The sequence below is a fragment of the Apteryx mantelli genome, chromosome 12, assembly GCF_036417845.1.
Source record: "Apteryx mantelli isolate bAptMan1 chromosome 12, bAptMan1.hap1, whole genome shotgun sequence".
Taxonomy (NCBI): domain Eukaryota; kingdom Metazoa; phylum Chordata; class Aves; order Apterygiformes; family Apterygidae; genus Apteryx; species Apteryx mantelli.
The window spans coordinates 13,875,522-14,116,100 of NC_089989.1; the positions used below are offsets into that span (position 1 = coordinate 13,875,522).

The following is a 240,579-nucleotide window of genomic DNA, read 5'->3' on the forward strand; positions in this document are numbered from 1 at the left end:
ATTTGAAAACTTTCAAATTTGGGGCAATCATTCATTCTACAGCCTGCATAAGTTCTGTGAGCCACCACGTAAAGCTTTGGAAATTAATTAAAAAAATTAAATCACAGTGTTAGACAACTTTAGATCTCCATAGTGGCTGGGGTTGTCACCTGTTTGAAAGCTTACAGCATTTCCCAATTCTCATGCAACTCAAATGCGAACCTTAAATGTTGCAGCTGTAACTTCATGTTTAAAAAAACCACAATTCTGGAGAAGATTTCCCTAAACTAGCCCATGAGCTGCATGTCTTCCTGTGCCACGCAGACAACGGGGTTCAGAACAGAAACATCACCTGTATCTGCACCGACTTCACACAGCAGGATATATACGTGTGATGTTCACAACACGGGAACAGTAAATGGGGTTTTTCCCCTCACCGGGACTGAATGTGGGTTTATTCGGTTTCCAAAAGGGGCTGGCGCCGCAGGCCCGGGCGCCAGTGGCCCTGGCGGCTCTTCTGCCGCCGGGACCCACCCGCCGCCGCTGCCCGGGGGGGGGGGGGGGTGTCCAGGTCTCTGTGAGTGGACGGCAGAGGCGGCGAAATCCCCCTGCGCTGCGCAGTACCCAGTTCAGCAGCGGTCCGTTTTGAACTGCCGCTCTCAAGACATACTCGGTGTTGACAAACAGTTGATCATGTCGGCGGCAGGAGCGCGCCGGGTGCCAGCCGCCACCGCGCTGCCCGACGCCAGAGCTGCCTCATGGCACCGCGCGGGCCGGGCGGGGGGAGGGGGGGGGCGCGTGAGGGCCGCACCCGCCGGGCCACGCGCCGCCGCCCCCGCGCCTCGCGCCCGCGCGCGCCTCGTGCGGCCGCGCGGGGGGGGGAATGGGGGGGGCGCGAGGCGCGGCCCGCGCATGCGCGCCAGGCTTAACGGGTGGGGGGGGCGCGGCAGCGCGAGTCCTTCGGCGGTGGCGACGGCGGCAGGAGCAGCGACGGCGGCAGCCAGGAGGCCGGGAGACGCCGAGCTGCGCGGGGCCGCCGCGCCGGCAGGGCGGGAGCCCCCTCGGGCCGGGGGGGGCCGTGGTGCGGGGAGCCGTTGGGCCGTGCGCGCGGCCGGGCGCTGAGGGAGCCGGCGGCCGTTGCTGCCTGCGCGGGCGGGCGGGGGCCGAGCTGCCCCCCCCCGGGCAGCGCGCAAAGGGTCCTCTCAGCGCAGCCCTGGCCGGAGCGTGAGGCGGGGGCAGCCGGTGCGGCGGCCGCGGAGCAGCGCCCCCGCTGAGGGGGAGGAGGAGCAGCCGCCCCCGCTCCATGAGCGGCGCTCGCCGCTTCGCTCTGCCAGGGGGAGACCGCGGCCGGCTGCCGCCGCAACAGCAGCATGTGGAGTCCGACCGAGGAGGAGAAATACGGCGTGGGTAGGTGCTGCGAGGTGCCCCCACCCCCCTTACCGCCATCCCTGCCGCGGGGGGGGGCGGCTCCCCCGCCCGGCGCCTCTCCGCAGCGGGTGGCGGGGCTGCCCCCTCCGCAGCGGAGGGCTGGGGGGGGCTCCCATCCCCCCCCCAGGTGACGGTTGGGCGTGCGGGGCGGGGGCGCGCGCGGGGCCGCCGCTGCCTGGCGGCGGCGGGAGCGGGGGCGGCGATGGTCGCCTCCGCGGGCTCCCGGCGGCGCTGCCCGGCAGGTAGAGGCGGGGGGCGGCGGGGGGCCGCTCCGCGGAGCGCCTGCCCGGCCTCGGCCCAGCTCCGCGCTCGGGCTGGGGAGCTGGGGGGCGGCGGTTATCGGCTGCGCGGCCGGGCTCCCCGTCCCCGCCGCCGCCCGCATAGCATGACACCTAGTTCAATTTGCGTGCGTGTGTTTTGCTTTGGGTTATTCCACGAGTTTTTCGTGGTGAAGCGACGGGCGGCAAGAAAAAAGTAGGCTTTCAGGGCCCGCTTACAGGTTCCGATTGCGAAAATAATCAGAAAACGAGTCGCTTAGCCCTTAATCTACTTAGGCGTGCAATTCCTTTTTCTTTCTGTTTTAATCTGTGGTTTGCGATGATCCTGTTTATACGGAGTTCAGAGAAAGGGAATGATTATGTTGCTATGTCATTAGGGGGCGTCGGTGATGCACCTGTTCTGAGTGATGGTATCCTTCCAGGAAAGAGAATCAACATGCAACAGAGATGCATAATAAAACCTAGCTTTGGACTGAGCCATGGTTAGCGGGTTGAAAATGGATGGCTGGATTTTACTATAGCAGCACTTACTGTTAGTAGTCCAGAGTTATGGTGTTGTTGGTGCATTGCATTAATTGAAAACGATTTGTATGTTTATGTAAATGCATAGCATTGTTATTTTTCTTTGTTTATGGTAAATTGGGTTTTACTGTAATCTTAAACATTTATGTGTGTGTTATAATTTGAAAGGTCATCAATGATGGTTCAATTTTTTCTATTTTCAGGGCTGTAAGTGTACAAAGTAATTTCTGATAAGAGTAGAAATATAGTGTATAATAAAAGAAGAACACAGACTTTCTTTAATCTCAGATGTATTTATTTAAAAACAGTTAATATTTGTAATAGAATACATAAAAGCAGGTGGTATCTACCCTGTTAACTTTAATAAAGAATCTAGGTTAAGTAATAGTTATTAACTGTACGTATTGCTTTTAAGTTCAGTAATATTTAGTAATGATCAATTTCTGCAAATATTCAAATGTAGCCAAGTCTGCTACAAAGAGCTGTTAACTTGTATTGCTAAAGTGACATTTTGACAGTTGAATTGTGAGCAGTTAGAATGTTCCTAATTTTTAAAACAAATTTTGGGGATGTAGTCAGTAAGCAATAAAATATAACAGAATGTTTTGTGTTAATTTGTCACTTTGTGCAGCTAATACTTTCCTTACTATAAGTTCCACAGATCTTCAGAACAAATAAAAGAAATAAGGAATGCAGTTCTGTTTAAAAAAAAAAAAAAACAACAAACACGCAATTGAATATTCTTAAGTGAGAACCTATAGTTGTACAGCAGTAGACACAAGTGTCATAAAATAGCGAAAGACAGTTGTTACTTATAGTATTTTCCTACTTGTCGGTCACTGAGAGCACATAAAATAAAGAAGTTCCGTTATATCTCATGTGGATGTTCAGAGAATACAAGTATCGGACAACTGCTCTTATGTTGACTGTTGGTAAAAGACCACCTTTGTTGTCCTAGTTATATATGTAAAGCTTTCAAGAAAAAAAAATCTAAATCTTTTAATTATCATTGTTTTTCCTCTGTTCTGTACTGTGACATTTTTCCTCTGTTCTGTACCAATGTTACAGGTTTGATATTCAGAGTTTTGTACAGTATTTGGATCATGTTCTCAAATAAGAAAATGTATTCGCTGGCTTAATTGAAAGATAGGTGCACTGATTTTGTTTAGGGAGAAGAAAGGAAACCTTCATTCAATCTCCATGGTAAACAAGTCTAGAAAAGGCAACTAGAAGAGAGAGCAGTGAATGAAAACAAGTGTTATTTCAGTGTAGTCTTAGAAATATTGCTGTGGTGATAACTTTCTTTTTTCAGACCATACGTATGTAGGTAGGTCTGAGATGATAGTTAACTCTTAAGAATTTTGGTGCTCTTTGAGCAAGATCTTTTATTGCTAAGTAGCTCTAATTACTCTTGCCATAACCGAAACTGGTGGTTAATCTTGCAGAGAGGGAGAATAGGTGAAAAATGTCACTTATGTCTGGAGTTTAGTTACAACAGCTGGTGAGAGAAGGTACCAGTTTTTCTCAAGTAGATCTGTTGTTTGCTTGCTTCACCAGTTATCTTCAAGCGTTTTGGAGAAACTAGGCTGTAGAAGGTATAAACATTGGTAAAGTTTATTAATGTTAGGAGTTATACTTGCTAAACAAAAAAAAAAAAAATTATTTTGATGATGTAAGTTATCCTGATCTCACAAATAGAGTAATTATATGTGCAAAGAAAGAACCTCACACCAGCAACTCATTCCAAGAAAATTCTTTCTCAGGCTTTAGTAGTTTGTTTTTATTTCAACCACTATCAAGCCAAAGAAACCCAGCTTGTTCGCTACTGCTGCTGTTATCCCAGGAGAAGTTTTTGATGTGCCCTTGGATTAAGGCAGTAGACTTCATATCCTTATGGATTGGAGTTTGGGTGGGGGGGAAAAGATCCAGTTAACTCAGTACCACAACCAGCTGGATTTCTGGTGAGATGCAAAGGTATCTCTGGGCAACCACTCCTCCCTGTCCATTCCTATGTATTAGGCAGGATGGAAGAATGATGTGCAGTGGTTAATGCAGATGCTGTTCTCTTTGCTGTAAATTGTGGTGTGTCATCTTCTAATCTAGATAATTTGGTTAGAGGTTAGAATATACGGAAACTGTTCTTTCAGAAAGACACCGCATTCCCCCTCTCAACATGTTGATATATGGAAGGCCTTTATAGTCTTCATTGGCTTTCAAAGATTCATTGGCTTTTCAAAAACTCTCACCCCCTTGCTGGTACCCCTTTACAGGTGCACAGGCCCTTGACTGGAAGGGAATGTGTTAAATTTACTGACATGAGCATCAGTGACTTTTTGGCAGTTCAGAAGTTCTTTGCCTGTTCAGCTGCAATTTTAGGAAGTTTTCAGTGCTTACAGTTGTAGAACTCTAATGCCCTACTCTCATACAAGTCTTTGTACACTTTTGCAACAAAGATACTAAATGATTGCTCGGGATTTAAAAAGAAGAAACCCTAACTACACTGAAATTCTTTCTTGATTGTTTCTTGGATGCTATCTGCTGTCTGTTGTGAATAATTCCTTTCTGTCTATTTGAAAATACTTATATTCAGTGCCTCTACTCCTAACTACGCTTTGAAAACTTCAAACTTGCTGCTGAAAGGCAAGCAGTTTTTCCATGGGCACAACTTAAGATGACCAGTTGTAAAAACAAATAGTGAGATTTCCCAACCAATTAAAAAAAAAAAAAAACCAACAACTTTCTAACTCTAGTGTTTTAATATTTTTTCAAATCAATTTCTGTCTTTAAGGGAATAGTTATTAAAGTGATGTGCTTCAAAAGCCAGTATTAAATAATAAGGAAGATTGAAAAGAAAAAGCTAAGCAGGGGAAAGAAAAAAGGAAGAACTCTAGCAAATAACTGCCAATTAAGATTTGGCAGATGCGTGTGAGCTGATTATGTACTTCATTAGGCTGTCAATTTCTGCTGCTTTATTTCTATAGTGCCAGGAGCACATTTAGGTGTTTCTCAAGAAAAAGTTACTTTTTGTATGTAGTTAGTCCTGCATGTTCTGTGGCTGACCGTATTAAATATGTGTAAGTCATGGAGAAGGACAACCTGCATGAACAGCACCTGTCTTTAATTTTTTCAAAGAATTCTTGTGTTGAAATCTGTGTTTATAAATGCTTTCAATTAAGTGGTGAAAATGAAGATAAAAAATTCATTTTAAATAAAACAATGAGAAGTAAATCCAAAAGCACAAATGCACATAACTAATTCTTCCCTTGCTCCTATTAAGAAAGGATGTAACTTCTTAATGTCCTAGTTTTTCTTCTGTATTGCAGCCTTTTTTTTTTTCCCCACTAAATGTTGGCTTGCATATTTCACAACTCATATTTATGTTGGGAAAAGCAGGTCTGCAAAACTTACAAAATGTTCCTTCCCCAAGATGTTCTGTTCTAACAGGTTTATATAGAAGGCAGCTGATAAATGAAGGAATGCTGGGAAGTGATTGATATTGCTGTTTCTCCGTATCACTGAAGAAGTTTAAGTTACATGTTTAAAATGGAAAGTTTCAGAGAAATGGAAAAAAATCCCTCTGCAAAATTAGGGAAAAACTCTGTATTCAGTAATTCTGGAAGCAATATAAATCATTGCAATTGGGTTCTGCATTACAGGATATGTATTATAATACTTTATCTTCTCTCTCTTACTTTACTGCCAGGAACTATAATTGTCTGGCAGCAGGAGGGAGGTGACTAAGGCTATTCTTAAGTGATCTGTCTTGGGACCAAATCTGTGTGGAGGGATACACTTAGGAAACTTCTAGGCAGCACTGTGTTGGGAGGTGGTGGTAATACTTGGGGATGTGCTAATTAGTCAGGAAAACTAGATGATCTGTGCGTTGGAGTAATTCTTAATGCCATTCACTATCTTGCCCTTAAAGGCACAGTTTTAACCTTTGGACTTAATGAACAGAGGAATTGATCAGTCAGAGGTAACTGAGGAAACATAGATGCGTTTTTTGACTGAATGAGGAATGAATTGCACTTTCAAATGTCTCTGGAAAAGAGCATCTCCTAAGACGTATGTGATTAGAGACTTTTGGTATGGATAGGAAAGTTCAGTGAGGTCTCAAAGTAGTAGGCAGTTTTAGTTTGTGTAGTGTAAATTTACATTTCCACTGTTACTGAGATGTCTTGGAGATTAGGCATAATTTTATGAGCAGAGTTTAATATGTTTGGGCTCATTTATCCTAGAAAAAGAGTAACTAAAAGAGTATGGTTACTCCTGTGAATACCTCATCTGAGGAGTTGGATGAGAATTAATCTAGAGGATATTACTTGTTCAAGGTCATCCAGGTATCAATTGTCCACAAATATTTACAGTAGAAATTAGCCAAAGGTTCCTAAATACAGAGGAGTGAAGTTGAAACAGCTTTTTACATTGCGTGCAAAGGCAAGAAGCTGGATATCCATGTTTAGAAGTTTATAAAGCGGTTTGTATTAGCAGTGATCTTAGAGTAAGAAGTGGTAATATTGGAATATGGCTTTTTACTCTTGATCCTTTGAAATATTTAGGAGAACTAGTTCTCCATTTATTCACAGTTATGCCGTATTATGTATTGAGTTAAGACCTTCGTGATTTCAACTGGATTCCCCATGGGCATGATGAGAAAACGATTTCTTTCCCCATCAGCCCTATCCACAGTGCAAAATGTTTTTTATTTTTAGCTTGGTTTCCTAAGGGTGGAAATCCTTAAGCATCCTTAAGGCTTTCTGTCCTCACCTAACAATCCCTCTCATCCGCTAGTGAACCATATTTTATGATGAGAGTTGGCAGCCTTAAGCATATATTCCCTACAATTTTCATGAAAATTACTGGCTGGGTAGAGAAGAAAGAATCAGTGCCCCTGTGGATAGAAATGCAGATAGGCAGACTTGCTGAAAAGAATGGATAATAAGGATCTATCAGAACTTTCCCGAATATAACTTTGCTATTTCCTTGCTGGACAGCGTGAAGGGGGAAGCTGTTAATGCGAGCATGGGAGTGAACCGGTGGGGCCTCTGTAGGCAGGAACACTAGGAAACATGCCTGGGGTAGAGAAGAACTAAAGATCTGGTGGAACTGTGCTAGGTTTGTCATGGGATGAAAAGGAGTGAGTGGGAACACGAATGTACATTTGTAGGAAAGCAGGCTTTTCATGGTTATTCAAGGAGCAACTTCTTTTCTTTTCTTTTTAATGCAGCAGGTATTAATTACAGCTAAAAATGGGGTATGTGCCAATATGCCTTAAATGGTCCTAGTTCTTGGAAAATTTAGGTGCTCGTTTGGTGTTTCTTATTTGTATGCTTGGGATTAAATTCATTGTCAAGCCTGTGGGACAGGAAGCGAGATTCTTCAGAGTGAAATGAGTGGGGAAAATTGAAAGTGGGTTTCTCTTTTGAACAATGTGAGATATGGCAAACTGGTGGGGGGAAAGGGGGTGGTGCAGGTTTTGTGTTGGAGGAAAAGAGCAAAGCTGATGTTTCTATTAATCCTTCTGAATGTAGCATTTGTTAGTTCTTCCCTTTCTACAGTCAGCGGCATAGCTCAGCTGGACTTGAGTCGCAGTATCTTGCAAACAAAGCCTTTCTATTCAATAATCCTATATTTAGAAAACCGGAGACATCTTACGAGCCCAAGATAAACACCAGGGAAATATAGAAGAGCTATTGCCAGAACCTGTGGTCTTCTGGAAAATTCTTTACCACATACTTGGTGGCATTTGAAAGCACACAATAAGGGAATCACTGGGAATGAGGAAGAGTATTTTTCCCCTCTTCATATGCAGTGTGACATATAAATACACTAGCTTTTCTAATTAATTTGTTAAACAGTTATTTAGAGCATAATTCTTCTATGGAGGGGCCGTAAATGCCTGATGACCTCCAACAGTTAGTCTCACCATTGGTCATGCGCATTTAATAGATCTGTTCTTTTGAGAAATGGGAGCTCTGTTCAGACATGGATGTGAAAGCATTGACCTTAGATTGGAAAGTCACTGAAAGATATTTGGCTTTTAGATTCTGATACAATGTTTTCTAATGCTTGAAAGAAATTTTTGTGTACTTGGATTAAGTTTAGTATTTTTTATTGTCTCAGCTGTGATATTCAATGAGGAAGAAGCTAAAGGAAGCACACAGTAGAATCTTGGTTCAAAACCAGTTGCAACTGATAATAATCTTACCTTTTTTTTTAGTTACAAATCAGCTTTAATATCACTACAACTTATTTTTTCATGTTCTGTATTGAAATCTATATGCTTACTGAATCTCAAGGTAGAGGGATGAAGTATCCATTAAAGTTCTCAGAGGTCAAAACGAACTTTGACAAATTTCTGGTGAGATCCTGAAAGCATCCTTTGAGCTTTGTGTGGCTATAATTCTTTCCTCATAGACATGTTTCTGTGTTTGTTTAAACAAAGAGTCTTTAGTCAAAACTTACTGGAGGCATTAGGAAGGCTGATGCCTGTGGGTCTGAGCAGACTAAGTGCCTTGCAGTATAGTTGTGAGGTGGTTACTTCCAATAAAGCTAAGACTTCCCTCTCGTCCAACTTCTGCACTTCTTTTCTTCTCTTGACTCTTTCTGGATATTAAGTGTTAAGCTTATGACAAGTGGTGACGAAAAGTGGGTCACTCTGCTCTCTGCATTGCCCTGTGAAACAAAGCTCTGTCTAGATACAGCTTTGGGAAGCTTATGGCCTAAACACACTGCAGTGTTGGCAGTAGGTAGTTGGGGTGGGTGGGGGTGTTAAACATAAAGGCTTCTAGTATTGTCCTTGAATACTCAGCGTGCTAAAGTTCAGTGAAGTGTGCTTTGGCAGATGGCTTGCTATTCGAGAAATCTCTTGTTTCTGTACATTTGAACAGCAGGGGACTCTCTCTTCCCTATAAATATGTTTAGAATGAGCTGTTTGTGCCAGCTGTTAATTTAGTATATCTACCCTTTCAGTTTTCCGGTCTTGGTGAATGAACCTTTGCATACTTGTCAGTGAAACCTAGAAGAATGTGTAATTAAACAGGAGCCAATTGAAGACAATATGTAACATTTTACTGACCTGTTTTCACGTTGGGTTGTATAAAGCCCTTTGTCTTGCTGGAATGTGTGTTCTACCCTAACAAGTTATAAATGTAGCAGAGATCCTATATGGGAGAATATCAAAGATGGTGTTAAATAGTCCTTGCAGGGAACTGGTATATATGCCTCCAGTAACTGGGTTTGGATCTGGGAGGACAAATGTTCCAAATGTGCTGATATTTGTTCTTTGTAGAGGAAAACGGCTATGGAAATGCCAGTATAAAGTTGCCCACTTCACCTATGCTTGTTTCCATATACGTAAGTTAGTAGAGATGGAGAGAGAGCGTATGCACGAGTGAGAAAGTGTCAGCCAGCTTGGGGTAAATAATCCAAAAATATAAGGATGTCATAAAACAAAGTTTATTGAAAGTTGGGTGTTGAACTTTGTTTCTTTGTTTTGTTTTTCTTTTTTTCCTAAGTGCTCTTGAGCTGTGAATGGTTGGTAACTAAATTCTTGATAAACCAAACAGGCAGCAGTCAAGTTTCACTGCGCTTGATAAAATAGGATCAATGTTTCTGTGAGATTGTTTTGCTCTGTTGTTTGCATATACATGCTTGTATGAAATGGAACTGCATGCTACCTGTGTACCTGGCCTCGCATGAAAAGAGCGAGTAGGAGATTCACCTACTTGGGTGTGTTTTGGTTTAAAGATTAGATTGATTGACCATTGCTCTGACAGTGACTGCTTAATTTCTCAGTATTGAGAAGAGCTGACCAGAGATACAGAAGGGCTAGCTCTGCGAGCTGATGTGCTGGGGCCTGCTGTCTGCTGACCACGCAACTAAGCATCCGCTTGGAACGACTTGTTCTGTTGCTGTCAGTAGTACGGCCTCATTGCTCTGTCATGTGCACTGTAATTTGCTGCTATCCGTTCCGACCACTCACTGTTTTGTTTCAGCCTTTCCAAGTATGCCGAGCTGACTGGAGTTATGGACAAAGTTGCTCTCCTTGGGGTTTTTCTTTGTCTGATTAGTTTTTGGTTATTTTTATGGTCCAGGGGTTTTACCCCAAGGAAGATTGCTTTTGAAGAAAGATCTTGCAGAAACAGCTTCTTTTTTGTCTCTGGGGAAGTGGAGGTGAAGTGGCTTCTTTCTCTAACTTTCTTTGTCACAGCAAGACCAAAAACTGCAACTTCTGACCTTGGATATTTGCATATTTTTCAATTCTGGAGTGACTACACTTCAGGTCACCAGCCCAAGACAATATTTTTCTTCCGTTATTAAAAAAATAGTGTTTTTTTTTTTCCACCTGGGTGGGGGATGCAATAAGACAAGGAGAGGATTTTACTAATGTCTCAGATGATGTTGATAGCATTCAATAATGTATGTTTGCTTAAGATTAGAAGGAGCTTTTTTTTTATTTTTAAGACCTCATGAGAAAAGCACCTCCGATTATATCAAGTGGATATTTCATTATGTGGCATTTTAGTAGCAAATAGTTGACCAAAAAAGTCAAAGTTGCTATGTGAGAATTGAAAGGTTTCTTGGGAGTCTTGTGAGCTATATTTGGGTCTCCACAAAAAGTTCTTATGTGCCAGCCAGTGTCGGGTAGAGTATGAGCAAATCCGGAGTTTTTAGCTAAGATGCAGAAGCTGAGGTACTGACAAATACGGTCTTATAAATCTGCCATATTCTTCCCATCCCCCTTTTGATGGGAAATGAGAGAATTGATCATAAATGCCAAGGTAGCTTCAGCATGTTGTGAATTTATTAAGCAGATAGGCAATGGAACTAAAAGTCCAGGTCTTGTGATGTAGTCGATGTGAAATGGGAGAGAATATAAAACATTGTGGGGATACCTATATTTTTGCGTGTGTGAACCTGAGTCAGGTGTGCTCCCTTGTAGCTAGCTGTGTACCGAGGGCCGTTAGCAGATAGCCAGGAGGTTGGGGGCAGTGACGATTACCTCCTTTGGCACCGGTGAGGCTGCATCTAGACTATTGTATCTCACAGTACAAGGGGCTTGGCAAACTGCAGGGTTCAGCTGCTTAAATGGTGAGGAGGCTGGAGCATGTGATGGATGAGGAGAGGCTACCCAGCCTAGGGTGGTGCCACCTGGAGCAGAGAAGACTTGAGAGGGAGTCTAGTTGCTATCTTCAGCTATTTGATAGGGAGTTATGGAGAAGATGGAGCCGCTGTGCATCTCTAATACTTCTCAGAGTTGCACAGTGAAAGGAGAAGGAGCAATGATGGCTAATTACCACACACACTGTGAAAATGAATTTCTCTGACTGTAAAGCACGGGAATAAGTTGCCTGGAAAGATGGTGGAATCTCCATCCTTTGGAGTAGTCAAAATTTGACTGTTTTTTGTTTGTTTGTTTGTTTTGTCTCCTGATGTTCAACAGGAAAGTGTAGCCTTTTCTGGCTCACCTTTGCAGTCTGTAGAGCCCAGCAGCTCAGAGCAGCTGCACACGCCTCGCTGAAGAGTGTGGTGTGATTAGTGTTGTTTCTCCTCTGCGCAGGTTAGGTACTGGAAAGGGACAAAGGCTCCAGAAACTCTGAAGCCTTCATCTCCGCTCAAAGCGGAGAAAAAACCTGCCACATCTACTTTCCTCATCCAGAGAATGATGCATGGGTGAAGGACTTCCATACTCTTCTGTGAGAGTGGAAGTTGACTGAGCTGATAGCTGTGGGAAAGGGATTGACCGTAGATTTGCAGGAAGCAGATGAGTAACTCTGGAGTTGGTGCCTGCAAAGCTAGAAGCTCAAAATTAGTTCCTTAACAGAGCTGAGAAAGTGGACAATGCTGTGGGCTCTTGGTCTGTTTTTTTTCAATTCTACCTCTTGTCACCAGGTTGTGCAAAACTTTTAAATAGCTCATGATTTTTGAGCCTAATCTCTATTTTTATCTTGGAGGGGAGGGAAAGGATGTTAGCAATAATTCACCTTGGTAGTGAATGATCACCTCTCTTCTTGGGCATCTGTTTCTTTTTTTGCATGAATATTTTCATAGCGATGGTATGACTCAGTAGAAAGAGGCGGTGTTGCTAGGCAGCAGTTTGAGCACTTTGCAGATGCCATGTGATGGCAGTAAGCTGCCTTGTAATAATCCATTGGTGGCAGTATTCCTGGCTGAGGTTCTGGATTGCAAAAAGAGAGAAGCATCTTTGACAGAAACAGATGCTGCCTAGCAACTGCCAGTGCTCTCTGACCAGCCTGAAATACTTTCACTTAATTGTAGCATAATTTTGGTAATATACAAAAACTTAAGGGTAACAGGCCGCTTTCAGTTCCATGGTATATATTTTCTTTTCCTCAAGATTTTGCATAAAAGTTCATAGAGACCATTAACAATGTCAAGAAATTCTTTAGCCCTCTTCTAAATCATGTCTTTTATTTAATCCCTGCTCTTCGATTGTAATGTCTGGATGGCTTTTAATCAGCTTTTGATAATCTTTTTTTTGTGTGTGTATTACATTAGTGCCTGGCAGTTCCAATCGGATTAGTGCCCTGTTCTGTGTGGTGCTGTACCAGTATACTTTGTAAGGAATTGCCCTTGCTGCAAAAAGCTTGTGTTGCTTTACTTGGGTTGATGGATTTTTAGGGTGTAATTGGATATATCCTCCTCTCCTTCGTACATAAATTCTTTATATTGTCCGTCTTGCTTAAACAGCAAAATGTTTTAGAAGTACTGGATCTCCGTTTTCTTCTTTATTTTCTTTGTGAACATACCTTCTGAGTGTGACATGAACTTGCAAATAAATTTGCATGTCTCAAGTTCATTTTTGGCAAATAACTGAAATCCCCACCCATAATTAATCATTTAGTATTTAGCATGTATACTGTGGAGGTGAAGAGACTTTAATTTTAATTTCCTTGTGGTTCTGCTCCCTTGTTGAATATCATCAGAATCTGACTGTGCAGTCTCTGAAGCTGCCGGGTTTAATCAAGCAGTTCCACTAAAATCTAATCATATCAGCCTTTAATTTTGCAATGAAAATGTTATGTGTATGTGTGTGTGTGGGGATATTCTCTGTAAACTGCTTTGTGGTCTTTTAAATGGTTATAGACCCACAGTTTTCTGTCTGTGAGGAACTATTCCTTCAAGCTAAATCTTGAAACTTAGATATCTTTTCTTCCGTGGGGTAACTTGTATCAATATTTTTTTTTCCTGTGCCGTCATATTGCTGTAGCTTAAGAGCCTCTCCCTCTCTGCCATCTCTAAATACAGAGAATTAACATCTCTCATCTTTCCTGGAAAAGAAATTGATAAAGATAGCTTGTAGGATTATAAAACTGTGAATGATGTGGTGTGCAAGAGTAGAAATTGTTCAATTACTCTTTTTCTTTTAATATAAACCAGGGGCATTGGTGATGCAGGATCTGAGAGAGAGGGGAAAGAGGAAAAAAAAGAAAAGAAAAAAAAAACCACTTTCTGCATGATGCATAAGTGAAATGTGGAATTTTGGCATGATTGGGATGTTAAAAGCTGATAGGGTTCAAAAACTTTTGGATGGATCTACAGAAGAAAGTGTAGAGAGCTATTAAATATATATTTTAATGTAATAATAAAAAACCTTCTACATTATGAAGTCCTGACCTACAAATTACTGAAGTTGGGGAAAGCTACATCCTTGCTCTATTCCAATAACCTTCTTTCACCACCCCCCCCTTTGGCCACTGTTAGAGAAAAGATACTGGATTTAGAGCCATCTTTGGTAGAGTGACTCTTAAGTTATGCTACATGGAGCCTTCATTGTCATTTAGGGATAGGGAGGAAAATTATATCACAAAGCATAAGCTGTTTTTAACAGCTGAGTAAGATGATCATTAGGCTCTCTTAATGGATGAATTATTGTGGGGGGGAAAAAGCATTTTAAGAAAAGATGCATCCTGCATCATAAACATTAATTTATCAGTCTGGAATAACCTACATTATTTTCTTAAAGATCAGTCTTAACAAATCAATTTCAAAAATTGACCTATACTGCATGTTAACTAGTAGTTTAATATGAAACTAAAAATATACAGTCTTGCAGTGTAGACTACTTAAGAAGTTACAGTAATTCTTTGTGTGGTGAGAATTGGGTTAAGAAGAGATATTTAGTGGGGAATAAGTATCATGTACAAAGTATCACTTTGCAACTCTTTCCCAAGTTTGAAAATAAACTACAGAGTTACAGAAACGAGTCTGGAATTCAGATAACTGTTTCTGCTGTACTTTTATTCATGTAATAAGTGTTTTTCAGAAAGATCTGTTCAGTCTACTTGATTTGCCTTAAGTGTTTTTGATTTTTTTTTGCAATGTAGCAGTTGTAAATTTAAAAAAAAAAGTTTGCTTAATTTGCCAGACTGTTGCATGTGACATCTTTGTTTCAAACTTTAAAAAAAAGAAAGAAAAATTGAATTTCAGACCCATTATAATGAGATATAACACATTTATGTGTTTACCCAATAATAAACATAAATACAGAATGCTTGGCTGATGTGATAGAGGTGTAAGTTTAAAATATAATTATGTATTTTGAAGCCTAAAATACATGCAGCATCAGAAAACTTCAGAAGAACTTTGAAATTTGTAGCACAGAACAAAATTTGGAGTCTGTGCAGATTGATTATAAATTGGTAAGATACAGAGCTCATTAATTTGGGTAGGGAACCACACAAATGCATCCATGCTTCTCCTTTTTATTACCCTTGTCATCGCTTCTGGAATTAGTTTGGCTGAAGACGTACTTAGGACATGATTAATACATAGCCTGAGTAACTGCACGTTGATTGTAGTACAAAGCAACTATGAAAATTAAATGGCATACTTTAACCTGAAAGACTTGCCTATGGTTTGTTCATGTCATCTAAAAAATATTAGCTGCATTTTAGTGATGTAGTAATAATGAGTAGAGAATTTGAAAAAAAACTGTCACAAAGGCCAAGAAAATTTCTCTTTTGAAGCAATGAATAAACCAAGATATGCTGAAAGTTTGCAAAGTAATGACTATTGCAGAGAAGGTAGTTTAAGATTTTTTCTTTTGTCACATTACACAGCTGAAAAGACCCAATGAAACTTAAGAATGGCAAATTCACAGCTAACAGTATGAAAAATTGCTTTTTCCAAAGTTAACCTGTAGAATTCCTCATTGCAAAATGTTGGTGAGGCCAAGATTTAAAGAATAACAAGATGTATTTTAGCATGTTCGATGTGTTCTAGCAGCAGTGTTTTCTATTGCAGAAGAGAAAACTTGAGAAATAAACAAGATCCAAATAATTACAAAACCCAACTTTATGGTTAGAGAAATATAATCTAGATCTGGGGAAAGAAAAGAGGATAATGAAATCATGGAAATATCTTGAAGCAAATTTGTTCCTCTTGTTTGTCTTCATTTAAATAAATACTTGGAATTTACATTGGTATATCAGGGAAGGCAGGAAGAGAAAGGGTGGTAAAATGGCTGGTTTTTGTGTAAACAAATATTGGCTTATCATGGGCTGAAATTGTATTTTACATTGTAAATAATGCATTATGCAATGTTAAAATATGTTTATAGGCTTTACTATAATGTATAGAAATAGGTTGAAAACAAATTAGAAACAATATGCAGAACGCACATGTCTGTGCCAGTTCATTGTGCTGGAAAGTAGTTTTGTTTATATACTAAGAAAACTTGATGTTTGGGGGAATTAAGCAGCTAAATTCTGCATGACCTTCTACATGGATGTAGTGGGCTGAACAGCAGTCTGGCATTTTCCTGTTTTTCTTCTGGCTTTTCCCAGAGTTCATGGGGAAAAAAATGTGACCCAATTTTCTTACTAGATTTATCATGTAATTGAAATAATCTATTTGAGAAGAAAAATGATCTTTGGAGGAGTTGAGAACCAGGTGAAACTGGATTGGGAGGCTGGGACATAGGAAGTTGGATTAGAAAGAATTACAAAAGAAAACTCTATTTTAAATTATACCACTGCAAAACAAAAATCAGAGCTTCTGTTATTTAGGTAGGCAGCAGAGAATAAAAATGACACGTGTGAAATCTAATTTAATATTTCTCTACCTGTGAATTGTTTCCCCTCTTCTTGTCATAATAGTGTTCAGACGAGGTCACAAGTTGGTGGATAGCAAGGGGCAACAGAAGCTCAGGCAGCGATTCCGTAATAAAAGCGTGAGAAAGACTGTAACAGTCGAGTCAAATATCCCTCTCATTCAGCATCCTATCCCTGATAGCAACGAATAGCAGGTGTTTACAGAATAGTGGCACAACAGGATAAGCACATGTGAGATTTTCCCAAGACTTAAGTAATTTGTGGATCAGGGACTTTCTAGCCTAAGGCAATACACTTAATAGCTCTCTGGTTTTTCTTCCATCAGTTTGTCCTATTTCCTTTTGGACTTGGGTGAACTTTTAGCAGCCACAGCATCCTGTGAGGAGTTTCACAGTTTAACAATGCACTGTGTGGAAAAAGCACTTTTTAAGGCTCTGAACTACTTTGCTATTTTGTCCTGGAAGAAATGATTAACGCTTGTTCCTTGTTCACCTTCTCCGTGCGACTGACAAGTGTCAGCACCTCAGCCTCAAAAGGTAAAGCAGCATAAGAAAAGGTAGAAAGAAGTGAGACAAGAGATACCAAAGACTGCATAGGGGCTTTTATATGATGCATTATTAACCAGAATATGAATAAATCAGTAAGACTGACAGCTGAAAGGGATGGAGAGAGTACGGTTGCACTTATAACAAGAACCTCTAATAAAATTCCAACGTTTCGCTCAATGTGGCAATACAAAATGAGGGCTCTCAACTAGCTATGTGAGGTTAGGACTGTTTTTCCCTTGTGAAACGCCACGTAGGTCAACTAAATGGTGTCCATCTGCTGTTTGCACTCCTAGTATTGTTAGGTCTTTCTGCAACTCTCTGCTACCTTGCATAGCTTAAGCGACATCAGCAAACTTTGTCCCTTGCTTATTGGCCTGCTTCTCTGGATCATTTAAAAGTATTTTAAGCAGAACAGGCTGCAACGCTGATCCCTTAAGAGCTTGCTGATCAGTCTATCTTTACTAAGAAAACAGACTGCTTGCTTCTCTTGTTTCCTAACTTTTGGCTAGTTATTTATCTGTGCAAATACCTTTGCACTTTATCACGGACAAGCTCAGTGAGGAATGACTTGCTTATGCAAAGACATTATTGACTCTTTCTCAAGATAGCGTTATTTGTCCATGTGTCCTTTAAGTCTGTTCTTTAAAACCATTTCTCTTACTGCTAGTGACTTACATTATGCAGCTGCTTATACTGTCAGGGCATGCGCTTAGCCAAGGAAAACTTTTCAATCTGTCCTCTCCTGCTATATCTTTGGCTTTCCAAATTATGATTTCAACTTTATCCATTCTCATATGTGATACACCCAATCCCTTCCTGCTCTCTGTTGAGTTAGAGGATTAACTGCCGGTGTGAATATGTTCATGTTTTTTTTCTTATTAAGAATTTACAAATGTGTAGAGGTAAGAGTTTCTTTTGCTGTGGACCACTTTGGTACAGTTCAAGTACCCCAGTTAAGGAATCTGACTTGGAGCTGGTTCCTGCAGGTGGTACATGGTGCTACTTGAAAGTATTCCTCCTTAGCAGAATGGCTTCAACGGCTGGCCAAAATGAAGTTTTGTGGGAGGAAACTGATGGATGGAGAGGGGGTTTAATATCTGAAAATAGTTGTTGAATGTTACAACAGTCTGGCTTGAAACCCAAGAGTGATCATTCAGATCTGTTCCCTGCGGGTGGAAGTTAGGCTTTTTAGCTTATGGCTATTTTGATGATACGTTACTTCTTTACTCTGTGGTGACTAAGGAGATGGATCTTGTAAGAAATAATTGAGGCCTGTTGATTGATGGAGAGTTTGTAGATGACCATTTCCTATAAAAAAAAATCTCTGTGGTAAGGGCACAAGTCAGTTATCAGTCTTCTCTGTAATCTGTTTTCTCCAGAACAGTTAAATTATTTCATATTTTCCATATGCATTTATGTGTTTAGATTAAAAATTATTACTCCTCCAAGAGTAAAAACTGAATCCAGTATGCTGACAAGCTTATTCTTGCACTAGTGTTTTTTTGGGTTATATTATCTATGTTACTCCCATCTGGAGTCTTTTTTTTATGTTTATCCTATCTGATGTAAACAAGAGTTTTAAAACCCGCTTTAACGTGCGGTGGCTTCTGGGCCCAAAGAGCCGAGAGACCAGTTCAGGTCTGTTGGTGGGATCTCTGCTTTCCCCCCCCCCGTTAGTTAAAACACTCTGCTCCGAGTCTCACGGCGGAAGAACAGACATTCGATGCTGTTTTGTTCTGTTCAGATTTTGATTCATATTCTTTCTCCTGTTCCTCTCACTTGTGTGGGTGTTTGCCTACTGCCTGTGTGTAGTTTGTTCTTTCTTGCCCCCTCCCCTTTGAGACCTGTGTATGGAGCTGAAACTTCTTTTGGTTGACTTTTTTTTTTTTTTTTTTTTTTGCTATTCTATATATTTTTTGGAAATTCAAGGTTCAAGAAACATCCTTGGTGTTAGATGGTGCAGAAAATCTTAGTTTCCATGGAATTCTTTCTGTGGACTTTGGACTTTCTCATTAGCTCTTCTAAGCCCTGCACACCTAGGAGGTTCAATGGCTCTGACATAAAGGTACTCAGGGAGGACCTGAAATGCAGCCTCTGTCACATGAGAGTTGCAACCATAGTTTAAGTATTTACATTTAAAGGGGAGTGTTCCCTCTTTAATAGGAAAAAGTAAGGACATTGCCCACTGGAGGTCACTGTTTCAACTCTTGGGACTCCACTAGGTGTGTAGGTAGAATATAGGGAGCACTCCCTGTCTGCATGTGTATTTAGAACAAGGTACTTGGATGAGTACATTAAATCTGTGTCTGAATGAGTTTTTAAACATTGATGCTGAGACATAGGAGACTTGAAAAAAGAAAAACCAGAGAAACCTTATTTGTAGTTTATCCTTTTTTTGATGTCATGCTTCCAGTAACTATCCATACCTGTGCCCCTATTGTGTTTTAATAACCATTATTTTGATTAAAGAATATATTATTATATGTTATTACAAAATTTTAAAATTTGTTTGCAAAATTGAGGTTCATTGTGTAATTTTTTTAAAAATTGGTATTCATGTTTTCTGGTTTTTCCCTGGATAATGAAAGCTAAAGATATTTGGGAAAATATTTGAGATGAATACAATCTTGGTGGTTCAGTGTTTATGAAAAGTACAGATTCTTGTGTACTGTATGATATATTCATATTAATATACATAATTATATTTAGGATTTTTGCAATATACTAGCTCCACAGATGGTACTTAAGGATGAGTTACAATTTTGGAGGAAAGTAATTCCTGCCGCTGACTTCCTGTTCTATTGTTTAATGCTCAAGAATAAAATTCTTGACCCTTGTTAAGTCAGGACTGCCTGTTCTATTGAGTTGTAAGAGTAAGAATTGTGAGACGAGGAAATCTTTATTTACATTACGAGTTCGTTTGGGGTTAGTGATTAAAATCATTACAAGCCTTACATGCTTAATTCAAAAATCTTCTTAAAAAAACGCCCCAGCTTTTATGTTGCTGCTGAGCTTAACTTGTGATATGGGCTAAAATAAAGATATCTGATAAGGAAAAGTGGGCTGACAGGTTTTCTGGACAGCTATTTTTATGTAAGGAGCGAGCTAATGTGCTATGCTTAAAAGAAAAATTCATGCAAAGATTCATCCCTCATGTGTCTCTTTCTCTTTTTTTTTTTTTTTCCCCCACCCTCTAGTGATATGCAGCTTCCGAGGAGCCGTACCACAAGGTTTAGTCCTGGAACTAGGTGAAACTGTCCAGATCCTAGAGAAATGTGAAGGTAAGTGTGATGCCCAAAGAGAATCTTGTTTTCTTTATAAACATGTACAAATTCTTTAATATAGCAGTTTTTAATAAGTTGTTTCGGAGTCATGATGCATCAAATCAAAGCACTTGGATAAGACCTGATCTGACCCACTTTCTGTAGGAAAGGCTGAGTGCTCTTGGCACTAATCCAGTCTGATAGGGGGTCAGTGTGTTTTAAGTTAACCATCTGTCCAGAAAATGTTGAACCCTGACCTGATTGTTGTATTGGAATTGGGTCTTTCAGTGAGTTTTCATCATTCTAAGTGTAGAATCAGTATCTTGAATTTTTTTACCATATTTTCTCACTGTTTTCTTTATGTATTTCAATTCAGTTTACCAGTGTTTATTTTTAGAAACATCTGAGCATATGAAAAATATTAGTTAGGAAATACAGTAGCTGGTGATTTGGGACCAATACTGGAAAAAACAAAGAATAATGGTTTAGGGAGGATTGCTGTGCATTTATATTCCTGTGCTCTTTTTCTACCTAGAGGAAAATGCTATTTTAAATGTTATAACTACAGTTCTTCCTTATGTGGCTGGAGATGTCTCCGTGTGAATAGACTGAATGTCCTGGTCTTTTGTTTTATTCATTTGAATAGTCTGATTGAAGTGGATGTTTTTAAAATTTTAAAGACAATGATTTTTATTCTAATGTTCAAAATAAGCAAGTGGTATGAAACATGTTTGCAATGCTTTTGAGGAGTAGTTTGACAAGATACAGTATGAGAACACATTTCACTATAGCGTTTGAAATGGAATAGTGTAACCTTAATCCTGAAATGTTAAAAGCATAAATTCAAAGTTCATATTCTCAAATTAGAATTCCAACTTGACATTCTACAAAGTTGTAAGTTTGGTTTTGTGTTCTAGTTTACATTCATTTTTCATCTTCAGTGTTAAATTTGCTATAGAAACCCTCTGCATGCTTCTTCAGGAGATTGCTTCATGCCCCAAACTGTCTGTTGTTCTTAATGCTTTTCTGTTGTATTCAGAGATTTTGTTTACATACTGGCTTACTCTTTAGTGAAAAAGTGACCTCTGCATGTTTTTTTTCTAGGAAAGTAATATAGCTTCTTCATCTACATGTATAAAAAATTTTCTGTTGAATGAGGGTTTTGCAGTTCAGTGACAGTGTTTAATCTGCAGAGAAGCATGTTGTAATCAATATGTATTAAGTATTATATATTATTATATATAGTATTACATATTAATATATAATTATACAATGTATTAATCTATTATATATAGTATTAATATGTGTACACCTAAGAACAACATAAATATTTTAATATGTGTTGTAATGAGGTAAGCCTTACTCCAGCACTAAGTGTTGCTTGTAGTCATGCTACCAGGTCTGGTGAATTAGTGAGGAAGAGTTAACTACTAGCATAGGGAGGAACTGTGCATATTGTTGAAAGCTTTGATGGTCATGTTATTTTCAAACCATTGCTGGTAATCCAGGATACTTTCAAAACTTTGGAAAACAAAGGCATGATATCAAAAGAGCTGCTTGTTACAAAAAAGCAAAAGGATAATGCAGTATCTCCTTACAATGTTATAATAATTATACTCTGTATAATTTCCTTTGCCAGTAGTTTTGGGGGAAGATTCCTCAAAGGAAATCTGTGCCGTTCTTTGAACGGTTGAGAAAGGAGGCTCTGGGAAAGAGTTTTCTGGACTGGGGGAGGTGTTTTTGCAAATGTGTTGGGGTTGGGGGGGGAGAAGGGGGCAGGAGGGGAAATTCCCTCTACTTTGCAAAGAAAATGACAGGATATTTAGCAGTAAGAGTTAGGAGACTGAAAAGATGCATTAATTTTGGTAACATCTGGAACTCCACAACATGGTACACTAAATATTCAGGTGGTCTGTGCTACAGCTTTTGCATGTGTGAACTATACAAAAAAGCATACAAAACATGCAAAGTAGCTTATTAAAAGGAAAAAAAATGTTCAAGCGTTGTGGTTTAAGAGGTTGTTTAATGCAGTACTTGGTTTGTCTTGCAAGATTAGCATGAAATGTGACTCCATCTTTGACCTCTGCATTATTTGCTTGGGATTCTCGTGCCTGGACAGACTGGATAAATTAATGTTAACCCACACAAATAAGGGTTACCGTGAGTGTCAGCAGGAGATCCATTGTTGTTTCAGCTTCGCTTTTTGAAACAGCGGGCATAATTCTCCATAGTAGGGACTTTGCTCTCTGGGCAAAAAGGATTCATATACATGCAAACCTTCTAGTGACTTAATGATTTCTGAGACTCACTGAAGAAATCCATGGTGACAAAATTCAAATACTAGTTGTACTTCTGAATGTACTTTTAATCAAAATGAGTTATTCAATAACTATTACAGAAAGTGCTGTTTTGGAGCAACTGGCATAAAAAGCAGTTACTATATTTAGAGCACATTGATTTAGAGAGTAGGGATTTTCCTACATCAAGTTCTTTTTCAAGTACCCTTGCAGCTAAGTTTTGTATATGCAGAGTAAAAGTGTGTGTATGTGTACAGATATATATGCAATAAAGGAATGGAGCTTTTGAGTTCTTCTCTTTAAGGCTAAAAAGTATAAATACCAACTGATAAGATATTAATAAATGGCTTTTTCATTGTGGTTGTCCGCATTTTTTAAGTGTTTAAGGAAGCATGTTTGTCTCTTATTAGTATGGATTTTGTGCATCTGCTTGAAGTTGGAATTTTTGAATTTCAGTCACTTGTGTGTCCTGTTGCTCTGTGTGCTTTTCAAACCAGGCCACAAAGTTCTAAATTGCTATTTTCTAACTCTGTCTAAATCTGCCCCTTCACCTCCCCCTGCCCCAGTAATTCAACATGACAGGTTTCAAACCTGTGGATTAAAGTCTGCCTTTCCTGTGAAGCTACCAAGAGCTCAGTCTAAGGTTTCACCAAACATTATGCTGTCTCTAAAGCATGTGATGCTACTAGGGCAGTTTTATAGTTAGTTTGCATGAATTGGCACTCCAGTGGTCTCACTCAAAGGGATTCCTACTGGTAACGAATATTCTTCAGGATGTCAGCCATATGTATGTTTGCCTTTCACAGCTTTCCTCTCTGTCTGAGTCCTTCCTAGTATGACCCTGCCACCGAGAAAGAATTGAAACAGTAAGTGGTGTTCTCGGCTCTACATGCCATGCATTGAGGAGGAGAAAGGGAAAGGTTGTAGTAAGCCACTGATAGATGCTGAGAGGCAGAGCTTTCTGGTCTCGAGGTACAGGGCTTGAGTATACATGCTATTTGAAATATATATTTGCAGACTACATATCTCAAAGAACACTTTCTATTTCAAGTCACATGGCTGTTGCCTGTCACTGATAGATTTGCAAGATGAATATCCTTCTTTGAACTGACACACCAGCATTAACCTGATGGGGAGGGTATCACAGTAAGCTGACTGATACAGGCGGAAAGGGTAGTAGAAAAATCCACAGAGGAATTTTCTTCCCTTGTTTAGATGACAAAGTATCTTCATTCCTTGCTGACACACGATCTTAAGTACAGACATTGGTATAATCAGTTCTCAGCAAGTGTGGCTATGAGTAGTGGCACTCTGAGTAAGCTTAGAAAGACTGTCTTGTCCATATATTTCTATTGCTAGGAAGCAATTTTCTTTAGATTAAAAATGCTACAACTTCAGTGACTTTATTAGCTTGAGGCCCTGTATATTCAAAGGAGAAACAAGTAGCTGAAGCCTCAAGCACCAATTAGAATATTACCTTGCCCATGCAAATTCTGGTATCTACACAAGTATCTTTATTCACATGGTTTGTGTGCATGATGATAATAGTGTTCCTAAGCCATGCATGTATTATATTTAAAATTTCCTTCTGTTATCTCTAGCAGTGAAAGTGTGGCCAAATGAAGGCTTTCCAGTATTTGAGACATACAGAAGTTCCACAGCTTTCTGTAAAAGTGTTTTTTCCCTTCAAGGGTTTCTTTTTGGGGCAGGGTGTGGAGAGGGAGGGAGAGGTTGAGTCCCTAAATACATTCAAGCAGCAGATATTGCTTACACTGAGAGACTGAGAGTTTTTCTTTGCAGTAACCGTAGAGGTTGCTTTCTAGACCCTCCCCTTCTACTCTTTGGTGCATAGCATCAGCTATCATTTCACTTTCTCTTAGTCATTCTGCTGTTAGAATTTTCTGCTTGATTTTTTTTTTTTATAACAATTTTCCTTGCCAGTTTGAGGTTTTAATGCCTTCATAGAATGTTTCTGTTAGTTTTGCTGTCTTCCGTAAGGGTAATATTCTACTTCCAGCTTGCACCTAGGGATGAATGAGGAATCACACTTCAAGACTTTCATTGCTGTGGCTTCCTGTCACCTGGAGTCAGGAGCTGTGCTGTAGCTGGCTTGGCCAAATTGACTCACTTCCAGAAATGTTGATTTACCCCAAGAAAGATGTCCCTGGTGGGGGATATCCCCTTTCCTCTTTGCCTTTTGTGGAGCGTGCCAGTGGAGCTGACATTTCTTGGACCCTCACAGCTACTGTGGAAAATCTTGCCTGGCTATTCAGATTAGCCTTTTGGAGCTCAGGAATGTCATCTTGACCTCCCTCTATTTGGCTAGGACCAAGACAAAACACTAAGATCACGTTCTACCTCATCTGCTTTTGTTATGGCATCTCTAGCTGCATTATTAGCATCTTCCTGTGGTTCTGCTGGCACGAAGCTGCTCCCTGACATAGTGTTGGCAGGCTGGGTTGGAGTATTCATCTGCTGCTCATCCAGTCCTGGCACTGCTGGGGGCATCAAGCTCAGAACAGAGTGGTCTTGGCATTGAGTTGTCTCAGCATCAGGTCTTTACAAAAGCTCTGTTACCATCCCTTTTCTGGGTCACTTTGAGCACCTTTAGCTGTGCACAAAGAGACTCTGCAAGCCAATTATATAAAGTTTAGAAGGTGAAAGGAATTATTGATGGTCTAACATAAGCAAAATTATAGTTTTAGCTACAAGGCTAAACATTACTATGCTCGTCACCCCCAATAAGGCATCCAAAGAGAGTGGAGGCTTTGGCCAGGTACTTGTCAGTCAGGAGGGAAAGCGTTGGCCTCCGCTGCTCCCTGGAACAGTTCCTCAATGTTCCTAAGCTGCCGTCGTCCACTAAATCTGCTGGCACTTAGAGCAGTGACTAACAGACTCCCTGTTATTTTTTTCTGTTAGGATTTTTACATGTTTCCATATTGGCGTTTCTCTTGTTGAATCCTTGAGCTAGTAATGGTCCCTGTCTCCACAATCCTATCCTATTGCTGGCTGTAATTTTATGTTTTCTTTTTTTCCCTTCTCCTTGCAGACTTTTTCCCAGCTTTTTCTTGCAGATTAGCAGTTTTCTCAAAGTCTGAGCCAAGGTTAGGCAGCTGTGCTGTATTAGAGCTAGTCCTTGGAACACGGACAGCCTAGGAGGAGGAAGGAAAGGTTACAGAAAAGGAGAGAGTTACACTGGGTGCTGGGTCTCAGAGCCTTCTGGTTCAGTAGTTAGGAGCATGATGCTGTTCTCAATACTAATGCAGAAAGTTAGTGCACTTTCCAGGCTTGAGGGGTCATCGTATCATTCTTCTGAGGACCAGATGTCTGTTAGTGACAGGTCATCTGCCTGAGTTAAGAAGGAACTGGGGCCAAATTTACCTTGAGGACCGGAGACCTTTACCAGATGTTCTTCAGAGATGTGACAACCTCTTTGGACATTCTTATTTGTGAGGACAACAAGGTCTGCAGGAATATCCTGCAGCCAGAGAATATCCTCTGCTTTCTGAGTTTGTCCAAAGGCCTGTCAGCGAGGCCCTTCTGCAAGCTGTCCATAGGGCAAGGCAGTCACCAGCTTCTTGGTGTTTTGCTTTTGAGAAGTAAGAGTGGTAGCAGTGGCTTATGGTGTATGTGTATACCTTCTTGATACTGTCTCTGACTGCTAGCCCTGCTTCTGTCTAGTCCAGGAGAACATGCTCCTGAGATCACAAGGTGAGGAGATGCCATGGGAAAGAGGGCTTATATTTTTTCCTCCCTCCTGTTCTACCTGGTGAACAACCATGCTCTGTTTGCCAGATAGGAGTTTAAGCATTTTAGGGAGGTTTCTGGCTTCAAAACATTTCCTGCCCTATCTTGAAAGAGTTATTTTTCCTTCTTGTTTGCAAGATGCTTCATACACAATGAAGTACTATTAAAGTATACGTGTAGACTACATCTCAAAAAATAGTGTTTGCCTGTCGATGATCTTTCTTTCTAGCTCATTCTTACCCTGTGTATCCAACACTCTTTTGTCTTTCTCTGTTTAATTTCCTTTTGCTACAGTATGTGTTACCATGCCTGATGTGCTTTCCATCTCCGTTTTTGCCATGTTTTGATTGTGTTTTTCAAGTCTTCTCTAACACTCTTAATTTTTGTAGTCGTGTCAGGTTCCTTTTTACTACTTTTTTTTTTAAGTAGTTTTTTTGTGGAAACGACTTATGTGATAGATTTTGGTCCCCTTTTATTCCCTGTCTCCCCAGTAAATTTTGGGCAGTAAATTTGAAATCTGTCATTGTCACTGAAGTGTTTTGCCTTAAAGGCTTGCAGACTGTAATAAAGGGGATTGATACCTCATTTTTTGTCTTTGTATGCTTCTGAGGTTTGCATACATGCTTACAGCATCCCCAGTTTGGTTCTTGGCATTGCCATCAGCTGTACAAAGAGAGAGGGAGCTAAATCCCCCGAGCCTCCCTTGCTTGCATTGTAAGTATCAGTGTACCCTTGTGTTGGTGGTCAGTGTGCTCCAGTTTAATTTAATAATCTCATTTAATTTTTCATAATAATGTTTTAGTTGTTGAATTAATCACCAAACTTGTCATTCTACAGGCTGATTTATCTGTTCCAAATTCGTGCTTTTTATTCTCTTCCCAGTTTTTAGCAATGACTTTGGCTCTTATTTATCTGAATGATAACAGAGAGCAAACTTCTTGTTGCTTTTTCTAGTCTTTATCTGGTTTCTGTCTCTAACATTTATCAAATATTCAACCTGGAACTGTGCAAGTTTGTGGTTGACCATTTTACTGTGGTCCATGTGCAGTGCTTCTCTAAGCAGCAGTCAGGTTATCGTTGCTGTCCTTTGGAAGCTGGTTTGCAGACTTTGCCCCCAGAAGATTGTACTGGGCAAGAGCCAGAATGAGTGTGGGTTTTTTTCATTGTTTTTGTTTTGTTTTTCCTTTCCTTTCTGGTAGCCACTTTGCCTGCTTTTAATAAATCAGCTGAGGAGCAGCGGCAGTGTGCAGCTTTGGTTATATGCAGCTACTTGGAAGTCCTAGGGAAAGTTGAACTTATGGAGGCAAAACCATTGGGAATATGAAAAAATACTCTTTTTCTACATGTGTAAAGCCAATTTATGCCATTTGTACCACAAATAAAAGGTATTTTTCCTGCCAGACTTGAAGGTTGCTCATAGTACTGGAAAATCTTACTAATCTAAAGTAAGAATAAGTGGCTAAGTGTTCTTTTTTTGTGTGTTTTTTAATAAATACAGTTCACATGCAAATTATCCCTTGGACGGCCATTACCTTTTTCCTAGATGGTTTTAGCATTAGCTGTCAAGCAATTGCGAAGATCTGTAATCATTAAACATAATAACTAAATGTCATCCAGTGAAATGGTTGAAATAATAAAATATTTTGGTACGTTTGCAATAGAAATTCAGTCTTTTTCAATAAGCTCTTAAGTTGTGGATAAAGATGGGGGGAGTAAGATCATTTTAGGGGGGTTTGTTTAGTTTACAGATAGCTGCGGTAGGTTAGATTTTTTTTCTTTTCTGACAGTGGTCTCATAGCTGAAAGTTGTTTCTTGAAACACTTTTTTTCTTTCTTAAACACAGAAGCCTAATGTCTAAAGAGATGGTTCTGTGTTTAAAGAACAAATGTCTTTTGGATTTAAAAATCGGGAAACTTCTGAACATATGAAGCTGAGGAGAAACAGTGGGGCTGCATGTTTTGCTTATTTAAAAAAAAAAAATCTGGACTTGCCTTTCAGTTTTTAAATATTTTTCAAAATGTGCAATCTTGTTTTCACATTAAATTTTCACAATTTAATTCAATTGTCATTGGGATGGGAAATAAAACATGTTACCTAGAACACGTATCTAACTACTAGTCTGTGGCACTGTTGTTGTGTTTTCACAGATTTTTTTTTATTCTTAGAAATCACTTCTGCCTGCTACAATTTTTGGTAGTCTCTCAGACTAGGACAGCAATTGTTCCAACTTTTTGCTTTCCTTGACATTGTGAAGGTGATAAAAGAAGCTTGGCCATGGCCATCATAGCGTGTGAGAAAAATTTCCTTCTTGGCTCAGGCTTCCTTTGCGGATTGGGTTGTTTATAACATGATTGCTGCTGCCTTTTGCATCAGATTTCCCTAAATCTAAAAATCAAATTTCCCTTTGAAGAATGTTCTGAACCACTGACAAGTGGGTCACGTTTCCATCCAAGTCTTTGGTAGAGGTGTCCCTCATCTGGGTCTGGCTCTACTTCGTTGTCTCCCTTTCTTGGCTCCCTCTGGTAAGCAGCTGGAGGCATAGGTTTTATTTCATTTACTCTTTTGCAGATTTTTATTATATCATTTGCTATTGTATATTCTCCTTTTCCTTGTTTATATTCAGATGTGACTTTTTTTTCCTTAGCATCATGGCATCTCCGTTTTGGGAGACTTGAGCTAAAAACTTTAGGGATTTTGTTCCAAAATTGGTGCTTCTAGTAGTTTTGCAAAGTCTTTCTTCTTTGTCTTTGGCTTTTTTCCTCAGTAGAGATAAATAAAAGGTACTGTCCACTCTTTATCAGTCTTTTTAGGTTGCCCAATTAGTGGAATAAAAACTTGTTAAAAATTAAAAAATCCCCACAGCCTGTCAACCCTGCAGGCTAAACTTAGATTCATTTTCATTGTATATGATAGATATGGAAACATAAAATTTAAATTTTGGGCAAAAAAATAAAGACTTAAGAGAGAAGTTAAATAATGCAAAATGTGATTACCAAATTTCTAGTAGAACTTTTCATAGTATTAAAAGTTTTAAGTATATTTGGGAATTCACAAATGGGACCCTCATCATTAATTTACAACTTGTGTATACATAAAAGAGTTCCATATTCTGCCACATTGCTGCTATTCTTGTAGGAAAAGCAGGTCTAAGCTATTGAAAGAAATATTCTTCTCTTGAAGAAAATTTCTTTTAAATTCTGCATTATGATAATGTACAATGCAATGCTATGGTTACCGTGGGGTTCTAAGTTTCATTTCTGCTTTCAGTGCTTTGTCTGTAGGTGTATCCTGGTGTACCTGCATCCAAAACAGAATAGGTGAAATACTTTTTACCATAATATCTTTCATGTATTTACCCTAGTATTTCTAAGGTGTACTCTGAATCCCACTTCTTTTGTATAGGGTTCATTCAGCTAAAAATCAGTATGATCAGACACTTCCCTTCTAGGATGGAGAACTCCTTTCTGCCAATTTGAGAACCGAAGGCTGTGGTCAGTATGGGAGTAGCTTATAAGCAATAGCTTATACTACATGCACCTTTTCTTCCAATGTAGTAAATCAGTGTATTTCAGTAGTAACGTACGACACAGTGCTTTCCTTCAGCAGTTGAGGGGATGTGAGATTCTTCCCTTGGACACTTGTTTGTGCAATATCTGGGGCAGCTGTGTTGGATATTGGGTTAATTTATTAGCTTCCAAGGAGTTCTAATCACTCAGTTGTTTCAGGCTGATGGATTATAGATGATAAATGTCTTAATGACTTTAGTTCTGAGCTTGAGTGTATCCTGAAGATCAAACTTTGCTCTAGAACAGTGCTAGTCTTTCTATTCTAGATACTTTCTTGAACCCCAGATCAAGAAAGTTTTAATACATGAAAATAATCTCCCAACTTTTTTTTGTACTCAGTATTATCTTCAGGATAAAATAGGCTAAGGCCATTTCTTATGTGGTTAGCCCAAATGAGGTTTCAAACAGTTTTGATTTCTGGATTTTTGTCTCTGCTGTTACGGAGAACCAGGGACCCTATATCTGCTCTCAGATCTTATTACAAACTCTATCTAGCTCTTCTGATCTGGTAGCCCTACTGTTGCATGACCTTGGGACTAGAACAGATTCCTTCAGAGAGTAAGGAAGGATGCCATTTAAAATACTTGGCTAATGATCAAGGTTTGTGGTTTTGATGGGAATGAAAACATTCTCTCCTTTCAGCTTTTTTTTTTTTTTTTTCCTGAGACTTTAGACTGTGTTTAATTTTCTGTCCCATCACTGTCCTGTTTGTGAAAGAATTCACCTTCCCCTTAGGGAAATGTCACTTTCTCAATGGCATTTAAACCTAAAAGATTTGTCTTAAATGGGTACAACTTTAAACTCTTTAGTTGACTCAACTGGTTGACTTTGTTAATTATTACAACCAGACTTTTTGTGGCTGTTATTTTTGCTAGGGCTATGAGATTTTGAGTTCTTCTGATGGATTCTACTAGCGGTGCTTTCTTTAAGCACAAGTTTATGTTTAGGAGTAACCATAAATATTTACATAATGTATTTCCAGAATATTATATGTCAAGGATTTAAATGGTCTGTGGAGTCCTTTGGTTTTCCTATTCTCTGTTCTTCTGCAGCTGAGTGGGGTCTTTGTTTGTTTTTTGTTTTTTTGTTTTGTTTAACTCAGCCTGGGTGTTTGAGCTTTATTTTCCTGAAAAACAGGTCGATACCTTTCCTGAGAACCCCTTGTTTGTCTGCTGTTGAGTTGTCAGAAGGACTGGCTTTTTCCACGTGAAGGCTTTCTTCTTGGTTAACTGGGAATCTGAAAAGGGTTATGAGGTGTCTTTAAGAAAGAATAGCCTGTTTTGTTCAAGGCATATCCAGGTAAAGATCAAGCAGTGTTGGGAGCTGTTCTGCAGATTGCGACACCAAGATGCGCAGACCTGCCGCAGGACTCTGTTCGCAATTCACTCAGTGCCGCGCTACTGCTGAGACTCCTGAGAGCGATACCACCTTTGGAAAGGCTGTCTTTCAGTCTTTATCTAGGAGTACGTGGGATTCAGCAATACGGCTTCAAGCTGCCCACACTATGAATTTCCATATGAACAAGTGTTTAAAGGAGAAAGACTTGTTATTTACCAAATTTTAGGTAGGTGATGTATATACTCTTTTTTTTTGTCCTGCCTCTTCAAAAGCCTTGTGGCATTCTAGGTTTCGCTCATTCAGAGGAACTGAGCAGCATGAACTTAGAACCTTTTATAGCTGAACAAACCCAAGGAACGAAGGGAGGACATTCTTGTGTACACTGTTAGGTAAAACTTTCTTTAGCTTCTAGTACTGACTTGCAAGTCCCCTACAGTGTGAACTGTATGTACAGCGAATGTATTTTGAAGGAAAAAGTTATAGGCAAGTCATCTTTGTAATGTGTGGGGAGAACAGGCAAAGTGCTGCACTTTTCCTTTTGTTTTTCTGCAGTTTTCTAATCATGGAAGTAATTCTTCCTGCAGCTCTCTGAGGGATTATTTACCGTGTAGGGTATAATAAAGAAGACAGAGCTGTAGAATAGCCTACTTCTCGCTTGTGATGGCTTGTGGTCAAATACCATTAGATAGTATCGAAAAAAGCAGTTGTAAAGGATTGTATTTTTTTTCCTAAGTTTTATGTTTCACCTTTAGAAATGTAGTGTTTAGGTTCTTTGAGTTTAGTTGGCACAGATGACCATTCAGTGTGGCTATATTGCTTCAGGTAACCTATTTAGCTTATCTACTGCACTGTGCAGTAGATACTCTGCTGTCTGCTGTCTTGTAGTGAGTCCATGTAAAAGCAAAGTTGGAACAGGGCTTTAAGATGTGGTGACTTATCCAGAATACACTGGAATGGATATGATTGATTCCACTTACTTCCATGGTACTTGGATTAAACCTTTGTCTTCTGCATACTGAAAGTATAAAGCATCAACTGAGGTGTCCAAAATCAGTTAAATTGGAAAAGCATACATGACTCTCACATTGACAGTTTCTGTTTTACTAAGGAGTTATGTCTCTCATATTATCAATTTCTTAAAACAATTTTTGTCTTGTTCTACACCTCCGCTCATCTAAACTTATAAAGTAGGTGACTTTGTCATGACATGTATCCATAAATACACATTGACACAACATTAAGAGACAATCCATGGCTCCATTCATCCCCAGCTTCTTGCAAATGTCCAGACGTAATAATGCTTTCTTAGTTGTTACTGTGCTATGGTGTAAGCAGTATGGTCATCCTGGGCCTGTCTTACCTGGCCCATCACAAAATGATGAAAACATCCTAGAACGAACAGAAATACCATCAACGATACCAATGACACTCCAAGCAAACTTCTTTTATCTACTTTATTTTGAATACTACATATGCTTGAAATTTGTCTGACTTGTTAGGGATATATTTAGTGTTCTTCTAGTTCCTATCCCATATAGAATAGGAACTGCTTAGGATGTTACTTATAATGGACTAATTTTTGGTGTTCTTACAGTAAATTCCTCGTTCTGTCAACATATTTTGAAATACAGCATTAGCCTTCCGTCAGTATCATATCAACGATGCTCACTTAAATGCATTCATAGTTTCCATGCCTTCACTCAGAAGGTGTTACTTTATTGCAAAAAAAGATGCACCTGATGTGGTAAGGGAATAGGAGGAAGAGGAGCAACAGAAGCACAAGTTAGGAAAAAGGGGCAGAGTCAAGTGATGCAATTAAAAAAAGGCATCAGAGAAGAAATTGGGAGAGGGAACTGTACAGAAGATGATAAAAGGAAGAAAAGAGGAAAAAGGGTAGGTAAGGCAGAGCTGAAAAAAGAACAAATAGGGAACAGACTGAGTCTTTAAAACAATTAAAGGACGCTCCCCTCAATTCACTTTCATAGTCTGAGTGTACAGATTGCCAGCTTTCTTCTGTTGTCTACCAAATCAATATTCAACTCCTGTAATAGAAAATTAGTACAGAAGACCACTTTTTTTTTTAAGCTCTTACTGTTAATTGGGTGAACTGAATACATTTTACTGAAGTCTTTAATTATGTGATCACGTACTATCTCTTTTCTGTAAGATACTGTTCCACAGTTGTGGCACATGTGGGCAGGATGTTGCAAAGGAATCAGGATTATGTAATGAATAGATCTGGAAAGGATCCTTGCATTAGTTGTTGCAGATACTGAAAAGCTAGCACAGCCAGTCAGTACAGAAGGGGTGAATTAGTAAAGAAGTGATATTAATTCTTGGCACTTCTTAACTGCTCATTAGTTAACTTTGCAACTGTTTTCTCTCTTGTTTTATAATAATTTTTTTGCATCAGTATAATTTAAAATATTCATTTTAAATACAAAAAGGAGAACTAATTTTCCCTAAGTTTGAAAAGCTGTTTGACCATACTCACTTCTTTCCCACCCCTTTCTATTAGCAGCTCCCCCCACACACCTTCCCATTTTTTAATTCCATTAAAAGTGATTCATTTTCCAAAAGTGGTCCTCCACGAGGTCAAGCAGTTTGAGAATATTCTTAGCTGTCTGTAAAGGAGGTGGGGAAAGCATTACATCTATGAAGCATAGTCTTTCTCTGTAGAGGGTTTTGGGTATTCTAACTGTGGTCTTATGCATTAATTTCATCCATCCTCAAATTCTTATTAGTTAATAGTAATTACTAGACAATCTGCCTAGATTGTGGATACTTCTGATCGATTTATATTAACTTATTCCCGAACTTCTCATCAGTTCACAGCCATATTTTTCTGTTTATTAATTTTAAATCTTTTATCACCATCTCCTTGAAGTCAGTGGTCCTTAAAGGCAAAGTATCGTTAAAAGTTGAATGACATAAATCTAAGGTGTTACAATCGGTTATTTGCATTATAGTAACATCTAAAGACCTTAGTCAATATTGAAGTGAAACTGTGTAGTGCATGTTGTGAGCTTGAATAATCAAGTATCTGCCTGGATTTGATGACTATCATGATTAAATCTCTAAAAACAAGTATTATGTTCCTTCAAAAAGACATTTATATTTTTCCCTTTAAAAGATCTAATTAGTTTGGTATTGATCTATTTAAGATCAATTCTATAATAAAGTTTGAGTTGATTCTAGTGAAAAATGTAATATGCGCACACTCTTGAAGAGCACTGTACCTTTTCCAATTTGATAGCTTTTACTTTGAGATATGGATTTTTATCGTGGTTTTTATCGTAAGCAAACAAAGAATTACATTTTACAAACCAGTGCTTTCAGGGACTGGTGAGCTCTTCTCTCTGCTTACTGTATGTTGCTTGAGTGGAACTGGAGGAAACTTAGAAAAAGGTGACTCTAAAACCTTTAAACCAGACTAAAAAAGAGAGGAAAAACTAAGATCTGGAGAGCATTACCTAAAAGGAAAGATTGAAGGGAAATATACCAGTTTAAAATGTGTAAAAGTATCTTCAGAAGGCAAGCCAACAAACTGGTTTCTTTATTCTCCAAAGAATCTGTGGTTATGCTGATATGATTGCCATGAAGTTTGACCAACTAAGAAATAAACTGAAGATAAAACTTTCTTTTGGAGCATATGCAATAATTTCCTGGGAAATCAAGTCTTTGTGTTATGTCCTATTCTCACAAGAAATTTATTTAATAAAGAAGATATCTATCTATCTATCTATAAAAGATGGATAGTTTTTTGTGGGTTTTCTTTTTTGCTTTACATTCTGGAGTTGAAATATTAGACCCAAATATGAAAGAGTGGTATATTTTTAATGAGGATGCAAGGTAGTTTTACACATCTTATGGAGTGGAAGAGCAGGCTAGTCCACTGTGAGAACTGGAGTGTGCTGCTTTTCCATTGAGGGTGTTTTCAAGACTTTTTCCCTGATGAATTGCTGTCTTGCATGGAGTGACATAAGTTGTTTCACCTGTGTAAAATAGCAATTAGGCTCTTCAGTTTAATTTGTAGCCTTTGCAGCTTTGGCTTTTACTCCTGATTATTATCATGTCTGGGGCTGTTATATGATAGGGGATGCAAGGATATTTTTCGATTTTATGAAATTCGATCCTGAAGTCTGTTCTCTAGTCTCTCGTGCATACATAAGACCAGACATATGCAAAGGATTTATATTTATTTAAACAATATTAGAAATGTATGATGTCTTTTTCCTCCTTGACTCATGTAGCACGATATAAGAAAAATGCTCAGTACAGATTCTTGCGTGAGTGCTGAATGTGTCCTTACCACAGTGGCTAATGATTGCGAGTGAAGTTATGAAGAATACCAAGCTGCTTGTATTCCTCCTAGGAAGTTGGACCTGTGTGAGGCACGGTGTTTTTTCAGAATGATCTCAGTAATTGCATAGTTTTCAGTCAGATTGCTTCTGTGTAAAGTAAGCAATATCACAGTTTAATATAGTGTGTTTTATCTGGTTTTAGGTTGGTACAGAGGTGTTTCGGTTAAGAAGCCCAATGTAAAGGTAAGTGTGAATACATTTTCTGAATTTAGTGGGAGATTCTCTCTACTTTGCTGTTACAGCTCTGTAAACTCTTACTTTTCCTTACTTCTTTTTCTCCTTAACCTTCTCCATGTTGGAGGATTGGATTTATTCTGTAAATTGATAGAACAATACTTGCATGACCATATTCCTCTTTTAATGGAAAAGCCTAAATTCATCATGTGTTACATCTACTGCTTGAGTATGTGTTCAGTTTTGATATGAGAACTCTTCAAACCTCCTGTAGTTTCTTAGGTAACCAGCATAGGATCAGAGGAATAGACTTCATTAATTGGAAGTGAGCCAAACAAGCAAACTGAAGTAGTGTTTCTTCCTCTTCCACATTTTTGTATTGCTGAAAGCGTGCATGTTTACTCTTGACTTTCACTGAAGCTGTTCCCATTAGTCTCATTTTTCCTCCTCAATTTCAATCTCATCTATCAAAGAGAAGGAATTTTTCTTATCAGTTTGAATAGTCTGTATTTTAGTATCTCTTCCCCTCCCCCTACCATGAAAATCAGTCTTTCCAAATTGTGCTAAATTTTAAAGCTCTGAAAATTTACAGTTCACACTCAATTACTGATTTTGTTTGTTTTAATCTGCATATTAACTACACTGATCTTATATTTACCACAGAACTGTAGATTTACCGTTCTTGCAGACTGACTGAGTTTGCTCTGTCTGAAGATGGAGGATCATGTTATTTAAATCAATAATGGGATGCTATGAAAAGTTTGCTTTAAATTGCCTGTTCTGCCCCCCCTCCCAATCTCATCACACAAGAACTCTATGGCATAGGCAACAGCAAAAGACAAGGGCTCTATCCCAAATAGGCTTAAACCTCTCTTTGTTGGAAAGAGAGGAAAAAGCATAGCCCCAGGGTATGCAAGTAAAAAAATACTTCTTTTCTCAGTGAAAGACTGCTTTGGGGGCTGGACGTGAACTAGATGATAAGGGCATAGGTTTGAAAAATACCACAAGTACTGTAGCATGCTGATGGGGAGGCCTTACTTGGAATCCTACCTGGGGCAATGTTGTGAACTGCATGATAGCCAGTTTTGCAGCTGCCCTGCTTAGTTCATGTGTCTTCAGTAGATGTCCCTGGTAGTTCCTCCTGTTGGTCGTTCCTTTCTGCTAGCTATCCTTACTAGCTTCTCATTTCTCTTCACCCTTGCCCCTTGTTCCACCTCTTTGCCCCTTGTTCCACCTCTTTGCCCCTTGTTCCACCTCTTTGCCCCTTGTTCCACCTCTTTGCCCCTTGTTCCACCTCTTTGCCCCTTGTTCCACCTCTTTGCCCCTTGTTCCACCTCTTTGCCCCTTGTTCCACCTCTTTGCCCCTTGTTCCACCTCTTTGCCCCTTGTTCCACCTCTTTGCCCCTTGTTCCACCTCTTTGCCCCTTGTTCCACCTCTTTGCCCCTTGTTCCACCTCTTTGCCCCTTGTTCATCACCTGTTAGCTGATTTCTGGGTTCACACAGTCTTTGCAGTAGGAGAGCAATTTGCTAAACTTAAGTCTTCTCTTTTATCTCAATCTTGTCCGTTCCTAGGCAGTTGGGTAGAATTAGTGACAATTCTTAATTTGGTCACAGTTGGCTTAGCTATGATTTTTATGTTAGAGCATATTTCTCATAGAACGATGTTTCTGAATGCTTTCGGAGTTTTTGCTAATAAAAAATATTCAGCTTGAGTCTTTGTATGATACTTTTATTGAATAGACTTGCAAAACTTCCTGATGAAGACATTGATCTTTCAAGATTGTAAGGCTGATTCAGTGTGGTGTCCTGTTCTAAAATGGGTTAAAATCATCGACTGCAACTGTGGTTTGAATGTTGACTTTTGATTGCAGTAGCTTCTTTCATAACACAGTGATAGGATTTTTTTTTAAGAGATATGTTGCTAATTATTTGAATTAGCTTAGAATATAAATGCTAAAATCTGCAAATGTATTTTTCTAACTTATAGGCTTTTCTCCTCTTGTAGGGGATTTTTCCTGCAAACTACATTCACTTGAAAAAGGCAATTGTGAATAACAGAGGGTGAGTGCTTTTCCTTCTCTTTAAGCAATTGCAGTGTTTGTATAAACGAGAAGGGAATTTATAGAGTGGGTTTAGTTCATTGTAGTTTTTGTTGTGTATGATTCTATGCTTAAACTTTGAAAATTAAATGTTATTCTGTACAGCTTTGTTATAAATTCATTCATTTTTAGGGGTCATTTTTAACTATAGGAAGAGCCGATTCTGTTTACTTCCATTCACTTTTGTGCATGAAAACGTAACTTCAGAGATATCACTTGCCATGCACGCATTTTAAAGAGCTTCATTTGTAATCTTCGCTTCTGCTTGTTCCTGGTTGGCAAAATTCTATACGTACAGAGGTGCAGACATATGCCAGCACATCTTATTCATGAGTGGATTTTCACTGAGACATAGCTGACAAGGTAGCTATGTTACTTGAAAAATTTCAAAAGCATCTGACTTCCCTTCCCCCCCACCCCCAAAAAAAAAAAGATCAAAGTATTATTTCCTGAAATTATTATACCTTTGCTATCTTTATTTGTCGTTCAGAAAGGTATATTTGGGCAAGTTTTAAATTATCTACAGTGAATGACGATAATGATGGCAACATAATGTCAGAGATTTTACTGGAGGTCATATAACCTGCAAAGGTTCCTGTGAGATTGACTGAGACTCCTGAAATCAATATCCTGTGTCTTCACTGCTGCTCTTGCATTTTCTAGGTTAAGACTGCTTTGGGAGACTTAAGTGCAGCGTTTAAGACAGTGACCTAGTGGCAGCAAATTAAATGTGGAAGATAGAATATATTAAATAGTATTTAGTGAAGTACCTGTGGAAAAATGATGTGTTACTTCTGGTAGTCTTAAGTTTTATATGATCATTCTCAAAGGGACTGTGTAAAGATGATGAGAGCAACTGTAACAGTGGCGCTTTGTAACTTTGGGCTGTAATAGAAAATATATATATATATATATATATATATATATATATATATATATATATATATGTCATAGGAAGACTACTCCTAAAGTTTACCCCCTTTAGGGGAAGACCAATTTCCTATAATCTCTAGTTATTAGTACATGATGTTAGTTCAGAATTTCTTAAGGCAACCAGTTCAGCATATTTGGATACCAATTAAGAAAGGTGATGTAATTTTTCTTAAAGGAGTAACAAAGACTGACATACCAATTGATAAAACACGGAACATAATACAATTCTGCATCTGGAAATCATGGTCATTGTCATGTTTTGGTAAAAGAAATTCTGCTTCTGTATTTAAGAATATGCTCACGTCGTATAATGGTCCCATATTTGAGTATAATGTAGCCTCAGTCAGTATAATGGTCTCATATTTGAGTCACAGACCCAGTGTAATGGCATTAACATATAGAAATAGTATAGAGGAAATGCAGGGTTATGAGACTGCAAAGCATGATAAGTAAATGGTTAACTATAGTCTTGTTATGTAGTCTCTTTAAATCCAGCCATACTGTTGAAGGCTAATCTTCCAGAATGTTTTCCAATTTCTCACTGGTGCCAAAAGCTTGTAGATTTAACTGCAAAAATAATCCTTATGAGAATATTTTTCTTTAGTTTTGATATTTTTTCCTGTATTAGCTAAAGTATATTGTGTTCCTTTCATCCTTTTAGTTTTCTATAGTTTCTTAAAGTTGAAGTATTTTGAATCCCTTTCTTATAATGGCATTTTCCAAGGATCCGAGAACTGAATCTTCAGCTAGAAATGGTTGCGGCATCTTTTTTAATGTTAGCAACAAGAAAACCTTTGATATATACTAACTGAAGAATCTTTGTTTAGCCACCGAAATGGTCTTTGATGGCGAAGTAAAAAAATAGATGTTAGGCTTTTTGTCATGTTCTCAGCGTCACACTTTAGATTACGAGCATACTCAGCAGAGACTTGTTAAGACATGGGCTGAGATTTCCCAGTTTCTTACTGTGGCCAAATCTGAGCAGACGTTTGCAGGAGTAGAAAAGGGCACGATCTCAGAATACAAGTCTCTGTCAGTGTTTCAGTTTCTTGCAACAAAATGTGGGAATGTAAGGTCGTTGACTTAATAATAGAAAAGATTTTGGTCTGTCTTACTATCCCAAGATGTGAATGTATGAATTTGTGATATCCAGTCCAAGCTTTAGTGGGTTGAATGCCTACCTAATACAACTATGCCTGATTTTTAAGATAGTGATTGACGTTTCTTTAAAAAAAAAGGGGGGGGGGAGTTATATATTTTTGATCCTAACATAAGATTTACTTACATTACTGATGCAAATGTGAGTTTTATGTAACCTGAAAATGAAGAGTTTGAGTTTTTGTTCGGTATTCTCTGTAGCAATATGTAAGCTTTATTTTATGATTAAGTGTTCTCTTATTTAAAAAAAAAAAAGTCAGATTTAAATACATCTCAGTGTTCTCAATTACTTGTAAGAGCTCATTTAACCCTTTGCACAAAGGACAGGACAGATAGCCTAGGCTGGTTACAGGATGGAGTCTGTGGCTTGCCTTCCGCAGGATTTTAAAATAGCTGCCTGTATGCCCAGGGAAACGAGCTGTACTGCCTAAGAGGAAGGTCTCCGCGTCCTTCATTAGCATTGTTGGATGTGCTGCAGAGGCTGTCTCACTCGACACAGCTTGTCCCAAGACACTTTTTGAGGCAGTGTTGTTCGGTACCGCTACATAAGGACCTATGGAAAAGTGCTGCAACACGGCCCGTTTCAGAAACATTACTCTTTTTTTTTTTTAATGTTCCCTCTTTTTTTAAAAAATGTAGAAAAAGCAGAAGCTGGAAATAGATTTGAAATCTGACATTTGTTTCTGAAACATCATTCAACATAAAGACCAAGTCAAGGCACTGACCTCTCAGATAATATAATGTTGTTACAACACATAAATAAGCGTTATCATAGCATTTAAGTGTGATGAAAGTAGAGGGATCTTGACTCCTTGAATGGCTGTGGAAGATCTTGAGCACAACAAGTCTTACTTGTTTGACTGTTGGATAGCCCGCTCAGGTTTCATATCCAGTATTGAAATGTCTACTGCATGGGGAAGGTTTGTAGATGGTGGGTCTTTTGGGTAATTGATGATATTGGCCAAGGTGTTAAATGACAGAAAAAAGGATTAGAGTGGTGTAGAGAGAAGGGATTCAAACTGTCAGGCTCCCCATTTTATAGGCAAGTTAATTTAGCATGCTATAATCATGAAAAGTGTTTTAATTGACCTTTATTAGAAGGAAATGAAATATTGAACATATAACTAGGGAACGCTTCACACAATCTGATTCTTGTGGAATGTAATGGCGGAACAGTTGACATGACTCCCGAGCATGATGTCCTCACAGAAAGTTGCTCTTAAAATATTTCCCTTTCTGTTAACAACTCAAATTAATTCAATTTTTGGCATTTTACAAATTACTATGCCAACATCTCTTTCTTATTGCCCTTCTTTCGGGACACCTTTCTTACCTTTTTCCACCCCCCCCCCCCCCCCTTCTATAGGCAATATGAAACGGTCGTTCCACTTGAAGATTCTGTTGTGACTGAAGTCACGGCAACGCTGCAGGAATGGGCTGTGCTCTGGAAACAACTGTATGTGGTAAGAACAGTGTTCTTCTCATATTTTTTTTATCAAATGTCTTTGAGTGATATGTTGTATGTATTTTGGTCCATTAGGAAAAGGTCATGATTAATATAAGAATTGTTAGATTCATTTTATCTAGTGGTGGCAGGGACTAACTGCAGAATCATTGATCATGTGAGGTTCACGTGCACTACAATGGAAACTTAAGCAGATTTGAAATTGTGCCTTAGATCCGAAAGTTTTGTTGTTACAAAACCAAATTTTAAAGTGTTCTTAAGAGAGAGTATATGTGTTCAATAGCACACAAAAAGAAAGATTTCTTAAAGTCCCATCAAAGACTTCAAAGAATTATTCAGCACGGGCTGTAAGTATTTGTTTCTAGCATCTGGAACTTAAGAGGAAGAAGTCAAACAAAGTTCTTTGCATACTATATTTCCATCATTTAATGAAAATAAAAACTCAGGTTAAGTGCGTTGAGTTTTATATTCGTGTATATGATATCATTTTCAAATGCTGCCACATAATGTCTCCTATTTCTGCTCTGCTCTTCTGTTCCTCTCATACTTCTTTTCTAATGGCCAAATCTCATGGAAGAGCAAATAACAAACTTGCATATTTAAGAGTAATCCCCCCCCCCTTTTTTTTTTATTTCAGCTTTTTAGCTCTGTAACTGCAAGCCATAACTGTAGGGTTAGGACCAAGAACTGTAGGTGGTAAAAGCATGAATTTCTTTTGTTTATTTGTTACTTTTAAAGAATTTGCTCTTTGTAAAGCTGCAGCAGCTTAGCTACCTTATTTAAAGCTGAAGTGCCATTAGTTAGATATCTAGGAAATATGACTGGAGGACACCTGATTTAAGTGAGTCTGGTCTTCTTCCAGCCCAACAAGTCACGTTCTGTACTATCTTCAAAAAGTGATCAAGTCCATTATGAAATTACTTCTCCTTTGGTTGCTCCCACTTCTTCTAGGGAAAGCTTATGCCTCTGAGAAATTTTATTATTGGAAATTAGCAACCAGTCTAATCTTGAGGGTGACTTCATACCTGTTTCTCTCTCTCTCTCTTTTTTTTTTTTTTATTACTACTCTTACAGTTAATGCTCCTTGTTTTTTCCATCCCAAATGCTTAGCTCTGGTGTATGTGAAAAATGTAATATTTTCTGTTTTCTTCTTGCAAGATAAATTTTTCTGTTTCCCCACAGTCAAATGAAGAATACAACAATAATACTGACAATGGTATTGACTTTGAGCAAGGGGAATCATTTTACACACCTTACATTTACTTTCTACCAATTTATTTCTTGTTAACTATTAAAACTGGTTGCCTGAGGGGAGGGGGAGAGAAAGCTCCATCTTAAAACTTAATGGTTTCCTTTCTGGGACTGCTTTCTATTTTAGCTCATTATACTCATTATACCATTGCACACAACATTATTGTATTCTTAAATAGCAGGGGAAAGAATTTATTGTTTTTATATAGCTTTGGATGCACGCATCCCTTTCATGGAGAGAAGAAATTGGCAAAGCTTCAGAGAGAAGAAATTGGTTTTTCAGAAATCATACAAAAAAATTTTTTTTCTAATCCAGTAGTAATGTAGTACTGTAGCTATTCTGACATGAAAGAACAGTTTACACCGTTGTTAAGTTGGTACCAGAACTTTGTCCCATTCACAAACTGTAAAGCTGAAGACTAAGAAAATGTAGAGAGGTGCACAAATGGGTGTGGAAGAGCGGGAATTAGGACTTTGTACTTGGCATTCAGGCTAGAAGCTGTGCTGTAAGGTCACATCTTAAAATAATTTTAGGAGAGTAAATGGAAATACTTGCTTGTTGTTGGTTCTATACCAGCTGAAATTTTTATTATCCCCAAAATGTAACGTGAATAATCTGAGAAATCTAATTAATGTTCTTCATCATGTTACTGCATTTAGTCAGCTTTGTAGAAAAGTTCGTACTGCAGTAAGAGTTAAAATGTTAGTTGTTACTTGCAGCTGTTTTCAGTATGTCCGTACCTATAAGTAGTAACAGTAGGCACTTCATTATTTAATAGTGTTGTGTTGTGAGACAACTGCCAAAGAAAATGTACAGCATCTCTTAACATCCCTGAACAGACCTAGATGTTCATCTCATCCGTTTTGACAACCTTCTTACGTGGATTGCGGTTTGAAAGGCAAAGTTTGCTTCAATTAAAAATTCCGAGAACCTGCTTTAATAATAGGGTTGGGACATGTTGTAAGGGCTGTATTTGCCTTTGGACTAACAATAAGAATTGGAATGTGATATCTAGGAAGCCTGGAAGGGTTAGAACAGAGCCTTAAGAGGGATGCTTTCCCAAGGCAAAATAACTCGGTTGAAATTTGGAGGGAGGAAAATAATACTAAAACTGAAGGGCAAAGTGAAACACAGATGTGAGAAAGACCATTGTAGGAATTCAGTTCATGTAGAATATTGGAAATCTTCCTCAGTTCTTCCTGTCCACAGTGTGTCTGTACTATAGCTAGGAAGAAACTCTGAGTGGGGAAGCTGGAAGAGATTTGAGTTATAAGAGTTGTCCAATAATTTTAGTTTATAGGTCTATGAAACACATATTGGAAAGAAGAGCCTGAGTTCACTCTACTGTTCAGTGCTGTGATATTCTTGTAATTCTTGCTATCAAAGTGAAAGCAAAGTGGTAGTCTTGGTAGGACTTGAAGCTGAGACTGTGGAGAAAAAGGCATTTGTGTGCAATGAGTTCTTAAAGGAAGGGCTATGTCTAACATAGGTAGAAATAAAAGATGTGTGGTGTTTTCATTGTTTTACTGTAATGTCATGTTATATGTCAAGCAACTGGTACTGCATCCCTTTAAATGCTAACAGCACAACATGATTTTTGAAAATGCAGGTTTCTCTCCCATTGGGAATAGAAAGGGATACAGATACTATTGGCAGAGAAGCCATGAGAAAGGTTATTCAAGGTTTTTGTTTTATATGTTGGATATTTCTTTGTAGCAGTAATAATAACTTTGTAGCAATTTTAACTCAGAGTTAAAAATTGTATGCCTATCTAAAAATCACCTTCATATATTACTGAGCAATCAGTAATAGGATTTAAATGTTTAACTTTTCGAAAGGAATTAAGATAGTATGTTTTTTATGGTGCTGGAATAGAAAAAAGAACAAATTTTCTCTAATTTAATAGATAGTTTGTGCACAGATAAATGTAGTGTCATGATACTGGAAAATAAATAGGCAGTTCTCTCCTTCTTTCTGATCTGCTTATATCCAGACTTCTATGACAAGCACAGAAACAGTAATTTCTAGTAACTGCTTTTTGTCAAAATATTACTGTTCTGCTTAACCTACTCGTTTTGAATTTTTCTAGTCTCGCTGTCGTTTTCCAAAATCTTTGTGTGTGTGTGAGATCATATGTATATATTTTAACTAAGTGTATGATCTTGTATTTTTATCTCATATTATTGTTTTGCCTGGCTCAAATACTCTATATTGTGCTTTAGATTAATTTAGACAAAATAGTTATTTCCTTTATAGCTATTTCCTTTTTTGGGAAGCGTAAGGAATTTAAAAAAAGGTTCTACTTGTCCTTTCTCTGCATTACAAAAGCTTGTAAAGAAAAGATGCCAATGGTTCCTTTCCCCAATATTATGCTTAATATGGGAGTGGTAATGGAAAGAAAAATATAATTATTAATGGTACCACTGTGAGTAGCTGAACTTGTTCTTATGACCACTCCAAAGAGATGAGGAAGGCAGAGCAGAGAAGCAAGCAAAGACCTGGAGGAGAGATTTCTGCAGGCACCGATGGAGATACCAGAATCGCATCTTTTATGGTGAAATGCATGTGTGTAGCTATCATGTAGTTGTGCATACCAGTCTGACTTCCATTGGGACAAAAAAAATTTTGCAAATAAGGTAGTTAACTTTCTCTCTTACCTTGTATGAGTTGATAAGATTTTTATAGTGCTTCTAAATAAAAGATCTCCAAGTTCTCCCTGAGCTTTAGTTAATTAGGTCAAACAAGACTCTTGTGAGTTAAGTCAGCTAAAGAGATCACTGAAACTCACAGGTGGAGCATAGTAGCTATTTTAACAGTAAAAAAAAATTCCTCAGAGTTTAAGATGTGATGTGAGGACCATTTCTTTTGAAATAGCAGAAGACTATAGAGAGACCAAACATAATTATCCAATTTAGAATTTAGCCAGATCAGTTATTTGCTACTTTTTTTGCATCGGGGGTGGGAGGGGAAGAGAGGGTAGAATGACTTCTGGTTTAATTTCAGGAAGAATATCTAGTTGGGCTGGGCAGGGATGCCAGCTGAGCCTGAATCACAATTCCTGTTGGATGCTTTTAAATCTTCTAAGGTTCCTATCTAGTAAAAAAGAGTGGGTAAAGGACTCGGGTGCAATTGCACCCATCTGATTTGGATCTTTTAAGGTTTCCCTGGCCACTGTATGGGAACATTAGTTCAAAACTGATGGGGGAGAAAAATGCCATTCGCTGCATCGCTGATGTAGTTTACTCTTGTATTGAAGTGTTTTATGAGAGATTTTTATTTAATGAGTTGGCTTTTGCTTCAAATCTGATGAAGTTGTGGAATTGCTGATACCATTTTTTAAACTGAGTAGACAGAAAAAAGTGTGGTATGATCTGAACGCGCCTGGATGCAATCCTGTGCAATGTGCTCTAGGTGACCGTGCTTGAGCAGGGGGGTTGGACTAGATGATCTCCAGAGGTCCCTTCCAACCTCAGCGATTCTGTGATTCTGTGAAAGCTTTTAAAACAGATATATTGCATCTGAATTCTACTTTAGAAAGTCTCCCTAGGAGGAATAGGCTGGGAAGTTAAGGTTGAACATATTTTATACATTATTCATAGTTTGTGCACACAGACTGCTGGAAAGATGAAGTATTTGTTTTGAAATGTATGTACAGAGATGGGCTTGCAAATATCCATCCTTTCCCTTTTCTGACTCATTTTCAAGGTTACCTGCACATAGGAAAATCCTTTAGTCTGTTGAAGTATTATGAAAGAAGGATCTTAAGAGCTTGCCTAGCTCTTAGTTGATACTAATGGTCTTAATATCTTAAGATCTTAGTTGATACTAATGGAAAAATTCAAATTCATCATAGTGTTATCTCTAGTCCTATGTTCTAATGTTGGTTCTAAACTTCATACAGAAAATACTTCTGCGCTTCCATCTCTTTCCATGGTTAGAGTGAAGGATGGACCTTCATGGAGTGGCCAGGAACTTGGATATGAGTTCATGCCACAATTACTGTGACTCCTTCAGCTGATTTAGTCTTAAGCGCTGCATAGAGCATAAAGGAAACGAAGAGTTTTCAAGATATTGCGGTAACATGTAGTTCTTCAGTTTCTCAAAGGGAACAGCCTGCTGGGAAAACACGTGATTGCTTAGCAACCTAATTAAAGGCTTTTAGCAGATTTGTCATTTGGTTACCAGAGGATACTTGCATGACTTTTAACATTTTTTTTTGATTGGGTTGCAAAGTATGTGCAGAATGATTTGGAGCGTGGTGAACACTTCAGTGCTGTATGTGGAAGGTAGATATTTTTATAATGTGATTCCTTCAGTCATGGAAGGTGAAGTTGGGAGTAAAGAAGAGTGTCCCAAAGTGTGATTTATATCAGTGTTTCTGATCATTATCTTAGGCAGAATTTTTTTGTACTGAAAATCGTAGGGTTTTTTTATGCCCCTTATCTGCATCATCTTTGGAAAGATGGGGAAAAGTCCTTTTTTTGCTTTGTTAAATTGAGATTTGCATTTACTTAAACTTACTAGCTATGCTTTTTGGAGGTTTTTAGTGGATATCATGAACTGTATGTTTCTTCTTTATTAGAACTGAGCTCATGTAGAATCTGTTTATCTATTTTTAGGTCACTGCTGTATAAAATCCAGTCGGCTTCAGTACATCTCCCCTTTGTTGTAAGATCTAACTTGCTGAAGCTCAGTTTAAGGGCTTCGCGTTTTAAGATTCTAAAGGATTCCCATAATTACTCTCCCCCCGTTCCCTAATTTTTAAGAAATTTAATGCAGTCAGTCCCTCACAGTGATTTGTAGAAATCTGGGAGCTAGCTTTAGGGAATTAGAAGTATGTTTAAATTCTGAGGAGAGTAAAATAAGATCAGTTTGCAAGCAAGACTTAAGTCATTAAAATTTGAAAAATTACAATATTTGGTTAAAAGTTACTTTTCTTTGAAGACACAGAACTTGCAAAGAAATTATTCAAAGACCAATGTGAGCAATAGTGCAGCAGCATGCAGTATATCTCAGTTTTCATTTACTTCCACGTACAGATTCACAATATCATGTAGGATGATTAGGATCAACTTCTTTTGTTTAAAAAAAATTCTTTTTGAAAATACATAACCAGAATGTATGAGGGGAATATACTTCTTGAGTTACCATGGTGATGGATAGATTTAATAGATTTTAAAAATAGAGACTGAATTAAATGTAAGTCACCTTCTGGTGTCCTTGACAATTCATACTGCAACAAACTATGTGCAGGATTTTTATAACTTCTTGCTTTGTAGGAAAAATGTTATTTCGTCATTGATAAGGGAAATCATAATATGTTCCATTCTGGTAAATAGAATAGCTGCCTTATTGATGTTGAAATTGTTAGCAAGTTCTGGGGTGTTTTTCCCTTGATCAATTTTAAATTGCAAAAATATTAGCTGGTTTGCAGTTAAGAATGAACTGTTTCCTTTTAGAACGATATCCTGTCTTGCCACATGCTGATAAGTGTTTCATTATACATATAAAGTACATGCACAAGGTTAAAATGTGAGAATTTGATTTTGTTGCATGCCGTTTTAACATTAGCAGTGAGCAGACAACCAGCAACAAAACTGCACAGAATTTACCCCTAGGGAAACCAGTGGCTGGCCTGCAGGTGCTTTTGAACCATTCTTTTGTACTGTAAACATACTGAAGATTTAATTAGATTAGATCAGGGGGGAAAAAAGGTCTTAATCCAAACACAAATTTGAGGGTTTCCTCGTGTGTAGTCTGGGAGCCTAACCTGGGTTGTTCCAAATATGATGTTTTGACAGAAATCACATTTGAAATAGAGGTGACTTGTAGTGTGGCTTGATTTTAGTTTTATAGAGATGTATTTTGAGGAAATAGGGCAGTTCATTTTGGTCTTGTGTACTTTTAAAAAGTCAAAATGAGAGAAAAACAGACTGTTAGGGAGATTTCCCTTATGGTTTATCTTTTTGCAGTGAGCAAGCAAGCTTGTGTGCATGTATAGAATTTAGAAGGAACAAGATCATCCCTTGTGGATATTTACTGGAAATAAAAAGACAGCTTGTTGGATTTCATTTTATAGAAGACAGACTTTTTTTTCTAATAGAAAAACAAAGAACATCTGTCCTTTTGGCAGCCTGTATGGCACTGTTGTCCATGTGGCTTCAAGAAGCATCCTGCAATTTATCTTGATTTATGTCACTTTCTGTTGTTATTTCTATCCTTAAGATTTAGACAGAAAACGTTTTTATAAACTACCTTTCCCTACAGGGAGCGGGTAACAGTACGAACATTTCATGGGTGGGGTTTGAAAACCAGGATTAGGTGAATTAGTGTGAGTACGGCCATACTGAAAACCTTGTGGCTGCAGCAGTGGACAGCTCACAGTTGGCCTGCCCAACATGATTGCTTCCCGCATTACTGCGTTTGCCTGGGCGGGAGGGAATAATTGATTATGGTGTGACCTCCTAAACAACCAGGAAGACAAACGCATCGTAATTTAAGAACTTGGTGGTAAGTCTGACAAATGGACGGATACCTATTTTTAAATAAAGTATTAAATTGTAATCAAAATGTTTAACATGATTATTAAAAACCTTTTCTGTATTTCTTATTTCAACTTCCAGTCCTTTGATTGTGGATATACTGTAAAGACAATCAGTAAATAACAAAAACTTTTACAGGTATAAGTAGGGTTGCAAAGGCAAACGTTCAAGAACCAAGGAGATGCCTGTGTTCTCAGTTTAGTCTACTTTTGTGTGAGAGTTATCATAATACCCTTAATTTGTGGTCACTTGCCACATGGTAAGTGCCTATGAGGTTGTTATCTTTAACCCCCTTCCTTCCTCATATGTTACAATGGTTCCCCAATGAATGGCGAGTGTGACCACGGCTTGCAGGAGGAGGGAGACCCACTCTTACAATTAAGAAAATCTAATGTTTCCTAGGAAAGGGTTGTGACCTTCCATCTTTCATGTAGGTTTTATAGGAGATACCACAACTCATTGCACAAAATTAATGAACACTTTTATTCTTAACTCCTTCTTACACTTAGCTCAAAAAAAAAAATATATGTATCTCCAGTCTTCCAGTAGTTTTGTGAAAATACGTGAGTGTTTGAAGTACTTGAATGCCGAATGCTATGCAGAAGTCATTAGGAATGGGGAATTCCTGCCTTCGTGGTAAGGTTTGAGTAGTTTGGAGTAAGCTAAGCCCTAAGAACCATAACACTGAGCCAAAAAGGATACAGAAAATATGAACAGCTGTTCATTAATTGGTCATAATAAAGAGGGGTCCTGCATGTGGTCACACAATTAAAAAATATATTGCAATGCATATGTACAGGAGCCTGGATTAATTTCAGTTGTTTCCTTATTTTTTTGAGTGCTTGACTTTGTCCTTGAATAATTTTCTCATAACATCAGTTTCTGTAAATGCTGGAACTGGAAAAAAAAAAAGTTATCTTTGATACTAAATTGATACTCATATAATTCTTTAAATTGCTTATACCTCAGTTTTGAGCTAATAGCAATTCATGGTCTTTGGAGAAGTGTGTTATCCTTTCAGAAACTCTTCTGCCTGTTTCCTCAAGTTTTATTGTTTAATAGAAGTGATATTATGTTTTACACACAAGAAATAATTGAAAGAAGGAATACAAAGAAACAAAATAAAGTAATTGGGAGAGGTTTTTGAAAGAGAAGTGTAACTTAGCTTCTTGATTTTCAGTGTTTATCTTCCTATAAGCTCTGGATTCTTACATAGGCATGGTATTTCTTTTAATTTTTCCAAAATATAATTAAAAAAAAGAGACTATATCACTTGCATATTATTTAAACATTGTATACAGTTTTTTTAAAGACATCAAACCCTATCATCTCTTTCCTGCTCGGCCAGAAAGACCCATCCAGTGTAACAGCTGAGGTACTGTCCTAATGGTTCTTCAGAGATCCCAGTATCTGAATTGGCACAGTGCTGTGCTCTGAAGACCAGACTTTAAGTTTCCAAGAAAAGTATTTAATTCACCTCAAATTAAAAAAAACAAAAAACAAAACTAAACTAAAAGCTGGAAAACTTTGATTTGTACCTTTGTATAAGGAGCTCAGCTACTCCATTTCTTCCTTCTAACTATTCCCCTGTCTCTTTTTCTCTCCCTGCTGCCCTTTTTTCAGGCTCCCAATCTGAGCTTCTCGTTAACTCTCTATGCCCCTTTCCCCGCTTCCCTGTGTCACTTACTTTTCCCAGCCAGTCCCAGTGACTGTATGCATTTACCAATCTTTATTTGAATGAAACCCTAAACCCTGGTTTTTATTGGGTACCTCTTGCTTTCTTAAGTTGCACTTCTTTTATATTGTTAGTCTATTATGGAAGGGAACAAGTAAAATAAGTGATGACTTCATTTTTGCTGGAATTAAAAAATTTTCAGGAAGATTCACATAGCTCACAAATAAAAGGTGGTATACATGCATGCTCTAATTATGATGTTCAGAGAGCAAAAGATAGTGAAATGGGAATATCCTATTGCCTTTCAAAAGATTGCAATCAATCCAGTGTTAACAAGGTATAAACCAAAGATAAGTTTTCCATCAGCTTTCATCTGGGATTTGTTTCACAGAAATTGAACAGTGTAGAGTTTCCTGCAGTTTGTTTTGGAGGAACATTGGCAAGTTTGGAGTCTTGGAGGAAGATTTTAATGATCCGATTAGGCTTTTTGTTGGATTTCAGATTCGTAATCTGAAGTAGCTGAAGTGAGTTTGTTGTCTCAGGTCTGACAATAATTGCAGGTATGTCAGCTCTCGCTGTAGCACTGTTGGCTGTCATGACAAATCTACATTAGTAGTATATCTACAAGTATTCTAGACTAAAAGAAAGGGCGGGAGGGAACTCTTCACCTTCCCCCTCCCCCCCCTTCCCAAGAAAAGCTATAAAAATAATATAGGTGGTGGAGAGAGAGTCTGCATATAATATTATTTGTTTTCAGTAATCCTGTCAGTGCCCAAATCTGCATTTAAGAATTATTCTGTATTACCAACATAGAGGTTTAGAAATAATACAGTTGTAATTTGATGATGTTATTGAAACCAATGATATTGCTGTATTAGATAAAGCCAGAATGCAGCTATTAAAACAGTTGCAGAAAGAGAAAAGAAAGAAGTTAGGCATATTTCCTTTTTTTAAAAAAAAAACAAAAAAACTGATAGATGTGCTTGGTTCTTTGAATGCTCTAATTTCCTCTCCCTCTTCCTTCCAAGCCCACTCCCCCATCATTTACGCTGAATCTCTTTACCAGTTTTAACTCAATCTAACAGAAAATTATTTTTCTTGGAAATAGTGGCTGGGTAGAGGCACAAAATGTAATTTTATTGTTCCTGCCATGGGGAGGAGAGCAGTGTGATTTCAGCCATACTGCAAAGCACAAGATAATGCCGACAGGCGTGAGCCATGGGCAGCTGGGCTTCAGAACGTGCGCGTACTGCACTTGTGCACACACCGGTGTTCATGTGGCCGTGCAGGGGGCATTAGGGAATTACCTGGCTGAAAGCTAGCCGTCTTTAATTTTGGTGCCATTTTCCTGGCAGCTCAGATTCTTGATGGGGCTCGCTGCACAGCTGTACAGGTGCCCGTCTTAGTGTGCAGAGGGGAGACAATAGGATCAGGCAACAGGAGGTTTCTGAAACTACCTCCTTTTTATAGCAACATGAATTTATGGTGGATTAAACTAGCTGTGCTATCACAGTGGTACACTACAATGTAACAAATCAGTGATTATGAATAAAAAGAGTTTTTATACTATTTGTAATGGCCTAAAAACAGGTGTTACACTTGTTGCAAACTCTTCTGTTGTAGAACTGGATTATTGCTGTGCTTTTTATCTCCATGACACAATTTTGGTTTAAAATCAGACAAGACCAGGCAAAGGATATTCTCAAGGCCCACTGGGAGTTTCACTGCTGTGTTTCCTAAGTTTACAAGCACAGAATCGTAGTCATGCAGGTTGGAATGAGCTTCTGAGGGTCTTTAATACAACATCCTGCTCAAAGCAGGTCCAATTAGAGCAGGCTGCTGAGGAAGCTTCCAGTTCAGTTTTGAATATCTATGGAATGGAGGTCCCACAACCTCTCTGGACAACCTGTTCCAATATTTGACCACCCTCCAGGAAACAATGTTTCTCTTTATCTGGTTGAAATTTCCCATGTTCCAACTTGTGTGTGTTGCCTCTGTTCTTATCCCCATGCACCTCTGTGAAGAGTCCATCTTTTCTAAATCTTCCCATTAGGCAGTTGTAGACAATAATGAATACTCCAGGTGTCTCATGAGTGCTGAATAGAGGAAAAGAATCATGTCTCTCGACCTGCTGGCTGTATTCTTGCTAATACAGCCCAGTACGTGGTTGGCCTTTGCAGCAAAGCGTTGCTGACTCCTGTTCAGCTTGATCACCAGTACCACCTGGTTGTCTTCTGTAAAGCTGCTTTCTGCCCAGTCAGCCTCCAGTGTTCCTTGTTGCATGGGGTATTTCCATCCCAGATAGGGGGAGGACTTTGCATTTGCCTTGGAAGAACTTCATGAGGTTCTTGTCAGTCTGTTTTTCCAGCCTGTCAGGGAAGCTGCTTAGAATAGCAGCCCTGTCCTCCAGTGTATTGACTACTCCCCCAAGCTTGGTATCATCGGCAAACTGACCGAGTGCTCTCTATACCAGTATCTACGTTGTTAGTAAAGATGTTAAACAGCGCACTGAGGGATGCCACTGGTAACCGGCCACCAGATGATCTTTGTACAACTGATCATCACTTTTTGAGCCTGTCAGTCCAGCCAGTTTTCTACTCACCTTATTGTCTGCTTGTCCAGTCTGTATCTTACCAATATGGCTATAAGCATGTGTGTTCTCCACAAGAACTGTCCTGGCTGTGCCAGCCTAATTATCTTTTATGACCTCAAATCTTAAAATGTCATAGCTGAGTCTCCCTGCTTTCCAATTCTAGTCTCCAGAAATTGTCAACCATATGTCAGAGCTAGAAACCACTTGCACCTTTAAATGAGACTGCAAATTGCATTGATAAAGTTAACAATAAATGTAGGACTTCTGCAGACATAAACTAACCCTTCCTTGTCCCTATGATTAAAGAAATTAACAGTACAGAATTAAATATAGCAGTTATCAGTTCATCAGTTTTTAAGCCATGTAGTAACAAAGTAGTTGAAAATGGACAATTATCCTCCAGAGGTGCTGCTTGTAATAGGACTTGCAGGGGTCTGGTTTGGGCTCAGTTTTATTCACTCCTCTTATAAGACTGCACCATTTTTTTTTTCAGTCCTATTATAAAAGTTGCTGATGATACAAGAGTAGAAAGTTAAATAATGATTAGTCTAGAAATTGTAGTTTCTGTCCAGACACTTGGACAGCATCTATTCTAATGCATCCAAACGTAGAAAGTATATACAGATGGTGTTTGTGTCCTCAGGTGCAATGACAATATGATGAAACATTGCAGCTAACTGATTGATTTTGATAACTAAGAGGGTAATAAGTCTTGTGGTTATAGGCAGGGAGCCATCCTGGGGGGCAAAGGAGGAGAGTAAATGAAAATCTGCCTGTATAGACTAGATGAAATGATTGAGTAACTGCTTCTGGTTCTACAGTGCCCTCTCCAGAACGGATGTTGGAAAGCTGGAAAGATTCATAGTTCTGCAGTACAAATGATAGGAGGGAAAACCTAGAGTGGACCTCAAGGTCGTCTAGTCCTCCTAACTGGCATTTTTAACATATATTTGTTTTGTCTTGCCTTAAAAAAATAAAAATAAAAAATAAAAAAATGCAATGATGGATATTCTGCAAGATCTCAATACAGTCTCTTCCAGTGCTTTTTGACCCATTTGGTTGAAGACTTTTTTCTGAAGCCTATGCTGAACCTTCCTTACTTGAAGCTTGTTATTTCTAGTTCTGTTTGCCGTGGACATGGAGAAGAGATGATTCCATTCCTCTGACAATTTAAATTGTTTCCCTGAATCTTCTATTTTCTAGACTAAACAGCCAAACAATCAAAAACCAATCATTCTAATGTATTGTGTCTTCTGGATATTCTCACCGCTTTAAAGAATCACCGGTTTACCTACTCCTTCTCAAAGTGTAATCTCTCAAAGTGGGAATAATACTTCCAAAGGAAGGCTGACCAATATGCAGTAGAGTGAAGGAATTACTTTGCTCATTTAGTCAGGGAAACTGCAGAGGCTCAGTGAGGAGTCTGCCCATTTATGATTTACAAATGGTTACTTGGAGAAATGGTTCAGGTAGATAATTGTTAGTCAAGGAAAAAAAAAATGAAGTTGAATTTTTAGAAGCTGAAGCCACATAAATTCAGGATAGAAATAAAGTTACTTTTTCATAATTAGGATAACTAACAATAAAAATAAATTTGTTGTGGAAAGCAGTTATTTCTTTATCACAGATATCTTTAAAATAAGACTGGATTGTTTTTTAAATATGTTGCAGTATTATCATACAGAAACTATGTTGCAGCAAGCTGAGTGAGTTTCTCTCTCCTGTGCCCTGCAGGAGATCAGACCAGATAATCACAGTGATCCTTTATAGTCTTGAAGTTGATGAATCTTTAAATCTGTTTAGTCAGGACCAGCTGTGTTGAAAAATGGTATTACTAAAATTACAAAAAAATGTTAAGAAGAAGTGGATATACTGTACTGATATTTTTGATATTCTTTCGGGCAGGAGAATTGTACATAAAAACCAGACTGTTTTTAGAAGTTATTTGCTAGTGATGTGATTCAGCGATGATATGCTAATTCCTGTACCCCTTTAAACCTGCTCTTTTTAGCTTTTGTTGACTCTTATCTATTTGGCAAGGACACTTTTTTTTTCAACTATTTATGTATAAACTGCAAAAAAGATTGACATTCATACACATTTTTGGCTTACCTATGTTTCGAATAGTGTAAAGAACAGCAGATATTTTGAATATCTTCCAGGGAGAGATCTCCAGAAATCATTTACATACTATAAAAAGGTGTAAGAGTGTGCTAAGGGCTAGTTCTCTTGCTGTTGAGTCTCTGTTGATGCGGTATTAGGGAATGAGCAGTGCACTTGAGGATACTGCATTGTAAGACATGCTGTGGTTCAGTTAAGAAATAATGCAGATTCTGTGATCATTTATGTTGTTTCTGTTTTTATTAACTGGAGTTTTTAACCATTATGCCCAAGCTAAATATTAGCCCATGTAATGATACTTCTCTTCTTTTTGGCTCTTGTCTATGGAGCACACTATTTCACTTTAAGCACTAGTGAAAACACCTAGCTTTCACCTCCAAGGTGACCCTATTTAAAACAGGTGGAAAAAAAAAATATCCCACATTAACAGTAATGTATTGATGCTTGGATAATTGGTGTTTGTAATAATGAGTTTCCCTAGGTGAAAAAACATGTGTGTTCTGATGTTACCAGGATCTTTGTTTAAAATCTGCAGTTTTAATAGCTGCTAGCCACAAGTCTGTTTGCAGTGTTGCTATCGCATACATGGTATCAACATTTTTAAACTAAAGTAGTTTAATTCTTTATCTTTGAGAGCTTTACCTGTTTTCTCTTACCTTTTTAGTTGCAGCTCTACCTCTTATCTTTCATTTTAACTATTTTAATCTCTTATTCAGCAAAAGTTTGAAGAACCAGTAAAAAAAAAAAAAAGAACAAGTAAAATCAGGTGTTTGTAAACAGGTTTTATTTGTAATTTATACACTTCCTGCTGCCTTCTGCCTTTTTTTCTTTTGCACTGTGTTTAAATACTAAATTATAATTTATATTTTCAATTCCCCTGTCTTATGAGGTGGCTCTCGGCTCAGCACCAGAGGTTACAGTTGGTCTGCTTCACTCACTCTTTCACAGAACGAAGCAGCTTATCTTTAGCTTGCATAGGAATCAGTTATTATTTCACGAGTGTTCTTCCAGAGGTCATACGCGGTGGTGAGCTTGCAGTCAAGACAGAAGAAATTACCTGTTTATATATGTTTACTTGCCTGTCTTTGATGCATCAGACTCTTTCTGTAACAATATTTATGGCTGTTCTGAAACTCAACGGTCTTGTCGCAAGACGTCTGAGTTGATCATGCAGCGTATTTCCATTTGCCATTAGCTGTCTGGAAGCATCTTCCCTAAAACGTGAAGATATTCTGTGCCTGAGCATAGCCAGCTCCTTCTACATGGTTCAGGGATGTCCGTATTGACCAGACAGCAAAATCAAACAGCTCCTAGCTTTCGTTAGCTTTGTGTCCTGGGCATTACTGTTTAAAATGTCATTACATCAATATGGGTTTTACATAGCTCAAAATGGCTAAAAGGACCAGAAAGAATAATTATTCTGACTAGGGGGAAAATACTCAAGTATAATGGCATTCAGATTTTCATTTTCTCAGTTTTGTGTTTAATCTCTGCTCTTCCAGGAGAAATAATTCCATTATAATGCAGAACAGAAGTATAAAATTTGAAAATCTGAAGATTTTTAAGTTAGGGAATCCTGCCAGGTGACCTTCTGCTGACTTTGCAAAAAAACCCAAAAACCCCCCTGAAATTAAAAGTAAAAAATTTAAAAAAGTCACTTCCTATTGGTCTTCTGTGCTGGGCAGGGAGTGTTATTTTCTGATCTCTGCCAAGTAATTGCTTATGTAGAGAAAACTAAGACTTCTTAACTGGATTAGAGTTGTGCTAAACATCTGTATGTGAAGTAGTAGAAATCGATTGATTCTCTATTTAAATTGCTAGGTAAATGGGTTATTTTTTCCCCTAGAGTATTTTTCTCCACTGGACAGTGGTATCTGATTTTGAAAGCTCTCAGTTACGGTTTAGTATTAGAACTTTTTAATAATTCAGGAGATACTGTGGTGGTTTGCCTTGTTCTTTTTTCCCCTCTTCTTAAAAAAAGGTTAGGATTAATGTTTCCAGTGTGTGTAAACAGCTGTGACTTTACCAGTAGCTTTGGTTCAGTTGTTGTAGGGTGAAAAAATTGTAAATCTATGAACCTTAGCTTATCATTTATTTTTAACATCTTGAGTAAATTGGCTGGCTAAAGTCCATCCTGCCTAGAAAAAGACTTTTTTTTTAATTGTCTCTGCTGCTGTTAAATTCACAAGAGTAAATGCTACATGTAAAATGTGAAAGTCAACTATTGCTTTCTATTAATCTCTGGCTAAATAGCAAGATGCTCCTAATCTAAAGTCAAATTTTTTGAGAGGAACAGGTGGGAATTATTAACTACAAATTTATTTAATGTTTCATATTTTACCATAATTTAAGGAGGCTACTCTGAATACCTCTAAATGTAGAGATGTGGAAATTATGGTTAATGTTAGTGCCAAGTAGTTGATTGCAGAATAAATACTGTACAACAAAACCTGAATTTTCCTGTTACTTGCTGACTCTGAAACAGACTGTTGTGACCAAAATCATAAGCGAATGACAGATGCTATCACAGGTTAAGGTACAAGCAACCACTATGCCTTTTTCACCTAGAACTGTTCCTCTCAAGTTCCTCTCTTGGAGGAATAAAATTTACTGGAACCTGTCTATGAAAAGTGTAGCAGAAAAGTTTGCAGTTGAGCAATATTGAAATGGCTTCGCTCTTTGGGATTTTTTTTTGTTTTTTTTTTCCCTCTAAGTTGCACAAGAAAAATACAACTGGAAAACTATTGAAATACATTCAACCCTCATCTTTAGGTATTCACAGAAATGTTGTATGACAAATGGTGGTATCACGCCCCGGATCATTAGTTAAAAGGAACAGTAATCAAAGTGGTCTGCAAATACTGGTTTAAATACTGGAATAATCAAGTCTTTTGGTGGTGTGGGTTTTTTTTGTTTTGTTTTGTTTAATTTAGGTGCCCCAGTGCAACTTTAATACTGGCTTTGGGCAAAATCTCTGACATTATTAACTTGTGTTGAGTGAGCTGCGTTAACATCCTAACGGAGGTGAACACTTGTTAGAGCCGTTTAACATTACGTACATAGACCTAGTTCTACAGCCCCTGTGATTTCTGTTGAAGATTTTTCTTTTCCTGATGTGTTTGTCAGGTCCAAAGTAATAGTACCACTTCCAGACCAGTGCACGTGTGTGGATGAGAATCTTGTGCACTGTATGCCAGTTTATACCAGCATCTGCAAAAGGCGTGGAAGCATCAGGTTACACACTTCAGCTCCACTGGAGGTGAAGTTTCCCCTTAAACAGGGGAATGGCATTGGTAGTGCAGATGTTTAACTTAAACGCAATGAAAATGCTTTGGGGAGAAAGAGAGGTCTTTATCAACTTGAAAATTTGGCACACGAGTGTGAGGCTGTTTTAAGGGGGAAATAATTATCTGACAGCACTTGTTGTTATACACTGTATTCTGTTTCAATATCTTAATAGATATTTGTTGTGTAAGGCATAACTTGGACAATATGACTTGTGTTAACTATTGTGAATGTGCTAATTATTCACTAATCTACCTTCTAATAAAAATGTCATCAGATTTCTTCCAAGTGGAAATAAAAGCATTTGATGTTGCTAAAAATGACATTAAAGGTTCATTTAATTTCCCCAGCATAAGCATGTAGTTCTTATAGAACTTCTCATAAGTTCTCCAGAATATGCAAAATGACCTCAAAATATTGTGTTTTTTTTTTTTAAATCATTATTTTAATTTTGAAGAAGAATATGTCCCTTTGGTCATGGGCAGGAAGTTTTCTTCTAAATGTTATATTTTGTTTTGCATTTAAATAATTGTAAAGCAGCTCCAAAACGGTAAAAAACTGAGATTGGAAGAGGGATTAGGTAATATGAGTATTCATTTGACCCTGGCTGATTCTGGATCATCTTGGATGATATGATGTACTAAGTGTTCTAAGGATTTATACAAATGTTGGCATGTAGAAGAGAGTCATTCGGTAACACACTTTCAAGATGGATAACTGTTACTAAAAGGGCAGACTTTATTGAGCCAAATGAAATATCCTAATGGTCAAAGAGTTGAATATGGAGGCAGTAGTTATTGTATTTGTTTTAAGAAGGAACCCTTCCGCTAGGCTTCATTAAAACCATGTTTTTCTTTGAGAAATTTAACTATTAAAGAATGAGAACCACCTCAAATGGTGGTTTTGAATCCTGAACGTAAAAATGCCCCAGAAGCACAAAATGCAGCATTAGAATTACATTGATTCTCTCCAACTCCCTCTTTCTCATGTGATGCATATCTTCTTTCTCTTTTCAAGATCTGTGTTAATCTTGCTTTCCAGTTTCTTCCTGGTACTTCCAAGATAACAGCTGAAGTGGCTAAAAATAAACAATGTGTTTTTAGCAAGTTCTTCCATAAGTCTGTCGTAGGATGTTTTGGAATCTTAATTATGCTTTAGCCTTTGTGAAAAGTTGGTTGCCCTTTTATACTTTAATTTCTTCTCTGTAAAATACTAACCATCTACCATTCTGGTTTCAAATTATTTTATACTCTGCTCCCTCTTTTGGAGCAGTTTTACTGATTTGTCTGCTATCAGCTGTCTCCTTTTGAAATTCCTGTGTGTTGTCATTACATGAATTTAGGGGATGCTGAGATACCAGTGTTTAATTTCCTGGAGACATATATGGTATCTGCTGGCTCCAGAATAACAGAAAGTGCATGCAAAGTATGCAGTGAGAGGTAATGGTCTTTGCCAAAAGCAGCACTCCTGTGGTGACCCTGGCTATTGTGGAGAGAGGGTGTTGGGCAGGGCACCGTGCTGGAACAGGTCATTTTTAGTGTTTCCCAGCTCTGAGAAGCTATTGCAAGTCTCGTGATGTTTCCTGTTGTTCTTCAACCCCCAAGCTTTCCAATCTTACAATCAGGATAAGTGATGCCTCATTTAATAAATAAAAATTGTCCAGCTCTCAAGCTCAGAGGGCATCTTGAAAATGTGAGCCATGAATACTCAACACAGAAGGTCTTTATATATCTTCCTGAGGTAGGACAGCATAGTCTGCTGTAAAAGTCAGCAGTATTTATGTAGCAGAATTTTTTTTTCTTCTTTTTTTCCCCTGTAATTGGTCTACAGACATTTCTCCTTAGCTTGTCATGCTTCCACTTGAGTTGTGCTGACTTTGGGCAGTGGGATGTTTGGGGCCCCCTTCCTGTAGCTGTCTGAGTGTTCCTGGACTCTTTCAGCACTGTATTACTTGGTTCGAAAGTATTACTAAATCGACTAAAGATGGTGAAGCAGAGTGTCCTGTATTATCTTTTTGTTGTGTCCTTTTAACAGTTACCTGACGTGATAAAGCCAGTCAAACAAGGGAGGGGGGAGGGAAACAACAGGAAATTAGAAACCACAAAATCATCCTTGATGAAACGGCAAAAAACTTTTGTACATACTTTTCTTCCTTAGAAGGGAAAATAAACTTATCTTAAAAAATTGCAAGTTCTTACATTTCAAATTGAAAAAAAATTAAAAACATTTAATATGCAAAGGATTTGGAACTGGCTTCAATAAATGTAATATGGATCGAGAAGGGAGAGAGTGTTATTAGTGTCACTTGTTGCTGAATATGCTGAATAAAGAATTAAATCTCTAAGTTTGTCAGAATAATTATACCATTCAATTCCATTTCCTCAAGCTTTGTTAGAAGTTTATTATGACATTATGAAAAGAGGTTAATGTTGCCACTACTCCTAATGAATTAAAAACTTCAATCTAATTTCAACAAAATAACAGTAAAGCTGCAGTCTCTTCCACAGTCTCTTTATTATGCAGATTTTTCCAACCCTCAGCCACCATCGGTGGCAGCCAGGATTTGGTGGGCTGGAGACCAAGTGTCGGTTTAGGATATTTCTTCAACCAAATCTTTCCTGTTTTCAGTGTCCTTATTCCAAGGAGCCTCTCCTTATTCTTCCCTGGAGAATGCCAGTCTCCTTTCCTTACATCCTGTTTTTCTGTTAATTAAAAAACTAAACAACACCGATTTACACCCAGAAGACCTGTCTTATTTTGGCCAGCTCGGGTATATTTTCTTGCTGATAAAGAAAACTATGAGGATGTAGAGCCTAAAAGTAACAAAAGAATACAAGAGGTAATAGCACGAAGCCAAGCACCGAAGCCTTGTCAGATTCATTTAAAATTATTTCTGTGACTCTTAAATGTTGTTGTCTTTTATTTGTCCGAAGTTGTTGTTGTTGTTATCTAATATAACGCAGATATATGAAGTTATAAATTAGGAAAAGATAGAACGGTTAAAATAAGTCTTGAGTGCTAGTGTAATAACTCGTATTTGGAATTAAACCAGGAAAGCTGCTTGTAGAAGAAGATTAAAAAATATGATTTTCTTTACACCATACTATATTACTAACAACAGAAAATAGGGTCTGAATTTCATCTTTAGGTTGGACATTTAAGGTTTGTGAGATGATAGAACAAGTAGAAGCAGCTTCTTTTTTCTCCTGAAAGACAGTAATGTGGCACTAACCTCTCCTAAATACACTTTTCATAGTACTCTGTAGAAAGCTGTGAACTTGATGTGTTGATCTGTTAAATACAGAGCATTGTGATAATAGGTTTAAATGTTTGCTGCTGTCCTTCACAGACAGCAAAAGAGGTCTTTAAAACAAACAGACAAAAAAGTGCTTTTCAGGAATTAATAGCTTTTATAGCATTACGAAGACTTGTCCTCCTCTGTCTTGTGTGTGTTATTGCCTTAAATGTTGGTATTCCTGTAATATTACCTGGGTGCCTTTTTGAAAGATATTTATAGCCTCGATAAGCTGTGCTTTAGCAATATTCATTTAGTTTGGAACAGACACAGTATATTACCAGGTTTTTGGTCTTATTTGTGGATGGCTTTGATGTAAATATGCCATTTGATTTTTGGAGCAGATCAAATAATTGAGGTTCTGCATTTGTCATAGAGGGTTTTAATTTAATTGCTGTAGAAAAACTGTAGAAATGTGCAGTCCTCAGGGATCTGAAATAATTTTGGAGGGGCTCCAACTGTTACTTCATTGTACAGAGCTTCTTGTGCTAACCTCCTTCTCTATTTAAGAGCATGTAATGTGCTTTACAAGTTCTGCAGAAATGAAATTTCCTGTACATTTCAGAGAAATGGTGGGAATAATGAATGACGAGAAGAGTTTGCATGTATACTACAAGTTTGAGGATGCCCATATGAAAACACCTTCTTTATAGTTTAAGACTTCATATCACAGTTTTCATTCTTTCGAGATTTTTTGTTTGTTTGTTTTTTGAAACTCGGGGAAAGCTAGAATTCTTGTAGCTTCAGACCTGTCATTTATTCTAATAAAAGGGAAAAGCTTTTATAGCAAGATATCTGCTTATCTTTTAAAAGCTTTATTTTGCTGTTTTGCTCTTTTATTTTCTTTATTGATGCTCCATCATTCTTTGTTTCCATTTAAGTTTTCCTGTTACATCATGTGTTAGTATTTAAACCATTTTTAGATGTTTTCTTTGGCAAAAAAATCTGTGAAGAATTTATTAGTAGCAATGTAAAATAGTTTCTCTGCTTTAATGCACACTGCAAATTGAAATGCCCTCTAACTGTGAATACAGAAGGGAATCAATTTAAACCAGATTTACGTTAGAGTAAATAATTTCTGTTTGAGGCTGAAGGCTGTGAATATTTATAGGAGAAGATAAATGCTATTGACGTTAATGCATCCTTATTAAATAGAGAACTTCGGGGTAGAAGAATGAAAATAAAGTAAAAGTGAGGTGCCCTCCTTCTCCATCTGTTGCCTGTTTGAGAGATTAATGTTGTTCATCAAGGGTGGCGCTCTCTAAGAAGTGGGAACTGCACCCCCGATTCCTATGAAAACTGCAGGATGGTACCATACCCCATTCTAAATGTACTAGTAGTTTACCTACCTTCCTTATTTTTGCTTAATGTAACTTTTCACTCTGTTTTCTGTATTTTTTTTAACTGTTATTAAAGTACTTTTTAGTTCTATCATAAAACAGAATTAGACATCTAGGCACCCATGCATGTGTGTCTAGATTGAATTATTTGGGAATCATACTTAAATACTCAGCTAAGAGCTTTGGCCCATAATTTTCAAAAAATTGCAGGCTTTTTACAAGCAGAACAAGGCAGCCTAAAACAAAGGTAGACCATGTGCATCTCTCTCCTTCATTCCTTCAGAGAACAGGGCTTTCTGCAGAGCTCCCCTACCCTGTAATTCCTTCTATGTAAGCCTATAAGAACAGTTGTATTGCAACACGACAAAAGTTTGTTTAGTCCAGTAGCTTGTTTCCGTTAAACCTTATGTTTAGAGAGGAGGTAGCGGAATAAGGTAAAGATGTAAATATTTCTGCTGAGTCTTCAGCTCCTTACTTTACCATCTGTTCACCATCCATATTTTTATCATTCCATATGTTTTCCGACATTGGTAATACTTAGTTTCTTACCATTTCTTTTTAGAGTTTGTTCATTCAGCTTAGAATTATGCCATCTGTTGAACTACCTTTCTTTTTAGAAGTATGGGTATTTTTTCTATAAAACTGTATCGAGTTTCCTTTTATTGTGGAAAAACTTTGTGAAGACCTCATTTTGGTCTTTTTTGCCTGACTGCAGCTAAATTTGGCAGAAGTCTTGAAACCTAAATGAAGTACCTACAAGTTTTGTTTAAAATGGTAGCTTGGTAGAAGAGAGAGAATCTATTAGTACCTTGAACTGAGTAAAAATACGTAGTATGAATTCTGCTTACTACTAGGCATGAGAGAAACCCCCCCGTAGAAGCACAGAGAGAAGCATTAAGAATACATTGTTTGTATTAGACTTTGCACCTTCTTGGTAACAAAAACAGCCAGCCGCAAGCAATAGGTCTATGGAGGGTAGATGTTCTTGTCCTCACAGAAGTACATGTTTGAAAAGGAATTGACTCTTCTAAAATTGATCTGTTCTCAACATGATTTGATTAGGCTCCTCTTTGCATGCTTGCCTAACTTTTAGGATTTAGCGTTGAAAATTTTCAGTGATTCTGGCTAGGGGTGTCTTGACTAACTATTTTTATTTTATATTAAAAACTTGGGACATCCTTGCACCTACTCTTCAGAAATGCAACTGGAATGTGCTAAGGACACAGCTGGCCCATATAGGTTTGTACTAATCTTTTTTTCCATTGTGTGTTGGTATCACAACCTGCACGATAGTCACAACTCTTGTTTTTTAAATACTTGCTCATATTTGCCCACTGTGTTTTCTTAAATTCCTTTGCTTTTCTACAGGTGCCAGTCTGGATACCTGTTTATCCACACCTTCCACAAGTTTTACTACTTCAGTTTCTTTCCTTATCCCTAAGAATTCTTGTACTGACCTGTAAAGATTGACTTTTATTCATCAAAAGGCACCTCATCTGTGGTGCCCGTGACTTGACCCAACTGAGAATTACTAAACTGAGAAGTAGCTGGGATAATTGATATTTGTATAAATGAGGTATATGTCATATTTTGATCTGTATTACTCCTGCCTATCTTTTGCATGATATTTGTTTCCTTGTACTGTAGGTTCTTGAAACAGGGCAATCCTGCTCTGTTTACATAAAAAAAAAAAAAACTTTTGTTACTGGAAATACAAATCCATTAACAGTTTCATAGTCCTCACAAAAATGTGAGGACTATGAAATGCGAGGATGAGTTTCATCATGCAGTTCAGATAAGTGTATATGAAGGCCAAAGATCTTCTAATTAGAGTTGAGTTCATCTGTTTTGTACGAGAAGTGCAAACCCAGAAGAGAGAAGAGACTGTAGACCCGTAGTCAAAAAGCATCTTACATATTGTCAGATTGTGACAGTTATTTATCCTTCTTTATTCTTCCAGAAGAACAGTGTCTCTTTGAAGTAAAAACATATCCTTGTAATTGTTTAATACTAATTTGAATGATTTGAAATGAATTATCTGTTTATGGCAGGAAGTCTCATAAGAATGGCACTGTTTGGAAATAATTTGACTGTTAAAACATTTCTTGTAAAGTTTGTAGTTTTGTAGTGTTTAAGGTTTGTATGGTAATAATATTAAAGACTTTGGATAAGATTAAACTATGGATATAGCACAAATCTATAATTTCTAGCAGAGCTTTTTTATAAATTTTTTTTAATTAAAAAAAACAAATTTGGAGAGACTCGAGTTGTGTGTTGTTTCCATCCGCATTATTTCCTTTCATGCGCTTATGATGTTCGCAGGCTTTAATATCCAAAATTAGATCCCTAAATCTCTAACAAGAAACCTGGGAGAAGCCCACTCACTTGCCCTTATAAAAATAATTTTGTTTACCTCTCTCCCCCATTATAACCCAAGGCGATTGTATAGGAAGTGTCTGAAGGGACTTCTCTGTAGAAACACAAAATTGTAACTTCTTTATGATAGTGTTAAATGTATTCATGATAACAAGAGTGATTTTAAATGGGTCATCTTCCATAATACAACAATCTCATATATGTTTTCATGTCATGTGGTATTTATTTAGGGAAAAACACAAAGGTAGACTGTTTAATAATATCTCAGTGTATATTCACTGAGCTATTATTCACTGTAGGCATGAAACAGTGAATTAGTTGTTATTTTGAAGCATGAAACACCTTTGTCAGCCATCTTCTAATTTTAGAATCTTCACTAGGAGTATTGAGTAAGAGATGGAAAATGCATGCTCTGCTCTGCTTTTGTTTTTGTTTTGCAGATTTTGTATCGTTATCTGTTTAAAAAACAGAATACAAGAGACATCTTTTGACTTTTGATCTCCGTAGAATTAATAAGGGGTCATTAAGAGAAAAAAATAATGCCACACTTCCACTCTTTGAAGTGTAACTGTACGTGTGAAGGTTATCTAAGCAACACAAAGTGGGACTTGTCAGTAGTAATAGATCATAGAAACATGGGAAATGTATTTTGCATCTAGCTACAGGGAATAAAATAAGGCAACAAGGCATGCTGGAGGACAGGCTTGTGCTGCTTGTAATAAGAGATTCCTCAGTTCATTACGTCTATACAGATACTTTGTCCCTGACACACCTCAATTATTACCATAAAAATTTTTGCAAAAAAGTTTAATATTTTGGATACAAAACAATTGCCAGATATGTTCACAAATGTGCACACAGCAGATCGTTCTAGAGGGACTGCTAAGGTGCTCGTGGCTTGGTAACCTGTGACAAAGAGCAAGACGAAAAATAGGATGTGGTAGGTCATATGAAAATTCACTGTAAAGCAGAATGAACAGTTACATGTAAGACTGGCTTTTATTTTTATTTAGTTACTAACAAGATGAAAAAAGTTTCAGGTTTCTTTATGGGGCTACTCCCACTGACTAAGATTGCTCAGATGGCTATAGTCCTTAAAACAAGTTTTCTGAACATGTGGTGTCCAGGATCATCTGTTTTGATTTAAGCAGGATTCCTACCTCCATGTAAAGAAAACTGATTATCTTAGCTTAATGATGAGTTTTGGAGGGGGTTTTTTGTTTGCTTAATCCAGAGAGAAAGGCAGAGGAAAGTAATTAAAAATGTGTGGTCCTCTCTGCCAAATGGATCTTATTAGTTACTAGACTCCTGAGATCAGAAGGAGGGGATTATAAATTATTTCTTGACTGTTCCAAAACCTTTGCTACCTGCAAAGCTGGAATTTAACTACCTTCAACTCTGTTCTAGCTCTCCTTTGTCTCCCATAGGTGTTCTCCATCACTTTCATTGATCTTGCATCTGTGCTTCACTTCATAACTTTGCCTGAGATCACAGCTAATGCTCCTCTGGCTTTCCACAGTTGGTATCTACTCTCTGATAGTCCCCTCCTTATAGGGGACTAACTTGTATTTTCAGAAAAGGGCACCATATTTTTAGCGCTCTATCAATACTTGCTCATTATATTTAAAGCAGATGAAATATTTGTCAAAGAATAAGCCCAGGAACTGAAGCTGAAAAGGGCACATTGTCATGATCATGGAGTACAAGAGAGGTAGTTGAGTTTGGGTTGTATCTTGTTTTGTTTCAGCTCATTGATTAGGACCTCACATGATTTGCTATTGCAAAATTGTTCTAGAATCTCTTTTTTCAGTTATACTTGAAATAAGTGTTTCTGATACTTACTGTATGTTCTGGACTAATTTTTACAATATCGCCAGCATAGTGTTCTGCACTTGAATTGATGGGTAGCCTTGAACTGTTATTACTAGAGTGAGGGAAGTGACTTTTTCATCTCAGTGGGTTTGTTAGGGAAGTCTGAGTATGATGATTTTGGAGCTGATTCTAATGATCATCTCAGTGCCAACCATTTAATCAGCACTATACAGCTCATTTGTTTATTTGATAGTTCCAAATGCCAGTGCTTTCGTCTTGTGTCAAAAAAAAGTTACAACTCTTGTGCGCATAAAAACAGACATTTCCTATACCTATCATCCTCTTCCATTTGGATATGATTTGCTTTTGACCATGTTTAGTGAGAAAAGCTATCTCAGTTCTAGTCATTTAGACTTCTCGTCGACTATGCAGGGCACGCATCCCAGAATAAGCACATGTGATTTGCTGTTGTGTCTGGTCTCTGTGTTTCAATTTTTCAGATGGGACCACAGCTGATGTTGATACACAGGTGAAAGACTGTGCATCTTTTCATCTCAAAATTGTTAGATAAGAACATTGTATGATCCTGTCAGAGCTTCATGGGCTTCGGCAAGAGAGATGTGAAATCGGTTTCAAAATAATGAATTCTCGATTAAAATGGAGTGCCTTGTGAGATCTGTTTTCCTAAATCATACAAATCTAGTGGTCTTGTAGGAAAACTCAGGTAGACTGAAATTCTACTTTTTTTCAGTAAGATAGATGAAAAACGTTTTTCTACTAACATGTTGTAATAGCACACACTTATGTTTTTCTTTGTGGATCTTCCTCTGTCCTTAATGAATGCATATCTCCTCATTTAAGGAGCTTTCAAAAAACACTCATTTACGAGCAGAAATGCAATTACATCAAGCCAGTGTTGGCCTGCTGAGTCTCAGTTTAGTCCATGTGGTCAGTGTTTTCCCCAGATGAGATTCTGGCATCTCAAGCTTTGCACGCATTTGGGAATGGATCAAGGTTTTAAAAGACAGCATTCAACTGCTGTTGAATTGGGACGTTCACATGGCTGCGTAGACGGGAGCCTTCTGGCAAAACAATTCTCATTAATTTTGAAAGCGTTGGCCTTTCTGAGTATTTAAAGAAGATAGGGTCTTGGGTCTCCTTCATAGATCGTGGCTTTTGTGGCCTAGTAAATACTTCAAAACAGCCTTGATTTTTCTCGACTGGCATAGATCTTTCTGAATATCTTTGTGCTCGGCTTTCCCTGGAGAAATGGCAGATATGGGAGTAGCTTGGACACCCTTCCTTGTTTCAGGGGTGCTTTGGGTGGCCTTTGTTACTAGCCTCAGGGTTGCCCCTTTGCAGACCTTCCGTGTAGTTACCTGCTGGAGGGAGAGCATCCGTTTCCACGTCTGTCTGCCTTTGTTTCTTATTTGAAGAATATCGTTTTGTTAGAACAGGCTGCTGGGTTGGTTTGTTGGGGCTTGTTTGCCGATGATGGGAGGTGGTGTTTTACTATCTGCAGGAATTTCCCTCTTTTAAAGTAGCTGTACAGGTGGATTTTATCATTAATTGCTTTAGTCCCTTTTAGAATGCAGCTAATGAATAGTCATTTATTCCCTACCTAACACAGAAAACTGGGTAATTTTCAGTAAATGGAATACCTACAATATTAAAAGTGTTTTTCAGTTTTGGTGAATCGTTGTTCAACTGTTCATAGCAGTTATGTTAGCTACCAACCGAGGACAAACTTCTTCCCTCTATTTGTTACTTTAAGGCTAAAACTCTGAATTTATTACATGATTTGTATAAGTGATCCCGGTTGCTCACGATGAATCCTTTACCTATAGCTTTAGGTTCCATCAGAAAATGGACCCCTTGGCAGGATTGAGCCCTAAACTTGAGGAGTAGAAAGCAATCCAGTTCAAATAGTATCAGTGAATGCTACTTTTTGACATAAGTGTTTTAAAGCTTGTACAAACTGAATGCACCTCTGGGGTAATTATATGAAAAGCTGGTAATTTATTAATCTCTCCTCTCTTCTCTTTTGCTCTTTCTTTCTCTCTACCTTTCTCCCTTTCTCTCGCTCTCATTCTCTTCCCTTCCCCCAAAAATGCTTTTACAGAAACATAAGGTAGATCTTTTCTACAAACTGCGCCATGTGATGAATGAACTCATTGACCTACGTAGACAGCTGCTGTCAGGTCACTTGACACAGGATCAGGTGCGAGAGGTCAAGAGACACCTCACAGTGAGGCTGGACTGGGGCAATGAGTAAGTAAAGGTACCGGCTGGGTACTGTTTGTTCTAATTATTTTTAAATAGCTTTTATTTAAAAAAAAAAAAAAAATCTTTCTTTCTTCCAGGAAAATTTGCAAGCAGGTAAAATATTTGCATATTTGGAAATCAAATATAACTTTTTACAGCGCGTTTACTGCATAGTTCTTCCACTAGTACTATAAAATAAACCATTTCCTTATTAGTAGGGCTTTACTAGGGCTAACTGCACTTTCAGTAGTTCTAGGACAGTTTACTTCGTTTGTACCAATATAGTGAATATTAGGCCTGCAAAGATGTATCATTGGTACTAAAAAGTCATTTCTCCAACTGAAGAAGTGTTTTAATAGTTGGTGCAATAACTGCAGGATCTTACTCAGTGGAATCCTGCAGCGCGGACTAACCGCACTGACACGCAAGAAATGATTCTTGTGTGGGAGCTGAGGCTGCAGTATGGAAGTTTTTGGTATACAAATCTGTATATTTGTCTGCTGATTACATTTCTTGGAGGTTTAGTTCCACCATGATCAGTTCCGTTGTGATTTTTAGAGTTTTTCAAGAGCCAAAGAAGAGAGCAATTCAGATAGAAGCTGAAATGGCAATAAATTACTATTAAACGAGCCCTTCTCCAGAATCAGTTCTTAGAAAACAACAAATTTAAAGGAGGCATTCTAGTTCTGAGTTATAGCGTGTCAGACAGATAAGTTATGCAAGACATGCTCGTGACCTTTTCAAAGGAAATATCACCCTCCTCAGGCTTATAGCAACTGTTTTTCAGCTAGGAGTAGCATTGGTGTTAATTGACATGCAGAGGGAGGGGAAAAAAAAACTCTTAAGTTGCCAGCTAAGGAAGAAAGTCGAATGATTTTTCATTAACATATCTTTGTCATGACTCCATTCCTTAGTCACCTACTTCAGGACTCCCTCTGAGATGTACTTGATTACATTCATGAAGCTTTAGCTCTCCCCCTCGCTGAACTGAATTTCTCTTTTGGGGAAAGAAAGGTCTGTAGGACGTAGACTGATAGGCTACATCAGGTCACTGTTCTGCTGTGCAGTGTATAGGTATTTTCCATTGTCATTTCCACTAGAGTAAATGGGATTGAAGAAACCCTGTTTGAACATTCGGCCTAGATGTTTTTGCTCAAGGAGTGTATGCAGGAGATTAGCAACAGGAAGCTGCAAAGATGTCATGAGAAAAAAGATGAGACTAAACAGCGATGCTGCCAGGAAGGGAAGAGGCTGGTCAACTAGGTGACTATAGAAAGTTTTTTTAATAAAATAGAATAAAAAACACAAATTCATAAAATTAGAAATACGTTAAAACTTTTAAAAGCAAGTCCAATGACTGACAGCTATGGAGAAGCAGTGGAATCAGCAAGTATGCATATGTTCATGATTAAATTCCTCTGCTCAGGTTACCTGCAAACAAATGACAATTCTGTGTTTCTTACTGTATAAGAACAGATATTTATCGTCCCTAAAGAAAAAGGTACATGATATCAGAGATGCATGCTAAAACAAGGGAGGGTATCAGTGAAGGAACTGCATAAAAAAAAAGCATATGATCAAAGAGATATCTAATTGTATCTGTACCTATATAAATGTACAGATATAACAATATTTAAATACAAAAAAAAATGACTGGGAGTTTGGAAGGTCTTTCTGTAATCTCACCCTTTTCAGAGAATTTTTAGGAGAATTCTTAAAATATTTTATCTCCCCTCTCTGAGTTTTATTATGAAACTCATGACCCATATGAATTAATCTCTTAAGACGTAATGATTTCCATGTACACAGAACTTGCAGAGTAATGCCATTTCTCAAAGAATGTAATAATGTTCATTGCTACTGCTATCATATTTGAGATCTGCAAATAAAATAAATGAAAAATGTCATTAGTAACGTGCATTAATATTAACAGAGAAACTTAAATACATACAATTTGAACAGATCTGTAATTACTAAAGATGTAGTCCAATATAATAAGAGATTTTCTATGAGCAAGTAACTTTCAGAAAACAGGTAATCTGATATGCCTAATATGCAGTACGTATGCTTATTTAGTATAGGACCACTTTTATCCTGACCTTGAGCAGTAATGCACTGGATTATTTGGGAGGGACTGATGCAAACGTCCTGTCACCGCCAGTCAGTAGGGTGTTTTGTTTGTTGAACTGGTACCACTGCCCTTTAAATGCACTGGCAGAGGTTCTGACAGTTGTCCTTTGTGTTCCTATGGGAGCTGGCAGAAATCCAGGGACAAGTATACTCCCTAGGTTAGCAGTTAGAGATTTTTTTTGCAAAATAACTTGTTTGGGCCATTTTCAGAAGAAATGCATTAAACTTATTTTTTGCTTATTTCTTGTGCTCAGTCTAAAATCTTAAGAAATTCTGCTCTGTAGTTTGGTTTGTTAAAAATATAAAAATAATAATTCATTTTATAATTAATGCTGCTAACTTTTTATACTGTTCCTAGTCATTCTTATAATGCAATACTGTTTTCCACTTATGGCAGAAAGTTAGTGAATTCCCTGTTGTTTACACATTCTTTTCCCCCAGTACAAAACTATGATCCTGGATACAAATTCCTTTTTACGATGTTTTGTTACCTCTTCCAGTTATCCACAGTTAGCTTGTTTTCCTATGCATGCAGTGACTGGTTGCAATGTAGACTCTATATCCCAGTTGCTCAAAAGAGCAGAAATTGCTACCTTTAGATAAGTGTCTTCATGCCTTTAGACTTGTTTTTAAGGATGCTTCTATGTATTTTCACACAGCTAAAATCTCGTATACAATCTCTTTTCTGTGTATCTTGCTAGGTTTTACACAGAATATAACCAATACTTTTGGTTTTTAAAAATGTTTCACTCTGTGGTTGTTAGAACATTGATCCACTGAAGTCTGAAATGCTATTGGAGGTGTCCGATAGTCTGTAAGTAATGAGGAAAATTTTCAGTCAAAGGTTATTCTTTTTCATGTAAAATGTATTAAAAATAATTTGCACTGGGGAAAAAAAGTCTTCCAAATGTAATGGTAAATTGCTGCATGTTTTGCATAGAAAGATCCATAGTTGGCCAAAAGTTGCAAACGAATGTTTCAAACAGAAATTATCTTTCACACCATCATCCAAGTAAAATAAAGCTACTTTTGAAAGGCATGGTCTTTCTCATATCTTAAAACTCTAATGGATAAGCTTTTGGCTGACTGGTTAGCATGTGTGTACCAAGCGATCCCTGGGGAAGCTGCCAGGCGGAGCACATGCTGCCCCTTGGCTGCGCTGGCCACCGGAGGAGCTCAGAGCAGCGCATTGCAGTTTTGCGCACAGAAGGAAAACTCGGAGGCCTTTGCAGCACGGCTCGCTCCAAATGTTTGCCACTGCCTTTTTATATAAAATCTCATAATATTAACAGTTCCATTATATGCGTCTCTAGCTACCAGTCTCATAACAAATGGCTGTCAGCGCTGTGAGCTTTTCACCGCTGCTCTGATGTGACTGAATATTTGACTAGTACAACACTACTCTAGGAGTAAGCAGTTATTCTAATAATAGCTCCAGGAGTTGGTTCATAGTTTAGATAATTGGTTCACTGTTTATGTAACTGTTTTATCCTCTTTATATCTGGGAGGTTCTACGGTCTCTGCTTTTTATCAGCAGCTTAATACTGTAGCTTTGAACGACGCTATCTGCTGCTGGTTAAATTTTGATAGTGCTGTGCTTCAGCAGAATTTGTCTTTCATTCTTGAGATGGCTGTCAAAGATCGTGAGCTAAGTCAGGTTACTCGCACATTTGGGCTTTTAGTTTCTAGGCTGGAATTAAAACTTGACCAGGCTTTACAGCCCTTGCATCCCATTTCATTTTGATGCGTGGGATGGCTGAAGAGGAACTGGTCTAAAGAGCGTTTGATATTTGGAGCTGCCCGGGAGAGCTAAAGAAATCCTTATTACGGTAATTGCCACTGCTGCATCAAAGGTGATCAGACTAGGAGTGAACAATTTAAACAACCGTAAGGAAATGCCCGTAAGAAGGCTGCAGAAAGAATAGTTGTCATTTTTGTCCAAATATATAATATTTTTTTCCACTCCTGAATGTCCCTAAATTAATGTGATGATTGAATAGGCATTCAAATTGTGAGGAACTCTCTTGGATGTCAGTCTTTGAGGAGAACATCAATAACCTCTCTCTGTAGCCTCATACTTTCTTGTTCAGAAGTATTTGCTGTCATTTTCTTTAACCAATTCCTTACTAAGATTACATTCCTTCTACTAGTCCCCATCTTTTTCATTTTTAAGAAATAGTTTCTTATGTTTTACTCATATCTTGATAGATTAGCGCCCCTGCAGTTTCTTTGTATGCAAAATACCTTAATTTTGTCAAAGAAAGTGTATTAGCACAGTCTAATTTTCACAAACACATTTGCATATATTCCATTTTCCATAACTTCTATGTTTTATTTCTTTAAAATCTTATTTAAAGTCTGCACATGGTTTGTGTATAGCTGTCAATCATTTCCTTTCCCTTCTCCACCTTTGTAAATGTATTTGCATAAGGTAAATGTGCATGATATTAAATGAGGCTTTGATGTAGTCAGAAAAGGAAGAAGGAAAATCAGTGGCTGGAAAATTAAAGTAAGAAAGATTGGAAGGAGAAACAAAATGCACATTTTTGGAGTGAAGGGGATCAGTTCTTAAGCAATCTAGAGATGCAATGAGTTCTCCCAGGCTCCTCTTCAAGAGTAGATGTGCTTCTGGAAAGCATATTTTAGGCAAATGACAGTATTTCTGCAAGGTTCTTCCGCTAAGAGCGGTTGTGACTTGTGTTTCATGAATTCTAAATGTCTGGTATTCATATTCTAAATATGTGGAAAATATAGAAGTTCCCCCAATAAAGAAAAAGTAAATCTCTACTTCTAAAGACTGGCTGTGTGGAAAAGGAGGACTATCTGAAGGTCAGCTTAACCGACCTTGTCCCAGGCTGGTTGTATCAAGAGATGTAGTTGAGAGCGTTGGGATTTTTTCCTAGCCGTACTTTGGAAATGCTTCTGAAAGGCAGTTAAGGCAGAATAAAAAACACAAGAGTTTGCTTGTAGAAGGAAGCACTGCAGAGAGGGGAACTGTCAAATGATCAAAACGCCATGTTACCTAATTTTCACATACACTACATTTTGCAGAAATCCTGCTCAGCAGCCCTGAGCTGGTGCTCCTGCATTCCCGCAGCATTTTATAATAAATAGGGTAGTAGCCCACTTTCACTATTATTGTCATTTCAGGCATTATGTTGTCAGTCCTTTGCAGGCAAAAATAATTGATACAAATTGAATGTTTGTGTAAACATGAACTGCAGCCTACCCAATAAATGAGAGGATGTTAGTACTCGAGGAAAAAGATGCCTTTATTTGCTGGGAGCAAATATTGTGCAGCATTAACATAGTATTAGAGAATGATGATCTTCTGGGCTGGAAATCCATGGTGTTAAGGGATTTGACTAAAAATAAGATGTGATAGATAAGTTTCAAAGGGATGCTACTGCAGTCGTGTTGAATGTTATTAAGTAGAAGGTAATATCTTTGTCATGTACTGAGTAATGAGTCCAACCACTGTTTGACCATACCTCTCTAGAGAGTTGAAATTATGAGAACAGAACAACATCAAGCTATGATTAGCTTTGGCAGTTTTTCTGTAAAACTATAATGGTCATTTGTAACTGCATGGAAACTATAATACTTTATTCTGTGCTTTTGGAAGCATTATTAGGAAGTCATCTGCTGTTGTTATCCCTATGCTGAGGAGCGATTCCTTCCTGAATACTCTTAGAGGGAGCAAGTGTGTGTGTGTGTGCGTACACATGTGGGCAAGAGGTTATTTTGAAAATGGATGAGGTTTTCAGGCTCAGGAGAAGTTTCTCTGTAAAGGAATATGATGATCACTGATCTTTTTTATATTTTTATACATTATATATATATGTTTATAGATATAGCTATAATGTATAAAAATTTTATATGCACTATATATATATATAATTTTAATTTTAAGTAGACTCTATGCATATTACTATTTTTACTTGTTACTATGTTTTGTGCGATAGCTCTGGACTTTCTGTTATATGTAGACCTTAGTGGCACCTACGGCTGAGGATTGCCTAGTGTTTTCTCATTTTAGTCTTATTCATTTGGCAATTAGATACGGTAATTTTCATCTTTGTAGCTGCAGTTTTCAGATGCTGGTCTTGGTCCAGGGATAGCCTGTGTTGAATAGGTTTCATCAAAGTTAAGTTTGCTGGCTTTGAGAATGAAGGAAAATACATGTCACCAATTAAAAATAATAATAAAAAAGTGTATAGCCATCATTTTCACAGCTTAGTCCTAGAGTGTACAAACTGATATTTGACATGAAAATTATATTGAGGAGGGAAAATTGTTCCTTTTCCCATTGAAAATATAATTGTTTTTGGCAAAGAACAAAGAATGTGGAAATTCCAGCTGGTCGGTACAATATTTTAACGGCAATTGCGGTACTGCCTAACAGCTGTTTGCCAGTAAGTGGACAAGGGCTGAACTGTGTTTTTGAGACTTGGTAGTTCAGGGATATAATTAAAGAAGGAAAGCCTGATTAAGCAGCAAATGAGTTTCAAAAAAATTAAGGGAGTTGGGAAACTTGAAGCAATAAAAAAAAGTACACTGTGCAGCAAGTGAAGCAGGGCATCATGCAAAGCACTGGCTCTTACTTGGTCCTCGTTTAAGTGACCTCCTCTGAAACAGACACTGGAGTACTTGGAGGTTTTTGGCACTGTACAATTATTCGGTAGTACCTGAGAGGTTTTTCAGATAAAATACTGTATTTGCCATCATATTACAGAATATGTCTCTCTCAATTGCATACTTAAATTCACTTTTTCTCCCTAGTTGTTGACAGAAAGTCTGCAAACGTAGCCTGTGAGAGCACCTCTCTCAAATTTTTTTTTTCTTTAGACTATAGAGAAATTTAATATGAAATATTTGTAAATGAAGTATCAAAGTTATAAGATGAAAGAAGTCAGGAGCTGGGAAATGGTTAATTCACGTTTCTTTAATTTTACTCCTGATGCGTGTGATTATAATACTTTTATTGTAATTGTCTGAACATTTTATGCCACAAAATCTGAGGAACTACGGAGCAAAAGTTGTTTTTTTGCCACCTTTTAAGCTTAGTCGACCATTGTTAATTAATTGGGAATAGTCACTCATTAATTTGCCTGGCTACAAAATAGCCTTTTCTGTTTACTACTCCTATGCAGCTGTGACCTGGACAGCTGCCTTTACTACAGGATCTCTTAGCTGACCCTCCTCTTTGCACTGATGGAGCCTTTTTTGAATTATTAATGTATTTAGATTGAGCTAAAATCTTTCTGATTAGAAGTTACTTTGTGTAATAAAAATACCAATTAAAATTCTTGTTTCTGTTGTTGTTAATAAGAAAAATTACTATGTTTATATGGAGATTAAATCAGAGGTTTAGTTGCATGAGCACCAGGAATTTCAAAGCAGCTTCCCAAGGCATTATATCTGCACATTTGAACAGGATTATTGATGGAACTTTTTTTTTTAATTGTGTAGAGAAAGAACCTACTCAAATATTGTAGCAGAAACCAGAGTAGTAACTTTATTTGCCTACAGCATTTCCTTTTATTTCTTAATATTTCATCAGCTAGCATTAATTGCTGTAGCTCCACTGAAGTCGGTGAACAAATGTAACAAGCTCCTAGTGTTTTTTGGTTTGATATTTATGTTTAGTTTTATTTAAAAGGATTATCTGTGTTTAATCTTTCTGCAATTGTTAATCATTAAATACAACTGAATATTTCCTGAGTCCTTGCCCTTGAGTAAGCACATGTAGTAGATAATAGTGAATGCTGTGATATGTTACACTTATCATTGTCTCTTCTTTCTCTTTTGTAGACATTTGGGCCTAGATTTAGTTCCTCGGAAAGACTTTGAGGTTGTGGATTCAGATCAGATCAGTGTTTCAGATCTTTATAAAATGGTAAGAAATCTGTGGGAGATTCTTTTGAGATTTCTTGGGGGTTGGTGTGAAGAAGGGAAAAAGAATTTTTATTCTTTCCTCTTACGTGTCGTCTTAGTTAAACTAGTGTTGTAAGCTAAATGTTTTTCTCTTTTGCACCATAATCATCAGAATAGTCAGTATTTCAAGTACTCTGTGTTCCTTTTAGTAAGAATGAATGAACTTTCTTTGGAAATGACATGCTGTATGCATTTTGACAGAACGGATGGAAAGACATAGAAAGAAAAATACTCAGGAGCTCTAATAAAGTCCATATGCAATATATGTAAAATCTCTTTCAGAAAGTCTGTAAAAACTTGGTTGAAAAAGTAGTGCAGGTGCCTTTGAACATTGTTTCTTCTTGCAATTTTCTCTTGTTTTTGAATCTATTGTTTCAGAAGCAGTAGGAGGAGTTCTAAAAAGGCAAATCCATCAGATATAGCTAATAGAAACAATTGTACACTTTGGTCTTTGTTGCTAAAATCAATGTACTAGTATTAAATGAAGTAGCAATAATCTCTTTTCCACTTATTCATAGAACTAAAGAAAACATCAAGAGGTCATCCAGTCCTTTCCCCTGCTTAATGTCAGGATCAACAGTCACAGTCATTTCTGACAACTTCTTCTGTTTCTGAAAACGTCTACTGGTGGAGGCTCCAAAGCCTACCCAGGCAGTCCTTTTGCATGGTTCACTGTTCTTGCAGTTAGGAAGTTTTATTAGTAGTTGTCTTAGACGCAGAGTATTTCTTGTTGCAACTTAAGCTTCCATTTTACTGTCTTGTCCAGAGGAACAGATTACTCCCTGCCTCTCTGCACCAGGCTTTGTTTTTGAAGACTGCTGTTCTGTCCCATTCAGTCTTCTCTTCCTTAGGCTAAACGACCCCATTTCTTTCAGTTTTTCTTTATAGGTCAGGTTTTCTAGACCCCTGGCTCCTGCATGTATTCTGCAGACTTTATATAAGGTAATCTGCAGTTTGCCATTTAACGCCTGCCTTTTGCAAGTGCAATGCTGAAGTCTCTCAGCTGGGCAATAATGCAAAATCTCTGATGCGTCACGGTTTCAACTTGCCTGCAGAGTTCTATTCATTTGAAAGGGCTGTGCAGCAGACACGCTGAAATATAATGAAGTCAAATAGGTTGACTTGCCTTTGGGTTACGTGGGCGTTCATTAGACACAATTTTCAAACAGTTATTATTAATTTGCAGGGAGAAATAGGAATTCTTCCTGTTGTGAGATCTAGCATTGTTTAGCATACTTCTATTAAATAAAGCTTCCAGAGCCTGGAGTCCATCAACAGTTTCTGTGAGTCCAGAAAGTACATGAAACCTGCTAGACTATTCTTCCAGGAGAGTCTGCAGATACAGATGAAAAATACGTCGGTGAAAATACTTCCAGGAGTTTGCATAGAGAATGAGCATCTTTGCCCTCTTCAAAGGCTTTTTTGAACTCACAAAACAGAGGACGAGGCAGGGAGACCACTGAATAAGTTAATTTAAGCAAAACTAATCCTTGAACCCTAAGGCCTTCTGTGTTGTGTGGCAGTATCGCACAGCAATATTAAAATGCCCATCATTTTAATAGGAATGTTTGCATTTCACTGGAAAAGAGTACAATCTTTCGCTTACATGATTGTATTTAAGCATTCCTTCATTGCAACGAGTTCCAGCTTCTATCCTTTTTAGTCACTGGTGCATTCGTATCAGTACATAGCAAAGTTAAATTTGTTTTAGATATGTGAATTGTGTCATTAATGAACTGTAGAGCCACTAATACAATTCACAGTATGTTTATTTGGATTCTCTTGTATTAGTAGGACTATGTAATGCAGTTATTTTTGTTCAGGGTCATGATGTAACTGTAAAGTGAGGAACAGCATGTGATGTTCAGAGGAGAGTAAGACCTTTTTCAAGGTGATGCTTTCCTTTAAAAAAAAACAAAAAAAACTGTTACTCTAAAACAATTTCTTAACTTAATATTCTCACAGAGAAAACTGATTTTACTAAGTAAATGTTGTTATGGTCTGACTTACTTCTGTAAATATTTAATTTCCTACTTTAAAAAGTTGTTTGGCTTTTAGTTATCTAAGATTAGGTAGTGATAAGTCTGTGCCTAGGTATTTTTTTTTCATGTGCAAGATGTACTTCTCCCCAAAACAAAGGCACTTTTTTAAACAGGCTACATGCTATTGCTGTTTTGGATTATTTTCATCATGTAACAGTGGATTTGGGAAAGAAATAAAAAATGTGTTACATGGGGAAATATTGAAGTATATCACCCTACAGAAGTAACTTTGGGCATTAATTTCTGATTTGCCATAGACAGAGGAGAGTTTGGTGCTATTACACCTGAGTTTTCCTGGAAAAACAGCAAAGAAATAACTTGCTGGTCTTGGCCCTGAAGAACAAGTCCGCTGGTAGCAGGACATGGCCATTAGTCAGTTCACACCTCACTGTTGCTTTAGTTTGCAGATTCAGGGATTCAGTGCTGTCAGATCACATCAAGTTCACAGTCAGAAGGCAATTTTAGGAATCAAAACAGCAGAAAAACTATTTAACCTAAATTTTGCAAGAATTGAAGGGTTTTTTTCTTCAACAAGGGGGAGAATCCTCCTTACTCCTGGTGAAGTATATAATGGATTCCCAATTGTGCAATGAGGTTTTACATTGTAAAATAACCTATCGAAGGTAGTCATGAGAGCCCAGTTACTTTTTCAGATTTAGAGAACCGTAGATTGTTAAATGTGCCGTAAGAAACAATTTCATGTTAGCAGAAAAATGGATGAGGTAACATACTGGGCCTTCCTATCTGTAAGTGGGAAGAAATTCAAGTGTTTTGTGTGGATCTCTTAGGCTTACCATTACTTTTATTGGTAAAATTTTCAAGTTTAAAATTTTGTGTATCATCTTTAGTTTTTATTTTACTTTGCTAAGTATATTTCCAGCTACTATGTGAGGTTTCATTATCTTCAGCTCTTTGTCAGAAACGTCGCACCTTAGGGCCTTGCCTATTCTGTTTCTCCAGGGAACTCCTCATGAAGCTGCATCCTAGTGGCTTCAGGACGAGCAGCATTTGTCAGAAATTGTTGTTTTACTCCTGAAGGAAACCAAATTGCCCTTTCCATATGAAGACATTTGTGGTTTTAACAAATTCCATAAAGCACAGATTCGTTTTGCTTTACGTTACTTTTGAAATTGTGGGAAAATATCAGAATCCTGCCAAGGAGCTTAGTGTTGGAGTCGCCACTAGGTTTAAGCTGTTGTTGAGCAACACAAGTCCAGCAGAACGTCAGAAATGCTTGGATTTTTAGCGAAAGGGGATACAAAGCACAAATCTCTGGAGGCATTTGCAAATATCAGAAGTGTTCAAACCTAGCCATTAAATGTGTTTTGCTTTTCTGTAGAGTGATTGGCTTGTGCGTGTGTTTTCAGGATGAGTTTAACAGATGTGTGAAAGGTACACGTACTTACTACATTATTGCTAGGTCTAAGCTGCTTCTTTCAACTACCTGAAAAAAAACTATTAGTTTACCAGAGTTGCTAATAAATAGACAAGTTTCAAATTAACTGTGCCTTTACCTCATAATTGCCTACATTTTATTCAGAGAGAAAATGAGATTGGTAAGAAAGACTGCTTATTTAAAAAATAAATAAAAAAATGTCCAGGCATCTATTAGGAAAGGAAACTAAAGGCTGAGCAGGAGGTTTGGGTTTTTGTTTGATTTTTGTTTTTGTTTTTTTGGAAATAGCAGGTTGTCACAGGACAGTTTGGTATAGATTTGGTTCTAAACCCTAGTAAGAAATTGGCTGAGAATATGAAATTAGAAAGCAATTTGTTTGTAACTGACTTGGAAATGATTGCATTCGATTATCAAGCATTGTTAGGAAAGGAAGGAGGAAACAGTAATAAACACTGATATAGGTAGGTAAGATATGGGAAGCATGTTTGACAGGCAAAAGAGGTAGAGAGAGTTAATAGTTCTTTAAAAAAATGCAAGACAAAACCACAAGACACTCAGTGGGGATAAAGATGGGAAATATGGTAAAAGACCTTATTGGATAAGACTAAGCATTCTTTGTTGACTTCAGACACTAAAGTGAAGTAATGGGAAATTAAGGTTACCAAGAAGAAGTGAGGGGACGGGGAAATATAACTACTTGGAGCAAGGAGATAAGTAATGGTGAACATGAACTTGTTCAAATTTCAATTTAAAAACATTCCAATTTACTTCTAGAACAAAAATGAGTCTAGTGCATAGAGGAAAGGCAGCTGATGTCACATCTAGATTGTCTTAAAGATTTTTAATGGTCTTTCAGTTTAAGTTCTTCTGATTGCTAGTTCTAGATGAAAATACTGTAAAGTAGATACAAGGCTAATTAGAAGAACCTTACTCAAAAATAGTGGAGAATGGTTAGCAGTAATATTGAAAACTTTACTAATCATTTGCAAATTAGGGAGAGGGATGAATCGGCTGAATTTTTGGTGATCATACTCCATTTTAAAATGCTTTTTTCATTAATAAGTGGATGGTGAAATATGCAGTATGCATACTAAATATGTAAATACCACAAAGTTGGAAGTGATTGCAAGTACATGAGAGGAAAGGATTAGGTTTCAAAATCATGTAGACCAGTTGGAAAAATTATTTGAAAAGTATAGGATACAATTTGCAAAGGTACATGTAAGATTCTTAACTTTGGCAGTCACTTATTGCTTCTGAAATGTAGATGGGGCACTGCAAACTTTGATGGTTTTGTAGAAGAGGATTTGAGTATTATATTGGGATCACAAGCTGAATTAATTAGTCCATTCATCTTAATGATGGATAAGAAGCAGTGGGCCTAGGTTGCAGTGACAAAGACTTTCTTTAGGCATCAGAAAACACTTTATAATGGTGAAGAAAGATACACTGAAATAGATTTTTATCTACTAAAGCTTTTACAACCTCAACAAACGAGTACCTCTCAGGAAGAATAGAGATAAAACTAATTCTTTATTTTAGAAGAAGAAGAAGAAAGGTCTCCTAACAGCCCTACTTTTCTACTACCTCATTAGACATTTAAGGTTGGAAGGGACCTCAGGAGTCTCTAGTTCAACCTCCTGCTCAAAGCAAAGTCAATAATAAATTCAGACCAGGCTGCTCAGAGTTTTGTCTAGTTGGGTCTTAAAACTCTTCAAGGAGAAAGACTGGATCCCTGCCCCAGTGCTTGAGTGCCCTTAATAGGGATTTTTTTTTTTTCCTTGTGTCAGGTTGGGACATCCCCTGTTGTAGTTTGTGACCATAGACTCTCACCGTCCTGCCATGCAGCTCTGTAGAGAGCCTGGCTCCATCATCTTGATAACCTCTTCATAGATACTGGAAGGCTGCCATTCAGTCCCCTCTAAGCTTTCTCTTCTCTGGAGTAAACAAGCTTCATTCCCTCACCATCTCCTCTTACAGCATGTGCTCCAGCTCCCAGCCATGTTGGCAATCCTTTGCTGAACTTGCTGTAGTTTGTGCATCTTTGTTCTGGGGAGCCCAAGGCAGGGTGCAGTATTTCCGATGTAGTTCACTGAGTGCTGAGTAGAAGGGAATAAACACTTTTCTCAAGCTACTGCCTACATTTCTGTTAATACAATCCAATATGCTGTTAACCTTCCTTGCTGCCAGAGTGCGCTTCTGGCTTAAGTTTAGCTTGCTCTCCAGCATGACAGTGCCAGGCAGTCCCCAGCCTGTATCATCGAAGGGATTAGTCTGTTCCAGGTGCTTTTGTCTTTGTTGAATTTCATAAGAATCCTATTAGCTAGTTCCTCTAGACTGCCTAGGTCCCCCTGCCATGGAGGCCTTGCCCTCAGATGTATTGACTGGTGCCCTCAATTTAATAGCATCTGTGAACTTCCTAGACAGCATAGCTCCCAGGATAGAGCCCTGAAGAACTTCACTTGTAAATAGCCTCCAAGTAGAGTACAAGCCACCAACTGCTACTTTTTGAGCCTGACAATCCAGATAATTTTTTACCAATATAGTTAATTTACCTATCCAGGTGTAACTTCCCAACTTGTGTTCAAGGTTGCTGTGGGAGACTGTCAAGTGCCTTGCTAAAGTCAAGTCATCCACCAGCTTTCCCTCATCCTCGGATCTAACTGTTTGATCATGGAAAGCAATTAGCTTGGTCAAGCATGATTTACCACTGGTAACTTCTCGCTGACTATTTGCAGTTGCCTCCTCATTCATGTGCCCAGGAATGGCTTCCAAGAGAACACACGTGCTTTGGGCACAAAACTCACAAGCAAGGGTACATAAAATGAACTTTGCTAGTAGTCGTCTGTATTGCAGTAGCGTAGTCCAGAAACGTGAAAGCGGAGTGTTAGTGAAATCTAGTCTCTTGGTTGCAATAAACTTGCAACCTAATTTTCAGCCAGTTGTTCAGGATTTAGCTAGGTGTGGACTCTGTAAACAGCTGTGTTGGCTGAGGAGACCGTCGCTCTTTGGACCACCTCTTGTACCTCTCTTACTAGAGCTCATCTCCCACATTATGACTTGGATCGACAGTTGAGTTTCAGTCAGAAGAAGCCAGGATAACTTGAACAGTTTAAATAGCTGGTCTCTTCGGTGCCAGTTGATACTCAGTGAATAAACAGGCAACTCAGCCAGCTAAACTAAAAGGGCTTTAATGTTCAGAGGAGGGTGCTGTCGTAAGATGCACGGTGCAGCTGGAGATCGTAATTTCTTCTTCTGGCAGTGTGGAAGAGGACACTTTTATAACAGTGAATATGAAGAGATTTCAAAATATGCCATTTAATTTAGTATCTTCTTGATTTAATCTCATTATGAAGATTATCTTTCCTTTTCTGGTAATGAGTCTTTCCTCTGTTTTTCCTTCTGAGGGGAAGACAGTGACATGTTTCGGAAACAGTATTGTTGAATATATGTTTGTGGGATTTCTTCTACTTTCGCCTATTTTGAAGCTTCAAGACTGTCAAACAGATCATGCTGGTTCTGCTAGACAGAATGTATGTTTTGTTAGAATAAGATACAAGGCATGTAATAGAAGGATAGAGATAGGGAAGAATAAAGGTAATATATATAAGCATGTAATAGTGTTAATATTTCAGTTTAAAATGCCAGTGTTGAAATGAATGCGTCAGGCATGGCAGAATCATTAATGATTTTTTTTAAACCTCTCCGAAACCTTTTCAATTTAGATTAGTATTTAAATCTCCCTTTGGAGATTAAATAGGTTCAGTGAGAGACTTGCAGTCCATTTTCTGATTATACCATTTCCTTTTAGCATGAAAGGCTTTAAATACAGGATCATCCTCTGAGCTCCATTTCAGCGATGTAGCTCTTAATACGGACATTTCTATACGGGTGTTGACCAGCTGAAATTGTAGAAATGTCTTGAGTGGTTTATCAGGATTTCACTTCCTGACAGGCGAGATCTGAGCAAAAAATTTAAACAAAGTATAAAAAAACTCCTTCTTTCCAGATTTCTATGTGTTTGAACAAATGCACCTTTTCATAGATAGGGTACTGATAGATGAGGTTTAGTAGTGAGGTATCCCCTTGTTTAACAAGAGGATACATAGATTATACAACATAGGGTGTAGGACCTCTTGAAAAGAAATGCTATTACAGTGCTGGAAATTCTGTCCAGTTTGCCGCAGCCATTTATATTAAAAACTAAGATAAATGCCACCTTTAAATTATAGTAATTAGGCTAAGAAAGGCCTAACTGGGAATTAGGAAAAGCCTATTAGAAAGCTAGTGGTCTTGTGATTGATATATTGTGAAGAAAAAAAAAAACAGGAAAAGTTGATAATCTTGAACAATCTTTTTTTTTTTAATACTATTTTAATGCTATACAGATGTAATGTAAATATTTCTTGCTCTAAAAAGAAGTTCTACATTTTAGTATTCTCTATCTCCACAGCATTTATCAAGTAGACACAGTGTCCAGCAGAGCACATCACAGGTAAAACTGCTGTAAAACGTCTACGTATGAATTTTTGTTGTCTTTAAATTTTTGATAATGTATCTGTACATAAAGGTATAAAAGGTATATAAGACTGGGTAAGTCTTATATGGAGCACTTCCTCAGAAGATCTCCAAGAATAATTAACTCGTTAATGTCCTTCTTCAACTTCCATTTAGCCCTCTTTTCCTCAGCTCTAGCTGTTGTTCTCAAAATAACTTCTCTGGTCAGACCCAAAGCTTCAGTCTGCCCATGAGTCTTCTCTCTACCTGCTAACTCATACCTTAGTAGGCTCTTGTTTTACTTGGAATTTGTGTCTGAGCTTTCCTAGAGACCTGTGCTTCCCCAGGTTCCTGTCTTTGAAGGACGAGGATGTGTTTGGATTTAATTAAAAATCCTGAACAAAATTAACTTTATGCTCTATTTTATAAGCTATCTCAAATCTGTGCTGAGAGTTGGAAATGTTAACAGTTTCTTTGTTAGTGTGTATCTATTTAGCGCATTCAAACCAGACTAGCCTACTGAGCTTTCATTACTGATGCAACCTGTTTATTCAGATCAGTGTACAAGCAATATAAAGCTCTATCAAAATTAGAAATAGTTTTTTATTTTTAGTTGTGCACTTTTTTCATCTTTCACTGTTGTAAATAGGCCTTGATATACTTGGTCAAAATGTAAACCTTTCTGGTGCTTGACTTTAACTCATGCTATCAACCTGATGTTGAGATTTCTTTTTGTTATACCTAAATGATCACTATAAATGAACTGCTAAAAAGAAATTACTTAAAATGTTGTGCTTAAAAATGCTTTGACATCCACCTACTTAGAATAGGAGTCAAGAAGATTCCTAGCACCATCTTATTATAGTTCCTTTTCAGTAACAGAATTGAGACAATATTTGAGAAATAGGATTGATCCAGGTTAGTTGATGAAAGTAGACTTCAAATTTATAGATCACGTATCTCGTATTTACTTGGTTATCATGGTTTCTCAAACTGTTCTAACTAAAAAATAGAAAAATTAGAGAAATAAAACTTAATCTGTCATGTATCTCTAACATAGCATATATTTGAGATTAAGCTTTTACTTGATGGAGAAAGGAGGGCAGACTCTTGCTTATAATTATAAAGTCAGTTGTATGTTCTTCGTTTATGAAGAACTAAAAAATTACTTTTATGGTTTTAATCAGGTGGATACAATTCGTCAGCGTCATGGGGAAGCTTGCCGTATGCCAGTGCCTCATCACTTCTTCCTCAGTCTAAAGAGCTTCACCTACAACACAATTGGAGAAGACACAGATGTCTTTTTTTCTTTATATGATGTTCGAGAAGGCAAGCAGATCAGGTAGGACTAATCAAACAACTTAAAAGCTTTCTAGGAAAAAAATTGTCAATAAAGCAAATAATTTGTTTGGAGGAAAGCATACAAGCTATTCATGTGAAATGACTGAAAGGATAATGCTGATAAATTATGAGTTGACAGTGTTGCAATGCATACATCAGAATATAAGTAATACTGGTCATCATGTATGAAACTTAGTGCTTACATATAAGCAGAGCATTAGAAGGAGAGAATGGGTGAATTTTGTTTAGATTTTTGATCTTATCTCCTTACATTACTGAAGGTCTTAGCATTTAGTTACTGCCTTCTTAGGGCTGTTATTTAAGAAGTACCGATAATGTCTGGGTCACATGGTGTGACTGTTTTGAAAAGAAGACAGACCCATCAAAATACAGCTTGCTTTCATCACTCTGTCACTAAAGATGTAAGTTGGGGTATTTGTATTCATCCTTACCTCTAGGTTGGACAGCTGTGGTGCTCAGTATGTTGATGTAACTAGTACTAATTTCAACACATACAAAATGTGCTGTGTTTTTTCTTTGCAAAGCATGTGGTTTGAAAGCATCAGAATTTGTAGAAGCGTATCAGAGTATGCATTGTGTCTCAGTAGTGAAGTAAATGTAGCTTTGTCTGAGCTCAAGTACAGCATGTTTTTGTTATTTTTTGAGTTTTGATTGAGGAGTGTCCTGGCAATTGGCAGAGATATTTAGTATGTGGCTCAGGCTGCTTTTGCTTCTGTGGTCAAAACTGTCCAACATATTTCAGCAAATTAGACTTAGGTGCATTCCAAACTGAGGAAAGGAAAAACAAAACCAAAAAAACCCCCTTTCTTCCCTTTGGTGTATTCTGACAATAATGTTAGTCCAAGGCCGTTCAGAGTAGAGTGATCAAGGTCTGTAGCATTTCAGAATGCATCCTACTAAAAAAGTGGTATATACTAGAAAGCTCTAATGATTTGGGTACTACTTATAAATATGTATCTGCCACCATTTAACTGGACAACTTAAAAATCATTTTGCAGAATGTAGAAGGAATGCCTGTTCTGATATTACATCACATTTATTTCGCTTGCACTGTGTTAGAAATGCTGATTTTGATATAGTTAGGAGAACTTGCCTATAATTACCTTACAGAATAATGAACAGAAAATGACTGTTAAGAGGGCAAAATGTGAATGGCAAAGGAAAGCTCTCTACAAAGCAAAAATCCTCACAATTAGTTCATACCACAAAGTAGTAAAATATCAAATTACTTAGGCGAGGAAAGCTGCAGGTAGAGGATGAGAGGAGCTATAGCCTTGACTGTGCAAGGCCTCAGAAATTACTTCTAAAGAAGATGATTTGTCTTGGGCTGCAGTTCCATGTAGCTTGTAAACATTGAGTGGGAAAGCCTGAGAAGGAACTTTCTCAGTGGTGAGGAAAATAATAGTTACAACGATAAAGTGCAAAGGTTAGTTGAGGCATATTTAAATATAGGTATAATAATGCTTTGATGTGCAAACAGCTGTTACTACCCAGCTCCTGGTATCATGCATCAGTGATGTGCTGCAGTGAAAACAAAGAATCAGTTAAAGGATCCTCTGTTTTTCAAGAGCTGAAGTAACACTACGCCTCAATTATGGATTAGCACTCAGAAGGCTGGAGCAGCAGTTGAGTTTGAGATGTATTCCCAGGTTCCAAATACAAATATGGTGCTGTATATTCTCTAATGCTTTGTGCTGTCTGAAAATGAAAAGTAGCCAAAACATGACAATGGGGAAATACAGATAGCAACAAAAACGATGTGGCTGTCCAGAGGGTAAGACTCAGACATAGTGAAAATTAGGTACTTTTATTCTTTTCTGTGTTGACAAGAAAATTATAAAAAGAAATACTTGCAAGTGAGCAGAACTGCATCAATGAATGTCTGACTGCAACTGGTTTCAGCCCATAACAGAAATGACCTGTCAATCTGAGCATTAAGTAATGGCTCATACCAGAAGGGGTGAAAGACTATTTGTATGTTTTAAAGTTAAAAGCTCTTTTTGTTGCAAAAATTATTCCATCTCTTTACATACAAAAGATACTAGACTAACAACAAAAACTTTGTTACTAAGCTTTCATACTTCAGTTTGCTTGCCACATGGAAGTTGGGGGGAAAAAAGAGAGAGAAACTTCAGCTGGTTTTGGTTCAATAGGGAAGTACAGCCTTATTGTGAGATGTAGCTTGGGTTGAATGACAATGAAATTGTAGAGTTAATAATTAGGGAAGAAAAGAAAATGTTATCATAAAGATGGTGTATTTCAGTAAGGTAGGCTTCAATAAACGTGAAAAAGGTAGGTCAAATGCTATGGAGACAAGAAGTTTTAGAGCTGTCAGTTCCTTAAGAGGACAATATGAAGAGCACAAAAGCAAATTATTTCAGAATGAAAGAAAGATTAAATATGTGGCAAAAAACAAAGTTTGTATCATGTATCTTTTGATGAAGTCACAGAGTGAAAGTGTAAAGAAAGTAGAAACTAATGAAATTGCACAAACGGAAGAGACAAAAACTTGAGGAAAAAATGCAATTAGCAAAGGACAAGAAGGACAAAAAAGAATAATTCCATAACATTTTAGTAGCAAAAATAAAAGAAATTTTTAAAATCAAGAAATAACTGAACTGATTAGAGGGGACATTAAGCTATCAGCAGATGTTACCAAGATAGCTGGAGTATTTAATAGCTGGTTTGCTTCAATCTCACTTTTTTAAAGTCAACTGCAATCAGATGGGGAATGCAAAAACTTCTGGAACAAATAAGCTGTTTATTAGCACTTGGAAGCTAACAGGAAGATAAGTGAAAGCCAACATAGATTTGTCAAACACAAGTCACTTCAGAACAAACTAATTTTGTTCCATTATATGTGGGAATGCACCTCATGCCTCAAAAAAAGAGAAGCATTAGACTTGCTACAGCAAAGTAGGGAGGTATAGGCTAGATGAAACTGCTGTGAAGGGGATGGAAAACTGGTGGAAAAAATTTTTCAGTGCTGCATGTGCTTTACTGCTATTCTGGAAAGATGCAATAAATAAGATTTTTTTTTAAGCATCTGTGCAGTAGTATTTTGACAGGCAGAAATAAACCAAATTAATTGAAGCAGTGAGTTTTAGTCATCCTTTGCCATAGCTCTGATTTACTAATAGATGCATAAAATTACGCGTAACTTCAAAAATTATGCATTCATGCATAAATTATGCATATCATGCATTCTAAAGCATGAAATACGTTTTGCTGAAAATAAGCTTGAAAAAATCTATTATAAAAATGAATAAATTTCAGTATGATAGTTTTCTTTGCAAAGTTCATCTCTAAGTGTGTAAAGTTTTTTCTTCTATCTGCATCTTAAAAATAGATGCTTCTAGCACACTATTTTACCAGTTATACTTTTTTACCCCCGTGAGGGTTAGAAGTTTCTTGTCTTCCAGAAACATCCATAATTGTGGAAAGTGAAGAGAATAAAGACGTATGTAATTGAATATGAAAAACTGGGACATAATTAGCAATTATGGATGGGAAGTAGTGTTCTGCATATTTCTGCTTGTGACTCTAATAACTCCATCTGCCCACTTACTGTGTCTTTGTCATGCTCATTATATTAGGGCCCCCTTATGACTAGAGACTTTGAAAGATGTGATAATTTACGTGCTAGTGGTAGTGTTCATAGCTCTGACAATGGAAGTCCATATGTGCATTTTTCACAAAGAGTATGCTCAAGACCTTTTTCCCAAGACCAGAGTTCCCCTACAATGTGTGTAGAGGGCATATTTTTGCTGGTCTCCTCCTCTATTTAGTGTACAGCATATGAGAAGATCTTATGGTCTTTCAGCTGATCTATTGGGTCACAATACACCACTACTTCCCCCCTCCACCTCCTTTCTGCATAGTGCCTTTTCATGCTGTCTTGTATCTTGATGCTGTGTTATTCTTTCTGGCTTTGTAATATTCTCATGTGTCCAGGAAGTGCCACCTTCATACCACATGTGAGCTCTTAACATAAAACATCTTGTCAGAGTGGATGGACAGTCAAAAGGCTGCTTCTGATCCTTTAGTCAGCAGTTACACCAGCTTTAGCTTGGCCATATCAGATTCTTGGTCCCTCTGATAATTCCTGTTGTGGGTTTACTCCAGAGAAGACTAGCTCTGGACCATCCTAGTACAGCCAAAGATCCTAAGCTTGCAGGTTCGCTGTGGAATGTTGTCTGTTCATCAGGGTGGTGGTATCTTGGCATGGAGGAAGTCCTCTCTGCCACTCTGACAGATGAAGTCTTAAGCAGAGCACTGCAAGATCATACCTTTTGCCCTTTTGCACTCCCTGGCTTACCATACAGTGGCTTTCACCAACTCCTTATGCTCTTCATCCAGTGCCAACTCAGTGTTGCTGGTATCAAATTGATTTTTGAATGAGCAGCAGATTTGCGGCACTCATTTTCTCCTTTCTTCAGTTATGGCACTTCTGAGAGAGTTCGTTACTCTTGATGACCTTGGCAGCCCCTAAGAGCTGGCACTGAAGTGTATCTCTGACTTTGATTCTGCACCTATCCTAAGTATCTAGCACCATTATTGGTCCATAGAGCAGAGAAGTCTGCATCCTTCCCCCCAACCTCTCACAAGATGATATTTCATGGAGGACTTTAGCCACCCTAACATCTGCTGGAAAGGCAGCATGGAAGAGTGCAAGCAGTCCACATTTCTGGAAAATATGGAGGACAATTTCTTGACAGAAGAGGTTGACAAACTGACTGGGGAAGGTGCTGTGCTGGACTTGCTACTCACAAATAAGGAAGACCTACACAGGCTAAAGGCATCCTTGGCTGCAGCAGCAATGAGATAGGGAAGTTTAAGGTCCTGAGGGAAGCAAGGTGGGCAACAATTACAGCCCCAAGCTTCAGGAAAGCAGGCTTCAGCTTTTTCAAGGATGTGGTTAATGGGAATCCCATGATACTCATCCCTGAAGGGCAGTGAGGCCCTGGAAAGCTGGTTGATTTTCCAGGACAGTCTCTGAAATACAAGGATGGTTCATTCTGACATGCAGATAGTCAAGCAGGTGTATCAGATGGCTACCTGAGAGAAATACAAAGGAATTGCCTGGGTATGCAGAAACAAAATTAAAAAAGCAAAAGCTTAGTTGGAGTTGAATGTAGATGGGATGGGGGGGGGGAGGCAAGAGTGATTTACATGCACACATAAAGGGCTTCTGTGGGTATGTCAGCGACAAAAGAAAACGTGGGCCTGCTGCTCAGTAGGGCAAGGAACATTGTGACAAAGGACGTGGGAAAGCCTGAAGCACCCAATGCCTTAGTCTTTGCTAGTAAGGTCTGTTCTTAGTTCTCCCGGGTTCCTGAGCCTGGTGTCTGTGGGAGTGGATCGTTACCCACGGCAGAGGAAGATGGTGTATGGGAGTGCTTGAGCAAACTGGGCATCCGTTTGGTCCCATGGACTTGTGTGATATGCATCCAAGGGTGTTGAGGAAACTGGCTGATGCCATTGCAAGGCCATTCTCTTCAAAAGTTCTTGACAGTTGGGGTAGGTTTCTGATGATTGGAAAAAAGCAGATATCATACCAATCTTTAGGAAGGGCAAGAAGGAGGATCTGGGGAAGTACAGCCCAATCAGCCTCACCTCAGTCCCTAGGAAGGTGATGCAGCAGGTCCTCCTGGAAGACATGCCCAAGCAAAAGAAGGATAAGAAGTGATGAGGAACACAGATTTACTGATGGTTTACCAGTTTGGTAGCATGCTGTGATGAGATGACTGGCCTGGCGCATGAGGGGAGAGCAGATGATGTTGTTTATCTTGGCTTTAGCAGGGCTTTTGTCAAGGTCTCCCATAGTATTCTTGTAACCGAACTGGAAAGTTATGATTTCAATAGGTGGATTTTAAAGTGAATGGAAGAGTAGTTTGACTACCAGGTTTGGATTGCAATTGGTAGTACAAAGTCCAACTAAAGGCTAGTAGGTAGTGGCATCCCTCGGGGTGGATACTGGAGCCAATACTGTTTAATGGCTTTATTAGTGACGTGGATGATGGGATGAAAGGCACCTTCACTAACTTCACATTTGATGCTGAATTGTGGGAAAGTGGTCAGCACACTGAAGCATAAGGCTGCTATTTAGGGGACTTCAGCTGGTGGGAGAAATGGACTCACAGGAACCTTAAGAAGTTCAACAGAGGCAAATGCAAAGTCCTGCACCTGAGACAGAATAACCCTGTACAACAGGACCAGGACACCCGTGAACAAATTGAACATGATCTGCAGCATGCCATTGTAGCAAAGAAGGCTGGCTACATACTGGACTGTATTAGCAAGAGTATAGCCAGTAGATTGAGGGAAGTTATTCTGGTTCTGTTTTTAAGAGGTGTCTTTGGCTGTCCTAGCTCATTTCTCTTTACTACAAATTGACCACTGAATTAGAGCTAGTCTGAAGCTTCTTCAAATTATGATAGGATTTAATTCTGCGTAACACATTTATTTTAGAAATAATGATTTAAATAAATGAGGTAGCATGAGGAATGGGTATCTGTGAGCAGTGGCTCTTCTAAATAACAAAATTTTTCAACTTAAACAGTTACAGTAGTAGCAACAATTGGCCGTACATATTTAGATGTAAACTTACAGTGAAGTTTGGCAGCTAAGAACACTTACAATAATACAGTAGTGAAACTCTGAGATTTTGGCATTGATCTTGTTTTTCCTGTAATATGTGCATGAAGACTGACCTTGAAATTGCATTCTTTGTATTGTGCAAAACACAAAAGTTTAGATGCTCGTAATTTGGTGTTCTTGTGCCATCTGCCTTACAATCCAATCTTCTCTTACAAGATCACATACTCTTCAGTGAGCAGCATAGCTAGTGCACATTTTATTTTCTCCTTACTGCTTATGTGACTCTTTAAGTGTTAAAACTTACTACTCCATTGTTTGTCCGATTCAAAAATCTATGTAATTATTTTTGCAGTGTCTTGGTGGCATTATCTCTATTTTGTTTCTTTGTTGGAAGCAAAGAAACAGAAATTAAATGGCAATTCTCCAGTATAATGCATTCTTTCTTCAATTTATATATGAGGGTTCCCCAGAAGTGATCCCAGCAAACAGATTTTAAATGTATGGAGAGCTAGATGTTACTCAGCTTAAGAACTGCTTTCTCTGTTCTGCTCTGTGCTAATGTAGTGTTCCCCATATGATGCTCCCAACACATCTTGTTACAAGATTGATACAATTATATTCTGAGAAATATGAAATGCACAGTGTGCCTAAAAAGCCTATAATAAAGACATGCAATCTAAAGTCGAAAAAGTTTAAAGCTAATGAAAATGTTCTCTGGAAATGTTGCTCAAAGAACCAAGGAGGATGAGAAGCAAGTACAGTAATACAGTCGTCTTCACAGTACCTTGTAGTGCCCGAGGAAACATAGGAGAAAGCTTACTTAACCAGAAACTTAGGAAAAAGAAAAGACTTCAGGTTGCAATAGAAAAAGGTACTATTCTTTATTCTCTGCTTTTCCTTTCCCTTGGGGAGATAGCACAGAGGAGAGAAGAAGAGGCAGCAACTATCCTAAGCAAAGATATTCCTATCTCAAATTAGAAAGATTTATCCAAAGAAAGAGGTGGAAGCTAGATGAGATGCCAAGAAAGCCAGGGAGAACACTTAGTGGTCTTAATGCATTAAGTGAATACTTAATGGTCTTAATAATGCATTCTGATTCATGTTCTTGTAACTTTTTTTCAATACTGCAGATGTTTTTAATTTAAGCATTTTAGCCATAATTTTTTTGTAGAAAAAGCCAATTCTGAGTGATCAGAGTCAGAACCTTTCTCACCCAAAAGTGTGGCAAGTTTTTAAAACTAGAGTACTGACACTTCCCTAATCGTCTAGTTCCTCAGCACTTTATAGGATATGCAGGGGGAAATAGAAGTGTTTCTCCATAGAAGCTATACAAAGAGAGGAATTGGGAGGAAAAGCTGATAACGAGGACAGTTTTATGGCATCTGGTATACTAGTGGTGAGTATGCCTGTTCTCCAAGAGTCACTAGGGAATTTGTGATGTATCCGGCACCCTGTTTTATCACTTAAGAGGGCAAGTTCCAGTTTGTCATTCCTCCTGCACATTTTTTTGCTATGGAGAATCCTCAGGGTGTTCTGAATCCTGAAATAAGCGTCAAGATGTTCTCAAAGCTGCTGGTTTTATCTGAGTTGGTGTACAAAAATTGTTCTGAAGGTTAGCAGGCTGGCTCTTTGGCTGAGCCAGTAGCCTTTCTGTATTCCTCTCCAGCAAAACTGAGTTTGTTTTAATAAGTGTGATTCTCCATCAAACAAGAAGGGTCAAGCAGCATTACAAAGGGCACCACTTTCACTGGTCCATCTGATTATTTTCTAGCTACTGTGCCTCGTATTTTATTTGAAAAAACATCAGTCCGATGACACTTCCAATATAACACGTATCCATCTTGGTTTGGTTTTTCTGTAGCGCTGAACAAAATATGAGGTGCAGTGGCTAGAGAAAAAGAAAAAAGAGCAGTAAAAAGAAAGTGTGCACATAATTGACATAGCTTACACGAGACCTATCCAAATGGCTGAAAGATAGGAACAGCCTAGGATGAAAAGATATATTACGGAGGGGGGGGAAGAGCTGTTTGTTCATAGTGTTGTTAAGGACTACTCTCCATTTCTCATGCGAGGATGCACTTAGATACATCGTGCAGTTCTTCTATGTGTTTCAATCTGATTTTGTTTTATGGTTTTGTAGTGAATTTTATATAGAATACACTCAAAGTCCAGATGGCTTTGAGGGAATTTCATGCTGTCAGTAAGAGGTATGGGAGGAAAAAGGTTAACTTGTAAAGTAGAGAAACAAATGTGGCTGTACAAATGCAGAACCACGTTCTTTCTGATTAAGTACTTCCCAGCCTGGACTCTCAAGACTCTAAATGCATGGGAAATTTCTAATGATCACAGATGATGATCAAGTTTAGAGGGCATATATAAATGTATATACTAATGACCAGTTTATCTTACAGTACAATAAAATGAAATTGTCTTAGCCAGTCACAGAAGAAAGATGCTGCATAGTTGTTGACCTTGAAAGCTGTGGCTAGTTCTCATGTATGCAAATTCCTGCACTTTGTCTGGAGGGGTTTCTTTTCCATAATGCCTGTCTTAGTGTAGTAATACGGAGCACAGTGTCCTACCCCCTGCATTTTTTCTTACTTAGGATCTTGGAATTCTGTTTCTCCAGGACCTCATCAAATCGTTATCTAAGCTTTTCACCTTTCCACCTATTTTTGGCTTCTCTCAAACCATTCCTTTCAATTCCTTTTGCAGGCATCCATCCTTCAATACTTTACTATTAAGTTAAATTTATTTATTTTTTCCTTCATGTGTTGATTCTTCCTCTTTGTTCTCAGTATAAAAGAAGTGTCCAGATGGAGTCAGTAGAATTTCTTCCTCCAGTTATCACTTAAAATAATTTGATTTGGAAAAAAAAAGCTCATTTTTGAAGAGGGGAGAAAAATATAAAGAAAAAGAGAAATGGAAGTAAAAATATTCATGAGAACCAGCTTGTGGGAGGGTAAAGCACTGTACTGAGAGGAATGTAGGAAAGGTGCAGTAGTAGTGTAAGCATAATTTGGGGGGTTATTAACTTAGACTGAGAAGCATTTCTCACCTTTGTTTTTTTTCCCCTCTTTAATAAATTGTGCCTTTGTGCTTTATCTAAACCACATTATACTTATAACTGTGTAACCTTATGCAAAGAGCAGATACGCTATAATTATCTTATCTTTTCTGATTACTTAGGTGATAAATGTAGATTTGACTGGAGATAATGTGCTTAAGCGCTTTTGGATATTGGGGCATGGTACAATTAGCTATGAAGAAATGAAATGTGTGCTATAATGTAAGATGCTTGTCTAAAATTTCTATTGAAATATCTAATACTACTAGAATATGCTGCGTACTGTAACACGATAGGTTGATGTCCTGATGTGCGTCACAATCTAATATAAGGAAAGACACAGCAAATATTCATACAAAAAACAATCAGAAAGAATGGGACAAAAAAGTAATAAATCATACATTTTTATAAACCCCAAGCATCTTTGTCTGTCTTGACAATCTTAAAAATAAACAAACCCAAAGATATTCATCAACATAAATGGTGTGTGTTACATAGTAGACAAGACTGAATTATTGTAATGATCCCATCTGCTCTTAAAAGTGATTTCTTTGTTAGATATGTCTTTTCTACTATACTATAATAGCTGGTAGTTTCCCAACTATGAGAGGAGGTCCTTGTTTCCTTAAACAAATGAACAAAAGTTCGTGAAGATGCTTAATCCTCTTACCCTTTTGTCTTGTTTTTTTTGATCCTTCAGAGTATGTGGAGGTATTAACAAAGTTAACATCTGGTTCTTTAAAGCATTTCATTGTATTTTGCTGAGATGCCTTTTCGCATTCCTTTGCTTATTACTGAAGGATTAAATTGTTCTCCATTCTGTCTCAGCATATGGCTTAGTAAACAACATGAAGAAATACGAGGAAACTGAGACCCACAGAGATGTTAAAATACTACAGGTATAGAAGTGTATCTTCTATCTAGCTGCCAATTTTCAATAAAGCAATAGGAATTTGGTGGTTTGAAACATCCGTTTCTGGGCTGAACTTGAAAAACAATAGGGAAAATAGTGGAAAACGTAACTTTGCTCCTACTGCTATTGCAGATAGATGATATAGAAAGATGGTTTCAGTGGAAGTGTTCTCAAATTGCGAGTGGGCACTGAGGAGAACTTGAGCAGTGCAGTCACGTCTTCTGTCTTAAGAATTTAGTGCCATTGACAGAGGACTTCTCAAGAAAGAAATATGGTTTAGAAACAACTTGTAATTATGGGCTAAAAATGTGCTTTTCATCTATATCATGATAGTTGGATTTAGCTATTCCAAGGTCAGAAATAAATGTAACAGAAATAAAATCATCTGGCCCTTCTCACAAGGCTATATCAAGAATATTAAAGTGACAATATTTGTTGGTTGTTAATATTGCTCTACAGTCATGTATGGGCTCTAATCGCAGAAATAATGTAGATAATGACTTTCCTTTTGTAACTCATCTCGTGACCTTGAGACCCTTCTCAGCAGAAGAATTTTCTGATAAAATTTTATAAATACATAAACATTTAAGATAGTAAAGATATGAAAATATTAGAGAGCAAGACTATTGTTATTTTAAGCGTATTGGATGTATTGGCTCCTTGGTCTCAAACAGGTTAACTTCCAGTGCATGATCAAACTGTTTTCTATTTGGCCAGTGTGCGTGTTAGAAAAGGAAGAGTTTTCTCAAGGTACTCTTCTGCTATCTTGTTTTATTTAATATGTTTAAACTTCCATTATTTCTAATAGGTGAAATTGAAATGATAGAAGTCTGCCGTGTTTTTAGGCTGTTTAAAAAAAAAAACAACAACTTTGTGACTGTTTAGAGAAGAATAATATTCACTGCTTCAGAAGACTCTGGATTGAGAAATGATGAATTTGCAGGGAAATTGATAGTTTTTGCTTTCTCCGCAGTAGGAGTTTTCTCTGATTCAGATGACAGAATTCAAATTTATATACCTGAAGGTAACCTTGACAAATGTGATGGGAATGTTCATCCTTTTTGTATATCCATTGATGACAGCTCTGTGGTTCTCAACAACTTTTAGTCTTATTGTCTTGACCCTTAAACTGTCAATAGGGAGGTAAATCAGCAGCTCAAAAATGTTGACAAGAAGAGTGTAGCTAAAATTACATAGCATTTACGCATTTATTCTTGAATAATTTTCTTGTAACACTTCCTAATGCAGAATATTATCATATTCTGAAACTTGTTTTAAACACTAAGCAAATTTCTGAAACTTGATAACAAATTCTCCCAAAGTTCTCTTGGAGTAGGGATTTGAGTCCTCTCAAAGCTCTGACATGCAGAATCTGAATGTCTATATGGAACAACTCTGTGTACTCCAAACCAGAGCTGGAGGAGCTGTGTAGAGCCTCTCCTGCGACAGCAACTCCTGGAAACCAAATGGTGCTTGAGTAGAGAGGTCAGGAACGGAGAGTGGCAAAGGGATTAAAGACATGGATAGGGAAAGAATAGGCAGGGAACTGAGCATTAATAAAGTCAAAAGAAGGGAAGACGGGATCGTTGGGTAGATGAATATGGGTGGAGTTGAATAGTTGGAAGAAGAAATGAAGTTGGGTAGTGTGGAAAGATCAGGAGGGGGAGGAATAATCATACGAGGCACTGGAGAGCTAGCCCAAGTTGTAGCAAAAACATCTGACTGCATTCTCACCCAGAGCCTGAAATGGACCTTAAAATTCCTTTTTCTACCTTCATTCTCTGTTTAGGTAATAGCTGTGGCAGTGTTGTGACAATGTGTGTGTATTCATCCCCTGTTAATTGCAAATCATTTAAAATATTCTAGTGTTCTGCTGTTGCAAATTGCTGTGTTAAGCAGAAAATCATATTTTACTTTTATTGGGCAATTGCATGCTAAATTTTCCATTTCTCTGTTTTTTTAATAGCAGTCTTTTCATAGTTATTTTAAAATACAAAAGTTATCTCACTCCGTCTCAATGCAATAATTTGTCTACTGGGAAAGAATAACTTTGTATCATTCAGAATTATTCCTTAATATTCAAAGAATTTTCCTAGGAACGAAGCTTACTGAGTAATGAGCTTTTTCTTCTGCTTAGTCATAAAAAAAAGTCCCTATTTGCAAGCTCTGCTTCTTTCTAGCAATCTGATCTGTTGGGATAGTTTATCCTCCATGAGATCTTCCTGTACTTATCGCGTTTTCAGAAATCCAAGGAAGATACTTCTCTGATTTATGTGCAATATATAGTCCATAGCAATAGTAGCAAGAAGGGTATCAGCTCTTGATTCTGCTCAAGGTGAACTTCCTTAAAAAGATCATCCAGTTAAGCAAACATTAAGGAATATTGCCATCCACATTAATAGCCATTGCTCTAGTCACTGTAGTTAATGTGGAGGGAAAAAAGAGCTGCTACAGCACGATATATAACTCTTGGAAGATATGGGTTGGATCTTCACTGGAGACGGGTATAATCTATGGAGCATTTTTATAAGGGTTTGGGGGTGATGGGGAGGATGCGGAAGAGGAATAACGCCTCTTCATTTTCTCTCCCAGTTGCTCCAGTGCACTTTCATTCCCTAGTGCTCTCCCAAATCTTCGTTTGCTTGGTTTTCCCATTCAATCCTTTACCTGTTAATATGGCATATTTAAAGAAACAAATTCTGGTCTGGATTTGTAGATGAGAGTTTCTATAGAGAGGTAAGTAGGCTTGTTGGAGATGTCCATTCTTTCCTATAAAATTTCTAGTATGAAACTATTAGAAAAGAGAAGCTTTTACTCAAATCAAATTTTTACCGAATCAATAATATATCCACCTTCCACCCCTGCCCCCCCCCCCCCCCCAAAAAAAGGTTGCTCTCAGGTTGGTGCGCTTTCAGTTTTCACATATCAGTGGGCAGGGATACAGATTTTTCTTCAAGGATCATTAGGTTTTTTAGCCATTAACAGGACAAAATGTTTTAGTTGTAGGTATTTTGCTAAGTTTACCTTCCCTTTTCCCTGCTCAGAAAGAACAAAAAAGCACACCGCCACCACCACCATGTTGTCCTGACAGAGAAGATTTTGCTGTTGCGATTGGTAGGGCTCAAACGCACATGGTGTTAAAATATTTAGGTGAACGGCACAGCTCAAAGCCAGCCCTTACTGTGAGTAACCTTTCTAGTTGGTAAGAAGGCGCAGTGTGCTAAATACTACTCTTGATTCTTGCACTCTTCCCATTGCAAAATTCACTGTCAAAAAACAGTTCTTTGCCTCTAACTTTAAAATCATAATGTGCAAAGCCAAATAACAAGGGTGTGTGGTTATAGAGTCAGAATTAAGTGAAACAGTCGTTGTAATAGATCTGAGAACAATTCCTGACAAATTAGCGGCTCCCAAGTTAGAAACAGTGATAAAATACTTATTTTATAAAATACTTAACGTCCAAATTTAGAAGTTTACACCACAGACATGCTCAAAACATTTCACGCCTACCGCCTAGCAGGGCTGGTCTGGCTTTTTTCATTAATCTGTCTTTTCACTAATCTGAGATCACCGTCACTGGCAGGGATTAAGGAATCACACGATATGACTAACTTCTCTCTTTTTTTGTAAATAGAAATTTTTTCTACTTAATGGAGAGGAATCCTTTCAGGAACGCATCTATGCACCTTTCATGATTTTAACAAACAAGCAAACAAAAATGCTAATGATGGTGTTAAATGCTCAAGTGTGGCAGACGTGTGAGAACCCCAGGAGAAGGCAATTGGTGCTTAGCTATGTTTCTTTTGCAGGCTTTAATAATGTTTTTAACGTTTCTGGGATTTTTTTTTTCTTTTTTACACTTGAAGGTGGTTGTGAGAAATGACAGGTAGTTATTTCAACTAATTTCTGTTCCTATGGAAACCTAGTGTTTGCAGTAACAGTCTTACTGTAAGCTCTGTAATCCTCCTCTGTGGCTTCTGGCCAGCGTGGCAACTTAATAATTCATGAGCTTCAGGCCTGAATTTGTTGGGAAGCAAACTGCGTTGCTTGGAGCCGTTTGCTCAGAGCCGTATTCATTTTCCTCACAAATTCGGTGTTCTTTTCTCCAAGATGTCTTTATAAAATACACTCCATAAACTGATGCAATGCACTTTTCTTTCCTTGTTTTTGAGGCAGGGTTTATTGTGGGTCACGGGGATCAGGCAGCTGATGACAAGAAGAAAACATGAGCCCTTGCGTGAAAAGGAAGATTTTCAATAGTCCATGAATCACTGTTCAGACACTTCTCAAACTGAAAGTTCAGCGGAGGTGATCTTTTTGTCTCGGGGGTTCAAGAGTGACCCCTATGGATGATTGCTGGCTGAATACTGCTGTACTGTGGGGTCTATTACAAGCTTATGGTTAACATTATAAACGGGAAATGAGCTCTTTGTAGAGGTGCAGTACCACTCAGTGAGTATTCTTCGACTGACTTGTTCCCGCACACCATTTGAGGACTGGAGACTCATTCTAGGAAGCATGGGGAGATTTTAATTTTGGGGCAGGCTCCCTGCAGCTGTAAGGACTTAGATTTTTTTCCAAGAGGATGAGCAAAAAATAGCAACTCCAAAAGGTAAACATTAGTAACAGAAAATAAACTTGAAAAGCTTTTTTATAGAGGATGCACATAAATGGACTGTGCACAAATTGCTTAATCATCTGAAGAATTTTACCTTTCAAAGTAGGATGGCAATAAGTAGATGCATTTTGAAATATTCTCACAAATAGGAAACTTTAAAGTTAATTATCTTTCCACAATGAAGTATTTACAAGGGGCTTCTGCTCTCATGAGGAGCCAGATTTATTTTTGTGGATATTACTGTTTCATCAAAACTTTACTCTTCCATTTCTTCCTGTATTTATTTAGGTGTCATGAACAGTTGTATTTCATTAGAAACCTTTCCAAAGAAAGATCAACCCAATATTTATGACAATGGGAAACAACCGAAGTGTTGATATATGCACAATCTGGTTGAAATACGAGTTTAGAAGTCCTGATGTGAAAGTTATTTCCATTTCAGAAAGTTTCTGCAGTGCATTCTCAAAAGCATCAGTACAGCATGCTATCACATAGTGAACCATTTTGATCACTGAGCGTAGCAAACTTTCTGTGGTTGACAAATATGAGAAAGATGTTGAAGAATGTGGCAAATGGATTGGAAATAAAATTCTGTTTTCCCTAACCTTACGTAAAGTTGTATAAGCAAATACGAGAAGCTCCTTTCTCTTGTGCATTCCTCTTTATTAAAGGATGCAGCACAAATGGGAAGCCACTGCAATGCAGCATTTTTCTTTAATAATAATAATAATAATAAAAACTTTTCCTGATATTAGAAAGGAATATAAGCAGTTAGATTCATGAAATCTGATTCATGAGTTTCTATACAAACTGCAGTAAGTGCTCAGAACCACTGTCCTAAGTTATTGCGTGATTAGACCTGCTCATGCTTTGGGAAAGCACAGGTAGATACAAAAACACTTGCTGTGATCCATGGAAGACACGTTTGAGGTAGAATATGTGCACGTGAGGGTAGGAGCAGTATCCTGAGTCAGCTCGCTAGTCATTGCTCAGCAGAGGGTGACGTAAAGACAAAGTGCAGAGTGATGCTGCTCTTTGGGTGAAGAACAGAGGTGACAACAGGTCACTTTGGCAGAGGTCGTTCAACAGCAGTTGGGGACCTGAAGACTCAAGAAAAAAATATAGCAATACTTTGTGGCTCTATGGAATGACTGAAGCAGGGTTTCTTTATGAAGATATCTCTATGTAGTTAGGACCATGATGATTTTAGAACAAGAGGGCTCAAACATGAAGTGTAGAGAAAAGAAATACTTTATAACTCACTTGCACAAGTTTCCCTTAACAGTGGGACTAGATTTGGTGCAAAGCTCGCGAATCAATTATGACATAATTGTGGAGCAGCAAATGTAAATATCTTTAGTGTGCATGTATTTAAACATGTTTAAATAACTACTTTTTCATTTCAGGAGGTTTTGAATACTCTTGTTAAATTCTACTTAACAAAGATGTCTCTGCGCTTCCTTTCAGTATCAAAATAGCAGTAACTTACTAAGTTCTTTGGGAATCTGCAAGCGTACGGGAGAAGAAATGCAAGTTATTAAGAACTGATTCTGTGACTGATCGTCTCTGGAATTATGTCGAAAATCTGGATTCATTAAATGTATAGCCCACACAATATGCTTTCCTTCTCCATCTTCAAATATGTAAAGCCAATGATCTGATCTTTGTTTTAGAGATCACCGGTCATGTAAACCATACACCTACTTTACCTTACAGTTAGCGCTCTGTTCTTCCAGATGGTTAAGGTAAACTGAACGCTACAGTCCTCTCCTGTGTCCTAGCCACGTCCTGCTCTATGAGGAAGTAAGGATTTGGGGTAAAGAATGCCTTTTGGTCTTTAACAGCTATTCCTGTTTGTGTGCGTGCTTCGCAGACTTAGTGAAAGCTTGCCTGCGTTTCACTTAACTTCACTTTCCACTCTTTATCTTGTGGTCTGGACTCATTCTTATCAGTTTTGTTACAAAATAAATAGAATTCTTAACTGCCAAAACCACTACAATTTATTTTTTTCTTTTACTTTGGATCTTGGAAATAGCTGCTTTCTGTTTATCAGCGCTAAATATTCTCTATCTTTCTGTAGCAATAGATCAAGTAGACAGGAAAATGCAGTAAGAGACTTTCATAAGTCTCATTACCATAATTACAGCTAAGTTATTGGTTTCCTATAAAGTTCCAAAGCTTATATTATAAAATGCCTGCAGATGCCTTCTCCAGGGGGAAAAAACTGACAGTCTTCATGAAAGAAGAAAAATTTCAGATAGCCGAAAAAAAATACAGGCAGCTTACCCCAAGATAGCTTTAGTGTCTTTTCTGCTAAGACAGTCTCACTTAAAAGGCAGCTATTCTAAATATTCTAAAGTCCACATGTAAATTGTCTTGAAACCGACTCTGCCTGAAGCTGTATCAAATCAGGCTATAGTACTAAAGAAAAAAAAAGCCTCTATTTTCAACATCGCTGTATTCTGGCACTTTTCACTATGATTTTGGGTGGGGAGTTAATTTATGGCTTTAATCTGGCCCAACTAACTTTAGCTGTTTTGGATAACAGCATCTCGGCTATGATGCAGTAACCCATGCTCCTTCTTAGGAGAGCAATACTACGTGAGTTCTGGAGTTCAGGGTTCACCAGTCTAAATTGGGTAAAGCATGATTAATGAATTAAAGAGACTGAAGTATATGGTATGCACAGCAAGACCGCGATATTTAGAAGGCAAGCGTTGGCAGATTTTCTGTCATCATGGGAGGTGGCTTGCTCATCCTGAGGTCTTTGAAGTCAAGCTGCAACCTCCTGCTCTGAGTTCAGTTACCGTTAGCAGTTTATCCAAAGAAAATAGGTTGGTATCTATCCCTTTACCTGGCCTTGCAGTGCGCAGAGTTTATTCTCAACATTTTATGTGGGACAAAAATGGTGCTTTAATGGTTATATCTTAAAATGCTCGTAATATTCATATGCCAACTCGAATTTTATTCTAGAATTATTGCCAGGGATGTTAGCATTCATTAGAGAGAGAAACTAGGAGTTGGGGGGGGTGTTTAGTAAGAGATTAAGTATACCATGCTCTTAACCATTTCTTAAATGGTAGGATCATGTGTGGTGAAAGTAGGTGATGTGTGCTGGTCAGACAGGTCTTTGTAAGTAGCTTATTCATGCTAGCGTCTGTGACAGCATTTTCAGATTTTTTGGGGGTGCCGAGTTTTTATTTTGCAGCTAGGGGTTGCATGATTTTGGAAGAGTGAGAAAGACACCTAAGGAGGACACCGAAAGAGGGCCAAGGACTGCAATTTAATGAGTTACTTATGTGACCTCTTCTAACACGTGAGCCTTTTCACATCGTGTTGGCCCATCTGTTGTGGGACCCTTTTATACATTGAAAATAATGTTTTATTTTTAAAAGTTGTAATTCAAACACTAGATTCTGAAAACCAAGTTAAATATGTTTTTGACAAAAAACAGAGATGTTCATAAAAATCATAGGCCTTTTTTTAGTGGTCCCCCAGTTCTCTGGAGTGCAGGAGCAGTAAGAAAAATAAGAAAAATGAGGGAAGAGATTTGTATGTTTTCCCTTTTGGTGACACATGTGAATGGGAAGGGTGAAGGTGGCACACGTGTCTGGGAGAAATGGCTGCAGAATCATTAAGACAAGGGGAGGGTGCAAGACATGAGGTTTCTGCATAAGGGGATTGACTCCCTAATGTGTTACCATCTCTGCTTCGGAAAACCAATCTCCCGTACATTCCTAAACAGTTTTTTTAATATATCCTTGTCCTTTTTCTTCTACTTCAAACAGAAATTTGGCCCACAAGCTCTCTGCAGATTTCTGTTGCTTAGCCAATATGCATCTGTTACTGCTGTACCCAATTTATAAGTTGATACGTGGTCAGGCTCTTCGTCTTGCAACCACCAACTAATCAAACCTGCCAGTAAGTTAATAGAAGGCTACTAATCCATTGCAAGCTCTTTGCTTGTCATCTTAGCATGCTATGCAAAAAAAAAAAAAAAAAAAGGCAACAAAAACCCTCCCCGCAGGCATAATGCTACCCCTGCTCACCCAACAGTAAATTTTGTCCCTGTTTGCCCCTTTCTTCATGCTGAAAATGTAATGTCCCAAACCGTTGATTGCTTCCTTCCTTTCTGCAGAAACAGAAGTCAGTTCAGTATGGTCCTGCTTTTTCGTACAGCTAAAGGAAGCCAAGAATCGAGACACTGTTCTTTCATCTTTCTCCTTTTCAAGGAAAAGAACAAGAAGCTATTTGATTTTGCTTATCCGAACAATGTTTCTTAGATTTGAGTAGCTTCAGTAATTACTGCTCATGCCAGTGATCCTAAGACCTGACTTACTGCTACACAAGTGACTATTTCAGCATGATGTGAGTTAGTGCAGGAGGATATCTTGCAGTTAAAGTAGTTGAAGATTGTTTTTAGCATGTAGGAACAAGAGGAATAAATAAGCTTTTGTTTAAGATACTGCTACTGGTGTGGCACTTCATAGGTCTGCACTCAACAAGGTAAAAGTTAATGCTTTTCTCTGTTTTGGTGCATTTCTTAGTTTTGATTTCACGCAAGAATGACTGTTTTCAGTGTATTTTCAGAATAGCTGAAAATTAGTTTTTTGACAGCAGTTTGCTCAAGCATTAAGATTGTGTCACATGCTCTGAACCTCCCCATACTTGGTTTCCATCACTCATTAGCCAGTTATAAACACTCTTTTTTATTTTCTTACGATGTATTTGAGGGATTTGTTCGTTGCCTTTAAGTTGTTGGAACATGTTCAATTATAGTAAAAGTAATGTTTAATGCATACATTCTTGGGCAATTATTGCAGTATCCAGTTTACTGAGATTTGACATTTTCATCTTATTAAACTCTGGACTTTTACGTTATCTAGACTCTATGCATACTCTGTCTTTTTGCAGAAGGTAATCTTGGGGAATAGACATTGAAGAATGAAGCCTTTCAAAGGATGTCGATCGTAAAATGACAAATTAACTGATTGAATTTGTGTCATGTTTCTTAACCCTAAATGTGTATACCTCCTCTTTTGTCTAGAGGAGATGCACTTATAGCTGAAGGCAGTGGGCTTTCAGATTCATTGAAAATAGGAATATATTTTTCCTGGATTTCATTGACAGAGAAATAAATTTGCAGCTGTAAAATGTGGGCCATCTGACTAAGCAACTCAAAATATGAGTCAGCAGTGTCATGCTGTAAAGAGAGTCAAATCTGATGCCAGAATATACTAACATCATTGACAGTATTAGTGAGACCTTAGCGGGATAGTTAGACTAGTTTCTCCTTACTGTTTTTAAACACTAGTACCAAGATTAGAGAAAGTCTAGAGTAAAAAATCAAAAATGTAAGTTTAGGAAAAATGACCTGCAATGAAATGTTGAAGAACTGGAGGTGGTTTAGTCTGTCTAAAATTGCCTGTTAGCACTGCTGTCTGATCCTCGGAGGCTGCAGTTGCCTCAATGTCCCCTTAATTACTTAGTGATGCTAGCTCAAGAGGACTCAAAAAAGGATTGGAAATTAAGGATGGAGTTTAAAGATGTTTCTGGGATAATGCTGGAGATGATGGGATGACTGATGAATAGGGATGTGAAAAAAATGGAAGTAAACTTCAGTTATTGACAATGACTGGAATATGAGGGCAGTGACTGGATGTTCAGTGTGGCTGTAACAAGAATAAGGCAGAATTACAAGTTTCAAAAGATTTCCCAGTTGTTAATATAGTAAAATCTTGCAGTAGGCCATTGAATGAGTTGATAGAATCTCTCTTTAGATATTTTGAAAGCATGTTAGGTAAAATGACTTTCAGTGATGAATCAGGTATAAATAGATGATCTCAGCTCAGAGACTTGACAGCCCTTTGCTCTGCCATTGTCACCGAGGGACAGTCTGCACAGCTTTCCCGCATACAGGGTTGTATTCAACTCCAGTTCTGAAAATAAAAATGGCTAGTACTGAAATAATTTTTCAGGGGAAACCCCCGTTGGAAGTTGAAAAAACTAGAACTTATATTGGAGATTTAAAACAAGATACATAACTTTATTATCATGATCAGTGGAGGTAAAAGTAGTTATAACGCATTATTTCTTGAAGAACTTCAATGAATTTTAATTCCTGATCTATTCTATATAATGCATATGTATGCATGTATATAATGCTTACATATAAATTATAAAGTTCACTCTCTACATAGTAAGTCTATAAATGGCTAGTCAGAATTTTTTAAGACTAGCAAATACTTTCCTGGTCATTAGTTAGTGTGTTGTTAAACATCCACTGAATAATTAATCCTACTCATCTAATTTATTTGTATATATAACTTCTATGTCTTACTTGGAATAACATTGACATCTATGACTTACCATGCATAGTCAGGGTTATTTATTTTGCAGTCATGCTTTATGCACTGTTTTTGATGGCCAAAGGATTGTTAAATTTGATTGATGAGCAGTTCAGTCAATTGAATCTTCACATGTTTGAATTAGTATAGTGCTTCTAAAAATAGTATTCATTGAAGGAGATCGCTCGATTTTCTGTTGGTTGTCTTATTACTTTTAGTTTTGAGTGGATTTTAATGAGCTTACACTGTGCCTTTGGTTACAGTAAACCTCAGCAAGTGTACTTCTGGCAAGGGTAATGTGTTCAAATCCTGTGCTTCATATATTCATATTACTTTAATGTTATCTCATCATGAATATGCATCGCCATGGTGTTTTCACATGCAGAGTACTTCTTATTAAAGTCCTCTATCCTTTACACAAACTCTTTGATGTAATTTTGTCTAGATCAATAGGTACTGTTTCATATGCTTTGAGAAATTAAAAAATAAAAATACCTAGTACGTCTTTTACAAAAAAAAAATCTATCTGTATTTTTATGTTGAAGTGTGTACATGAAACTCATACTTTTTCATGTTGTTTGCTTTTTAGCGAGAGGTTTATGGTGAGGTTAAACAAGAACGGAGGCCCCAGGAACCCAGAGAAGATAGATCGAATGTGTGCACTTTTCACAGTACGTGCCTGTTCCCTTTCTTCTTCCCTTACACTAGTAGGATTGTAGATGTAGTCACCCTGAGGGAAAGAGCAATTCTTTCCTTCCTGTACATTGAATGAAATGGAAGCTGTTTATAAGTTTTGACATGGTTATAAGTAAATGTTAACATAAGAAAATGGAAATGCTTCTAAGCTATTTTTATGGCTAAATGGACAATCCAAAGTACTACTTTTTAACTACAGTTGTTCCTGCTTATGATTTGAAGTTCTGAATATTTCCTTTGCGCATATTATATATGTACTTAGATAATAGGGCGTAGGGACAAACTGCATTGGCCTGAACATAAAGAAAAAGAAAAGCACACAAAAAAACCACAACTAAAACCAGAAAATTCTCCAAACATAGATTTCTATATGGTCTGTTTGAGAGTGCAAGTAGCTGGTGCAGCAGTAGCCTCCTGGGTCCACAGTGAGTCAGTGGGGACAGCAGAGTACCTGTGATGGAGTAGAAAGCCCAGCAAGCAGCCAAGGTGGGCTACAGAGTCAGTGCACTAACGGAAATGCTGTGACTACCCAAGTTGCTATAGCAAGTCTGTGCAAATAACCCCCTCTCCCCACCTCCACCAACGCAAAGCAGGTATGACCAGCTGTATCTGCACTCTTTAACCATCTGTGCAAGCAAGACAAGTTTACTTTCTTTTAATTTTTTAGACTCACCCCTCACCCACCTGCCTTCTTGTTTTAGTTTTTGGCTATACCAAAATAGTAGTTTCAAAACGCTCAGGCTTTAGTATCTGTTCTGCATTGGTCTTACTCTGTTAAAAATGACCCCTAGACATGGTGTATTTTTTTCCCTACTGTCAGAACCACTATTTCCACTGTCATTTCTTCTCAGAAATAATATGAAAATGGTTACTCCCAAAAGGCAGCAGGGACTAGTTTGTGCCAAGTTGGCTCCTTCTGCCTTCTGAAGTTCAACTTTCTTAAAAGGCTTTTCACCATCAAATTTTTCCGTCTCTCCTGATGCCATATTCCTTAGGGTTATGCAACAAATATTCACAGTTTCACACTATAAAAGTATTGCTCTGGTGACCTGAGAAACAGTCTTAACGTAATTTCAAAAGTACAAAAAGAATAATGGTAACGTTATGGCCAGGGACATAACATGGTCCCAGAAGACACGTGCTGCATCTTATGGGGCCAGCCTAGTCTAAAAGAGGCCAACCCTGTGTATTGTGGACTTATGCCAGTCTATACCACTATTTCTCAGGATCAGAGATCACTACCGATGTTGAAATTTTCTCTTAACCTCTTAAACCAGACAGTTATGGCTTTACAGAAATTTGAATGCTGCTTTCTGGTCTGCTCTGTACAGATTCTTCCTGGCAGCATATCCGCAGTTAATAACATGGATACTAAGAAAGTTCTTTACTCATCCCTCCACCTACACATAAGACATAAAATTATGGGCGCTATGTCAACAATAGTAGGTAACTTCAGTAGCTTTTCATTTTCCAGGAGTTAGCACTGACATAGAAGACAGAAGAGTTCCCAAATAGACATAGACATGCAGTCAAGAATAGTCTCCAAAGAGTCCTAGCATTGGACAGTATTTTAGTGCTGGGAGAATCTTTAATCAGACTAATAATTACCTGAAGTGCTACTGGCTGGCTAGCACAGTATCATTTCTGGGATCACTGCAAGGCATCTTTCCCTTATAAGATCTCGTTTGTATATTTTTCACTGAGAACATTGTTTCATGTAGCAAAATGGAAGTTCAGGCAAGATGCATTCGCTTCTAATAATGATGGTTCCATGGTGACTAAGACAATTCTCAGTACATACGTTTCTGACTCACTGGCCTGTTGAGTCAGGCAGAACTTTGAAGGGGATAACCCTTTTAGTTATTTTGAGCATCCCAAAGTGCATTTAAGCTCAAAAGCCAAGTTTCCTTTCAGCAGACCTAAAAAGACAATCTTCTAAAATAAAAAAGTTTCAAAATCACTAGCGGAGACAGCATAAAAATAGAAGAGGTTTATAACTTCTACCTGTCCATCATGTTCTTGCAAGGTACATCTTTGCTTCCAGGCTTGGTTTCAATCTGTTCTGGGGCTTCTTGGGTTGCATCAGGTAACAGGTCTCCCCTGGTGACTTCTGTTTGCAGAACCCAAGAGCCCCAGCTGTGTCTGCTTCCTGCTGCTCTTAGCAGTCATGCAGTCTCCTCCTGTGCTGCAGTTTCCCTGCTTGCAGGTCTTGCTACTTGCCCTCGTTTCTGGACTGTTCTGCCCGTCTAATTGCTGCCTTTTAAAGGCATACAATTTGAGAACGGGCAACTAAAACCGATTGTCTAGGTTACTGAATGCTTGCAGATCAGAGAGAGACCTCTTCTAGCATGGCATGTTAATATTGTGTTTTATAACACAGTGAGATCTCCTTGAGCTTTGCTCTTTATGCTTTTTTTCCATTTTACACCCAAGATGATAGTCTTACAGTCAATTTTCTGGGTAATTGTCCTATGTAACACTTCTAAAATAAGGTGGTTCTGTGACTTCAGTGCAGGTTTGTTCCCAAGATTGTGTTAGTCTTGTGTTCGAATCAGTGTATTGGATTTTCCCTCCCTCCCACCTCCCAGGATGTTTCCAAAACTCTATTCCTTCCTAGAGGGAAAGAGCTCTATATCTTAGATATTTCAAGGTGTCCCTGTCTTTTGTTGCGAACCCTGATACTTCTAAATGTTAAGCATCTCCTTATATAAGATGTCAAAATTAGTTGTGTTGTGTTTTTGGATCAGCTGTCATATCACACCAAAAGTGTGAAACCATTTCCTCCAGAGATAAAAAGCTTACTCAACTAAACTTCAGCCTATATGTGCCTTAGAAGCACTCCTATATCTGAATTAAAATGTAACCACACTGTATGTGTCCACAGTTTTGTTAAATACCTTACTATCTACAGCCTCCAAGATTGGCTACTGAATTTGGTTTAAAAAAAATTAAAAAAAAAAAATCCCCATTCCCAATTTGGTTAAAATGACTGTTTAATTAGTGGCAGTCAGGTATCCTTGATAACTTTTATTTTAACATACAGTTAGGTCTTTGTAAAAACAAGCATTGCAGAGAACTAACTGTTATTACAAAGAACTCTTATCCGTATCTATTAAGGAAAACTTTTTTTTGAGGTTAATTTTCTTTAAAAAAAGAAAAAAGAAAGAAAACATGAAATTAGAATTACTATGAAATTATTTTGCTTGCAAACAGCGTCATTTAAGAAGGTCAGGAGGCTGTGGGAAGTAACCACCTGTAGATGCAGTGCTAAGAGCAGAGCTGCAGAAATTGGTTCATTTGTATTGCACACAAGCAGATAAAAACCCAGCACGGTCTCTTCTGGGTTACAAATCATGTGCATGGATTCTGTGAAAGAAAATTACGTGAAAGCTCCCTCACAGGGGTGGCGTTTGGGGGGCTCTTTTGGTCCATGTCATAGTAAGAATTTCTCCCCTTGCAAAAAGCCACTGTTGCACATAAGAATACAAGGCTGTCTATGCCCTAACTTTATGTCTCTTGGCTATGACACAATATATTTTTTATGAAATTGAAGAGTAGCTAATGTGTGAACCCACCAACATGTGCATGCGCTACCATTTTCTGATATTTTGAAAAAAATATTTCTCAAGAATGATGATGATTAGAAATGGTAATCTCATGGTGTAATAAATGTCACCCTGTCAGATCGTACATATTTTGAAAAAATCTATTACTCTAGAGTATTGAATATGACCTCCCAAGTTTTTTGCTTTTTAAGATGTACTGTGGGACACTACTGAGATTAAAACTACACAAAACCTATCCTTGCTGTCGAGCTTCAGTTTCTCCAAGACGTACACGATGAAGCCTACCGTATGCTGCCCTGGTAGGTTAGGTGACAAAGCCTAGAAAGCATGTTCCCTCAGTCGTGCAGCAGCAGAATAAGACTTGAAGAGAAAACACGACAAAAGATTTATATAGCTTAATTCTTTCCCTGCAGAGAAACATGATTTGCTAGCTAATAAGCATACCAAGGAGCATATTTGCAACTCACTGCATCTGCCATCCAGGGAAATACAGTGCTCCTTTTAAAAGGAGTAACAGGATACAGCCATCAATTTAATGCTTGCCTGCTGTGCTTTAGCAGCATAATGCTATTTGAAAGTGGTTTTAAACTTCTCCTTAGAAGAAGCTCTCCTTGCTTGTAGTTCTCAGTCACTGTGCCCAGGCTTTATTTTGCTGTAGCTACGAGTGTCACTATACTCTGAAGTTCATAATCTCAGTTGGAGAGGAAAGAAGTTTGCCATGTGGGCTACAGTTCAGTTTTACTTTCCAGCAAAATACGATTTTTAGTTCACCAAATTGGTTAAAACTAAGAATGACAGAATTTTAATGCCCGTAGTTTAAAATTTTTCCCCCATTACCAAAAATTACATGGTTTCCTTTTACAGTGGCTTTAATACCACTTAGTTGTCTTTTTAAAAAAAGACAAATACAAGATTTTGAATGTACTACTGAGATTTTTTCCCCGTTGACTTTTCCAAAAAAGAAATGCAGTAGTAAAGAACAAACTGTGTTTGTACGTAGCCAGATCCACTGCTATTCTCCTGTCTATGCACAAGCGTTTTGAAGTGACCATCACCACTGGGATGGTTATCATTATTCAATTGAAAAGCAAAAGGAAAGTGAAGAGATGGGAAAACACAGCTATCATCTCAAGCTGATTGTAAACTCATGTATAAAGCCCTGGAGCTGTTAAAAGCATCCTGTTAAAAAAATATCTTGTACAAACATAATGTTATTTTGGTTTCAGTGATGTGAGGTGATGCCCATTTCCTCAGCATGTGGGAAGGAATTAAGCAAGCAAGAATAACTGAGCTTAAACCCTTCTCGTTGAGTCTTCCTCCTTCCCTCCCATGCACCTACACTTCACTCGCTCCCCCACATTCGTATGACAAATGCATTAACCGTCCTGAGTTTCCAATTGACAGTTGCTCTTCTGCTCAGAAATTACTACAGTAATGTGCCTTATGATCGTTGGGGGCAATTTGGAGGCTGGAGGGCATAAGCCAATAGGTAGCAATAAGACAGTAGCGTTTGAGTGGGAAGAGAGGAAAAAGAGGCAACAGCTCTTACAGTGGAGCACGTTTGCATCAGAATCTTAGAACAGCAGTGAATGTTCTCACAGTACCTAGTACCTGCTTAAAACCTTGGCTTGGAGTTTAAGAAAAGGACTAGGAAGAAATGTTTCTTAAATCTTTCCTATACTGCAAAAAGAAGGTGGGGGTGGGAATGTCTTAGAAGCTGATGTCTGTTTACAATGTCATCCGAACATATCCAGGAAATTCCCAGGCAAGAGAACTTCCAATGGGCAAATACAAAATGTCTTAGTAAAGAATTATTGTTAAGTGTGCTATAAATATTTGGGAAATCAAATGCCAAAAAAGGAAAACAGAACACTGTAATTATTTGATAGAATTTTGGTACAGCGTCATTATTCAGAGTAATCAGAATATTTCACCACTTTTTCTTTCAAAGAATGTTACTACCAAATATAATCCCTCTGTGCTTTATTTTCTTCATCTGTAAGTTTGAAATAGTAATACCTTCTCAGATTTAAAAATGAAAGAGCTAAATGAATGGCGAGTAATGCTGTGTAGTCTTTATTGTTGTTTGTGGGAGCTTTACTGACATTTTTATTTTGGAAGTGCAACGTGTTATATATTTTAATGTCTATATTCTTTCCAATCTGTTAGGATCTCAGCAGCAAGGACATGAAGAGAGATTTGTACATAGTTGCCCATGTAATTCGAATAGGTAAGGTATGATTTACTACATTAAACGTATACATAACATATACATATACAATAAACATATACAAAATTAAAAATGTTTTTAAAGTATTTTTAAATGTATCTTTTACTGAACTGTCTTTCTGATGAGTTTAACCAGTTAGAAGGCTCAGTCGTAGACCATGCTTATCTGTTGAGATTAATGTTCAGATCTATAGCTAAATGCTGTAAAGTTGCTGATCACTGTTTAACAGTGACTTTAAACCAAACCAAAAAACCACCCAAACTAAACAGGGTTTTTGTTTATTGTTCCAAAATTTAAAATGAGATGTTTTTACTGAAGATATAAAGCTAGTTTAGTGGACAGAACATCAGCATAACTGGCCATTCACAACTTGTAAATTAGATGCCGTTAGATAAATATATATATAAAGATGTGTTTTCTGCATTATGCATCTACAGTCCTTCCAAGAACCCATGCTGGAGTTACGGAGATGCTTGTAAAAAAATAAGAGTGGGGAAGTAGTCACCCCTGTGTCCGGTGTCTGTGCTGCCTGCTGACGCCAAAAAAGAGCATTTGCAGCAGTATCTGGCTGCGAGAGGCCTATCAGGCCTGCAGGAGAGATCTGGACCTCTAGGACCTAGAGCTGACCCTACCCAAGGAGGCAAGCCCTTCCTTGCTAGAGCATTTGAGTAGTCACGTTTTCTAGAATGGGTTTCCCTGACTATTTGTAGGAGAGGCAAGGCTTCATTTACTCTTTTTTTCAAATTTGTGGTCAGCAGTAGCAAATGTTCAAGGTGGAAGTTTAATTTAGAGTATGCCTCGTAGGGTACAGTACAGTGCTGTCTTGAGGTAGTTTATGGAAAGCTAGATGAATTTATCAGCCCAGCAGCGTGCTTGACTGAAGTGCTTGTATGACTTCTGGCATGTGAATTAAGTTGCTAGAAGCTCATTTGGACGGGCAGTGCTGGATAGAAAAAATCCCTAGTTAATAAGGAGTTAATTAGTACCAGGGAGTTAAATGGTTATAGATTATGAATGTGTTCTTCACTGAGATATTAGCAAGTCAATATTTTTGCTCTAAATATAATTTACTTCAAGTGTTTAGGCCTAAAACATTAACATCATATAATAGGAATAACAGGCAGTCTCTTCAGTTGTCTGAGTGTGTATTATTCTAAACAGCTTAGCAGTGCAATATCTTTCGTGTCTTCCAGGTTTTGAGTGAACTGAAAAATGGCTAGGTAGCGTTTGACTATATTTGCAATGAAATGGTATTCAGCCCTATTTCCAGTACTTCCACTACTGACATCCTTTGCCAGCCACAGATATTTTTTGTGAAATATAGAAGATCTAAATGGCTTAGTGCAACTGCAGCTTTGTTGTCCTGTGAATGATAATAAAAGCCTTCAAATTCACGAATGTGTTAGAAGGATCAGTTTTTCATTATCAGACTTCACTGTGTCGTAAAGAGTCTGAAAGCTGGAGTTACTCTTTATCCCCTGAGAGTTTTGTATGAAGCTCGTAGAACTATTTAAAGATATTCTGTGGTTCAAGCACAGATTATTAACCTTGATGCAAGATGTACTGGACGAACTATTGTGTGTAATGTAACAAATTGGCTAAGATGATCATAGTGATTTTTCTAGTCTTGCTATTTCTGACTCTATTAGAAAACTGCTTTAGCAATGGAGAGTTAATCATGTGGCAGCTTCATATCTCACAATTCTCCTTTCTTATGCTCAAAGAGTAGCATGATACATGACACAACAGATGGAATCGCTGCATTTAAATCTCTAATATTTTGAATTTCTGTTAATTTTAGGTCGCATGTTGCTAAATGATTCGAAAAAAGGGCCCCCACATTTACACTATCGCCGCCCCTATGGCTGTGCAGTCTTGAGCATCATGGATGTACTTCAGTCAATCTCTGAACTAAAAGAAGAGAAGGATTTTGTTCTCAAAGTTTACACGTGAGTAACTCCTGAGAAGGAAAGGAATTGGGAAAAACAGTACATGAATGTTGGGTACCAAGGTACTGAAAAGGTATTAAGTACTAAGATGCCATAAGCTGCACTTGGTTTTTTATCCTCCTCACCAGATAAACCAGTGTTGTTAGTATTAAGTTTTGCTCCTTTATTATTCCAGAAGCTCACAGAAGCTGAAGATTATTATAGCTGTTTCAGATATGTGAAATGCTTCCAAAAGTATTGAATATTGCCCAAATCTATATGACATACACAGTAGCAGTTTTTATAAATGTAATTTATTTTGAAGCTCTTAAGCTCAAAAGCAAAGAAAATGCTGTATTCCACCTGACGAAGCAAATACAGTCATGAATCATCTCTAATTCCTTGTGAGTGATGGTGACCAACAAAAGAAATAGAAAACAACAACTGAAGTCAACATTATGTGACCAGAAAAAATAAATAAAACAAGCTGATGTTTTTGAGCAAGAATCTGTCTTCAGTTTATTTGTGATATTGAACTTTGAACTGCCAAATGCTTATTATGAAATGTTGGTCTCATAATCACAATAAAGAGAGCACAGGCAAACTGTTTGAGGAGTGCAGGGAGCATTTAAATCTCTTGTCAGTGAGGATAAATACTGGCAAGATCTGCTTTGCAGATGGGCTGAGATACAGCTCATCATATATTACTTTGCTGCCTGTGGCCACTGTCATAGTAATAAGATAATTTGGGGATTATAGAGCTTCAATATTCTGCAGGAAGTACAGTCAGCAGCAGAAAACCTGCCATTCAAGGCAAACTATAAATGAAAAAAATGGCTTTCAGTCTTCACTGAAATATTCTTGGATGTCTCCTTATACATCAGAAATCTGTACATCCCAAGAAAAGTCTCTCAGAGTCAGCTCCTTCATTCTTCTTTTGCCAACAGTTACATAAACTGCAGCAAAAATGTCAAGTTAAAGGGAAGAAAATGGGCTTCTTTCTTATCTATGTCAATAGAATATGGATAATCTTGGTGTTTTGTCACCATGCAGGTTCAGCATATCTCAAACCAATGATTTTTGGTTATGTAGCTTTATGTAACATTATGTAGCTTATGTTGCTTTGTAGAGATATCTTTTAATATATCGTAACTGCAATATTCTGAATGTTTACAGTAAGATATTGAAATTGGAATATTCTGAATATCTATTATTGGAATATTATGAATATCTATTTCTACTGCTTTCTGCTTCGATTCCCTTTTAATGCGTCTGTAGCATCTTATTCAGTGAGAAAAGAGAAAGAAAAATATTATGTGAAAAATCCTATAAAATATTGGACTTGTCCGTTTGTCAGTGACAATGTGTTAGTTCCTAAAAATATTCCTGTAAGGTTTGCTTGAGGGGCTGACAGATTCAGCCGTTATGTAATTATCTCATGAATTCTTCATACTATTTAGGTAGGTCCCTTGCTGTCTTTAAAGAAAACTTTCACATCTCAGGAGATATTTACTGTAATTCTCAGGGTCCAGAGTTTTGATCAGCCTGATTTATTTTTTAGAGCAAAACTCAGATACTCCATCTAACTTTTTCTTTTGGCATTAGTAACAACAACTCTAGATACTCTTGAGATTCTTTTAGATATATAAACTATTAAAAGAAATTATGTTTTTGGCCTCTGTGAATTCCACAGCTTAATTATACATGATGTGGAAAGGCACTTCCCCTTACTCGAACATAATTTCTTTTTCAGTTTCATTGAATGTCACCTTCCACTTGCACACATCCGCAAAATACGGATGCATACGCAGCAACCATTTATTAAAATATGTACACATTCTGAATTTCAGGGTTTTTTTCCTTTTTTTTCCCCAACCTCTCCCTGCCTCTCCTTTACATGATAATTGCACTGTAAACAACAGGGGAAATTCTGGTTTATCTGTGACAATTTTTGTATATAGAAGTGTTTGTCCCCAATATTGTCTGCCTCTGTTATCTGCCTGTAGTTCTAGGAACAGTGTGTGCTATAGATTGGTTCACTTAGCCTGAAGTCATGTAGCCAGTTAAAGCAGCCCAAAGTCCTGTAGTCAAAAACCCACAGGATCACGAGCTTCCCATAGCTTCCTCTTAATCTGAAGAGGCCTGTTAATACAGATCTCCTGCAAACTGCCCAAAGGACCAACTATACTGCTGGAACATGTAGGTGGGTTTAGAGCAGCTGCTTCCACCTCCTTTAACATCCACACGCAGCCTTCCTGCCTTGTTCGTGAGGAAGTAAAGTCTCTAGCAGAATTCAGCAGTAGTCAGACAGATGTAAGTTTTACCACTGTTACCATTCTCTTCAGTTATAAGAAGTTTTTTAAAATCTGTTATGGCACTGCTGTTCAGAGCGTTCCTCGTAAGCCTCCAACAAAAAACTTCAGAAGGGAAAATGGGTATATCTAAAGGGCATGAGCTTATCCCTTTTGCAGCTGTGATATTTGTTGGTCCTCCACAACACAGTACTGTCGCAGATTTTTTTTTTGCTTGCATCTTCTGTTTGCACATTCTTTTAACCAAGCTACTTTTTCTTGCTTTGTAGACCAAAATTGGAAATGTCAAATTTGGGTCCTTTGTAAGTTCAAAATCATATATAAATGCTTAAACAATGCTGGCCTGATTTTCCTACATGCTGCTCATTTTTATCATTGTTAAAATGCCTCAGGCCAACCCCAAAACATCATAAAGATGAAATGTGGAGGAAGGAGGGTCTGCGTTTTTGAAGAAGTGGTAAAAAGTATTTTTAAGCTTTCTTTTTGTATGCTGTCTGGCTAAACCATGCAGCTGCCACAAGAGAGGCAGGCAGCATACAGCCAGAAAAGCTTTTTCGCAGGGAGAAGCTGGAAAAATCTATGTGAGACTGAAAACTTAACAGAGACTGAAACAAATACATGACATTTCAATGGAGACTTTTGCTGGATCCACAAGAGAAAATGTTTATACCAAAAAAAAAAAAAAATCAATTTCAGAGCTTGCACTGTTATTGTTAAAGACTTATGTCTGAAAAAGGCTTTTTTTCTCACAATCCAGATTTTCCTGTTTCTTAATCCTGCAGTCGTGTTATAATCTTACTAAGAGGATATAGTACCACAGCTCTACTTATAAGCTCATTACATAAAAGCATGAAGGTTTACTTTTGTAGTTCTTTTTAATAATATACATGTAAAATATTTTAAAAGTGAGATGGAAACTAAAATCTCCTTGCAAATATTTTTTCTGAGATTGTTTGCGTTTATATTTTTTTATAAATTTTTATCTTGAAGGGCTTTTTTACTCATTGCACCTTATTTCTTGCATTGTTTTTTTCCATTTCCCTAACTTAATGTATTTCTTTTCCCTATTATCTTTTCCAGTTTTGTTTATCTTCCTATTTTTTCTGAATCTTTATATTTTTTCCTCCTTCTCTAGCACTAAGTCTTAAAATTCCTCCCTCTTAATGTGGTATATTGTCTGAATGCCTTTCCTTGTCGAAATTCAGTTGTTGCTATTTGCCCAGCTGGACAGAGCCTACACTGCGTTTCTGTCCCCATCTGTTTGATGTCTGCATCCGATGTAGTATTGCAAACATTGCAAATTGTAAATTCACTGTGGGACCAGTCAACCTGAAAAGGTGATGGATGACTCGGGAAGAAATTCTTATTTAAGTTGGTAATATATTTGGTATTTAGACAAGCAAAATGTTAAGAAAACACAATAAAAATGAATTAATGGCAAGTGTCTTCAGGCCGGCATTTCAGACTTGGGAGAATATTCTTCTTTGTGTTCAGGAAATGTGAAGTACAGTGTTTGGTACAAAACTAGCTTTAAGCCATCTTTACACTCCATTGATTTGGGGACAACTTTGTTCCAGCTTAATCTGCAGGTATAAGTCATCGGAGGCTGAGCTCTATTTTAACCTACGCTCCAGAGGCTGGTACGGCAACCAGAAAAGGAGCAGAGGTTGGGAATTCTGTAGCCTCAGCTGTGACGTGTGGCATTTGGTATAGCATTTGTCCAATGGGTTCTCTTTTTATATTAATGAGAACATTATTTGCAGTGGGGTAAGTGTTGTTTAATGCCTTAGCATGAGAAGAGAAGTAAAAAAGGTGAAGGCAACTTTTTTTTTTTCCTCACGAATAGGCTGAATGTTGATTTAAAATTCTGGGATAGCACAAAACAGCACAGTTATTGTAAGCTTTCTCGTACTGTCCATTGATGTCTTAGTCCTTGGTCCTTAGTCCAAGTCTTGCAAAGATTGTCTTTAGGAGCACAAATGTAGTCAATTTGCCATACCGTTCAGTTGCTGAAGGTCACCTTAGTGCTTAGATACCTCGAGTACTGTGTGAACATCTCCTTTCCCCTCTCAGAAAGGATGGAGTAGTTACAGGAGTTGTGGAGAAGAGCATCTAAAATGATCAAGGAGGTAGAGTAGTTGCATCGTGAGAGGAGACTAAAAACGTTGGAAGCTTCACTTTGAAGAGGAGAAGGGTGGTTGGGGATATGACCAAGATTTAAAAAATTGTGGTGGAGAGTAAACCATTGTTCATTGAATACAACTGTACAAGAACTGGGGGCACTCAATGGAACTAGTAGGAGTTCACATTAAAAAAGATAGAAGAAAGTGCTTCTTTAGGAAGTGGGTAGGAAACCTCTGGAATTTACTGTGGAGACAGGCAGTATTTACAGGTTCAAAAGGGATTCGACTAATTTATGAACAACAGGTCCATAAACAGAGAAATAGGAATAGACAGACACATACAATCCTGGAGGAGTATAAGGAGACTGGAATGTGTAAAGCAGCCCAGCTCATGTACCCTGCCAGAATCATATCTCCTGTTACCACTGTGGGAGACGCAATATTGGGCTAGACACACCACTGGTCTGGCTGAGTATAAACTTTTTTTTTAATGTTCATATGTTGTTATAATCAGCTGAGACATCTAATAACCCATTGTAGTGGAGGGAGGAATGCTGAGATAGGTAGAACTGAGATTTGGAATGGGATAGTCCCCATCTGACCGCAGCTGATAACCTAGGAATAAAATACAGCCTGGTCAAGCACTTTAAGTGAATCCTTTTGGATAGCAACCAGGAGGAAATAACTTTAGTTTAATGTTATTCTCCATTTTTTCTTTTTTTCTGTTTGTTCATCATGCTTAATGTATTCCCAGTTGTCCATATTGCTTTTACTTTTATAGTAATCACCATCTTGGTGGGGTTTGTCCGTAAGGGCTGTGTGGGTTATCTCCTTTTTCTTGACAGTACATGGGTTTGTAATACTGAAGCTGTGAAAAATGGCCAACTACTACTTTTTCCAGATAGCTTATAATTCCTTTTGCCATATTATTCTCCAGTTCCAAACCACAGCAGCCAAAAAATCCCTGATGGTTTTTTTATCCCTGATTTTGCCACCTATGTATTCTTAGGAGAGAACCAAAAAAAGGAAAAAATAAATGAATGTACTGGGGGGAAGTTTTACAAAAAAACTCCGTTCTTAAGATTCCTATCTCTTTAGGAGTTGAATGCTTCCTCTCTGTAAAGAAATGAATGTAAATTGAGAAAGTCAATAGGACAGAAGTTTAACTCAGTCATAGGCAATTGCACTTCAGGAGAAATAAGATTCACTCTTGCTGTTGAGTTAAAAATTGCTTGTCTTCACAGGGAATCTTTGAATCTTGCATTTGTGCTTTAAATAAACTGGACAGTGATTGAATTGAAAAGGCAAATAGAATTGATCGCCATACATTTTTATTTTTCAGTCAAATACTGGTGAAGTTGCTATTGCAGCTGTGCATATACTGCTCTTAGCTGCTCTTAGGTTCCCCCCTTCAGCTTTTCTTCTCCAGGCTGAGGAAGCCCAATTCCCTCAACCGCTCTTCATACAGGAGGTGCTCCAGCCAGCTGACCATCCGCTGGACTCTCTCCAATCAATCAATGTCCGTCTTGTATTAGGGAGCCCAAAACTGGGCTCCCTATTCTAGATACAGTCTAACAACTGCCGAGTAAAGTCTTTTCCCGTTTGACAACAGGAACATATAAACAAAATACTAGTTAAATATTGATAAGATATATCATGTAAACAGTCTTTTACAAAAGATAGACATCTTATTACTTGAGAAAGTTTTCTCTAATGAATAAAGACTGTCTCTTTGCTTTGTATAAAGGTTTGGGAAATTCACTAAGCATTCATAATGTGGATAGTTTCATAGGAACAAGATTTTGGTTAGAAGTCGAAGAAGGAAGAAAAGACCTGAAGTAGTAACAGATGTATATAAAATATCATATAGTAATGTAGCTCAATAACTGTTACCTATGTATACAGAAGACTTTTTTATTTTCCAAAAGGCTAAAGATTAGAAAAACACTTCATCCAGCAGTTACAAAATCTATACAATGCCTATATTTTGGTCCCTACCATTGCCTTAATACCTAAGTTTTTTCATCTTTGTATATGTAAGAGTTCATACCTAACCTCTGTCAGTCTAGAAACAAGAAGGCTTAATGAAACTTAAGATCTGCATCTGTCTTCTGAGGGGTCTGATTGTATGGATAGACCCAGAAGACCTAACAAAACTGATGATGCTGAATCCAGTGCTAAACACAACAGCCGTAGTCACTTACATTAAAAACACACCTTATAAGAGAGATGATTATATGGCTCACCTTTCATGTAATAGCCTAATAATTAGGTCACTTCAGTCTGACGAGGAAGGCTTTTATTTTTGACCCTGATCCCTAGATCTATTTTTTTCCTTTCCCTTCTCCCCCTGCCCCCATCTAATGTCTGTTTCACATGCAATGTATCGCTAGAGCTATCAAACAATTCTACTTAGGACTCCTTTCTCCTAGTGAATGCCTTACTTGTTAAATTAAAAATTAAGTTTCCTTGATTACTTTTCTACTGGCACTGTAATTCTTGCATTCTTGGCTTTGGGTCCTGAATGGAGGTTTTAAATGCGCACTTGCAGCTCAGGGGCCCCAAGTCCAGAAAAACAAGCATTCAAGTATCCTTTTCTTCTGTTTCCTGTTTTGCTGGCTCTCTTGTTCATGTGATGATTTTTTGTGAATTGTCATTGAGGTGTCTGTATTTCTCCATGACTGCAAAGTGAACTGAAACATCTATTTTTGGTTCTCCCAATTGCCTCTATCACCATCTAGTTTCCAAATACTGCAGTGTCCGTAACTTGTCTTTGCCGAATCTTGCCATCGGAGTAACGTTAATGTCTGTGTAGTGATAGCTGCAGTACTTTACAGAGTATTTTTTTTAATGTTTCTCAACTTTAAAAGATTTATATATAAGGCTGAAGGACATGGAACAGAGCAGTGAGATATACTGGTGTTGACTTTCCACTACACGGTTACACAGTCTGATGGTATTGCAACTCCCTGAGCTTCAAGGGAACAGCATCGTGATGCCATAGAGAACATAGCCTGTTCTTTGTTATGTTCATATCTTCTTGTTGGCTTTATAATTCTCATTAACATGTATTTTGAAATTAATATATTCAAATTTCAGGGAACAGTCCTGAAGAAAGGTTAAGAATGGAGGAGGGAACTGGAAAGTTAGCCATCAAAAAAAAGAACAGAAGGAAACTCTCTTGCAATGCATACGATGTCATGTAATTGGTCTGAAATCAAGTCTCTGAAGCGGCTCAGGGCATCGGGATGATAATGGGAAATGTTAGGGGTTGCTGAATCTAGTATGGAGGTGAGGCTGCTGTAACTCTGTGGCCCCAGGCCCAGCCGGTAGCAGGGCTGAGCATGTAGTCCCAGTAGGTGCCCATGTACACACAGTACATACACTGACACATGTATGACTGGCCACGCAGATCAGCACAGACCATAAACACTGCACTCGCATGAACACACTCAGCCCCAGCGTTCTTCTCCTCTTCCCCTCTCTGGCTGATCAAGCTAAAAGCCTGTTAGTGGAAAATAATATATATACTATGGATCCTTCCAGTAACGCATATACACCCCGGATCACTCCAGGAAATGATGGCCTTAGACACTCAGTCTACACAGCAGCTGACCCTGCATCCCCTGGTCTCCCAGTTGCCCCTTGCATAGAAACACACTTTTGCACCGACATACACACTCACACAACATGAGTGTGCTCCCCTTTCTCCTGCTGCTGGCACTCCAGGTTCATGGCTCTCGAAGATCCATGGCCATTCTCCAGGTGCTGGCACTTAGACCTCCATGTCCTCTGATCTCTCCAGTTGCTGGCCCTGCAGAGGCATGGGCACCTGTGGTCCCCATCCCAGTTGCTGGCCCTGAGGCCTTTATTAACACACACGTGCACACAGCATAGAGCCTCCTCACTCAGCCTTATCCCTCTGTTTTCCCATGCTTGTTCCTCCCCAAACCACTTTGATTCCTCCCTTTCCCCACCTTGGGTTCTTCCCCAAAATATCCCATAATGAGTCTCATACAATCCCGAAATGCTGTTGCCCAGCATCCCACGATGAGTCCTGTTCCCCTGTCGGTAGTGACCCCCCTCAGTCCGTGACGTGACCCAGCAAGCTTCTCTGGTTAGCTCATCTTGATGGGTCTCAGACCTGGACAAGAGGCTGACCATGCTCTTCTGACAGCCCTGGGAGGAGTGGGGTCGGGGTGCTCTGTCTTCTCCAGTTAGTCTATTGGGGTCCCTCTGTCTGCCATAGTTCCTCTGTCCCTTTGCATTCACAGAGACAAGCTTTCAATAGCATGACCTAACAGGAAAGGTAAGAGTTAGTAGGAAGTATTTAGAATGACTTTGTTCATAGGCACTGCATTAAGTGGTGGACTTGGTAAGATGCATGTGCAGGTGGTGTGAATTTGTTTGATCGAGGACAGTGCAGCCAGCTATCCTGCATGAATATTGTTTAAAAAAAATTATAATCCACATGCAAAATCCTCATGTATTGTTGAAATTAATTTTCACAACTGAATTTTTCCTGGTGTAAAAATACTGAGTGTAAATATAAGAAGTCTGTTGACAGGTAATTATGTTGTAATTTCTATCCCAGAAAGGTGTTGAGGATATACAGAAGCAATGTAATTGAAAATAAAATATAACAGCATTTGCAAATACTTATTAAGATTACGTGTAGATGAATAAACTACTGTGGAGCTCCTTCAGTCCCAGCAGTGAGAACATGAAACACATACGGAAGCATAGTTTTGGGTTGTTATATATTGTTGTCCTACAATTTTGTGGGGATTGCATCATGTTTCAAGGCATTCTGTAAAATGTGTAGGTAAGAAAAATCTTGTTGCAAGTGCCTGAGATGTTCAAAAAATCATTTTTTTTAATTTAGTCTGTTTAATCTCAATTAAGCTTTCAAATTCCACTTCTGATTTCTCAGATCTAAGTTGGCTTTCTGCTAAGCACAAAAGGGTAATATATTACAACAAATAATTTCAGCTTTGAATTAATTTTCTGTGTATGTGCATAGAATTCAACTAAAGTCTAGATTTTTCCTCATTCCATCATAACATGAAGAGTGAAACAGTTGCTTCAATGATAGAAGAGTCACTACAGGCTCCAAAGTGTCCATAAAATGGAGAAAATTATTAGGGAATGTTTTGTTTCCTTCCGCTTTTAAAAAAAAAAGAGCAACATGGGATTTCTCTCATTCACCAGAAACCTATAACCTTTCATGTTATCACTACCACAATGCTGGCTTTCTTTTCAAAAGATGGTTCAGGAGAAAGCTTTTAACTTGAATTAATGTTCTTTTATTTTAGGTGTAACAACGAAAATGAATGGTATCAGATCCATGAAAATATTATTCGCAAGTCCAGCACCAAATACACAGCACCCAGCTCAAACTATGGTAAATATTTCCTGGTATGGTTTTGTCCTAATAACAACTGAAGACTTCCTTTAGGAAACTGCTAATTAATGATAGCAGAGGTATTCAGTGAAATGTGAAGTTACACACAGCTGAATTTCTTCCTTTACTTGTGATGTTTTAAATGTTTTTAGCTAGAATTCACTCATGTTCAGCTTGCAGGTAAAAATCTGTATTGCATCTGCAAATTTAACCGAGGATTAAAAAAAAACAAATTGCTATCTTTCTTTCTTGCCTACAGTTGACAATAATATTAATGCCTGTCATGCTGTTTTATCTCAAGAGAGCTGTGCAGTGGAGCGAGCTGGTAGCCTGCTCCAGTATTAGGTTGCTCTGTGAGTCTGCTTAGTTACAGCTAGTTTTGCTTTGATTACTAAGTGAATATATGATTCAGAAAGGCCTACTGAGATCTGAATACTGGTGTTTTCTTAATTTCCTTTGTTTGCATGTCAGCTACTATAGTGGAATATGCACTTCACACTCCCATACATAGTAGGTGTTAAACAACAACAATAGGCAAAAAAAATGGTTTTCAAGGGGGGAATTTTATTATATGCAAAGCTGGTCTCTTCTTCCCTGCTGTTCCTCATATTACGCTTATGATTATCCACCACTTCTCCTTAAGGCATTATCCCGAATTCTTTATAACGTCGAAAACTTGGACTATTTGCACTTATTTCCTATGCCAGCTGTCTGCCTAATATGTTTTTTTTTCAGGTGTCCCCTTTTCTGAAGAGCAGAAAGAAAGGGAAATAAATAGCTTTTTACCTTTGTCTTCTGCATTTTAAAATATTTTTTCAAACACTTCATTGAGATCTAGCGCATCTCTGGAATAGGAACTTGTAACTTGGCAGGGTTTATTGTCCTGGTGTGAGGGACGGTATTGCAGACTGTTGTGATTTTAGCATAAGTAATGCAAACTGGACCTCTCAGAACCTGCTCATACAGGGAGGAAAAGCTCTTGCAAATGCAATTTCTCCCTGAAGGAGAGAAATCCCCCACCTTCCCTGCTCTCGAGTAAAACTAATCCCTACTTCGTTCCTTCTAGTTCCTGTTGTTTGGGGGGAATATGCGGGAATTGCATGGAGGTAATATCTATATACCATGCTAGAAGATTGCATATTCCCTTACCTCTAGTGATTGATTCGTATAGGTAATAGATTAATTCTGGTACTATTTGTTCAAGTACAAGGTGGTGTTGGGCGTGGACCCAAAACCTAAAGGTCTGAACTCCCAATTCGATGATCCAAGTTAGCATTTGCTGCAGTTCCTTAAGCTGGAATGTTTGGGGTGTATTTTCATTTGTTCGTTCTTAAATGGAAAAGAGGGTATCACATGTACAAGTTTTTCTGTAGGCAGCAAAAACAGTCAAGACCTTTTTCTAATGGATTTGTCTCCTGTGTTCTCTCAAAGCCTTGTGCAGCGCACAGGCACAGGTGCACACACTCACAGAGTGTTCAAAGGGTTTGGATTTTCTTTTCCGTGTTCCTAAAGTCCCTGTATTTCCTGCAGTGCTCTGCAGCACTCTCCTACCTACTTAGCTGGACAGCTGCAAAGCAGTGTTTTGGCAGCTTTTGAGTACATACATGCTGATCATCCAGCTGGCCGGTTGGCCTACCTTTCCCTTAGTATTAAAGCTTTTTGGTTGTCTTTTCATCCTACCTCTGGTGTTCATAAAACTTGTAGGAGCTTCACATTTTCTAGACATCTACACGTCAAATTTGGCTAAAACTGAACAACAGTTATTTCAAGTAAGAGGAGCAGAAACTGGGTGGGATGTACATGGTATCATTAGTTTCATTTCACTGAAAACCAGCGTAACAAAACGATGACTAAATACTGCTCGCAAACCCAATAAATTGTTCTTAGGAAATAGCAGAACTTCAGATGGCTAATGAGCAGTTGGGTCTCCTGAAACGTTTTGAGGTAATGAAAGGACACAAGTAAAACAAATAATTTCTGGGATTATTTTATGGTATTAGGTGGGATTAAAGGCACTTTGGAGAAATTCAACAACGTTCTGTGATGTGGTAGTTCAACTAAAGGGGGCATTACTGTTACATGTGTTGTAACCTGCTGCATATGAGGAATAGAAACAATGCTAAGTACTGTACTGTAACTTGTGACATCTCTGCAAAATTAAGTATTCTGATACAAATTTGCAGTCTTTTATAACATGATGTTCCTACTTGATCCCTTAAAGTCCCTTAAAGTGGATTTGTTTCTTCCATTTCACGTTCAAATGACTGTTACTCCAAGGGATTAAAGAACTCTGTATATATGTATATGTTTGCTTTTTTTTTTTTCCAGGACTTATAATATCTCTCCAGCTTCTTCGGGGTGACATGGAGCAGATTCGAAGGGAAAACCCTATGATCTTTAACCGAGGGATTTCTGTTACCAGGAAGCTGGGGTTTCCTGATGTTATAATGCCAGGTAAACATAACAGCTAGCATCAGAAAATGTTGATCATGTTTTTCATGTGCTGTCCTAGACAAGTATAACTGTGATGGGTGCTTTGCACAAAGATTAATACTCTTAAGAGTTGCCTTATTTGTCACCAAATGCCAATTCCAGATTCAGGGAGGCATGCTAGTGGACAATTAAAAACGTTTTTGTTGAAACCAAGCTTTATAGTAATAGAAGGTGTTAAATTCACATGTATAATAGCTGATCTTGAAAGATTCCTTTAATTTTTTTTTTCCAATTATATATCCTTCACATACACTAAGCATAGAGGATTTTTCTTTTGGAACATATGAGATTAAGAAACTACTTCTTCTCAATAATCCAAAGTCTGGAAAAAAAAGAGTTTCTACCTTGCCACACTCATTTTTGGAGTTAGTATGATCCTTTTGCATTGGTTGACATTGGCTGCAGAAAAGGCTGCAAACCTGGTCTGTTTTTCCAGCTGGCCTTACAGAGCACCTAGGCCCTGCAACAGCTGTCTTGACTGAAGCATTGCTGTACTCTGTTTGCTCCGTACTTCTGGAGCAGCAGCTTGAGATGGTTGTCGTTTTGGCACAAATTGAGGTAGGCCCAGCGTAGCCATGAGCTGATTTAGGGAAGAAACTGGAACCTAGCCAGTCATGCAATCAATAGATATAAAAACTGGCATTTTACAATCTGCTTTTTACAGTGTAGTAAGAAATGGGCTTACTAATTATTTTGTATGTATAACGTTTGAAATACTACCTCACTGCTATGCATTATGACCAAGACCAAGGATGACTTTGCAGACATGGGAAATTTTATGAAAGCATGATGGGAGAAGTATTCGATTTTATTACTGGAAATAATTCAATAACATATCAGTTTAAAAAGTTGTAGCCTCATTGAGGAAGTTCTTCAGAAATATAATACAAATAGGGACTAGGTGAGAAGAATTTTTCAAAAATACCCTACAAAGCTTAGAATAATATGCGTTTTATTTATTAATGCACTTGAAAATAACAGTATTACAGGAGCAGATGGTTGTAACTCATGAGTGGGGATGACTTACCTAGAGATGGCAGATGTGGTTCCTACACCTATAGCTGTCTGATCTACATCTCTCTTGGTGGTTCCTGTCACCTGCAGAAGGGACGTTTTAACTGTTCACAGAAGAACTGCTAAGCCACTGGAGTTTATAGCCCAGCATATTGCAGTAGCCTGAAAGAAGTGGCAGTTTAAAGCCAGTTGTGAATTTTAGTGCTCAGTAAACACAAAGCAGTTTCAGTCATAACCCAAAGCAATCGAGTAGATTAAATATTGCGTGTTGATATGCAGACACAGCTCCTGCAGGATGATATGCTGAAATTGAGATTACAGATAGATTTTTGAAAAAGGAACATCAAAAGCTACATTTAGACACCCGAACTGATTGTCCTTCAAGAATTGCCTTTTTCTCCACTTCTGCATATGTAGAGTTGTCCCTCAGTTCCTTCAGACCACTAAATGTTAGTGAACTTAAAGTATGGCTTCCTGGCCTCAGTGTTCCCCATTATTGTTTTTTCCTATTCTGGGCCCAGCCTTTTTCTGAAAGCTGGCATAGCAGACCCGTCTTCCATATACTTCTGCTGCTTCTAGCAATTTCCTTGCCCAGCCATTGAACAAACAGATTAGTGCTTTCCGTGTATAAATTAAATATTGCATGTTGATATGCAGTCATCAAGGGTGCTCCTACCCTAAGCTTTACAGATTCTGTATTCAGTGCAGCAAATGCAAATTTCCAAACTCTTATACTCTCTCTAAGAAATCTAGAGACTGCCTCAATGCAAAAGATGTCTGCCCAGGTTAAATCATACGTATAGTATTATGATCTCCCTGATATTCAGCCCAAAGACCTTGGACATTTAACTAAATTGAAACCAGATTCCACAGCGTATGTTGGCAGCATTCCCACGTTCATACATGTTCAGTAGTTATCCCCTGTGTTGACCTGTCAATATAGCTCAGGTCAGGCCATCAATTTTTCATATGTGCCTCAAAAGACCTGCCATTAAGTCACTGTTGCTTGCTAATCTCTTTTTTTGTGGGAGTCACAATTCTTGTTGGAGAAAATAGACATTTTAAGATAATGATCTATTTGGAATTGAGTTCATATATGTTGATCTGCTCAAAATATGGACTGGTACAAACAAATATGTCAAAGGACTAGCGTTACAGTATTAAATGATTACTGCCTGTCTAGAAGTGCTGAACACTCAGAACTGAATTCAAAGGAGACTGCAGGAGGTCTGCATATCTGGCGATTAGGTGCCAATTGTATTTGAAAAAAATTTGGCTCAAATTTGTGGAGAAAGGCTTGGAAATGTCTTTAAGCACCAAGTAAGAAAGCAAAGGCAGCCGCAGAAGAGTCAGCAGAATTTCACTGTCAGCCAAAGAGTAATTATAAATTGGGACAGTGCCAGAATAAAGATGAGAAGCAAAGGAAGAGGTAGTCATGAATGGTGCTCTGTAAAAGAAAAAAGTATATATATATATTCTAAACCTGAAAAATTAGGAAATTAAAATATAATGTAACTGCACTGATAAACAGAACAGTGCTTATTCCAATTACTTGTGCAGTTTTTGGAAATAAAAATATGTTTGACATTATTCAGGTTAACAGCAGATATTTGCCCATTGGGTTTTTTAAGCAATAGATCAAACTGTGGTCTGAGTTTATTAGAAGTCCAGGATTAAAACACCGTGGGTAGAATAAGTTTCACGTTGGCTGGATTAGCAAAGCTGCCAAATAAGGAATGCCCATCAGTTTACTTCGTGCCCATGTTTTTACAGTCGGAATCAGGCATTCTTTCTTAGATTTATTAGTATTGTCATAGATTTAGATTTACCAAAAGAAAAAGTCTCATACTTTTAGCAGTTCTCAACCATGTCTACTTCTTTAATTGTCTTTGTCAAACTACCTTCTCTTTGCTTTGCTTCAGAACTGTTTCTTTCTCATTAAAGAAAGGGTTTCTCCTCTCTAAAAAGAGCATAGAAAGCTGATAACTTGTATTTTGCAAATGGATGCAGATTTTTCAAGGCACTATGATTTAAAAATGATTTTGCTGAATTAATTAATAAAGATTATGTCACTTTGCATTGTTAATATTCAGTGATTAATCTGCTGAACCAATAAATTTATTTTTTAAAAAATAAATAGCTTTAGCATTTCAAATGAATCTTCTTGGCTGTAATTTTTAACATTTTAATTCTTTTTTTTTTTTAATAGGAACTCCTTTCACCCTTAGACTTCTTAACCATCAAAATTCTGTAGCTATGTGTTTTATCACACAGTTCTATCCTGTTTTGCTTTCCTAATAGTGGCCCTAGTTCCTATATCAAGCCCTCTTTTCCCTCATTCAAGGTATGAGCACCTTGAGTGATAGCTAGTTGTCATTAAGAAATAAAGTGAGGCCAGTCTTCACATGCTTAAATCTTGCATGGTTATGCAGAACAAAGTTAATATCCTTTAAAATAACCGTGCCTGTCTTCGCTTCTAAACATAAAATGTTCTTAGTTTCCTGTTGTGTCGTGATCTGAGAAGAGCATCGTAAAGAATCTAATGCTCTTTTGTGTCCAGATTGGAAGAGATTCAGTCAAACCTGCCTCATGAAGAGGTGGTGGGTTTTCCGTTTGCTCTGTTATTTTATTTTATTTTTTTCTAAATTGCTCTTGGATTTAAGAACGTCCATCTGATCCTGACAATTTTACCTTTCCCCAGAGATAAAAGCAATGAGGCATGTGCTGCTTGCCTTTTGGATGGCAACTTTATTTATGTACAGAACTTGCTGATCAGAAATCTCTTGCATAGGCATGGCGTTTGTCAGTTCCCCAAAGGACATCCCTTCCCTTCCCCATGTGCTGATAAGTATTCTGTCTTTTACTTTGATCCTCTGATGAAACGTGCATGCTTCATCTTCGACTTGTGAGTGATGTTTCTTTCTCTTTTTTTTTTTTCCTCTCTCCTTGTCTTAATTTCCCGGTTCCTCTCTCTCGCCTTTCCTTTTACTCTCTCCCCTTTCTTTCTGGTGCAGAGATGAAGATAGTTGGGTGTAAGTTTCTGCTTTTCTGTGTAATGTCTGCTTCTTGCTTGCTTTTTCCCATCTTCACGTTTTTTCATGGAATGTTGGGGATTGGTAAAGGTAACAAATCAGAACGTTGTAGGGAAGCTTTAGTAGGAGAGGCAGCGATGGTGTCTTATCAGTCTCCATACCAAAATGCTGCAGGCAGGTTTACTAGATATGACAGATGAATCAGTACCAGAGGTGAGTAACATTTGAGCATCTATTCTGTCAGTGATCACAAATTCATTAAAAAAAAAAAAAAGAAAGAATGGGACATGGCAAAATTTATCAGCTGTTCTCAGAATGCTATGGCAAGAGAACTGAGAGAACTAAAAGACATCGTTATTTAATAATTCTCCCCCAAAAGCACACACAAGGGGAAAAAATATTAATTTTTTGTCATTGTTAAACTTGCAGAAAATAGGAAGTAAAATATGAAGCTGGAGTAGATAATATGTTTAAGTTAAAATGTTTCAGGGAAATCTTTGAATTTGTAAACTGTGTTGTATTAATTTTTTTCGACATATAGAAGTCCAAAAATGGATAGTAAGTAATCTCATATTATTTGTTCCTTTTCCTCACTGTCTTTAATCAGAGGAACTGAAATAATTTGAGTGTTTGGTTCACCAAAAGCTAGAGGATCGCACAATGGGAAACTCGCATAATATTCTCTTTATAAGGGGAGAAAAAAGTTTATTTGCAATACAGGCAATAGGTAAAAGCTCCATTTTTCATTACAGCTGTAATACTACTCCCAATAACGTTAAGAGTTGCATGCCATATCCATTTCAAGAGTATAGACCTTGAAAAAAAATTAGTGACCCGGTGGTGGATGGGCAGAGGAATAAACTGTTAAAATGGAGTTAACATGATGGCAAGAGATTGTCTGACCATACCAGGCTTCTTATTTATAGTATACAAATTGTCTTTACATGAATGTCAAAGGCCACTTCACCATTAAAGCAAGGGAAGATCACGTAAATGAGAGACCTGGCACCTCTTCAGAGGTGATCAAGAACAAGACCATAATAGTCAGCCAAAAGGCCATAAAAATTTTATTACTTTTTTACTTTTATTCCCAAGGCTATAGGGATATACTGTGTATCCGCTACAGGGGCACAAAGTTGCAGAGGACTGACCTCTTAGAAAGCAAATTTGCTTACAGTCAGGATGTCAGAGATCTGTTTGCCTCTTTCCCCTGCATGAGCTTAAATAAATTACGTAACCTTTTTTTAACACAGTATCCACTTGTAGAAAAGCGGGATCATTCCTGTCCTCAGTGTACTGAATCTTTTAGGATCCCTTAATAGAAAGCGGTACGAAAGTACAGGCTGTTACTGTAAAGTGTATAGCCCTTCCTGCAACTCTTTTTTTTTTTTTTCTATTACCCTTAAAATACTTCTTCACAGTAACATTATTTTCACTGTTTTACACCAATTAAGTGCTTGAGTTTGTTCTTTTAACTCCAGAAAATGATGGGCTCAGTATCTGATAAGAGCCAAATGGTTTCTGTCTTTGCTAGATACGTTTACTTTCTTTTTTTTTTATTATGGGTAATGACCTTTCCTATTTTTTTTAAGATTCTATAAAAAGTATTTTTTACAAAAGAGGACGGACCACAACACTTCACTGAAATGCTTTTTCCCTTCTTTTTTCTTCATTTTGATGCATATCAGCTGTTATCTTGGTCCCTCTACTCCCCACCCCAAAGGCATATTTTCAATTAGTGAAGTAATATCCCTCCTGTAAAGCTTAATGGAAAATAAGATGCTATATATACACCAAATGCAGCTGTTAATTTAGGCTAGAAAATGATTTGTAATCTGACATTGGACTTGGTGTAGTCAGATCATCTTCAGGAAAAGAGGTCATAAATAAGAAGCTCTTAAATGCTAATTATAGTGAGTACAATTAATTTCTACTAGACTTGCAGCATATAAATTGAGACCTTGTTTTTCCTCGCTGTGCAAACTGCTGAGAAAAAGGATGGAGTCTGTTAGGCAGGAGGAGTTTCGAAACCAAAGCCCCTGATTTTCCTTTTGCCCTGACTTCTGCAGTTCCTTGCTATTCCTATGAATCCGCAGTGGGGATGGACGGTGCGAGGAGGGTGTTGTACATACAGGTTCCCGTTTATAAACAGTTCCCGGCAGAAAGCGTTACATATCAGCTACAGAGCTATATTTTCCATACTTAAAAAGTTTTACTTACCTCCAGAAGAAAAAAAGGGAATTAAAGACAGGACTGAAAGGCTCTATAGTCTGTCCCTGCAGTAGATTAAGGAACAAATCCTGGGCGGAGAGAGCCTACAAGAAAAGTCTGAAGTGCATCTTTGGCAAACCCAAAAGGATTTCCCTCACTGCCTGAAAGCAAATGCTGCCTCTTTCGTTGTGCTTCTGGTTAATAAACAGAATTAAATGCATCGGCTTCTCCAAGTACTGGAGTGGAAGAAATCAGACTTGCAAAGAGTCTCCGCTTTGCTGGATAACCGTTCTGTTACTTCATTATTTAGTCTCTTCAGGCCACTTAACAAAATACCTGCCTCGAAAGGGTTCAGTTTTTGTTTTAATTCTATGTATTTTTCTATATTGCCATTTAATACGTTTGCCTATGTGGCAAATAAAAAAAAAAAAAGTGGCAATTGAACCACCATGAAGTGGCTACAGGAACTGACTCTTACTGAAAAGTAGGTGCTATCTGTTAGGCTTTGGGTGCATGCTTTAGATTTGACTGCTTTAGTTTTGAAGGCAGGGTTTCCCAAACCACATTAAAAAAAGAGCTGGAATCTGTCAAATGCAGGACAATACAGAGCTGAAAGAGATGCTAGCATTTATATTTCTGAAGACAGTCGTGTGTTCTGAAAGCTCTTGAAAAGGAGGTAATGAGAGATCAGCATGTATCCGTGCTGCCCGCTTTATTACATGCATGCACATGGGCACCAGGGGCTAGCCAGGAATCCGGCAGAAAATAATTCAGTAATTCCTTCTTACTCCATCTGAACTGCATTACAGATAAGTCTTCAAAAAAAGTCGCTTTTTTTGTTATAATGATAACAAGAAAATATATTTGCTGCTTGAAGGGGGATTAACTGAACTTAGTTTTCTACCGGTCACCACAAAAATACTCATTTGTTTTATAGTATATTGGAAATAGGAAATTGGATGTTAGTGATGTTTTGTTGGACTTAGCCTGATACTTCCAAACCAGATAACTAGTCAAAGCAATATAAGGTTTTTTTTCCCCCCTTCCCTGCTCACACACAATAAAGCAAGTATTGATTCTGAGTTCACACTTTAAAAAAGGCATTACTAACAACTCTCTGATTTAATGCATCAGTGTTAAAATGTTCATCTTATTAACAATTAATGTGCTGCTTGGAATGGTTTGGGCTTGCAGAACAGAGAAAGCAGTTTTCAGACTCAAAGTATGCTGCGCACAGGCACCGCATCTTCCGTACTGAATTAAAGCATGCAACCCCACTCTTTTCCTGTAGGTGATATACGCAATGACTTATACCTGACGTTAGAAAAGGGAGACTTTGAGAGAGGTGGGAAGAGCGTGCAGAAGAACATCGAGGTGACCATGTATGTTCTGTACGCGGATGGAGAAATCTTGAAGGTAAGACAGTTATTTCCCCTTCAAGCTTCAAGTGCATCTGCTTGTTCCATGTACATATTCTCTTGTTTAGTTGTCACTGATGCTGGGGAAGCCCTAAAGGTCTCCTCCTACCTTTTGTTTTTTGGCTGCCTTTTTAATATGTTATATGATAAAGTAAGTGGTTTTTGTTTCTTTAGGTTTGAAAATGTTTGGAGCAATTTTGGGGACGTGGTGAATTTGAATTGAAAAAGCTTATGCAATTTCAAAATGCGATGGCAGTCGCAGTAGTAAAAAAATGTAGAATAACTGTAGTCTGAGAAAAAACTGAAGAGTATGTGACATATCTAAAATGAAATAACATGTATTGCCCAACATGACTGACTATGATTACAAGAGAGAGACTGTTTTAAAGCAGAGTTGTTAGAATTATGTCTGAATATGTCTGAACGACTGAATGTCATTTTGGAAAATAAGTGACCTTCTTTCAAAGAGCTTGGCTTTCACCCTGGGATGGCGGCTTTCCAGCTTTGGATGATGACAGTTAACAATTTGCTTTCTCTTATCTGTTGTTAAATTTAGTCTGTATTGAAGAAAAGAAGGTAGCAGCAGATAGGTCCGTGTTGTGTGGGGCAAGGGTGAGGGAAGACGAGTAAATGTCAGCGATGGAGAAATGGCTGTATTAAAATGTATTAATTAAAAACTTCCTCATATCTTTTTTTTTTCTCCCCACAACAAAATGGGTTTTGTAGCTGTTCTCCTGGAAGAGTCTGAACACCAAAGTGCTTGTGTATCAAACTCATTGCTGGAGTCTGTTTTTTTGAATTGAAAGAGGGACTTTTTCATTATACAAATGTTGCTTGTGATTTGATTAGAAATTAAGTAGCTCTCTCGTAAAGCAGCGGTTTGTGCTTGGAGCTGTTGCTGGAAGGTCGCAACCCTTTTTTGTTTAGTTGAATTAGACATACCTTTCAAATTGAGCGATGTGTTTTTAATCATTACTTTATTTCACAGCAGTCTGCCAAAGACCCCTGTAGGTCTTTTCCCTGCAAAATGCAGTATCTGAATCTTTAAATGCTAACGTTAGTGGTGGCTAATCATGCTAGAGCTGCAGCTCAGGAGTTAAGTTTAAAAACACATGTTTTGTAGACACTCAGTCTTAACCTCTGTGTTCTCAGTTGGAAAGGTCATTCACAAATATTAACTCGTCTTTTTTTTTTTTTTTTTTACTCTCACCTGTTATTACTACTTTAATAGTACTTCAGAGCTTTAAGTGGGTTTGGGGATCAGGTGTGGTACAAACACCCAAATAATAATAATAAGTAGTTGATCCAAGTAGAAAAATTCAAGTGAACGTATTTGTCACGATAGAGAGACTGTTAACTTTACACACAAGGGATCTTTTGTGTTTTTGACATTTAAACCACATATTTAAAGGAAAATCTTTACACTGTTTTTTTTGTTAGTGCTCCTCTGTATAGCTGCAGTCAAAGCAGGAAGGATACTTGATTTATGTCAAGGAGGTTGTTGGTTCATGACATATAATGACGCCTAAGATCCATTGTTTTTCAAGTACTCAGACAGCAGTATAAAAATTAGCTAATTAATAACTAAAATCTTCTGTGTAAGAAATAAGGATACGAGTTAACAGATATCTACTGAAAAATAAGTGAAAGGGCTATCTAGGACATTAAAAGTTGAACTCTTCTTTCCTTTAACTTGAACCCCTTCTTGCTGCTTAGGTACATTTGTGTTCTCTCCTACTGCAGGATAGAACTAGAAAAATATCATACAAAATTGAACACAAATTGAACCGAATATAGAGACCTACTTCCAAAGTGCTAAATGTCAGTGTGGAGGAATAATCACATGCACATAAAAGAAAGAAACTAGTACGTAGAATTGAGTTTGGAGACTAATCATGTCTCACCGTTTCTCATCACTGCCATAGTTTCTGCTTGATGTAAAAATTCTGCAAATTCCTCTGCCATAGTTAAAGCAAATGAGACCAGCCATCTGGGGTTACTTTTAGCTTTGTGGGGTGACTTAACCATTCAATGTTCATATCCTTGGCCTTGTAGAAGACAGGTGACCTTATTAAGCGTATATTGCTGTTCTAAGTCTATAGAAATGCCCTGGAAATTATAACAGTTCAGTTCCTTAAACTGAAGATTTTCAGTTTGGGTCAACTTTTCGAACGTAGATTTTGGTTGCAAAATAGAGTCAAATAATGTCCGTGCTCAAACCTTCCTCATAGGTAAAAAGCTCCAAGAATGAGGAGCTCCATCAGTTCTGATAGTCCAACCTGGGCAGCGAGGTGTGAGAAATCTGGGTATCAATTTACCTAAAATTTAACACAGTTTCATTAGTCTGGGTACTTTTAGTATGCCACTAAATGGATATTGGTTCAAGATATATCAAGATTACTCTCAATCAAGATTACTCTTATCAAGAATAGTCTTTAGGGTGGACACCTAGAGCTGTGGGCTTTTAATCACGTGCCTGTGACAACCTCTGCCATTCTCCGTTAGGAGGCGAGTTGGTTTCACTCGGGGACAAAACAGATTTTATTTTCGTAAATGGGAGGAAAAGAAACAGCTGTAGAGAGACTGTTAAATAGAGTTTTCATTCAGTGTAGTCTAAAAGAAAATACTAATGACTGCAGCAAGGGGACTATAATAGCTTTTTAATATAAATGTTAAGAATAAGGAGTGCCTCGGATCGTGCTTGGTGCATTATGGCTGAGGGGAATTGGTTTGTTGGGGCTTCCTGCCCCTGGAAAGATCACTTGCATTATCCGCGGTTTCTTTTACAGCCAGGTGTAGCTATTTTCTTCCTTCCAAGGAAGGAATGCCAAGGTACACAATACGGTGTGAAAATTGCCACAAAATTTCAACCACTATTGGAATAAAAACTCTAAACTTTTCCTGACCAACACAATCCAAATCTGAATTATAGCTTTGTAAAGACTTTAGGGAAACTATACTCAGTGTTAATAAGAATATTCTCTCTGTCTCAAATCCTCATCACTGTTGAGTATATATCTTGGTCCAGAAATAGTCCTATTGAATGCAACAGAATTATTCCCAGAATATGTGCTGTGCAAAATGAAAATGAGTATTTCCTTTTCAAAACATTCTTACTCAACTATTACTATCTTTCAATAATGTCTGAAAAATAAAATCTTGGCACATTTCTCTTTTCTTCTTCTTTTTGTTCAGGTAGCAAGAATATCTCATTCGTTGCAGGGCATACCTTAAATGATAAAATTATTATCCTGACCCTTTTTCAGGTTTAAATTCCCTTACTTGCCTGCACCCTCTAATTCATCTGCATATTTGGGTCTCATGATAACTGAGTTTATAGAGACGAGTTGCATGTTTGCGTTTTGCACCTTACTCCAGAAGTCAGAATTAAAGATTAAACACTTCTCCCTCCTCGGGCTATGGATTGTAGTATAAATGTAAAGATACTAACAACAACAGAAAAAGACTCTTCACCTATTCTTTTCCTTAAAGTTTGCAGCATGAACCATAATTCAAAGACTGAGCATTTGTCTGCCACAGCAGGTAATTTTTAGGAGAAATACCAATACTATTTTACTGTCTCTTAAAAATCTAATGCAGAGTGACTTTTTGGAGTTGTTGAGTTGAAGGCCAGCAGGTTACTTTTATCAAAGAATATCGCTGGGAGACTACAGGCACTCTGTTGTTAAATACCGCCACCGCTACTCTGTCCAGCCTGTTAATATCTGCAACAGTTAAATTCTTGTTCCTATATATAAAAAAAATAATAATTTTTAGGCCTGGATTGTTGCAATTACCACATGGTTATGAAGAACTTACTTGAGATGCTTGAGTTCTCTGAGGATATGCTGCAATCACTCTGTTTGGATTAAAGCCTCTGCAACTGTGTCCAAAGGGGCTGCTCTTGCATTGATTCCCAGTGAAGTTTTCTTTCTTTCTGGGCTTCTTCACACATTCTTCAAATCCTGGAGAGTATTAGCGCTGGCTGAACTAACTGGATCTGGTTCATGGCATATACTTGACTTGGTAGTCACTTGCTTACATATAAAAAAAAAAAAAAAAAAGACTGACTCAAATCAGCTTCTCAGAAGAGAATTTAGGGACTGGAAGCCCTTCGGAACTCTGGGGAAATGCCCTGTGGTGGTTCTTGTCGGGACAGTATTCCACGTGGGGTATGGAGAGGTGCTTTCACATCAGAATTTATATTCCATTTCTCATGTTGTGTCTGCTTAGATTCTAGTTCTTCATGGATTCATTACGCTTAGAGGTACGAGAAGTGAAGAAACTCTAAACTGTCTCTCTTCTGTATGGTTTTAAAAGATGGTAGATCTTTCAGATCACTTTTGTTAGTGCTAAGTCTAGAGCATGGGTTAGTGCTCATTTGAGAAAATATGCTTCCTGCTCTATGCCTTCATTACCAGGGACCTTTTAGTGTCCTTATTAGCTCTTTCTTCAGTATTTCTCCTAACTTTCTCATCTCATGCTGTGCCGGAGGGTTTCCTTATTTTCTAAAAGAAATGAATTCATGTTCTTCTTCATCTGTGTTTTGAGTATACATAGATTGGTCAATATCTCTGAGCTTTTTGTAGCCAGATGTAGAAATTTTAGAAATTTTGCGGCAGTATTTTTCATGATGACTTTTTAATAGAAATTCTTTGCCTACCACTGATGAAACAACTTGATCAGAATTTTCTGGGATACTGGAACAACAGCTGGATGGTTGTAGTTGCTAAAGAGCAACATTTTTAAGAGCTTGAAAAGTTCGAGTATCGTTTCTGTTCTGAGATGCAGAAGCAGAAATCTGATTAGATGGTATTTTCAGAGAAGCCCAATATGACAAGTGATGAGTCTGTTCAGTCCATTTTTTTTAATAGTGCTCACCTGTTTATTGAATATATCCTGTGCTTGATGGAAAACTAAAATAATAATGGAGGAGAGCAAACAAATTCAAGTTGAATTCACTCAGTAGCACAGGTCCCGTAGCTCATCCTTTGACCCAAAACAGTCTCTTCAAAAATTTCAGATTTCATTGCGTCTGAGTTTCTGCTTCTGACTCTCCCTTTATGTCTACAGAAAGATATGAGTTATGTAAAGGTTATCACAGTGTAATAAAGTGACTCATATGTAGTGATGTGATGTCTTTTAGTCTTAAATTGTGTTCTTTTGTTCCAGGACTGCATCAGCCTGGGCTCGGGAGAGCCGAGCAGGAGCGCATATCACTCTTTTGTCCTTTACCACAATAACAGCCCTCGCTGGGGGGAAATCATCAAGTTACCCATCCCCATAGACAGGTTTCGTGGGTCTCACCTGCGGTTCGAGTTCCGACATTGCTCCAGTGAGTGCAAAACGCATTCAAAGGGAATGTAACAAGGCTAACGGCTTTCCATTGTCAGTTGATAGTTGGATGGGGTTGTTATTGGGAAGGGGAAAAGGGTGCAACCTCGAAGTACAGTGAAAGTACCATGTTAATGAACCTGCAGTGTTAATTAGCCTGTTGCTACAGTTATAAAACAGCACAGAAATATTAAAAACTTTGTGAACAACCAGTGCAGAGTGAAACAGTTTGCAGGTGTTCTCCCCTGCTGTTCTGTTGCTGTGTTTTTCTTGTAGTATGTTTTCTTTACAGCATATACATTTTATGTTTTACTATGGTCAGCATGTGCGTATTTGTTTTGAGGCTTTTATTAGACATAGTACGTTATATCTCATTTCTTATGTGGGCTTTATGCTTTTTGGTAAGAATGCAGAGAAGTTAGTGAATACGCTTGTGGTATGTATGGACAGACAGAATATATACAAATATAATTCCTTATTTCTCTCTCTTGCTGCAGCAAAAGACAAGGGGGAAAAGAAGCTCTTTGGTTTTGCATTCACTCCGTTAATGAGAGATGATGGCACTACCTTGTCAGATGACATTCACGAGCTTTATGTTTATAAGGTACCGATTCTTAAGGTATCTCATAGTTCTTCAAACATGCACTGCAGCCTCTTCACTTACATCCCTACTTCAGTTTAAATAAGTAAATATCATTAGATTATCTTTTACTTTCTCCTCATTAGAAAAATGTGAAGAATGGATTAATAATAGGTTAAAAATTCTGTGAATTCCAAATCATATGACTAGGTATGGATACTTTTTTTTACTCTAGGTACAACTCACCATTTCCCTTCAGATTATGATGGTTTATCTTCTGTTATTCCTGTCTGTTTTGAATTCAGGCACACTAGTGTTCATGAGCATTCAGCAGTTTTATCAGCCTATGGTACTGTGTACCTTTTTGCCATAAAATCATGATGTTTTGCCCCAAGATTTCAAATCCAGCATGTTACAATGCTACAGCTCAGCAATGCTGTGGCAGGGTGGGGTTTTTTCTTCCTGCTGATTTATCTCAGTTTATTCTTCAGTGTGACTTTCAGCAAGCCACAGTAAATTGTACAGCTGAAAGATCCTGGAAGTTGTAAGGAAGCAATAGCTAGGAGATCACGTTTTCTGAAGCTGGGTCTATTTTATGCATGCACTGGTCCTGAAGGTGGTAAGACCAGCTTTCTCTTAAAAGTGTTTTTGTGCACCCAGGAGATCTGTTAGGCAATTGCTGTCAAGGCATGAATGTGTGAAATGAAATAAGTCTTGGTAAAATTTCCCTTCCTTTCCTGTTGTCTGCAGTGTGATGAGAACAGCACATTTAATAATCACGCACTGTACCTGGGGCTGCCTTGCTGCAAAGAGGACTACAATGGCTGCCCCAACATCCCTTCCAGTCTCATTTTCCAACGTAGCACCAAAGAGACCTTCTCAGTCTCCACGCAGCTTTCTTCTACAAAACTGACCCAGAATGGTAAGCAGCCAAGCTGTCAAAATTGCCCAAGGTAACTGGGAATATGAAAAAGAGAGTTAAGATGTGTGTGCTTGTGCTCTCTCTCTCTGTTATTTTACCAAAATGCTTCTTTATTATGATTTGGTGATATATATGCAATTCTATACTAACACTGTATATTGAAATGAGCAGAATTTGGGGGGGAAGAAATAAGGATATTGACACATGACAGAGAAATAACAGCCATTTCTGTAAGTGCAAACAAAAGGTAATATGTTTAAAGCAATGTTAATTTTAATTAAACTTCTAAGAAAAAAAATTCAAAGTTAGAGCTTTTATACAATCCTAAGTTCTTTTTGTTAGTCTTTTGCAGAGCTACTAAGTAAATCAAAACTTGTTGCTGCAAGCTCCCTAAGGCACAGGAGGATAAAAGTGGCTTGTCCACAATTTTATTTTTTTTATCCAAGAAATAAGAACTACAACAAGAACAGCACTATAACATGTAATGAATCTCTGTTCTCTACGGGGCTGCTGTTTTTCCCTCTGTGCAAAACTTCTAGCTGTTCTGAGGTTTTGTTTTTAACCTGCTAGCTTGGTGTGTGTGTGAGAGACTTTTCATTAACTTATGTCATAGTTCACTTTATTGTATTGTGTTCGGAGCAGGAGTTAAATTAGAGCTGGAGATCCAAGGATACAATGGAAATTGAAACACTTAGTTGTTTCATGTACTGGCTAAGCTTGTACTCTACATCTGCCGTACTGAATCTCAAGTATTTCAGCTGTGTTACTGCCCGTCTCTGTTACCTTCTCGATATTGGCTTAACAGTGTATCTTGAGTACACCTTTCTCTTTCACTGTTCTGTAGTGGATTTGCTTGCCCTCCTGAAATGGAAAGCTTACCCAGATCGTGTAATGGATATCCTAGGAAGACTGCGACACGTCAGTGGCGAGGAAATTGTTAAGGTACTAAGTCAAATAACAGTCTGTGGATGTATCTGTGGTTAGCATGCCAATTCAGATCTGCAGCGCACTTCTGAATATTCCCTCTTGCTGTGCTTTGATTCACACTGAAATCTCAGAGGGTATGAATTGGGATTTGTTTCAGGTGAAAGCGAGCAGGAAGATAAATTAATGGATATTCAGTCTTTGGGATCAGAATAGAGCTAGTCCAAAGTAAAATTCCCTCACGTAGAGGTACTGTGAGCATCAGGTCCTCAGCAGCAGTTGTTCCACTCTGTAGATGCACGTGTATTGAGCTGCAGTGCTTGCTGGTGCAGACATAGCCACTATCAGTGGTGTTTCATGCAGCTGTATCTGTTTCAACAGTATTTTCTGAAGGACGTTCTCTGAAATCGGGGAAGTTGCTCATTTCTAGAGAGAGGGAAATAAACCCGACTCAGAAAACCTGGCTTTTTCAACCAGCTAGTAGAGCTGCTCTGTATTTCTATTTTGCAAATATGTTCTAAACATTCTGCATAGAATCAAAACAAATGCAAAACCTTGAAAGTTGACTTCTGCTCAAGAGGCCAATGGACCATCCTGCAGACCCGTTTTCCTGTCCCAGCATTGTGAAATAGAGCTGTTGCCAAGTGCACCAATTGCTCTCTGACTTGTCTAACCTGTTAGGAATCTATCTCCTAGCTGATAATTTCACCATATTTTGTAGTCACGGTTGCTCTATATGCCAATTCTTTATGTGACCCAAACTTCCTTATCTCAAAGGAACCTCAAAATGCATTTGAATACTTGTGGTCTTGGCAAAAACAGTGTGTTCCAGATGCAAAGGCAACAACAGCAATCCCTCAGACAATTTTAGGAGATAAAAGGAGATAAATATGTAACAGCAAGCAAACAAAAATAAACCAAACAAAAATTCCATCACTTGATTGCTTATTTATGATTACAGCCACTTCATTGTAATTCATGTGAACGCTGCCATATCTTGAATTTTGACTTTCATGATAATTTTTGTAACACTATCACAGAAGGAAACTCCCATGTCCCCTGTATTTGAATCTTTCACGAATTTCATATTTTGTACGCTTGGTTTGTAAGGCAGTACAAATACCTGATTTTTATAGAGAAAAACATAGATTGTTCCAAGGGGAAAGATAATAGATTCTCTCCCCAGACTGGCTGCCATTTGTCATTGGGATAAGAAGAATGGAGTGGAATAATTCAGACAAAAGAAATTTGTTCTGGCCTTTCAGAGGCTTCATAAATTGTTTTATTTCTTGTTTCCCACATTAGAAATGTAGTTAGAATGGATTACAAAATCTTGATGACAGAATCAGCAGTTGACTTCATCTTCAGCATTCATCTTCATAGTGATCCTTTCTGAGGACTGTGCTTTCAGGACAGAAAATCACTGAATGATCAGCATTCAGTAAGCTGCAGGGATACGGATGAAAGAAACGGTTGGCAATATGTGGTTTGAATCAATTAATGCTTATTACAAAACCTCTACATTCTGTCATATAACAAAAGCTTTTAATATTAAATATAATTTGGAGCACCGTGTTAATGTGCTTCCATGTCTTCTATTTGGTGAAGAACAGTATCTGTTTTACTGCTACGATATGAGAATAGAAATAGCTAGGCAAGGACAACTGCAGGAGGCCTTGACTTCTCCTGGGAAAAGCTCGTGGGAAAAGCTCCAGCTAGGAGTGGCTGCTGCTAACGAGCTCTCTGGGTTGCCCCTGACCAGAGGAGGTTGGGGCCTTTGATCCCAGTGGCCCTTGATTGGGCGGTCAAGCACCCTGTGAGTCAGTGCTAGGGAGAGGCCTATATAAGAGCCAGGCCTAGAGCGCAGCTCCCAGAGCGCAGCGAACAGAGGCAGCGAACAGACGCAGCAGTTTGCGCAGCAGTTCGCGCAGAAGGGCGTGCGAAGGGACGTGCGAAGGGACCTTCATTTCTGTTCCCTGCGGTGTACACTTCCCCAATATGGTCGTGACACGCCGCACAGCACGTTCCCCAGCGGCTGCTGGAGTTGCTGTGTCAGAGGCTTGGACCCAGACTGGCCCTCTGACAGTAGATGCAGCTCTACAGGTCTCAGGCTGCAGGGAGTGCTTGGGGCCTCTCCGGGAGGCCTGGGCTGGCAGCCAGCTCTCCTGCAGGAGGTGTGCTGCTGTTGACGAGTTGTGTCGTCAGGTAAGGGAGTTACGGGAGGAGGTCAGTAGGCTGCGCAGCATCCGAGAAGCAGAGCAAGAGATAGACAGGGTATTCTCGGAGACTGTGCAGCTTCGGGAGTCCCAACCCCCTGCAGCAGTGGAGTTGCCAGAGGGCTCTGTGCCGTGTGAAATGGTACATCATAACATCATAGAAGAAGGCTGGAAACTGGTCACTGCTCGTGGGAGGAGAAAGGCTCCTACTCCTCCTGAAGACCTGAAGCTGAAGAACAGGTTTAGTGCCCTCCAGGATGAGGAGGAGATGGGCATGGCTGCCAGGGAAGTAACCGGGACAACAGACCCTGTGCCCTGCCGGAACACCCGGAAAAAGCGGCGGGTGATTGTTGTGGGGGACTCCCTGCTACAGGGGACGGAGGCATCTATCTGCCGACCTGACCTCTTGTCTAGAGAGGTTTGCGGCCTGCCGGGGGCTCGTGTGAGAGATGTCATGCAAAGACTGCCAAGGCTCATCCATTCTTCGGACTATTACCCACTGCTGCTCTTCCATGTGGGTGCCAATGACACCAAGGGCAAACTGCAGACCATCAAGCAGGATTTCAGAGCTCTGGGGATGGTGGTCAAGGGTCTGGGAGCCCAGGTCATCTTCTCCTCAATCCTGCCAGTGAGGGGGATGGATGAGAGGAGGAGGAGACGGACTTTCCAGGTTAACGACTGGCTGCGCCGCTGGTGTTGGCAACAGGGTTTTGGTTTCTACGACCATGGGACCCTGTTTGAAGATCAACAACTGATGGCGAGAGATGGGATCCACCTCACGAGGCGGGGCACGCGGGTCTTTGCCAACAGGTTGGCCAACCTGGTAAGGAGGGCTTTAAACTAGGAAAGATGGGGGAAGGGGAGAGTTATAGTGACAGGGTAGTTGGCAAAAGACTGCTCAAGTCAGGATGCCTCCAACAGGTGAATGCAGCCAGGGAAGTGCGCATGGGATGTGGCTATGGAGGACCCTCTTGTATCCCTCCTGGGAAACCTGCATGCTCGATCACCTCCCTGAAATGCCTGTACACCAATGCACGCAGCTTGGGGAACAAACAGGAAGAACTAGAGATGTGTGTGCGGTCGCAGGGCCATGATCTCATTGCCATTACAGAGACATGGTGGGATAGCTCGCATGACTGGAGTGCTGTCATGGATGGCTACGTACTTTTTAGGAAAGACAGGCCAGGAAAGCGAGGTGGTGGAGTTGCTCTTTATGTGAGAGAGCAACTGGAATGTATTGAGCTGTGCCTAGGGGTGGGTGAAGAGCGAGTCGAGAGCTTATGGGTAAGGATCAAAGGGCAGGCTAATAGAGGTGACACTGTTGTGGGTGTTTACTACAGGCCACCTGATCAGGATGAGGAAGTGGATGAGGCCTTCTACAGACAGCTGGAAGTAGCCTCACAATCCCAGGCCCTGGTTCTCATGGGGGACTTCAACCACCCTGATATCTGCTGGAAAGACAACACAGCTAGGCACAAACAGTCCTGGAGATTCCTGCAGAGCATTGGTGACAACTTCTTGACCCAGGTGGTGGAGGAGCCAACAAGGAGAGGTGTGCTGCTGGACCTCGTACTAACAAACAAAGAAGGACTGGTGGAAGATGTGAAGGTTGGGGGCTGCCTTGGCTGCAGTGACCATGAGATGGTGGAGTTCAGGATCCTGCGAGGAGGCAGCAGGGCACCAAGTAGGATCGCAACCCTGGACTTCAGGAGAGCAAACTTTGTCCTCTTCAGGGACCTACTTGGAGGAATCCCATGGGTGAGGGCCCTGGAAGGAAGGAGTGTTCAAGAGAGTTGGTTAATATTCAAACATCACTTCCTCCAGGCTCAAGAGCGGTGCATCCCTATGAGTAGGAAGTCAAGCAAAGGAGGCAGGAGACCTGCATGGATGAGCAAGGAGCTCCTGGCAAAACTCAACCAGAAGAAGGAAGTCTACAGAAAGTGGAAAGGGGGACAGGCCACTTGGGATGAATACAGGAATGTTGTCAGAGTATGCAGGGATGCGACGAGGAAGGCTAAGGCCCGTTTGGAATTAAATCTGGCTAGAGATGTCAAGGACAACAAGAAGGGCTTCTTCAAATACATCAGCAGCAAGAGGAAGACTAGGGAAAATGTGGGCCCTTTGCTGAATGGGGTGGGTGCCCTGGTGACGAAGGATGCAGAGAAGGCAGAGTTACTGAATGCCTTCTTTGCTTCAGTCTTTACTGCTCAGGCCAGCCCTCAGGAGCCCCAGACCCTGGAGGCAAGAGAGAAAGTCTGGAGAGAGGAAGACTTTCCCTTGGTGGAGGAGGAGTGGGTTAGAGATCATTTAAGCAAACTTGACACCCACAAATCCATGGGCCCTGATGGGATGCACCCACGAGTGCTGAGGGAGCTGGCGGATGTTATTGCTAAGCCACTCTCCATCATCTTTGAAAGGTCATGGAGAACAGGAGAGGTGCCCGAGGACTGGAAGAAAGCCAATGTCACCCCAGTCTTCAAAAAGGGCAAGAAGGAGGACCCAGGGAACTACAGGCCAGTCAGCCTCACCTCCATCCCTGGAAAGGTGATGGAGCAGCTCATCCTGGAAGCCATCTCCACGCATGTGGAGGAAAAGAAGGTGATCAGGAATAGTCAGCATGGCTTCACCAAGGGGAAATCATGCTTAACCAATCTGATAGCCTTCTATGATGGGATGACTGGCTGGGTAGATGAGGGGAGAGCAGTGGATGTTGTCTACCTAGACTTCAGCAAGGCTTTTGACACTGTCTCCCATAGCATCCTCATAGACAAGCTCAGGAAGTGTGGGTTAGATGAGTGGACAGTGAGGTGGATTGAGAACTGGCTGAATGGCAGAGCTCAGAGAGTTGTGATCAGTGGTACAGAGTCTAGTTGGAGGCCTGTAGCTAGCGGTGTCCCCCAGGGGTCAGTACTGGGTCCAGTCTTGTTCAACTTCTTCATCAATGACCTGGATGAAGGCACAGAGTGCACACTCAGCAAGTTTGCTGATGATACAAAACTGGGAGGAGTGGCCGATACGCCAGAGGGCTGTGCTGCCATTCAGAGAGACTTGGACAGGCTGGAGAGGTGGGCAGAGAGGAACCTCATGAAATTCAACAAAGGGAAGTGCAGGGTCCTGCACCTGGGGAGGAATAACCCCATGCAGCAGTACAGGTTGGGGGTTGACCTGCTGGAAAGCAGCTCTGCAGAGAAGGACCTGGGAGTGCTGGTGGACACCAAGTTAAGTATGAGGCAGCAATGTGCCCTTGTGGCCAAGAAGGCCAATGGTATCCTGGGCTGCATCAGAAAGAGTGTTGCCAGCAGGTCGAGGGAAGTGATTCTCCCCCTCTACTCAGCCCTGGTGAGGCCACATCTGGAGTACTGCGTCCAGTTCTGGGCTCCCCAGTACAAGAGGGATGTGGCACTACTGGAGCAAGTGCAGCGAAGGGCCACAAAGATGATTAGGGGACTGGAGCATCTCTCTTATGAGGAAAGGCTGAGAGAGCTTGGCCTGTTTAGCTTGGAGAAGAGAAGGCTGAGAGGAGATCTTATCAATGTGTATAAGTATCTGAAGGGAGGGTGTCGAGAGGATGGGGCCAGACTCTTTTCAGTGGTGCCGAGCGACAGGACGCGAGGCAACGGGCACAAACTGAAACACAGACAGTTCCACCTGAACATGAGGAAAAACTTTTTCACTGTGAGGGTGACAGAGCACTGGAACAGGTTGCCCCGAGAGGTGGTGGAGTCTCCTTCTCTGGAGATATTCAAAATGCGCCTGGATGCAATCCTGTGCAATGTGCTCTAGGTGACCCTGCTTGAGCAGGGGGGTTGGACTAGATGATCTCCAGAGGTCCCTTCCAACCTCAGTGATTCTGTGATTCTGTGATTCTGTGAAATAGGACATTTTGCCACTGTTAGGCTATGCATTTGGTCAGCTAAGGAACTGTGAAAGGAACACTCAGTTATATATTTACAAACTGTACACAGGGTGAAGATTTTTTTTTATTGCTGTTTTTCTGACATTTTATTTTAAGAATATTCTTTGCAAAGAGAAAAAGTCTCCTTACTAAAAACCAATAAAAATCTGTCACATCGTATAGATGAACCAGAAATGGTTTGTCCCAGGAAAATGTTTCACAAAGATATCCAGATGTATGACAGGTTTCAAGGGAGGGGGAATAATCTGGCTTTGGAGTATAATTGCATTTGAAACTCTCTGCTTAATCTTGTCATTTTAGTTCCTACAAGATATTCTCGACACGTTGTTTGTAGTTTTGGATGACAACACAGAAAAGTATGGGCTGCTGGTCTTTCAATCTTTGGTAAGCTGCTGAGTTGTCACTTTCCTTTATCGTATTTTTAATTTCTTAGTGCCATTTCACCAGTATTTTACTTCCACGAAGTATGAAATTTTCCACTCTATCCAGCCTTATGTTTTTTATAATAATCTACAACCGACAGATATAAGGAGAACAATATTTGCCATCGCTTGGGAGAAGGGAACAATAACATCTAACAACACAGCTATTGACTGTTTATAGAAACTCATGAATCTTATTGTTCCTTAGCTTGCGTAGCTTGTTTATAGAACCCTAGTGACTGTGTGCAATTTGTTTTAGTAGGGGTTCACTCTTTCCTCTCCCTCAGGTGTTCATCATAAATCTGCTGCGTGATAGCAAGTATTTTCATTTTCGACCTGTGATGGACACTTACATTCAGAAGCACTTTGCAGGAGCACTGGCTTACAAGTAGGTTATGTTTATCCCTTCAAAACACAGTATTATCAAGCTTTCAAATGATGTGACCATCAGAATCATAATCATTATGTTAGCAGAGGTTTTCGAAAGCAGAACTAGCCAGATAAGTTTGACTGCACAGTTTTGGAGAAAAGCTGCTGAATATTACCTGTTGCTAGGAGTGAGCAGACTTTGGATTTTATCTGGGCTTTTTCTGAATTTATTTTCTTTGTGATTTCAGTTTTCAACAACTGCTTACTTAGAGATCTGAAATTTCTTAGCAAAAAGAAAAAATGAGTATGTTTTAGTTTTGGGATGATACTGCTTGCCCTTATCAAAGCTATCTCTTTATCAACATCTTTTTGATGTTCTCTCAGAGGTTTTCATGATCTAAGTCAATTACAGAGAAGAAATCTTTTCTGGTTTTGAAATTTAAATAAATGTATATGTTATGCAAATTCAGTAGCTAGTACAGTTATAGCTAATCATTGAAATGGAGTGAAATAAGACTCCAGCTTATACAATTCTCCCTAAAACCAAAATATTTGTTGCTTGACTAATTTTAACATGATGCTGAAGGTTTCTCTTTCTTTCACTGTGTATTATATTCAGAGAATTGATCCGATGTTTGAAGTGGTACATGGATCGCTCAGCTGAGCTTGTACGACAAGACCACATCCAGGAAGCAATGAGAGTATGTATTCAACAGAAGTGCTTGAGCGTTTATTACGTCTGTGACTACAAAAGCTCTGGAGAAGCTATAAATAAAATTAAGTGTAGTCTGGCGCTCACTTTCTACTTTTTTAAGTTATTATATTTAAAAAAAATTAAAATTTTAATTTTAAGTCTTAAGTTTTTTTGGGGGGTAAAATTCTAATTCTGGGGTGAGATTCACTCTTGAGCAGAAAAAATGGAAGAACTATGTCTTCTTAAGTCCTATTGGAGCCATAATGAAGACTTAAGTGAGTCTTGCATGGACTGTATATGCACTGGCCGTATATATTTCATCTATACCTTGCTCTTCAAGAAGCAGTATTTTAAATGTAGTAAGCACAGCTGCTGGGTATCAAAGATAGGCTTTTTGTTTCTGGCTGTGACAGCTTCATTGTATCATTGGTTGAAGTTCTGGAGCATTTTAAGAAGCAGATAAATGAGCCTTCAACTGCATGGAGATTTTAACAGCTATCATTGCACTTGAATCACTGTTTCATGCCAAGAGTATGATCTTGCAGGAAGACACGGTGTGTGAACAAAGGGGATATTTTTGGTGCTCTTGCAGAAAATTCAGAGAATGAATTAAGTATTATTTTTACTATAGATAATTGTAAAAACAAAAAGATATTGCATAAATACATAAACACAAGATTCCAAACTTGCAGGAATTTGGTTTTCTTTGAGTGATTGTCCATATGTACCTTCTTACTGTGTGTAGGTTTATGTCCAAGCATTCAAAACTGGGGAGTTTTAGAACTAGTAGTAGTGGCAGGTATTTGCCCTCTTTTTTCCCATTTTTCCACATGAGTACAAATATGTAAAGCATATATTACTTCTTTAATTTCCCTTGTAAATGTCTTTATGCTCGTGTTATGCTCGTGTTATGGCAGACCTTTCAGACTTTATTATTGCTAATTTTTTTCTCTTGTGATATTTTTTATCTTTGTTTTGTCTCTTTTGGTCCAATTTAGTCAGCTTTTCTGAGGAGGTCTTTTCTTTTTTTTTTTCTTCTTTTTCTTCCTTTTTTTTTTTTTTTTTTTGAGAAAACTTGTTCCATTTGAATGATATAGCATCACCTCTATTAACTGGCTTTCAAGATCTTGGGCATTACCAATGTTTGTCTTTTGTAGATATTCACATGCTTAGAAACTTATTTTTCTGTAATGCCTTTCAGCTACAGATTCATAGGCAATGAAAAAAAAAAGGGCCAAAGATGTCTTTTCAAGAAATTCTGCTGCAATCTCAACTTTCTCATCCTGCTTGTTTCCATCCTCATCCTTCCTTATTTGGGAAGGATTTTTATTACTCCCCATCTTGAAAACCCTGAACACATTTTCTGAGCCATGCCAGGCGGGGAAGCTGGTTAATGAGAGATTCAGAATTATGTTCTCAGCCTTTCCTCTGAGCCTGGGGATTCTTCAAAATTATTCTCTTCACCTTGGATTTCCAAAAAGAAATGTCTGTCTGTTGCTTTTAAGACCAGTCTGTCTCTGAACTTGTTCTTAATTACGTCATTCAGAAATAATTATCTCATTTGCCGATTTACATTTTCTGCAGTCTCACTCTTTCCAGGAATCTTCAGAAACACCAGAACATTGCTGAGGTAACTATGATAGCTCCACCTTGGTCAGCCTGCTTTTGGGATTTGCGCCTTTTTTTTATCGTGTGTGCCTTGGACTTTGCCCCAGGTCTCACCTCTGATCTCACAGGACTCAGCTGGTACCTTCACTTGAATCTCTGCACATTTTATTTTACTACTGAGTGTTAGAGCAGTAGTAAGAAGTGAGCTTCCTGAGCTTGAAGTGAGTATGCTGTTTTCTGGAAAATGCATTGTCAGTAGCAGGCAGAAGTTTGCTAGCTGCACTTGAATGGCTAAGTGGATCAGCTTTTCCATGCAGTGTTTGAATAAAACCTGTTATCCCTGCAAGAGTGTCTCTCCTTATGCTCATAGGCTACTCTCTGTATTTTAGTTTGGTGAAGTTGCAGCTTGCAAACATTCTCTTATTTACTCATATGAAGGACTGTTCATGTTCTTCTGATGAGCCGCAGTGAGATTTCATAAAGGACAACAAAACGAGACCTTCCAGTTGAAATTCTAGTTCCTCGTTGGGATTTTGACCTGATGTTGATCTCTTGTTTGGGGCTTTCCTTTGTGACTGTGCCTGCATACTCATTTCTTCATTTTTTGATGAAGATGAAGATTTTTTGAAGATGACTGTTATTCACTTTGGCTAGGAAGGTGAAGGAGATTCAGATCTTTAGAGCTAATCCTCTTTACACTTAAATAAGGTTACCAGCTGTACATACCCAAGATTCTTTCCCAAAGTAATCTTTGAATTTCTTGGGTTAGGAAATTAATCTGTGTTTCTTCTTTAAGCACATTTATCCGAAGTTGATTCACCTGTTCATACACTGAATATCAGGTGCAGTTTGCCTTTTGTTCTAATTGAACAGTCTTTGCTGCTGTGGCAGAGGAGTCCAGATGTGCAGTTGTACTATCCACAAGACTGGCCACTGGGTATGCTATGAATGTCCTGCAGCAAAACTATCAAATAATGTCTGGACATGCTCCTTGAATGCTCAAGTGACTTTAGTCGTGTCTCTGAAGAGTATCTCTTAATTCTGCTGGGACACTGCAGCTGACTATGAATCTGTGCAAGTTCAGATGTGCTGCTTCTGTATTCACAGAATGAACATGCATATGGACAGTCAGAGAAGAAAGGAAGGTCACTCATCAGTAACTGGTAGTTCTTTGAGATGTGTTATCTATATACACATTCCTTACCCCCTTTCTCTCTCTCTTGGAGTACACTGGGAAAAGTTTTTCTTTGTGATGGTACCACGAGTCTTTAGGTTTCTGATCACAAGTGATTGGTGTGTGGACCCCTCTCAGGGACTGGGATTTTATTTCAGTGCCCTTCTGCATCTGTAAGGGCCTGTATGCATCTTATCTGTGATTGTGTAAGTAGTAAGATGCAAAGTTAGTCTAACTGCTGCTTGCTCTAACAGGGCTTGGTTTGTGTTTTTGCCATCTCAACCATATATTTGCAAACACACTTCACTCTGGTGAACTGCTTTTAAGAGTTCATTCTAGACAACTATTTAGGTTGGGATATAGTGCGTCTTTGAAAGCATGTCATTTCTCTTTCAACAGAGAATTACAGAACTTCGTACATAAATCCCCTGATTCATCGTGAAACCTAATCTTTGCGTTAAAGTTGCATGCTTTAATGATAGAATTATGGTTGTCTGTATCAAAACCATAAAACAGCTTGTACCTGCACTTGACTTGCTGTATTTAGTGTTAGCAGCAGAGATGCTAACCTTAGAGAGCTGAGTTTTGTGAACTAATTCACCTTTGTCTGGAAACTGTCCAGGAATATAAGCTGTTATTTTCCGTTGAAGTTCTTTGATGAAAGGACACTTCACTGGGAGATGTTTTACAGGAGAAATATAGATAATGTACGGCCAGATTACCAAAGCTGCCGTCATTCCTCAAAAAAGGGCTTTAAATATCAGTGGAATTTTGAAAACTAAGATGGGTTTATGAGGAATTTCACATTCCCATTTTTGTCCTTAAAGCTGTAGAGTTTTAAAACTTAGGTTGTAGCATTGTGTATTCATGCATTGTGTGGTGGTTCAATAAGGGCTGGTTTATGGATGTAAAAATACATCATGAGGGCAAAAGTTGTCCTCACAATTAAACTTCAACTTCCAAACAGTGAAGCAGAGAAGGAATACTTTTCAGCCAGTGCAGTGGAATATTACAAATGTTTCTCTGTAAACTATGATTCCTGGCATTCCAGCCCGTTGTTTGTCTCCTGTGCTAAATTATGATGATATCATCAAACTATACATCATGTCGTCCCTTAATGCTGCCTTAATGGCATCTCACTTTAAACACTAAGGGAAAGAGTAAAGTCTAAATGGCACTGATGCGAAGTGCATTTCAATATTGACTGCTGTGTACACCAAAGAATCAGAAGGGTCTTGGTGTCATGTGGGATATTACATTGCTATAATAGCCATTTCTATGTGAGCACCTTCAATTGTGAGAGACTGGCAAGCATGGTAAATGCCGCATAGGACAATATATATTTCTTCACTGACACTGCTGCCAAATGAATGGTGATATATTAAAATGTCTCATGTAGACTGGGGTTCTGAATAACGTCATTTACAAAATGTTGGTTAAAGATGTTTAGATTGCGAATTCAGACTTCTAGACATGCCATAGAGCAAATTTGCTTCCCACTACAAAACGATCCACTTTTCAGCAGCTATCACACATTGTATAATGGTGTTAAATGCCATCTTCTGTAGAGGTTATTCTCCTGCTGCTGGGTGCTCTCCAAGTTTCCTGTCTGAGGATAAAAAAGAAAGAATCTTTTAACTTAACCTAGCTGGAAGTAAAAAGATACCCATTTACTATAGTACAACTGCTCCTTGCTACTGTTATGGGCTGCCAGAGGACTTCACATGCGGCTCTTGTCTTCTTCTATTTCTGCATCTATTTCTGTTTGTACATGTCGTTGCAAGAAATAAAGGGAGACCTTGCTATTGCGTTCATATTGAAGAGTAGGTATTCCTTTTTCCAAGTAAGCCTTCTCCTGTTCCACTGACTGTCCTTCTGTCTTAATCCAGATAGCTAACTCAAGTGATTCAAGGAGAAACCCAAATGAAAACAAGGAAAATAGTTTCTTCAGAGTCTTTAAATCATCATGCCAAATCTCTTACCTTCACCAAGATTTTCTTCAAATTATGTAACTCAAGTTTGTCTATTTAAGTTAAATGCATACCTTTTCTGTTAGTGGGACATATCAGTAACAAAGATTATTGGTTATGAAGAAATACGTGCCTATAAGTAGCTCTTCCTTAACTGAGTTATATAACTTACAAAACCTGTTTTTTCTTTTCTGTTTTCTAAAGCTGAAGATTTTAGTTATTAATTGTGCACCTAGAATCTTTCCTGGTTCTCTTTAAAGCTACTTTGTTTTTCCTTCTCTCTTTCTCTGTCTTAATCTTCTTCCTCTCCTGCTCCTTAAGGCCTTGGAATATCTTTTCAAGTTCATTGTCCAATCTCGGATCCTTTACTCCAGAGCTACTTGCGGGATGGAGGAGGAACAGTTCCGCTCCAGCATCCAAGAGCTTTTCCAGTCCATCAGATTTGTGCTCAGCTTGGACAGCAGGAGCTCTGAGACTCTCATCTTCACACAGGTTTGCTATTTTCTACACTTCAGTTTAATTAGCAAGCCAAAAGGCAGCTCTTTTCTGCACAAGTTTTATATGTGCATATGATGATCAAGTGCAGCTTAATAGAATTTTCTCTAACAAGCTGATGATACTGAAAAATGAGACATAGCCAGTTAATATTATTAGCCAGTAGCTCTGCACCAGCTCACAGATACAGATGAGCTGAAGTGTTTATTCTCAAGAAGAAAATGACTTAATCGTCACATCAGGGTACAATTTTTGCTCTTTTTAAAAGTAAACTTTATCGTCACGTCTCTTATTAATAAGCAGGCCTTGAAGTTGGCACAAAGAAATGTTAAATCCTTAATTGTGGTAGCTCAGGTCAATACACAGGGTCACAGCAATGTCACAGCAGAGAAGTTGAATTGATGTACTAACAATCAGAAAAACTTCATTTCAGCATACTTTAATGTTACTGGCAGAATCATATGCAGCCTGACCACAAGCACAGTGTGATACCCACACTCACATTTAATACATTAGTTTTAGTATGGCCCAGATGACTTCTGTGGGACTTCATGTGGGCTTAAGATACTACTCAAAGAGAGTAAGAATGTTGCTAGGTTTTGTTCCTTATTTTAAGGACCACTATTGTGAATTATATACTTTTGTATTTTAAAATTTTAAATAGTAATGTCAAATGCTAGGTGTATATGCCTCAGCTTAGACAATTTCAAATGATGGACCATCTAGAACTTGCTAGCAAGAAGAAAGTGATTAGTAATCCTAAATTTTACTAAGGTATTTGCAGATGTTTTGAACATACTCCTAGTGTAATTTGTCAAAGACACAGTTGCTATAAATGTCACAACAAAACAGTGATTCCAGTGGTTAGGGAAGCAGTCAGCAATATGATCTCTTTCCTAGATAAGGTGCTCTAAAAGATTTTGAGAACAGCTGCTCTAATCTTTGATTTAATCGACCATTAGTGGGTGTAATAAGATGCGCCAGGAACATGAAAAACCAGTGCACACACTTTTGCAGGCGAAGGGACAGTGAGTGGAAACAACATCTTGTGAATGCAGGCTGTATTTATTTTTACTTGTGATGATCACAGGTATAGAGGGAGACTGGATTTGAGGATGGGGTTATTTTCCCTTTTCTCTTTTGCTCTCTCTCTCTTTTTTTTATTTTTTTTTTATTTTTTCTTTTTTTTTTTGCTTTGCTTTCTCTCGCTACTCTCTGGCTTACTATCTTTTCTTCAGAATTTTGTAATTTGTGAAGCCTGTCCTTGTTTAATCTTTGAAAAGTTTACTTTTGTTTTCCCCCGTGCCACTGTGTTGCCCCTTGATCCCAATTGCCCCATAGGCCTCTCAGCCTGGAGGGCAGGTGAGCGGAGCTGGGACATGTGCCCCACAAAAATGTGGTGGTACTTCAAGGCCGACATTTAACTCTGTAAGTAATGATCCCCACAACTGCACAAATATTTGATCGTGGATGTTGCCAGTGACTCCCTTTTCCCTACCCCAATCCATCTTTTCCTGCATATAAACTGGAATTTAGTGTTTAACTGGCTGGTACTTTAAACTAGGAAATGGGGAATACTTCAGTAAATAATTGAACAGCTTAGGGCATCAGCACACTGAAAAGATGGTATTAAGGGCATACCCAAGACTTATATAAATCAGCTTGTTCAGGAGAATCAAGGAGAGTGTGTTCTAGTTCCAGAAACCTGGAGAACCATTAAATATCTACAGGAATGCTTGAGGCCCTAGCAAAAGCATTCTTCCTCATGTTTGCTGACTTATCCTGGATATTAGAGATCTCTCAGTACGGTTGTTTCCAGCAGTGAGATTAAAACAGGCTGTGTCCTTGCTTCCAGGCAATTCGTTTGACAAGACTGATGTTGCAGAAAAGGTGAGGGTCTCGTACAGAGAAGGGCCCTGCCCTTCAAGGAACTGATGACACAGTGTGGCTCTTCCACAAATGGCTCCAAAGCTCCTTGAAGAGATTTCCTGCATATCCTTAAATTACTACTGGATGTCCTAAATCACTACAGAATCCCTTCTGCTTCATAGTAATAGTTAGAAATAAGTTTAGGAAAACTTTAGTAAGGATTTGTTGAGCCAGTGTTGTGATTTCACTTGCATCATCCCAAAGATAAAGGTGATGAATGGATTTGCAGCTGTTGTAGCCTTCCGAGAGTGCCATGAACTATTTCAAACAATTCATATCTGTTTATTTTGTTAGTACATTGTATGAACGTAGCAACAAATAGGTGACAACACTCAGGAGACTGTGTGGGTTTTTATGTGATCTGAATTGATTGTAACAAGACAAGATGTTGAGAGAGAGAGCAAGAAGAAGAAAGAGGTAAAGTTCTATTCAGACTAATTTAATGGGCTCTACAGTGTTTGCTATGTTAGTTATAAACGTAGTTTATACTTTGTTGCTAAGAGGCTATAAAACAGACATGGTTGTTTGAAGGAAAAGATAATTTGAGGAAGGGCTTGGGGAGGAAGGAAGCTGTATATTATATGGGATTAGGAAGGACATCCCAAGTGTGAGAGCCGGCACGGGAAAAGTACAGAAATGTTTGTGGAATGAGAAAACAAAAAATATGTGAAGAAAAGTAGAGCTTGAAGAAAGTAATGATTAGTGGTGAGACTCGGGTAGGGCAAACAGATCTGCTACAAGGTTTGGTAGATTTGAACTATTGCGGCAAGTCAATGTGGTTTGGATGAAGAGTCTCCGAAAAGTGAGGTCCAAGCAGCGAGAAGGGAAGTGTGTGTGGGTGGTGGAGACGCTGGGGTAGATGGGAGGGAAGGTAGCCGAATCAAAACCAGGGAATACAGCAGTTTAACAATCATAATGAAGGAAATAAGGATGGATCTTGGATAGTATGTAAAGGAAGAAAAAGAAGAATTTTAAAACATCCTCTGTATTAGAGGTGAGTGACAGTTGTTAGGTATGACACCAAACCTGTGGATACTGAGAATAGGGTGATGCATGAAATTTTCTATGGTTATGAAGAAGTTAATCGAAAAAGGGTAAAATATGAGATGAAGAGCTTGATTTTTGTTGTGTTGATCTTTTTTCTGCTCTTCAAGAAACATTTTTGAGGGTAGCTGAAGCTTACTGGAAATATCGCTTATTGCAAGAGTCATGTGCACTCTGACTTGCATGACGTGATGCCTCTTTCACATGCAATTGCACCCTGCCCTTCTTTTAGAAGTGCTGCGATAGCACATGGCAGTGCTGCTGTGGTTAAGGGTCTATCAGCATCTTCTTTAAAATGTTTTGAGCAGAGTTTTAACACTCTTATTTAGTTGCTTAGTACAAGAATTTGTATTGAGCTTTCTAATCAGGAAAATGTTTTGCATTTTATTTAAAAGAGTAAATCAACAAAAATGGACTGTTTTCTGTTCTTCTCTGCCTGAATCTTTTTCTGTCTTTAAGACATCATTTTATAAGCTATGGCCTAAAGTATAGCATTTTGAAGCTTTATAGTAACTATGTGCTCAGCTCATCCTGTGACTTAATATTGCAACAGAGCTTGATTTTTTTTTTTTTTATTTTTTAATATGCTACATCTGTGAACTTTAGGTATTACAAAACATTAACACCAGCCATAATGCACTATTTAGTAGCTTTCTGCAGACCCTTAATTCAGGTCTGCTGTTGTTTCTTTCTACTTCACGGCCTTTAGATGGAGTTCCAGAATTCAGAATTTTCAGTTTCTTCATTTGCTCTTTTCAGGCTGCTTTGTTGAACTCCTTCCCAGCTATCTTTGACGAGCTGCTACAGATGTTCACTGTGCAGGAAGTAGCAGAGTTTGTGAGGGGTACCCTGGGCAGCATGCCCAGTACGGTACATATTGGGCAATCCATGGATGTTGTTAAGCTACAGTCTATTGCACGCACTGTTGACAGCCGCCTGTTCTCTTTCTCAGGTAAGACAGCAGTTTCTGAGTCTCAGTCTTGCTGTTAACCAAGAGCAGGAGCACTTTACACTTCTTTTGCAGTTGCTGTGTTGCAAACAGTTGATTGCCGAATGCTAAAAATCTTGGAAATTATTTTGGTGGCATCGTTGTTTCATATACTCACTGTGGGTATTATGTTACAAGTTTTCCTGTAAGAGAAAATGTTAATAAGTCTATCCTGGATAAATTTTAGTTCCCAAAGGTTGATTAAAAATATGTAAATGAACAAATCAACTATTCAAACTGTCAAATCTCACTTGATACTTAGTATTACTCTTCTACTGTTTATTACTATCATTTTCAAAGGCATGGATATGAAGATAACCTCCTTTCTAGCAAGCTTATCGTCTCAGAAGAGAAACAGCGATAAAATTACAGGCGAAACCCACCACATTCTTTTAAAATATATTTAATCTTTACATTATAACTTTAATATTTGTATGGCTCAATTTATTAGTAATTCTTTAGGATGGATTGAATGAAGAAGGGTAGAAGATTGGGAGTTTATTTCGTGCATAAAGGTCTGAATGGAAAAAGTTGTGAAGATAATAGCGGAAGATGAAAGGCACCATAGGGCTTCTCTTCCATGTAATGAGGATCTCAATTTAGTGCACTCAAATTATTCTACTCAGTTCAAGGTGAGAATGATCATAGAACAAAACCATGCTTAAACTGTCCACGGTAATTATTTATAAACATCTGTTTATTTTTTGTAATTTGAAGTTACATTTCGTAAAATACAAGGAAGAGAGTGCAGGGAATGAGTAGATTTGTCCAAAGGTGGTTGTGACACAGGCAAGGTGTTTTATCCAATTATAGTGTTTTGAACCTAGTGGTTCAGGTATTTGTCTTCGCAGCTTCCAAGTCATGGACAAATTAGCAAAACTGATGCATATTTTTAATAACCTCTCCTTTATCTCTTCTGCCTTCTTAATAAAGCCAGGTGCAACTTTACCCACAGGGTCAAGGGGCTTTAGTGCCTCCCATTAACCTTCCTTTCTCCTCCACAATAATACTGGCAGCCAGTGATGCTTTTAGCTGCTGAACAGTACAATGACTTCTCACTACGACATCAAAAGCCAGAACGCAAGCTTCAATGCTGCAAAGCAGCTGTGAGCGTATATATGCCGCATTTTCCCTTCTCCTGTTCCTTCCTATGGAGGCATGACCCAGTACTCGACTCCCATGTCAACCATGAAGCTCTGTCTGCCTCTAGGAAGATGAATCTAGTGTTCAAAGTCATCTTTTGCCTGCCCACCCTACCTGTTCTTTAGTCCTTGCAATTGAAGAGAAGTCCATTCCTCTTTCTTGCCTCCTATCTGGTGATAACTTGTTTTTTGTCCTATCAGGCAGTTTGCTGATGTGGTGCCACTTATTTTTCCTGTTTTGGCTGCTGTTTTCTGCAGCTGCTACCTGTTTTAGAATGGTTGTTCCCAGCTTGAAGTAGAGACACAGCCCAGCAGTAAGTGATGAAGGCATTACCATTAGGAAGAATTTCTATAAAAGGAGAAGCACGTGGAGCGAAATCCGAGTTGCTACTGCTTCCCAGACGTTCGAAACTCTCCCTTCTGTAATAGGGTTAAAGTTTTGTAAGCCTGCTAAAGGAGAAGAATTAACAAATTTCCCAAGAGGGAAAAAATATTGAAGGAGCTCTGTTAGCTGTGACAATAGAGCCAGAAGGCATCATGAAGTGAGGAGAGTCTGCACAATAGGTAATTCATACTAGCAAGTGTTCATTCACAACTGTTATTTCCAAGCTGAATCACTATTGCACACATCATGCGTACTGCTTTTATGAACTTTTGGAACTAGGCGTGCTATTAATTAATTATATAGAGTTCTTGGAAGTGTGTTATACAGAAACTGGTACCATAGAAGTTGCACCACTTAATCAAGTATGCTGTTTATCAGTATGCGATATACAGATTTTACTGTAATTAGCATCTTCTTTTAATTCTGAGTGTCCAGTTTCTCCAAAATACCAAAAGGCTGTTGATGGGGATGGTTGAAATTCAAGTCTCTTCTGGAAAAAACATGATCTCATTTTTCCCTCTTTCAGAGTCCCGACGCATCCTGCTACCTGTGGTTCTTCACCACATTCACCTTCACTTACGACAGCAGAAGGAGCTACTCATCTGCTCTGGGATCCTCAGTAGTATCTTCTCCATAATCAAGACCAGCTCTTTGGTAATCTTCTGCTTGACTTTTTAATTCCACCACTAAATTAGTAAACTGAAGACTGAGGGATTTTTATCGGTTAATACGGGTTTTTCAAAGATCCTTTTGAAAACAAAATTCTGCTAATTTTCTGTCAGCAGGAGAACATCTGAAATGAGTGTCTGCTTTTGTGTGTGTGACTCAGAGCATTCTGATTACACAGTGTTCTTGCTGTTAGGAGGGGGAAAAAGCATATGCGTTTACCAGGTTTGACACTGTTTAATTTTCTTCATCCAAGCCCAGAACTCAGATGTCGTTGGAGTTCAAAAGCCCTACACAGCTCTAGGACTTGTAGTTCTGCAAGAGACAGTAACTAGCACTTTATGATTCATGTTAAGAGAATACTCTAAAATTATCCAATCAATGAAATTACACATACTTTCAGAAATTGCTGCTGAGTTAAACACCCGGCTTTGATTATCATAATACTCTGATCTCAAATGTTGTCTTGATCATTTAAAGCAATGCTCACAAATAGATGGTGGTGAAGTGTCCCGAACTGACTCTAACGGAGGAGTTCATGGTGCTAAATATAAATCACACCGATGAGTATTTCCAATTACAAGTTAGTTTTGTGTGAAAGGAATGAGAAGAAAGGTATCGTGATAATAGGCGAAATTCATGCTACCATAGAATAAAGGCTATTGAACACAATTTGATCCCATTGTGTTCTAGAGTGTATGCAGACCTTTTTTGCTGTGTGACCCTGAGTATTTGCATTGGAAAGGGAGGAGATAAGGTAGGGACAAGTACGTTGGCATCCCAGCAGTGTCTCGTAGCCATGATGAATTTTATCGTACTTCTCTGAACCTCCATTATGGAGGTCTCCATTTCTTCTCTGCAAGTTTCATCAAAACAAGTGTTTGTGGTATGGCTGGCTCAGCAGAATTGCTTTGCCTCTTCCGTTCTCTCCACAGTCGCTAACTGTCTGTTTGCTCACCACTTGCTGTAGGAGGGAGATGTCGTGGAGGAGGTTGAGATGATGGTGGAGAGCCTCCTGGATGTGCTTTTACAAACTCTGCTTACAATCATGAGTAAATCGCAGTCTCAGGAGGCGGTAAGAGGGCAGCGTTGCCCGCAGTGCACAGCAGAAATCACTGTTAGTAACTAACAATCAGTTTCTATTTCCTGCTTCTCTAACCTTTGGTTCAGTCCCTCACCACCACCTGCACCTCATTATCATTCTCTCTGCTGCATGAATGCCCAGGGTTTTGTTTCTTTGCCTTATGAACCGCCGATCCAGTCCTTCCTCTGTGCAGTAGTGAGGCCTGCAGGAAGCCTTGGGGCCTGGGAAGCTATTGTGGATTTCCAGTTTATTTCCTTGGATTGTCTTTTAGAATTTGAGGCACATGCTGACTAGGTAGCCACCTAGGGCTCCCCCTCTAAAGAGGAATCACTGATGGCTGTGTGAGCATCAGGCTCTGATTCCAAAGGCTGAGAATACAAGAATTACCAGTGGACAAGTCCCTTCACTTAACGGCCTGCAGAGCTTCTCTTCAGTTCCACTGATTACTTTGTGCAAATGAAATGCAGCAGACTTTTGAAAAAGAAATTAATTGATCCTAAGTCAAGTGAGCTGTTGAGCTGGGTAGGAGAAGACAGAAAAGCCACTTCTTTGTATAGACTGCCAGCATAAGCCAAGGGGGAAGAGGTTTTTTCCTTGGCATGCAGTGGGAAAGGAGAAACAGGATAGAATTGCTGTTCAGCCTTTTTCCTTTCCTGAATTTGTTGCCCTTTCTATTCTAGCCTAGTCTACTTTTGCTTGACTGAATCTCTAATGCAGCTTTTGCACCATGTATGACGTTAAGCTGTTGTTCAGAACATCCTTTTTGCTAGACTTACTTCCTTATCAGATGGCTGAACCTCAGAGATATTGTGGGGGGAGATGTATGCTAAGGTACCCTTCTCACACAGGTGAAAAGGTTATTTCTTTCCACATGTTGGCTCTAATAAAATAACTAACACATGGTAGAATTCTAATAAAGAACAAGGCAGTTAGTAGTTTTCACATGTATCCTTTGATATAAAACAAGAAAGGTGTTAGTTTGCAAATGTCCAGTAACATCTCAACTTCCTTTTGCTCCTATGATTTCACTCAGTGTTATTTATCTCATGCCACCTCACGTATAAGAGCGCACACTTTTTTCCTAATGGAGATGAACACTGTAAAGTTCATTGGAATAACATATGCCGAGGCTTCTGGGTAGTTGCTTGAGCCAATTTAAAACAAAAATAAAATGGAAAGGTGAGTCCCAAGTATAAAATCCTCTCATAAACGTTCCTGATGTATTCATATTTCACAGCACTGTGATATGTGGAACCTTATTAGATGTTGCTTAGAAGGTAGATTGTATATTTTCCAAATTAACTTCTCATTGCCGCAGAAGAAGTAGCGTTGTGCCAGGGACTGGCAGACAAAAGACTTATTCCTGACCGTTTGCCACTGCCTTGCTCGTTATCTTGGACAGATTGCTTAACTTCTCTGTGCTTTACTTTCAGATGTGTAAAATGGGGGAGCTCACCTTTGGAAAGCACTTTGGGATACTGTGGTAACTGGCTAGGGTGCATCTACATTGCAGGCCAAAAATGAAATTGTAGCTTGGGTAGGCTTACCCAAACTATATTTGGAATGTTGTACTGCAATACTGTTAGCATTATAGCTATGACAGCGCGTAATTCACTGTGCACCAATAAGTAAAATATTAACAAGATTCCAGACGCCTTGTGTAGCCTGTGCTCATCTCATACTGCCATAGATATTCTGTTTTCAGTATCTGAGCTAATTAGTTTAGATCATTCCAGGTATGTCTGCATAAGCTGCAGTCACACCTTTTTTAGACATAGTATATTGTGTATAAAGTGAGAATGTGGTTAACAAAAACTGCATGCTTGGAGGGAGAGTCATTAGTGTCTGTATTTATCATTTTAAATGATTTTTGTTTAGATGACAGCATTTGTTAAAAGACCTGTTAAAATGGCATCTGTGGAAGAGCTTCTGAGAGATGTATTCCTATACTTACAATAGTTAAAGAACTGTTAACATGCAGTATTTTTAATCTCTGTGCATGTCAGCTTTCCTCTCATAGGCATTGGGGCCATTTCAGACCCCTCCCTTTATACCTTACCCCAGGTTGATTTTTATATTTATGAATCTTCAGATTGCCTGAACTAAAGAATTTCTCATTTGGCCAACAGGGAGAGTATGTGTCCTGTCTTTTATCATTGCTTCGTCAGATGTCAGACACACATTTCCAACACTTACTGGACAATTTCCAAAGCAAGGATGAACTAAAGGTAGAACAGAACATCGTGTTTGTACGATGATACTCTCAGAATGAGATAGCAGAGGGGAATCCCTTCTGCATTACTTTCTCTGCTAATCGTTCCCATTCTTCCCTGGTATACCCTGCTCATAGACCATCCTCTTCCCTCTATAATAATAGATGTTGTGTTATAAAGACACTTAGGACCACAGCGCACTGAATAATCTTGGTAAAGAAGAGCAAATAAAATTCCAAGAGAGATGTTACTAGACATAAAAACATCTTATTGTACCTTATAGAACACAGTCCGAGGAACAGGGTTTTTAATCCAGTACGTGTAGAGTCAGTTGCCCTATAGCACATTGCTAAACATTAAGTGTGCATTGGAGCTTACTTAGGAAGAGTGTTGAAGTTGATCTTATGCCAAAAGATAAGAATATTTTGATATCATGTATTTGGTATCCTTTTTTGGAATGCAGAAGTCTCTAGCAGATGAATCTTTCTTGGGAAAGTAGCAACCTTACTACTCCACTTGCTGCACCCTTCCCAAATTTGTAAACAGCAACTTAAATCATAGCTATTCCTGAACAGAAGATGGTTGGTGAGGTGTGCAGACCTCTCTGGTGGCTCTTGTGCATCTCAAAACAGCAGAAACCAACTTTTAATCTCAACTTCAATAGGAAAGAGGAGTATCTCAGATAGCAGTCTGTTTAAGAGGCAGAATAACTTCATAAGTAAAGACAGGATTTTATACAGAATGTTATTAATTATCATGACAGTCAATAAAATAGGGACAATATGAAGAATAGCAGGAACTTCCACTACCTTAACAAGTGAGCTGGAGAAACAGTGAGAAGTGCTTTCTGAAGAGGCTTTCAGCTTCTAGATATTTTATATGCACCTGGAGAAGCTGAATAAATCAGAGGATAAATTTGGGATAATAGAATTCTTACCTCTAGGTTGCAGGATTGAATGAAGCTCAGGCTGATAAGAATCTGAGATTACTACCTTCAGATAACTTTTGAATTGCTCATAGGAAGATAATTTGGTAAATTAATACATATTAATACTCATTAGACATCAAATCTAAACGATAGTTTTTATGTCAGACAAATCAAAACATTTATGATTAAATTGAAATTTTTCCCTATAATCATGATAACAAATAGTGTTTAATCCCTGACAGTCTAAAGCATATATTCAGGCATACCACGGAAGTTCAGGGTTTTGCCTCCAACTTTTTTTTCCCTGCTATCAATTGATCTAATAATATATATTACGTTTTCCTTCAAATGTTTTCAATACTTCTTGTTGGATAGGAGGGCATTATTTGCACTTATCACTGCTACATCTAGGTCAAAATGAGGCCAAAAAGCAACTAATTCACACTCAAAAAAAAAAAGTAATTCAGGGAGCCAGGATTTCATTTGCAGGAGTTTCTGATTCTCTACTAGCTGTTCATCTCCCCCCACCCTCATCAGAATTAAGGCACAATGGCATTTAAAAATGGCTTTTTGAAGAAAACTCGCCCTGCCACACTCTGTGCTATATGAATTTTGTGCAGAAGAACAAAACAACAAAATCATGTTCTGCAAGACCAACAACTTGGCACCTTTCATCTTCCCTGTATTCTTCTTCTTTATAGACGTACAGGTACACATAGACAAAAATCAGAAATGTCTTCAGGTTTGGGGAATTTTTTGGAAAGCAAACATCCAGTTGAATGTGTTTAAGAGGTGCTTTCTGTTGTATATTGCCATAAATGGGGTTTTATGTTGCCATCTTAAAAAGCATATGTAGGAGTTTTATAGTGTTTGGGTGTGTTTTTGTTTTGTTTTGTCAAATTTGCAATGGAAGTGCAAAGAAATTTTGACAGATGGCTCATTATTATTATCAACCAAATAAATAATGATGAGTGCAGTGTATTTGAAAATAGCTGGGAATTAACACCAAAACTCTGAATGATACTATGGGAAATCATATGGAATTAAGCACATAGGGAAGTTTTTCATCTCACTATAAATGTAAACATTAAAAGACAGCAGCAACCAATTCAGTACATATTAGATGCCAACAAAATGAATAGAACCGTATCCCAATGTATGTCGTGTTCATGTTTTCTGGTGAATGGCCTAGTGATAGAAAGATCAAGGGGAACACGCTTAGCTTGTCATGCTTGCAACTAAGAAAATACGTTAATCTGCAACTGCTGCTGATGTTTTTTCTTTTGTTTCTATGTGACAGGAGTTCCTGCTGAAGATTTTCTGTGTATTTCGGAACCTGATGAAAATGAGTGTCTTCCCTCGGGACTGGATGGTGATGAGGTTGCTCACCAGCAAGTAAGTAAAGAAGCAGGTCTAAATTGTTGACGTTCTCTACGGGAATCGTTTCTCAAAAGCTGGGCCCTTAAAACCCATGATGCAGGGTGTTTCGTTGGACTGAGGTGCGGTGATCAAGACAGGAACTCTGGAGCACTCTCCCTGCCTTTCTTTCTGTATTTATTCTGCATTTATTTTTACACTCTGGCCCAAATTGGGACTTCTGTTGTCTGTTTATTTCTTGTCCTCTGCCAAGCACGTAGAGGTATCTAAGAGTTAAATGTTTAAAATCAGAGCTGAAGTAGCTGCCCTGAGGCTCGGAGGGGCATGGCAGCTGTCATAACACATGGCAGGGACACGTACCCACACCAAGTGGTATTAGCAGGCAGGCATCTCGGCTCCCTTTCTCAGTACGCTACTGCTTGAAACCTCCGTCCCCTCCCATGAACAGCAGTCCTTAACCCAGATAGGAGGAGGGCCCGGTTATGTTAAAAAGGAGGAGCAGGACCCCAGCAATGACCCTAAGTGCGTTCCCTACGGAGTCAATTCTCAATTGTCATTTGCAATTTTAATGTTTTGTTTTGTTTTCTTGCTCTTGCGATGTTAAGGACTGTTGTTTGGAAAGGTAGCGGCGTGGTGAGCGCCTGGAGGCTGGCATTATTTACCAGCTTCTTGTTTCATTAGCTAAACTAGCTATAGGATTCCTACTGACTAGCTGAGAACTGTTGGAGTCCTTATTGCAAGAAGACACCTTGGACCCCTTCCCAAAGGTTGACTGGTCGGCTGCTGAGTTGCATGCTCTGTGGGTTCACAGTGCTAATGAAAAGTGAAAGAAGTGGATTTCCATATTTCAGATTAGATGAAGTTCTGTAAGAAAAGAAAAAATATATATAAAAGAGTAGTTACTTCAGACGTTATAATTTACCTAGTTCTCTTTGGCAATGTCAGAGGCAGGTTCACATATCAGTGTAGCTGAAAGTATTGCTTCGATGTGAAGCAGAGATGTGCTCTATTTCTTTTTATACTATTGTCGCCTTCCCTAAGTACTGTTTATTAATTCCTGAATTTATCACAGAGCTAGATTTCCTTTCATTAAGCTGTATTTAGCCACCTATAAAAAAAAAACAGTGAATCTGGAATTGACAGAATATTCACAAATGCATTCAGCTGGAGTGCATGCTAGATAAAGGACCATTGTTAGCCAAGAACTAAAATAGCTCAAGTCTTTTGAGTTGTGCTTTGGAAAAAAATCTTTTTGCTTAAAATAGGAGAAAGATGGATGTGTTCTTTCATTTCACTGTAGGTGATACTGCCTGGCCATGCAAAAAACAGACAGGATTTAAAAGATCCTATATAAATTCTAAAACCTACAATAGTGATGAAAGTTCTTAATTTTGTATCACTTGGTACAAAGTATTTATATAGATAAATAAAAGATAGGTGAAAGATAGCTTTTACATGATTTTAGCGGTGATTACCTGAAGAAAAAATACCTGTGTCTGTATGTATAGTAAAATAAGCACTGCTGTTCAGAACCGTAAACCACTTTCATATGATTTATACTCCGGATTCAAATGTTCTTTTTTTCTTTCCCCTTTTCTGTTTTTGGCTGCAGTATCATAGTTACAACAGTTCAGTACCTGTCTTCTGCACTGCACAAGAATTTCACGGAAACAGACTTTGATTTTAAAGTAAGGATTGATACTGAGAAAATGTCATAACACTTTTAAACTAGCATTAACAATGGAACAGGAGCTACTCTCCACGTTAGCTGATTATATTTGCAGCATTATTTGATTATCTGTGAGGACAATGACCTACCTGATAACAGACAGGGATCCAAATCTGCTGTGGGTTAAGGGAAGCAGAACATGTACACTGTGAGCTCAACTCAAGAAAACGGAGTCCCGTGTAAAGGAAACGATCTTCATGAGCAGTGCAGCTAATGAAGCCTACTGTCCTACAAATTCATCTCTAATAAAATGTAAAGTCAAGCAGTGCTTTTCCTGAAGTCAGGGATTTCAGGATCTCCCTCTCCCAGATTCTCTGGTGTGTGAGGTTAAGCGCTGGGTACATCCTTTGCTCTTGCTTAGTCATTAAGAGAGTCTTTCTTCCTGGCTGTTTTCTTAAAACCTGGACATAGTATGTTAGAGAGTGTTTTCCCTAGTTCCGATCTAGTTGAAAGTGGCCACCAAGTCCTGTGTTGCTAAGGAAAAGCAGCCAGACCTGTGCATTTGCACATGCACAAACACACAGCATGATTGCAGAAGCCTCGTTTCAGTAGGAAACCAGACTATTATAAGGCTGTCATTCATGACATAAGGTAATCCCTGATTTTTTGAGGCTTTTAGCCTAGAAAAAGAGAACAATTTCAACTTTGCAGATGTCACTAAGTTTATTCATTTTTGAACTTTGGTGCTAAGGGGGAAGCCTAGTGTTAATACATTCCTGGGGCTTCTAATTTTAGTTGCTACCAGGCTGTAAATAGTCCCTTGGTCTCTGTAAGAGTTTAGTATCTTAAGAGTTAACATACATGTTCATTAAGTTATGTCTTGATTATAAGAAGGAGCAATCTCATTCTATTTTAAAGGAACATATGTTTTCCTACACTTGTTTAAAACATGCTCCTTGCAATGTAATGTTATAAAACTTCTTTCCTGTGTTGTAGGTGTGGAACTCCTATTTCAGTTTGGCCGTTCTGTTCATCAACCAGCCAAGTCTCCAACTAGAAAATGCCACACCAGCGAAGAGAAAGAAGATTCTAGATAAGTAAGAACATGTTTTGTTGGCTTCCTAGCCTTTTCTGCTACCTCAGAAATAAGACATCTTTTTCTACAGCAAATCCCTGTGATTTATTATGGGACTTGGGATGTGGAAATGCCCGGAAAATGAATAAATAGAGATCTTAATATAGTGTTCAGTGATTAATCAAGTCCTTTGATATTCTTATATTTACTTTAATGTGAATTTAAATTTTCTTAGCATCCATTGGTTTTGTTCCATTAAGCAGTTGGCTGTCTCCTTTCTTTCAGATATGGTGATATGAGAGTGATGATGGCATATGAGCTCTTCAGCATGTGGCAGAACCTGGGTATGTCTGTCTTCTCTGTCCTAACAACCAAAGCCAAAATAACCCTAGGTTTAGGCGATTTAAGCAATCAAAGTTTTAAACAAATACCACAATGCAGATGATAAAATCTAGTATGTGGTTTATGCTGTGCTATCACAGTAGTAGAAAAAAGCTCTAGTATTGTATCATTACTGATATAAGAGCTCTTGGGGAGTGATGTTGTGAGTTCTTTAAAAATAAAATAACCAATTTCTGCTTTTCTTGATGCAGCCATTTTCAGATACTGCTTAACTCAGTACTTTTTAAACAAAAATATTTCAGAACTTAACATTTTTAGTAAAACACTATCTCAATATTGTCATTTTACAAATTAGTTTGATTTATTTTCTAGAACACCACAGTGTAAGCATGCTGCAGAAGTGACTGTTAGCAAAATGCTTTGGGTTTCTGTAGCTGAGGAGCATTGCTATTTGGTCCTTAGTCAAGGTCGGTTATGAAACTGCAAATTTCATAGCAATAAGGATAAAGAATTCTGTAGTTCTTTAAAAATATAAATATGTTCTATTAAATACCAGTGTTGTCCTTAGCCCTTTCAACATCCTTTTCTTCCTAAATTAGAGGGTATCTCTGGGCTTTTTTTTCTCCCCAGTTAGTATGTTTAGTATATTTTAGGTGATTTTTAACAATTTGAATTTGTTTACAAATAAAATGCACTCTCAATTTTTGCTAAAGGCTTTCACAGCCTTGCTTTGCAAGGGATTTTGTAAAGCAAATATTGTTGTTTTAGTCTTTTAGGAAAAGAATGTGTTTCCTTCTATAATGCTTGTGCATATTACTTTGTATATGGCATCACTGTAGAGGTTTATCTTTCTCTCAGCAATGGCTGACAGATAACTAAGGTTTTTATTTAATTACAGTTGCTTTGTGTTGTACAGGTGAGCATAAGATTCACTTTATTCCGGGAATGATTGGCCCCTTTCTTGGTGTTACACTTGTCCCACAACCAGAAGTCCGGAACATCATGATCCCTATCTTCCATGACATGATGGACTGGGAACAGAGAAAGAATGGCAACTTCAAGCAGGTGAAATAGCTTCCCGTGCGCTTGCAGTGTTTGCTTTCTTTCATTCTGTCCATCTGCAATACCCAGCTGAAAGCAAGGAATTTGCTTCTGTTGGTTTGGTTCTGGTGGTGAGGGAGGTGTTGTCATGCAGATCGAATAGAAATAAAAAATTTAAAGTGTTGTTCACAAATCTATTATGAGAGAAAAGGGATTCATAAGTGCTGGGCTCTCACTTCTGCCGTTGGTTTCCCTTAGATTCTTAGTCAGCCATTAAAGGGGTCAGACTGGAACCCCAAAATAGACTCTAGATTTAGCCAGTTCTGGTGAAAACACTGGCCTTTGCTTCTGTCTTCCGATTCTAATTGGTAAAATGGCATTATATAATTAATAAATAATTATAGCAGGCTTTGACATGGACTCTGTAGCTGTACACACATAGAGAGTGTGTAGCAGCTCTCCTAGAACTGATTACCCGCAAGAACAATTCTCTGGCCTCCTCCTGCCACGAGGCAGGATTGCAGAACAGGCACAGGAGCCTTCATCATTCAGTTGTCAAGTCATGCTCAGAGACTTGCTTAAATTTTCCACTGTAAAATGGAACCTAAAAGTACAAAGTACAAACAGGGAAGTGCAAGTCTGAGGTGGATCCTCAGATGTTGGTGCTTCATTGTCATCGCCTTTGGGGCAATACTGGGGGTAAATACCTGCAGGCAAGCGTGCTGAAAAAGCAAATCCTGCAGTGAAATTAAAAAATAATGAATTGTTGGACCTTATATTTAAATGACAGTAATTCTTGTGATTATTTATTATCCACAAACCCATTAAAATGCCAAATCTAGTCTATTATTCCAAGACAATTAACAGACCTTTTCTGTAACCCAACCTATCAAAGGTTGTGTGGAAGAGTATTACCAGAAACTTGGGGGGGTTTTTTCTCTTCTGCTCCCTCAATTATTACTGTTCCTGCTACAATAGCATTTACTCCTGACCCTCTTTTTGTTTTAAGTGCTATGTAAGCATAGCAATGGAACAGTCCCTGCTCTAGCACTTACAGTTTTAAGTACCTACAACCGTCTCACAGTTTCTGGATCTGTTCATTCTTTCTGTATCAAAGATGAACTCTTCATTATCTTTATTTAATTTTTATGCTCACTGGTGTGAGCTGAAAAATCTTTCTTAAATTACCCATCAAGCTAATTTTCACACTGTTTTATTGAGGCACATATTGTAACTTTTTAGGATCAAAGAAAGAATAATCTGTCTTAGTGAGAATGAAATATATAGTTAAATAGTCCAAGATCTATTAAACCTTATGCTTCGGGCACAAGCAGCTGGAACCGGGAAGTTATTTGTTGTCCGTTATAATACTAGACAGCTGGACAAGTGCATTATGGATTTTTGTCAGTCATTATAGATCTCAAGCAAAGAGAGGGTATTCGAGGAGCTGAATCAGTCATCTGTTTCAGTATTGCAATAGTCTATATTTCTGCTATGTTCTCTGTCCTAAGGCAGTTGCAGAGTTTGTTGTAAGCCTTGTCAGAGTATTACACTCTGCTTTGAATGCCAAAATGTTTGCTGTGCAACAGTGCAGTATAAAAAAAAAAAATCATAATACAGAATTCAGTCCAGCAAAGGTTAAAGACTTTGGTTTGTTTTTTTAATTTTGAAGTTCTGTTGGCTTTTTGAATACTAAATTGGTTGTTAGAACATATAAAAATGCTAGAAATGCATTTTCAAGCTTGTTTGGTTTTTTGTTTTCTTCAATAGTTCATGTTTTAACAAGGTCGTTTTTTCAGTGATAATGGATAACAGTGCAGTCTGATTCATGGACCAAATCAGGTTTCTGTTTAATGATTTTGGTAAAAAGATCCTCAATTCCATTTGTATATCACTGGCTGATTTTCTTTTACTTCTCATCTTTACTTCCTTTGCAATGTGGCAGCTGAAGAACACAGAGAAACTCAAACTACGCTTGTCCTTAAATAAAAACAAACTGTATTTCTACAAACCATTTCAACCTTTAGGAACCTCTCTTGTCATTAGTATTGAAAGTAAGTTTTCTACAAGACTTCAAAACTACAGGAAAAATTTCTGACTATTAGATACCTTGATTTCTGCACTTGAGAATATCTGATACCAAGCTTGATAATAGGATATATTAGGTTGAAAAAAAGAGAGTACATATTGATGACCTATGTGAGGGAAGAGAAACATCATGATACTGTTCTGACAATTGTGAAAAGAAAATGCATCATGTAATCATAAAGAGGCTTGATAAAACTGAGTTTAATGAGCAGATAATCTTCCAGTTTGATATAATGGTGCCTGGATCACTGGAAATAGTGATCCACCACCAGAACCACCATACCACCAGAACCACACTACCACCAGAACCGTCATAGCAGACCAGTGGCGGTCATGCCATGAATTAGCTTCTCTGCATAGATATATTTTGTTTGTGGTACAGGATACAGTATATCTGATATATTTGTTCACAACAAATCTGAGTGATTTGTTTAGAAAAAGAGAATAAACATCAGAAATTCCCATGAAGCAGAAGTAGCGTCTCCCTTGGGATGTTCATTTAGTCTCCTGATGAGCAAAAGCGTTTGGAAGTCGCGTGTCCTAATATAAATAGCTCATCTGTAACCAATCGCTTCTTCACCCAGGTGGAAGCGGAGTTGATCGATAAGCTGGACAGCCTGGTATCGGAAGGCAAAGGTGATGAGAACTACAGGGAACTCTTCAGCCTGCTGTAAGCCATGCTGGTTTCTATTTGCTCCACCTTGTGCAGGGTCGTTGGAATATTCCTAGTAGTGATCCAGGGAGAAATAACAGCCAGAGGGCTGCTCTCCCTCAGAGAAAGTGGTAGAGGGCTTTCTGGCAGGTTTGCCTGACGTGGCTCTCACGTCTGCAACAGCAATGCATCACTCTGTAATTCTGAAAAAAATATAAGAACTAGGTTCTTTGTTTTTCCTGCTGTGAAATCTAATGCAAGGCTGCACAGGTAAGTCGTTGCCATCCTTCTGTCGAAAACTGATTTGCTAAAGAAGCTCGTACCTTGCTTCTCCCATGGCAATATATGAAATCCTTGCCTTCGGCTTGTTTGGAGAAACGGTATACTCACCAGCAAGCCAGGTCTTGCTGGAGCAAAAGATACTTTCCTAAACTTTTTTCTTCTTCCAGTTTTTAAAGGTCATGTTTTGAGTTGGCTCAACAGTTGCAAGTTGCTTCCTCCAGAGTCCATCACAACACTGTATTTCCACTCCCTTTCACACCAAAAATACAGTGCTCATGAGGGTAACATTAAGACTTAAAATCTGACCTTCTGCTTAGATTTGATTTCCAAGGGTCCTATAGGACTTGTTTTTAACTGCTCAGAGTCCAGCAAACTAAACCCTAAATCTTTTAATATTTCAGTGAGCCGTAAAGATCAGTAGCAGAATTTAAATCATATATTCCAGATGATTTTGTCAGGCCCCTATTAATATGCAGGCAATTCGAGGCAAAAACCTTTGTTTCAGTAGAACCAGTACTGGTATTTCTGAATTCACATTTGCACGTCCATTCATTTTCCAGAATAATAAGCCTGCCTGCCCATCCTGTAAGCCTACCTGCTTATCCTTAGAAAGCAGGTTTCCATTTGTGCACATTCGGTCTTGGGTAGTCTGGCACTTTATGTGTACAGGTAAAATAGTATATTTCAGGGGAAACAGAAGAAAATCTCTTTGTATTTTTTTTTTAACCTGGCAAGAGGGAATATTCTGTATCTTGAATGTATCCTGAAATGTTAAGAATGCCAGGACTGTAGCTTGTTGACTTATTTTTAGATGATAGTGACTATGTGTATTGCCAAGAAAGGCAACCTTCAACTGAAGTCCAGCAACCTTTTAGTTTATATTTCTTACTGCCCTTTCTTAGCACACCATGAGCTTTGAAGAAACAAATCCACAGAAAAGCAAAACTCATCAGCTCTTTTTCCAGAGTGCTGTGGAAATAAAGAGTTGACTGTAAATTCTGTCGTCCCACCTGTACTGCTGAAACGTGAATTGGGTCCCTTGTAAATTGGGGGATGACGGGAAATCGTTCCAGTATCAGACGCATCTGTCTAGTGTAGGACCAGTATGACACCTAACAGTATTTCATCTTCCCAGTATGAAGAGACATAGTGCTTTGACCAGAGATCCAACTTCAGGAAGCTAGCATGTAAACCTGCTTTCCTTTCCTGCCTTTTAAAATATGATTGTAACTCAGATTCTCCTGCTCTATTTCAGTGTTCGCCCTCTGGCCTTTTTTCGTTCTTTGCAATTGTCTCAATGAGATGTTGCCTACGTTGTCTAGTTTGCAGAGCAGAAAGAGATTGCATTTCTTTACTTGCAGTTTAAATAAACTGTGCTGCAAGGTTGCATGGCTGCTGATTAGAGGTCAAAATTTATCTGGGGGTGAGCGAAGGAGAGAAATTTGCTCTAGGAGGGTTTAGGCTCCAGTTGCATCTTCATACTGCTGTTAGCAGTATTAAAGCTACAGGTAATTATGTGGAAAACAACTGTTGCCGTAAATGTTGCTCTTTTTTTTTTTTTAATATATTTTAAATGGCAATGTGAGAGGATATTTTTTTTCTTTTCCTGCCAATTCTGTAATTTCCTTGTCTTTGCTTCCTGCTGCCTGGAGTAGAACCCAGCTCTTTGGGCCTTATCCCAGGTAAGACAATAATTGCGTGCATTTGTTCTACGAGGGAGAAACCAAGTTGTCTGCAGCTGCCTGCAGCTGCCTGCATGCACTCCGCCGTTTCCCCACAAGCCTCGTACACTCTTTCTTCCTCTCCAAACAGCTTGCTGGAGAAGATTGAGCAGGAAACGTGGCGGGAGACAGGAATCTCCTTCGTTACATCGGTTACTCGCCTCATGGAGCGTCTGCTTGACTACAGGTATCTGGCTACGACAGTAATACGTTCTGGGTACACGTATAAGTAATAGTTTGTAAAGCACTAGTACCAAATTTCTTTTCTTACAGAGAATGTTTTTATTGTTTATTATGCTTCCAGTTGGTTTCATAGTGGTCTGCAACTTCAGAGCCCTAATTCTCATTCTCATACGCTTACGCCTGATAAATATGAAGATAAAGTTGTTAATTCTTAGTTTTGTACCTTGGTTTATTGAGGTTGCAAGTTGATTAATTCCTTGTGGCTTTGGAATGATCACATCTTGATCAGCAAAATACATGCCAAATAGAAGAATGATTTTAAACGCCTTGCTGGACCAAGGCCTTTGAGTCATGTGCTGAATGTTTCATCTAGACATACAAGGTTGCAACTCTTCTCACCCAAGGATGTGTCTTTTCACACATCAGCTGGTGACTCAGGTTTGCAAGACTCCACTATGAATTAGGCCTTACTTGTTTGATTTAGACTGAAGCTTGCAGGACTATTGTGTCAATAAATTTGAGCTTTGATTCAGTTACAGGAAGATATTCTAACTTTGTATGTATAACTTAATATATTCAGATTGGTTTAGTGGAACAATAGAAAATTTGAAACTATATTGAACTCTTCCATATATTTCTATCTCTAGCCAATTGACAACAGTTTAAATAATAATTGTTTATTCTTGTGGTCCTCATTCTAGGTGAAAACCTATGGCCAGGCTGTGTTTCCTGCATTGCCAAATCTTTTTCTTTGCTTTTTAGTTTCCTCTTTTCCTCTTATTGTTACCAGTTTGATCAAATCTGCTTTTTTCCTGACCGCAGCTGCTGTACAACTACTAAGCAAGACCAGATATCTGAGTGTCGCGGTCCGCGGGAGTAGCGGGAAAGAATCAGACGCAGTCGCAGAATGCAGATTCAACTCCAACTTTATTCAGCAATTTGCCCATCTTATATATGTTTGTGCGGTCGTGGCATGCAGGCACGTGGCGCCTCGGCCGCTTTGATTGGTTGGCTACTTTAAAGCACGCAGCAGTGGCTATAATACGATTGGCTACCTATGGGGAACTTGCTTCTTATCTTCAAGGTTGGCTACTCCTGCTGTCCGTGTAACTTCTTTATCTCTCTACCCTGAACCGGCTCTGGGGCCCCCTTTTACTTATCTAAGTAAAAGTTCACAGCAAGTTCACAGCCTGAGGCCTAAGGCTTCAGCAAATTTAGCTACTAATGCTAAGCAAGTTATGCTAAGCAATTAATTCTAAACAGCTTCAGTTCAATATTCTCTAACAGTCCTCCCTTTGTTTTTATTAAGCATCCCTGCCAATATGTTAAGCAGAGTTCTCGAAGCCTTCCGAGGCGTACTATCACTCTCCATAATCTTATATACAATATGGTTGTAAGCAATAGGCATAACATGGTCAAACTTAACATAACTATTACTGGGTGCAACATCTCTTAACCGCAATCGTCCTTTAGTGACCTTCCAAGCCTCCTTAGGCAACCTTTATAATTCTTCATATAGATTATTGTTCTGAAGCACAGCAAGGGCCCCAACATCTGAGACGCATTTAAAAAGGAATACTACATGGGAACAGCTTCTTTAAAATCCCGTTTGCTATCAACACAAATTTGATATACATATATTCATTTTCATGCTTAATTCAGGAGCAGATAACAAATTTTCTTTGCAATTAATATGCAGCAGAATTTCCCTTTCACAGAGCAGAATAGAACAGGGAACAGCACCAGACTTTGGAAAGGCGCAGATCAAGTGTGTCCTGGCTATTGTGGTAGCTCTGCAAGTCACATAGAGAGCTATGAAAAGAAGAGCTCTGCTAATCAGGTTTGACATCTCTTGGAGTTCAGCCACCAGTTAGCTGACAAAAGTAGTTCTTGGGAAACTTTGCAGTATCTCTGCTTTAAGTGTTTTGTCTCTTTTTCACAAATGAGTGTAAGGGCTTTTTTTCCAGGTCAAGCTTAGTAATTTCTGAAGCCTTTAACTTTTGTACTGCTTAAATAGAAATAATTTCTAAAGTCTTCCAGAAACTTCAGGATAGGTTTTGTTTGGTTTAACTTATCTGTGTGAAAATCGATATTCTAGTCTAAACGAGTCAGGCTGTGTCTTTCAGGGTGCCTACACATCAGATAACTAAATTTATGAGACATAAATCTCGTGAATAGGAAATCACTGAATATTTACATCTGGATAAAAAATAGAGTTTTTCACTTTTATGGTAGGTCTTTAGTTCAAACGATTTTTGGCTGCAATCGCCTGATTTTTGTTCAGGGTCTTGTGAGAAATGAAGTAGCAGTCAGTTCAGGTACTTGTTCTCAAGTTTATACATGTAAGTACACACTCAATTTTGACAGTTCTCATCTCATCATTTAGGCCATAATATATGCATTCTTCTAAGAGGAACTTTATAAAAATAAAGTATATCATTAACTTTTTTTGTGATCCAAGGAAGCTCTTGGGGGATAGGATAGCTTCAAATTTACTTTGAGTGGACTTTTTTGCGGATGTACGTTTCAAAGTTGCTCTACGTTTTTAGGGACTGTATGAAAGGAGATGAAACGGAGAACAAGAAGATTGGCTGCACTGTTAACCTTATGGTAAAGTCGCTTTCTTTATCTCTTTGTGATACCGTGCAATGTATTTGAAACTGGAATAGGAAAAGTTGGCATAGATATCTGTGTCAGGCAAGTAGAACTCCTGAATCCTAGCGTTTGGATGACAGAACGACATAGGTTGAAAGGATCTCTGGTGCTTGGTCTGGTTGGAGGTCACTGGTCCAACCCTCTGCTCAAAGCATGGCCAGCTAGGTCAGGTTGCTCAGGGCTTTGTCCAGTTGAGTCGTGAGTATCTCCAAGGATGGAGATCCTGCAACCTTTCTGGCCCTCTGTTTCAGAGTTTGGCTATCCTCATTCTGAAAGAATACATGACATGATAAAATTAGTGGGTTAGATCAATGTGAATGTGAAAAGAATTTGTCCTTTTCTTTTACACTAATAGCATGTTCTCCTTTCAAGACCTTCATGCATATACAGATGCTGCTGATTATTTTGAATGAAGGAACAGAGTCTCAATGAGAATAACTTTATTTTTCTTCTACAGAACTTCTATAAGTCTGAAATTAATAAGGAAGAGATGTACATCCGCTATATTCACAAGCTGTGTGACATGCACTTACAGGCTGAGAACTATACAGGTTAGTAAGACTTCATGCGGGGGCTTTTTGGAATCCCGGTGAAAGCTTTTGACTTTCCCAACGTTACTCTCTTAACATCTGTTGAATTCTTTTGGAACAATGTTGTTTGGCTCAGTTATGGCAGTTGGAAAGATTCAAAGCTGTGGTCCAGCCCATTCCATCAGGGGAAAATACTGTATGTCTGTGCACACACAACCATACATATATTCCTTGCACCCAAAATTTTACATTAATCTGTTCTACAATGAAGGCTGATCCAAAAATCACAATAGTGCAATCAAAATTAGAGGAAGGTTAAAATCATGAAACACATGAAATTACTGTTGTATTATCATTTGCAAAAGTTCCCTGCATTGTAGTATTTGGGGCACACTTATAAAGTCTGTAGACTCTAATTCTGTGTTATCTCTGACAAAAACAGAGCCCCAAGTCAAGTTACACGTTTGATTATCTGACTGTGCATTTAAATCAAGTATTTAGTTTAAAATAAAAAAAAAAATCAAAGATTTATACCTAAAAAACAGTTATGTGCACAGACTTGCATCCATATATTTATCCAAATTTAACCAGTGTTCAAATAAACAGAACACAGGCCCCATAAAGCCAAAAACATATCACTCCCTATACCCCTGGCATCACACTGCCCAGGAAAGGATGTCCTCAAAGGGGAGGGCCAGCACTGCTTCTTGCCCATCCCTGATTGCTGGAGCAGCTCGTGTAGGCTGTAGGCAGGAAAAGGGAAAGAAAAAGCAGTTGGGAAGTCTGTAGCCACACTGACACTCTTTCTGTTGCTCTTTTGTGCTACCATCTCCAAGCCCTGCCCCTTATGCCAGTTAGTTCCTAACTAGCTAACTAGTTAGTTAGCGCTGAACTTTCCACTAAAAATATGTGTTGAGAACTTCAACTTTTTCAAAAGACTAAAGTTAAGATTACTTGCACATGTGTATCTCTGCATCTCCTCTGTGGTACATTGTTGATAATATAGCATACTTAATTTCTCAGATAAAACATCATATTTTTTAATAATTATTTTGCAACCTCAGAAGCACATTGCAAGTCTTCTGCTGCTGTATGACAGAGAGCACCCCAAAAGCACTTTATACAAAAAAAAAAAGTAGTTTATAGGAAACAGCTATCTGCTGCTATTTTAATTTACTGAATAATTTTAAGGTAATCTAACAGTTCCAAATTTTCTTCTCAAATGGTAAATCAGAAATTCTAAACTTTTTAAGAAGCAGTGAGAATCATTTCACAAAGGAAAAGGAAAATCGCTTTGGAAATGAGATTGGAAACATCTGAGCAGAGTTTTGGGGTGCTCCCTGGGGTTATGATGCATCATTTACTTACAAATAAAATGTGAAATATTTTTTAAAATAACACTGTATAATACAACATACAGTTGCAAAAAGACTTCCCAGGGTACGGACGTGGTGTTTGAATTCACACCACATTTTGAAGAGCCCACAACTTTTGGCTTTGTGTTTTGTCAGTTAGTAGTTTTGTGTTAATCTCCTATCGTTTGAGCCCTGTGAATTCTTATTGCTAATTGTTTCTTACACCTCACCAAAATTAATGCACTTTGTGGGTAACCGACCTGGTGAAGAGCTTAATTTCTCTACCGTACCTCAAGGGAGAAGCACGCTGAAGAAATCAATAGATTGATCCTTGACAGTTTTAGCCACGAATACTGTTAATCATTCTCTCTGTTCAAGAACTATTTATAAGAAAAAGAGAAAAGTGAAGAGAACTATAGGATAATGTATCATAAAACCATTGCAATATAAGACACTGTTTTAAATTATATACATTTGTATAACCTCTGGGTTTTCAGAGGATATTGGAGGGGGAAAAGCACAAGTATTACTACTGTGCTTCCACCTCGCAGACACCATTCCTCCCACGAACGGGAATTTGCTTGATGAAGCCAAGTGTATTTTAACATGTTAGCAGTATTTATCCATAGTCGTTTATTTGGTGTTCACCGGTTGCATTTCCAACAGAGGCTGCATTTACTTTGCTTTTGTACTGTGAGTTGCTTCAGTGGGAGGACAGACCTCTGAGAGAGTTCCTGCATTATCCGTCTCAGTCAGAGTGGCAACGTAAGGAAGGTCTGTGCCGTAAGATTATCCATTACTTCAACAAAGGGAAGGTATGCCAACTTCTTCTCTCTTCCAGCAGCTTCCTTCCCTTTTCCTGATTTACTTGGGCTCGCAAGCCCATCATCTCAGTTCGGTAGTCTGGACGTGAATTTAGATCAAAAGGTTTTATAGTGTGACAAATTGCCTCTTAGTTCTGTGGACGGAAAAACAGATGAGCAAATGGATAAAGGTTATGCCTAAAATTTGGAAGTGGTGTACCTAGGCCAACAGGGAAAAGGCCAGAACCTTTTTAAACCAAACTTTGGGTCACCTGGCGTGGCAGAGGGCTCTGTGAATGCCAGTTCCTCGATTTCTAAAAAATAATTTGTGTTTTTAGTGGACTATGCAAATCGTTGTGTTATGTCTCACTTAAAGACTAGTTTTGTTTCTAACCTCCAGAAGTAAATGGCAGTTGTCAGTGCACTCTGTGAATGTTATCTATTGAAAGAGATTTAAGCCTTTTCAATGTCGCTGTTAGTGACTTTCACTTAAAGTACAATTCCATCCATTGCCCAAGAACAAAAATCAATACGTTTCAAGCTTCACACATTCAATATTTTTTCCTACAGTAAATAATGCTTTAAGTTGCTGTAAAGATGTAGGTATTGTAGTCCCTTATATCATGGTATTGTGAAAACATTTGAGAAGTGAATCTCACAATTGAGATCATCTGTCAAAATATTTTCAAATTTTTCCCTTCTATAGAAAAATTCCTACAACTCATATTCTTGGAAGATGACATCTGGATATGTGCCTCAGGGTTGATTTTTACCTGTGATGGCAATGACAGTGGCATTAAATACAAATGTGATTTGATCCAGAGTATTGGGTTGACATTCCGGATAATTTCTTCCTAGCCCTGATAAAAGAAAGTTGCATTTGGCAGAAGTATTCTCTACAAAACCTGCAAAAAGAAGTCACTTTTCTGTTGTTTGTAAAGAGAGGTCTATTTCTGAGGAAGTAATTCATTATCAAGACTTTTTTTTTTGCCCCAAAACTGTTCTGCTGTAATAATACTGCATGTGGTTCTTTTTTTACAGTTTCAGAAAATTTCAGGGTTTCCAGTCTGCATTTAAAAAAAAGCTAAATTACTGACTTGTGCAAATATTGCAGTGCAGTACTGTCTGACTAGACAAAGATCATATAAAGACTATGTAAATAAAATGAGCCTCTATTTCTGGCACAAATAGGCAAGCCATATAATCATTGCAGGTAAGAACTTGACTGATGTCATTTTGCTATAAAACTCCTAACAGATTTTAGGAAAAAACGATGAGGTTTTTTTCCCACTGGACATTTTTGGAGTTACTTGACTGTGTGTTTTAATCCTCCTCTATTTTAAACAGTAGCTGAATAGCTAAATAATCCACTCGAGCAGTGTGTCACTCATTCTGGGGAAGTGGAAGGTTAACTGTTAGGTTAACTGAAGGTTAACTAAACTGTTACTTCTCTAGCTGCTTAGTTCGCCAGTTTGCTGATTCCTTAACTTGATACTTGGCTAATATCATGCGCTTAAGAGCAAAATAGTCACCTCCCCGGCATCAGGATGCGGGCATCCCCCGAATTGCGCCGGGAAGCACCAGAGCCTCAGCAGCCCAGCTGCTGGCGGATCTGCTTCAAAGGCTGTTTGGGTGAGCTGATGCATTTGTGCCTTCCAGCTCGGAAAGTTTGGTCTATGCCATCCCTATCGGTCGTCTCGGTCACCGGGCAAGGATCTATTTAATTCCAAAGAGTCTGGTCTTATCAGGTGTTAATAACCAGTTGCTTACAAAACTGCGAGGAAAGTGGACCTCCTCCTTTTTTGTCCTAGAGGATGTGCTCGTGCTGTAGCCTAACGGCGCTGCTCCCACAGACATCAGCCGTGTGTTAGACCCAAAGCCTGAGCAGGGGGCAAGCGAGCAGTCACAGCCAGGAGTTTTTAAATTCACAGATCAGTTACAATTTGTCTATTAAGACTTCAGGTTTCGAAGGAGCCTACAAGTGGAGCAATTCGAACCTGGTTAGTCCTGTTTCTGGACAGCAACAGATTGAGAATTGGGGAACTGTACAACCCTTTTCTGTCCAATTCACTGCTGGGGGTTTTGTTTGTTTGTTTGTTTTTTACTAAAAACTCTGGCAGCTCCCTTCACACTACCGCAGTGTATATTCTCTATAGTGTCTGCAAAGTGCTGCAGGAGACCCAAAGCGACATTTTCAATGCAGTTCATTCTTCGCTTGAGCTCTGTACCCAAAATTGGAAGTTATTTCTCTAGTGTACTCTTTGAATCATATTTGCAAAAGAAATCTGCACGTTAGGATGGGAGTAAATAAACGTTGCCATTCCTACATGTTCTGATTGCCTGTCTGTGCCTCTGCTGTGCAGTCAGTGGCTCTCAGCCAAGAGTTGCTGGTGCTGTAACAGAAAGCTGCAATAAATGTCATATGAACGTGCTTTTCAAGTGAAGGACATAATGTAGAACATGGAAAGAGATCACACATCAGCCAAAGGGAAAGCAGATAATGAGGAAAAGTAACAGTGGAGACCTTAGGAAATGATTTGAAGAGGGGGTAGAAGGGGGAATGATGCTTTAGAGAGAAGTGACACGTGTAGCACAGGGCACAGCATCTTTGCTGCCTGCACTGTGAAGGTGGTACTCATTAACAGCACAGATTTTAAAGAGGAGGATCCCAGCGATTCAGATATCCATGCATTCTCTCTGCTTTCCTTTCAAACCTTTTCAAACTCTCTTCTCTCTGTAAGAACGGTTGCTAATGTGCTGCATTTCGTCTGCGTCTGTATCTCACCTTGCGTCTCCAGCATATTCAGCTAGGTAGATGTTCTTTGTGTTGAAATCTAACTGAAAGAAAGAGAGAAAGCCTGAGTTAGGATGATGGGAATAATATCAGAGTCCATATGGAAGTGCTGGTGTAAATAAAGAGAAATAAGACGTGATTCCATATTGTTAATTTAATTCACATCAGAAGAGGAAGGAAGGATTGGAGGATGGAAGGATTACATCTTTAGGATCACCTCCAAGGAAGACAGCCAGCTCTTGTTTCTGTCCAGAAGAGAGATCAGAGAATTATGCAGGCTTTAGCCACAGCATCCCTGTTGGAAATGAGACCATGCTTCTCTGCAGTGTGAGAAGAGCCCTTTATTCCTGGCCAGCTATTTTAGAATAGGTTTTTCTTCTTTCAGGTAAATATAAACTAGCTAAGCACTGACAGGCTATGTATTGGTACTGTAAAATACATTGAAAATGAAAAAAAAAAAGTGTTTAGATTGGCAAGTGTAAGCACTTAACTGTTTAATAGTGTTGATTACAAGTTAGTGTATCAACTTGTATGTCATGACAACCCACAGCAAAAATCCTGTTAATTTGAGATCATAAAAGCCTGAGTAACATTCTTGAGTAGTCAGATAAGTGGTCGTTGAAGTTATTTCCTATTGTACATATTGGGTTTATCTGAACAAATCTCAGACTTCCTGTTTTTCAAAACTACTATTATTATCAGAATATCCAAAGAGATCCTGAAAGAACAAGTTCTTCTCTTTTCAACAAGTTCTCGTGTCGGTTTTTGTGATTAACAGAAGTTAAAGAAGTTTGGCATCGTTACTTTTGGCTTTTTAGTTCTTATATTTATCCTCTTTTTCAGAAGAGAAATTCTTAAACTTACTATGTTTTGGCTATTCAGAGAAAAACAAGCATTGCTGGCATTAAGTGTGAGAGAACAGACACTGTGTGAACGTGTGTGCATAGAGGCAAGTGTTGTAAAGTGCCTGATACACTGAATCAAGTGTCGTTATAGAAGACCTGTGTCCGTACAAAGCCCTAATATTTTACAATATTACTGTTAATTTTGTAAAAGCTTAGGGGGGCATTCTAATTCATGCATTAATTTTGTTTTCACTGTAACAGGGTCCCAGTTAAAACAACTAGCAAGTTAACCCAGTAATGCGTAGAAATGAATCCAGTAAAGGTCCAGCTGAGACCGTTGTGTTCTGGATCCTTTACGTAAACAGGGCAAGAAACAGTCCCTCCCCCAAAAAGGCTTCTGATCTGTACAGATAAAAGCAGAAGGGAGAGAAGATCTCAGTCCAAGCGTATTAGCTGAGTACCTCTTAGAAACTGGGAGAGGTTAGGAGGGAGTCTTTCTCCCAGTGTGGGTGTGCAGAAGCTCAGGCTCTGTCTTGCTTACCTCCAAAGGTGTTGAGTATTGTGTGCTAGAAAAGATTCATTGGATCAAAGCTGTAAATTGAATAAATTAGTTTTGCTTTCAGTTCTGAACACAGATATGTTGTCAATCCAGTCATGCAGGTCAGTTCTGAGGATGGTTGTCCCTGCATTGGAGCGTTTCCCATTGCTTGGCAGTTTCTTCATTGCAGTAGGAAGCAACAGCCCTGGGAAGAGGAGCTGTTTGCCAGGGAGCTGAGCCCTGACCAGCTCAAGAGACTCTACTCCAGGGAGTTTCAGTGCAGAAAGCAAAGGAGATATTGGGGAGGTTAATAGGATGAAAATTTCTCGGCTATTTTGTCTTTCTCCAGAGAAGTTCCCAGTCTCATGAGGAGACTGTTGATAACAGCAGTATGAGTGTGTAATTTTAATGGAGACATGAATAAGGAATCAATCTGAAATTTAATGGAAAACGCTTCCTCACATTGTATTTTCACGTCTAATCCCTGGTGTCACATACCTACTGAATTCTGAAAATTACGTTTCCCTCGTGCTCTTAGCCAGGTTGGCTGTAATGTTCTGAGTGCTGTGAGTGTGATTTGCTTTGGTTTTGCAGAGCTGGGAGTTTGGCATCCCGCTGTGCAGAGAACTGGCCGTACAATACGAAAGTCTCTATGACTATCAGAGCCTCAGCTGGATTCGGGTAAGTAGCAGCAGTTCCTCTCCTTGCAGACTCTCACGTGACTTTCCAGGGAATTTGGGTCTGGTGTCAGATAATTCTGAATTTCAAAAAATAAACGTCTTCCCGATACAGCTCCACGCATTTATGCTGACCCCTTTCATTGATTTCAATGACACTGTGGCTCACTGATGTAATTCCTAGGTTTGCTAGCAGTAAACTCCAGTGAGCATATGGACAACGCACACATAGGAGCTAGGCTAACTGTTGCAATTACATATATATATTTTATCATACGACTTTTTCTTTTTTTTATTTTCTTTTTTAAAAAAATGATCCATTGATATTTCATTTTAATTCTAAAAGAATCAAGGGCAGCTTGTACCTCAGCTGAAATGAGAGGAACAAGCAAGAAAAACACAACAGAGAAGACATATTTATGGCATTCTTGTCAATTGTACTGATCCTCTGGTAAAACCGAGGATGTGATCAAATCAAGGCAAAAATTGCAGCATCATTGCTTTAATCAAAAAAAAAAAAGTTTTGGCTGGTATTTAGAAGCTTTATAAATGTGAAAATAGTTCATCTGCTTTCATCCCCTGGGGTACAATGCATATGTCCAAATTTAGATATATGCTACAGAAATGCATACTTATACACAGTGGTTGAGATTCCCTTCAGAAATCAAGTTTATTCTCATCTGAAAATGGATGTGTAACTAGGTCTGATAAACTACGTTTCTGAAGAACCTATTTCTTGAGACTGGCTGTAAGGAGAGTATGGATTGCCTCCTTGCTTGTGCGCGTGTACGTTGTAGACGTCTAAAATCAGGCAATGTGGAAATTCATCTTGGTGTACAGGAAATATATTTATAAAGTGATTGTGAATGATGAGCAAACAAGCTGATTAGAAAAGCTTAGTTCTGTAATGCATCAAGGTTATCCTAAAACATCCTTTTGTCCAAGATTAGCCATTCTTCCTGCCTCTTTTATTGTGTGGATTTAATCAACTGGAAGGCGAAGAGCGTCTTAGCTGATCAGTAGAACCAGTTCACCTCCTTCCTTGTGCTCACCTGTATGAGGCCTGTTTTCTATTCAAGTTCACTAAAACTGCGTTGACCTGAATTAACTGAATTTCTCCCTGCTCCAAAGAGCTTGCTTTTTATGCCATTTGCATCATTCAGCCCATTCCTTTATTCTTCCTGCAATGATTTTGAGACCTCCTCCATTAAAAAAAAAAAAGTTAACGTGTGTGGGAATCGAGAACAAAATCTTGATGCAATGTTCTAAGTCAAAGCTGCTGTTAGGGTCCCCTGCAGGGGAAGCAAAGACATCAAACTGATTCCTCTCTTTAAAAAGCTATCTTTTTGCAATGGTAAAATTCCTGTGAGTGTTTCAGCAGAGATTCAGCTTGCCAAGGCATCTTGAAATCCCACTCTTGCTATAAATGCTAGCGCTCTGCCGTAATGCTAATAATTGGAAGTAGAAAAAAAAAGTCCTTTTCCTTTTTGCAGAACCCTTTTTTGTGCCGTGTTAAGCTTATTGGTACACAGAGCTGTAGAAGATCTAATTTTGTTTCCTCCTTTTTCATGCCCTTCAGCCCAATTAAAGCAAACATAATTGAACTGCTGGGATTTTTCAGAAAACAGTATAGATTTTGAGCTCCAGGGGAGAGAATATGGTTAGAAGAGGACACTGGGAGCAGCCAGGCAACACAGATCTTAATCTCAGCTTTGCCATTAATTCTGCAATGCAAAGAAAATGACATACAAGACCTGTTTAATTTAAAAGAAGATACTAGAGAAAAAAATTTCATACATCATCTCTCAAACCGTAAAATGGGTATGACGATATACCCCTTGCTGATACCCAGTCTGTTCCACCACGTAGACTGTTTAATTAATAATTTTAATCTTTAGAAAAATTCAGCCCTTTCATAAAAAGACTGTGAGTGCAAAAAAGTCATGTGAGATTTTAATGTGGGTTGAGATTCTGGTGTTTTAAGTTCAGTTTTAAGGGTCTGACAGCAGTTGTCTTTCTCCTCCACAGAAAATGGAAGCTACCTATTACGACAATATCATGGAACAGCAGCGCTTGGAACCTGAGTTTTTCCGAGTTGGTTTTTATGGTCGGAAATTCCCATTTTTCCTACGGGTAAGCCAGGCTTATATAAAAAGTGACAAAGTTACCAGGCTTGAATTAGCAGCTAAAGCTTTGGATTTTTGTGGGGGATGAGATATGACGTGACATCCGCTGTTCAGCTTTTTTTTTTTTTTCTTTATTTAAATGAAATTAAATTAAGCTATTTTTGAGGTAAAGTTTTGCTTTGAAAAGAATAGTGATTAATATTGCAGCCTTTCTGTGCCTTTTCTTCAGCATTGCTTTCTGCCCTAGAGCTTTTAGTATTTTGTGTTGTTTTGTAATGCTGAAGAACATTCGGCTCTAGTTGTATCCACACCAACTGCCTGGGACCTCTGACACTCATGTCTGGGTTTGCATGCAAGGATGCTCTAAACATATCGGCATGGAAAACCTTTAAAGCGCAGTGGTGAGCTGACTAAGCACTGTGCAGAACGGGAAGAATTGTTTGGGGCATCTCTTCTTTCTTGCTCCCTGGCAAGAAAGACCCAACCATCCTCCCCCCAAAAAAGGGAGCTTGTTGGATCTGCCCAAGCAGAACCAGCTTTCTGGCTGAAACGAAGGATGCAAAGTGTTGGGCATGTTCTTGGGAACAGGGATCAGAAGTTTGACTCATGCTTATGTGTATTTTTAACAATTGCACACAGACTCAGCACAAATTCCCTCTAGGTTAAGCAAAATGCTCTATTGCAGCAATGCTCACTCGTTACTTTACCCGTTTTCATCATCGCAAATTGTCATGCTCGGAAGTGTCTCACATGATAGGATGATCCAAATAGCAGACTGCTAACTCTTTTATGCTGTCTGCAAGCTAAAATTTCCTCTCTGTTCAACAACAAGCATATCAGCTTCTCTGTACACGTCCTCACTTATTGTCTGCTGGATTGTGTGCAGGATCAGCTGGCTCTGAGAGCCATTTAAAGAGTGAAATTATCCTCTTTTCCTAATGAGCAGTCAGTCTTAAAATGAGTATTTGTTCATAGCATGTCTTGTGGCTGATTCAGAGCGAGGATGGAATATAATCTGACAACTGCTGTAAAAACTGCCTGAGAATTGATGGTAGATGCCATCTAGCTTGACAGGACAAGCTAACTTGAAGCCTGCTTTTAAGGATGGGAGCTGTATGTTGTGCGTTTGCTTTAAAGAAATAGTTTGACAAGGGATGGCACCACTCTGAGTCATACAGTGAGAAGCTACAAAAAACAAACTGCTACTATTTTTCTTTAATAGTGCCCACATTTTGAAAACTGCACTCAACACTCCCTGTGGTTACTTTTTTCTTTTTTTTTTTTAACTAGGATTTAAACTTTGGTGTTTAATTACGTTCTTTTAATGGAAGCACAGGGAGGAGATGAAGGCGAGTTAGAATTAATCAGGAATGGCAATACCAGTGGATGAAGCGTTATTCCAAGATGAAGCTGAGCAGTGGCGTAGTGCCGGTGCCTGAACGGATGGGGGAAGTGTGCACGTAGAGGAGGCTGAGGAATGACAAGAGCCGCAGCACAAAGCACTGGCTGCCCTTTTATGAAGGTCTCCAGAGAAAACTAACAATTTCTTCTTTTATATCTAACAACAGATGTTTCAGAAAATGAATGACAGCAAAGCCATTATGGCCCAGCAACGTTCCTCCGTTTGAAGCGGATTGGGGAATCCAGCTTGTCTTATTATGTTATGGATCCTGCAGGTTTCTCTTGGATCCTGCGTGGCCTATGTGTTTTAAACTATGCCCGGGTTTTCGGTGCACAACACTTGCTCTTTGTGAAACGCTGTGACAATATGGATACTTGGCTGGAGACATTACCAGCACACAAGAGTGTACATAATTATAATCCTTGTTAATTCTGCAATTATATTTGGTGGCAGTACTTCTGATAGCAGATTACTAATGCAACAGTCTCATTAAAAGCCGCCCTCCTCCTTTTTCTCTCTAATGAGCCATACAGCATACACATTGCGAAGCACAGACTAAGCCCATCAGCAATTGCATCTGCATGTATCGAGCTGTAAAGAGACTGGTAGCAGCTATTCTAGAGAAGAAAAAGATTTATGTGGATTTAAAATTTTCAAATGGATATAGAAGTGATTTAAAGTGATCAAGTAACTCCATGCACTCCTCCTCTATTTTTCTCTTGCTGTACAGTTTAAAACAGAAAATTGCCACTCTTTCTTCTGCATCTTTGATTTTATAGACCCTTTGTTTAGGAATGTCATTTTTAGGAATTGTTCATGTTGCTCTGAATTCTGCATCTATTTCTAGCATTCCTATATAAGTAAATTAAAACTCTCCATGTCTTCCATCTAGCAGAAGTTCAAGTAAGGCTTGGCAAGCCCCATTCTGCGATCGTGCACTGGCATCTGTCTGAAGAGTCTATTAAATATAGCCTTGAGGTGTTTTCAGGACATTACTTTTAGAATCACAATAGCTTTATCTATAGGCTTACAGTTTTCTGGATTGCTGCAATCAAAAGCCAAAACAGAGACTACAGGACGTGTCGTGAAGAGATTCACCTTCAGATGTGGACTCCCTCCAAATTTAATAATGGCTGCGATGTTCGGGCGTTAGACACTGAGCTGTCAAGATTCATCACGCAGTGCTTCTCCCCGTTCGTTGGTTGCTCTGGCTGATGCATAGCAAGTGACGCATATCACCGTTGGAACGTGGTGTCCATTCCATAAGGATAAATGCAAAGCCGAAGATTTCCGTGTTCATGTTTTATCCTTGAGTTTTGTTGGTTTCTCTTTGTTTTTGTGCAAAAATCACTACGCTATGCTTTTGTTTTTACGCATCTGCTGATCTAGCCTAACTATAAGGAATAGCCTTTTTTTTTTCTATGACTTAGTATTTTTAAAGTTTTTTATAGGTTCTCATTTTCTAAATGAGTTAAAATATACTAAATCTGTTAAAATATACTAATGCAGATGAAGATTGATCGCTTGAATTCCTCTGCTTGTCTTGCTTCATTTTGTCAGAACAGCAGGAGAAGAATTCTAGCACAGTTTATTTGCAGCTGAACACGTACTCGTTGTTCGCATTTAACTTAGCTTCCGGCTCAAGCAGACATAAAAGAAGGACTAACCTATTAAACTGTATATTAAAAATATGCCACTACATATTAAATTCCAATGTGTAGTGAAACGGTGCTTTTTTTCTTGCTGGCCTCAATGCTTTTTGTTATCTTTCTGTAATGGATGTTAAATTATTTTAAAGGGAATTCAGCAAAATTAGTGCTGCAGCACTTAACAAAGTCTTCCTGTGGTACAGCGAAGAATTTTGAAATACTACCTGGGACTGCAGAATCTGGTCCAGCTCGAGCCCCAGCCACAAGCAGGCACGGTTTGGTGCAGCCCTTTCCTGCCTCACTGTGTTCAGTTTATCCAGATGAATACGCAAGATTGTCAGGTTTGCAACAACCGCCGGCTTGTTAAAAAGAGCTGAGGAAGTAGCAGTCCTACAGGGTTAAGAACTGCTGTGCCAGATCCCTTTTCCAGGCCAATTAGCAAAAGCTCGTTGAGTAAGCAGCAGTTGTTCACATGCAGGAAATAAAACTGGGGGAAGCTGTTCTTGTTGGTTGGATTTCTTTCTTTGTTTTATAAAGGTGAAAAATCTCCCTGTGCTTCTCATTAGGGTTATGTGCATGAGAATTAAAACTACCAGACCTAGAGATTTGCCTGCTTTGATAGGTTTTGCATTCAGGCAACATGAACCCCAATCCCACTTCTGTTTTGCGGTAATATAGTTAAGACACTGAAATACAGTCTTTGTGACGCCGAGGACGTTTTCTTTTTTAAACAATGATTTTTGTGAACACTTCGTTATGCCTCTTCTCTAAAGGTAACTGGTAAACTGCTGAACTGACGTCTCGTTCTGTGCTATGAAAATCCCAGGCCTTTTATCCAGCTTGTGTTAACTGCATTTGACAGCAGCTTTCCCGGTGCAGAGAGTCAAGCCAGTGACTTGGTCTTACGTTTTGGCCAATATGTTTCAGCGTCTCGGTTATCTAAGAAGCAAACCAAACAAGACCGTGGGATTGAATGCTACTTTTGCGGAAGCGGAGACACCTTCTTCTTGAGAGATCAGTGGAGCAGTCTACGTATTCATGACTTCTTGATGAAATACACTGTAATGAAAAAAAGGAGTAAAATACACAGTCTGTGTTAAATGCACATTTTAGTCTTATGCTAGCATGTTTACTTTGTAATTTATCTTTCTTTTTGATGCAGTAAAATTTAAAGTGAGATGAAGACCGATAGAATTTAACTTGGTTTTGAGGAGGCTTATTTCATATAAGCAACTGGGAGAAAACCAGCAGTTCATGGGTGTCCACGCTTGTCCTTCTTGCAGAACAAGGAATACGTGTGTCGGGGCCACGACTACGAGAGACTGGAAGCCTTTCAGCAGAGGATGCTGAGTGAGTTCCCCCAAGCCATTGCCATGCAGCATCCAAACCACCCAGATGACTCTATATTGCAGTGTGATGCCCAGTGTATCCTTTGATGAACAGGCAAACTATGATGATTAAAACTGTGGTAGGGCACAAAGGAAGAAGGTACTGAAAAGGTTATCGTCTTGGATGATCTCAGTTCATATCCCTCTTAAGCAGAAGTGGATATGAGCAAAACCATACACCTGCCTATAGCAGACATTAACTAGTTCACTGCAGTATGTGTTGTTGGATAGAATTGTCACTTTTTATTCAGGGAGTAATGCAGATTGTATTCTATGTGTTAGGGCAAAACCACAGTGCTTCTTGGTCACACCCATGCTTTAACCTTTACTAACAGCATTTCCATAGTGGACATTTTATTTCATCAAATGTACATCCCGATACCTTCTCTTGGAGAACATTTTGTTGGGAGCAGGTATGCATTTAAAAGTGTTATTTTCCATTGTGTTTGTTTTTCCCTTCAGCTTTCTGTTCTTGCAGTTTCCATTTTGAACTCATATACATCAGGCTTTGAATCTTGTTCCTCTCTTTGGTAATCTGTCCTGGGATTTGATGCAATGAATAAAATGCTATGTACATTGAAGGACTCAACCACGTAATATTTCCTGGGTCTGGGAGATTTTAGTTAGGAGAATACTGCTGTGTGGCTTGTGTGACACCAGCAAGGATACTGTGCAGGCCTTGAACCAGGAGGACATTGTCAGAAAATGAAAACTAATGAAATTGATTGGTGTTTCCCACTTGTTTTTCATCACTGGTGCTTCCTATTCTTCTTTGCTATATAACACCGATTCTTTGTATGACAGGGGTGGTTTGTATGTGTATTTTGGTTGGTTTGTTTATGCTTGCAGAGATCTTGTCTGTAACGTTGAAGTTAAACCAATTTAAACTGGATTGTAAACTGATTAAATTAGAATAATTTTTGCTTGCAGATAAAGCTGAAGTATCTAAGGCTAGGTTTATCAAAGAGTTTTAGATATTTAGGTACCTAAATATGGAGAGGCATCTATGAAGATGTACTGAAGTGCCTGCACAAATTAAGCACCTAGCTCCAATTCAGACAAATGGGAACTGGATATTTTGCCTACTCTAGACATTTTTGAAGGTCTTGCTACATACTCCATGCATCCTCAGGCATTCTCCTCGTTGGTTAATCTGGCCATAAGGTCCTATAACTCTGTAGACTCTCCTGGTAGCTCTAGTCTAGTGTCCCATCGTTTCACTTGCAAAGAGGAGTGTTGGAAAACCAAGGGGAGTGCAACTTTCTGAACTCACCATCCTGTTTCTTTCCACAGTAGCATTAGCTTCCCTGTTTTATGTCCTGTGGCTTTCTTTGACTACATCACCTGCAGATTTACAGATCTATGCAGTGACTCCCATCCCGGACAATATTGATGTGCTGCAAATGGACCGTGTCCCTGATCGCATAAAGAGCTTTTACCGAGTCAACAATATCCGGAAATTCCGCTATGACAGGCCTTTCCATAAAGGCCCAAAGGACAAGGAGAATGAATTTAAGGTAGAAGTAGTCAGTAAGCAGTATTTAAGTGTTATTCTCTTCAAGACAAATACCGTCTTGTTATCTTATGCTGACACACCATTTCAAGTAATCTGGTTTTATGATGGAAGATACTATAATAAGTCAAAGAATAAGTGGCTGTTTCAGTCTGGTGGTTACACACCTGACCTGATTAAAGCGTTGTCCAGTTTAAAGGCAAGTTATTTTAGTGCCAGGAGAAATCCATTTTGAAACAATGATGATTTTTTGTTTGGAATTTTTTTGCTTACTGACACGTACATGTCCACAATGTCCTCTTGGTTCCCATGACAGAACTGGTGGCCAACCTCTAAGAATTAATAGAAATGTTTAAGGTCTTGCTTTAAAACATACTGAGTTCTTTCTTAGTGTTAAATATAAAGTGACTTTGAACATGAAATTACAGTACCTTTTGCAGTACATGTTACAGCTCAGGAGGTTAATACATTCTTCTCTAAGCTTTACCTCCTTAACACCTGTAGTAAAAGTACAGATGTTTTGAATCATATTCACTGTGTACCTCCCGTCCTCAATTATTCTTTGCAGAGCTTGTGGATTGAACGTACCACTCTGACCTTGACTCACAGTTTGCCTGGGATTTCTCGTTGGTTTGAAGTGGAAAGAAGAGAACTGGTAACATTCCTAGTTCCTATACATAAGGTTTGAAATTATGAATTACTGAGGACATGGGATAGGCAACTTAAAGTCCTTTGGCTGCAATCTTGCCGTTTAAAATGATCAAGTTTACTGGTGGTTAAGTATGTCTTTTTTCCACCACTTAGCCAAAGTAATTACTGAGCATAACTAGGGGAACAGTGTGAGAGAACGTGACAGTATAATGGAAAAAATGCCAAAAAGATGGAATATTGCATTGTTATCATGTCTTCAATTTACAGAAAGAAGTTATTGCAAACCAATGACCTGAAATATAGCAGTACCAACAGTGAAGTTTGTTAATGTAACTAGTTTTCTACAAAGCAGTAAAAAACAAGAGAGATCGTTGAACAATCTGGGAAAACCATTTCATTGCAAGGAGGATAATAAATCACAGTGAAGTGTCCATGGAATTAAAGTGTATTTTCTTGCCTTTGAGGTTGAAGTAAGTCCTTTGGAAAATGCCATTCAAGTGGTTGAGAACAAAAACCAGGAACTGAGAACACTGATAAGCCAGTACCAGCACAAACAAATGCATGGGAACATTAATCTTCTCAGCATGTGTCTGAATGGAGTGATTGATGCAGCTGTGAATGGGGGAATTGCACGATACCAGGAGGTAAGCCAGGCTGTGCTTGTGAATTCAGTATCAGCTTTTCTCAGTTGTATTTCCCATGTTTCAAAAAGAATGTCACTTAATAGGAAAACAAATTTTCATGCATATTATCTGAACATGAGGTTAAAATTTCATACTTGGTTATTCTGCATCAGTGCTTGCATAGTCAGGTGTTGACATAAGTACCCGAATGTGGATTTGGGATATCGCATTAAAGTAGGCATAGTTGATAATGGGGTTTCTTAAGAGTGAGCTTGACTTACCTGGAAATCCTGACTTGGCAGGTACAAGAATGAAGCAGAAAGGTTGGGTTTTTGTTGTTGTTTTTTTTAATGCTGCTTGCCTTGTAAATCCATTTTGCAAAAGTGGCAATGGGATTTATGGTAACGGAGACCGATTGGGTCTGTAATTAGGAAGTGCTGCTGATTTGTGCTGCTGAAGCATTATCTTTGCTAAGCTAATTTCAGACTCACTGTAACCCTAAAAGGCTCTGATATGCAGCATGTTATCTGGTTCTTTGGCAAGCTGTTACTTAAAGCTCCATGTTGCTAAAGGTAAGTCTAGTGTGAAATACTGAAAAATGACAGCAGTGGTCCAGGGGTCTGGGACATGTCTTCCCTGCAGAGCCATGTAGAGAAGGCTCTTCATCCATGGCATTCATTCCAGCTGTACTCACTGAATTACCTTAACTTAAGGTAGTTTTGTGAAGGAAACTAAATAAAATTCAAATAATTGGATGATGGAGGACTTAGCAGTATTACTCGTCGCTGTCATGTAGGGAGATTTGATCAGATTCACTACCCTGCAGGGCTGAGGAGGTCCCGTCTTGTGCTATTCAATACTGGTGCCTCTAGCAGAGCAGCAGGATCATCTAGGCTGCTAAAACTGTACCGTAGCTTTACCTGAATCCTAGAGTGCTAAAAGCAACACAACTGAGCTTCTGCTGTTAGCTTAATATATTTCGTTTTCCTAGGATTTTAGACCTTTTTCTGTGATCCTTTGACAGAGAGTTATGACGAAATCTCTCCCAGTAAGCATAGAGGTTTTTTCTTTTCTTTTCTTTTTTCTTTTTTTCCCTACAGGCCTTCTTTGATAAAGATTATATCACAAAGCACCCTGGGGATGCAGAGAAAATCACACAGCTCAAGGAACTCATGCAGGAACAGGTACTGTTTTTCGGTCACAAAAGAATATTGCTGCAGTGTCTGGATTCATCAGCAATCAGTCTAAATGTTCCAGATTCATCAGCAGCCAGTCTAAACATGCCAGATCCAACTGCTTCATTCAGAAGCAAAGAAATTCAGTACAGGAGATTTAAAGTCTATTTAAAACAAAAGGAGGAGCAATGGCCAAGATGAACAACCATTCACCTTATGGGACGTGAGTTGAAGCTCAGCTGAGATCACACGAGTTTCGTTGTCTCCATTTATTATCCAGTAGGCATCTTGGCACGTTTCAAATATGCCATTGTTTTTGGCATTTTGAACCAGCTCTTCCCAGTAGATTTCAAAGATAATCAGAGTCAGGGCAGTCCAGGTTAGGACTGAGATAACACAGGCAGAGCCACATGGGAAGACTTAATGCCTATTAATATTATCTACAGTTTTATTATTCTTAGTGGCTCTAAGAAACATTTTGGTAGATAAAACTAGCTGGATGCTTTGACGGGAGTGAAATCAGAAAATCGCGTTCCTGTTAATTGGAGGTTTGGCAAAATACACTCTGTTAAACAATGTGTCCAAGTCTGAATGGAGCTACTAGGCCTGTTTCTTCAACAAACTGCTTAACTGCATTTCAGATTTCCCATCTGTAAAATAAAGATAATGCTTATCTCCCTTCAATCCTTAAGAGGATGTTTGAAGATTAATTAGCTATTGTTTGTACAGTTTGGATCATGTAGGGAATTACATACATCTAAAGCCTGCTATCACTGCTTTTTTTTTATCTGAGAGCTTATATAATCTCATTCAATTATTAATATTATATTTTTGACCTTGGAAAATGTGACCTTTTTAAATAAATAATGAGCAACAAGAAAGGGTGAGTATGCATGCAATGCTGCCACTGTTCAGCTTAATTATCAGAAACTCATTTCAGAAGTCTCTGTTGGCAACTTTGACCCCTTTTCTGACACTAGGCAAAGGAATTTTCTTTGTCATAATGAATTATCTGTGTGAGGACTTAATGCTGTTCACTCTGCAGAGTGAATCAATCTGGTAATTTTTTACCGTTATCTCTAGCAAATGCAATCCAACATGACATAAATGTACTTGTCTCACGCTTAAAGTACTTGTTGCAGTAATAGGGACTTGCGAGCTCTCCTAGGCTTACTTAATTATCAGCAGCCTTGCAAATGAACAGGGGGATATTTTACAGTACTCTCTTGCTCACTGGCAGAACTGAGGGATAGACTTGTATTATGTCTCTTAGACTGGATTTATTTGGTTTTGTGATGTTTTGATTTCTTTTTAATAGGTACACGTCTTAGGAGTGGGTCTGGCAGTCCATGAAAAATTTGTACACCCAGAAATGCGTCCCCTACATAAGAAACTGATAGATCAGTTCCAGATGATGCGATCCAGTTTGTACCATGTAAGCTGATACCCATGTTTCCTGTTTTGAATCACTGAGTCATGATAAGACTTCTATCAGTTGCAGTGAGGTTTCCACAAGAACTGGGCAGATACAGCATTAATTAAATGTACTAGATTGCCAGATTATAAAAAGAATTCTTGATTTGTGTGCAAGACAGAAGTCCTAGTAAGTCTGTTAACTTAGTGTTTATTCCCTGGGATTTTTAATATCTGTATGTTCTTCTTTATATCTTAATATCACAGAACAATTGTAAAGCTTAATTTTCAGCTGTTGTTTTACATAGCATAAAGTGCTGAAAGCAGAGGAAGAAGGATTAATAGAAAGCATTAGATGTTCAGCTCTTAAAAAGAATTGTCGTAATTTGGAGGAGAATGATGTGGATTAGGCCCCCAGGAGTGTTTCTATATAGACAGCGACAGAAATTCCTGTTGGTTACTTTAGGCATCCAACTCTGGTGATCAGGACACGCAGTATTATGGGTCTGCATTTCCTATCTAGTCAACGGAACTGCCTCCAGAGCGTGGTTCACACCACCTGTTATATACCAGAAGTACAAATGCCATCCTGTAAGAATGATCTCTTTCCATCCATTTGTGGTCTGCTGTACATTAGTATTCTGTGACAACTGTACTTGAGACATCTTTGCCAGGTGGGTCTCAGAAATTGCAGGGCATTCTTCTCTTCCTGCTAAAGTGCCATTTTCATGGGTACCTTGACACCGTCATGAGTGTTATCTCTGTAGAACTGAAGGATATCTTTCTATAATGTAAAAGCATAATTTGAAATATGTATGTTTAGCATTTTACTTTCCAACTGGAGTATGTATTTTCTAAAATTTAACTTCTAGCTTGATGGCTTTTTCCTCCATCCTTAGGAGTGAACGCTCTGCAAGGATGGCCACAAATGGCAACATCAGAATTTTAAAATATTGCCGTTCTCTTTCAGTTCAGATGAGATCCATACAGGTCACAACTGCCAAGCTGAGCTCACTGCCTTTTTGGAGTGTTTGCACAAGATCTGTATTCTCAAGTCCGCATTTCTTTTTTGAAAAATGTAGATGGCTGTAATCTGGAACACCCTCTGCCTATGTTTTCCTCCAAAATTCCTGACATGGTGACTAGAAGTATTGTTGGAAATAGAGAATAGGGATATCAAGTGCTGAAGCTCTTGGGTTTAACTAGAAATGCAGAATAACTGTAGAGAGCATGGAACAAGATCAGGATTTTTCTGAGAAGAAAAGAATACTGTTGTATTTTTCTCATGACCAACTTAGATAAAACATCTGAAATAATTAAGCGACTTTGTGTTTCCGGTGCAGGAGTTACCTGGTTTGGATAAGCTGAGTCCAGCCTGCTCTGGCACTAGCACACCACGCAGCAATGTTCTGGTTTCGCATGGACCTATGAGCCCAGAGAGCATAAAGCTGGTGCATCGACACAGGTAACCTGTTTTTTCTACTGAAATATCTAGGATTTCTGCACACTGTACTAAGTCGTACTAGCATGCATTCTTGGAACTCCAAAGACAAGAGGAAGAGTAGAACTGCGTTAAGAGCAATGTTAACCACATCTAAGAAGTGATTAACAGTACTGTAGGAGGAGCAGGGTGAGTTGGCAAGTGTCCTTCATCTTCATTTGTGATAATTATTGAAGTTTGATTGAGGATTGGAATCAAAAAGCTGGGAAATCCAGTTTGCAGCAAATCCTAAATACCTCCAGATGTTACTCCATCACTCAGACGTTGCAGAGACAGAAGCACATCTGCCACTCAGATTCTTTTCAGATCTCCAACTTCAATCTGCCTTCAGATGTTCCAACTTCTCATATTTCTGCTATGCAAATGGCAAATAAATGGGTGTTTATCTGTCATAAAAGGACAATTTTATTGCTTAGTTTAGAACTCAACTCAATGTATACCCACCCATTTTTAAGACTCCAAAAACATTCACATCATTTTTTATTTTTATTTTATTTTTTAACAATTCTGATCAAATCAGAACCCAAATACCATCAGAACGGCTGTCTGGCTTGATCAGAAAACAAAAAAAATTGCTCAGCTTTCAGAGAAACATCTGAAAATGTAGATGCTTATTCAGACTGAATACCCATCCATAAAAATTGGCTTTGATAGTGATTGAGGACAAAAATTGGGATTTTGAGGACAAAACACAATGTTTCTGTATCCAGCAAAAATTGCTTATTTGAAAACTTGTACGACGATGATAGTAGAAACACAGTGACAGGAATGGCTCTCAGGTTGTGAAATTTCAATTACTCCATTTAATTTCTCTTTGTGGATCCGTGTAGCTGTTTTTAAAGCTTTGCATGAAAAGCGGTGGAAACTTGCTCTTGAATGCATGAGTCCAGGATGGTGATATTCTTTTTAATATCGAAATTGAATAGCTCTTATACAACTTTAAGGTTTGGCAGTTGACAGTTAGGGCCTGGGTGATACTTTTTTTTTCCTCAAAATTCACCAATTTGTAAAGCCCTTCTTAGTTCTTAGGGTAAATTAGGGAGACTCTGTAGTGTACAAAATAAGTATTTGTGCATGTGATTCAGAATGAGAAAGAAAAAATGCATTTCATGATAGAGACCAGAGTGCAGCCTGCTTTGCAGTTAGGCTGTATTAATTTACTGCCAGCCACAAAGTCACCTTCAGCTGTACTGCTGAGGCCTAACAGATGCAGACAGGAAAACTGCATTTTGACCTGGATGGCTTCTGCTCGGCTTCCATGGGAATGGTTTTTGTGAACTGTCTCCATAGACAGTACTTCAGCATTAAAAATGAGAGTGGTTGCAGAATGTTCTGTTATGAACGAAACCGATATACACCCAGGATGATGATGTGATGTTAGCCTGGCTTTGGAGTCTGAAATTTTACATCCTACATACTAAATTATGTTAAGTGTAGTCTTACTGCCAGTTCCATAAATGTGTGTATTTATGAAAGGTTTGTTTTGGCTACTTTGGCCTGATTTTTCAAAGTGTTTGACATCCAGAGGTCACCTAAAGCAGTGGGGAAGCTGCAGGTACTTATTCGCCTTGAAAAATTAAGCTTCACAAATTAAAACACAGGTTCAAAAAGTATTGCCCCTGCTCTCTGTTTTTATTCCAGCCCGCTGAACTTGCTTGGTTCAGTCCGACACTCATCATCCTCTCTGTCGTCCCACACCTCCAGCGAAACAGGCAACCTGGTTATCCTAACAGACAGCTCCGTGGGGGAGACTGCCGAGGATATGTACCACATGCAGGTATAGCTCCCGTACCTCCCGGAGCTGTTGTGAGAAATAGCATTGTACAGGCGCTGGGGGGTTACTCTTCGGAGCAGGGTAATTTACCTGTCCGTACACTTGGACCTGTGCTGCGAGATTTTTCTCCAAGGACTGAGTGGGTAGAGTCGGACATGGTTCAAGAAAGGCGACAGTAATTCAGTCAGGTTTACTTGGGGAAGAAATCTTCTGTGTCTATACAGTGAAAGTTGTGAATGTGGGCTGCGATCATACCTTTGCTTTCCAAAAGTGAGAATTTAGTCAGCATGTTAATTATCGGACCTGTTCAGCACATGCAGATGCTTGTGATACTTGATAACGCTGCTCTTGGTTTGTGAGGGGCTGGCATGAGTCCCCCAGCCTTGGGTGCAGATCAATAGTGGGCTGCACTGAAGCTATTTCCTAGACAGAGGCGACACTGGGTGTTCTGAGACAGGTAAATATCTAATGCATTGATCCACTCAGTTCTCTTCTGATGATTTCTCTGCCTCCTGCAGCTTGTTTACCCTAACTCCAGGTACCAAGGCTCAGTCACCAACGTGTCTGTTTTATCCTCGTCCCAGGCCAGCCCTTCCACCTCCAGCCTGAGCTCCACCCACTCCGCACCATCCCAGATGATTAACTCTGCCCCTTCCAGTGCACGAGGTAAGAACAGATGGACTCAAGTGAAGGGTTAACTGGAGCTCCAGGGGTTCCCTAAATCTTTCACCTGGTTGGCTTATTGGTCAAACTACCATGCTGCACTGAAACACACCACCGTTTCTCTTTTGGAGTTGGAACTGTGTCTTCAAAAATGATTCCTCTAAAATGATTTTCATTCTCCAAAATGGATTTAGTCATTTTTTTCTGGCTGTATTTGGAATATCTCTCTGATATGCACTGGTTTCAGGCAATTGAATTCCATAATGGTTTCCATTGTTCTGCCACAAAATTGTGGCAGGCAGTCTAGAAGAAAACAAGAATATTTAAAACAAGAATATTCTTTGGTACGGTAGTTAAGAGAGGTAGATCATGAAGTTAAAGGCAAAAAATGAATTTCACATTACATTTAATGAAATTAGGGCACAAAAATGAACTGGAGGCAGGTTACCATAAATGTATGCATATGAAAGCATATAAATACAGTGAATGTTGAAAGAGAAGAATTACAAGTACCAGAGTTAAAGAAGGACTTCCCCACTGGGAAATTCTTGAATAAAGGAAAAAAATTAAAACAAACTCTAGGGGTACTTACGTTGCCTTTGCTGTCAGAGTAGCTGATCTTGCTATAGCTAATCATTTTCTTCCCATGCCTCAGAGCTGAAGCAGAACCACTCCATGCAAACTCCTGGCTTTGGTAACTTCGATTCAAGCTTTTTTCTCTCCTTTTGGAATCTCAGTTGCAGGTTCACCAATTTCTACACCTCTTTTCACAGGCATACGAAGAAGGTCTCCAAGACGCAGTCAGCGACAGAGGCCGTTATATTTAAATCTTACCCCTTTCTCCCATGCAGGGGAACTGTCTGTCTCCTTATGGACAGAGAATACAGAGCAGGGGAAGGTTTTTATTGCTTGTTAACAAGTAAAAACCTCTGTTCTCTTGAGCCAGTTTGGGGCTTTTTTGCTCAGTCTTGCAATAAAATCTTAATTGACTGGCTGTTGTAATGACACAGATGTACCAAAGTAATTTAATTGGATGATCAGATGGAGTAGGAAGGTGAGAAATGGAAGTCTTCAAAAATGCAAACAGCTTCACTAATTGCCAAGAGCTGGAAGGAAAATAATGACAATTCAAATAGTTAAAGTAACAAAATGAAACTGGCATAACAGGAAGGGAAAGATGGAACCGAAAATGGGGCTGTGATGTCAGGAAGACACTCTTAAATGAATGTGCCTTAGCTGGCATGTGAGATCTGATTCTCTTGGGGGAACTGAAGGGTTTTGGTGCTCATAGCATTTCAGGCTTTAAAAACCTCGTATTCACAGTGCCAGGCTGTGCCAGGCTTTCTGAGCCTGATGCCCTCACGCATCACCAACGTCCCTCTTAACTGTATTCTTCGCTGTCGCTTAGAAACCAAAGTAGCGAATGCTGCTGAAGGGCACGCTGCTGACGGATGAGTCAACAGCACCTCCCAGAGATGAGAACCAGACAGTGTAAATGACCACGAATGAGGAAGCAATAAGAGAAATAATGGTTTTGAAAAATACTTTAATGTATCTTTATTTTATTCTTCGCTCTTACTAACATGTTTTGACAGCTTACGATAAAGCATTTCTTCTCTGGTAGTTGTGTTCATTTTCAAGTTAGGTAAGCGTAGTATTCACAGTTTACCCACTTAGAAATTATGAGATTCTATTTCTCACGAAGTCCCAGATCTTTCCGGTGTTTCACAGCGTGCAAGTGACTCCTCTGGTTATTATGACACTGCTGTTTGGAATGGAATTGTTCGTAACAAGGAAGAGCCCTTCACTTAAGCTCCACTGTGGTAATACAACTTTGGTTTTCTCCTTGGTGATTTTTCCTTTTGTTTTGTTTTTGAATTGGGTGAGTTTGATGCTTATAAAAATGAGAGACCAGTGTCACTGGCTGGAGCAAGGTACTTCACAAACATTACGTGTGCAGCTCTGCCAATGCACCTCTATCCTTTTTTTTTTTGTATTTATTTATATTCTTTTTAATTTAGTGCTGGTGAAAGGTGCTGGATTGACAACACTGGAGGCTGAAGCCCTCTATTTATCCACAGAACAGATACAGCATGGGCGGCAGCCGTGCAAGCTTCCCCACGCTGCCCCCACCAATGTGCCTCATCTCTGTCCTGGAGGGACCACCTCTAGAGGTGAGAGGATAGTTCAGTCTCCATGACCCATCCGAGCCTTGGCCTTTCTGCTGAGACTGCCGACAAAGCTACGATAGTCACGATGCTGCAGCTAACCAACCACTTTTCAGACAGGAAGTATGTGAAGGCCAACAATTTATTCCACACGGGCCACCTAAATTTATAAGCTTAGCATCTTTGTCACCTCTGGCTCTAAGCTGAGCATGATCATCTGTATTTTTAGTTTTTCATCAGATGTTTAAATTCTTCCCTTATTGATTCACGTGTTAGCCTGGAAGTGAAAAAGATTTATCCCATTACATTCTTATACCACCTTCTCTTTCTAACTGCAAAGTCCTTTCTGGAGCTCAGCTACTAACACTGTTCTGAGGAGACAGGTATCTTTATAAGGTAGATTAGTTACATCAGTGACCAAAAGAAGCCACAACCATTTGCATTAGGAATCCAGCAGGAATTTAAATCTTATTTCTAATTCTCCATTTCCAAGCAGGACCTTTTCACTAAAGTTTAAACCAACAGCACAAGTAAATTACTTGACTTGCCCAAAGAAAATAATAGAGTCATTAATTCCACATTCTGTTTAAAATATACTCATCAAGAAAGTAGATTAATGATGATTAGATGATATCAATAAACAGCAGATTAAAGCAGCAGACTTTACATTGAGATTAAAACATACACAACATAGAGCAAGGGTCTTAAATAGAATTAGAAAAAATTGTTTTCAGAATACAGGAAGAATTCTCTAATTTTGTGTTAATGATAGGGAAGGCTGTTACAAGTTATTCTGTTTTTCAGATTAACAAGTACCTGTCTCAGATTTCATCTGGCCTGACCCTTGTGTGGGTTCTTCCCTATCAAGAAAGCGACACAGTTGTTCTGTGCAGGATCAGTAAGAATTTCTGAGTTTGTTCTGGCTTCATTTGAGATGACTCATGAGGCACTGCTGTAGCCCTACTGGAGTTAAAAAATTGCATAAGCCAGTGTTCCACAAGCAGAAACTGTAACAAAAAGGCTTGGAAAGAGCTATGAGTGGGTTTGGGGTTTTTTTTTTTTTTAGTAATTCCATTTAAAATATGCTTGGAACTCCTCCAATGCACTCCAAAAAGGAAAATCTGACACTTAATGAGCGACCTGTTGAGACATCCCTACTGCTTTTCAGGTGCAGAAAATGAGTTCTGGTGTCTTACGCAGCACTTTGCAAGAAACCAGTCTTGCATAAAAATCCTTCTAAAAGCTAAAAAGTCATGATTTGGTACAGGAGCTAACTGTTTTCCTAACAGTAATAAAAATAATGAATTAGGAACACAGATTCATTAAGTTTGGAGATTAACCATATTAATTTTCAGTTGCAGTCCTTAAAATGCATACTTGCTATCTGCGGATTAACATTTTTGTAATTAAAAAATGAAAAACTACCTTTGCCTTCAGCATAGGTTTTGCTTTCCCATTAATAATACGTACAGCGCTGCACACATCAACTGTACCAAGCGTACTACAGCTGAAAGGAATAAGCCCTGGCACATTCTGCAGCGTTTTATATGGCCACTGCAGTTGCTCTGAAAGCTTTGAAAAGATTTGACTTTGTTTTCTACGCTTTGCCAGTCTCTGAAAAGGAGCCCTAGTGAATGTGCTCTCCATCTGGCTGAAGTAGCAGGCCTGATTATTAATAAACTCTTCAGTATAGCCACTCCTCTTGTGGCCCACAATTTGGAGGTATCCGTACTTAATTTTGTCTGCAAACTGGATGCTTGGCATAGTCCGTTACGATCTTTGTAGCTGCGGTTATTTACAAATTTAGGACACCAAATAGCAGGGCTGTTTCTTAAACTAGACTCTGCCACCATATTTAGCACATGGGGATTTTTCAGGTCATGCAAAGCAAGATCTCATGGAAACTATAATCCCTTATAAACTGATGGCACATAGAGGTGGTTTGCATCTTGGACAAAAAAGAACAAGCATCACAAGACAAATAAAATGGAAGAGTTTAGAGTGTTGGTTGTGCGGTGACCTAGTTCTGGGCACAACTGCAAGTTCAGCATCCTTACATGCAGAAATAGGGCTTTTTGAGACATGTGAGTAAAAGAGACTCAGCATAAAGTGTTAACACTGTTTTCCAAGGTGATGTTGTATATATGAACAAAGAATGTTGTCCATGTTTCTGTTTCATGTCTGGGGCGAAAATGAGTTCGGAACTAGAATGCAACTATTTTGCAGCCGTTCATGCAGGGATGGGGGTGTAGATTAACCTGGGTTCTGCCACCCCTGATGCAACTGTTGCAACTGTAGGACCTTATCCTGCATTCTGCTGGACACATTGTTCCTTCCACTGTGTGCTGAATATCAGTCCCCCAAACTGCATGTTTGCTTTTGCTGGGGTAAAAGCTGCATTAACCAGCCCCAGTGCCTTTGCTCATACGTTGGAGTGCTGTTCAGGTAATGTGTGTGGTTGTGGAAAGTTTGCAAAAGGGGGCATGTATTCCCCAAAAGCCGGCATGGCTCTGTAATGCGCTGTGTGCTGCCATCTGTTAAGTGCGTGTTTGTGACACAATTAAATAAGCAGTGCAAATTAAAGCTCACTCTAGCAGCTTCAGGACATCAATTTCTGCCTAATATTGTGCACCCCACAGGGATGCGCGTAGCCGTAGTATCAGACTTTAAGAAGCCACTAGCAGGAATCATTCTTCTGGCAAATCTGTTGTCAGCTGTTGCATATCAGAAGGAATATTGTTGTGTGGCAGTCATCTCAAAGAACACGATTCCCAGATAATTCTGCACTCCAGGAAACATTTTACATGGAACAACCCAGTATCTTAAATTTGATAACTATTCAGATAACTAATAGTTAAATCTACCAAATCGAGCATATCCCTGCTATACCTTTCTAAGTATTGGTGAACATCCTGTTGTCATGTAACAGCTCAGCATAACACACTGAGCAGTAATTCTGTGTCATGCGGAGGCAAACTAGTAAAGTGCCACGCACATTTGTAGAAAATTCAGTTTATTATGGTTTTCTGTTTTAACAAAGAGGAAGCCAACCATGGTATCACCAACTACATGGCAACACCTCAGTCTGTCTTTACTCTAACTGAGGCATTAAGCAGCTTCCTGCTTTAATTGAATGGTATATCTTAGGCTTTTATCCTTTTCTTCCACCTTCAGTCCTAAAATGCACCATTTTATGGCATTTGTGTAACCCTATAATACTTTATGGGGTGAGGGAGCATTAGGCGCTGTAAGGCATAGCCACAGCTGATACCACACAGATGCACACATTTTTTAAGAGGAAGAACTTTGCAACATAAATGTCCTTAACTGTAGCAAGCCAGTTCTTATTTGATCCTTGCGCTATGCACCCTACCAACAGTTAGCTGCTTAGTGGGCTCAGCACCGTTTCCTCGAGTCCTGTAAGATCATCGTCTGACCAGTTTGCAAAGGAGGACATGGGCATGCTGAGAAATGGCTGTTGTTTGTCATGTGTACGTGATTATTCTCACTTGTTTACAGGCTCTCCCTCTCTACCAGATAAGTACCGCCACACTCGGGAGCTGATGATGTTGCTGCCAACCCATCGGGACCGACCCAGCAGCGCCATGTATCCCGCAGCTATCATGGAAAACGGACAGGTAGCAAGTCTACTTGCTTTGTAGTTCAGCCACCTGAAGCTGTGCCTTACATTTTTACTATTTTGGATCACCTCAAAGCTCCCCTTTGTCTTTTTGGAAAGCACAACAACTCATGTAGGGTCATTTTCAGAGTGGTTCAAGAGGTAATGAGACATTTCCATATTAATTTTCCAGAGATGATAAAAACCATGAAAAGCCCTGTAATAATACAGGGTCTCCAAGCAATCTATCCCCTTATCTACTACTGGCGGCTCTGAGCAAATTGAGAAATTTAGGACGTGCCTACGTATCCGCATTTTAGTTTGGCTCAGGCATGCACATTTGAAGGGAATCTCCTGATCGTGCCGCCTAACTGTACTTTGGTTCACATCCGAGAATGGTCTCAGAACACGTGAACTCGGTTCTCTCAAATGAAACTAAACCGAAAGGTAAGCTCCAGAAGAGCATGTGATGCATCTGAGCTGCTAAAGGGCACAAGACCAGGCTAGAGCTAGTCTGACACAACTCCGCCAGAGAACATGAGCAGTGTGAACACAGGTCCTCAGCACTGTTACGCTCTAGATATCCACCAGTATTGCACTGCGGTACTTGCTAATGTGACATAGCCTAAGGTTGCCATAGTTCTTTAATTAAAATCCTTTTTTTGCCTAAAGAAAGTGAATGGGAAGCCCCAGGGTTCTGCACCAACTGTTCTGTAACTATTTTTACTTTTCTGTGCTAACTTTTCCTCTCTCTTAGCCTCCGAGTTTCCAGCGCGCCTTGATGCAGCAAATGATTGGACCATGCAAACCTTGCAGCGATCCCAACCTGTCTGTGGCTGAGAAAGGTATTCATTCTCCTAGTTAACATACATGCTTTGTAAAATATTATTACTCTGGTCACGCTGCAGCGAGTAATGGGCTTCTACATTTCTTGGCAGAGTGCCTTCTCTCACATTTTTAAATTGGGAGTTTAATTAACTGGGCCTTCTGCCAACCTATAGTCATTTCAGATCATTCACAGAAGGGTGGAGTTGCACTAGCTTTACTATTTCAAAAAGCATTTTTGAGTTTATCATTGGGCCAAATCCTGCAGCTTTTATCAGGTAAAACTCACAAAGCAGCAAATGAGAATTTACCTTAAAGACTGCAGGATTTGGACCTTTTTTTTAATACAGATTTTTTCTTCAAAGTATTAACATATTCTTATAATTCCTCTCTAAGGTAGTTTTATTTAGATTTATCATTAGGGATGTATGCTTTTTAAAATCACTGTTTTGGAAAAAAGAAACAGAACCTCTGTTGTTAGTAAGGAGAAAATTTCGAGGAAGAGTTTAAAGAAGAACAATGAAATGATACAAGGTAAGATGCAGCATGAGAAAAAAAATCAGAGATTATGTTGAAAATCTCCCAAGTGACCCTGGAGGTTGGCATGACAGGTCTACAAATAGATGGGAAATCAGTCTGTCAGTAGCTGGCGAAGGATGATAGATAGCTAACACCAAAAAAAAACCATGAAGAAAAGCAGTTTGTTTGATGTAATGAAAAAAGAGGAGCTTGTCAAAGGGGTGCCATGGACAAAGCGATGGGCTCAAAAAATTTTCTGAGCAGCAGCATTTTGAAAAAGCATTAAGTGGGCAAAATTCATGAGTCAAAAATCTGCGACAAGGATTCTGCCATAAACAAGCAACAGTCATGTAGGAAAAACGGTATCTTGAAAGTCAAAGGTTTTAAGGCCAGGAAAGACCATTGCGCTTCTCTAGTCTGACTTGCATAATGCACTCCACTGGACTTTTTTCAATATTCTTGTTTCAATAGTTGTGCCTTAACTGAATCATATATATTTTTTAAATCCAAACTTTTAGAACTACTAATACATCAGAATCCACTACTTTTACTATGTAACAGCCTCAAAGAGTGGTCCAGATTGAAACCAAAAGCCAATTTACTGTTCTGAACAAATAGCAGAACGGTGATTTTTGTCCACAACAGAGAGACAAGATGGAGGGTGAGGGATTAAGAGCTCTGTCTTAGCCATGTTGAGTCTGAACTGAACACGTGACGGAGATGGTGAGATTTTTATACTGGACAGGAGAAAGATCTGGAATAGGAAGGTATATCTGTGCGTTGTCTGAGTAATACTTAAATTTGTATTTGCGGGTGGTATTTATGCACACATATAGTACACAGGACAAAGGAAAGGGGATCAAGGACAGTCTCCTCCCAAGCAGTCCAAAGGAGCCATGAAAGACGCAGATGATGTACAGTAATTGTTCTTAGGGGATGGTGTTATGGGAATCCCAGCTCCTCAGCGAGGCTGGTAGTATAAATGCAATTACTGGCATTTTTGCAGCCTTTGAATCCTCATCATTCTTTGTAAGTCAGGATGTTATTATTTGCCTTGTTTTCTCTTAAGTCATGCCCCATGAATTTGTCCAGGCCCTTTCCTTGCCATGTCAGAAGCTCAGTTCATTAATCCTCATTGACAGCAGCGTAACAGTTGCCCAGAGCATAACTGTTCGCTTCCCTCCTAATTGAACTTGGCCCACCAAGTGAATACTGTTCAGGAGAGCAAGCTGGGCTCGGACAGAGCACTAGGAGCTCTCCAGGATGGTTTCTTCACAAAGCATTTTGGATAAAATGCTGGTTTTAACAGGCTGCAGCCACCCTCCAAAACTATCTGACCTCAACATGATTTCCAGCACTTCTAAATACTCAAAAGGGAGTGAATGAGGAAACACTGAGAAAGTGTAATGGATTACGCACTAGGGTACCATGTTCTTTTCTTTACATTCTCTGTCATGGGTCAGTGTGTCTGGTTATTATTATTTTATACTTTTTTTTCAATAATCTTAGAGCTATCAGTACAGTACCAGACTAGTCAAAATAGCGGCACCTTGTCACACTGGAATCCAAAGAATTACCTGCAGCAGTTGAGCCGCATCAGTCCCTCATAGCAGTGAATATCTCGGATGCAATCCAAGCATGCTTGTTCTGTTGCTTTGTAACAACTGCCACAGCTTTGCATGTTAAATGTCCTCAATGGGTGGTATCAACCTGTACCCAGTTTACAAAGCAGTGTAAAAGAAATGGGTCATATACACTTCTTAATCATAACAAGATCATCACCAGTATGCAACAGTCGGGGAGCTCAGAGACAGAGCAAGGTGAGAAAGCATCGAGAGAGGGATTTATTGTCCTCCATCACATCAAGTGATGCCTGATCAGGCACTCAATTTCTAAATTTCTTTAGTTCACTCTCCACATAGTTTTAAGACTGGAAGAAGGGACTGGGTAGCTTTTCTCATGATAAGACATTTGAACATTGTCATATCAATCAGTTGTGCTACCTTCACACCTGCCCAAGTGACTTTGACTGAATCCTTTGAATACCTGTGCCTTTGATGGCCAAAGGGTACATTGAACACTGACAGAGGAACCTGGCTCTGATGTTGGTTTAAGCAACTCACAGGGGAGTATCTCAGTGTAAAATCAATAGTTTTATAGGTCAAACAAATCAGCTTTTGTTCTGCTCTTCTTGCCTGATGCCAGTATAGCACAGGAGAAAATAACGTAGTTGGCGTAATAGCATCATCCTCTCTTTTTAGCCTTTTGACACCAATTACACTCACAATTAGAGCACTCTGGCATGTGTACAGCACGAGCAGGGGTGTTCAGAAAGTTAATCTGAAGCCATTTTACCAGTGTCCAGGTCAAATGTAGCCGTTGGTTTGAACCTGTTCTCTGTCAGGATTCTTGGTATCATCTTCTTTGCATGTCTTTGCTCAGTTTGAGGGTGTGCCTCTTTAAAACAGTGCTTTTATATTTTAATTTTTTTTTCTGCCATATGAGGCTGTCATTTTGTGGTCTTTTTTGCTTTAGAATGGGGAATTTTAGTCCTTGGGGAGCCTGAGTTCATGCTAATTAACTTATGAACTAAGGAAGAATTCCAAAGAAACCTTTCAAAGTCATTTTAGAAAGGAGATGCACCATGATGGTTGCAGGCATTTTAATTAAAGAGAAATCCTCTTCAGCTGTCAAACTCCATGTTTGTTTCTCCATGCTTCTATTCTCCATGTTTCAAACTGAAGATGGCAAAAGCTATTTTTATCTCACTCTTCTTCTTTGGTAGACTTACTGAATTATTATAATACTCACTATCCATTATATGAGGAAAGCCTTCCTGTCCCCCTCTTTCCTGATTAACAAATGCCCAATCGCTAAACTGCTATCTTTAAATATTCTGTGACCAAAATTAATGCTACTCTGTAGCTTAGTAAATTTTGCCTTTAAAATCGTGATTTCTGCTGTACCAGCTTGAGGTGTAATTATCCTCATGTCCTTTATGTTCCTGTGTTTCATCAGGGTTCTGCCACGTGTTCCTTGCCGCTCTGTAATCATTCACTGCCAAGCAGAATAGCTAACAACTGACACCTATATCTGCACCTCCATCCGTGAAATTTCCTTTTACCTACTCCATGGTTTGCCAAAAAACTTGGGGAGTTCTACTGCTCCTCAAATTTGACAGAAATTGCCCAAGGGCTCATGAAGGAGCAGACTAACAGACACTACAACCACCTAACTCTTGCTTCCTTAACAACGCAACCTATGAACTTAACACACTGTAGACTAGAAGATCTCTTTGTATGCTTTTAATCCTGCCATCCACCTGGTCCCTAGAATCTATCCCCGCCTTCCTACTAAAGAGTGCATCAGAAAGCCAGTCCTTCTGGCCCCCCCAAACCCCATTATGTTACCCAAGATAAATGTGTTTCACTCCTTCAGCTGTGCCAGCAGCGCCCAGCAGCTGGAGCCTAGACAGCGGAACCAGAGAGGCCCTGCCATTCCTGTCTGCCCACGTTGGGAGCATCTTGGCCCCACCAGTACCTCCCCGAAGCCTGCCCCATGGTAAGGAAACGGCCAGTAGGTCCACTGCGTAATTCCTGCACTCATGCACAAATAAAATCCTAGACCACTTACTCGAAAGCTGACCTTAGCCTGTTTCTTCTATAAAAAGAAAAACAATCAGGAAAAAAAACACAAAGTCTTTCCTGGTCTGCTAGGCTGAATATTGCGCAAAGTTTTCAAAAAAAGGTTTTTTTTAATAAATCTTCCAGCTTTTACAGTCCTTACAGTAATGCAGACTTGAGTGTATTTTGGGACTAGAATTAGGTCTGTGAGTGTTGGAAGCCTGGCCTGGCTTCTTGCCAATGATTATCTTCAGCAGTAGCTTAAGGTTACAAAGCTATTAAATGAAAGTGTTCGTTGTTTATGAGCCTGTTGCCTTGCCATGAGATCCTTGATAACAGAGGTGGGTGGAAATCTATCATTGCTCTGAACTTCTCATTAGTGTTTTGTGATAATGTGACAGATGCAAACCACAGTATCTGTTAGAAAGGAAGCCCTAGGTTGGAATGGAGCTATCCGCATTTGGAGCTGTTACCTGGCATTACAGAGTCTAAAAACCCCCGCTTTTTCACTGCAGTGAGGCTGTCTGCATTTCTGTTCCTTGTCTCATTCCAGGACACTACTCACTGCACTTTGATGCCTTCCATCACCAGCTCAGTGATGCTCCTCCAGCACTGCCTGCACGAACACTGCGCAAGGTAAAAAGGAAGTGGCGGGAGAGCAGAGTAATGTAGATGGAAAATAATAGATACCTGAAGGAATCCTCTCCTCTACTCCTACCTCCAAGCAGCTCTTGAATACAGAAACACTATTTTTAATGTGCCAGTAACTTAAACATGAGAAAATCCACTGAAAGCTTATACCCTATTCCACAGTTGAATTCTATAGAAATAACTTACCTGTGTTGTGGGCCCTTCTACTTGCCTTCTTTGCATCGTATGCTGTGATTTCGGGCATCCTCAATACAGTGGGAGGGGAGGATATCACCACAACTACTGTTTGTTTAACACTTCTTGCCCACAAGAGGTGCTTCTACACAAGTCAGGGTAATGTGTATACAAAACAGTAATCATTGACATTTTGAACACAAAAGGAATTGGTACCATCGGTACCATTGTTAACACACCGTAAAAAACTGAAACATGCAGCAACCAGACGCAGAGTTGCCTCCCTTGTCAATTTTAACATGATTTTGTTTTTCTCTGAACAGTCTCCTCTTCATCCTATCCCTGCATCACCCACCAGTCCCCAGTCTGGTCTGGATGGAAGTAACTCCACTTTATCTGGCAGCGCCAGCAGTGGCGTCTCGTCCCTGAGTGAGAGTAATTTTGGACATTCCTCTGAACCCCCTCCTCGCACAGACACCATGGATTCTGTCCCAAGCCAGTCCTGGAATACTGATGAAGATCTAGAGACACCCTACCTCCCTGTCAGGTACAGTCTCTCTGAGCCTGATGTCCTTGAGTCACTCAAATCCCAGCCGTGCCGAAGCCACTCTGCACCATCTGGAGTCATTCCTCAGGACACCATGGACCCTCCAGCTCTACCCCCCAAACCTTACCATTCCCGGCTCCCAAACATGGAGAATGAAGAGGGAATGATAATTGAAGATGATGACAAACACCGTCCATTGCATCGCAAAGTGTCCCAACCGGTGAGCGGTGGAAAGGAAGAACAGGCCAGGGTAGCGTGGGAGCATGGCATCAGTGAGCAGTAGGGAGAACTCCTGGGCAAGCAGCTTGCATCATCATTCCAGGTCCGACAAGAAAGGAGAGAGACATCAGGACTCAGAGAACAGCAAACCAGTTTTCTACTGCCGTGAGTTAATGTCTGGAGCCCACACAATCAATTGGGCCAGCATGCGAGGCTGCTGCTTTCCTTTTTAATTTCTTTTTACACCTTTCAGTTGTGTTTTTAACTTTCTGTGCAGTGGACGGTTTCTTCCTTCTGCAGTTTCTTAACCACACCACATGGCACACGAGCCACCGAGACTTGCAGAAGCTGAAAAACACAATTTTAAGTGGGGGGAGGGGGGGGCCAGGTGGGAGGAAATGTGACAAGTGGATTTTAAAACTGCTTTCCTCCCAGTTCTGAGACGCACACGAGTAGAAGCAGTTGCACTAGGGACTTACTTCTTTGCTGTACAGAAGTGAAAGCTCATTGCTGAATTCAGGGATTTATGAACTGTCAGGCTGGAAGGTGCATGAGCTGCAGGCAGTGGAAGATGGCAATTCTAAGAAGAAATTGGCTCTTTTGAGAGCAAGATTGTACATATCTGTGCAGTGATCTCCCTGCATTGGTTCACAGGTGCTGAGGCGATCTAACCAGTGCTCATGCACTGATCTCCAAGATATCATTTTCAACAAACTCTGCCTCGTTTTTTTCATGTACTGTTTGATTTCCTAAATTTTGCTTTCACTGGCTAAGCCAACCTGCTTTCTCATTGGAATCACATGATATTCATCTGCGCTACAGGATGAGAGGAGGTTAGTAGCCATTGGAGCTGCGACTTGATTGTAGGCCTTTCTTATGCCTAACTTCAGGCAGGCTGTCGACACCAGCATTTCTATTCCAGTTAAAAATAAAAAATAAAAAGTTGAGTTGCTCATGCCACAGCTGATTGATGACTCAGCCATTAAGGAAAGATGGCGTAAATACATCATATCCCCAATCCTTGCCTCAGGGCTGAACATCATGATCCTCCCCAACTTCCATCACCCAGGAGCTGAGCTTCATAACCTGTTACCATAATGTCCTCAGTCCTTCTTGAACACTCACTGCAGCTGGTGTACAGGATCTCCATCCTCGCTGTAGACAGAAAATGCTAAAACGCAAGCAATGCCCAGGGTATAATGTGCACCCTCGAGTCAGGGATTTTAAAGGCAACCTGTAAAGAAGAAACATTTGTTTCCTCTTTTGCTTCTTTAGAATGTATAAAGAAGCTTTAAAGCTTCTGTTTCACTCTTATGGGAAGTCGATTTCTTTCCCCCCCCATGCTGCAATACAGTTTTTTTTTTTTTCTTTTTTTATTGCCAGATACTATGAAGGGCTGAAGTGCAAGTGTGATGTTAGAGAAAACAAGAAATAGAACTATTGCAGAGATGGAGGCAGTATTAGTCTATGAATGCAAAAAAAAAAAAAAAAAAAAGCCTTTTAATCAATATTTGCTTAGTTTAATATATAACACACCAGGAAAATATTCTGTGGTAACAGAGCCAACACCTGTTCTTTTAAAAAAACTCCTAAGAAATCTTTCATTCCTAATTTCTTTTTTTTTTTTTTTCAAGAAACTTTCAGTCAAAAGGAGGGAGAAAGTATCAAATATTTAATATTTCTTAGATAAACAAGGAATGCTCCTTCCCCTTACCACACCTGTACACCTTTTAGCCTTCCTTATAACCCTTTTCACCTGCAGATTGCAAAGCACAGTCCAGAGGATGGTAAGTGAGAGACCACACTCTTTCTTATCATTGAAAACTCTGAAGCACATTCAAATAAGAGATTTCCTCCACCATACAAATTAAGTGTCAGAAGCAGGAATAGCCCTCAACTCTCATATCCAGTTCTTGCCCTAACCACTCAGCTTCTCATGCTACAACCATAATGCTACAACTATAATATGCTTTGCATAAAGAAGCAAAAAAGGATATTATATATATCTTTTACAGGTCACCTTTAGCACTACCTCTAAATAACATGACTGGGCAGAGTACATTGCTTCTGAGCTCTCCTGAAGATGGTCTGTCTGCATGAAGTCTGGACTCAGTCAGCTCTTGTATGAAAGGGATTTTAAGAGGATTCATCTCTCTTCTTTCTCAAATTCTATCCCATGTGAAAGTAATACAGTTTTTTTGTTTCTTAAATGGCCTGTTTGGCTGGAACAAAGTCTCTCTTGCTTCCTCTACTTTGTTACTAACGCAGGCTGCTTGTAATCACTATATCTGTCACAATGAAGACAATGATATTAATTAAAACCTGGCCTACAGTGGACATTTCATCTCTAACAGGAAGGAGAGTTTCCCAGTGCTAGGACAGTCCTAAATGTTAATGAACAAAGTTGGATCCCTGGTATAGCTCAAATGTATGAAAACTATGTTTTCAGCGAAGTCGGGATAATTTCTTAGAAATGAATGAATTATTTTCACATATGCTATTCTCCAATCTGACTGAGATTCTTCAAGTGATATTTTAAGAGAACTAAGTATTCGATTCCATCTCCCCTGTCCCCATTTTTGGTAGGAAGATTAAAAAGGAGTAAACGTAGGGATTTATTGAGCTTCCTCATAGCAAGAACAGCAGGTCTTGGAAATAAAGCTTTGTAAAAGCAAGTCTGCAAATAACATAAGACTAAGTCCCAGTCCGTTGGAAAACCTACCAACTGGGCTAAACAATCTCTTAAAAACATATCATCCTACTCTGATTAGAGAGACTGCAAAACAGCAGTGTGTCCATTTGGGGGTGTGTGATATTACTGCATCTTTTTTAAGGGTTTGAAAATCAAATCATGTACACAAATACCCAGTTTATGGCAGGTCCACACAGAGAAGGACAGATTCCTTCTCATGTTCACTCAAGTTCACTTACTGAACTTATAAAATTTGAGCAACTTTGGGCTTAATTTCTATTACTGGTTCAATGTCTGCCATGCATTTTGTCTTCCTTTTCAGTGCTTAACTTCAAGGGGGCAAAAGATAGAAAGATTACTCCAAAAAAATTAAGATTTCATGGATGTGGAACTAATACTTCTCTGCAGGGTGGGTTGGCTTATAGCATATAAAACTCCAACATCAAACTCAGTCCTGCAGCAGGTGGAAGCAACAGCACTTGTTTCACTTGCCCCTCAGGATGTAAGGATTCCTTGTATAACCATAGTACAGGATGGTTTAAAAGGGGATGTGGTCATTCTATACGCGTGTATTAAGTTTGAATCAGAAGTACTTGCCTTGGGTTTCTGCATAACTAATGTGTATTCCCAAGAAAATCAGTGGAATTCTGCTACAGATCTCTCCATCTTCAATGTACCTGCTGGCCCCATCTGAAACAAAAATGAGAAGGAACTACAGTAACAGAAGAAAAGTAATTAGAAAAATATCACTGAAACCTATACATTTTTTTCTCAATGGTTGGGAAGAAAGCTTTGGTTTTATTGCCGTGTGCAAGACTAATATTTTTTTTTTTCTCTCTTCATTTCCCCTTTAGCTTACTTGCCCTTTTTTTAGGTAAGTAAGGGATATAGCATATCCCTTCTTTGGGAGAATCAGCCAAAACTGGGGAGGCTGGAGAGAGCAAGAGCCTTTGGGAAACAAATTAGATGATATTTAAAATTTTCTTTGATCATACTTCTTTGTAAATACCCCCATTTGAATGCTGTGTATTTGTACAGGAAATTGAGCAAAAAATGTATAGATTGTGATGTCTGACTGGTATTCTGCCCTGTAAATGTGTTTTTAACCTCTGGCATTCTGTGCTTATTTAAAAAAAGGCAAAAACCTCTAACCATTTCTCTTTTGTGTATTCATGTTTAAAATAAATAAAAAAACTATCTTATCTATAATGGAAATCAAATTTAAAAGGAGAAAATAATTTGTACAAGTGTCCTAAAGGTACTTCATTGTATATATTGTGATAGCATGTTTCCAGAACCAACAAATAAGTGGTGTGAATTTTAGATGTAAATATCTGCCGTTTGTTTGGGGTTTCTTTCCCTTACCCATTCACTCGACTGCTGTGATGTGGAATTAAAGATTAATACCTGATATTAAAACTGTACAGCTGTATGGTCATTGCAGTCCTTCTGACAGGGTTGTCCTCAGGCTGCTTCAGATATTCACAAGATCTGTGGGTGTCAAAAAGAGAAGCAGCGCAACTTTTATCCTTGCAGGTTACATCAAAGGAGCACCTAGCATGCATCAGAGAAACGGCCATCACTCGGCAGTTTTGTGCGAGTGAGGAAGACAGCAGGGCAACGAAAAGACCTTAAGTCTGTTACGTGTGGCAAGGAAACAGTTTCCAAGTTTATCTCAAACCGATAGTACACTATTTTGTATTTTTTAATACTATTTAATATTTCAACTTCTTAGAGCAAGCATCAGATATATTCATCAGCTATCATTTTAACCTATCATTTTAACAGAAGATGTGAAAGAATAGTAATTAAGACATGTAGGAAAACAGGATTTGGGAATTAACAGCTATAGCTACTGTTACATGTGATTAATCTCAAAAGATGTCCATCTTCTTCCATTAGCACTAATAAATCAGGTCAAGGTGCAGGACAAAGAAAAGGTAACCCATTTCTTCCATCCTGTCTTGACAAACGAACAAAAAGGTAAATGACACTAATCTCAAAACACCATTAAGTGATCATAACCTAAATAAATACTATCTTCTTTGACCTAGCTGGAGGAGGGGCTCATATTCTATACCAAAACCTACATTAATTCTTCAGCCATCAAGAAGTACATTCTTACTCTGATTTGGCATTATCACCCATACTGTAACCTACAACACAGGTTAAATAAAAAAAGAATCCTTTGAATTTATGGGAACAGTCCAAGCTATAATTTCTGTTGGATTCCTAGCCTCCATTCACACATTTACCATTGGTATGAACAAAAATACACAAGCTTACTTTACATTAGCTATTATATATATCTTTTTTCATACTGCATGAAAGTTTTTAGACAATTTCATTATACTAGCACAAAGCGTAGGTAATGAAATGCAGGCATACTATGAGCTCTTCATTTCATTTTCCTATTTATTACTATAGATGAATTAACAGGCACTGTCCTAGCAAATTCCTTGCTGGACAGTGCTCTGAATGATAGATACTACATTATAGCCCAGTTCCACAAGGGCCTATCTACAAGTGTTCTCCTTACTGTTATGACAGGAGTCACACACTGATTCCACCTTTTCACAGGCTTTGCTATCATCTAACCTACATGAATTAAAGCCAATTTTGGAATTATATTCACAAGAATTAATGAGACATTCTTTTCTCAACATTTCCTAAGCCTTGGTGGAGTATCTGAAAAGTACTCAGCTGATTCAGATGCTTATGCCTTTTAGAAACACAGCATCTTCAATTGGCACATTAAGTCCCTTCACTGCAGGAGCAATACTAATATCTGTTATATGAGATGCATCCTCGTATAAACACAAAGTCTCAGTACTAGAAACAATCATCTTAGCTCATGGAGAATGACTCCACAGCTACCCTGCGCCTTAACCTACAAAGATCCACCAAGTCCAAGAAAGGAAAGCACTGACCACCCATACGTTGGTTTTAACTAGTTGCATGATGCCTTCTTCTTACAAAACCGGCAGGTCTGTTTCACAGCCTTGTCAAAACTCGGTATACGTTATACCTTAGGGATCACCTCAGCGCAACCAGGCTTTCAAAATGCAACACCCACCTGCAATACAGAACAACTCAGTTCCACCATAATGTACCTTATGCACAACTGTTCTCCAAAATTAGACCCTTGTCCCAGAATCACAGAATCGCTGAAGTTGACAGGGACCTGCAGAGATTGTCTGGGCCAACCCCACCCCTGCTCAAAGCAGGGTCAGTTAGAGCCCATTTCCCAGGACCATGTCCAGTGGTTTTGAGGATCTGCAAGGATGGAGATGCCACAACCTCTCTGGGCAGCCTGTTCCAGTGTTCAATCACCCTCATAGTAAAAAAAAGTTTTTTTCTTTTCTGATGTTTAAACAGAACTTCTTATATTTCAATTTGTGGCCATTGCCTCTTGTCCTATCACTGGATTTCACTGAGAAGAGTCCTTTGTATTAGCCTATTTACAATGACGATAAAACTAATGCATACAAAGAACAGGCACACCAGAACGATAGATCATCTAAACGAAGGTATTTTACCTTACCATTTTCACTATAACTCCTCTTCCATCTCTGACTTCTTTACCTAACATGCAACATGACAAGCCGCAAAACACTATGATGGTCCTTCCATAAAGGCCAGTGGTATTTCTGGATCTAGAGCTTTTGTAGCAAGTTTCCACAGTATAAACACAAACACTGTCTTCTCTGTCTCCGATGTCTACCTGTGATGACAAATCAAATTCCACTTCACGTCAAGCCATCACTAAAATCTCTTAACCATCCAGACAAAAGTAACAAACAAAATTTGTAATTACACTCACTTCTAATATTACTTCAGGCTTTACTGGATTTTTAGACTAGGCTAAACACAGTCTCCTACAGGAAAATTATCATTTGCCTAGGAATGCCTGTCTGGTCTCAGAGCAGAACTTCTCAGGTCTCCTCAACTATCTTTTTCCACTTGGTTATTTCCAGGAACTGTCTCTTTTCTCCTCTGACTTAGAAATCACTCTCATCCTTCCTCTTCCTTGTGCTACCCTATTACATCATTCCCTTACAAATTTATTTAGAGTTTCTATGATTCTGCTACTGTTTATGCCTAGACTCATCTATGAATGAATATGGGGGACCAAGAGTGAGCACAATAAAAGAAAGTTAGTGACTAATACCAGACCTGATTTTGCTCAGCAGATCATAGCTACACCCTGTGACTTTCTTATCTTTCCACTAGACTTCAGTTTCTATTCAGTTTTCTTCCACAGCAGTGCTGGATTACATTTTCAGCAAACTAACCCGGTTTCAGCTCTACTCTGCTTAGAGAACAACATACTATCTTCATTGCCCTCTCAGACCAATCAACTGAAAACCAACTCCTTTCGCCCACTCCGATACCTCTACACAGATCTGCTTTCTCAGACCACAAAACCAGCAAAGGTCTAGCCCATGTAGTAGCCTCACCACAAACACTCGGCTTTCACCATTTACATAACTAAAACCTCCTAACAGCACTAAGAACTCCGGTCCCCACCATTTTACTATTCTCAGGAACTCTCCTGTTTGCCCCTAGCAAGCTACCACCTATAGCATCCTACTTACCATAGTTAGTTAGTTGACCCCTTCTACTTACTAAGCCAAAACTTCTAAAACCAGTATTTAAGAGCTGATCATATTCCAGCTCCCTTATTAGTCCTACCCAACTCACTTCCCTTTGTACTATTAATGCCCACCAAAATCATGCATGCATATTTATAGCTACTTGGTTCCCCTTCAGTTTTCCCCTCAAGCTGATCATTTTCAGCTATAGAACTTGCCTGGTTTTGCATGAAATTAGAAACAACTTCAGTCCCAACCTTTGTGGTTATCACTTGATGGGGAAAACAAGCAGACCATTTAAATGCTGGCATCAACTTCCTCTTCTCCAGTAGGCTCCCTCTCTCTAACCATCACCCTTTTACACATGCAAAATTGAAAAGGGATGTTATACCAATGTATTATCAACCTACCCACCTTTCCCTCATTCACACCTGATCAGAAACAATGGGTTGATGCACATCACTCCTAACCTCCACTGTAAAACCACTGCAATATGGCCTGGAGCATACAGAATCACAAAATGGTTGGGGTTGGAAGGGACCTCTGGAGATCATCTAGTCCAAACCCCCTCAAGCAGGCCACCCAGGACCCTGTCCAGACGGCTTTTGAATATCTCCAAGGATAGAGAGTCCACATCCTCTCTGGGCAACTTGTTCCAGTACTCAGTCACCCTCACAGTCAAAAAGCTTTTCCTCATGTTCAAATGGAACTTCCTGTGTTTCAGTTTGTGCCCATTGCCTCTCTTCCTATCACTGGACATCACTGAAAAGAGTCTGGCCCTGTCCTCTTTACACCCTCCCTTCAGATATTTATACACACTGATGACATTCCCCCCCCTTGGTCTTCTCTTCTCCAGGCTGAACAGGTCCAGCTCTCTCACCCTTTCCTCATATGAGAGATGCTCCAGCCTCTTAATCATCTTAGGAGCCTTCTGCTGGACTCATTCCAGTAGCTCCATGTCTCTCTTGTATTGGGGAACCCAGAACTGGACCCAGCACCCCAGATGCAGCTTCACCAAGGCTGAGCAGAGGGGGAGGATCACCTCCCTCGACCTGCTGGCAACACTCTTCCTAATGCACCCCAGGAGGCCATTGGCCTTCTTGGTCACAAGGGCACATTGCTGGCTCATGGTCAACTTGTTACCACCAGGACCCCCAGGTCCCTTTTTGCAAAGCTGCTCTCCAGCAGATCGCCTCCCCTTCCCACAACCTGTACTGGTGCATGGCGTTATTCCTCCCTAGGTACAGGACTCTGCACTTGCCTTTATTGAACTTCATGAGGTTCCTCTCTGCCCATCTCTGCAGCCTGTCAAGGTCCCTCTGAATGGCAGCACAGCAGTCTGGTGTATCAGCCGCTCCTCCCAGTTTTGTATATCAGCAAACTTGCTGAGGGTGCACTCTGTGCCTTCATCCAGGTCACTGACGAAGAAGTTGAACAAGACTGGACCCAGTATTGATCCCTGGGGGACACCGCTAGTTACTGGCCTCCAACCAGACTTCATGCCACTGATCACAACCCTCTCAGCTCTGCCATTCAGCCAGTTTTCAATCTACCTCACTGTCTGCTCATCTGGCCTGCACTTCCTCAGCTTGTCTATGAGGATGTTATGGGAGACAGTGTCGAAAGTCTTGCTGAAGTCAAGGTAGACAACATCCACGGCTCTCCCCTCATCTACCCAGCCAGTCATTTCATCATAGAAGGCTGGCTATCAGGTTAGTTAAGTGTGATTTCCCCTTCGAGAACCCACACTAGCTACTCTGGAGCACCTTCTTGTCCTTCATGTGCCTGAAAATGGTTTCCAAGATTAGTTGCTCCATCAGAGCAAAACAGAGTCACAGGTGACACTATATTCCTAGCAGACAACCAACACTGTCCATCCATAACTGTGGCACTCCAAGCTATCATAACTACTCTATAAGCTTGCAAAAAACTGACTGAAAGTCACCAGTGGCTTACTCCTCACTCAGCCATAGGCTCCAGCTCCAACCCAGGTGACAGTGATTGCAAGGCCAGTGTCTATTAGCTGCAAAAAATCACAGCTAGAGGAGAAGTCCCTAATAACACAAAATTATACTGAAAAAAAATGTTTTTTTCAAACACACATCCAACTTACACTAGTAACAGTCAGAACGTTCCAACAGCACTGAGGATCAGCACAAGCTGTCCAGCACCCTGGCTGCAGCTGTGACAAATCCCTAACGCTCCAGAAAAAGACAGTGCCTGGAGGTGGGGGGTGACAGACTACTAGAAACATAGTTGCGGATCAAAAGGAAGTAGCGCAAAAAAGGAAGACAGTCCAAAAGGACAGCCCCTGGAGCATGTGAAAATAAACTATAAATACATAAATAAATAAACACACAAAATCAACAAAAGGAGTCTTCATTCTTCTTCAAAACCATCTGAGAATTCCATATTGAAACATATCAGGAGACTCACTTCCCAATTCAAAAACAAAGTCAATTCTGTCACATGGCCCCTTCCAAAAAAAGTATTAAACACCTACTTTGTTTGAAGTATTGTTTAATAACCATACTTCTTTGATAGTTTGAAACTTCCTCCGAATTCTTGAGCTCTTAAATTCTCGTAATTCTGGATCTAAGTCTACTTGCCTGTAATTAATTATCCCCTTGATTTTGCAGCTCTTTTGGTCACCATCCTGATATGCAACAACAGCAAAGTAACCACTTCTCTGCACAACTGGGTGACGCTAGTAGGTAAACTGCATAAATTTAAAAAAGCCAAAGATTTTCCTAAAGTACATTCACTTCTAATAATTTTGGGAATCGTTGCGGACTGATTTAAAAAACAAGACAATGATATCATCACTAAACATAACACATACATTTGGAGTAGCAACACGATCTAGAAAAGTGGAAGTCCACCTTTTCTAGCCAATAAACACATGCAATGTATTCACAGGGGTAGGACACAGCATCCATATTACTACTCACCTGCTATGTGACCTGAGCTGAACCAGGCTGTTCCTCTTCCCCATCCTGCCTCTCTCATCTAGAACATTCAGTTGATGACCTGAATGAAAAATCAAACTCAGATACTAAATATTTTTCCAGATCTCATACCATGGCTTTGTCTGGGGCAGGCACAACTAGGCAGTCCCATTAGCCTTCCTGGGCCAAGAGAACCACATCAAGCTAAGGCATACCTCTTTGCTGAAGCACAGGGACATGACTTCACCTCTACCTTCTTTTGTAGAATGATCTCCTAGGACACATACACTTAAACACATAGCTCCGCCAGCCAAGAAACAAGTGATTAGTTTGTACTCCTCACCCTAGGCTACCAATTGGTAGCAAATGGCCTGCAACTTCAAATGGATTTAAATTACGTATATGTAGAGTCAGAGATTATACTAGGAATTGCCTTGAACAAATGGCCCTCACTTCAGGGCTTTGGGAAAAAATAGTTATGAGCACAGCGACTGGGATAATAAGCAGGAATTCTGAATATCCTCGTTTGTCTCCATGGCTTGGCAAAAACACCCCAAAAAAGCCAGAAACGAATTATGCTTATATTAGTTTCCCACCGATTTTTAAGCTTAATGCTCAGCTTTCAAGTATCCCACTGCAGGAGATTTAGGCTTTATAATTCACGGTGTATAGAGGCATGACCACAACCACCACCCATGAAGGGTGTTTAAACTAAGGCTGGAGGAGAATGCTGGCCCCAAAGCACCAGCTCTGCTGTCCCCCACAGGAGGCAGCACCCCTCCTAATGGCTGCCCACCCAGGTGGCTCTTCCTCCACCCAGCCGAGCTCCCTTCCCCGTGTTCATGCTTCCCTCAGTCCCCAGGGAACCGGAAAACCAGGACCCCAGCAGGCCTGAGGCAACCAATGGCACCAAATGCAGTGTCACCAGGGGTGCGGGCAGCTGCCGCAGCCCTACCTCAGTTCACCATCCTGCCGCCCCAGGGGCTGCCAGGACTGCCCGCTTTGGATGGACGCAGCCCACGGGTGCCACTCAGGGCGGCACCGCTCGGGAGCCGAGCCGAGGCCCGTCCGCGCCGCCGCCACCGCCCGCCGCCCGCCGCCTCACGGCTGCCGAGTCCCAACGTGTGAGAATTTGCCCCTTTAGAAAATGGCGCCCGCAAGAAGCGGGGCAAGGCGCACGAGGACGTTTTTCCCTTAACAAAAATGGCGGCCAAAGGAGGAGGGGAAATTCTCCGTCTGCCGGCGTCCGGCCGCCTTCCCCAATCAGCAGCCGCCAACTCTCCCGTGGAGGCCGCAGAGTGGCCAATGGGAGGAGGCAGCGTGGAAGCAGGGCGGGGAGCGGGCCAATGGGGCGGCAGCGCCCGGGGGAAGCCGGCGAGGGGCGGGGCGCCGCTGCCGGTGCGGCGGGCGCAGTGCGCGCGGGCTGCCGAGCGAGGCGGGATGCAGGCGGCCCACGGGCTCTGGGCGGCGCTGGCCCTGCTCCTGCTGCCGGCCGGCAGCCGGGCCCTGCGCGACGGGGAGTGCGAGGGTGAGTGGGGCCGCGCCGGGCCGGAGGGGGGTGCGGGCCGGGCTGGCGGCCCCCGGGGGCCGAGGCGGTGAGGCCGCTCCCTGCCGCCGCCTGCAGTGCAGCGCAGCCCGGCCCGCCCGTGCGAGGGGCCGGGTCGGGGCCGGTCCTCCCGCCCGCCCCGCCGGCGGCGGGGGGCGGCAGCGCTGGGGCCGCGAACGGCCGCCCGGGGGCGGTTCCTCCCGGGGCAGGAAAACTCTCCGAAGTCCGCCCGGGCCCTGGGCCGCGGCGGTGCCGGCGCAGGTGCCCGGCTCTGCGGGGCGCTGGGAGCCGAGCGGCTCGGGGACGCCCCGGTGCGGAGCGCCTAGCGCTGCCTGCGCTTTCAGAGAGCGAGAGCCGGTGCCCGTCCTCGCCCGGCTCAGCGGCGGTGCGAGGGAAAGGAGAGCAGCCCCCGGGGAGCGGGCGGCGGGAGCGGGCCGCCTCTGGGGCAGCCGCCGTCCCGCAGCTCGAAACGGCCTGCGTGCGGGGGCCGCCGTCCCGGGCCTCCCTCCGGGGTGGCGTCCCCAGCACCCGTCCCGGAGGCGCTGAGAGGCAGCGGACAGGAGGAAGTGAGACTTGGGCACTTACTCACCTGCCTTCTCGTCCTTCCTCATCGCTGTGCAGTGCTCACCTTGGCTTTACCCAGTGACCGCCCGGGTATCCTCTCTTAAACAACACAAAGCTAGAAGACAGATCCCAAAAGGTATTCAGCTGATCTAAATCAGGCTGGGCTCTCTGTGTACTGCTTAAATACAAAAGTTTTTTTGGGGGGAAGCTGTTGAACAGCATAGCAAACTAAACTGCTCTGGTGTGATGGAGCAGCACAGATTGTCCAGATGAAACAAGAACAACCTGAGGTGTGCATATAGCCACTGGTTGGGATTTTTTGGTACTAATGCTCACCACTTCCACCTTTTTGTGGGGAGAGAAACAGTACAACAGAAGGAGGGGGGAGGGAACATAGTAAATTAAAACTCTTTCAGCTGCTATCCCAGCACTAGGTTGGAAACTTGTTTCAACTGTAATCTAGTCATCGGTACCACTGCCTGCAGCATCTTTATTTTTTCCGAAGGTTTTCACTTCCAAACAGCGCACAGTGGACATCAGTGTGTGTCTGTGACTGGGGACAAACTAATGTGAGGTAAATGATGGTGTTGTATGCATACAAAAAATGTTTTCCTAAATCATCCAGCCTGTAATTACTTCTAGTTTTAACACAATGAGAGTAAGTTTCTACTAGGTTTCAAGATGGTCTTACTGGATCTCCTGTATTCTCCGGCTTCCTGTGCCATGCCTTGAGTTTGGAGTTGAATACAAGTTGCTAATGACAACATCATTAGTCAACCCCTTCCTGTTGGGGTAACCCAATCATATGAGAAACATGACTTGTACCCCTCTCCCAAAGGCAGGGCCAGTGTCTGGCACTTGTCGAACACCTGAAAGTAATGAAAACTTAGAGGATTTGCAGGAATTGGGTCACAGGCCATTGGGCCTCTTGATCCAGCTGATGCTGCTGTTCACAGGCAAGTTGTGTGAGCAGCAGAATGAGTGAAATTGGACACTCGGCAAAGTTGCAGCGTCTCTCATCATCGTCCTGTTGCACAGATCAGACGCACAGTAACTGTAGTACTACAGTAACTAGCTCTAGTTACTCCTCCCCAGCAACAGCTGTGCTGTGCTTAGTTTGGGGTATATGTTGACTGATTGCTGCCACAGGGAAAGCAATGACCATGTTCTATGTGCCCTTCCCACAGATAGGGACTTTGAGCTGTTCAAGTGCTGATGACTTGCAGGAATTTCATTATCTTTAAGACTTTCTTCTCTTTCAATTTATTTGAAACTAGTTCAGAAGCTCTTGGGGGCAGGGGGAGGAAAGAGAAACATGCCAAATGGACATAGAATGGGATCACATAAGTCTTATTTCCAAGAGAAAAAGATCTTACTTATAAATTGAATCAACTTGATAATCAGTAATGTCTTATTACTAAAAACAGTATACATGGAGTCTGTAATGTGATTATGGGCATAGAGGCAGTTGTTCCTGGATCAGAACTCTTTTTGAAGCCTGTGGTCTGTTGAGATGCTTCCAAAAGCAACAAGAATAAGACTTTAAGTTTACATTTTTGCCCTGGCAGTCTCGTGTCATATCCCCCAGCTGAATCCTGCTGCTCTCTCAGTACAATGTATGGAAGCAACTGGATGCTTACATGGATCTGGTTCATCAGGTCATCAAAAGCCCACCAAAAATACCAGGGGGTATTGCTTATTCACGTGTGCTCTGAAAGACTTACTGAAATATGTGTCAAGTCACTGATTGCTAATACAGCTTCTACAAGTTCCTCTCTCCAAATCAAATCCTCTGTCCTGTTTCCCTATGAGCTGCCACTAGATTGGTGTGCAGTTGCAGATAACTACATCCATCTTCCCTTCTAGTGTGTGTTACCTTTCTGGGAAGGTTCTACCAGAGTCTAAAGGACAACGATGTTGAGTTCACACCTGCCAGTATTGAGAAGGAGCTCTTGAAGTCCTGCAAAGAGGCAAAAGGCAAAGAGAACCGGCTGGTAAGTAGTAGTAAATCTTACTTGCCTTTTGGGGGAAAAAGTTGTAAAATGCTTGGCAAATGAGGGGAAACAAGTCTTTCTGTTTATGTATGATATAGCTTCCTGAAGGCTGTTCTTCCTAGCTATGTGGCCACAACTGGTAGTGTATTGTAATAAGAGATTTGAGAATTCCGACTGCTTTAATTCTTTAAAACAAAAACAAAAAAACAAACTGTCAACAGAGGTCATTTTTGGTTGATCTTACTTTTCCTTGTTACTGAAGTTCTGGGGATTACAAAGCTTTATTTTCTGTAGGACTTTCCTGTCCCTTAAATAGTATTTGGGATGCTATATTAGCTGCAAAGATATTTATGCTGTTTAGGTGAAAACTAAATAAAGGAAAACTGAATTAAACTAATTAAAACCAGATGACAATCCCCAATGAAGAGCCCCAAGGAAAAGGTCCTGAATGCTCCCTAAGAAGAGACCTGCAGAGGGATTCCATCAGAAATGCAGAGGGGAAATGCTTCAGAAAGTCCTTCTCCTTGAATGAAGAAGACACTTAATCGAATCCAATTCAATTTAAAAAAAAAATTGAGAAACAAGACAAATGGCCTCAACAACCATGAAGCAGTGTAATAGGAAATGTCCTTGCTCAGTATTTTGGGCTTAGAGTTAGTCTTTCTCTTGCCTGTCTGTAGCAGTCACTTGGAAGGGTTCTGTAACATGAAACATCTAGCTGCACAAACCATGCAAGGAGAGAAGGTGGCTAGAAAACCCTCCTTTTAGAAGCATTTTTTCCCATGCATCTCCACCTTGCTCTTTTCTTCTCTCTAGTGCTATTATGTTGGGGCCACAAGTGATGCAGCTACCAAAATCATTAATGAGGTCTCAAAACCCATGAGTCATCACATCCCTGTGGAAAAGATCTGCGAGAAACTTAAGAAGAAAGACAGTCAGATCTGTGAACTAAAATATGGTGAGTTGCCAGCAGAAAGGGAAACGGCCATGCTTTTCTGGGGTGTGGGTCATTTGGGGTAAAGCAGCGTACAGGACTCTGGCTTACACATTATAAATTAGCCTTGAGCTGCCTTATTTTGAAAGGTGCTAGAACTACTTGCTCTCAAATTCTGTAATGAGATCACTGGCATAATTAGTTGCACAACCTGGGTTATTCTCTTACACGAACATCTTAGAGAGGTTTTAATGAGATGCTCAGGTAAGATTGTTTGACACTAAACCTTTTTAGCTTACAAAGAACCACAGATCTGTCTTGAAGTAAGTAACTCCCAGGCATCAGCAGTACTGCACTCAAATCTCTCTCTGGAATAACTTAGAAGCTTGTCCTGGGGAGCAGCCAGGTGTGTTGCTATGGCTTGGGATGGTATCTGCTGTGACCAGGGCCCAGGCCCTTAGCAGAGCTGCTCTCACGGTTACCAGGTGGCTGGTTGATAAGCCCTTTCTTTCTCACCTCTTCTGGTGTCTGTCCAGAACATTCAGCAGTGTGTTTCTTGCCAGCTTTCTTCAACTCTTTTGTTCCTGGATGATATATTCTTTTCCTTAAAAGACTTAATTTGAAGAAAAGTCTTGGAAATACTTCTTTCTGACTGCTTCCCTGTTTCTCTGCCCTTACATTCCCATGAGACAGCCCTCGGATCATTGGTCTTTATAGTTCTCACTCACTGTATTAGATGTACTGTTGCTTCCTAGTCAGCTTTTTGTTGTTGCTTATCTTTCCTCTAAAATCTCTCCACTACCCTCTTTTTTTTTTTCCAGTGGAAAAGGGAATTAAAGCATTTCCCGCAGTATTAATAGCTGGGATTTTGGGTTTCTTGTAGACCTCCTGCATCTAACTTGAAGCCAAAAAGTTTGGTTGCTAATAATGAATTTTGGTTTAAAAAAAAAAAAAAAGAAAAGAAAAGCTACCTGGTGCCCGAGTCCTTCCTTCCCCCTGCGGGAGCCGGGCGCCGCTTCCCCCCGCAGCCCTCGGCCGCGGCGCTGCCCGGGGCCTGTGCGGCCACACTGCTCACCGGGGGGCGGCGCGGTGCGGCGCGGCGGCCCCGCTGACGGCGGCCCCGCTCTCCCCGCAGACAAGCAGATCGACCTGAGCACCGCGGACCTGCGCAAGCTGCGCGTCAAGGAGCTGCGGCGGATCCTCGACGACTGGGGCGAGACGTGCAAGGGCTGCGCCGAGAAGTCCGACTTCATCCGCAGGATCCACGAACTGATGCCCAAGTACGCGCCGCGGGCCGCCGGCGCCCGCGCCGACCTCTGAGGGGAGCGCGGGGGCGGCGCGCGCTGTACGGGACCTTCATTAAAGTGCAACGGCTGTACCGGGCGGACGCGTGCCGTGTGACGTGATTGCGGCGCCGCGCCCCGCCCCTCGCCCGCCGCCGGCAACGGCGCGGCCCCGCGCGCTTCGCCCCCTTCCCCCCCCCCCCCGCCGCGGCCGGGGAGGGTCCGCGGGCGAGCAGCGCGCCAGAGCGCCTCCTGATTGGTCCCGCGGCGTCACGTGCGGCCGGCGGCTCGCCTGCGTCACGTCGCCGTGTGGGAGCCACTGCGCTCCTGACGCCGCCATGCGGCGGGGCGCGGGGCGATGACGTAGGGCCCGCGCGGCGCGGCGGCCGGAGCCGCCTTCGTTCCCTTTTGTCCAAGATGGCGGCGGCCGCCGGAGGCGTCTCCTGAGCCGCGGGCCCCGGCGCCATGAAGCGGGGCAGCGAACGGGACTCCAGCCCGTCGGGGGCCGGGGGAGGCCGCGCCGCCGCCGCCAAGCGGCCCCGGGAGCGCGAGCGCGAGAGCAGCAGCCGGCGCGGCCCGCACCGGAGCTCGGGCGCCTCCCGCAGCAGCCGGGACAAGTCCACGCCCGGCGGCGGCAGCGGCGGCGGCGGCGGCTCCAGCTCCCGCAGCCACCGCGGCGATGAGCGCGCCGGCGGCGGCGGCGACTCCAACCACCGCCCGGCGGGGAGCGGCTCGGCCTCGGGCGCCCGCGGCGGCAGCCAGGCCGCCCCCTCGTCGTCGTCGTCGTCGTCGTCGTCTTCCCGGGCGCTCGGCGTGCCCAAGGCCAAGGCCCTGCCGGGCGCCGTGGTGGCCCCCTCGCTGCTGCTGGCCGGGCCGCCGCCGGGCGCCGCGCCCTCGCTGCTGCTGGCGCCGCTGGGGGGCTCGGCGGGCCTGGCCGGGGAGCCGCCCGGCTCCTGTGAGTACAAGACGCTGCTGGTGAGCGGGCTGAGCGCGGCCCTGCCCGACCAGCTGCTAGAGGACGGCCTGTTCCGCCTCTTCCAGCGCTTCGCGGGGGGGGGCGCCGGGGACATCAGTGTCAAACTCTCCCACACGCCCGAGCTCGGCCGCGTTGCCTACGTCAACTTCCGACACCCCGGGGATGCCCGGGACGCCCGCCGGCATGCCCGGGCTCGGCAGCTGCTCCTCTACGATCGGCCCCTCAAGGTGGAGCCGGTCTATCTGCGCGGGGGCCGGAGGAGCCGCACGCCGCCCCCTGCGCCCTCCCCGGAGCCCCTGGGCTACCTGCCACCCATCCACAGCACCTACCAGTACAAACAGAGGTCGCTCTCTCCTGTCACCAGCCCCTTGCTGCGGGAGCCACGGCCGAGACATGCTCACGCTGCAGCCGCCGCCTTCGCTTTGGAAGCCGCTGCCATCGGACTCTCCCGGGAGCGGGAGAGGGCTCTGGATTACTACGGGCTGTACGATGAGCGCGGCCGACCCTACACTTACCCCATCGTGGCTGAGGAAGACCTGATGCCGGAGGATGACCAGAGAGCTACTCGGAACCTCTTCATCGGCAACTTGGACCACAACGTCTCGGAGGTGGAGCTGAGACGTGCCTTTGAGAAGTACGGCATCATCGAAGAAGTGGTGATCAAGCGCCCTGCCCGGGGCCAAGGTGGGGCTTACGCTTTCCTTAAGTTCCAAAACTTGGACATGGCGCATCGGGCCAAGGTCGCTATGTCAGGCCGTGTGGTTGGCAGGAACCCTATCAAAATTGGCTACGGCAAAGCCAACCCTACTACCAGGCTGTGGGTGGGTGGTCTTGGTCCGAGTACTTCCTTGGCTGCCCTTGCTAGGGAGTTTGACCGCTTTGGCAGCATCAGGACTATTGACTATGTGAAGGGAGACAGCTTTGCTTATATCCAGTACGAAAGCTTGGATGCTGCCCAGGCTGCCTGTGCGCAAATGAGGGGCTTTCCTTTGGGTGGACCGGAGAGGAGACTTCGAGTGGATTTTGCCAAAGCCGAAGAGACGAGATACCCGCAGCAGTACCAGCCTGCACCTCTCCCCGTGCACTATGAACTGCTAGCGGATGGGTATAGCAGACACAGAAGCCTAGAGCAAGATTTGAGGGTGCGAGATAGGACTCCTCCACACCTCCTGTACTCGGACAGAGACAGGAGCTTTGCAGAGGCAGACTGGGCCAGCCCTGCCAAAAATGCTGAACGCAGAAACAACTTGGAAAGCTACAGCCGATCGGTGCGTAGCCGGAGCGGAGAACGCTGGGGCAGCGACAGCGATCGTAACGTGCCCAAACCGTGGGAAGAAAGGCGGAAACGCCGCAGTCTTTCCAGCGATCGTGGGAGGACTACTCACTCGCCTTACGAGGACAGAAGCAGGACAAAGGCCGGTGGGCCAGCTTTAGACCGCAGCCCGGACAGGGTTCGCAAAGAGAATCACACTACAGAATCTGGAGTCGAGAAAGAGCAGAGTAACTCCCTTCAGAACAATCGTCACGCGACTGAGGAGAAACCCCATCGTGAAGCATCCGATGCTCCCCAGCCTAAAAAAAGGGACAGCGAACGCAATCATCGAACTGGCGAATCGGAATCCAAAACTCACGAGGAGCCAAAATCGGAGACCAAAAAGTTAAAGAATTTATCAGAATATGCCCAGACACTGCAGCTTGCTTGGAACGGGCTTCTTGTGCTAAAAAATAGCTGCTTCCCTACGTCTATGCACATCCTGGAGGGAGACCTAGGCGTCATCAACGGACTCCTTAAAGACCATTCATCTGGCGGGAAGTTAACGCAGCTCAAAATCGCTCAGAGACTTCGGCTCGACCAGCCCAAGCTGGATGAAGTAACTCGCCGGATCAAACAAGGCAGCCCCAATGGCTACGCTGTGCTCCTGGCTACCCAGTCCGCCCCGGGAGGGACAGGGGCCGAGGGGACCTTCCCTGTTGTAGAGCCTGGCTTGCAGCGACGGCTTCTCAGGAATCTGGTCTCCTACTTGAAACAGAAGCAGGCTGCTGGGGTTATCAGCCTGCCCGTGGGAGGGGCGAAGGGCAGAGACAGCACAGGCATGCTTTACGCCTTCCCTCCTTGTGAATTCTCTCAGCAGTACCTCCAGTCAGCACTAAGGACATTGGGGAAGTTAGAAGAAGAACATATGGTGATAGTTATAGTCAAAGACACTGCCTAGCCCACACTGTCTTTTCAAATTCCATGTTTTCTTTGTGTGTCACACAACCCAGTTGTTTTTAAGGCCGATCATTTTGGCGGAGGCTCGAAACACCTCAGCCAAAATGGTAAGATTTTTAGTTCCTAATTAATTTTAATACCATTTAAATAGAGCCCATTTTATTCGTTTTTAATATGTGACACTGTCCGCTGTGTTCTGTATTTTTATTTTTTAACTGTATGAAAAAAGTTGTCAGTAAAGCCTTGTTCACTGATGGATTTCTAAACTTGTGCGGTATCCTAGTTCTTATGGCCCAAGAAGGGCTGGTTCCCTGTGCTACGGAGAGCTGAAAGGTGATGGTGCCAACCCGTTTCGGTTTCTCAGACCCCAGCTTCCCGCACCGCCTCGGTCTCTTTACGTGTCCCGCCAGGTGGGAGGGCGAGGGGGGGGCTCTTCTCTGTGATGTATGAGAGACTGAAAAGTTGGTCCCGTATTTTTTTTTGTCCTGTTTGCTTTTTTTATTTCACAAATTTGAGTCTCGATGCATTCCTATTGATTCTCTGTTTGAGGAGAGACGCTTCCAAGGAAGCCAGCTACCAAGGAAGCTAATCCTGATCAAGAACAGGAGTGGGTTTTATACACCGCTGACAAAAAATTGTAGCTAATGCTTGGAAGAAAAGTTCCCTACTGAGCAGTCAACTGTTTTCATTTCTGTGAGGTTTGAGAGCACCCAGTGCATGTCTCAGTTAGATAGTTGTTCCTGGGTTTAAAAAAAAAAAAAAAAAAAAGGCTTGACATTCCTGGTCTTTGTAAAGGAAAAAAAAAATCAAGCAGGAGAAAAAAAAAATTGTAGGGGGAACCCTCTTGGGCCTGTATTAGATGTAGCCAAGCAAATAAAGGGCACAAACTTTTCGGTGAACTGTAGGTGCCCTTTTGACTAGTCAATCATGTTGCACTATCCGAAATCCTTTATTGAAACGTGAACTGCAAAATCGTTTTGCTAAAGTCAAAACTTTGTTGGCAGGCTTATAAAAAGAGATTAAAAATGTCTGGCTGTCTGAAAACATGGTATGTTGACACGAGTAACTTGCCTGTGACTGTAGGAAACCCTGATGCTCTTTACTGGAGATCAAATATGGAAATTTAAAAATGGGCTGGTTCCTTCACCTTTGCTCTCTGTGGTATTTTGTGAGGCGGTGGTTTAGGAGAGAAGCCAGGACATTTGCACTCTGAGTTCTCAGTAACTTAAGGATGTGGTAACTATTTCAAATTTGAGTTAAAATCCACACTGTTTAGTTTGGGGATTTTTGTTTTTTTTTTTAAACAATGGCTATAGATTTTTAGGAGGCTTACAGAAAAGTGTTTGGGATTAAAAACACTAAATTTTTGTTTCTTTAAATTTGCAGGGTTTTTTTTTTTTTGTTTTGGTGGCAAGCGAGTGAAAGAAAGCCTGTGAGAGCAAGAGTTGCTCTTGCACTGGTTTCTATGGCCGCGCGTACTTGCTTGCTGAAGGCTGCCAAAGGCCCTTTTAAAACTGTGCTCTCAGGTGTGATTGGTATTGAAACCTGCATAGCAGGGAGCATAACTCAGTCTAATGATGCTTTTGTTCTTTTTTATTGTTATTATTTTTAACCCTGCATTTTCACAGTAGGGACATCATCAGCTGATGATGTGTGAGCGGTTGCTTAATTTAATAATGTATTGATATCAACAAGTATGGGTTGTTTTGGTTGTTTTTTTTTTAACATTTAATACTGTGATTATATTAAAAGTAAATTTAATGAGTTAGTGTGATCATGAGGGGGGATTAGTATTTCGCTCGCTGATACATCTTCTACCCCAGAAAATGTAATTCTGTCTCTAAGGGCCCGAGCGCAGCTACAAGGCCATGGAGGGGTTTGTCCGTAGCGTGCGTGTGCAGCGCGGTGATGCGGGAGCTGCCTTGCCGGCTGGAAGCAGCAGGGCTGTTTGTTAGTGCAGCGCTCCGGGGAAGCCGACTCGGGCTGTGAGCGCGGAGGAGCCCCGCTGCTGCTCCTAGCAGCCAGGCTACAGCTCCGCTCTCGCCGCAGCAGCCGTGCCCTTCGCCACGCCGCGGCCACGATTCGGAGGGTAGCTGGCCTGCCCTGGTTTTAACACGGTTACAGGGACGCTGACTTAGAACCTCGTGACCGAGTCCCCTGATGCTGTTGTAATGTAGACAGTGCCAAATGTCAACGATTGTAACCGTTAAGTGTTATCTGAAACCAAGTGCTATTAAATACCCTTTATGGCCAGAGTCATAGAGTGATTAGAGCTTTTTGTCAGAGAGCATCCTACGCGTTGAAGCTGTCCATTCAGTCCGAGGCGGCAGGTATGGTGCTGTAGTGGCAGATGCCTGGCTGGCCTCTTGCTGGCAGGGAGTTCTAGCTGGTGCTGCTTTGGCTGTATTTAATGATGTGGTGTGGCAGTGGGTTTGTGTCTGTGTGTGTGTTATGGTAGTAGAATGTGAGAAATCAGAAGATGGAGAAAAAAAAAAAATAGACAAAAGCTGCAACTACCTGATGAGAAAGCCGGGAAGATTATTAGAACTCTCCAATATCTGCCACGTCTCATATGAGTCAAGTAAATACAAATGTAGGGTTTTTAGAAGGCCAAAATGGTCATGCTTGGGATTGGGTAAGAAAGATCTTTACCAGTGGGATTTCTGTTCCCGGTGAGGTGGCTGACTGCTGCGAGCATGTGTGCACGAATGGGACCCCCCCCCCCCCCACACACACACACACAGCTCCTGCCTACAAACAGTTAACAGGCTCAGCCTAGCAGGTGGAGGGTTTAAGGCAGACTGCCTGGGAGAGGCTGCGCAGCAGCTCTCCAGCCCCAGGACCTGACCCAGCACCTCCCCAGGATGCAAGTGAGCCACAGGCAGTGCTGGAAGACCCGATGTGACTCGCGTCTGTCCCTTTGAGGGTGATCTGAAACTTCACGTGGGGGGGTGGGGGATTTGGTGGGCTGAGATCACTGTGTTTAGACTCAGTTACTACTTTTTCTTTTCTTTTTTTTTTAACTGCCCATTCAGTAAATATTTTGTTTTATGGGAGCTTGCGCTTTTGCTTACAAAGCCTCTTCATCTGCAGTTGTCAGCTGAAGGGCGGACAAGAGGGCTAGCTCTAGGCAAGCCCAGATGCTCAGCATGTGCATGTAGCTGTGCTGATGATCCAGTCATACCTTAATTACTGCCCCGGCTCGTATGCAGCAGCAACTGCTGAACAGCCCCTGGGGTCTCTACCCTGCTCTCCAAACCACGGCCTAGAGATTTTTTTTGAAGTGCCACACTGCAGGGATGTGCACATGGCTTCCCAGTGTGCTGGCACAATATTTACAGCGAGCCAGGAAGCAGCTTGGACTATACAACTGTGTTGAAGTGTCAAGTGGGGGGCCGAGCAGTTCCTCTTGGCCAGGTAACTACAGGCGCACGACAGGGTGAAGAAGAACAAGCAGGCCAGCCACGCAGGCTCCCTTTGCTCCCAGCCTGCTGTAGTCACCCTACTCCCCAGTCTGCTTAAATCATGCCCTGCAGGAACAACGGCAGCAGCTCCCCGGGGCAGGCGGCCTCCCCCAGCAGCTCTGTATTTCACTTCTGCATCTTTGCGATAAGCGCGCAGCCCGGGTGGAGAGGCTGCCCAGGACAGGCAGAGGGGGCTGCGCGAGCCGGAAGGCTGCGCGAGCCGGGCCCTGCCGCCTCAGCCGCAGTTGCTAAGGCCCCCAGCATGCTCCCTTCAGCCCTAGTTACTAAAAGTGGCCCTGTTTCAAGTCAAATTATAAATAGATTTCCATTCTAGACGTTTTGTTTCTGTCTCATAAAACTAGTCAGTAAATCCTCTCTGAGATAGCCA

At 39.6% G+C, this 240,579-nt stretch overlaps 3 protein-coding genes and 1 long non-coding RNA gene across 5 annotated transcripts; 3 read left to right on the forward strand and 1 right to left on the reverse strand.

Annotated features, from left to right (window-relative positions):
* Window positions 1-16,751: 16,751 nt before the first annotated feature.
* Window positions 16,752-218,234, forward strand: DOCK3 (dedicator of cytokinesis 3). Its single transcript, XM_067303645.1, has 56 exons — window positions 16,752-16,821; window positions 20,031-20,114; window positions 35,551-35,591; window positions 37,589-37,644; window positions 41,140-41,236; window positions 69,652-69,800; window positions 77,739-77,823; window positions 85,753-85,794; window positions 86,984-87,138; window positions 109,293-109,374; window positions 115,135-115,195; window positions 116,997-117,144; window positions 126,874-126,962; window positions 129,291-129,416; window positions 137,004-137,128; window positions 142,303-142,465; window positions 142,962-143,068; window positions 143,795-143,966; window positions 144,811-144,908; window positions 151,323-151,406; window positions 151,732-151,832; window positions 152,433-152,514; window positions 157,581-157,751; window positions 159,096-159,182; window positions 161,487-161,679; window positions 163,769-163,896; window positions 164,879-165,025; window positions 167,122-167,220; window positions 169,434-169,528; window positions 171,123-171,198; window positions 172,176-172,276; window positions 172,540-172,598; window positions 173,513-173,661; window positions 176,310-176,395; window positions 178,315-178,341; window positions 178,472-178,567; window positions 181,113-181,173; window positions 181,676-181,769; window positions 183,770-183,918; window positions 188,678-188,764; window positions 190,789-190,893; window positions 195,221-195,362; window positions 196,676-196,842; window positions 197,407-197,493; window positions 197,954-198,133; window positions 199,213-199,296; window positions 200,606-200,722; window positions 202,044-202,165; window positions 203,843-203,978; window positions 204,494-204,641; window positions 206,660-206,812; window positions 210,326-210,444; window positions 211,183-211,270; window positions 215,208-215,330; window positions 215,946-216,028; window positions 216,541-218,234. The coding sequence occupies exons 1-56, from the start codon at window positions 16,752-16,754 to the stop codon at window positions 217,045-217,047; spliced, it is 6,483 nt and encodes a 2,160-aa protein (XP_067159746.1). The 3' UTR covers window positions 217,048-218,234.
* Window position 218,235: 1 nt separating this feature from the next.
* On the reverse strand, window positions 218,236-228,329 carry LOC106492165 (uncharacterized). 2 transcript variants are annotated; one of them, XR_010885376.1, is made up of 5 exons: window positions 228,174-228,329; window positions 227,434-227,492; window positions 227,222-227,300; window positions 221,083-221,166; window positions 218,236-220,365 (listed from the first exon to the last, which is right to left on the reverse strand). It is a non-coding gene; the product is annotated as an uncharacterized lncRNA (long non-coding RNA). The 2 variants fall into 2 exon arrangements; XR_001293941.2 differs by lacking the exon at window positions 228,174-228,329 and having other exon boundaries at window positions 227,434-227,857.
* A 280-nt stretch (window positions 228,330-228,609) lies between these two features.
* Window positions 228,610-233,639, forward strand: MANF (mesencephalic astrocyte derived neurotrophic factor). Its single transcript, XM_067303278.1, has 4 exons — window positions 228,610-228,746; window positions 231,195-231,322; window positions 232,139-232,280; window positions 233,392-233,639. Exons 1-4 carry the CDS (start codon window positions 228,659-228,661, stop codon window positions 233,574-233,576), a joined length of 543 nt encoding a protein of 180 aa, XP_067159379.1. The 5' UTR covers window positions 228,610-228,658; the 3' UTR covers window positions 233,577-233,639.
* A 226-nt stretch (window positions 233,640-233,865) lies between these two features.
* RBM15B (RNA binding motif protein 15B) lies at window positions 233,866-236,993 on the forward strand. Its single transcript, XM_013951930.2, has one exon. The coding sequence runs from the start codon at window positions 234,005-234,007 to the stop codon at window positions 236,726-236,728; it is 2,724 nt and encodes a 907-aa protein (XP_013807384.2). The 5' UTR covers window positions 233,866-234,004; the 3' UTR covers window positions 236,729-236,993.
* The last annotated feature ends 3,586 nt before the right edge of the window (window positions 236,994-240,579 follow it).

Coding starts and splice junctions, on each gene's coding strand:
- RBM15B (XM_013951930.2), top strand. CDS start 234,005: ATGAAGCGGGGCAGCGAACGGGACTCCAGCCCGTCGGGGGCCGGGGGA.
- MANF (XM_067303278.1), top strand. CDS start 228,659: ATGCAGGCGGCCCACGGGCTCTGGGCGGCGCTGGCCCTGCTCCTGCTG. Junction 231,323..232,138: donor AAGGCAAAGAGAACCGGCTG/GTAAGTAGTAGT, acceptor TCTTCTCTCTAG/TGCTATTATGTTGGGGCCAC. Junction 232,281..233,391: donor GATCTGTGAACTAAAATATG/GTGAGTTGCCAG, acceptor CTCTCCCCGCAG/ACAAGCAGATCGACCTGAGC.
- DOCK3 (XM_067303645.1), top strand. CDS start 16,752: ATGATTAACGCTTGTTCCTTGTTCACCTTCTCCGTGCGACTGACAAGT. Junction 144,909..151,322: donor GTGGCGAGGAAATTGTTAAG/GTACTAAGTCAA, acceptor TTGTCATTTTAG/TTCCTACAAGATATTCTCGA. Junction 171,199..172,175: donor AAACAGACTTTGATTTTAAA/GTAAGGATTGAT, acceptor CCTGTGTTGTAG/GTGTGGAACTCCTATTTCAG.